The sequence below is a fragment of the Panthera onca genome, chromosome F1 (assembly GCF_046562875.1).
Source record: "Panthera onca isolate mPanOnc1 chromosome F1, mPanOnc1 haplotype 2, whole genome shotgun sequence".
Taxonomy (NCBI): Eukaryota; Metazoa; Chordata; class Mammalia; order Carnivora; family Felidae; genus Panthera; species Panthera onca.
Window position 1 is genome coordinate 46,322,742 of NC_138355.1, and position 281,210 is coordinate 46,603,951.

The 281,210-nt window shown below is 51.0% G+C and overlaps 7 protein-coding genes and 3 long non-coding RNA genes across 29 annotated transcripts in view; 3 read left to right on the plus strand and 7 right to left on the minus strand.

Moving 5' to 3' along the window:
* Positions 1-4,321: 4,321 nt before the first annotated feature.
* BLACAT1 (BLACAT1 overlapping LEMD1 locus) lies at positions 4,322-11,956 on the minus strand. Of its 3 annotated transcripts, XM_078440564.2 has the most exons (3): positions 11,771-11,956; positions 10,588-10,733; positions 4,322-7,447 (listed from the first exon to the last, which is right to left on the minus strand). In XM_078440564.2, the coding sequence occupies exon 3, from the start codon at positions 7,406-7,408 to the stop codon at positions 7,307-7,309; it is 102 nt and encodes a 33-aa protein (XP_078296690.1). In that variant the 5' UTR covers positions 7,409-7,447; positions 10,588-10,733; positions 11,771-11,956; the 3' UTR covers positions 4,322-7,306. The 3 variants fall into 3 exon arrangements, 2 of the variants coding, with proteins under 2 accessions (XP_078296690.1, XP_060500257.3); XM_060644274.3 differs by lacking the exon at positions 10,588-10,733; XR_009613676.3 differs by lacking the exon at positions 4,322-7,447 and having other exon boundaries at positions 8,262-10,693.
* A 53,482-nt stretch (positions 11,957-65,438) lies between these two features.
* CDK18 (cyclin dependent kinase 18) lies at positions 65,439-93,467 on the plus strand. 4 transcript variants are annotated; one of them, XM_078441313.2, is made up of 16 exons: positions 65,439-65,545; positions 83,019-83,168; positions 83,354-83,493; positions 84,090-84,215; positions 85,039-85,095; positions 85,898-86,012; positions 86,214-86,308; positions 86,532-86,594; positions 87,495-87,618; positions 87,720-87,840; positions 88,610-88,707; positions 88,936-89,041; positions 89,176-89,218; positions 89,881-89,971; positions 90,315-90,369; positions 91,124-93,466. In XM_078441313.2, exons 2-16 carry the CDS (start codon positions 83,045-83,047, stop codon positions 91,263-91,265), a joined length of 1,500 nt encoding a protein of 499 aa, XP_078297439.1. In that variant the 5' UTR covers positions 65,439-65,545; positions 83,019-83,044; the 3' UTR covers positions 91,266-93,466. The 4 variants fall into 4 exon arrangements, with proteins under 4 accessions (XP_078297439.1, XP_060500260.1, XP_060500259.1 ...); XM_060644277.3 differs by lacking the exon at positions 65,439-65,545 and adding an exon at positions 65,554-65,658 and having other exon boundaries at positions 91,124-93,467; XM_060644276.3 differs by lacking the exon at positions 65,439-65,545 and adding an exon at positions 65,726-65,819.
* A 3,599-nt stretch (positions 93,468-97,066) lies between these two features.
* Positions 97,067-120,213, minus strand: LOC132686464 (uncharacterized). 2 transcript variants are annotated; one of them, XR_009613679.3, is made up of 3 exons: positions 120,106-120,213; positions 98,103-98,229; positions 97,067-97,633 (listed from the first exon to the last, which is right to left on the minus strand). It is a non-coding gene; the product is annotated as an uncharacterized LOC132686464 (long non-coding RNA). The 2 variants fall into 2 exon arrangements; XR_013553081.1 differs by lacking the exons at positions 97,067-97,633; positions 98,103-98,229 and adding exons at positions 98,236-98,416; positions 101,173-101,250 and having other exon boundaries at positions 120,106-120,209.
* Positions 119,574-150,608, plus strand: SLC60A1 (solute carrier family 60 member 1). 2 transcript variants are annotated; one of them, XM_060644281.3, is made up of 10 exons: positions 119,579-120,276; positions 130,957-131,155; positions 131,832-132,092; positions 135,132-135,300; positions 135,740-135,855; positions 136,916-137,089; positions 142,164-142,311; positions 145,843-145,913; positions 147,112-147,232; positions 148,391-148,568. In XM_060644281.3, the coding sequence occupies exons 1-10, from the start codon at positions 120,047-120,049 to the stop codon at positions 148,444-148,446; spliced, it is 1,545 nt and encodes a 514-aa protein (XP_060500264.2). In that variant the 5' UTR covers positions 119,579-120,046; the 3' UTR covers positions 148,447-148,568. The 2 variants fall into 2 exon arrangements, with proteins under 2 accessions (XP_060500263.2, XP_060500264.2); XM_060644280.3 differs by lacking the exon at positions 147,112-147,232 and having other exon boundaries at positions 119,574-120,276; positions 148,391-150,608.
* A 3,612-nt stretch (positions 150,609-154,220) lies between these two features.
* Positions 154,221-181,931, minus strand: ELK4 (ETS transcription factor ELK4). Of its 3 annotated transcripts, none has more exons than XM_060644282.3 (5): positions 181,816-181,931; positions 167,801-168,016; positions 165,835-166,707; positions 164,974-165,090; positions 154,221-162,816 (listed from the first exon to the last, which is right to left on the minus strand). In XM_060644282.3, exons 1-5 carry the CDS (start codon positions 181,819-181,821, stop codon positions 162,718-162,720), a joined length of 1,311 nt encoding a protein of 436 aa, XP_060500265.1. In that variant the 5' UTR covers positions 181,822-181,931; the 3' UTR covers positions 154,221-162,717. The 3 variants fall into 3 exon arrangements, with proteins under 3 accessions (XP_060500265.1, XP_060500266.1, XP_060500268.1); XM_060644283.3 differs by lacking the exon at positions 181,816-181,931 and adding an exon at positions 174,598-174,936; XM_060644285.3 differs by lacking the exon at positions 181,816-181,931 and adding an exon at positions 172,857-173,082.
* LOC132686466 (uncharacterized) lies at positions 173,866-183,224 on the plus strand. Of its 6 annotated transcripts, none has more exons than XR_009613686.3 (6): positions 173,866-174,230; positions 178,717-178,894; positions 179,269-179,404; positions 180,486-180,572; positions 181,895-182,007; positions 182,130-183,224. It is a non-coding gene; the product is annotated as an uncharacterized LOC132686466 (long non-coding RNA). The 6 variants fall into 6 exon arrangements; XR_009613684.3 differs by having other exon boundaries at positions 178,699-178,894; positions 179,269-179,429; positions 182,130-183,223; XR_009613681.3 differs by having other exon boundaries at positions 173,867-174,230; positions 179,269-179,429; positions 182,130-183,223.
* A 9,294-nt stretch (positions 183,225-192,518) lies between these two features.
* On the minus strand, positions 192,519-212,434 carry SLC45A3 (solute carrier family 45 member 3). Of its 2 annotated transcripts, XM_060644287.3 has the most exons (6): positions 212,304-212,377; positions 210,634-210,768; positions 199,070-199,467; positions 197,417-198,202; positions 196,451-196,716; positions 192,519-194,317 (listed from the first exon to the last, which is right to left on the minus strand). In XM_060644287.3, exons 3-6 carry the CDS (start codon positions 199,239-199,241, stop codon positions 193,880-193,882), a joined length of 1,662 nt encoding a protein of 553 aa, XP_060500270.1. In that variant the 5' UTR covers positions 199,242-199,467; positions 210,634-210,768; positions 212,304-212,377; the 3' UTR covers positions 192,519-193,879. The 2 variants fall into 2 exon arrangements, with proteins under 2 accessions (XP_060500270.1, XP_060500269.1); XM_060644286.3 differs by lacking the exon at positions 210,634-210,768 and having other exon boundaries at positions 212,304-212,434.
* Positions 212,435-241,598: 29,164 nt separating this feature from the next.
* On the minus strand, positions 241,599-269,210 carry NUCKS1 (nuclear casein kinase and cyclin dependent kinase substrate 1). 2 transcript variants are annotated; one of them, XM_060644289.3, is made up of 7 exons: positions 268,953-269,210; positions 252,110-252,159; positions 250,412-250,517; positions 247,884-247,939; positions 245,751-245,903; positions 244,823-244,969; positions 241,599-242,895 (listed from the first exon to the last, which is right to left on the minus strand). In XM_060644289.3, exons 1-7 carry the CDS (start codon positions 268,967-268,969, stop codon positions 242,696-242,698), a joined length of 729 nt encoding a protein of 242 aa, XP_060500272.1. In that variant the 5' UTR covers positions 268,970-269,210; the 3' UTR covers positions 241,599-242,695. The 2 variants fall into 2 exon arrangements, with proteins under 2 accessions (XP_060500272.1, XP_060500271.1); XM_060644288.3 differs by having other exon boundaries at positions 244,823-244,972; positions 268,953-269,206.
* On the minus strand, positions 252,166-260,233 carry LOC144614879 (uncharacterized). The gene is made up of 3 exons (XR_013553135.2): positions 258,501-260,233; positions 257,621-257,685; positions 252,166-257,042 (listed from the first exon to the last, which is right to left on the minus strand). It is a non-coding gene; the product is annotated as an uncharacterized LOC144614879 (long non-coding RNA).
* An 8,439-nt stretch (positions 269,211-277,649) lies between the features above and the next one.
* RAB29 (RAB29, member RAS oncogene family) overlaps positions 277,650-281,210 on the minus strand; it is a 7,195-nt gene continuing 3,634 nt past the window's right edge. For 3 of the 4 annotated variants that reach the window (XM_078441333.2, XM_078441332.2, XM_060644290.3), the window contains exons 3-6: positions 281,110-281,181; positions 280,246-280,427; positions 279,832-279,953; positions 277,650-279,534 (exon numbers count right to left, since the gene is read on the minus strand). In XM_078441333.2, the coding sequence (XP_078297459.1) occupies positions 279,423-279,534; positions 279,832-279,953; positions 280,246-280,427; positions 281,110-281,181 (488 nt within the window). In that variant the 3' untranslated portion in view covers positions 277,650-279,422. The remainder of the gene's footprint in view (positions 279,535-279,831; positions 279,954-280,245; positions 280,428-281,109; positions 281,182-281,210) is intronic. The other variant, XM_060644291.3, reaches the window with a different exon arrangement.

Here is a 281,210-nt window from a genome sequence, read left to right on the forward strand (position 1 = left end):
TTGAACGGTTTTTTCCTCTTCATCTTTCAAGGCTCAGCTGAAATTCGCCTCCTCTGTGAAGCCTTCCCTGATCCCTCCCCACTTTCCAAACAGCTCCGCTCTCTCAGGTCCCTGCAGCCTTAAAGCACTTTGCTACACTCTTCCTAAGGTTTCTTGCATCCCTCAAGCCTTGGCATGTTGCTTTTTATTAAATTGTGAGTTCCTCAAGGAGCAGAGCAATGTCTGATGTCCCTGTTTCTCCTGCGGCTCCTCCCACGGGACTTTGCACTGAGTCAGGACTCGATCTTGATTGAAAGGCTTGAGTTGACAGCAGTACAGGGCACACTCTCTCCACACAAGGAGGTAAGGACCGGTGCTGACAGCAGAAGGGGTAGGGACAGACGTCCCTGCCGACTCCTGAAGGCTGAAAGGTGTGGGGCACTTGCCTGCCCCAGACCATTTCACAAACACTTACTGAGTGTTTACGTGCTAGGCAGCATGGTAGCCGAACCAGGAGAAGGGGCAGCCACCCCTTTCAGGAGCAGCGAATCCACTGCTCTAAACTATAGATTAGCCTCATCCTGCCCCAAACCACTCCATGCCTATAGGATGCTGGCTTTGGGGTTAGACCTTCTGGTTCTAGCTCTCCGAGCCCCTCTCAGGACCCCTTATTTCAGTGATAATTTGGAATCTCTGTCCCTCCGATCAAAGTGGAGTCATGATATAAGAATTCTTTTTAGGATTTTATTTTTAAGTAATCTCTACACCCAATGTGGGGCTCAGACTTACAACCCCGAGATCAAGAGTCACATGCTCTGCCAACAAAGCCAGCCAGGCACCCCAAAGAATTATTTCAAAAAATACTCTTATTGATGTATAACTCACATACCATATAATAATTCTTATTCTTAATGTGAAGCCATCTTGCAGCATTTTGCTCTCCTTGTAAGTCTGAAACTTCCCATTTGTTCTGTCAATAGTCCTGAGAAGCCCAACTAAAGGTCTTTATTCTGTCTGTAAAAATAAAAGCATTTTTCAGACTATGTGATCCTACTATAATCCCAAACCACCTTCCCTGTTTCCCCACCCCACCTCCTCTAGCCAGCTTGATCCCACTATTTCTCTGAGATTCCAGGAGGCAGGAGCCCTGGATGTATAGGAAGCTCACAGCTCCAGGGGCTCGGTGGGTCTCTCCAAGCCTCCTTTTAAGCCCTGTCACCTCACTTGACTTCCATGACCCTGACTTCCTCCCAGTCTCCAACCTTCCTTCTCTCCCCGGCAGAGTCGGTAGAAATAAATGTTTAGCTTCTGCTGCCGGAACATATCACAGTGCTAAATAAACACGGATGCCCCATCTACCCTGACAACATAATTCATTTACTGCAAAGGGATATAATAAAGTCTGTTTATTACAGCAATTAACAGAGCAGCATTTGCCGGCATGCTTTTCAGAGGCAACCAGAAAAGTGCTTACTCCAGGTGCATAGATTCAGGAAACCATGCAACTTGAGCCAAAATGAAACCAATTAGACGCTTAGTAAATGCATCCCAGCCACCCTAGAAAAATTAGCTATCCTGGAGTCAGTTCAGCTGAGGTAGAATCTCTGTACAGGAGTCCAACACAGTATGAGTGCTACTTTGCTGGGTTTAGACCTGGACCAGTCTCCAGGGTCATGGTCTCGAGGATGTGCATGAAATGGTCCCCCCAACCCAACCACCCCAGCTGCTGGGTTCAAATCTCACTGACGATCAGAACATACAGGTGGGGAACATTAGCACCGTTGACTTTCAGGGTACCACTGGGGTGGAAATGGGGACATAGGGAGAGGACCAGAGGCTGGGCCAGGGAAAAGGGACAGAGTATGATCAGCTCTAAGAAATCCTTTCCTCAAACCCCAACTTCAAGAGCATTGTCAAAATTTAAGACCTCAAGCACCTGGAGAGAAACATGGCTGTATGTGGGGGTGGGTCGGAAGGAGAGGAACCCAGGAATCTGCTTTCCAGCCTGGAGGATGTATGCTAACTTGCTTTGGGTACAAAGACTGGACAAAGACATGAAGTCAAATTGCCCTAGTTCTTTGGTGGAGGGGCAGAGGCGAAGGGAAGTACCGGTTTAGATTTCCCAGTGATGGTAAGTGTATCTGATTGTTAATTAATCAAACTTAGCTCTCCAGCCCTTTCAAGGGACCGGGGGTTGGCCTGTACCAACAGGACATTCGTTGGAACCAGGTCTGATTTTCCCAAGAGGAGCAGCAGCCACCACCCCCCGCCCCGCCCCCCCGACCAATGTCATAGCCGTGTAGGAAAAACTCATCTAGAATGGCAGCTCTTTCTTTATCCTCTGGAGCAGCCTCTCAGGTAGACCATGGGGAGTTTTGATCTCCCTGAAAATATGAAACAGAGCTCCTAAGCCAGCTCGAAACCCAACGGCTCACAAGTGCAGAGGCAAACCACCGCCAATTCCCCTGGTTGAGGCGTGCATGACCCAGTGGGTTCCCCCTTTCCTCCATTACTCTTTTTTCTTCTCAGGCCTCTGGGAGAAGATGCGGCATTGAAGGATGAGGGCAGAAGCCCGCCTGGCCTCTCTGGAACAGAGAAAGTCAGAGCTTTGAGCATCATGAACAACGGGATAAAAATAGCAGCGTTGCCATGGCAACGGAGGCTAGGAGAGTCCTGAGGATCTGGCTGGGTCCTGCCATCTCCCCTGCAGCCTTCCTCCCGCCTGTCTGATGGAACACAGGAATGACTGAGGGAGGAGGACAGGCTGCCCGAGAAGGGCGGGGAGACAGACCAGTAGCCCACTAGGAAACCCTTGAACTTCAGAGCCACGAGTTGCTGTCGAGGTGCCCAGCTTTGGGGGCTCCGGGCTTTTGGAATGCCTTCCTCAGGATAACGAGTTCCTCCAGGGATGGGCTGGGTAGTTCCCCCAACCTCACCCTCCTGGCGGATGGTCCTGGCTTCCCTGTGGATAGCCAAGGTTTCTGTTTCTTCTTCGTGATCTGTGGCTCTGATCCTACAGGAATTTACAGAAGGGAACCCAGACTGGACTGGCCACACAGCCCAACACAGTAGGCACTGACCTAGGGGGTATGGCCTGGGGAATAGAGGACTCACTCGGACCAGCCCGCCCCCTGCTCCTAGCTTTTTTAGCCACGTAGGCTTAGGATGCTGTTTGTATTGGGAACAGGGTGATGGTGGTGACAGCTCTCTCATGCTCTTGCTTTTGTGTCAGAGGGATGGAGCGTTTGTTCTTTGAGAGAACAGATTCTGGTTCTTGGTTTTGATGGTGTTGTCAGCCCCGTCACCTGCTGGGCACAGCAGCCACCTCCAGGGTGGACACCAGGCTTTCTGGATCAGCCTGCCGGGAGCCCCCCAAATGCAGCAGCCAGAAGTTTCCTTCTCTGGTGAAAGCCCATCTTCATCGTTGTAAACCAAGTGTTTGCCTCCAAAAGTTCAAGCTCATCTAGGCACATCTGATACAAAGTGCCCTTGTAATGAGTGCCTTCCTATGAGGTGGGGAGGAAATGAGTCTTCTTACCACCTTTTATAGAGTCCGGGAGAGAGGAGGCAAGTTACTGAGGTCAGGAGCCAGCCATGGTGGAGCACTGGGAACCTGCGGGTGGCAGCTGTCCATCCAACGGCGGCCAGTCATCAGCCCATCCCACCACGGGCACATCCCAACCCACCGGAGAAATGCACATTCATTCTGCAGGCCGGGCAGATTGCAGCCTGACTTCCCCTTGCAGAAGGCAAGGTAGTGAGGTGGGGTGGCTCGAGCAGCTTGGAGACGGGCTCACCAGCAGCTGGGTAGAGGGGAGCCCATGGGTTACAGAGCCAGGGCCCCGAGCTGGTCCTCTGAGATCCCATCTGCCAGGGGTGGAGTGTGTGTGTGTAAGAGAATGTGCACAAAAGCGGCACCTGAGGTGGCCTAGACAGGCCCGGCTGCAGGAAGGAGGAGAGGCAGAACTGCTTGGGGCCCTGGGGGAGGGTTCGAGCGGAAGCTATGGGTGCCTTGGCTGTCCCTGTCACCACCCCCGCCATTGCCTAGACCTGCCATACGGCTTCCACCTGCCCTCCCCACACGGAGCTGCAGACACGGAGCCCAGGAGACTACAACCCCTGTGCCTCCTCAGCCCTGAGCCCCACTGAGGCTCGACTGCCCAGGGCCACAGAGTCCTGGCCTCTGATGGGGGGTACTTAGAGGACGTTGGTGGGAGGAGACTGAGTCCCAGAAATAGGACATGATTAGCCTAAGATCACACTGTCATCAGTGTCTAAGCAGCAGGGCCGGAACCCAGGAGATCTGGTTCCCAGCTCAATGCCCTTTGCATCCACTGTGGTACTTCGTGCATATTTCAGTTAAATTATTGCTCTTTTTATTTGTTTCAAAAATAACAATCTCTGTATATATTTCTGTTGACTCCTGCAACATCCAAAAAGCCCTTCCCTGGGAGTGGAGAAGGAAATGATATTCTACTAAAATAAAATAAAATAAAATAAAAGACTTCAAGAAGCCCTTTGGGGTCCCCAGGGCCCGGCCCCAGACAACATTCGAGTCACAAGAACCTCATGCACCCCTCACGTTTCTTTATCCCCCATTCAACAGCCCGCAACACAAGAGGGGAAAACTGAGGCCCAGAGCCTCCCGCCCTCCAGCAAGGACTCAGTGCCACACAGCAAGAAGGAGAGGCCCGCCTCATTCCAGAACCATCGACTCTTGTGCCCCCTTCCTCCACCCAGGAGTTCCCGTCCCCCTCCTCAAGGTAGAGTCTGGGAGATAACTGTGGGGTGGAGGGAATTAGGAACGGGGAGGGCAAAATGGTCCAACCTGTCCTCTGGGGAGGAGCCTCAGGGCAGGGCAATAAACGGGGTGGCCAGACCTCGATGCCCCAAAAGAAACAGAAGAAAGAGAAGCCTGGACTGTGAGCCAGAGGCCTGGGGCGCACGGTCTGTGGACACGAGGGCTGCTTCTGCATTTTTGGATGAAACCTCTCCCCTGGGCTCACCCAGAGGCAGACGGGCAGGAACAGGTCTCCAGATCGGCTCCAGGCGCTGAGAGGAGCCAAGTCACCATTTCCCTGAGAAGGAGACCGAGGGAGGGACGGTGGGACGAGGGGTGGGTATGGCTCAAAGCTGTTGCCGCCTCCTACTCAGCAAGGCATTTGCCCCCACCTTCACCCTGGATGAAGGAGGGGCCACGGGCTGCTGTCTGCAGGCACGGCTAGCCCTCCACTCAGACCAGTGATGCCCTGACCTTGGGACCTCTCCCATGCTCCCCTAGCAGGGGCTCCAGATATCCGGTATCCCTTTGGAGTCAAAGGAGTTCTCCCCGGGGGAAGAAGCTCTCTGGACGGGCTTACTGCCAGACCCCTGCAGCAGACATCGCTGCCGAGCCCCGAGAGGTACGCAGGGGCAAAACCCTCCTTCGCCACCTCTCCTGACCTTTCCTCCGGGTGAGCCCATGTGGTCAGGACCTAACACCCAACACCTCTGAGGTTCCAGGGATACAATTTCATCCTCCACCGCAAGAGTGGCTTCTCTAAGCCTGCAGCCTCACAGGCCACCGCTAGGGACACACATGCCCTCCAGGCGGGCTCCCCTGCCGCCTGATCAAGGTACCCTTGAAAGCGTTTTCTGCCCATCTCTGCTTCTTCCAAGGCCTCTACCGTCCAAGAGGCCAAAGAACCGGGGAGCTTTTCCTCTGTCCCTTGTGACCCCACTGGCCTTTATTGCTGTTTCCTTGAGGGAAGGACTTCTGTTTATAGTTCTTTGGATATAAAAGGAACTAACAGATTGTACAGGTCTGGGGCTGGGTGCTAGGGGCAAAGGAGGTGGTTGGAGGATGGGAGGAGAGGGATCCTAAGCGGTGCTCTGGCTTCACAAAGATGACCTGTCTCCCACCAAATCTGCCGGAAGCTCAGGAAATGCCCCTGAGCATGGGGCATGAGCTGGACAGGCAAAGAAAAGCTGCGAGGACGGGATGTGCCTTTGCTTCTCCCAGGTTCCGGATGAACCAGCGCAGGTGGTCGTCTGCCCTCCCCGACTGCCCAGAGAGGCACATTCCAAGGAAAAGGGCACACAGCCCCACCTTCCGTCCTGGGATCCTGACCTCCTCTCCCTAGCCCACCTGTTAACTGTCAGAAAGAATATTCTGTCCCTGGAGGCTACCGGGCATCTGACTCTGTTCCTGGGCTGACCTGTTCTGTGCTGAAGGAGAGGGCAGACTTGCTAAAGTTACTGAATCTGCCCAAAGTGTCTCTGCCACTGCCATTGCTGCCCGTGTGACCCTCTAGCACCCGAGAGGTTCGGGCACTGTGACAGAAGGGTAAGTTAGATCACATGGGAGGAGGGAGGAGGGAAGGAAGGAAGAAGGAAAGGGGGTTTTGTCTGCTTCTTACCGGCTGGAAATAGGCTGGGAGAGGGGGCTGAGACTGACCCTGGAAGATTGAGGGGAGTGGAGAGATTAGGGGGAAAAGGCGAGGCAGGTCCTAGAGGGTCCCTCTACCCTGTTTCCCCCAAAGGCACAACATGCAAGCCCTTCCCTCTCTATGGCTTCTGAGAAGAGAAAGTAGAGGCAGGTGGGCAAGGCGAGGAGACAGGAGAATAAAGGGAGGACACGGCACAGTCCAGGAAGGGGGCCCCACAGTCTGGTCCTGGATGACAGTTCCCAAGAAGGGGAGTCGGGGCCTGGGAAACAGGCCCCCACATCCGTGCTGCTGCAAGGAGGTGTGCCAGGGGTCAGAGGGTCTGCGAGGCCAGGCCTGGAGAGAAAGCTGCCTTCTGGAGTGCGGGAGAGGGAGGCGCCCAGGGGACACCGAGCTGGCCTCCTGCCACGAGGATGTTGCCTGCCTCTCCCTGTCCTGACTCTGCCATCCGACTCCCAACCCGGCTGCCCGCCTTGGTCCTGGCTCCACCTGGCCCAGGAGAATGCTGGGAGGGGACAGGAAAGGACCCCTCTCTCAGGGATGCTCCTCCGGAGAGGCTCCTGCCTCAAGTCCCGGGCTCCCAGGAGAGACTGCATCCTGGCTTTGGAGGGGGGATCCTCTTACACCTCCACTCGGCCCGGCCTGCCTGAGGCCTCCCCCGGCGTGGGGGCTGCCGGGAGGTCCAGTTTCCTATCCAGGAGCAGCGCTCCTAGCCCACCAAGGCGGCACATCCCTCAGCCGAAGAGTCACCCTGAGTGGAGGGCTTGGAGCCCTGAGGGCAGGAAAGAAGTTTCACTCCTGGGGCTGCTCCGAGGCTTCTCGGCCAGGAGGGTCCTTCCAGAGGTGGGCGCGCCCTCAGGTCTGGAACCTGCTGGAGGCTGCAGAAGGGGCCCCGGTCCAGCTCACACAGCCGTTTCCCGCTCTCTGTGAACTTCCTCCTTCTTCCTCTTCATCTTGCAGAAGCCGTGGAGGCCACAGAAGCAGGCAAAAGTGAACTGGGGCATGCCCTGGGCCAGGGTGGGGGGATGCTCACCGGAGAAGATCTGCAGGGAGAGGCAGGGGAGGAAGAGGGGCAGGAGGGAGGCAAGAGAGAGAGAGAGAGAGAGAGAGAGAGAGAGAGATGCAAGCTGGGGTTAACGTTCCCAGAGCCCTCCGGATCTGGCCAGCCACCACCACTCCCTGAGCCTGCCAGGCCCTGCCAAACCTCTCACACAGGTTGGGGGGGTGGGGGTGGGGGTGGGGGTGGGGGTGGGACAGGCATCAAACAAACAGCCTCTGTGAAAAGTTCAGCATTTCCGGATCTCTGTGGAGCTGATGTCATTCCTCAAATCGGAGCCTGGGTGAGTCCTGGGTGGGGAAGAGGGAGCCCCAGCTACTGCTGCCTTTGTTCCTCTCCTGCCCGCTCTGCCTCACCCCACCACCACACACCTGTGGTTGGGGAACAGGAAGCAAGCCGGCCCAAAGGAAGCTCCGTGCCACCTGACCCGGGTTAGGGGTGGGGGCTTCCACTTGCTCCTCTAGGTCACACAGTCCAATGATCCAAATGCGGGACTTTGGGGGCACCTGGGTGGCTCAGTCGGTTAAGCGTCCAACTTCAGCTCAGGTCACGATCTCGCGGTCCGTGAGTTCGAGCCCCGCGTCGGGCTCTGGGCTGATGGCTCAGAGCCTGGAGCCTGCTTCTGATTCTGTGTCTCCCTTTCTCTCTGCCCCTCCCCGTTCATGCTCTGTCTCTCTCTGTCTCAGAAATAAATAAAAACGTTAAAAAACAAACAAACAAATAAACAAATGTGGGACTTTGTAGGCCTGCATCCAACAGCCTTGACCTTGACACCTGGAACTGAGTCACGGGGTCCCCCCCTTTCCTCGCAGCCCCCATCTGCTTAATACCCTTCAGGAAACCTATAGAAAACAGAATGGACTTTCTTTGCTCAGAGCAGCACAAATCCCGGTCCTCCTCGTGCAGAGAACAGACAGCGGAGAATTCTTTTAGCCAACAGGCTATTTTATTGAGCAGCTATGCTGGGCAACGGGGTGGGGAGGTAGGTACATAAGGGTAAAGATATAGTTTCTTCCCTGGCAGGAAAGGCTGAGATAGAGGCTGAGGCTGGGTTCGCCCCGGCTCGGCATGTTATCTCCACTCCCGGCTGACACGGTGCCCGGGCACCCAGCACTGGAGGCGGGCGCTCCTCTGGGAGCGGGGGCAGTCTGGCTAGGGCTGGGAGCAGGCTTCAGGAGGTGGGTGCCCACCCTGCAGAGTCCTCCAGCTCGCTTCTCTGCCCTTCCTCTGCCCCTAGCCTGCCCTGGAGGGAGCAGATGTATACTCAAGTCGGCCGAAGCAGAGCAGCTGGGCACCAAGACAGCACTTTGCGTGGAGGTCAGGCTCCCATCCTAGGCCTGGTTTGGATCATTTTTCTCTTTAGGAAGAATTTGGGGGGCAGCCCAAATGCTGAGAGGAAGGAGGGAGGTGTGGGGCTATGCCGAAGTCAGGAATCAGGAAGCGTGAGGGATGTCCCCGGCCCGGCCCTGCATCGGGTGGTCCCCCTGTATTTGAGGAACCTGGCAAGGCCCAGGCGACGGCTCTCTGGACAGTTCCACAGGTTTGGCCAACATTGCTCCTTTGGACAAACTTCGCGTTTTCGCAGGCCGAGCAGAGGGCCCCGGCTGGCAGGCCCTCACCAAGCGCGGTGCCCACAGTGGAGCCGGGTCCTATCAGGATTCTCCCCTCCCTTACCCTCCAAGTGTCCTGGTAATACAGCTAATGACTGTAATTAATAGGTGCAGTGCATTTCCAATGGCCAGCTGGGTGGGCAGGAGGCCCAGCCTGAGTCAGCATGGGTAGGTAGACTGGCCATTTAATCACCCGATTTCCAGCATCCTCCACATACCCACTCTCCTGGAGTATATATAGAGAGCAGAGAGCAATCTCCAGGATATATATAGACAGAGCCGGGACGCAACGACCGTATTTCTAGATCTATCTCCTGCAGCTATCTCTGGATCCCTCCCGTGACAAACCTAGAGAGACTGGGATCTAAACTGGGGCTTAGATGGCCTGGGCTCTATTCTTGGCTCTGACGCCGGCATGCTGTGTCACCCTGGCAAGTGGCCGTGCCTCTCTGGGCTTTCACTTCCTCATCTCAGTGTACCAAGGGGTTACCTAAAGGGCCAGAAGGGCACTAGAAATCCTGGTCTGATCAGGAAGACGGGAGGGAGAACAGGTGGGTTTCCTTGTAGTCAGTAATTGTAATGCATCCACTTCCTTTGCTTAGGGGGATGTATGTCAAGGGTACTATCGACACAGCATTTCCTCTACAGGAAAAAATACGTGGGGAGAAGTCAGTAGGCCCAACAAAGCTGATCTGGGGAAGGAATTCGTAGTTGAAACAAGCCAGGCAAGTCGCTTTGACCATGACTCTCCCACCCCAAGTCTGGGTCCAGGCGCAGCTCAGGGTCTCTGGCCCCAAGGTGCATAGATCCTCTTTTCTCCCTACCATACTTCCCCTCTAATGTCTGCTCTTTCCAAAAAAACAGTAAAAGTGGGGGTGCCTGGGTGGTTCAGTTGGTTAAGCATCCAACTCTTGACTTCCGCTCAGGTCACGATCTCACGGTTCGTGGGTCCGAGCCCAGAGTCAGGCTCTGCACTGAACAGTGTGGAGCCTGCTGAGGATTCTCTCTCTCCCTCCCTCGCTTGTGCACATGCACGCGCATGTTCTCTCTCTCTCTCAAAATAAGTAAATACACTTCAAAAAAATCTTTTAGAAAACCCCAGCAAAGTGTACCCCCTGAAGTGACCGTTCCTCCCCAAGGTCCTTTAGGAGAGATGAGAAAATCCTGCCTTTTTTGCTAACTGTGGGGAAGTTTGGGGCTAGAGGTTGGAGGAACCAGGACCTACACATCAGAGTTTCCAGAGGGTTGGATGAAGCCAATATATATATCTTTGATATATAAAGTGCTCTGATTGTCCTCTGCCTTCCCTACCAGGGCCCGACAAGGTCGTCTTCCCTATAAGGAGTGGGACTCCAAGCCCTGAAAGCAGTCTGGGCTCTGTGCATGATACAGGTCCCTGGGACGGTCCCCAAAGTGGGGAGCTGTGGAGTAGAGAACACCTTCCCATTCCAGGGTTATCTCTCCTGCTCGGGGTCCCACTCAGCCTTCAGGATCCCTCTGCGATGCTGGCAGGTACCTGGGGAGCTGTCGGGGCTGTGCCTCCACGTCTCTCTCTGCTTTGCCCACACTGCCTTGATCCCTTCACACTTTGCAGAGTGTCTCAGCACCAACAGGAGGGCTTCCTGGAAAAGGTAGGTCCTGATGAACTTCCTCCTGCTCTGTCTACTTGAGGAGAAAGGGTTTTGAGTGTCTGAAATGGGCAGAGTGCAGAGTTTCAATGAAGCAAGTGGACCAGCGCCTGGAGGCAGCCCCTACTTATCTGTGTTCATGATGGAAACTTCCCCTCCCATCCTGCAGCTTCCCCTCCGGCCTCAGCTTCCGTGCCTCTAGCCCAGGAGAGGCTAAGGGATAGAAAGATGGCCCCCATCAACTCAGCATAGGAAGGAAAGGAAGGTGGACACCGGACAGACCCCCCCGCTAACTCACAGTTGGCTGCATCTGACTGCAAGCTGGTGGCTTGGATGTATTCCCCATCCTCCTCTCTGGCCTTTGTCCCCAGCTCAGATCTGAGATGATCTGGGGTATGGAGGCGAGAAAGAGGCTCTGCTTGGCCAGCTCTGTGGGAGCCGAGCTGAGGTGTGAACCCACAGCTCATCATCCCCAACCACCAGGGGGTTCCCAGCCTTCCTGTTGACCCCTTCCCCTGTCCCTCAACCCTGCTTCTCCTTTCTATACCAGGCACCCTCCCGGGGGGGGGGGGGGGGGGGCCCAGCCCTAGTACGTCCAGCCAAACTGGGGCAGTGGGTCAGAGACGGCTTGAACACGTTGGAGGGACCAAGAGAGAGAGGGTCCCAGAGCAATCTAGACACTAGGGGAGGAGACAGCCACGGCTTCATGCTGGCAGACCAGGAACTCCTAAGTGCCTCGGATTTGGGCAATGTCCTCCACCAAAGTGGACGGCAGTGTGGGCTGGAAGGGTAGGGAGATATTTACAAGTGTTGGGACATGCCTGGAATCCTCTGCCAAACAAAAAAGAAGGGAGAGAGAGGTCTTCCCTCCCACCCCCCTCACCTCACCTCCCAAAGCAGAAGCAGAGTGGCGGCGGAGAAGGCGCCCCCCAGCCTCACTCTGCCCCACCCCCACCCCAGGTAAAGGGCAAAGGAGAAGTGGCCCAGCGCGCCTCCAGAACAATGCTGAACCCCCGCCCCCTCCCCAGCGCCCCTTAGCACCGCGCCTCAGTAATTAAAATATGAATTCACCTTCCCTCCCCGAGCCATTCATCACTGCGAAGGAAAGCAGCTGCGGCTTAGGAGACCGGATTTGGGGGATTAGCTCGGGCGGTGGAGCAGACACACCAGGAGAAAGAATTAAAAAGGAAGGGGGTGAATTGGGTTTTCTCTCCCCACCTCCTCCCTCTCCCTCCTGCTGCCACCGAGCCTCACACCCCACCCCTTCCCCCAAAGCCTGGCCTCTGCAGGTTTCTGGGAACTGTAGTCCCCAAGACGTTGTTGATAAACAGGCAGGCCAGGGGTGGGTGGTGGCACAAACTACAGATCCCAGGACTTCTTCCCGGAGTTGGCAGAGGCGAAGCTGGGCACAGGCCTCCGGTCTGGGAGAAGCCCTCATTCTCCTTGGAGGTTAACTCCTTCTTGGCCTGCTTGAGACTGACTTCCAGCCTCTGGCTGACTGAACTCCTTGGAATCTGGAGCCAAGGTCCTCTCTGCCTTTGAGGGCTTCCGGGCCAGCCCCCCCTCATTTCTCGCTTGCCCACCTATGGAGAAAGCGGGGACGCTCCTCCCACCTTTCCGAGACTTCTAGGACAAACAGGCATTCACCGATGCTTCCGGGGGACTCAGGCGCCATGGGAGCTGGAAGGGTCAGAGCACTAACAGTCTTGACGTGTTTTTATGCCCTGGGCCTTCCAGGAGGCCCACCGCTTGGCAGAGGCTGGCCTATCTAAAGAGTCATCGGAAGCATGACTAGGGTCTTCAGCTTAACATTCAGCAGAAGCTGGGAACGCGGCGGTCCAGGCCATCCGTGCTAGAAGGTCTTCCAGAGGCCAATGGTCCGTGCTATCCCCTTCTAATGATGGGACAGAGATTTTTTCTTTCAACAGTCTGCGCTTAAAAGGAGCAGACTTTTAGCAGTGAAACTCCACTTCCACTAAAAACAGGGCAAATACAACCGGAGAGATTCACTTGAATCTGTGTTGTTAAGTGTGGGCCCACTCTCTCAAAGGGGGAGGGCTTATGCTGGGGTAGCTCTGAGGACTGTGAAAAAGACTGAGGTTCAGAATATTTTTGGTTTCAGCTGTCTGCAGGCAGGGAACAGGATAGATGCAGCCCTCTGATCCGTGAATCCTCCAGGGAGAAAGGGCATGAGGCCAGCTTGCCTATTCAATGCAGTTTAACAATTATGTGAAACATATAATTACATATCTCTGCCAGGCCTGCACCACTGGCAGTGGCCAAGAGGCAAAGAACAGAGAGAAGCTGCAACCTTGTAACCCCAGAAGCACCCTAGGCCCAGGCCCAGGAAGGGTGGGCTTGCTCTGTGTCCCTGTTTGTGGCAACTTACTGCTTTTACCCCACCCGCCTTTTCTCCCAGTTCACAATTCATTCGACAAACGTGTGCCCAGCAGCGGCTCCTCAGAGCCTTGCCTTGCGGGAGCTTTTCGGAGGTAAAATCTGGCATGGTCCCCTGTTCCCTTCCTCTAGGCCCAGCCCATTGCGGGGGACTCCCTGGCAAACCGTGCAACAGGATTCCTGTGAGGGACCCAGTTGCAGAGACAGGAAGGGGGCGCTGTTCCAACCTGACTTGCCCATTAGATCCGGAAGCTAAGGGGAGCAAGTCGGGTGCCTGGATGTCCTCGCACAGAGGAAGGAACAGAGGATAGGCTCATTCGGAGCCAGGGGCAGCTGGATGAGGAGGGAGGTGGGGAAAGGTGGTAGCCACCTCTGATCTCTGGGCAAGAGGACCCAGAGGGAAAGTGAGAACGCCCGGCAAGTCTCATCCCTGTTCCTTGCACCACCGAAGCTGGGGCGAGAGGGGAAGTGGCTTGGAGCAGCCCCAGCAAAAACCCAGCTGGCTTGGGCTTTCTCTTTGCTTCTCCTATTGTTTTGATTTTCTCCCCCTCTGCTGTTGCTGGAAAAGGAAAACCAGCGATGGACGAAGGATGGTTAGAGTTGGGCCACGGAGCCAGTTTGTGGACATGCATCCAGCACTTTCCAGCTTCCAGAGTGCTCTCCCATGCCAACTTGTTGGCTCTCCCCACATCCAGCACGATGTGGTAAGAATCCAGGTTCAAATCACTGCCTCTGCCCCTTACTAGCCCTATGAACTTGGGCTCGTTTCTTGGCTCCCTTCTGCCTCAGATCTCCCAAAGTAAAATGGGATAATCACAGTACTTTGTTCTTAAGAGTTGTTTCCAGGATTAAATGAGCACAGGTAAGACGGATAGAATCTTGCCTGGCACAGAGCCAACACTAGGCGAATGCTGGCCAGGGAGATGAAGGGCTCCGAGACATTGTAAGTAACTTGCCTCCTGGTTCTCAACACCAACTACCGTACCCTCTGATTCTTTAGTGGTCTGTCTTAGACAGACTGGGGGGCTTGGAGGGGAGGCGAGGGTGCTTCCACGGCTGCTCCAGCCAGATTGCCCGCCGTATTTCCATCAGCTGGAGCCTTCCAGGAGGGCTGGGATGGAGTTAGGCAGATGCAGATCTGCATGGGAGTTAGGGGGTAGGACAGGAACGGGAGAGGGAGAACAGGCCTGGGAAGTCGGGCAAGGTAAGTGGCAGACGGTGCGGGATAGGGAGAGGAGGTACTTGTTCCCAGATCCAGGGAGAGGGTGACAAATGCCAGGATGGGGTAGCAGACCAGGCGCTAGCAACCCCAGACTCCATCTCGCAGCCCACGGGGAGAGGCTGCCTTCCTAGTTTCACGCTACTGAACCTCCTCTCCCTGAGTGGCCGGCCTGAGTTCTCCCGTTTCAACCACTGAGAAGTCCCGAGATCTCTCTTACACAGAGAAGGCTGTGGATTCCGAGCTGACCACAGAGAAGTGAGCAAGGCCGAGAAGCACAGGCTGTCCTGGGGGCACTGAGTGAAGGCCGGAGGGCTGTGTGGTCCCATGCCCTTGACTCCAGCCCCCAAATCTCTGAGCATGAGCCAGTCCTCAATAACATGGCAAGGGGGTGGGGGGAGGAAACCAACTTACAGACCTCAGCACCCCCTGAATGTGTCTCCATCCTCAGAAGGAATCTCCCTCTGGAATCACCAGTTCAGCCTCTTCATTTCGGAGTGAGAGACCAGGCCCAGAGAGGGGAAGTGACTTGGCCCAGCTCACACAGCCTTGGCCCCAGACCCCAGGTTACCAGATCCCCTGCAGGCCCCATCCCCAAGTGGAAACCTCTCCTGGTGCCCCCTTTGTGGCTGGCTCCCAGCCTGGTCCTGTGGGGAGGGAGGTGCAGATCTCAGAAGGAGCACGCCCCTCACTGTAGCCCATGGCTTTTAGCCCTACATGAATTAGAAACAGCAATCACATAGGAATGAAAAGCCATAGGCCACAGCAGAGCCGAGGGGGTCCAGCGGTGGGAATCTCAAAAGGATGCGGGGAGCTGGGGGTACCTGGGGAGCCCTCCCTCCTCTTCCCACCAACCCTTCCCACCCACACTGCCACCCTCGAGGTACTGGGCCCCCCAGGTTACATTCTCTCACCATCCCCCACCACCTGCCCTGGCCCCAGCATTAAAGCCTTCCCAGTAATGAGTTTCCAGTTCTGGCCCCACAAAGTCCCCACACAATGGGCCTCACTCCGGGGTATGAGGAGGGGTAGCTTCCTGGCCATAAAGGACCTCCTCAAATTCCCTTAATTAGCCTCCAGCCCCCTGCTCCGGGTCCTTAACTACCCCCTCCCAGAGAGAGACAGTAAGGCCGGATCTTTTCAATGATACTGCAGCCAGTGCCCAGGGCCAGCCCCATATTAGACTCTCTCCTTACAAAGCTTAACCCTTCCTAGTCCAACCACAGGAAGCAGAGAGGGCAAAGGAGGGTGTGGGTAAAGGAGAGCTAAGATGAAGGCCTGAGTGTGGGCTTTGGGGGCCCCCGGGAATGGAAGGCAAAGGAGAACCAGAGGTTCTATTCTTCAGAGGGGCGAACAAGTTTCTTGAGCACCCCCAAGGTGGGGGGCTGGCCCACACTGCCTCGAGTGGTCAGCGTGACTACAACTATACCTGTTCTCATGTGGTTTAGAGGAAAGCAGGGCCTTCTTTTCAGACCCACGTGGAGGCAGGAAAAGGGCCAGAACTTGAAAGCCCCACCAGCTGAGGGCGGCCTGCTTTGGACCCATCCCTGGGCGATGCTGTGGGAGCGGGTGCTTGGTGCTCTCCCTCTCTCGTTGACAGGATATACCTGGGCATGGCCAGGGCTCAGGGCAGAGCTGAGTGGAGGGGAACCAAGGTCTCAGGACCCTGGAAAAGACGTGCTCTAAACATAAGGACTGTCTCCTACTTCCCTGTCCCTTGATGGGTCAGTTGTGGGCAAGCATCAGCCTCGGGGGACAGGAGTTCAGGGGACTCCAGGTTTCAGGAAGCCTCAGGGGATTTCAGACCCCAAGGAGAAAATCAGAGGTCTTAGGCCCACATCAGGCCGTGTCCCTGCCAGGGAGCAGCGGTGTCCTTCGCCCCAGGGGCAGGCTCACTGTTCTCTTCAGGACTCCAGCTGGACCGACCTCCTTTAACTGGGCTTCCCACACTCCAGCAGCAACAGGGTGTATGCACACACTCACTCACACACGTCTTATCCAACCTACGGGTCAAGCTGCTGGACACCCTCCAACGTCCCTGAACTTCTGGTCACCGCCCCAACCCCAGAAACCTCTGGTTCTCCCTTGCCTCCCTCTCCCGTGGGCCCCCACGTCCCAGACTCAGGACCTGCAAAGAACCGTGGGCTCCAAGCAGAATGCCCTCGGTCCCCTCCCAAGGGCCACTGGGGCCGGGGTCCAAGGGACGGCTCACCTGGCGGGCCCCCTGGCCCTGGCAGTCTCCCTGCCTTCCAGGCAGCCACTCACTCCTCCACTTACCCCCAGAAGCTCCACACCCAGCCAGGGCAGGCCTCCTCCTTCTTCCCGCCCACCAGCCGGGGTCTGAGCGGTGCCCAACTCCCACTTGACTCACTGAGAAGGCCTGGCTCGCCCCTCCCCCAGCCCGGTGGCCGGTAGGGTGAGGGTGGGCTGGGCCGGCGAGGGAGGTCAGGTATTCCTTCAACCCTGACTTGGGCCTGGGTAACAAAGGTCTCATTGAGCCTCTGGCTGTCTGGTCGGTGAAGCACAAACCTCTTGTATCTACTCGCTTTTGATCTCACTCCCTCTGAACCAGCCATGTATTACTCACGTCCCCCTGCCGGGCTATTGGTGTGAAGGGGCTGTTCCTCCCCTCCCTTCCTCCCCATCTCCTTTCTCTCCTTCCTTCCCCTGCTGCTCCCCTCCAGCTTTTTTATGGTTCATTTTTTTGGCAGGAGACCTGAGGCGGCTCCCCAGAGGCCCCCTCTCCTGCCTCGCTGCCCCTCCCCATCTCTGAAGCCCCTGTTCCTCCCCTCGCTCACGCCCCCACCCTGTGTCCCTCCATACCCTGCACTCCCGCACTTGTTTGAAGGTCCATGCACCGGCTCAGATCTGGCCCCTCCACCCACCCTCACCTGGTTCTTCCCTCAGATTCCCGGCCCTGGGCACCTGAAAGGCTCAGCGCCGCCAGCCCCAGCCCACCGACAGGCCCCAAGTAAGCCCCAGAAAGGGCGGCGTCTCTCCAAGGTGTTTCTGGGGCCAGAAACCGGGGAGTGAGGGGAGAGAACATCCGTCTGGTCTTAGGCAACGGCCAGGCCAGATCTCCTTGGAATGTGGAAGAAGGGGAAGCAGGTCAGGTAGCCCAGCCTCCTCTGCTTCCTCCAATCCTGAGAATTTGGAGGCGAGAACCCTAAGTGAAAGGCGAGGACCCTAAGGACCCACCTCAAGCTGGGGCCACCCCCACTATTCCTGTCTCCTCTGGAGTCACCCCCCAAACCTTCTGCAGCTCTGCTGGGGGGCTGAGAGCTAGGGCCAAGGCAGCCCACTGGCACATTCTCTCTCTGGCTTCCCCAGCCCTGTTCCCAGGGAGAGAGGCAGTCACCTTTGAGGTCTGAGCTCTCCCCCAAAATGCCAGCAGATGCTAAGAATTTCCATGGTGGCCGGCTCCGGAGAGCTCTGCCAGCCCCCCTCCCCATGCCCCCCACCTGCGGCCTCCTCCCCACCCCATCCTGGCCCTCAGGTACTCCCACTCAGCTGAGCTCAGAATTGGGGAAAGTTTCTCTTGCCCGGACAGAGGCCCCATTCTTCCTGCCGCTGGCTCTCATTGTCCCTCATGACTCTACACATTCTTGGGCCTCTAATGAGAAGCCAAGACAGCCACCTTCCCGCCCCGTGCTTTCAGCCTGGCCCTGCCACCTGCCCCTGGCAGGAGGTGGGGGAGGGGCAGGGGCGACCAGGAGAGAGTGCGAGGAGGAGGTGGGAGACCGAGGAGGAAGGAGCCGGAACTGGGAGAGACAGAGCAGAAAACGCTGACAGTGAAAGGGGCATGGAGTTGACAGCAGATGGAAACATAAGAGAAATCACAGAGGAGAAAGGGACAGGAACTGATACTTAATGGAGTGAAAAACTATGTCACGCACGCGCTAGGTCCCTGTTGCGTATAACCACTCAGTAATGTAAACACTATTATTCCCATTTAGTACATGAGAAAACTGAGGCTTACAGAGGCAGGCAGGCGGGGAGGGTTGCTCTTAGAGAGGTATCCCTGGCCTCCTATAGTTCCCCTCAGGGTCTGTCTGAATGACTGGAGGGCAGAGACACTCCCCAGCTCCTGCTGTGTGCCCTCCCTCTCCAGTAGTAGCCCCTCTGTTCCTACACACCTACGGGAGAACAGAGGGCCAGCCTGGATACTGAAGCCTCTTCCACTGGGGAACAGGCTGCAGCGACTGCCTTTTTAGGGTCCCGCTATGCCCTTCGAGGGCACGCAGTCAACCTGAACCTCAGCCTAAGTCTGGTCACTGAGGTTGCAGATGGTTCCGGCTAAGGATGAGCCCGATGGGGGAGCACTCCTTTGCAAGGAGAGGAGTGGGGATGGGGCTAGCCAGCCATTCACCCTGCTGTCCATAGAAGAGAAAGCCACAGATGGAGGGAGTCAGGGGACCAGCCTGGGCTCAGCTCAAGAAAGGACTGAAGACCCAGAGCTACTCCAAAAGGAGCCAGCGGGCTCCCTGACCCCGGAAGAAGTCAAACACAAGGTGGTCAACCCCTTCTCAGACCCACAGCCAGGCGCACAGGAGGTGCCCAATAAATGGTCTACTAGTGTAGAAGGGATCTTTGCACCCGGAAGGAAGCTAGATAGAGCAAATCTAAGGTCTCATCCCACTTCAAGATTTCACGAGTCAGCATTGGAGCTGACATCTCCTCTCAGAGCTTCTCAGACTTAGGTACCTTTTAGGGATGGGGGGGTGGGGGTTGGAGCCCAGCAACTCTGCGTCTTTGCTCACGGGGGCCAGGAAACCAGGATGTTAGGAAGATTCTGAATGGGAGGCTCTCATCACTCCACACCAACCTGAAGGAGATTAAACTGGAAGTATATATCACATTATTCTAAGGATGTTGGCTGAATGATACAGGTATGCATTTGTTGAATGAATGAACACACAGATGCGTGAATGGCTGATGAGCTTAGAAACAAGGACAAGAGATCCAGGTTCTCCCATATTCCAGGCTTGGTGTGCCTGGAGCCCCCTCATGCCTGTACTCTCCGGGAGGAGGGCTCCTGTGCTGCTGCAGGTTGTGGGTGTGGGTGGCATCTGACTCCACTCACCACGAGGAGGGAGGCGCTGCTGAAACTCCCGAGGAGCCTCAGGGATTCGGTTCTGCTACCTCTGCCCCAAACAGATGCCTAGATTTGGAGTTGTAATTAGGATGGACCAGTGGGTGTAGTCTCTGGCCCAGAACCGACCCAGGAGAAGACTAGTTCCAGATGGGTCTGCCAGTCTCCCGTGCGTGGTCCTCCAGACCTGAACCGGGCTAGCGGTGTGCTTGTACTGAAACAGGATGAGTGCCCTATTTCTGGACCCTTCAGTAGCCTCCCCCAGGGCTCAAACTCCCACTGCTCCTGGCTCTATACTCCAGAGCGTAACCAGCTCGGGTTCCCTCTTAGTGGCTGGCTCCACTGAGCAAGAAAGCACAGAGAGGTCAGGCATGAATTTTCCTTTTTCCCAAGGGTTTTCTAGAATTGTCTCAGGAGCCTCAGCTCTGAGCCCTCCTGGGCAAACAGAGGGAGCTCCAGGCCTGGCAGGGTCCCTGGGCTCTTAGGGAAGAAGGGAGAAGGGAGACCTCATGCTGTCTCAGGAAATCAAGGCAGAGAGAGACCAAGGGGAAGGAGCGTGCAAGAGTGTCTCTCCAGCCTTGACGCTTCCTGCCCCTGCATCTGATTTCTACTAAGCTCCAGGACCGGGCTGTGGGAGGAAGAAGAACCCAGGGAAGTGCTTGTGTCACCAGAATCCAGCCTCCCCAAACACAGGACCCAGGCCACAGTTTTGCCTCTCAGAGCAGTTATGCTGTTAAAGAAAAATACAACGGGTCATTGGCAAACTCAATGCATTTCAACCTGAGCAGTTCATGAATTCCAAAATGTTCTGATGTTCTCCCCAGGCCCAATTCCTCCCCAACTCCTTTCCTCCGCTGCCCCCCTAAACCCACATAGGGCAACGGCAGCCCAGCCTAAAGAATTACACAGCTGGGCTCTCCCAAGCCCTTCCGGAGTACCTCTCAGAGGAAGAGGCAGGCAGAAATAAAGGGTGGGGAGAAGGTCCGTGGGGACGGCCGTTCGTTTAGCAAACGTGCCCTGGGCACAAATAATGGGACAGGCACTGTGCTAGGCACCAGGAGACAGCACTCAGGAAGTCAGCCACCAAGCAGGCAGTGCAGTGGGAAGACAGGCCCATAGGCATAGGATTGCATTCAGGGCAGTCGCTGCCACCCTGATCCCTGTCTCCCCCACCACCCAGAGCCTTTATACCACCTCCTGGGGGTTACACTGAACTTGGTTCTCCCTATTTGAGGGTTCCTCCTTCCTCATAGTGCTTTTAGGAGTGGCCCAGCTGGATAGATATTCACTTCTTGTGTGTGTGTGTGTGTGTGTGTGTGTGTGTGTGTGTGTAAGCGGAATCTTCCTCTTTCTCCTCTGCTAGGCCCCAGTAGGGTGATGGGAGCTGGAACCGAGTGACAGATAGAAACTGTTCCCAGTCCCAAGCCTTAGCCTTGTCCTCCTGAAGGATGCAAGCAGGGTTTCCAGGCCACCAAAACTGGCCCCCAAGGGGGCTTCTTAAAGGACAATCAGTTCAGAGCTCTGTGATCTTAGGGCTCCCATCCCAGCCTCAGAGGGCTGAATTTCCCTCTGAAGTTAGCCCTTCTTTAAGGCTTAAGTCGGGCCAAGTTGTTCACCACCAGAGAAAGGTACATTGAAGAATCACCAGGAGAGAGTAAAATCAGCCCTGAAGAGGAATTTGTTAATGACCGTTGAGGGGAGGAGGGCAGGATACTATGTTTTCAAAGGGAGGCTGTGGAATGTCGGTCAGGAAGGGAGGGCTCTCCCTTGGGCACCCAGGCGCCCTCTCCTGACAGGTTTGGTAGAGCCGGGGGCTGGTGGCCAGCCCGGTTCCCTAGGGGCACCCTGTCATGGACCCTTTCTTAGGAAAGGGAGCAGCTATCCTCTCTACAAATGCCTCCCCCGCCCCCACCCAGCCAAGGCTCCCGCTCCCTGGCGGGCCTCCAGCTCCAGCCCCTCTTAGATGTGCAAGGGCCCTAGGGTTGAGAAGGGAGGTGGGCAGAGGACCCAGGGCCAAGAGTTGGTGGTTTTTGCTCATAGAAATGGCTTCTCTCAGCCTCCCAGGCTGGGGTCTCCTGAAGACCACTGTCCCAGGGGTACCGGACACCTCGGCTTTTCCCTTCTTAGTGCTAAACAAATGCACAGGTGTCACAAAGTCCTGATCCCTGCCTCATTTATAGCCCCGTCCCCATCCAACCCCACACCATGGGGTGAAGGCAAGGGGGGAGGCACCCAAAGCGGGTTTCTCTCTAGCTCCCTCTCATACTCCCCCCCCCCCCCCGCCTGAATCCTACCAGCTGCAAAAACCTTTATAAGGAACAAAGGCAATGGGGGCGGGGTGGGGGGGCTTCCCTTTGGCGGACCTGGGGCTGCGGTTGACGCAGCCCGCAGCCGGTCGGCGCTGGCGCTGGCTTTCAGGTGAGTGCCTGAACCCGCATCCCGGAGTCCGCCCATGCCTCAAGGACCCCTCATCGCCCAGCCAAACCCCTCGGCGAAGAAGCAAGTCCTCCTCAGCTGCTCCCGGCCCTCAACCCGGCCGAGGGGGTCCCCGACTCGCAGCACTTTCTGCCTATTTGGTTTCGCTCAGTACTCACAGTTCGGATGCTAAGCCGTCTCCTCTCTCGCACTCACTTCCTTTGTCTCTTTCTCTCTCTCCCTCTCCAACCTCTCTCTCCCTCTCCAACCTCTCTCTCTCTCTCTCTCTTCCCTCCTTGTCTGATTCTCTGCTGTAGCTTCCAGTGGAGAAAAATAATTATTCTTCTCAATGGGTTCGCACGGGGCGCACGCACACACGCGCGCACGCGCGCGCGCACACACACACACACACACACACACACACACACACCGCCGTGGTACCCAATCAATGCACAAATCTTCGGGGTCCCTTTAACCTCTGCGGATGACTCCGGGAGTTAATTATGAAGCCTATTTCGGCGCAGCATAAATATGCATTAAGGTATGATATGACAACCGATGCGCTGAACTTCAGGGAACTGGCATTTAGACAGACTTCGTCTCGCCGCCACCACCCCCCCCCCCCCGCCCCCCGCATAGCCCCAAGATCCACCTCCACAGCCTCTCTCCCTCCCGGGGCTAGCAGTGGCCCCAGCGAGCTCCCACCCGGGTGGAAGCGGGCCGCGTAACCGCGTCGGCGCGGCACCGCTGGCCCGGAGACCCCCTCGTGCGCCCCCTGCGGTCGGGGCAGACCTTCAGCCGGCGACTCGCCTTCCCCCCCACGCCCGCAGGCCCGGCCCGGGCCGCTGTGCTTCCCCGCCTCCCGCACGCTCCCCGTCTGTGAACAAACTCCGCGCTCAGTCCTTTGAGCAGCGGGCAAGAGCGGGACCGCTACCTGCCCGCACGCCCGAGTCCGGGGCTGAGCGCTTAGGACCCGGGACGCGGTTCAACTCGCGTTCAGGCCCAGCCGCCTCGCGTCTTCGGGTCCCGCCGCCCCCCGGGCCGGTCCCGACCCACACACACAGACACGCATTTGCACACGAGCGCGCACACACAGGCACGCACACGTATGTGCACACACAGGCACTCCCGCGCGCGCTCACGCCTGCACACACTCAGGGTTATAACAAAGGAAGAGGGGGGCAGCGCTGCCTTACTTTTCTCTCTCTTCTCCTCTCTTTTGCAGCCCCCCAGCCCCGGGCCGGCGTGCCCGGCCCACCCCGCCCTCCGCGCCAGTCCGACGGCAGCTGCGGCCGGCATTCCCCGGCAGCGCGTCGGGGCGGCAACTTCGCGCCCGGGCGCCCGCGCCTCGCAGCCCGGCGGGCGGGAGACAAAAGCTGCGGCGCCGCCGGAGGCCGCGCGGCCAAGGTGTGCTCGCTAATTGTCAGGAAATGTGTGTGTGCGCGCCGGGAGCCCGCAGGGGCGGGGAGGGGGCGGCGGCGGGAGGGGGAGAGGGGACGAGGAGACCCACCCCCCCCCCCCACCCCCCAGTCCCTGCCACTCGCCAGCGCCGGGCACCCGAACCGGGATTAGAGAATAAATTATCTGCTCTCTTCTCATTGGGCTGTGGCTGAGGACGCCGTCGGCGGCGCCGGGCTGGGAGCTCGCCCGGCTCTTTGCATTCACCGCACAGCTCCGGCTCTCCTCGCTTCGCGGGGGCCGAGAGCTCCGGGCCTTGGCTCCAGACACCAGAGGACACCGGCCGGCTGTCCGCGCCGCCCCTCCCCCGCTGCCCGCCTCAGCCTGACCCCTCTCCCCTCCCGAATCTGGTGCCTTGGGGACGTAGAGACTGAGAAAGAGAAGCCCAGAGGATGGAAATCTCAGAGTCCCTCCCACCCCTCTCTCGTTTCACCCCCTCTCCTAGGAGAAAGACGTGGGGGGTGGGGGGGGGGGGTCACTGGGGTCGGACACCTGAGCCAAGCCCACCTCAGTCCCTGAGAGTTTGGGGAGCCCTCTGAGAGGATACCTCCCAGGACCAAGTCCCCCTCCTTGAGAGTCATCTCCTGCCCTCCACCCGGCAGTAACGACAAAGAGGAGACGGCACTCAGGTCTTTGCTTTCTCCTCCGTCCAGCCCCACCAGCTCCGGCAGAATCTTGCTCCCCACTTTCCTGAGCCTTTCCGTGGCCCACCTGGGAAGACAGGTCATTAACTGCAAAGGAAATGTGCTCTGGTTCAAAGCAGCGCCCTGCCAAGAATGCATTCATTCATTCATTCATTCAGCAACATGCAGGACCACCCCTGTGCTGTGACATGGGCTAGGCACCAGAAATACAAAGGGGAAAGATTCAGATGACACAGTCACGTCAAAATAAAATAAAATAACAACTGTGCAAGAGGTGCTATATCAATACACAGGCCACTTTGAACCCAGAGGCAGAAGTGACTAACTTCAGCCATTCATTCAACAAATAATTTAGCATGTCTTAAGTGCCAGGCTCTGTGCTGAGCCAGTGGGCTTGGTGCCCACCCCCCTGGAGCAGACAGTCTGGTGGACAAGATGGGCACTGGCTGGTGTGATATGAGCTAATCAGAGAAACAGGGGGGAAGGGGCAAATAGCAGGGGCTCTTAATCTCCTCTGGGGAGCCCAGAAAGGCTTGTGTGAGAAAATGAGATCTAAGTCAAGCCCTAAAAGATGAAAAAGAGATAACTACGTGAAGATGTGATGGGGGGGGGGGGGGCGGTGGAGGACAACGGAAGAGTTCTGGGCAGAAAGAACTTTCTAGAAAGGCCCTTGAGCTGCTGGTAACTGGCTCATTAGAAGGCAAGTAATCTGCCACCTTGCAGAGAGGGAGATGGGCCGGAGAAGAACTAGGAGAGCTGCCTGGATTAGTATTTACAGATATAACCCAGGGCAGACTTCTCCATGTCCCACAGCTTAATGTTCTGGAAGAGGCTCACTTGTATGCTGTTATGTCTCATTCTAGGCCAACCCCATAACCCACAGCCATTTTGCTTCTAGTCACTGTCTGTTGCAACCAGACCAACTCTGTACCTTCTAAAGACAACACTAAAACCAAGAACATAGACGAAGGCAGCCCTGCTTCAATGTATCACTTCTCAGAGGCTTGGACCACTATTTGCTCTGTCATTCAGTGATTCGGTGACCTGTGGCCCTCACATGGGGAAGCTGTCCTTAGAACTGGCCTAGACTCCTTTCCATGTGCTGAGATTGGATGCTTTCCAAGCAGTTCTGCATTTATAATCCCTAGATTCTCACAATAGCCCTGTGAGTTAAGTTTATCTCCAACAGACAGATGAGGAAACTGAGAGTCAGAAACGGAGTGGCCTGCCTGGTGCCACATACAGTTGCTGTGGCCAGGCAGAGTTTATGGCTCCCCATCTTCTCTCCACCAGATTTTAGGTATTTGCCAGCCTCCTCTCCTCATTGGTGAGCCCCAGGAGGGTAGGGGTTCGGTGATCCCCTGTCTCTACGAGAATGTCTTCAGCACCTAGGACAGGGCCCTGCGCAGAGCCAACCTTGTGGAATGAGTGAACCTTGTGAAATGAGTGAACAAGTGACTGGGGTGGGGGCTGGGAGATGCTGATACAACCCACTGGGAACATGTTATAGCGGAAACTGCATGGGCTTTGGATTCACACATACTTCAGTTGGAATTGCCACTGTTACTAACACACTTAGACTTTCCGAGTCATGGTTCCCCTGTCTTCCAAATGGGATTCATAATACCCACCAAAGAAGGCTGCTGTGAAGATTAAGTGACGTTTGGTATATGTGGAATATCTGTGGAAAAATACACAAGACATTGCTAACGGCAGTTACTTCTGGGAAGGGGATTCAAGTGGATATGGCACAGGAATATACAGAGAAACCCACTTTTCATGATTTACCTCCAGTGGTTATGATGTGTTACCATGTGCATGTTTTGCCTGAGTAATTAAAGTGAGCAATAAAATATTTTAATGAGATAATATGCGCGGCAACATAACAGCAATAAAAACGGCACTCTACACACATTTGTTGAACTGAACTGAGTTTTGCCATTTGAAACATCAGGAGGTACCTGTGACTCTGGCCTGAAGGTTTGCACACTGCCCTGTCTGCAGGCAAAGGCAAAGATGTCTAACCAGGCGAGATATTTACCAACCCAGAAATTCTACAGTTCAAACCCTTAGTCACAGAGGGAAACAGCATCCCAGCAGGCTCATTATTCTATTGTGAATCCTGGGAAGTAACAGGAGATGGAGGAGGATAGAGCAGGGATGATGGGGAAGGAAAGCTGTGGGGTGGGGGCAGACCCCCCGTAGGCACCATACTGCCCAGAGACACTAAGGCAGAAAGGGCTCCCAGACCTACCCTTATAGTGTTGCCCTTCCAGAGCTTAGCAAGCGAGCTACCTACCCAGGTACCCCGTGGCCCCCAAGGAAAGCTGAGAGCAGCAGGTGCAGAGCCTAAGGAGGGGAGTGGGCTTTCTCCTGTTACCCTCTAGGTATTGAGGTCCCAGGGCAGGACAGGGCAGCCATTCATCAGCCAACACAAAGAGACACTTTCTCAGCTGCACGGAGACCAGGCCAGGTCACCTCAGACACTGGGGCATAACATCAGTGGGAACTTTAGAGGCCTCTTTTAAAAAGCTTTGGACTGTCACATGTAGTAGTATTGGGGGAGGGGTTGGGACAGGAAGGAAGCATGTCGTGGGAGATTCTGGAGAGGGAAAGAAAAAGTGGCCCGAGCCTCAGTGAAACAAAGGGAGGGCAAACAGGATCAGAAAAGCTAGAAAAATAGAAATCAAAAGAAATGGAAATCATTTCTTCCGGACGAACAGCAGGTAAGGGAGAAAAGGAAATAAAGTCAAAGGCACAGGCCTGGAATAGCCATCTTTCAGTCTAAGGGAAAGATGTGGCTGCTCCCTTTTCTGTTGTGAGTTTCCAGAGAAGGGCCTCGGCAGAGCATCTGAGGTAGGGCTGCGGGGGACGGGGATGTCCTGAAGCTCAACCTGAAGTAGGTCACTTTCCTGGTCCTCTCCTTTGCCTCCTGTCCACCTCTTCCTAATTAAGGCAGAACACAACCAGAGTCCAGTCCCTGGTCAGTCTTGAACACAGGAATGATTTTCATTAGAAGGGACAAAGTGCAAGCTATTTATATAGTCAGCACTCAGAAGTACTTAGAGATTGTCATCACCCCCAGGATCCTGAGTACCTATTGTATTCAGTGCACTAGGTTGTGACCTGCCCCTATTACAGTCACCAGAGCATCAGCCATAGGCGGTTTAAATTAATGAACACATCGAGTGCCTCTCACAGCACTAAACACCTCAGGGATACGTGGATTAATTTCATGCATCCTTTTCTTCAGTCGAGTCCTCGTAGGTGCCAGCTACATACTCTAGACGATATGTAGCCTTACCTGACCACCCCTTCTTTTAATGACAATGTCAAGACATGCTCCATCATGTCTCATATCCCAAATCCTAACCTCCCGCATCGTCCATAATTCCAAAGACTGGCAACCCCTAATAACTCTGTATAGCTACTGACTGCATCCCATCTCCCACCTCTCTCCCATTCTCGCACCTTGCCTCTAAAACCTCTGGAACTCAGTCTGCCACTAGCCAATGCCCCTCTGTCCTCAGACCCTTCCTTGAGCATTCCCTTGACTGTCTTGCTCTACTGACACCTGGCTGTCCCCTGGAGACACTGCCTCCCAATAGCCTTGTCTACTGTCAAGGATGAAGGATAACAAAAACAGTGGAGGCTGTTCTTTTCTCTAGTACCCCACGTACCTCAGGGTCTATAGTGCTGTTCCAAACTACTTCTCCTCCTGCCTCCTGCAAAAACGTCAGCATGTTTGATACGAATGGGGTTAGACCTCACCTCATACGCTACATTTTTGCTGTCGTCTCCAGTCTCTCCCAAGGTCATCCCCTAAACCCTGCCCTCACCAATATGTTTACCTCCAATTATCCCATTTTCAGGCATCCCAGCCCCCCAGTGCCTCCTATCAACCCCGTTAACTTTCAGTGAGACCTCCATTCTGCCTATTGTTTGATCTCATAGGGACCTGATGTGCCAAAACAGTTTTTATTGTCCACCGTGCCCTGCATGTGACCATTTTATCCCTTAACCAGCTTCATTATCACGTCTACTGCTGTGATCTCTTACAAATGCCCTCACTGGCTTTGCCTCTCTTTCTTACCTCCGTTGTACTTTTCTGGCAAAACCCTAATCCTGGCTAAACCTGGCTACCCACCTACCCTTCACCTGTACCCAAGCAACCGAACGTTACTGAGGAAAATCATACAGTTCTGTTTACCCACTGGTCTTACTCTAAACTTGCAACTTGAAATCTCCTGAGAGCACTGGGTCCTGCCTACCACACCTCTGCACTTCCCCGGTGTATTCCCCTTTCCCTCCCTCTCAAATAACTATTTCATGCCTCCCCTCTCCTCCTTCTCTCTTCAACCCTCCCATATCCTCCCTCCTACGTCACTGATATAATTAAAAAATGCAAATGAATGAGAGCTATTTCATTTCCCCACCAACCCATCGGCATGATCTCTACTTGTATTCTCTGCCCTCCCTGTAGATGAAGAGGCTCTGTGTTCTCTGGGGCCAGTCCCCCCATTTGTGCACTGGACCCCATTTGTTCCTTCCATGACTTTGATTCTTGCAATTGTCCCTCTGTCTCCTGAGTCAGTGGTCTCTCCCATGCCTACTAACATAAAAAATATGCCTTAATATTGCCCACCTTAAAAAACCTTCCCTTTCCCCCACATCTTTTTCTAGGCAAGATTCCATTTGTTTATTGTTTTATAGTAAGCCTCAAAACAGTTCCCTGCAATCACTCTATACCTCCTTACCTATGGTGTCTCCTCAACTCACTCCACTTTGACTTCTGTCTCCATCACCTGCTGACATCTCCCACCAAGGTCATCAGCAACATTCTCTCTCTCTCTCTCTCTCTCTCTCTCTCTCTCTCTCTCTCTCCCTCTCTCTCTCTCTCTCTCTCTCAACAGCTTCTCTCTTACCAAATCCAAGAGCCAAAGTCAATCTGACTTACTTACCATCAGTGTTTAACACAATTGACTACTCTTTCCTTCTTAAAACACTCTTCCCTTGAAACACAAGGGCTCTCTTCTCTCAACATTCTCTAACTTTCTCTCTAGACAGTCTCTCATCCAGTCCTGTGACTTTAAAGATCAACCTCTCCCTGAGCTGCAGGCCTGCATAGCCAACCTTGACCTCTCCACTTGGATGCTGTATTCGCTTCCTAAGGCTGCTGTGACAAAGTACCGTAAGTTGTGTGGCTTAAAACAACAGAAATTTATTGTCTCGCAATCGTGGAGGCCAGAAATCCCAAATCAAGGTGCCGGCAGCGCCACACTCCCTGTGAGGGCTCTAGGGGGGGATCCTTTTTTTTGCCTCTTCCAGCTTTGGGGAGCCCCAGATGTTCTTTGGCTTGTGACAGCACTGCTCTGATCTCTGCCTCCATCTTCCCATGGTATTTTCTGTAAGTCCCAAATTTTCCTCTTCCCTCTTTTTTTTTTTTTAAGATTTTATTTTTTTAAAGTAATCTCTACACCCACCGTGGGGCTCGAACTCACAACCCTGAGATCAAGAGTCACATGCTCCATCAAATGAACCAGCCAGGTACCACTTTCTTCTTCTTTTAAGGACACTAGTCATATTGGATGAGGGCCACCCTAATGACTTCATCTAAACTTGATTACATCTGCAAAGATCCTATTTCCACATAAGATCACTTTCATAGGTATTGAGGATTAGGATTTCCATGTATCTTTTGGGGAGGACATAATTCAACCCATAACAGATGTCAACTAGGTATTTCTTTTTTTTAAGTTTATTTGTTTGAGAGAGAGAGAAAGAGAGAGCGAGCACGAGCAGGGTAGGGGCAGAGAGAGAGGGAGAGAAGAATCCCAAGCAGACTCCACCCTGCCAGCGCGGAGCCCCACGCGGGGCTCGATCTCACAAATCGAACTGTGAACTCATGACCTGAGCTGAGATCAAGAGTCAGAAGCTCAACTGACTGAGCCACCCAGGCACCCCGTCAACTACGTATTTCAAACTTCACATGTCCATCATGCAATTCTTGATTTCTATGCCTCTTGCCTCCATCCTGTACCTCCTCCGCCTTCCCCGTCATCATCAGCTCCATCCAGAAGCCTGGAGAACATCCTTGCTTCCTCTCTTTTCCTCACGCCCTACATCTAACCTATCAGCAAGAACACTGCCCAAATCCCAGCCCTTCTCCCGCTCCCCTGCTACCATGGGAGTCCATACTCTCCCCTCTCTCCTGGGCTGCTGCACAGGCCTCCTGCTCTGCTCCCTGTCCACCCCCACCCCCCCGGGGTCTACTTTCCATCAAAAAGCCAGAGGGATTGTTTTAGAACATAAATCAGATCACATCCCTCCCACTGCTTAAAACCTTCCAAAGACTTCTTACTAGAATTAGCATAAAACCCAAGCTTCTTAACTTGGCTTATGAGGTTTGATAGGCTCTGACCCCTCTTCTCTCATTTCCTACCACTCTCTCCCCCTCTCGCCTCCTCTCCAACTGCACAAACCTTCCTTCTGTCTCTCTAAAACGTTCCAAGCTTGTTCCTGCCTCAGGGTTTTGCGTTTGCTGTTCCTTTTGTCCAGAACACCCTTCCCCCATCTTGGCATGAACAGCTTCTTCTCTCATTCCAGTCATATCTCTAATGTCACCTCCTGAGAAACCGTCCCCACTGTGACAGGCCCTGTCTAGCTACTTATTCTATTTTTTTAATTCATACCTTTATTACTATTTGTTAGGTCCTGTGTTTACTGTCAGGCTTCTATCAGGCTGCAAATGTCATAAGGACAGGGAGTCAATCTGTGTGTGTGTGTGTGTGTGTGTATATATATATATGTTTTTTATTTTTTAAGAAATTTTATTTGTTTATTTATTTATTTTAATGTTCATTCACTTTTGAGAGACAGAGACAGAGCACGAGCAGGGGAGAGGCAGAGAGAGAGGGGGACACAGAATCTGAAACAGGCTCCAGGCTCTGAGCTGTCAGCACAGAGCCTGACGCGGGGCTCGAACTCACGAACCGTGAGATCATGGCCTGAGCCGAAGTCGGACACTCAACTGACTGAGCCACCCAGCCGCCCCCATTTATTTTTTTAAGTAAGCTCTACATCCAATGTGGGGCTTGAACTTACGACCCTGAGATCGAGAGTGGCAAGCTCTTGATATGCCTTTGCCCCTGCTGAATCCCCGGTACCTGCAACAGATCCAGTACATGATAGGGGCTCCGTAACATTTATTAAATAAATAAACTTATTTCTCTGTGCCAGGCACCGTACTAAGACCTGGGGATTCAACGACGAGTGACAAACGAAATCTGTTCCTTCTCCGTGAACCGGACAGGGCCGCACCTGCTGAGGGGCATATCACAGGGTAACTGGCTCCTGAGCAGCTCCATGGCAACACTGCCCCCGAGGCTGGGTAAGCCCCCTCTCTCTTAGCCAGAGAAGCCTTTCCAAACCTACAGCGCTCTTGACACCTCCCTGCCTCCTCAGCTCAGTAGAGGATCTCGTTTTCTGTTTCACAGAGAAAATTGAGGTCCAGATCAGGAACTCCTGAGTCCTCCTTTTATTTCCTTCCCTTTTCTCCTTCCTGTCTGCCCTTCTGGAATGTGAGCTTTGCCTTCAGGGAGACATGGGTGCCCTTGGACAAATTACTTAACCTCTGAATCTCAGTTTCCTCCTCTGTAAAATGGTCATGAAAACGCCTACCTCATTAGGCTGTCCGAGAATTAAGCAAACATCCTAAGTCACATGCCCGTCTTTTCATAGATGCGCAGGAAATGTTTCATTCCCTTCCCTTCCCTTCCCTTCCCTGCTGCACCCCGCCCCCCCCCCCTCCCCGCCATGAGATAAGTGTGGTTTCTAGTTTACAATGGAGAAACTGAAGGGAAGTCTTCCGATGTTTGAGTCTATTGGTTATTCACATAAAGTCACACCCTGCTAAGTGGCAGACCCCAAGTTAAATCCCAGATCTTGGACTCCAGACCCAGGACTCCCGGCACTGCAGCGAAAGACAATCTAGTGACTTTTTAATAAAGCCAAATTCAATTAAAAGGTTTTTTTAACATTTATTCATTTTTGAGAGACAGAGTGTGAGCGGGGGATGGGGAAAGACAGGGAGACACAGAATCTGAAACAGGCTCCAGGCTCTGAGCTGTCAGCACAGACCCAATGCCGGGCTCGAACTCATGGACTGTGAGATCATGACCTGAGCCGAAGTTGGGACGCTTAACCGACTGAGCCATCCAGGCACCCTGAATTCAATTTAAAGGTTTGTCCTTCGGTCTGGCATTTTGTCCTCTTTGTCTCTACCCTCCCCACTCCCTCTCTTTCTCTCTCCTTTAGTGTTAGAATGTCCTTTATCTGAAGAAATGATGTATTTTTTTCTTACTGGGAAACAAAGCTAGCTGTACACGTATCCCCACTATTACAAAACTGCCTCAAATATCCTACATAGGCTGCCGCTCATCTCCCCGTGACAGGGGGACTGGCCCTGGGACTTCTGCATTAATGGGGCAACCAGCGGCCTGGTTGGAAGGAGGAGGGGGGGAATTGACTTAGAGCTGGTTGCATAACTATTTACCTTGGTTTGGAAGAAGTAACCAAGATTTCAGAGAAATCAGAGCCCCACCCAGCCACCTTCCGTCACTGCAGCGTTCTGGCACACGGGCACACCCTCTTCTGAGAAGGAACACCAAACTGCTCAGACAGGCTGCACCCTCCCTGTCGTGGTCCTTCCCTGGCCAGAGAATAGTCTCTGCCTTTTCCCTCTAAAGATTTCCCAGCATGTCTCACGGGGTGATTTTTGGAGTATAAAAATGTGGGCAGCATATTGGCCCTGGTACTTGCCCTCCCCCCTCCCCACTACGTGCAACCGGTCCCAGGAGGTGACTGACAAGTTGGGCCAAGTGCACTGAAAGCCCTGTCTCTGTGCGCCCGTGACTCCTGAGCCTCACAGACCCCAAAGGACCCCGCAAGACGGCAGAGAGCCATAAATCCGGGGAGCTGAAGCTGGGAGCTCACGGGCTGCACTGGGGGAGAAGCCGCCGATCTGATTGCTACGTGAGCTGGAGAGAGAAAAGGTAGTAGCTGGAGTGCTGGAAATACAACCACTTTGGAACAAAATGAAGCAACAGAGGAATGGCAGGAGGGACGGTGCTTTTTTCTTCGGTACAACAAAGGGGCTGGATTATACTGTATCCAAAGCCCTTTCATCACTGAAATTCCGCGTTCCACTCTGCAACTAAGGTCAAGCGTGATCAAGCAGATATGGGAGATGTGAGGGCAGGAAAGCAAAATTGGGAGGCCCGGAGAAGCCAGAAGCAGGGAGGAAGAAGAACTATTTACTGACCAATTGCTATCGCATTTAATCCTGAAAACAAGAAAGGTAGATAGGGTTTTCCCCATTCCGCAGGGAAGAACACTGAGGCACAGAGGCTGCATTAATTTCCCGAGGTCACAGAACCAAGTGCTGAGGCTGGGACTCCAGCCCCGGGGTTTGCCTTCTGGGGCGCGAAGCCGCCTGCCTGTGTGTGCGCAGTGAGCAGAACACGGCAAGAAGCCTGTTTACAACCACTTCTCTGCTTTGAAGGAGGGGAATAGGAAACAGGCGGTCCCCGAGGAGTGGACTGTCCGAAATGTACACCTGGCTTCCAGAGGAGAGGAGTGTGGGCCTGTGTGTCCGTCTGTCTGTCTCTAGGGGATGTAGGATGTGGCAGACAGAACCACAAGGCACATAGGTGAAAATATTCCATAGGAATGAATGTAAGCTCCTGCACACGGGGCACAGAATCCCCATTATGTAAGAAAGGGGGGGGGCATTAGGACCAGAAAGCCATTATTTAGGCGTTTCACCGGACATCAAACTCAAGCTGAGTCACCAGGGAGGCTTCTAAAAGAGCCCACCACAGGGCAGCACAGACCGAAGGGCAGAGTCTTACACCAGAGAGGTGAGAAGCCCCGGAGCACCTGCTGGGTTGAGTTCTGAGCCCCTTGCGGTGCCCAGGGCAGGGCCGGGCTCGGAGGAGAGCAGCCGGGACTGAGAGAGATGGCCATCAAGGAAGAGGTGAAACACTCACCAGTTGAAGGGCTGGGTGAACCTGAGTCACGCAGAGAGGACAGCTCCGGTTTTCTCACCCGTGAAAGGGGGTGGATAGGAGGATTGGCACAGAGAATACATGTGGCGGTGCATGTCGGCTGCAGCAGCTGTTATTACACACTGAGCATGTTCACCTCAAACAAGAGAAACCATCAGAGACACACTGGAAGGTCAAGGACAGGGCCTTCCATGTCATCAATCTGTCCAGAGCCACTAGCTTTTATGGACTCCGTGAGCGCATCCAAAGTCCTCAGGTCCTGTTCCTCATCCTCTGATGTTAGTCCTATGAAACCCCAACGGCCCGGTCTTAAAAAAAAAAAAAAAATTATTCATTTTTGAGAGACAGAGACAGAACACACGTGGGGGAGGGGCACAGAGAGAAAGGGAGACACAGGATTCAAAGCAGGTTCCAGGCTTCGAGCTGTCAGCACAGAGCCCGATGCGGGGCTCAAACTCACAAACTTTGAGATCATGACCTGAGCCGAAGTTGGACGCCTAACCGACTGAGCCACCCAGCGGCCCCCCACAGCCCATTCTTGATGATCGAAGCAGAGAGGTATCTAGAGGACGGTGCTCCCCCCTCCCCTGGCAGGCTGCTGGGGTGGGCAGGGCAGTTGAGGGCACACGACAAGCTGGGGCCCAGCGACTGCTAGGTCCAAGCGCTCCTTCTGTTTGCTTACTCAGCCCTTCTGTCCTGTCGCTCCCCCTCCCCAGTTCACTGCCCCGTCACCCCTCCTCCCCCACCATCCCTGCTCTCTTGGTGGGAGCAGGAACAATGATGCTAGTCTCGTCTTTGGCTCTTTCCCTGACCTCTGGCTGAGTGTCAGTCTCGTACACGGGCAAGATCAAGACACACAGTAGGCTTTTAATGACTAGGAGGACGGAGACTGGATGCTTAATCCTTAGCATCAGTGATTTTCCAAAAATACTGAGCAGAGAAGTACTTGGGGAGCTTATTAAAATGCAGACTCCTGGCCCCCACCCCAGTCCTACTGAAATACAGGCTCTGGGATGGATAGCTGGAAATGTCATTTATAACCAGCTCCAGCAGGTGATGGTCCGTGCAGGTGGGTGGTGGGTGTGGGTGGTATGGGTGGACATTTTCAGAAACACTGCTCTGATTGGCGATGCCTCTCCGTATTCCTACCACACACATGGACCTCTGGGGAGACCACAAGAAACTTGCAAAATGCCCCACCCTCGTGGTGCCTGGCTGGCTCGGTTGGTGGAAAATGCAACTCTTGATCTCAGGGTTGTGAGTTTGAGCCCCACGTTGGGTGTAAAGATTACTTTAAAAAATGAAGCTTAAAAAAAAAAAAAGAATTTACAAAATGCCCCATCCTCAAAGAGTTCGCGGTCCAGCTAGAGAAAGAAGACAGCCACAGGAACAATTAGTGCCAAGGTCCTGACAGATGTCTTGTGCTGTGAGAGCTTAGCAGAGGGCTGGCTCCGTCGGAGGCAGCTTTGGGAAGGAGGCTAGGTTCAGGCAGGGCTACGACAGTCAGGTACAGTCTTCCTCCCCAAGCAGCTAAGATATGCTCCATTGTGGAGGTGTTCAATTAGCCACACTCGTGAATCCTACACGTCTATCTAACTGGCTTTCATCCACCCCCACCTCCTCCCTCCAGATGGAGCCCTCTGCTCCGTGGGATATAATTACACTCTCTGGCCTGTTTTAATGAAGGCAAACATATTCAGTATTTGTATTCAGGCTTCTCCTGTGTTGGAGAGGGTTGGAGTGGGCAGGGCGGGGAGGTGGTTCCCTGGGAGAATGGGAGAGTACTAACCTCACTGCTCACTTCCACAAGCCTCTCCGTTCACGAGGTCCATTCACGTGTATTTTCTCATCAGTCCTGCTGCCCTATCGCTGTGGCCATGCATTCGAGACCTGTTCGCGCCAGCAAGGTGTGCCCGCGTGGCTTTACAATGATGTTGGCATCGTGTCAGTGCAAGTAAATCGGTATTTCCAGCTCAACCAACTAATTTAGCTGGGAGCTCAAATACCAGGATACGGGTTAATTCACACAATCCCACCATCACAAGTGTTTCATTACGGAGTCAGTTTTCATTTCTCCTACTGTTCATAGTGATAGTCACTAACCTCTGCCTAGCATACTACACAAACCTTGGACCATACAACAAAAGCATAATTATTTTACAAGCCACCAAGAAAATAAAGAGGTTTGCCAATTACTATGCAACCTCCAGTTATGCGCTGTGTGCCGATTTCAAAGATGCTAAAATTTGAAAAATAACGCATGTGAAAATCAGTGGGAGGGCATAAATGACAGAGAACACAACACTACACATCGGTCCACCTGCCTTTGGCATATGAATCTTTTTATTGAATGTTTACCCCAGATTCAATGGCAAGTGGGAAGAGAGTAGAGAAAAAGGGGGGAGAGAGGCAATTTCCAATTTTTCTGATGCTCTAAAAGCCACTAGAGATTAAAATTTTTATGGTTCCATTTTACAGGCGAAACTGTCAAGGCTCAGAGACATTTCAGGGCTACTGAAGGCCACGGAGGTAGAAGTGGCATGGGACACAATGCTGGGATTTCTGTTTCCAAGTTCAGTGCCTAGGGGCGCGTGGGTGCTCAGTCGGTTAAGCATCTGACATCAGCTCAGGTCATGACCTCACGGTTTGTGAGTTCCAGCCCCTGGTCGGGCTCTGTGCTGACAGCTCACAGCTCACATCTCGGAGCCTGGATCCTGCTTCAGATTCTCTGTCTCTCTGCCTCTCCCCTGGTCAAGTTCTGTCTCTCTCTCTCACTCAAATATAAATAAACATTAAAAAAAAAAAGAGTTCAGTGCCTAAACCACCCAAATGTTCATCAACTGATGACTGGATAAACAAACCGTGGTATAACCATACAGTGGAATATTATTCAGCCAGAAAACGGAATGAAGTACTCATACATGCTGTAACACAGATGAACCTTGAAAACATGAAGTAAAAGAACCCTGACATACAAAGCCACATATTGCGTGACTCCATTTATATGAAATATCCAGAACAGGCAAATCTAATTTTTTAATGTTTATTTATTTTTGAGAGAGAGAGAGAGCAGGGGAGGGGGAGAGAGAGAGAGAGAGAGAGAGAGAGAGAGAGAGACAGATTTCAAAGCAGGCTCCAGGCTCTGAGCTGTCAGCACAGAGACTGACGTGAGGCTTGAACTCATGAACCGTGAGATCATGACCTGAGCTGAAGTCAGATGCTTAGCCGACTGGGTCACGCAAGCGCCCCCAGAATAGGCAAATCTATAGACACAGAAAGCAGACTAATGGTTGCCAGGGGCTGGTGGGGGGAGGGGGGTACCTATTAATGAGTGTGGAACTTGCTTTTGGTGTGATGAAATTTTCTGGATACATAGTGGCAATGGTGTACAATCTTGTGACTATACTAAATGTCACTAACGGCAAATTTTATGTTATGTGTATTTTACCACAGTCAAGAAGAAAGATACAATCGGGGGGGGGGCGGAAATCCCATTCCCTTTCCTCCGTGGCACTCCTATAGAAGCAGGGAGGAAGGGTGGCCGGGGAGAAGGGGAAAGGATGGGGATACGAGAGCAGAGGGCACACAGGCACTTGGCAAGCCCTCCCCCACCACACACCTAGTTGTGACTCTCCCTCCTCCAGCAGGAAGATGCACAGAGCTGGCCTGGGATCATCTGTCTTCATTACACCATCCCTACAAGCTCCATCGTTTCTTGCCAGAAAACTCATCAATATTCCCCTGTGGCTTGGCAGACCCAGCCCCCCTCCCTCCCCTGCCCCCACACTGGCTCCTTCTCCTCTTCCCAGGTTATGAGCCTGGACCAGCTGATACACACACCCCAGGGGCCCTGCTCTCCTTTGTCTCCCCTGGAGATCCCCAGCCATGCCCTCCCTCCCTGGCTGCAGGGTCTCTGGATACCCTGGAGGTGTGCAGGGGGCTTTGGGAGCCAGACAGGCTGAGAGGTGCTCAGTGTCGTCAGCCCCTTCGATAAGCCACCCTCGCACCTCTATTTGAACTTTCTAAGCACTTCCTAGTACTCTGGACTCCTTGTGTCTACTTCATTTTTCTCTAGTCTAAAGCATCGATCATTTTCTAATATGAGTTATATATTAATATCCTATAGTATTTATAGGTTATAGGTATAATATATGTATGCTGTTTACTGTTACTCATCCCCTATTAGAATGTATGCTCCGTGAGGGCAGGGCTTACATCACATGTGTTCACTGTTGCACACCAAACGCCCGGACCAGTGCCGGAACTAATAAGTAGAATGAATGAATGTTTGGGGGCTGGGTTTGGATGCCCAGCAACAAGGTGTTAGCAACTTTGAGGGCTTTTCAGTACTTCTGGAACCCAGTAGCTGTGATAGCAAGAAACAAAAGTGTAAATCAGATCGGAAATTCTCCTGCTCTCATCCATCCGGTGCCCTCCATTACCCTTCGAACAAAATCCATACTTATTCCCCAGCTTGGCCGTGTCTCTGCTCTTTCCTACTCTGCCTCATTCACTCTGTGGAAGCTACTCTGGACCTCTTGCAGTTCCCCAGCCTTCTAAGGTTATTCCCTGCCCCCACCCCGGGTCTCAGCACTTGGCTATTTCCACAGCCCTGATTCCAATGCTGTTCCCCATTTGACATTCAACCGCCTGCAGATGGCCTGTCTCTCACCTCATTCAGGTCTCAGCTAAAATTTCACCTTCTCTGAGATGCCTGCCCTGACCACCTGAGCTAACACGGCGTCCCTCATCCCCCTCCACCTCCTTTCCCCAGTGCTACCTGGCTATGCACTACATAGGTTTGTTTACGTCACTCTCATTAGACGGCAAGCCTCATGAGGGCAGGAGCTTTGTTCCCTGAAGGTAGCAGTTGCTGTTGGTGCCCCAGCTCACCTCCTCCGCCCCACCACAGTCAGTGCACAGCAGACTCGACTCCAGCTGCCAGCATCTGTATTTCTCTGCAGGATGGCTTTCTCCAGCTGTGCCTGCTTTGCTTGTATCTGCATCAAGCAAAAGAGAACTGACGGGAAATCAACACACACGCAGACACACCCAGAAGGCCTCAAACGAGGCTCCTGGAAATCGGTTTATACATCCCCTTGCCCCCTCCTCCTCAGGCAGAATGACTTTGAAGTGCCGAGTTCTTCACTCCCAGAGTTAGGCAGTGGCCTTAAGCTTCAATTGTTCTCAGTGGTAATTTGCTCGATGATAATCCTTTACTGGCCACCTTCCCTTCTCTTTCTCCCTCCCCTGTTCTCCTACTGGTGTTTCCTGGGATCACTTCCCAAATAGAATCCTACAGTTCAAATCTTATCTCGAATTGGAACGCTCATGCATTGCTAGTGGGGATGTAAAATGGTCCAGCTGCTTTAGAAAACAGTTTGGCAGTTTCTCAAAATGTCAAACATGGAGTTACCATATGACACAGCAACCCCATTCCTAGGTACACACCCGAAAGAATTGAAGACATATGTCCACACAAAAACTTGTACACGCACACGTTCATAGCAGCGTAATCGATGATAGTCAGAAAGTGAAACAACCTAAGTGTCCATTAACTGAGGAATGGATAAGCAGAATGTGGCAGACCCATATAGTGGAACCGTATTCAGCCACAAAAATGAATGAAATACTGACGTATGCTACAATATGGGTGAATCTGCAAAATAGTACGCTAAGTGAAAGAAGCCAGTCACAAAAGGCCACATATTGTACGATTCCATTTATATTAAATGTCTAGAGTAGGTATATCTCTAGACAAAGTCCGTTTGTAGTTGCCAGGAAGGCAGGGAGAGAGGACAATGGGGAAAGACGACTAAGGTCTGTGGGATTTCTTTTTTTTTTAATGTTTAGTTTTGAGAGACAGCACAAGCCAGGGAGGGGGAGACAGGGAGGGGGAGAGAGGGAGGGGACGCGGGATCCAAAGCAGGTTCCGCGCTGACCGCAGAGAGCCCGATGTGGGGCTCAAACTCATGAACCACAAGATCATGACCTAAGCCAAAGTCTGACGCTTGACTCATTGAGTTACCCGGGTGTCCCTGTGGGATTCTTTAGAGGGTGATGACCCTGTTCTAAAATTGAGTGTGGTGGTGGTGGCACAGCTCTGAAAATACACTAAAAATCACCAAAATATGCAATACGAATGGGTAAATTTTATAGTGAATGAATGAAATCTCAATAAAGCTTTTTATTTTTATTTATTTTTTTTTTTTCAACGTTTTTTATTTATTTTTGGGACAGAGAGAGACAGAGCATGAACGGGGGAGGGGCAGAGAGAGAGGGAGACACAGAATCGGAAACAGGCTCCAGGCTCCGAGCCATCAGCCCAGAGCCTGACGCGGGGCTCGAACTCACAGACCGCGAGATCGTGACCTGGCTGAAGTCGGACGCTTAACCGACTGCGCCACCCAGGCGCCCCTCAATAAAGCTTTTTAATTCTTTTAAAGCCCTTTTCTCAAGGCCCACTTCTGGAGGAACCCAAAGGAAGGTCATCAGAACCTAGGACCGTGCCTAGCACATAGTAGGTGTTCGATCGACATACAAATAACACGTGGAATAACGAAATGAATGGAAAATAGCTGCCAGCAAAGACTTGATGAAAACCACGCAAATAACTTCAAACAGAGCTACAGCTGTTCCCCCAAGTTCACCCTCAGCCATTACCTCGTGTGCCACCGGGAACAAATAGCACATCTCATGGGCACGTCTGTCTGGAATTAGCACGAGAAGGAAGCAAAGTGATGTGGGTATGTGTCCACCATGAGATGGTGAGGGTGGGAAAGGTGTGGCTGTGTGTTTATACGTGTTTGTGTGTGTGTTATGTATCTGTGTGTGAGGGTGTGCCCATGGTGAGTATGTAAGTGTGTTTGCATGTGTGGTATGTGTGGTGTGTGGGGGGGTGGTGGCTGGGTGGGGAACCAGAGTCAGGCTAGGAGCTGTCAGGAATCTGACAACAGAACCCTTGGTTGTTGGGGCGGGGGGGGGGGGGTTTCTGAGCACCGCCTCCTGATCCCCGAGAGCCAGGGCGTGCATCCCAGCCCCCTTGGGGTCTCCTCTGGGCCCGTGAAGCCCCTCCTATTGGAGGCCCCTGGGGTCCCCGGAGCAGATGCTGTCACTTCGGCAGGACGCTCCTACCTGCAACGTTGTCAGCCGTTCGTCGCTCGACTGGTCGGCGGGTCCCGTGCATAGGGGTGGGGGGCTGAGAGGAGCAAATGGAGCCCAAGTGGGAGCAGGCTGAGGGAGCAGAGGGATCCCTCCACACCCATAATCCAGTATTTCAGACCTTTTCTTGTCCATTAGCAACAAGACCAGTCCTTAATCGACTTAGAACACAATCTCCATTAGAATGTGCTTCCGATTGTCTGTGACTCATCATCTCCCTCAACTGAGACTTCAGAGTCCCCGCCATGCTGCCGAAGGGCTCCACTGAGCTTCAAGGACTGACACCCAAGCCTCTGCACGCGTCTTCTGCAAATCCGTGGGTTGGGTGGAAAGCACACGGGTGACCAGAGTGTGAGCCCTGGGAGGTCCTGAGCAGGTCCCACTTCCTCACAGTGTGTGAGGGCAGGGGGCTGGGTTTTGCTGACGCTGACATCCTGTGTCCTGTCCAACACGGGACAGCCCTCCTCCTCTCTCCATCTTGGCAGCCCCCAGGACCACCCTCTACTTCCTCACGCCCCCGGCGGTTCCAGGGGTGACCTACCAGTGCCCCATCCATTCTGGAGGGCCATGTGGACTCTCCCTCTAGCTGTCCCCGGTCCAGGAGCTCAGTGGCAGGAGACTAAATCCTCTAGGCTGGCTCCAAACTCTACCTCCCTGGGCACCTGCCCTTCCCGCCCCAGCAGATGGCCACAGCGCCCTGGGTCGCCGTGAGCAGGAAAAGAAGCATGGCACCCGGACCAGGCTCGCCCTGACGTTGCCTCCTGTGACCCCGGCATCTTTCTTTGGATCCCTCCCCAAACAGAGAGCCCTGCCCGTGTCCGGCCAGTGTTGGCTCTCCCACCAGCCGATCCCAGCGCTCCTACTGACCATTTAGTCAGTCGGCACTCAACAATATTTTTGGCCTGTCTGCTCTGAGCTGGGCACTATGCCAGGTCTCGAGGATATCAAGATGAAGGAGGATGTGGGAGGGTCTCTGCCCTCAAGAACCTTGGGAGAAGCAGACAGGTGACATAACCTGTCATGGTAAGGGGCGCCTGGGTGGCTCAGTCAGTTAAGTGTCCGATTTCAGCTCAGGTCATGATCTTGAGGTTCATGAGTTCAAGCCCGGTATGGGGGCTCTCTGCCTGTCCCTGTGTGGATGTCTCTTCTGTCAGCTCAGAGCCTGCCTTGGATTCTCTGTCTCCCTCTCTCTCTGCCCCGCACCCAGCCTGCTCGCTCTCTCTCTCTCTCTCTCTCTCTCAAAAATAAATATTAAAAAAAAAGAAGAGATGGGGAGGGGGGCAGGTGGCTCAGTCAGTTGAGCATCCGACTTTAGCTCAGGTCAAGATCTCACCCTGCCTCTGGCGCCCTGCAGTGAGCACAGAGCCTGCTTTGAATCCTCTCTCTCCCTCTCTCTCTCTCTGCCCCTCCCCCACTGGTGCTCTCTATTTCAAAAATAAATAAACACTAAAAAAAAAGAGAGACATGTCTTGGTAAGAGCAAGGACAGTGCTCATAAAACACTGTAAGAGAACTTGCCACACGTAATCATTGTTTTTTGGGCAATTACTGTTTTAAGCACACATATATTAAGTCACGAAGTCTAACAACAACCCCGTAGTACGGATATTACAAAGACAGAAGCTGAGGCTCAGAGAGTTTAGGTAGCTTGTCCAAGATCATCCCGCTGGCACAGGGGGTGAGGAGGGATTCAAACCCATGCCATCCAGCTCCAGCGTGGAACTTTTAAACAATGCTAGCTTGCCTCCAGATGAGTACAGGAGAGAGACACACGGGGGCCAGGCCATCTCAGCTCCTTGGACGAGTAGAGAAGGACTACTGGACCATCAACCTTCTCTTCCCAGATGTCGTGAACGAACTTAAACTTGGCTCTAAACACAAAGGTGGGGCAGGGGGCCGCCTGACACAGAACAGGCAGCTCTTGATCTCAGGGTCATGAGTGCAAGCCCCATGTTGGGTGTAGAGGTTACTTAAATAAGTAAACAAACAAACAAACAAATAAATTTACGTATCTATAGATATTTATATATCTATATACATAAGTATATATACTTATGTATATAGATATATATACATATATAGAGATATATACATATATATAGATATATATATCTATATACTTATGTATATAGATATATAAATATGGATGAATATAGATGTTAATATATCAATATCTGAATATAGACATTTATATATCGATATGCATAAATATATAGATATTAATATGTTAATATATATAAGGCCTTTGAGCTTCAGAATATTTTTTAAAAAATTTTTTAAATGTTTATTTATTTTTGAGAGACAGAGAGAGACAGAGTGTGAGCGGGGGAGGGGCAGAGAGAGAGAGAAAGACACAGAATCTGAAGAGGCTCCAAACTCTAACCGGTCAGCACAGAGCCCAACGCGGGGCTCGAACTCACGGACCGCGAGATCATGACCTGAGCCGAAGTCGGCCGCTTAACCGACTGAGCCACCCAGGTGCCCCTAAAAATTTTTTTAATGTTTATTTATTTTTGAGAGAGACAGAGACAGAACGTGGGTGGGTTAGCAGCAGAGAGAGAGGGAGACACAGAATCCGAAGCAGGCTTCAGGCTCTGAGCTGTCAGCACAGAGCCCGATGCGGGGCCTGAACTCACAAGCCGTGAGATCATGACCTGAGCCGCAGTCGGACGCTCAACCGACTGAGCCACCCAGGTGCCCCTGAGCTTCACAATATTAAGCGCTTAATGGTCAAAAGCTTTTTGCAAACCGAAGAGCAGCAATGTGGTCCTTGGCATGGGAGGGCAGGGAGGGAGCAGGGTCATGATGCCAGGAATCAGTGACCATGAGAGACTACAAGACCCCATGCCTTTGGCACCCGGTACCACCGCACGAGCAGAGGGCCGTCCTGGTGTCTCAGCAAGGACTATCCCCATCTCATTTCCTTCTCTTTCATTATTCTCTACCCTCTCTTGGTCATAACTCACCACACTTGAACGTCACTGTTCCACTGTCCGTCTGTCTCACACTCTCCAAGTTCTCTGGGGGCCGGGGCTCCATATGTCTTACTCCAGGTCATGCCCTCTGCAGCCAGTGCCCTTACCTGGAATGGAAGACACACAGTAACGCTACTGAATGAATGGAGGGTGGGGGGACGATGGGCGAGTGAATGAATCCGAGCCTTACAATCACCCCAGGAACATAGAGTAGGTATTACTGTCCCGTCTTATGGGGTTCAGAGTGGCGGCCTGGAGGAACTGTGGGACCAGAGCGTTGGTCTGACTCCAGCCCAGGGAACGTCTTTGGGTCGCACTAGGGGTAGGTCCCCAGGGTCACAAGAATCAAGGGACAGCTGGCTTCTGGCAGCCCCAGGTCCCATTTTCCTTCCTCTTTGCTTCCTCCCTCTGCGGGTCCCTCCAGCCGCGGTCCATAGACCCCAGATGGCTCCATCCCTTCCCTCGGCTTGGCCCATCATTGCGTTCTTGGTGGCCATTGTAGTGGAACAGACATGTGCCTGGGGAGGGACGCAAATAATAACATGTATCCCTGAGGCCACGGTGATGCCAGCAAAGTCCTCCTACACAAGCACTTTCCCTGTAGTGAAATGTGCTGGACTCTCAGGGAAAACATTTCATTCCATTCATTCATTCGCTCACTCAACACACAATGTATCAAGGGCACACTGTGTGCCATGCGGTTCTGGGCACCAGGGCTCCAGGAGGGACTGGCAGTCTAGCAAGGGAGACAGACAGACAGTCACACGCCAGCAGGACAAGCAGCAAGCACGTGGTGGGTACAGCGAGGCGGGTAAAAGGAAGTCACCTCTCAGAGGGGCCCAGACACTGAGTCGAGAAATAACGCAATTTGCATGGTGGGGGGGTGATGACAAGAACTGCCAAGCTGAGCCAAGCTGCCGAAGCGAATGCGTGCGGCAGAAAGGGGCAGCAGAGGAAGCTGGGGGAGGCAGTAGTAACGCTCCCAGTTCTCAGAGGAGCTCATGGAATTCTCACAAGTCTATGAGGCAGGTACTCTTAACCTCTTAACATTCTGATTTCACAGACGAGGAAACGGTGGCACAGAGAGGTTCAGTAACTTGCCCTTGGTCACAAGCTGGGAAGTAGCAGGTGGGATTTGAACCCAGGAAGTCAGGCTCTAGCATCCGTGCCTCGGATCACATCCCGCACCGCCTTGGCAAGCAGGAGTCAAACCACAGGTGCCTTTTGGGTCATGCTGAGCAGTCCAACCTGATCCCAGGGGGGATGGGGAGACCCTGGAGATGTAAATGGGACAGAGAGCGGCTAGGCGAGCCCCTTTGGGGTTTGAGCCTGGAGGCCCCCTGGGGGGACGGGTTTGTGGGTGCAGGCAAAGAGAGCCAGTTCCTGTGATCCAGGTGAGAAGAGGGGAGCAGGGGCTGGTGGGAGAGGGAGGTTGAGTTGGAGAAACACAGAGAAGGTAAACTTGGCGAACTGTGGGGCCTGGCAGGAAGTGAGGAATCAGAAGGAGGAGACGGGGAGGAGGACCTCCTGATTTCTGGCTGGGTCCTGGGGGGCCGGTGCTTCTCCAGCCAGGAAACAGAACTAGGAGAACGTCGTAGGGGAGCGCCAGAGCTCAGGCTGGGACACGTTACCTCTGAAGTACCTTTGGGACACCCAGGTGGCCGTGTGCGGAGGTTACACAAGAGTCCCACAGCCCGCTGCCTCCCAGGCCCCACTTCCTCCCACCTGCCCTGCCCTCCCCACCCCCAGCCACTGCCCGGCCCCGCCTTCCGCGGCACCCCAGAGCCACCAGCTTCATGGAAAGCCCCAGTGCTTACTCTGGTCTTCCAGGGCCCTGCAGTTTCCAGGGCCCCTCCCGGCCTCCTGTCGATGGGGGGTCCACGGACCCTCCCCCACTTCCTGCCTGCCCCCTGACGGTGGGATGGGACTTTTCCACTCTGGTTTCCCCTGGCAGCGGTGGGCGGGACGTTAGTTATCTCCCTTTATGGGACTCCACCCAGCACCAGCACCAAACTGAGGACGACCCCAAGCGGCGTGTGCACAGGGGTGGGGTGGGGAGAGCGTTGGCACCGGTGGCTGGGGGGGAGCTGCCACGGGGTTCCTAGAGGGTAGCCCCCCTGGTCTGTGGCGGGAGATGGGGAAGAGCGGTGTCTGGCAGGCACAGCTCCGGAAGGGAAGGTCGGCAGGGTCCTCTCCCCGGGGATCGAGAGACCCTGATGCTATCCTGGCCCTCCTACTGACTTGCCACGTGACCTCGGGCCACATATTCATCTGCACAGGTCTCCTCGGTCACATCTAGGCTGTACGCCTCTGCCCTCACCTCCCCGTGGGGAGCCTCCCCCACCAGTTCGCGAGGGGGAGCCCATAGGGCCACACAGTGCTGTTCTAGAGGGGGGCGGGGCACTTGGCAGAAAGCTCAGGAAGGTATTTTAGCAACAAGCCGGACAATAGGGCGGCTTAGAGCTGGGAGCTTTATTCTGCTTATTTCCCCCGTCTGTGTGTCAGGACATGCCAGGGTTGGGTGTCTGCATTTCGGTAAGCCTCTTGCTACAATAGCATTCTCAGCTCCACTCACTTAGACCACAGGGTAATCGGCTCAGGAAGAGCCTGGCCCTGCCGCAGCCCAGCCCAGCCCAGGGGCCGTGTTTGGGATAGGGGGCCCGGGTGCCCGTGCAGCCACTCCTGCTTGTCTGCCCCCGCTCTTCTTTCTCTCCTCGCCCAGTGTGTCACCTCCAGATGCCCTACAGACCCACCGACAAGCGCCCATCAGTGGGAGGGCCGACAGGTCGACAGGTCGCACTCAGCTGAAAGTTGGGGTGGTTCAGTAAGAAGCAATGTGGTCCCTCTTTGTCTAACGAGTGTCAAAAATACGAGCTGTTTTCTTGTCTGAGGTAGAACTTAGCTGACTGGAAGTTTGGCATGAAGGCAGGGAGATGGCCATTAAGCCTCCAGAACTTTCTGGAAAGGAGTTGAGTAGGGACTGGCGGGGAGTATATCAAAACCATTAGTGAGGAATACCCCCAGGAAAAGCTCCCCAAGACTCAGCTGCCCTTTGCCCTTTGAGGTAATGAACTTGACTGTGAGTCCTGAGTCCCAGCTGTGAGTCTGCCTACAGAAACCTGTCTGACCCACTGTTTCCTCTTCTGTCACCCAATTTTGGGCTGAAAAGCCGTCTCTGACCTGACACCCTCAGCATTTGATACTATTCATCTTCCCTCCGTTTTGAAACCTTCTCCCTTGATCACTAACAAGTGACATTCTTCAAGTTCTCCTCCTTCTTGTGAATGAGGGATCTTCCATTTACAGGAAACAGAAAACTCTATCTTAACTGCCTTCAACCACAACGGACATTTATTCATTCACCAGTGGTTCAGGCAAGGATCGATGGGGCAACTCTAGGATGTCCCCAAGGGCCAAGTTTCTTTCCATCTCCCGCTGTCTTCCTCAGCCTTAGGCTGGCTCCCCGGGGGCTCCCAGATGGGGGTCAAGTTCTCTTGGTCCCACATGCCTCTTTGTTCATGTACATGGAAAGATCTTTGCCCCGCACGTCCACCAAAGGTGCCGTAATTCTCTGATTGGCCAGACGTAGGACAAATGTTCCCCCTGAACCAACCATGGTCGCCCCACTCAGGAGCTGCTGGGATGAAGAAGGGGACTCCCCCCCGCCCCGGGAGACCCATACAGACAGCCTGCCCCTGGGCCCTCCCCTGATCACCCCCTCTCCTGCTGGGCCTCAGCCTTCCCCTACCCTGCCCACCTGGCATCCGTTCTCCTTCTCACAGCTCCAGAGGTCATGTCTACGTGGCTACTTCCCTCCTTATCTGTGTCTCAAGCCCTCTCTTCCAATGCCCACGGGGGTTACGTCCCCAGATCCCCGAAACCACAGAGAGTACCGACCCCTCGTATACTATGTTTTTTCCTGTACGTCCGTACCTACAATCAAGTTTAATGTATAAATTAGGCACCGTAGGAGCACCTGGGTGGCTCAGTTCATTAAGCGTCCGACTCTTAGCCTAGGTTTAGGTCATGATCTCACGGTTCGTGAGTTCGAGCCCCGCATCGAGCTCTGCACTGGCAGCGCGGAGCCTGCTTGGGATTCTCTCTCCCCTCTCTCTGCCCCTCCCCCACTCGCTCTCACTCTCTCTCTCTCTCTCTCTAAATAAATAAATAAATAAAGTTAAAAAGATAAATTAGGCACAGTAAGAGATTAACAAAAAATAACAAAATAGAACAATTATAACAATACACCGTAGTTAAAGTTATGGGGTCTCTTTCTCAAAATCTCTTACTGTACAGTACTCACCCTTGTGGTGACGTGAGATGACAAAACAGCCACGTGATGAGCTACGTGGGCACCGGGACGTAGCGTTAGGCTGCTGTTGACCTTCTGATGATACTCAGAAGGAGGGTCATCTGCTTCTGGACCCCGGGTGAGTGAAACTGCGGACAAGCGGGGCACTAGGGTATCTTGAAGTGGACACAGAGCGTTTCTACCTCATGTCCTCAAATCCTGCCTCCTATAAAAAGAATTCGTCCTCTTGTCCCTACCATTGCCCCCTCACTCATGGGCACCACGTGGCTCTCCAGCTGGTCCTAATTTGGGCTAGTCTTCCTCCTTCGCCCTCCCACATCATATCGGGCTCGACACCCTGGCAGTTCACCTGGAACCCGTGCCTTCTCCAGGCCGTTGGTGGCCCTCAGCCTGTAGCACAGAAGCAGCCTCCTCTGCTTCCTTCCCGATGTGTCCAGTCTCCTCATCACTTTCACATCAGCCTTCCCGAAACTTCCGCAGCGCTTACTGTCCTACCCTCCTTCAAAAGCCTTCTCTGCTCTCCCCGCTGCCCACATGACCAAATCCACCTCCCTTAGCCTGGCATTCAAGGCTGTTTGCCAAGCAGCCGCCTCTAACTTTATGGGCTCCCATACTCCCCTCTACTCTGCTGGCTGGTCCAGACCCCCCCGTCTGGTTCGCTGCAGCCCCTGAAAGACCATGAGCCTTTCTGCCTCTCTGCTCTCCTTCCTGCGCCTCCCCAAGGGCCATTCTCCCGACAGCCTTCCCCGACCACTTCAGCCCAGCAACCTCCCTGTCACAGTCTGCAGCTGAGCCTCCCGTCCGCGTGTGTATGTGCCAGTGTGCCCTCGCGTTCCCAACTGTTCCCACAAACCCCTGGACCCAACAGTCTCTGCCTCAAACCCCCCTGGGAGAGCCTGTTCTCAGTTGAAATGAGCTCACGTGCGGGGAAGCACTTGAAATGTTCCCGAGTTCCACAGAGGAGCGGTTTGGTGTTTCATCATCAGGAGCAGGACACTGAGGGAAGCAGCGGCAGGTCGAGCCTCAGGGACAGTGTGGCCGCAGATGACCAGGAGAGAGCCACACCTGGCATCGGAAGATACGTTCCGAGCTATAATCCCAGCCACCCTGCTAATGAACTGTGGCATCTTGGGCAAGTCACCCCCCTCCCCCCACCCCCTCTGAGCTCCGGTGCCCTCGCTGGGACGACATCATCCCACCTGCTCTGCCTGCATCCAGGGGCACTGGAGGTTGACGAGAGGTGATATGCAAATAGATGGGAGAAGGAATATTTATTTATCCAGCGGCCTGGCCTCAGCCCAGCCGGCCCCAGAAAGGGCAAGAAAAAAGCCTGGCCTGCCCCCGGCAGGAAGCTCTGCGTCAGTCCGGCCCTCAGCAGGCTGTAGGGAGAGCAGGAGCTGATCACAGGCCAGGCTTGTAAACAGCAGGGGCAGACACCTCTCCCCATGCGGGGAAGCTGCAGACCGACTCCCGCTGACGCCCTCCTGGCAGCCAGCAGGGCCCTCCTGCCCCCTAGTGGGCGCGATTAGGAGGTGCACCCACTTCCGTAGCCCTGGCAGGGCCGCCTGCCCTAACAGCAGCAAGGTCTGTGGATGGCAGGAAGCCACTGTGCACTGGGAACTGTGCTGTGAGATTTGTCACCTTGTAGAATTCTCAACAGTCCTCCAAGGTCTGTGTTATGATCCCCTTCTCACAGGTGAAAATCCTAGGGTTTAGAGGTGATGGGATTGTGTAAGCCCAGCAGTTCACAATGGTGGAGCCGGGATTTCCAGACCAGAGGGTGTGGGGAGGGGTCCGGGCGCCTTTAGGATTCCCCTAGGGAGCTAGCAGGAAGCTGAGAAGATGTAGGTTCTTCACTGGGGAGTCTTGTCCTGGGAAAATCAGGGCAGCTGGCTCTGGTGAAGGTCTCCCAAGAGCCTATCTCCTCCTTCTGCTCCTTTGACCGGCCCCTCCTTCCTCTGCTGTCTGCAGCCTGCACATCCCGCATCCTCTACCCCCTACCGCCCTCCCCCCAACTCCATCCCACCCAGCGGACAGGCTGCTTCCGCTGCAACAAGGGGGCAGATCCTGTGGCTCAAGGCCCTTTTACTCTAAGCTCAGGATCCACACACTTTTCCGCAAAGGGCCAGATAGCAACTATTTTAAGCTTTGCGGCCATATGGTCTGCGTTACAACTCAAGTCTGCCATTGTAGCTGGAAGCAATCATAGAGAATGCATAAGTGAATGAGCACGGCTGGTTCAATAAAACTTTATCTGCAGACATTGAGATTTGAACTTCACGTAATTTGGGGTGTCATGACATATTCTCCTTTTGAATTTGTTCGACCATTTAAAAATGTAAAAGCCCCATGGTTCACCAGCCCTTCAGTTTACGTTACCCTTCCTTACCTGTGTGTTACCTGGAGAAGGCGTTTCCCTTCTCCAAACCCCCAGCAGCGATGTGGTTTGCTCCAGAAAGCGTGCAGGGTGCTGCTCCCACCCCAGCTTGGGTCTACATCCTGACTCTGACACCAGCTAGCATGTGATCCTTATCTTGTCCTCCTCCTGGGCACATTGTGTCTGTGTCTCATGCTATGTTGTTGGAGAAGCAATGAGAACTGAGTTATGGGCCAGGACACCTGGTGCCTGTTTCCAGCTCTGAACTCGGGGAAATTACGGAGTGCTGGGTGCTGGGGTATTAGGGCCTTTTGCATCAGGACACACAGACCTGGATCTCAGAAGAGATGAAGATTTGGGCTGAGAATAGATCTTAAATGTTCTCACTTCCCCTCCCCCCCCCCCCCCCCCACATTCAAAATGTAACTATACGAGGGGCGCCTGGCTGGTTCAGTTGGTAGAGCATTGCACCCTTGATCTTGGGGTTGTGAGTTCGAGCCCCATGTTGGGTGTAGAGATTACTAAATAAATTTGAAAGTAAAATTTAGGGGCACCTGGGTGGCTCTGTCAGTTAAACGCCGACTTCGGCTCAGGTCATGATCTCGCGGTTCGTGACTTCAAGCCCCGTGTTGGGCTCTGTGCTGACAGCTCAGAGCCTGGAGCCTGCTTCGGATTCTGTGTCTCCCTCTCTCACTGCTCCTTCCCCACTCCTGCTCTCTCTGTCTCTCAAAAATAAATAAACGTTAAAAACATTTTTTTAAGTAAAATTTAAAAACCTATAACTGGGGGCACCTGGGTAACTCAGCAGGTCAAGCAATCTGATTCTTGATTTCGGTTTAGGTCATGATCTCACAGTTGGTGAGTTCGAGCCCCATGTCAGGCTCTGCACTGACAGTGTGGAGAGTGCTTGGGATTCTCTCTCTCCCCTTCTCTCTCTGCCCCTCCCCTTCTCATGCTCTCTGCTCTCTCTCTCTCTTTCACAAAATAATAGATAAAACTTGAAAAAAAATTTAAAAACCCATAACTTTACGAGGCCATGGATGTGTGATCATTTCACAGCATATACATATATCACATCATCATTTGCACACCACAGATTTGCACAATGTTATGTATCAACTGCATCTCAATAAAGATTGCAAAACCAAACCTTCAATGATCATATATATATGGGAGTCAGCAGCATGTAGGTGGTCACATAGCCCTGGGAGAGGATGACATCAGAGAAGAATCCTGAAAAACACCCCTGGGCTAGTCTTAACACTTTGTGGCCAGGAGGTGGCAGCATAGCCCTTTAAGGGGTGTTCTGAGGGGCGGGAAAGGGGCTTGGGAGAGAGGAGTAGGCCCCCCAAATTTCAGATTTGCCAACTGGTTGGGCAAATGCCTGGTACCCAGGTATAGGAGGGGACGAGAGCTGAATCAGGGGGGTTTATGTATATGTGGGTAGAAACACATGTAGCTTTTTCCAACTAAAAATTCCCTGGAATCAAGCAAGTATTATATTGCCAGGAGCTCTGACCTAGAAGCCCGAAGGGTAGCACTCACTTGGGGAGGGCTGGAGGAACACAGGGTACACACTCCCAGGCTGCCTAGTTTCAAATCCCAGCTCTGATGTTTACTAGCTGTGTGACCTTGGGCAACTTACTTGACTTCTCTGTTTCAGTCTCAACTCTAAAATAAGGACAATGATAATATCTATTTCCATAGGGCTGCCTGAGTACTGGACGAATTGATACATGAAAAGCTCTTAGAACAGTGCTTGGCACATAGAAAGTGCTTAAATATCAGCAGTTAACGTTATTAACTTTAAAATGCCACACTGAATGGGAATCCCCCAGGTTCCTTACTTCCCAAGAGGTGCTGCAATCTCAGCCTGGGGACTCAGAAACATAGTAGCCACATCAGATCAGCCATTAGCAGAAGGGCCCTTGGCAGAAGCATAGCATGGTTTACCAGGCCAGGAGACTCAGATTTCAGAGGCCATGCCAATAGGAGGGTCAGAGGGCTCATACCTGCTGACTCCGAGCCCATTTTACCAGACCTGGGTCCCCACCAGTCCCCAGGAGGAATTCGAACCGTGTGTGCGTGTGTGTGTGTGTGTGTGTGTGTGTGTGTGTAGAAGGAGGGGGATGGGAAGAAGACAGCCTCTCCATCTCTCATGTCCCCCACTCTCCCAGTTTGTCTCTGATCCTGAATTCAAATGATGAGGCAGAAAGACCCCCGGACTTGCCATTAGGCGACCCAACTTCCAATCCTGGCTCTGTGACTTAGGGTGACTTACCTTCCCTCTCTGATCTATTTCTCAGAGGTCCCTTCTGGCTCTGGCATGTCATGGTCTTTGGGGGGGGGGGCTTATGACTTCTCACCCCGCCCCCCCCCCCCCCCCCCGTCATGCAGTGTGGGATGCCACACTCCTCTTCCCAGTGTCTTCTCCCTCATCCTCCCCAACCCACTCCCGTGTCCTTGTAAAAGGATCCCAGGTCAAGTCCTGTTTTGAGAGCGAATAGGAAGAGACAGGCAGCCTCCCAGCCTATCTGTTTCCATTTCCCCTGCAGCAATGCTTCTCAGGGGTCAGTAGGTGGGCCCAGACTGCCAATTTAGCAAACGGGCTGGGCCCCTTGGGAACAGGAGTCTAAAAACAGCCAAGGGGCAGACGCTGTGGAGGTCAGATGCCTCAGAGCAGTCTGCATCGGAGGAGGCGGCTCCGGGTCCGGCTCCGGCTCCGCCTCGGGTTCCAGTCCTGGGACAAGCGGTGTCTGGAGTGTCTAACCTGGTCGTCGCTTTCTGACCTTATTACTCAGAGCTCTGTCTCCTCCCTGGCCTGTAGCCCTCATCACCCCAGTGGGAGCCGAGGGGGGCTCGGCAAGTGTCGTGACCCTGCCATGCATTCTTGGAGGAAGTGATTTGGGACGAGTGGAGGCTCCCAACCTTGTGGGGCACTTAACACTAAATGGGGCTGGTGGCATCACGGAGACCACCCTCTGTTGCAGAGAAACTTCGTGGGCATAGAAACTCCTGAAATGATGAAACGGTGGAGGCTTGTTCCGGCACAGGGCACGGTCAATTCTTTCTGGATTCAGGGAACTGAACCCAAACCAATAAGCAGGATTCGTTAGATAATTTGCAGGACCCAAAGCAAAATGAAAACCGCAGGGCCCCCTGTTTAAAGAGCATGAGGAATTTCAAGAAGGCAACAATGAGGCATTAAACCAAGCGTGGGGCCTTCTAAGCGTGGGACCACCTGGGCCCGACCCCGTGCGTTGCATGACTGAGTATCTGTAAAGCCACCCCTGCCAAGAATGATTATGTATTAAGGGGTGCTAGATATTTTAAAAGATTTTTTAAGTTTATTTTGAGAGACACAGAGACAGCGTGAGCAGGGGAGGGGCAGAAAGAGAGGGGGGTGGGGAGAGAAGAATCCCAAGCAGGCTCTGCAGGGCCGGCACAGAGCCAGACACGGGGCTCAAGCCCACAAACTGTGAGATCATGATTTGAGCCCAAGCCAAGAGTTGGACGGGTAACCGACTGAGCCCCCAGGCGCCCCCTAAGTTTTGGGGCTCCTACAGAGTCACGGTGGGCCCGTGCGTGGCAGCTGCTGGTCCTGATGCTGGCACCCACGTGCTTTCTTTCCTCAGCGGGGTCTCAGTCCAACGCCGCTCCTTTCCTTGTCCCCATCCCCTTCCAGGGAAAAGTGTCCCCTTCCTGCAGGAAGGCCTCCTGCCATGGGTGCCTCCAACTGGGTACCGCGGCAGGACCTGGGTGCCTTCTTGATCTCAGGGAGAGAACCCTGAGCCCCCTCATCTACTACTGGTCCCAAAGTTTCCTTCTAGTCCCTCCCAGCCCATGGCAGGAAGAGGAAGTAGATGGTTGGGTCCGGGGATACCTAAGGCCTGAGAAACCCTCCAGTACCTGAGAAAACGTAGCAACTTCTCCCTTCTTCTCATCGCCCCTCCCCCAGAACCCAGCCAACTGCCGCCTCGGGCTGCCTGGGGTGACGCCTGCCCCTTTGCCCTCTCTCCAGGAGTAAATATTGGATCAGCCTCAGTCACCAGCTGTTTAACGAAGAGCGAAGTTGTGGGTTCACAAATGGCTGGGATCCCGGAGAAGAAATGCTGAGCCCTATCAACACCGCAGAGGGACCGTGGGCAAGTGCCCTGGGGCAAACAGTAGGCCTGTGGGTTCCAGACTGTTCACCGGTCCTTTCCTTCTCCGGGTTGTGCTGAGCGCTGTTAGATACCAACCTGCGAGACTGGGCTGTTCACCAGCAGCAGCCGGTCCCCTGGATTGGGTCTTTCTTGCCAGGTCATTTGGCACGCTGGTCTGAGTGGGGGCAGCCTGGTGGATCCAGGCATTGTACCCGGTTACGCCTATTCACTCAGCCACACCGTGGCCACCACTGCCTGGCCACTCAGGTACATTTTCACCTGATAGTACCCGACATATTCAGATATATTTTGATTGGACATTCCTGTTCATTCAGGTATAGGGTCCCTGGACCTAGCTGATCGTTCGGCTGTGTCTGACCTGAGCAGGCCTGGTATCTGCTCCATCACTCAGACAGGGTGTGCTCCTGGGAGGCCCCAGTCATCCACACCCTTCTGGTCACGGGCTTACCTCAGAGAAAAAGGATTGTGAGTCAAGCTCCCTACTCCTTTCTCCCTCTTCTGGTTGTACCCCCGACACCGGGCCTGTCCCGATTCCTTCTGGTTCCAGATCCCTCCTGACCCCTCCCATCTGCCAGGCCCCACTCCCATCCCTTAGGCCACACCTGGCTGCTCCGGGGCCCCAGCCCCTCCCAGGCTGCAGCAAAAGGGGAAGTTGGTCTGGGAGGAGCCCCCAGGAAATTAGCTGCCTCTCCAGGGCTGGGTTCACCTGGTGTGGTGACAAAGGGCTCCCCGCTGGTCCCAGCAGGCCGTAGGCACAGCCTGCCCCGGCATTTCTCAGGGCGGCCTAGCCTCAGAGGCCAGCACTGTGAGTCAGCACTGCAAGGCTGTCCTCGCCTCTCCCTCCTTCCCAGATTGGTGGTGGCAGTCCTGTGGTGGTCGGGCCAGTCCGAGGCGGGGTAACCCCCAGGGGCGAGGGGCAGGGGCCAGACGGGTGCACTTGTCTGATGATGGGCAGTTAGTTCTCTGTGCTGCAGCTGGGTGCTGTCACCAGTCCAGCTGCTCACTTTGACATTTAAGGCCTTGCACACGTATAGCATCCACGTTTTCTATCTATGCCTTGGTCTCAGAGGCGCTGGCCTCTGGGTCTCTCCGTCTCTGCCCCTGTGAACTCACCTTCTTGCCTGTGCAGAATGATGTGCTCTGTGGCTCTGTCCTCCATCAGGATCCAGCTGCTGGAGCCGGGGCTTGGAGCTTGGAGCGTCGGGTCATTCAGGCCCGAGCCACTGAGGCAGAGGGACCGGATAACTCTGGAAGGGTGTGGACGCCCCATCCCCACGCCCGAGGCACCTGTCTTCTCTCCAATCTCCTTTCTGCCTCTACTCCACCCTCGTGCTGCGCCCCCGAGCAGCCCCACTTGGGTAGGGGCAGAAGCCCCGTGGTATCTTCTCTACCCTTCAGCTGGAGATCGTGTTTGGCTGGAGACACGTGGGTGCCCAGGGCAGGCCAATCACGTGGCACCTCTTCATCAGGGTATCTTCGCAATATTTGTACAAAGTGATTTTAGCAGAGAAGCCAAGGTTTGGGTGGGATTGGGCAGAGAAGGACCGCTGGGCCAGGCTCGGCCCCTCTGGCTTTCCCAGTCAGTTCGTGCCCCCCCACATAGCAAAGCAAAAGTGCTCGGTCCTCCCACCCGCCATCTCGTCACTAGAACAGTCTTGAGCATGAGGCGAGCTCACCTTGACCCTAAGAGGCCTACCAAATGATTTCTCCTACATGCATCTTGTTACATTTTTAGGAAAGGCCTGTGCCCCTGTCTGCTAGCCCACCCCTTACTCCAACTTTGGCTACTAGGGTCTCTGGGGTCCATCTTGTCCAGGCCTCTCCCCCCAGAATCCATCTGTGTCAGCCCCCTTCTGGTTACAAACCAGTGGCGTGTGTGTGTGTGTGTGTGTGTGTGTGTGTGGTGGGAATGTGTGTATGTAGGGGTGTGTGTGTATATGTGGGTATGTAAATGTGGAATGTGTGTGTGTGTGTGTGTGTGTGTGTGTGTATGGTGCATGGACGCTGAGATGTTCTCAGACAAACACGGAGCAAAGACTTAATAACACCCCTCTTTCTAGGACCTCACTTTCTAGAGTCCAGCTCGGAAACCCTGCAGAAGGCCCGTGTCGCCCATTTGCCCTCCGTCCGTCCTGGTGTCAGATAGGGAGAAGGCGGGGTCCCTCCTCTCGCTCCGCGCCCTTTCACTTCCTTTCCCTGAGAACTTCCCACATCTCCTCCCCAGGGGAGAGTCCCGGGGATCCCCATTCACGACCCACACCCCTCTGATTTCCCTTCCCCCAGCAGGGCCAGAGGGAGGCCTCACCCACGCTCAGCCCCTCCCCACTGCCTCCCTATCCCCCACAGGAGGGGCAGCCAGTGCCTTGAAGAGACGGGGATTTTGTGTTTAATTATGGAGCAGGCACTTGGCAAGGAGGTGGCTCCAGCAGGGCGTGCGGTGTCTGGGCACCCTGGCTAATGAGATGGTGTCCCGGCGGCCGACGGAGGCGGGCCCTGTGATCACGGCTGTGGGGGGCTATTGCTTCTTCCTTCGATCAAGAGCAACCTCCTTCTTGTTTTTCCTCCCTCTTTCCTCTTTAATCTAACTGGGAGAAACAGAGTTCGGGTGTCTCCTAACAAATGCGTTGTTCCGATCCGGACACACTATTCCGCGGCACCAGGGTCCATTCGAACGTCTCTACTCCAGATGACGTTATGGGCTTTCAGACTCGCTGAAGCCCCGCGTGGACTGTCTCCTGCTGCTCAGGGGTATGAGCTTCTCCGCATTTCGGAGGCCTGAACCCAGACCGAGATACCTGAGGGTAGGAACTGTGCCTGTCACCTTGACCACTGGATAAACAGTGCTTAATTAGTGTTTCCCGAAAGAAGGAGAGAGGAAAGGAGGAGGCAGGGAGGGAGCGCGTGACCCCTGCCTTTAAGAAGTTCAGAGTTTAATTAGTTGGACTAAAGAAATACAAACTAAAAGATTTTTATCATTTTTTATCTTTAGTTTATTTTTTGCAAGATTCTTTATTTTTTAAAAAGTTTATTTTGAGAGAGAGAGAGAGTGGCGTGGGGGCAGGGGCAGAGAGAGAGAGAGAGAGAGAGAGAGAGAATCCCAGGCAGGATCCATGCTCAATACAGAGCCTGACACAGGCTCCAACTCACGACTATGAGATCATGACCTGAGGGGAAATCAAGAGTTGGATCCTTAAGCGACTGAGCCACCCAGGCACCCCCAAAGAAGATTTTATAGTATTTAAAAAAATTTTTTAAATTATTTTTGAGAGCAACAGAGAGACAGAGCACGAGCAGGGAGGGGGTAGAGAGAGAGGGAGAGGGATAGAGAAGGACAGAATCTGAAGCAGGCTTCAGGCTCTGAGCTGTCAGCACCGAGCCCCACACGAGATTCGAACTCACAAACCGTGAGATCATGACCTGAGCCGAAGTCTGTTGCTTTAACCGACCGAGCCACCCAGGGGCCCCCCCAAAGGAAGATTTTAAATAAAAGTTTAGAAGAAAAGTCGACCAGGAGTAGCTGGATCTGTTGTGCCTACAGGAAAAAATACTACAGATACAAGGGACAGAGGGCCACTGGTGCTGTGGGCATTGAGGTGGTGGGGAGGGTCAGTCAGGCGATAGAGGTAGTAACCCTGGAGCCCTTCGGGAGGAAGTCGTCAAGGGGCACGCGATGTTCTTGACACAAGCCTCGATTGCTTTCTCCGAAGGGCAGTGGGACCAAGAGAGAGAGGCTGGGAGACTGGGGCCATCCTCAGGCTCCTGCTGCTCTCCCTCCCAGACCCAGCACACTGGCTCTGCAGTCGGTCACCAGTTGTCCCCAGTCGTCCTTCCGCATCTGCCATTGGTCCTCCAGCCAGCCTCAGGCAGGTTTCTGCCCCAATCTCACTTCCAGCACTGCCCTCGTTAGGGTCACCAACCATGACCAACCTGCAGGGTGGCCAACCATGACCGTTCACTCAAGACTTCCAATTCCAGAACCGGGGGAGTCCCCGGCAAGCTGGGGCTGCTGGTTACCCTACCAACGGCTTCCTGGTTGCAAATTCAGTGATGCCTTTCAGTCCTTAACCATTTTGACCTCCAGCTTCTGATGCCTCTTTCCTCCTTGATAGCCTCTCTTCTCCTGGCTCCTGTCCTAACTTCCTGTCTGCTTATTTTCCTCCTTTGTCAGCTCTGTTTCCTCTGCCAATTTGGTCCTGCTATTTTGGTTCCCCAGACCTATTACATGCTAGGTCCTAGGGACATAAAGACTAAAGAAGTGGTGCCTGGCCTCAGGAAACTCCAAGCTCGATAAAGAAGACAGACACAGATCCCCCATGTATTGGGAGACAGGTAATGAGAGGAGTACTTCAGACCATGGAGTGATCAAGCCTGTCTGGTCAGCATCAAAACCTATGAGGTGTTGACTCCTGAACAGGGTTTTGAAGCATGAATAGGAGTTTACCAGGTAACGGGTGAAGGAAGAGGCCTCTCCAGTTGGTGGGAACACATGCACAAAGGCGTGAAGCAGGCCAGTATGGCGGTGCCCGCAAGGGGAGTGCACATTGTTTGGTGTGGCCTGTTATATACCGGGGGCGGGGGCGGAGGCGGGGCAAGCCAAGTGAGCTGATGAGGGAGGCAGAGGCTGGCCACACGGGCCTTCACATGCTATTCCCCCCCAATCAAGTCCATGAATGAGCTTGAAGAGGCCCATAGCTCCCCAAAATGAATGGAAAATGCTGGGCACGTATGTTTTGGATGCTAGGAAGGGAGTCTCTCAGCTGTCGTCAGATTCTGAAGGAGGGGACCCAAGGCTGTTGGGGAGCCACGGGAAGAAGAAGCTGGGCAGAGGAGCCCATTGTCAAATTTTCATTTTGAATTAAGGTCTCTCTGGTAGCTGGCTGAAGGGAGGATGATGAGGGATGGACGTCAGAAGCCAGTTCGCCAAGGGGGCCCGCAGGGTCCCAGCTTCAGCCCTCTCCCTTGGCCCGGAGCAAAATCTCCTCCAGGCAGCCTGCTGTCCGTATAAGCACCTGCTCCAGACCCGCCCAGACAGACCTCCAGGACGCTCTCAGATGTCTCCACCTACACGTTCTGCAGGCCCCGCCCAGCCCACCCGGCCACGGCTGAAGTCAGCATCGCTGCCTGGCACAGGGTAGACACCAAGGAAATGTTTTCAAACTGAATCGAGGCCCAACTCTACGAGGAACTCCCGAGCTGGATTTTAGGGTCTCTCTGAGGATCAACCAGAAGTCTTCCTTTCCCCAGGAGTCTCAACATTCTGGAGGTTTTCTGAAAAGATCATCTATAGTTCCTATCCTTATTTATTGGTTAAAAAGTAATTGCAACGCGATAATACAGGCACACACTGAGGATACACTAAAATACAAGTAGGCGTCTGTGACCCTACAGGTCAAAGGTGAGCAAGCGGAGGCCCAGGGCTAAAAACTGGGCTTCGAAGTTCCAGACACACCAGCCCTCTTTTCCTCCCCTCCCTGCATGGGGACCCTCTCTGCATAGTGACCTCACGCTAGCCAGTGCTCACCCCAATGACTGGTCCGGTCTTGTTGCTAAGGGCCACTTTCCCATTTTCCCTGCTTTGTGCGATGGTTTCGTTGCCATGGCAATGCAGCCACCTGAAGGTTGTGTGTGTATATGGTGTGTTTGGGAGGCACTGCCGGACTCGGGGTGGGGGTGGGGGTTCTAATCGGGTTGATGGTTGCTAGGGTCAACAGGGCTGTGATTGGCTTACTCTGTTTACATGCCCATCCTGTTCTAGAACCTTCTGGGGACGCAGCTGTTGTTCCATCGGAAGTCTGGAGTGGTTGTGCATGGGGTGTGTGTGCATGTGTGTGTTCACACACACGCACGAGTACATGCGCGCCCGTGCATTTAGCACAAGCAGTGAGGAGAGGACGTGATGCTTGGTGCGGTGACAAGTGGCAGCTCCAAAGTGGCAGCTCCCGGGCTCTGTAGTGGCATCACACTGGAACCAGGTAAATGACACTGACCCTAATCACCGTCACTCTCCATAAGTCACTGGAAAACAATGGTCTGAGTTTCTTCAGGGGAGGAGTAAGCATCGGCTGAGCACGGCCACGTCCTGCCACCCCTACGGACTCACACACTCGTAAGGAGCTAGCCCACAGCGGGGTGGCCCATGGGCCAAGCTCCGTGTTGCCATTCTCCCTCCTCCTGCTGAGGTCACAGACGTCCTTGGGGAAGACTTCTCTCTGTTCTGAGTTTCCCATTTCTCTTGTCTTCACTTGTCTCCTGAGAACCCTAAGAAGGTCTCTTTGGCCAAACACTAATGATCTCATACACAGGCAGGTGTTTTCACAAAGTAAACTTTCACATTCACACTCTCATTTAACCCTCCGGAGCGGCAGCACTCACATTATTCCCCATTATTCAGAGGAGGCAAACTGAGGCCCAGATAAACGAAACGGCTCTTGGCACCTTAGGGCCAGAGTCGGGTCTCCGGGCCTCCCAAGTGTCCCTGCAGTGCTTTTGGAGACTGTGTCACATGTGTGGGTAGCACCAGAAGGGAGGAGAGTTTGCAGCAACATGCAAAAAGGAGATTCTCCGTTGGCTGGTCTCCCTGTCTGGATGCTGAGCCTCCCAGGGGAAAGTAGGGCGGGCTTGAACTTTGGTTTTTCAGAAGCTATTCGAATGCACTGCCCACACAGTCTGTGAGGGAGAGCTGTTTCCAGCTTCCCCGCCAGCCCTCGGGCGCCCAGGGACGCCTGTCCTATCTGCAGAGCAGTGGCATGTGATCGGCAGCAGGGAGGAGAGACAGGATTGGAGTGGGAGAGTGGGCTGGGCCGCTGCTGGGCCCCCATTGTCATCCTGCCAGCACTATACCCTAGGGTGACCAGGGCCACCCGGGGATGCCATTTAGGCTAGCAGAGGGGAAGGCCTATAGCGTGGGGCCCCAGAGGCCGGTGTGCCAGGGGACATCCTCAGCTGACAGTCTCGTCTGACCCTCTGCAAGGAGGCAGTTACTGGGCAGAGAAGGGAAATAAGCATCCCCTGTCCGCCAAGTTCACGTCACATTGAAACCTCACAACGGCTCCACGAGAAGGGGACTGTTACTATCTCCATGTCACAGATGGGGAAATCGGAGATGTAACAGTCCATCTAGCTGGAAAGCCCAGAGTCTTGCTTGGTGGGACAGCAAGGCAGCAGTCCTTCCTTAGTGGAGGACCAGGGAGCGCGGCTTCTACCAAGCTGGGCTCGTTAAGAGATGGATGGAAAGAAAATTGGCATGGGAGGCAGGCTGAGGACACCAAATGGTTTTGCGGGGAATTTTTAGAAGGGTACAGACAGGGAGCAGAAAAATCAGGACGGCCCAAGTGCACACACATATAGGCTCCTACCCGGCTAGCAAGCTCCAGCCACGTGCCCACGTTCACGCTTACCTGGTCCCCCTCTTCTATCTGCCCATCTGCTCATGCCCTGCCCTGGGGTTGCCAAGGTTCTATGTACCACTCCCTGCGTCCATATAGACACTCATCTGTAGTCCACCCCCTTCTCCCAACCCCGAGGAGCATGTCAAATGCCTTCAAAACGGAACATTTCAGATTCTGAAACGCAGTCCCATGTCTGGGAGACGGGGGCGATATGATAGCCTCTGAGCCCATAGCTGGCCCTACGTGGTTTAAGCTGTCATCTCTCCTCGGTGAAGTTGTCCTTGATTCTTTGGGCACAGTTTCCTCCTCTGCCCCAGCCCATACCAGCCCGTATTGCTTGGCTATATGGCTATCCTCTGCATAGCTCTCTCCCACTAGATGGTGAGCTACATGTGACTAGGGAATGAGACTTACGTCCCAAAGATCTAGGACAATCCGTGGCACATATCAGGTACTCAACAAATGTTTGTGGAAAGGAGAAACAATCATAATTACATCTACTATTTATTGAATTCCTGTTACGAGTTAAGCCCTACGCTTTGGCATACATTATCTTTAATATATACAATGACCACACAAGATCGATTTCAGTATCTTTGTTTTACAGATTGCAAAACGAGGCTCCGGAAGGTTGTCATTTGCCCAAGGTCACACAACCAATAAAAGGAGGCTGTATGAATCAAGGCAACCCGAAGAAGCTTCTAGCTTGGTCTATCACACCAGGGACTCCAACCTTGACATTCTTTGTTCCCTTATCTCCTAGACTCAAATAGGCACAAAATTCCATGATCCTGGCTCCCAAACCGTCTCTCAAGTCAGCCCCCTCCTCTGTCCCTGCTGCCACTGCCCCAGTCTAAGCCTGCGACATTCATCGTCAGGATCAGCCTGCAAATTGGGGGTTCTACCTCCAGATCTTGTCCCACTGTCAAGCCTCCACTTGGCTGTCCAAGGGATCATCCTATATCACAGACCTGGTGATTTCTCTTTCCTCTGACATGTTCCACTTTGCCCTGTAGTTTCGGGAGAGGGCGAATGTTAGGAGGGTCTTCAGAACCCAGCACCTGCCTCCTTCTAGCACATCACCTCTAGCCCCGGCAACTCTAAGCTCTGGCCTCTCACCCCTGAAGTCTGCACAGGTGTGACCCTTCCTGAGAAAACGGAAACCCCCTCCTGTCTTCCACTGTCCTCTTATCCCTGGACCTTCAGCGCAAGCAGCAAAACAAACTCTCCAGGCAGCCGCAGCTCTAACCTGGGTTAGACAGACAACACCCTGTCGCTTGTTACCTGTCCCATTAGATCGCGAGCTCCCGGAGGGCAGGGCCTGTGTTCCATCCATCTTCGGTGCCCGGAATCCTGGCTATCATTGGGCATATAAGAGATGTTCAGAAAACTTTTGTTGAGACCTCTCAACCCCATCCATTCCCCTGGTTCCTTGAAACTCTAGTTTGGCCCCGTTCTCTTGAATCCACCAGTGTGCACAGTTCTTTAGCCACAGCCCTCTCCCCTGCCCTCCCTGTCCCTTCCCTGCCTCTGCATGGCCTCTCTGCCCCCTGTGTTATCATACACATGGATTATGGAGCCAGGCAGCTGGCTGTTCCCATAGCCTGGAGGCTATGGATCCATCCACTTTTTGCACCCCTTCGGCACCAGGCAGTTTTCTCTTCCTAAAGTGCGCGTGCCCAGGAAATCTCATGCCCTGGCAGAGAAAACAGGTGGCAGAGTTGGGACGCCCTTTGTGGTGTGCCCCTGCTGACGGCCCACAAGTCACTCTACTGCAAGGGCCCAGGGTCTTCCTTCTTTCTGCCATCTCCAGCCCCCGTGGAGTCTGGAGAGATCCGTGTTGCCGGCTGCATGCGGGCTGGTGTTGGGGGGCAGACGGTAGGTAGGCCCATGTCCTCCAGAAAGGAAACACATCCACACTGTGGACCACCCTCCTCAAGGTCACCCCCCCACCCCCTGTGAAGACCCCCAGACTGTAAAGGCCACGCCCACTGGCAAGGCCGAGGACACAGATCTCTCTGATTCGGTGCCCCTATGGTCTGAGGTACCACCTGCTCTCTGATAGCCCCCGCAAGGAGGCAGGGCTGGGCGGGGCCCGGATGGGACAGGTGTGCCCTTCACTCCATCCCAGTTTTCCTTCGATCCCTGAAGTTAGATGGTGTGGTCATTGGCTTGAGTCCCAGTCATGGTTTGTCGCTGACTCTTTGTGGAACTGTAGGCCAGTCCAATCACCTTTCTGGGCCTCAGTTTCCCCTTCTGTAAAATGAAAGCGGGACCGGCACTGGCTATTCTGTAAGGGTTCCTGGATGAATCTCAGTCGGCCTGCAGAGTTTCATTCCAAAAGGACAAACTGAATTACCCTCCCGGGTAGGAAGTGGCGGTGATGACTAGCAGGGAAGCTTCATTCAGGCCCCGGAGAGGTGGGGAAACCAGGTGGGAGTTTTGTCCCAAAACGTTAGTGACAAGTCCCACCGGAGGGAGAGCCCTAGGGCTACTGTCGCCAAGAACGCAAAAGGCAAATGTAGCCAACAGGATCACTCTTTGCACATTAGCTCCTGGGATGCCAGGGGCTGGGATCCAGGATCAGCCTCGGTAGGAAAGCTACCTTTCCAGAAAAGCACTGTCAGCAAGTCACCCGTGGTGGTCTGGCCCCAGTCCTGGGGTGCTCCAGTCCAGAGGGTCTCATTGCCTAGTCGGGGTTAACCGGACCAGCCCCAGAGGGCTGGCAGGGGCCAGGCCTAAGGAACGAAACCGGAAGAAGCCCTTGGACCCTGGTTCCCAGAGTGGGAGAAAGGGGTGGGCACTCGGGCAGAGGGAGCCCTGGGGATTGGCAGCGGCTGTGGGCAGGGCGGGAGGCACGGGGGAGGAGTCAACTTGTACACGTGAAAAACTCTGGCGGGGGCCGGGTTTTTCCCTTCCTCCTCCTCCTCCTCCCCCTCCCTCCTTTTCCCCACCTTCCTCCAACCCTCCCTTCCCCTCCCCTTCTCCCTCCTCCTCCTCCTCCTCCAGCTCAGGTTGCGGCTCCTCTGGGGAGCCGCTCACCTTTCCGGAGCAGGGGAAGCAGCCCCGCGCCCGGGCAGGGACCCCAGCAGGGCGCAGGGCACGGCGCCCAGCCCCGCGGCACCCCGGCCGTCGCGGGCGGGACCCGGCGCGCCGCGGCCCCCAGGACACGCGCGGTGAGTCCCGCGGGCGACGCGCCGTGTCCGGAGAGCTGGGCGGGCGGCGCGCCGGGGGAGGAAGGGGGCGGTCGGAGGAGGGGGCACCGCGGCGCCGGGTAAACCGAGCAAAGGTAAGCGGAGCGGCTCTTAAAGGCGCCGGTCTGCTTTTGCCCTGGGGCGAGAGGTTGGAGGGAAATGCCGGAGCGCCGCGGGGAGATCGGAGATCACGAGGCGTAGGGGCCAGTGTGCCGGGGGTGGGTGATGCCCCGTGCGGCCCCCTCCCAAGTTCCAGGTGCGCTATTTTGCAGCCGCAGCTTTCCCCCACCCCCCACCCAGGGAGTCTCCGCCGGGACTCACTTTGGCCCCCGGGCTCCGGTCAGAACCCTAGGAAGCAAAGTTTTCCACCCAGGCTCCGACCAGGCGCTTTCTAGTCGCCCTTCCTTCTGGAAAGGGCAAGGGTCAGGAGTCTCCGGGTGACGGGAGAACCCGCGAATGTGGGGCCAGATCGCGCCTTGAAGGGCTTTCTGGCCTCCGGTGAACTTTCCAGAGTGGCAGGCTGGAGGGTGGGAGACCAGAGCCCTGGGGTGAAGGTGGAAGGACGCGCGGAGCCCTGCAGGTTCCGGCGCTGGGGAGAGGGGGATGGATTGGGGCCTCTGGGGATTGCTGCCTCTTCTCTGCCCACCAGGGAGACCACGGGGGCAGCGGCCCCCACCCCGCAGCAGTCGTGGGCGAAGGGTTAATCATACAGCGAGCGGTGGGGAAGGGCGGGCGGCCTGTTGCGCTATGTGGCTGGAGGATTCTGCTGTATGGGGGGGGGGCGGGTGGTTGGAGGGAGAGGATCGGGGATCTGAAATCGGGAATGGGCTGGAAGCCTCTCCTCTCTCCCTGTTGGTGGCAGGGGTTCCCTGGAGCTGTCTGCAGGCCCTGTGGGCCTCCGGCTGTTGAGACAGTGACTGATTTTCTGTGCTGTGGGGTCAGCACGCCCCTAGGCACCAGTGGCCTCTTTAAGGCTCTCCAAACCCTTTCCTGACAGGGAGGCGGTGGGGAGGAGGGGGGGGGGGAGGGGGGGGCCGCAAAGTTAGGGTGGTGTGAGAAGTGGGGGGAGGTCAGCTCCCCCCGAATCTCCTCCCTCCCCCCAGCCTCACCCTCAGCAGTTCCCCAGCTGCGGCCTGGGCGCTGTGACTCACTACCAACACCAGCTTGCCCCTCCTGGTCAGTACCCTGTGAGATACAGCATGTTCGGTGGCGTTTTCCACTGGGCATGGGCACACAGCACATTCCAGGACGCTGGCCTGAGGGAGCAGAGGCCTCCAGGATGCTGGGAGGACGGGCTGACAGGCACTGCCGGCCCTGGGAGAGCCCCTACCTTTAGTGTGGCCTTGGGAGGGGGCTGGGAAAATTGCTGAGGGTGGAGGGGAGGCAAGGATGGGCCCAGGCAACAGTGGCTTCTGGGTTTGGGTCTGCATCTTGAAGGCGGTCTGGAGAGAGGGTCACCTTGCCACAGCAAAGCTCCTGTCTCGGATTACTCTGCCCCAGCCACCTCCTGTTTGGACTGATGAACCTGTGAGGCAGACCTCCCCCCACCCCTGCAACCTCACTGCCCATTGGGGTTCTGGGACTCTCCCCGCTGTCTGCCCATGCCCTTCCAGGAGCCTGGAGCCTTTGTTCTTCCCATATTCATGGGGCTTCCCGGAACCAGAGTAGACTTCAGTAGTTACATCCGATTTCTGAACGCCTTGATGGCTACCATTTATAGAATATCTACTGGGTGCCAAGCAGTGTCTTACCCGGCTTTATAAAGTAGGCATTACTAGCCCCATTTTACAGGCAAGGAAACAGAGACTCTGAGGGGCCAACTTTCCCAGAGTCCCACATAAGTGGGATCCAGCCTTCTTTCATCCGACCCCGAGCTCCCTGCTCGCAGTCCCTGCCCCATCAAGGGAGATCCCAGCCCACTCTGGGGATTCTCTGGTTTGACATCAGTCCTCAGGAGAAGGAAGGATGGGTGTGGTGCTCCGAGTAAATGAGGCCCCCCTGCTTGTCCTGTGCCAGGCAGAGCCAGGCTTCTCCATGGGTCGCAGGAGAGAAGGCACCAGATCTGAGGAACAAGTGGGTTCTTGGTCTGAGATCTCCTGGGATCCAGCCACCTGCCCTGGAAGCCACCCCCCAGGGCCCAGGGGACGTGGAGCTGCCTTTACGGCTGTACTTGTTTTCTCTGTAGACCCAGACTCTGTCGTCGGCCGGCCGGGCAAACACGCCCCATGCTGTAGGGTGGAGCCTGGCTTGTCTTCTCAGCTGCTACCCCAGCCATGCGTCTTCTTTCGGGGGTCACCCTGTCTGGGATTTTTGTCCGGCATGTCCGTCTATCCCTCCCGATTCCTTTCCTCGCTGAGTCTGAGACCTACACGGGAGGGCAAACCCAGGGTCTTGTTGGACTCTGGCTCCAGAACATACAAGCTGTGTGACTCCCTTCTCCCCAGCAAACTCCTGAGCTTCTCTCAGCCTCAGTGTCCTCATCTGTGAGATGGGGCTCATCATAAGGAGGATTGTCACATGAGTTAAATAAAACAACTCCTAGTGCCTGGCACGCAGCAGATATTAAATGACTGCTAGCTGTACCGTGGACGGTTATTTGGGAAGGAAATTTCCTAGTTATCACACCATGCCTGGCTCTGGGGTAGAGACTGAGGCAGGCTTTCCTAATTCCAGCAGGCTGGGCCCTGCACATCGTTTCTGCTCTTGCAGGTTGGGAAAGAAGGGTTGGATGGAAACCTGCCAGGAGGGGACCAGGAGTCTGTGTGGTAGGGACTCCGCCCTCTAGTTTCCAGCATGAGTGAGGGGGGCACCGGAAGCTGGAAAACCAACAGCCTCCTGCTCTGACAGGCCTCTGGCGGGGCCTCCATTTCCTGGGGTAAGGAGACCCTTGCTCACTACTTAATTAATGACGGTCCCCGTTTGGCTCTGTTGTCCATGAGGGAGTGGCTGGCCTGGATCCAAACTCACCTGATCAGCTTTACCTCGTTGGGAACAAGTCACATTTCTCTTCTCTAGCCCTGTGTCCTGCCCTAACCCCTTCTCTCCCCCACCCTGGACCCTTTGCCTTTGCCCTCCTGGCGTGAGCTGCTGAGTGGGCACTCTGCCATTTCCAGGGGGTGGGAACACACCACGGCTAGTCTTGTCTCGTCCTGGTCCCCACAGCGGCGTGCACACCCACAGAACCCAGCGCTGAGGCTGGGCTTCTGGCAGTTGGGGCAGGGGGCTGGGGTCCCGGGGGTCGCCCCAGAGCTGGGGGCCGGGCCCGGCAGGAGCTGGCCAGTGGTGCGGCAGCAGATGAAGGAAGAAGGAAAGCTGTAGGCGCATCTCAGCCAGAACTCCTGTCTGAAGGAGAGCCCATCTGCTTCTGAAATCTTCCCAGTTTCGTCTGCAGAGGGGGAGGGGTGGGCAGGCAAGGAAGAGGTTTAGCTTCCAACCAAAAAGGGTCCTGAAGCTCCCTGCAGGCATGAGTGTCCCCGCTGAGACAGGGCACGCTGGTGGCAGAGACACTGGCCAGAATTTTGAAGGGACGGTGGTGAGAGCCTCTTTCTTGGAACCGCGGATGGCAGTCTCACCCTGTGCTGCCACCACACCTACCGACGTTCAGGTCTTCCCTGGAATCAGGGGGGGTCGGGGGGGGGGCCGGGGGACAGACAAGAGGACTCCGTAATGGCTGATGCCTTCACTCATTCTTTACAAGTGCCCGTCTAATGTCCTGCATGGGTGGGGGCACTTTACAGACTTTGAGGTTCGTTCAAATCCTGCCCCTGCTGTTCAGTGAGCGGTTGGTCTAGGTGAAGGGACTTGTTCACCCAAGGTTCAGTTTCCTCATTTAGAAAACGGGGAGAGTCGCAGTATTACTTTGTGTGGTTACGAGGATGTCTGTGAGGTCGTGGCCACAGCCCTCCTAGCTTTTTGCCTCACCTCGTGTCGTTATCGAGGAGCGGTGGCCAGCAGAGTCACTGGGACACGCGTAGCAGTTCTCGGTAGCCTGGCCTCTGCATGGCCCCTGAAGAAACCAGGGCTTAGGCCTCAAATCCAGAAGGGCAATATTCCTAAGCCATTTCCTCCCTCCCTCATTCCAGGCACCTTCTGCATTTTTATTGTTATCGTGGTAAGTTCCAGCAGAACTCCAGAATGGTTTCTGTCCTTACATCTTGCCTCCCTAAAGAAACCCACCCTTTCTTGCCTCTGGGGGTCCCTTCAGGAACCGGGGCTGCTTGTCTCCCCTGGCCCCAGCCATCCAGCAGAGGAGACCCTTGCTGGGTGACCGGGTTGGGTCCTTCCCCGTGTCCGTGGCAGGGTTCGGTGCCTGGAAGCAGGTAGGAGGTAGGTCCTGTGCCGGAGGGTATCCCTCATAACGTCAGCAATGCTGGGTCTCCAGACCACCTCTGGGATGAGGCCAGACGAGGGGTCCCAGAGCCCCTCCCTGTTCCTGGCACAGAGCCCAGCGGGCAGTACCCTCCACTGTGGCTGGGCTGGGCGCCGTGTTCTGGGCTGAGGCCATACCTGACATGGCTTCTTCCCTAGGCAAGCGGGTCCTTGGGTGGCCTGATGATTGTCTAGGTGATATTGCCCTGTGCGGAGAGAGCTATCTCTGGGCAGGTCCTTGCAGTCCCTGAGGGAACAAAAAGGGCATTGCACTTACAGTCACAGGCCCTCAGTTCTGGTCTCAGATCGGCCTCTTCAGCCTGAGTGGTCTTGGGCAGCCCATTCCCCTTTCTGAGAGTCTTGCCTTCGCCTGAAAAATGAGGGCACAGATCAAGGGATTTCTAAAGCTCCATGCAAGACTGCTGGTTTGTGGTTCCAGCTTTTGCCGGTCGTGCTGATCAGGTGAGCTGTACTCTGAGACTCCAGGAGGGACACTCTCTCTGCCGTTCTTTTAAACTCTGGAGCATGGACAGGGGCTTCCCCAGTGGAGGCCTGCGGACCTGGTCCCTGCCACGGCTCAGATGAACCAGGAAACCCTGGAAGGCCTCCCCACGGTCAGATAATGAGGGGAAAAAAAAAAAACTCTTAAAGCAGGGGGTGCTGGATTCAAGTGTCACACAGGCACTGGACGCTCGGGGACAAGGGACTTGGCTCTCGGCCGGGTCCAGCCTGTTGCAGTATGGCACGTGAGCTAAGAATGGTTTCTACGGTTTTAAATGGTTGGGGAAGAGTCAGAAGAAGAAAACAATATTCGAAGACATGGAGACTTACATAAAATTGAAGTTTTACTGTCCACGAGTCAAAGTTTACTGGAATGCAGCCACACTCACTTGGTTACATCTGGTCTCCGGGTATCTAAAAAAAAATTTTTTTTTAAATGTGCATTTATTTTTGAGAGAGACAGATCGCAAGCCAGGGGAGGGACAGAGAGAGAGGGAGACACAGAATCTGAAGCAGGCTCCAGGCTCTGAGTTGTCAGCACAGAGCCCGATGCGGGGCTCGGACCCACAAACCGTGAGATCATGACCTGAGCTGAAGTCGGACACTTAACCCGCTGAGCCACCCAGGCGCCCCATCTCTGGATACTTTTCTACAAGGGCGGGGGGAGGGTTGTGTGACTGCCGCAGAGACCATATGACCCCCAAAGCTTAAAATATTGACTCTCTGGCCTTTTACAGAAAAAGTTGGCCAATCCCTGTTCCAGATAATTATAGCCCTCCCAAGGCTTGCACTAAACAGTTTCGGAATCTCAATCTAAAAATACTTTCTTTTTATTTAAAAAGAAGTGTTACTTCTTTTAACATAAGCAATAAATGGCCATTGTGGAAGTATTGGAAGATGCGAATAAGCAAAAAGAAGATGCGACAGTCACCCCCATTCTGCCACCCTGAGCTCACTACCGTTAGCATTTTAACCTGCATCTTTCTGGACTGTATCTAGTGTTCATATTTACAAGTCGACACGTGTAAGTGTATACGTATGACACGTGCCTATCTAGCACACACACAGCTTTCCCAGTTGTACACATCTGCCCTTTCCACTTAAAAACACATCTCAAACTATTTGCTACATCCGGGCCCAGTGAGGTTTATTCTAGTATTTCAGACCCTGGTGGGGGGACATCCAGACGGCGGTGGCCCGGCAGGTGGTCAGATCTACAGGTAGCACTGAGGCTCCGGGGCTTGCTGGGGCCAGAGCTGTGGGTCTGGGAGTCATCGGCACGTGGCTGGTGGTTTCCACCACGGGAGAGCATGAGGTCACCAGGAAAGTGTGTGGAGGGGAAGAACAGAGGGCCGGAGAGGGAACTCTGGGGAGCCCGGGCACTGAGGGACAGGTAGAGGAAGTGAATCTGACAGACGCAAGGGACAGAGAGAAGCAGGAGGAGAGCTGGGAGGCTGAGGGAGGGGAAGACGGGGCGTGGAGCCTGGGACTATGCCTGGCCCAGAGCAGGTACTTGTGGAAGGAGTGAGTGACGAGGAGAAACCAGTGGGGGAGCCTGAGCTCCAGGCAGCAGGGGCCACTGATGGGGGCATTTAGAGGATAAGCTGAACAACTGTGAGATGTTCGGAGGGCGCCTTGGAAGCGGGGAGGGGTGGGAGGAGGTCTGGGCAGAGGGGGCCGCCTGGGCCCAGCCTGGTGGGAGGGAAGCCCTGCTGAATGTGAGGAGGTCAGCTTGCCTTAAAGGTTGGGAAATATTGGCCGGGGGTCCTGTTGGAATGTGGGCCAGACTGGGGGGGGGGGGGGCGGGGTGCGACTGGGAGTGGAATATAAATAGGAACAGAGTTGAGAGATGCTGGGAAAGCCTCCCCTCCTGCCCTCCCTGCTCCTGAGACTGAGAGGTCCCCAGGGATGCCAGCGCTTGATGTTAACAAAGATCCTGTGACAGACCACCATGAAAGCTGGGCTTCTTCCATGGATGAGGGACAGGGTGGGTGAACTTGATAGGCCTTATTTCTCCTCCTTTTTATCGTGTGGAAGCTGGTGGGCACCGGCCTCTAAACTTCAGCAAATGCAGAGGACACAGGTGTGAGCTGTTTCCTTTGGGACTGAAGAAAAGGTTCCAGACCTTGGGATTTTGAAAACACTAGACTGGGGCCGCCTGGCCCAGCCGGTGGAGCATGCAACTCTCGATCTCAGGGTTGTGTGTTCAAGCCCCATGTTGAGTATAGAGATTGCTTAAAAATTAAATCTAAAAAACAAAACAAAAACAACAAAAAAATGAAAATGCTGGGCTAGGTGGCTGAGGGACCTTCCTTAAGGGTCTTTATTTTATTTTATTTACATTTATTTATTTTTGAGAGATGGAGCATGAGCAGGGGAGGGGCAGAGAGAGAGGGAGACACAGAATCTGAAGCAGGCTCCAGGCTCCGAGCTGTCAGCACAGAGCCCGACGCAGGGCTCGAACTCACAAACCGTGAGATCATGACCTGAGCCGAAGTTGGATGCTCAACCGACTGAGCCACCCAGGCACCCCATCCTTGAGGGTCTTTAATGGAGCCTGCTGAAAGGAGCGGGCTTCTCCCCTGGGGGGGGAGGTGGGCCTGGTTTGGAGGCAGGACAGTGTGGGGACAGGTCTTGCCTACACTGCCCCTTGCTGTAGCCTCTGGTCTGGGATGTTCTGCCAGGACTAGAACTGGCGGAAGGGCACCTTGTCCCATCGTATCATTTGCAAATTCAGAGCCTCCCTAAAGATTGCAGACTAGACTTAGCTGGGTCTCAAAAAGGGTCAAAAAGAAAATACGAGAAGATGATACATGAGCCTCCATTCCTTGAACCGTAAGAATCCAAAGAGAACAACAGAGTGTGAATATCAGCAGGGTTGGTGTGGGGCCCACACAGAGGGGCTAGAGAAGTGGGCAGTCAGGGGGTCAGGAGGGGTCAAGGTCAAGGTCTGATCCCGGATAATGCACCTGACCTGTGAAGCACTGGGAGTCTGCCCCTGAGGGATGGGAACCCATGAGGAGGGTCCAGGCCCTGTCATCCCCCCTTCCCCACAAGCCCTGTAGGCCCCAATCGATGGTGTTTGGTTGGAACCCCCCCTTAGGACTTTCTCCATCACCAGTCTAGCCATCATGGTGGGTCATCAGCCCAAGTAGAGACCTCTGCAGACCTCACTGAGGGAGTTGTCGTGGGGCAGGCAGCTTCCCCCCATGCCTCAGTGGCCCCCTGGCCCCCACCACTGCCATCAGTGGAGGGCTAGAGAAGGAAGGTTCGGTTACAGCTGAGGCCTCGAGGCCAGTGAGCAACGGACAGTCTCCTGGCTGTTCCTGGCTGTTCTCTTGTCTCTGAACAGCCCCTAGAACTCAGAACTCACACCTTCCAGGTACTCCCTCACTGATCGTTTGAGGGCTTGCTCAGTGCCAGGCCCTGGGGATGTAATGATGAGTCAGACCCAGTCCTTGCCCTAACAACTCACAGGCAAACTGGAGAAGCAGACAGGTGAACAGGAACAGTACAGGGAGCCAAGTGCCCTGCTTGGGGACGGCTGGCATGCCGCAGGCTGGGGCCAGTGGGCTTTCCAGTTGGAGGAGAAGGGAGGACCGTCGCAGAGGGCCTCGTGGAAGAGTCTGCACCTCTGTCAGGCCTTGAAGATGTGAGCGTTTCCCTGGCTTTCCCTAGTCCCTGGCCCACCAGTCCTGCCCGTGTTCCAGTTCTCACTGAGAGTCAGGGGAACCAAGGAGGAGCGACGTCCCGGGGGACTAGGGCTGGTTGACTGGGCCGAAGGGCTCGCTCTGGTGTGCCCGGAAGGAGGGCAGGGCCAGGCTCACCCCCATTGCGCTCGAGGCCTACCTGCTTAGAGTAGAGCTGGCCTGATGAGAAGAACCACTTAGAATCAGGGCCTTGGCTGGGCTGGATGTAGGAAGAGAATCACATATGCCTCACACAGAGAGAGCACCCTGGAGGTTCAAGGGGACCTTGGGGGGTGGAGGGAGGACAATGGGCCTCGTCCCCATTATAGCTGCAGAGGGAAGAGCTTGAAACAGGCCATTGGGGTGCAGTGGCCCGATGGTCTCATTCACTCCATGAACACGGACTGAGCACCTTGTAGGTTCCTTACACTGTGTAAGATGCTGGGAAAACAGCTCACAGAGCCCCTGCTCTTGTCCCGAAGGACACCACAGTCTAAGGACAGATGTTCACAGGCTGGAATGGGAGCGACAAGGAGGAAGCATCCCATTTTACCTAAAGGAAGGAGGTGCGGTCACATGTGACTTTCCAGGGAAAGCAACACTGGAGTTTAGAAGCAGTCTTACCAAGGGAACAATGAAGAAGGGCATCCAGGCCAAAGGAATGACCTGTGCAAGGCTGCGGGGCACGAGTGTGGCTTACTCTGGGAATGCCGAGTACACTCCGTAACACCGGACCCTCCAGGGAGGGGTGAGAGCCGAGACTCCAGAAGGAGACAGGTCAAAACACAAGAGGCCTAGTTGGCTGGGCCCTGGAGTTTGGACTTTTGTCTGAGGGCAATGTTATTTTGAAGGATTTTAAATAGAGTGACATTGTCAGAAAGTAGCCAAGAAAGTTAAGTCTGGCAGCTTCTTGGCAGTTGGATCAGGGATTAGGTATTCTCTCCACTTAGCGGACAAGGAAACTGAGACATGGGGGGGTCTTCCCAGGTCACGGTGCTGGTAGGTGGGAGAGCTGGGGTTTCTTCCATACTCCGAGCGGCAGAGAATTTCGGAGAGCAGGCCTGGACAGCATGTGGCCCTCACTCTAGGACGCTTCCATCAGGTGGGACCCTGCAGGGGTAAATGGTGCATCTGTCCAGAGAGCAGAGGCCCCCCTGAGCCCCAGACACTTCACCTCCTGACCATGCTTCCTGTGGGTCAGCCCGGCTGGCTCCCGGAAGGCCTTCCCCGCCTGCTTCCTGCATTCCAAACAGAGGCTGCAGGCAGCATCTGTTCACTGGCAGGGCGGCTGTGGGCCTGTCTGTCCTCCTCGAGGCTGGCCACCCACCCAGAATGCGCCAGGCTCCCAGCCTCCCATCCAGGCCAGAGCTGGGGCAGGGGTGAGGTCCGTGATGGGGGCTCCGGGGCTTCTGCTGTGGCAACAGCTCCAGGCAGCCGTGGGGTGACGGGCGGGCCTGAGGCTTGTCACAAGCTGGAGAAACCGAAGCCCCATGCTGTGCAGGGCAGGGGCAGCCAGAGGAGGGTGGAACAGGCAGTATCTGCAGGGCTCCCTGAGGCACGCTTCTCACTGGGAGGAAGGCGAGTCTCTGAAGTCCCAGCTCATGACGGCTGCAAACTCGCTCGGCCCGTGGCCTCTTGTTCTTTTGAAACCCGCCCAAAGCGGCAGAGTGACCGGGATTGGGGGCAGGGAGCGAGCAGCAGAGGGTGCCCTGAGGATCCTGGCCAGTGGGCAGCCTTTGAGACTGAGGCTCAGACCCTCTGGCCTCCAGAAAGTGGGCAGTTGGGAGTTCTGTCCTTGGAGCCCTGCCCCTGGGACCACGGAGACAGGGATCTAAAAAAGAAAAGGAAACGGGACAAAACCAGAAGAGGGGCTGGGAGAAGCATCTGACTTGTTCCTGGAACCCAGTAGGTGCTCACCACGTGCCTGTCTGCTGTATGTCACCGGCACCGGGCAGAGAGAGCAGAGCACCCTTGTGGGAGAGGCACTTGAAAAGTCCTCACTGTGGCCCTGGGAGATTATGCGCGTTCTCGGACTGTGTCCATCACAGGGCTGCCCGGTGGCCCTGGGGGTTCGGGGAAGCCTTGGAAGACCCCAAGCCTGAACCGTGTGCAGGGGGGTACAGGTGCTGGAGCCGAGCTAGGGTTGTGGGGAGTGGGGAGAGCAAAGCCGGGGAGCAAGGGGGCTGGATCGAAGGACCTTGGGTGCAGGCTGCAGATTGGGGCTTTATTTAGGGAGAAGGCAAAGGGCTTCTCGGAAGGGTTCGCTGAGAGGAATCTCAAAGCCTGGCTCCCTGGAGGTTAAGGGATGGAGCTGACCCCTGCCTTCCACGTTAGTCTCACTTCCGTGAGGTGGACGTTCCTACCCAGCTTCCCTGGATGCTCTGCCAACCTCCTCTGCCTCCATAGCTTCCCGGTAAGGTCCCGGCAGGTGGTAGGCGGGAGGGGCTGGGAGAGGCTGTCCTGGGGTCAGGGGCAGCAGGCTGTGTCCGGACTACCTGTGCAAAGGGCCTGTGGACCGGCCTGGCCTGCTGTGGGGAGCTTTCTCCCCTCTGAGGACCGGGGTCCTCTGCCCTGCATGGCTTTGGAGAGTTGTTATCAGTCTGAGCAGGGGTGGGGGGAGGGGGGGGGACCCTGCCTGCCTGGCCTGTCCCTCTTTGTCAGGGGATTCAGGCCTGCAGATAGCTGACGGGCTCCTGCCTCCTGCCCCTCTTCCATCCGGGGTCTCAGAGCCCTTCACAGGCTGGAAAGAGGTGTGCGAGGGACGTGTCTGATGAGCTTGATCTGGGGCCTCTCTTCCGGCACATCCTTGCATCTTAGCAGGGGCTTGAGAGAAGACTAGAGAAGAGCTGACGTCTCCTAGTGTCTTCCTTGTGCGGGCTGCACCGTGTCCGGGTGCTCCGTGCCTGCACACAGGTGCCCACTGGACATCTACACTTGCCCCAAACCCAGTTCCTGGGCTTCCCTCCAGAACCTCCATCCCAGCTTTGCTCACCTGCACCGATGGCCACCCCATCCTTCCACGTGCTCCAGCCAGAGCCCTTCAGGGTCCCGCTTGACTCCCTGCTGTCACCCCCTATACAAATCCGTCCGTAAATCCCTTTGGCTCCACCTGCAAGATATATCCAGAAGCCAACCACGTCTACTGCTCCCACGCTGGTCTCAGCCACCACCATCTGTCACCTGGATCTCTACAGGAGCCTCCTGACTAGGCTCCCCGCTTCCTTCCTTGCCCATACAGTCTGTTCTCAACACAGCAGCCAGAGGTACCCTGTTAAAATCTAAGTGGGATCATGTCAGTCATCTGCCAAAACTTTTCTATTCCCTGTGGGGACCAACACCATCTGCTCCGTGCTCCTCCATGGCCTCCTCTGCAACCACACTGCTGTTCTTAGAGCACACTAACACTTCTGCCTCAGGACCTTTGCACCTCCTGTTCCGCACTGATCTGCTTCCCCCCAGGTTCGGCATGACTAACTCCCTCGCCTACACCTTCTTGGAATTCTTCCTAAGGTGTCAGTTGCCCACGGAGACCTTCCTGACCACCCTGTTTCAGGTTGCGACACCCCACCCCCACACCCCATCCTTCTCTGCTGCTTTGTTTTCCTCCATTGCACTTGTCGCCATCTAACATCCTGTGCATTTATGTATTTGTTTGCTTGTCTGCTGCTCCCCACCATTAAAATATAAGTACCATGAGGGCAGGAACTATGTCTGTTTCTTTCATAAATGGATTCTCAGGGTCTACAACAGGGCATGGCATGTAGTAGCTGTTCAATAGATACTTGTCAAATGAAGGACCAGAACCAAAGCTAAAAGAGATCATAGAACATCACTGCCACCATCCAGCCCTGCTAATGTAACACCAGGATTTGAATTTGGTTTTTAATTCGGGGCAGGGGTGGGAGAGACCCGGAACAGGAAACAGCACTCACAGCCTCGTCCATAGGGAGGGGTGGGGCGGGGAAAGCTCCCCTTAGGAGAAGCAAGGAGCCGTGTGGTCACGGAGTCTGTGCGCTCGGCAATGACCAGGAAGTTGCCGCATGATTTTGAGCAAGTCAGCTCTCATCTTGGAGCCTCAGCGTCCTCCCTGCCCGGGCCAGCAAGGGGGTGCAGTGGTGGATCTGTAAGTGCTGCGGCTAACATTCCAGAAGTTCAGCCCTTCATCACTGGGTGCATGGTGGCCTCAGGGCAAGTGTCGGTTTCCTCCCGGCCGGTTCCTCCTGTGCTGCCCACTTCTCTGGCCCCAGCAGGAAGCTCCGGGCTGGCCGGTGTATGCCCGGGAGAAAGTGACAGCAGGTAGACTGAGAGCTTTAGCCTTCCCTGGCAGGGGGTGCAGGAGGGAAGGCCTAGTTGGGCATCTGCTTGTGGAGGGCCTACCCCACAGTTCCTGAGGGGGTCCCTTCTGCTTCGACATGCCCCCCCCCCAGACAGCCCAGCCAGGCCAGCATCCCCCACGCCCATCCCCCTCCTCCCCTGGCACCAGTTGCACGAAGGCAGCCCCAGATGGCTCCCTGGCCCAGGGACAAAGGCCACACTGTGCCCGGCCTTGGGCCGGCCGCAGGCTGGGTCACACTGAGCCCTTCTGTCCCCAGATGGGGGTGAGGGGCAGACAGCACCAAGGTGACAGGCCTTTTTCCTGTCTCCCTTCCCCCTTGACCCCCAAATCTGAAGAGCCGATTCTCTCAAGGGAAAAGCGACAGAGGCATCTTATGTCTTGAGCTGGGGAACAACTAACCATTCACCACTCCGTCTGCCCTGTCACACCCAAGACCCTGTCCGGCTCAATGCCCCGATTGTCCCCAGCAGAGAGAGACATCCACTCTCTGCTGTGGCCACCACCCCTGCCACCTGCTCCACTGTCACCATCAGAAAGTCCATCCTTACATCTGCCCTCTATCCCTCCTGCTGCAGTGACAATCACTTCCTCTGGGTCCCGAGTGGGTGGAGAACAGCCGGTCCCCATCCCTCTGCATCGCGTGGCCCTGCATTCCTGCTTGAGAAGCCGTCCTCTGCTTCACCCTCCTTCCAGCTCCCACCCCACCCTCCACCCCACCCTAGACCCAAGCCGGTGGCTCCTGGCTCCTAACTGAAGTGAGGGGAGAGCAGGAGCAGGTGCGAGTCTTGCAGAAATTGGGGGCCTCCCTCCCCCAAGGCCTTTAATGAGCCCCCCTTCCCTACAGACAAGAGCAAGGGCATAAGATTTATGGCAGCTACTGGTGGATTCCTGAACACAAACCCAACATGCCATCCCATAAATCCCAGACTGCAGGACGGCTTTATGGGGAGCCCTGTTTTTAGGAGGGGGCGTGACTAGTCCCTCTTGGCAGAGCTCAGACCTCAAGGAGCCAAGTGACTGCCCCCCCCCCCCCACCACTGCTGCGAGGCCCTAGGATAACGATGACCAAGCCTGGGGCATCAGTCTGCAGGGCAGACATTCCCCTCCCTTCTGTGCAGTGGTGGTTGGCAGGGAGGGGTGGGGGGTCTGCTGCTTTACTCGGCATGCCTTCCTTCTGCCCTCCTGCACCTCCCCATCTCTGAAGATTCCCCATCAGCACAGAAGCTGGAAACCGGGGTGAACTACCATCCCTTACCTGGACATCGGATGCTTTTCACCATGGCTCCGTGTCCAGAGCACTGGGGATGCTTCTTTAAAAAAAAAAAAAAAAAAGTTTGTTTTCCCAGTCCCCCTTCTCCGTTCCAGACTCTGAGGGTGAGACCCAGGAATCTGAGTTTTTAAAAATACTCCCTTGGTGCTGCTAATGTTCAGCCCGTTTGGTAAACAATGGACCTGTACGGTAGGGACATCTCCGCTCTCCTGTCCTGCTTGGGAATGGGAGGCCACAGGTAGGACGCGTCTAGATCTTCTTGTCCCCGGAACCCATATGCCGCCGCTATCATGAAACTTCTATCGCGGGACACCCCCTCGCCCTCAGCTGGCTGCCACTACAGCGTGAAGCGGGGTGGCTGCCCTCTGGGAGCTTCCCGTCTGTGAGTCCTACAGAAGGCACCAGGGGCGCCCGGGGGGCTCAGTTGGTTGAGCATGCGACTTCGGTTCAGGTCATGATCTCACGCTTCGTGGGTTCGAGCCCCACGTCGGGCTCTGTGCTGACAGCTCGGAGCCTGGAGCCTGCTTCGGATCCTGTGTCTCCCTCTCTCTCTGCCCTTTGCCCTCTTGTGCTGTCTCTCTCTGTCTCAAAAATAAATAAACAAAAAACCAAAACCTTTCCTGATAGACACCCATCAGTGAGAGTGGTCATTGGACTCCACTGAGGGACTCACAAATAGTAACTCTGCTTGTTTTTAAATTTATAGATGGGGACTTACAATGATTATGGTGTGCCCAGTTCTGCCACTTTGTGCAGGTGTCTTAAGGACATCATACTGACATAAAACTGTTAATGCCATGAAAAAGCAGTCTTTTTATGTTGTATTTCATATGTGTGTTACTTAAATCTTTATTAAGGTTGATAAATCTTGTGCTGCTCAACTGAAAATTTTTCTGACTTGCCTTAAAACTAAGATAAATTCTTTGTTCGGATCCTTAAAATTTTGCACTATAGTTTTGTGTTAATGTGTTGATAACCTAGAAAGTGTAAGAATCTGGATTAAAATATGGGGTTTAGCTCTGCCTCAATGGACTAAATTCCTTTGTGCATTTATTCTATGATGACAGATTTTAATAGAACGTATGTAATTAGAAAATACATTGGTCCATCCTTAATGTTATTCTTTGTAAACTAATCAGAATGAGCTTTTGACATTGATTTTTAAAAATTAGTCTTGTCGGGGCGCCTGGGTGGCTCAGTCAGTTGAGCGTCCGACTTCAGCTCAGGTCATGATCTCGCAGTTCGTGGGTTTGAGCCCCGCGTCGGGCTCTGTGCTGACAGCTCGGAGCCTGGAGCCCGCTTCGGATCCTGTGTCTCCCTGTCTCCCTGCCCCTCCCCTGCTCACGCTCTGTCTCTGTCTCTCTCTCAAAGAAAGTAAATAAACATCAAAAAAAAATTTTTTTTTTAAAAGCAGAAGGCAGGTCTGAGATGGCAAAGAGCCATGGAGGAGAGCCTGAGGTTGGCTGGCAGGAATGAGCTTAGGGATGGAGAACCGGGAAAGTCCAAGCCTGCTGGGCTTTGCCAAGGAAGCTGGTAGAAGAGCTTCTGATACCTTCTCATCAAAGGTGTTACCAGCCCGAGTTCCTTGAGAACACAGGCCGCACTTTACTCGCCATCGTGACCCCCGTGCCTTAGCACAATGGCTGGACACTGTAGGTGCTCAGTCCTCATTTGCTCAGTCCTCACTGAACTAAGTGAGCCTCCACGACCCGCTGACAGAGATGGGCTCGGTAGGCAGTGCAGACCTGAGACCTCTACGCTGAGACCTGCCGGCCTGAGGAAAGAGGGCCTGGCCACCCCCAGTCTCTGGGCTCAGGGTTGCTGCAGGGCCACGACTCAGGTGCATTTGGGGGCAGCCAGGAGCCAGCAGGCCCACGGAAGGGACCCTTTCCAGGCTGGCTGAGGACAGAGGATGATCATTAAGCAAAGCAAACATGTTACTGACCCATAATCCCTTAAACCGGGAGGATTCCGGAGGGGTCTGGTTGCCTCGGCAACGGGGTACTGGCTAGTGACGGGGCGGAGAGCATCCCCTGGGGATGGGCTGTGCCTGGTGCTTGGGTAAAAGCTGGGAGAGGGTGCAGGGTGCCCCCCTCCCATCACAGGACTGGCCCTGGGTGTCTTCTTGTCAGGCATCAGTGGGGCCCTTGTGAGGCCTCTCAGTCCCCCTGCAGCTGAGGGTGGTGTGGGCAGAGCGGGATGAGGGCAGCCACACCGAGAGCTTATGAAATCATGGAGGAGAGCAGGGAGGGGGTGATTTGGGGAAGCGAGGTGGCCCAGCCCCGCTCTGGTTTTCAGGGCAGGATAGAAAAGAAAGTGTCTGTAGGAAGAAGCAGTCTTACTGGGTGGCTGGGGGTGTCCCCTCACTCAGAGGGCAGGAGGGCTGGGGAGCCACAAGGAGGGAACCCTTTCTGGTTGGGACAGGGGCCTTGGGGGGTGAGCCTAGCAGCCCACCCTCTTCCCCCATTGTGTTCTCTGCAGTGGACACCCTGCCGCCCTCGGGGCTCTGGCGAGGGACGGGCCCAGCCTCCTGTCCCTGGGGCCCTCTTTTTCCGGCAAACTTCTGTGGTTCCCCTGAGACCTTCAGCTGCTCCTGACCTCCCTCCAGCTGGAGAGATGGGGCCGGGCCCGCTCAGATGCATATGTCCCCTCCCTTGTCCCTTCCTTCTCTTCTCCTGTCTCCCAGGGACCTAGGACAAGCCAGAGAGGGACCTCCAGGTGTCAGTAGCACGGTGAAATGGGAGTTGGGGCCAGATTCTGTCACAAAGCTGTAGGCAGAGCTGATGTTCAGCTTGTGGGCGTCAATCAGTAAGGCTTACTGGCTGTTCGCATACTCAGGCTCTCACATACAAGTTGGTAAAGAGCTATTTGGCCTGAGCGTCACCGAGTTCTGGTCCCCTTGTTGCCACTCGAGGCCTCTTTTGAGAACCCTCTAGACCTCCAGCAGCTAAAAGGTTACCATCTGGCCCCGGTGAGGCCCCCAGGGTCCTGCTGGCGCATCCTGTGGCTATTATGAGCAGTACTTTGCTATACTGATTGATTCATGGTGTGACCGTCTCCCCCCGGGGGCAGGGGATCCTGGGGAAAGGAGATTTGCAGGGAGGAAGAGGGCTGCTAGGTCCTCCCCTCTGGGGGCTCAAACTTTGGTTAAGAAGATGCAACCCCAGCTTCTGGATGCAGGGCCCCAGAGCTCAAGGGGCAGACGGAGACCAAGACCCAGAATTCACATCTGGTGTCAGCACGGACCCGGTGCCGTGTCCTCACCTGCCCTTCTCCCCTCTCCCGTCTTAGGCCCTGCTGCCTGGTCCCTGCTGACCATGAACAAGATGAAGAACTTTAAGCGTCGTCTTTCCTTATCCGTGCCCCGAACAGAGACCATCGAGGAGTCCTTGACCGAGTTCACAGAGCAGTTCAACCAGCTCCACAACCAGCGCAATGAGGGTGAGGTGTCTGCCCCCCCACCCCCGCCCCATCCTTGATGCTCCCCCACAGCCCCTCCTGGCCCGTCCTGACCACGCCCTCACTGCTGGGGAAGGACAGAGGTGGGGCAGCAGACTCCCCTCCCCACCCCTCCCCTCCCTCCGGGGCAGAGGGCCAGGGTGGGCAACTCATGCCTCTGCTCTCAGACCTGCAGCTCAGTCCTCTCGGCAGAGACCCCCAGCCGGCGTCCAGCACCTTCTCCCCGACAGACAGCGGGGAGGACCCTGGGCAGCTGTCCCCGGGCATGCAGTACCGGCGGCAGAATCAGCGCCGCTTCTCCATGGAGGTGAGGGGCCCAGGGCTCTGCCCTGTGCAGGTGACAGACGCGTCTACAACGTATGCCCAAGGAGGGTGGTTGCGTGGGAGCCAGACTTCATGGGTTCAAATCCCAGCTCCGCCACTATTCAGCTCTGCGACCTTGAGCAAGTTTCTCAAGCACTGCATACCAGTCTCCTTGTGTCAAAATGGCCATCGTGGAGATTAGGCAAGTTAATATATACCAAGTGCGTAGAACAGTCCCAGTACACGGCAAGGGCTGGACAATTTGACTATTGTTCTTGTGACCCGTATGCATGTGCCCAAGTAAATGAAAAACAGGCTTACGGAATCACAGCGTCTGGAGGAACCTCATTCCGTAGATGGTTATACTGCAGCCCAGAGAGGGGAAGGGACCTCCTAAGGTCACACAGCAACCCCTGTGTGTTCACATATGTCTCTGAGCACATCTTTGAAGCAGCTGTGAGCCTGGGGCCACAGTCCATGGTGTGGCCCTGCTGGGATTGCGGTACAGGAAAGCCGGGCCCTGGGGGAAAGGCGAGGGTCCCACAGCACGAGGTACCCTGGAGCAAATGCTAGTGTCCCTGTCTCATCCCGGCCACGTAGGACATCAGTAAGAGGCTCTCTCTACCCATGGACATCCGCCTGCCCCAGGAATTCCTGCAGAAGCTACAGCTGGAGAGTCCAGACCTGCCCAAACCGCTCAGCCGCATGTCCCGCCGAGCATCCCTGGTGAGTCCTAAAAGGGTCAGAGGTCACCAGGGTGGACCATCCTCTCCCCAACTTGGATACGTCAGTCCTCGTTTTGAGGGTCCCAGCTGAGGCCTGCAGTAGTCTGTGGGCCTCCAGCGCCACCTGCTGGCCTCGGGAGACTCGCAAACCTTGTACTCGGTCAACATCCCTTCCCTAGAGGAGTCCCGCCGGGCCTGGGGCTGAGCCCCCAGCCCTCTCTGGGCCCCAGGATCTCCACTCGGGTGAGATCCATAGACCAGCTGGCACGTGCTTTCCAGTCGCGGACGCTTACCAGATTTCCTTGGGAGGATCTTGCAAAAAACATGGACTCTGGTCCCTGTTCCAGATACCTACAGAATCAGACTCTGGGTGGTGGGGTCCAGGAATCTTGTTGTTAAGGGTCGGGTACCACTGAGCTAGAGAAGGTATGCTGATGAGAGAGGCTGCTGGGGAGGCGGGTTCTGAACTGGGTCCTGAAAGGCACAGTTCCTGCCCAGGGGGAGCGGGTCATCCGAGCAAGGCGGAGACAGACAGGGAGAAGTTGTGCGGCAGTCCCATGTGCCCCAGCCCTGGCTCCACACCCTCCACTGCCAGGGGAGGAGGGAACTCTTACTTCCAAGACTCCTTCCTTTATCACAGGGATAGAGGGGAGAGGCCAAGAGGCAGGATTTGTGGCTGCCCTCATCCCCGCTAGCCTCTGTTCTTCCCTCTCACCAATGGGGGTCTCATTCCCTTCCCTCCCAGAGGCTGGTTGGGGGGGTGTCATGTATGTGGGGCTACTGGGGCCTTGAAGCTCACAGGACCCTGTGTCTCTCCCTCTCAGTCAGATATCGGCTTTGGGAAACTGGAAACATACGTGAAACTGGACAAACTGGGGGAGGTAAGAGACCGGTCGGGGCGCTTCAGAGCAGGGTCAGCGTCTTCCTTGCCCTCCCTGCCTTCTCACTGCCCCCGCCCCACAGAGGCGTACCATTTTGGCCGGCCAGTCTGGCCCAGCCTTTTGCAGGCGTTGAGGGGGGCCCAGGTCCTGGAGGACATTGAGGACACAGTGGCCCGTGGGCTCTGGGCATAATCCAGCCTTTTTTTTTTTTTTTTGCCTGAAAGTACTTCTCTGGATTCAAATCCCTGCTCTAGCATTTGCTAGCTCTGTCGCCATGGCCAGTCGTATGACCTCTCTCTGCCTTAGTTTCTTCCTCTGGAAATGGAGACGCACTTGCACTGCCGCCTAGGGTTGTGAGGCCAGAACAGGTTACTATGATAAGCTCGTGTGCACACTTAGTGCCTGGCACACAGTAAGCACTGGGTGCCGTCCGCAGTTTCTGTTACCACGCTTGGTGTCAGAGCCTTGGGGTGGGCGGAGGTCTACAGACGTGGCCCTCTCCCTCCCGGAACCCAAAGAGGAGACCGACCTGTAAACGTCGACACGAGGAAGGGCAAAACTGGTGTTAGAATAGAAGGGCACCTAGCCTACTGGGGGCCTCGGGGGAGGACAGTGCATCCTGAACAGGGAGGAGGGAGGGAGAAAGTCATAGAGAGGTGGCCCTCGGAGGAAACAGAGAATATCAGTGAAAGGAGAAGAGGGACGCAGGGCCCAGCCCAAGCGGAGGCACGAGGGGGAGGGTGCTGGACAGAGGACTGTGGGCCCTGAGTGTGGCTGGTGCGGCTGGGGTTCTTGTCCCCAGGGTACCTATGCCACAGTCTTCAAGGGGCGCAGCAAACTGACAGAGAACCTCGTGGCCCTGAAGGAGATCCGGCTAGAGCATGAGGAGGGGGCACCTTGCACCGCCATCCGAGAGGGTACAACGTCCTAGGGTCCTGCGCTCCTGGGGGCTCCTGGGAGGAGGGCTTCATTGACCTGATCCCCAGTGGGAGCTTGGGGACAGAGGATCATTGCTGGGGCGGGGGGGGGGGGGGGGGCTCCCGAGGCTGATCGCGGGAAGAGACGGAATGAGGGGTTTGTGGGGCCCCAGGGACCCAGGTGGGCCTGTCACCCCACAGTGTCTCTTCTGAAGAATCTAAAGCATGCCAATATTGTGACTCTGCATGACCTCATCCACACGGAGCGGTCTCTCACCCTGGTGTTTGAGTACCTGGTGAGTCGGGCTGGGGCTAGCGGCTTCTCCTTTCAGTGGTAGGGGTGGGGACAGCGGGAGGGGGCAGTCCAGGCCTTGTTCTAGAACCAGGTTCTCAGATGCTCCCATGCAGGAGTGGGCCAGGGGGGCTTAAAGGGCAGCTCGGAGCTTGGGCTCTGCCCAGGGAGAGGCTTCCGGCCGGGGGTCAGGACAAGTCAGGGCTGAGCCAGGCTCTGTGTTCCAGGACAGTGACCTGAAGCAGTATCTGGACCACTGTGGAAACCTCATGAGCATGCACAATGTCAAGGTGAGGGCCTCAAGGAGGGCCACCTCCCCTCTGACACCCCATCTTGGCACCCACCTGTTTTCAAGCCCAGCGTGGGAACCCACGCTCACCAATAGGGGCCCAGCTGCTGAGGTTGCTCAGACCTTCAAGTGTATGAGGGTTGGGGCGCCTGGGTGGCTCAGTCGGTTGAGCGTCCGACTTCAGCTCAGGTCATGATCTCACGGCCCGTGGGTTCGAGCCCCGCGTCGGGCTCTGTGCTGACAGCTTGGAGCCTGGAGCCCGCTTCCGATTCTGTGTCTCCCTCTCTCTGTCCCTCTCCCCGTCACGTTCTGCCTCTTTCTCTCCAAAAATAAATAAATAAACGTTAAAAAAAATGTTTCAAATGTATGAGGGTGTGCAAGGTCACAGCCATTCGGGGTCAGCACCCTTCTCTACCCCACCAGTGCAGACACACACCCTCTACCACCATCTAGCTGTTGACATAGAATCCCCTCGCCAGCTCTGAGCACCACTTTCCCATCCATCAAATGAGTGTATGGATAAAGGGAGGCTTCTGGAGAAGCATAAAAGGATGAGTGACCTCTTCTGGTCATTGTTAAAGAATCAAGGGCACACCTCCCCGCCCAGGCCCTTCCTGGCCCTTCGTGCCCCACCCCCCCACCCCCCCCAGCTCCCAGGCCAGAGAACTCTCTGGCCTCCAGCACACCTGATGCCCTCCTCTGTGGATGCGATCCCCTGGGACGGACGGAGCCCAGGATGGGGAGCAGCGTGGGTAGAACACGAGGTAGCTCTTCTCCAGACACCTTGCTGCCCCTCCGTCCCTGCCCCATCCCCATCCGAACCGTGGGGCAGAGACGCAGGGTCTCCCACGTGGGACACGCTGTCTCCTTTACTCGCCGTCCTCTTCCCCTCCTCCCGCAGATTTTCATGTTCCAGCTGCTCCGGGGCCTTGCCTACTGCCACCGCCGCAAGATCCTGCACCGGGACCTGAAACCACAGAACCTGCTCATTAGCGAGAGGGGGGAGCTGAAGCTGGCTGACTTTGGTGAGGGCCACGGCCCGGCAGGGCGAGGGGGGATCCGCCACGGTGTCCTCGGGAGGCGGGGGCTGTGGGGGAGGGAGATTCAGTGACACGTCTGTCCCCAGGCCTGGCGCGGGCCAAGTCGGTGCCCACGAAGACCTACTCCAATGAGGTGGTGACCCTGTGGTACAGGCCCCCCGATGTGCTGTTGGGGTCCACAGAGTACTCCACCCCCATCGATATGTGGTGAGTGAGCGCCGTGGGGCCAAGGTGAGGGGGGATTCACACCCCCACATTCCCTTTCGCGGCCTCAAGTCCCTCTGCAAAGAACTGCCTAACCTTTGACTAGAAGCCGTGTGACATCCTGCTGAAGTAGCTGGATACGAAAAACTAAGTCTGGACTACCCCGGGGTTCCCCTGGCTCTAAACAGACCCTCCAAGGCTATGCTTCTGAAACATGCCCCCAGGGACCCCTAGGAGGTGACCAGAGGGTACGGGAGGCCTTCCAGAGTAAACGTGAGGAATCTCCCCCAAGCATCGGTTCTACTGAAAATTTCGGAAGGGATACATTGTTTTTGTGTGAAAATTAACACGCGTACGATTTGGGGTCGGATGAAAAGTCAGCCCAGTTTTAAAGCTAAAACACAGGTTTCCGATGAATGGCCACTGTGCTCTGTGCCAGGGGTTCCCCAGGAGAGTGGATTTATGGACTTTCCTCTTCCGGTGGGGGCACACCTGGACAAAGCTTGAGACAGCACTGCTTAAGGATGCCACATGGGTGCAGCCGCAAACTCCACAGCGTGAGGGGAGAGCCGAGAGAAGCCCCAGAGAGAGGCCACGGTGGCGGATTGGGCTGTGCCAGCCTCCAGTGTCCCGGGCCGCCCACCCCAGAGCCATGACCATTTGAGCCACCGTGGCAGGCAGGGCATCCTTGGTGCCCTGGTGGAGCAGCCCTAGGAAGGGCAGGTGCGAGGAGGCCCAGCCTGACGCCGCCCCTGCCCATTGCTCCCCGCAGGGGCGTGGGCTGCATCCACTACGAGATGGCCACGGGGAGGCCCCTCTTCCCCGGCTCCACGGTCAAGGAGGAACTACACCTCATCTTCCGACTCCTCGGTCAGTCTCCGGCCGCTCCCTCCCTCTCGCCACCAGGGGGCGCCAGGACTCTGTCCAGCCCAGGCGCCTAAAGGGACTGGGAAGAGGGGCTCCCCCTCGCTCTGAACCGGGCGGCCACCCCTGTGGCCTCGGCCATTCTCTGCCCCCGCCTCCTTCGTTGCACCTTTCCAAGCCGCCCTTGGCCCTGGCCCCTCACCATGCCCTTCCCACCCCCTCTCGTCTCCCCAGGGACCCCTACGGAAGAGACGTGGCCCGGTGTGCTGGCCCTGTCGGAGTTCAGAGCCTACAACTTCCCCCGATACCTCCCCCAGCCGCTCATCAGTCACGCTCCCAGGTAGCCGTGCCTCCCCACACCTCCTGGCCTGCTCGTGGTCCCGGCTGTCCCTTCTGGAGGTGGCCACACACACACACACACACACACACACACCCCACCCAGATCAGGCTTGTGCCCGCTCCGTTCTCGTGCAGGTTGGACACCGAAGGCATCCACCTCCTGACCAGCCTCCTCCTGGTGAGTGTGCGCCTGGCCGGGCCCAGGCAGCCAAATAGCGCCGAACCCCCGTGCCCCACCTGAGCCCTCCGCCAGAGCTCAGGCGTCTCCCCCATCTTCCACCCTGTCGCCCCAACCCAGGCCCAAGAGGGACTTGGGAGTGGGCGTGCTCTGAACTCGAACCTCAGTTCAGACCCACCTACTAGCAGTGTAGCCGTGGGCAAGTTCTAGAACTTTTCTGGGCTTCCTTTTCCTCAACTGCAAAGAGGAATTAATAATTCGTAGTTTTGAAGATGGTCACGAGGACAAATTGAGATCATGGAACACAGTATGGGACCTGTCGTGAAGTAAATACGCAGCGAAGGGTAGTTGGTGATATCCCATGTTAATGTTTCTATTATTGATGTTGTGGTCATGGTTGCTTTAGCGTCTGTGTTTCCATCCCAAGAGGAGGTCACTCTCTGGAAGTCCCGTTTCTGTCTTTCTCTTGGTAGTTGGAGACCCTAAGAGTGGAGACCTAGGACTGGCTTGGAGTTGGAGGCTGGCGGCTGACCCCGGGGGCTCCTGGGTTAGACTGCGGCCCCTCGCATCCTGGCCACCTAATTTAGTGCAGTAGTTGCCCTGCCCAGAGGGGTGCCCAGAGTCCCCAGCCAGGGCCCAATAGCCTACCCTCTGCCTTTCAGTATGAATCCAAGAGTCGCATGTCAGCAGAGGCCGCCCTGAGCCACCCCTACTTCCGGTCTCTGGGGGAGCGTGTGCACCAGCTCGAAGATAGTGAGTGTCTGGGGGAGGTTTGGGCGGGGGGGGACCAGGGTCGCCCTGGAAGCAAAGAAGGGGCAGCAGGTGTGGGGGGAAGAGCTGGAGCAAAGAAGCCACAGGTCCCAATCTAGCCGAGCAGCCTTGGGCCCGGGGCTTCTCTTCCTTGGGTTCTCGTCCGACACTAAGGGGAGAAACTGTGGGATCTGAGACACCGCCTGAAAGGCCCAGTCCTGAATGAAGGGGTTCCCCAGCCAGGAGGTGTGGGGGGCCACGGGCTCCAGGAGCAGGTCGCCCCTACCCAGCTCTCTCCCTGCCTTTTCCCCCCCTCGTCACAGCTGCCTCCATCTTCTCCCTGAAGGAGATTCAGCTCCAGAAGGACCCGGGCTACCGGGGCCTGGCCTTTCAGCAGCCAGGTAGGGGCTCCCCCACCACTCCCCTTATTGGAGTAGACCAGGCAGGCTGCTCCTCCCTCCGGAAGAACAGAGATGGGACCCACCAGCCCCTCCTGCAGCGGGGAAATCAGCATGGCCTCCGCAACATGGGCCTTCCTTTGGGGAGCCCGTGGGGAGTGGGGAAGGGGCTGGCTTCCCTATCTCCTGCCCAGGCTTCCTCCTCCAGGGTGTCCCTTGTCAACTCCCACCCCAGACACAGCATTGACAAAGCCCTGATGAAGGTGCATGCTCTCTCTGGTGCATTCACACTCTGAATACTCTCACCTCCATACCATGTCTCTAGGACAGCTGAGGGGGTGACAGGTGCGTTATTCCAGTCCATCCTAAAACACCCCTTATAGCTGGTGCTTGTGTGTGTGTATATATATTTTCTTAAGTAATCTCTACACCCAGCGTGGGGCTCAAACTCACGACCCCAAGATCAAGCATCACAGGCTCTCCCAACTGAGCCAGCCAGGTGCACTGAAGTAGGTACTATTAATGCTGAATAATCCCATAATCACTGAATCTGAGGCATAGGGGAGGTTAAGTCACAGTTTCATGGGGCTAGTAAGTAACAGAGATGGGATTTGAACCCAGGACCTGCTGGCTTCTGAGACCATACTTTTGCTGGCTCTGTCAGAGTGGCACCGGAGCACGGCCGTCCCTCCCGATCTCGGGCCCCCTTCCGCCCAGGCCCCTCTCTGCAGCCCCACCTCTCCCCTCTGTTGTCCAGGACGAGGGAAGAGCCGGAGGCAGAGCATCTTCTGAGCCGGGACCCCCCTGCTGCGGCCCGAGAGACGAGAGGTCACAGTGAGCACAACCACAGGCAGGACGGGGCCTACGTGGCCCCAGCAGGACTGAGGAGCAAGGGCTGATGGCTGGCCCAGAAGACCTCTGGCCACGGCTGTTTCCTCTTCCTGCTTCCCACATGCCTCCCCTGCAGCCTTCACCTACACATCACACCGTCTGTCACCGGCCCTGGAGCCGGGGCGGGAGCCGCTGTCCTAGGAGGAGACGAGGGGGCGGGGAGGGACCTCAGACCCTGTCTCACCCTGAAGTGCTCGGGCACCAGCGTGGGACCCACACAGGCGGGAGACTCCAGGGGCCAGACTGAGCACCGTGCCCAGGACATGGGCAGCACCGTGCCCCCCCACCCCTGCCCACACTTCACTCACCCTCTTCCCCTCTGAGAGCAGGAAGCGGCACGGCACCTCGTCTAGGACCCTGGAGTCCTGCGTGCCAATGTGTGTGCCAAAGCCCACCCCCCCCCCCACTCGAAGGGAGGGTGTCCCGGGAGCAACAGAGAGAATAGCAGCCCACCCCCCTTCTCCACACCCTCATCATGTTCCCATCCCCTCTCCTGGCCAGAGGCCCCATATGCTGCTGGAGTCCAGCTGAGTCCAGAGGTGGCCTGGTACCACCAGCTTCACTCTGTCACCTCAGCTGGCTCCCACCCCTCTTCCTGGCCTGAACGGGATTGCCTTAAATTGGCAGGTGGTAGAGCACTCACTGCCCTTGGAGCTCTGACCCAAGCTCCTGCCTGTCCACCCTTTCCCGAGAGCGGTTCCTGCTTATCGAGCCCGGGCGCTGATCAGCCGGCCCTGGGCCAGGGTCCTGGGGGTGACACGCAGATATGCAAGGTCACCCTGACACCGGTGCCAGGCCGGCCTCGGCTCCTTGGGGCTAGCACAGCCCCCGCCCCCCCACACCCACCCCGTTCCCTCCTTCCCACCCCTGTGTCCCTATCCATGCTCCACCCCATCCTGGCACCAGCCTCCCCATACCTCTGCCCACCCCTCTCCCCAGAGGGTAGGGTGTAAATGCCACGGTCTGAGGTGGACGAAGGCGGGATAGAACGCACAGGCTTTGATCCTGAGAGGCTGGGAGTATGAGGGGCCGCAGCCCCAAAGAAGGCACCCTCACCACCCCTTCAGAGCACGCCTGTTGTATCCCCAAGGTCTCCTCAACACTTGGCTGAATCTCGAATGGCAAGGCCAAGAGGAGGCCAGGCCCGGCCTTGCTACACAAGACCCCTGCCCAGCCCGACCCCTCAGCCTGAGGGGCAGCCCTGGAGGGTCTTGGCCTCCCCACAAGTCCCTCCCTTCCTCCCCCACTGTACTGTGAATGTCCTGTGACTCAGCACAAAGACAGATAATATATTTAATTCATGTTGTACAGAAAGGAGCGAGCAGTCTGTACCGAAAAGCTGATTTTGACAGATTGATCCCAAAGATGGACGACCGAAGGCCCTTCTCCAGGCCTCGTGAGTGCGGCTGGGGCGTGCTTGTAGATGTATATATATATAAAGTGGACAGAGAGTTTGGTTTGTGTGGATCTCTGAGCCCACCCTGGGCTTGGGCTGGGGGCGGGGTTCCCTGCACCCTTCCTGCTGGATTCCGGATGCTGCCGCCTCCAGGGCCGGAAGTCAGCTCTGGGTGTTGTGGGGTGGAGTGGAGGAGGCCTCTGCCCAGGGTGGTGGCTGGAGGGGTGGGGCCAGCCAGAGAGGGAGGCCCGGGGAGGGGTGCCGGCTGCTGTAGCTGACCCTCCTGCTCCCCCAGCTGAACAGCTTCCTGACTAATGGGGAGGGAAGGAGGGAGGTTTAAGAGAGGGTTGACATGGGGAATGGCCAAGGCCAGGGCACAGAACGAGGGTGAGCACCTCTGTCCTCCAGCCCAGCAGCAGTGTCCACAAACCCTGAATCCACCTTGTGCTGCCCAGACCGCCTCTCCCCTCGGGTACACACAACCTTCTTGCACACACATCTTCCAAAGTTCCCAGCATCCTGCTCTGTCTTCCAAGTCAGCGTCCAGGCTTGTTCTCCCAAGAGCACGCGGAGAAGGCCGGCCCCAAACCGCACCTCCTGACTTTCCCTGTCCAGTGGCCTCATAGCCAGCCATAACCACTTTCCAATCCGCTGACATCCTTGGCGTGGCTGCTTTCAGAGAAGGAGGCTAATGCTGAGGTTGGGTGATGTCTTCCAAGGTCATGAAAGTAAGGGGCGGACCAGGGCTTGGCTCTCAGCCCAGCACCACTTCCGCCCCCTGGACTTCCTCACCCTTTTCAGGCAGCCGGTCACCAAACTATAGGACAGTTAGTGCTTGTTGGGAGACGTAGTGGTGGGAATCAGGGATATATATATATATATATATATATATATATATATATATATGACAGACCGTGAGCCAGGGAGAGGGGCAGAGGGGGGGGGAGAGAGAGAGACTCTTAAGCAGGCTCCATGCTAAGCAACAGAGGGCTTGATCCCACGACCCTGGGATCATGACCTGAGCTGAAATCAAGAGTCGGACATTCAACTGACTGAGCCATCCCGGTGCCCCCCAAGTCAGACTTTTTAAGCTGAGTGGGGGGTCACCTGGGTGGCTCAGTCGGTTAAGGGTCCGACTCTTAGTTTCCGCTCAGGTCATGGTCTCACTGTTGTGAGATCTAGCCCTGAATTGGGCTCTGTACTCACAGCACGGAGGCTGCTTGGGATTCACTCTCTCCCTCTCTCTCTCTCTCTCTCTGCCCCTTCAGTGAGCTCTCTCTCTCTCAAACACACACACACACACACACACACACACACACACAAAACAAAACAAGCTGAGTTTGGAAAGAACCCAGACAGACCTGATATTGATGAGACTCCCTACTACGTGCCAAGCACGTGCGGAAGCATCTCACTGACCCCTCACAACAGCCCCGTCGCTCTCCCTGCTCTGCAGGTGAGGACAGTGAAGTTAACTGTCTTCCCCAGAGTCATCAAGCAAATAAGAATCCCAGGTCTGTCGGCCATACCAGCCATTGGTCTTCAAGGAGGGAAAGGAGCAGAGAGAAGGAGGTGTGGACAGTGCGGGGCCCTCGGAGCCAGGGGAGCCAACACAAGGCAGGACTCCAGGCTGCCGCTGCTTTGCTGGAGCACCTCGCGAGACCACCGTTGTGGGCAGACAGCGATGGCCACCAGTTCACAGAGGGGCCTGCCCCTTTAAGAGTTCCTGGGGGGACAGCTGTTCCGTCTGTTGTGGAGGCTCACATGGGTGGGGGGGATGTTGGAGGTCTATGGGGGGTGGGCATCAAGGCACTCTGAGCTGCCCAAGAAAGCCTGGGGCCCCCAGTGACAGGTTCGCACCAGGCTTCGTATGTAGTTAGCACTCCAAACCTTTCAGTGCAGAAGTGCTTCCAGAGAAGGCAGCTGGAGGGCCCGGTGAGTCTGGTTGTGAGCTGTAGGGGCCGAGGGCGTCAGGCGCCATCACCTGGCTGTCTAGCGACCAGGCTAAACAACACAGGCACGTGTTTCCTGGACACCCCCGCCGTCATGTCCTTATACCTTAGGGCTCAGGAGACTGCCCGTTTCACTGGAGCCCTGGGCAAAAGCACCCCTTAGCGAGTCATATCCCCCCTGGTACCACTGCCCCATCTGCTCCTGGAGTAGGTCAGGGATCCCGGGGTCTCGACTGACCTCTCCCTTCACCATGCCCGCTCTGCCGGGCGTTTGTAGTTTGCAGCTGCCTGACAAAAGGTCCTAGTTGTGGATGGCTGCAGGGGTGGGGTGGGACCTGGGGCTGGCTCTCCGCAGCCCCACCCTTCCCTTCCTGTGGGCTCCCAGTCGCCCTGCCCCTCCAGTCTGGTCCAGTCCCCCAGGCCACCACTCCCTTCGCCCTGCTCGGCTGCTTGGACCCGCTGAGGGTCAGCGCTGTCACCAGACCTCCTTGTCTTCCTTGAATCAGCGCCCCTGTGGCCCATCTTTCCACCTCCGTCCCTTTGGACCCCTGCTTCCATCTTGAGGCCTCCCAGCACTCATGAGCCCTTCTGTCTCCAGAGCAAACCCTCACACCATGAATTGGTCGCTGGGCCCAGGACGCCGAGGTGCATGGGTTGCCCTCACCTTCCAGGGGCTCAGGCCTGCTGGCGGAGAAGGTATCTCCATACACCTTCTTGTCAAGTGCTCATTGAGTGCCAGGCGCTATGTTGGGCCCTGAGGATGGGGCAGTGAAAGAACCGCCATGTCCCTGCTGTCAAAGAGCTTAGAAAGGTGTCACCCAGATACACACATGGTACATCCAGGGGTCAGAAGTGTGACAGGACAAAATTGAGCAGGGTCAGGACAGATGTGACGGCCGGGGGTGGGGGCTCTCTGACAAGATCAGGGGCAGCCGTGACTTGAGGGGGGGCGGGGAAGGTGGACCCCCAAGGATAGAGCATTCCAGCAAAGGCCCCGAAGGGAGCGTACTTGAGAATGAGCAAGGAGGAGGCAGGCTGGAGCACAGTGGCCGGGCAGGCTGGTGAGGCCGCCGGGGAGCACGTAGGACATGCCAATGCCTGGCTCCAGCTCAGATCGGTTCGCTCAGACCTGGCGGTGGGGACAGGCATCAGTAGTTTTTCAAAAGCTCCTTAGATGACCCTAATGGAACGTGTGCAAGTGAGCAGGTTTGTCAGGACTTGAACCCAGGCCCGCCCGCCTGAGCAGCACCACCGGCCTCCCAGGGAGATGTGGGCGGCCGGCGGCCAGCACAGAGGATGCACAGCTGGGGTCCTGAGGACTGGGAGCAGCACCCTCGCCCTCCGGTCACCTACAAGCAAAGGTCACCATAGGCACCAGAGGGTTAGCCAACAGTCACTGCGCCCCCACCCCACCACACGCCCCCTGCCACCAGCCAGCTCCTCCTCTGGACCCTCTGGACCTCCCACCATCCACCAATGGGAAGGGCAGCATAGGACATGGAGGCCGGAGGCCGCTGTGCCTGGCGGCCTTTCTGAAGGTCGGTGCTCAGCTCCCGTGAGGGTGTGCCACCGCCCGAGACAGGACAGGATGGGGCAGAGGGTACGCTGCCTGCCGGCGCCTCCCCCGCCCATCAGCCTCTTCTCCTCTCCCTCCTTCCCTCCTTCTTCCTGGCTCTCGCTCCCTTTTCCCCTCTGCCACGCCCTCTTTCTGCCCCTCCCCCTTCCTCTTTGAGGGGGAACACTTAACCCTGGGGAGCCATCAGCTGACCTGGCCTTCTCCCTGAGGAAGAAGATCTTGCGGCCTCCCCAAGCCCCGAATCCCTGAGAAGCTCTCTTGAGGCCAAGCTTCCCTTTCTTTCACCCTCATCCCTTTTCTAGTGACATCGACACAAGCAGGGGGCATGGGGCGCTGTGGCAGTGGCTGTGCGGCCATGGGGGGGGGGGGTGCAGCCAGAGCGTGGCAGGCGCGTGGCTTTGTCCTCCTGGATGCAGGCAGCACTCCTTCCTGCTTGGAGCTTCTGCCCTGTTCCTATTTCCTGACCCCTCCCCCCCTCCCCTCTCCCCTCTGTCTCCTCCTTCCCCTCTCCCTCCTCCCTCCCTGCCTCCTTCCCTCATTCATTATTCATCTGAGGGCTCCTGACAATGTGCCAGGCTCTGTTTCCAGTACCACCCGGATACAAACTTGACCCTGACTTAGACCCTACTTGGGGGAGCTCAGAGTCGGAGTCAGTTAGGATGTGGTCTTGGCTTCCTCTCATGAGATCTCAGTTACTTGAGGGAAGGAGAGTTGTCTTTTAAAATTTACCAAGTTCTTTTCTTTTCTTTTTTCCTTTTCTTTTCTTTTTTCTTTCTTTTCTTTTCTTTTTTCTTTCTTTTCTTTTCTTTTTTCCTTTTCTTTTTTCTTTCTTTTTTCTTTTTTCCTTTTCTTTTCTTTTCTTTCTTTTCTTTTTGTTTCTTTTCTTTTTGTTTTGTTTTGTTTTCTTTTCTTTTCTTTTCTTTTTGTTCTTTTCTTCTTTAACATTTCAAACACAACAAAACCTTTTTATGCCATCCAGGTTTTCCCTGGAGGAGGGGTCAGCTGGGTCCTGGGTTCCTGAGACGGAGTCTTACACATCCAGGGCTCCAAAATACACAGGCCTGGATTCAAATCCCATCTCTGCTGCTTGCAAGCTGGGTCACCTTGGGCATGTTACACCCCTCTGTGCCTCAGTTTCCTTCTCTGCGGCATCACCCTTTTTCACAGGATTGTGAGGGTTCATGAGAACCCTGGGGCTGGCACCCAGTGCTCGGTAAACGGTGGCATGGGTACGCTGTGCATGCCCACCCTGGTCCCCAACAGCAGGGATTCCAGCCCCCTCCTTCCCCCCGGGATCCCAATCCTGGCATTAGAATTGGCCGCTATTTCTTTTCTTGCTTTCTTCACCCTTGATAAGATCTGTTATTTTCAACAATGTATTAGGCACCTTCCATCTCAAAGATTTTGCAAGCCTTTAAGATGACCTCAGCCCAGAGTATTGTCTCCACAGAGCTGGGGAAGGAAGCATGGAAAAGTTTACAATAAAAGCATTGGGTCAAGGTGTCACTCAAAGTGGGTCAGCTGCCTTCCGAAGTAGCCAGTGCTCTGTCCCTAGAAGCACTGTGGCAGGGGCTGGGGGAGCACCTGTTGGGAGCTCTGGGGGCCTGCACTGCCTCGCCTAAGTCCTACCGGCTTGCAGAGGAAGGGGCCATCTGGGTCGGCCGGATCCGTACCTGGTCTGACACTACTCTGGGTCTCTACTTTGCCAAGCGGGGGAGCAAGGTCTGGCCCACAGGTGAGAAACATTGCTCAGAGTGGCAGAGAAAAATGTAGTAAACCGTGGCTGTGGGTTGCAAACCTCCTTCCCCCTGGACTCCAGGAGGCTTGGGCCACCCTCCCAATCAGGTCACTCGCTTTAAGACCAGACTACTTTGGCTTTTCAAGAGCTGGGACTGACTCTGGGGTGTGGGAATGAACACACCTGGGGTTCCAGAAGCTGGAGCTGTTGAGGGTGGGAAGGCTGCCTTGGGGAAGAGGGGATGGGGCCAGGGGTTAGAGAGGTGATCCTCAGCCACCTGTGACTGTATGCCTCTGGCCAAGAGTTCCACCTGGTAATGGAAAGGACAGCCCAGCTTCACCATACAAGGTAGCGGGGAAGGTCAGGATTCACAAGCAGGGCAGAGGTCAAGAGCAGAGCTCTCTCTAGTGCCTGGCTGCCTCGACTTGAATCCTGTTACATCACTTCCTGGTTGTGGGACCACATAACATGGCTTCTCCGTGCCTCAGTTTCCCCATCTGTAAAATAGGGTGAGTGTAGGATTAATGTGGAGATTAAACGAGTTAATACATAGGGGTGCCTGGGTGGCTCAGTTGGTTAAGCATCCGACTTTGGCCTAGGTCATTACCTCGCCGTTCCCAAGTTCGAGCCCCACGTCGGGCTCTGTGCGGACACCTCGGAGCCTGAGCCTGCTTCGGATTCTGTGTCTCCCTCTCTCTCTCTCTCTGCCCCTCCTCCACTTGTGCTGTCTCTCTCTCTCTCTCACTCTCTCTCTCTCTCTCTCTCAGCAATGAATAAACATCAAAAAAAAAATTTAACGAGTTCATACACGGAAAGCACTCAGAATTTATTGGCCACGTAGAAAGCATCACATGAAGTGTTAGCGTTGTTACCTGTCTCACAGCATAGAAGCAGACATCACTCACCCTCTGTTTTCCCAGTGAGTGCCATGAGGGAGCACTAGAGGGAGGAAGTGCTGTGGGGCGGGGGGGGGGGGGGGAGCCCAGGGATGAATAAAACCCCTTCTGTCCGAAGGGAGCCACTCTTCCTCCTGAACTGCCATCAGAGCTGGAGAATTCCGACGTCCCTTATCCTAACACATCTATGTTCCAGGCAGAGTGCTGTGAATTTAACAAATTGACTAAATTTAAAAAAATGTCCTTTGTTTACTTCAACAGACATTTATTAAACATCTCCTTGGCCCAAGCAACCCTGTGAAGCACTAAAGATTTAGAAATAAGTAAACAGTGCTCTCTCCTCAAGGAACTCACGTCTGGTCAGGGAGAGATAAGCCGATTGCAGGAATAATAATAATGGCTTCGAAGTGGGCTTCGTTTATCTGCTCCTCACAGATGCCCGGGTGATAATCCCAGAGGGTGGGAGCGGCCTGCCCGCCGTGAGCCTCCCTCCCCTCCCCTTCCTCAGCCCCCGCAGTACCTGTGAGTGTTACAAGCCTCATAAAGTGAGTTGCACCTTTACACTCTAGGTTCGGGTCAGGGTCTTGAAGAAACATGAATTAATATAAAAATGAAACGTCTGATCCATCAGGAATCTTCCCATCGATGGTCCTACCGGCATCTTCGCAAGGTTCCCAAGCCCTGTGTTCCCCAGCCTCTGAGCCTCTTTCTCCACCTGTGTCTGACCATCCACTCTGTAGTGTGACCATCTACACTCGTGCTGCTGGGCCAAGGACCCACCCTTCCCGGAAGGGGCTTCCTCTCTCAAGGCTCTGCACCTCCAGAGCCCATCTGTCCGTGTTCCCTCTGCCTGGACTTCTCCTTCCACCTCCCTCAGCAGCTCCGGCTCAGTCAGACTCACTGGGCCTTGGACAGGTGCTTCCCCTTGCTAGGAGTTCAGCGCCCCTGTCCCTAGAGTGAAGGGGGGCCCCAGATGCCCTAGAGTGTCCCCTCTGCTCCAGATTTTACACCAACCTGTTTCCACTTCAGTGTTTTGTATGAATCATTTCCCTCCCTCCTCCTTTCAAGCATGTCTCAAACTCCCCTCCTCCAGGAAGTCTTCCGTGATCCACCCCATGAATATTTTCTGTGTGCTCAGCTCTGCCGGCACCAAAGTGCTGACACTAGGGCTTCAGGGGGTCTCAGCCTCTCATAACCCCCATCACCCAAACGTCACCCAAATACACACAACCTGAGTAAAACCAGAGCTTGATATGGTAATGTGACCTCGAGGTAAGTCATCCAACACCCTCCACCTCCAACCAGTCGTACCCCCAAGCCTCACTATCTAGAAATTCTAACAGCCTGCGTTCTGTACTCGGGTTTCCAGTGTCTTCCTAGGGTTCAGATTGTAAACTGTCTGGGCGGTCTTCACTGCCACCCCAACCCTAACTGCTTTGTTAGGCGAACAACACCAGTTGGTGAATTTGTTTGCAATGACTGAGGCACTCTCAAGCACAGTAGCCCATTTTGCTCTGAAAACATCCTGTGGGGTAGACAGAGCAGGCGCGATTACCCCATTTCACGGATGTGGAAACTGAGGCCCTGGGAGGTTTAACGCCTTGCACACGGTTAGTTAAGTGACAAAGCAAGGTCTCCCATCAGGTACACCTATTTGCCTCACTGAACTAGTTTTTTGCCAGCTCCGATTTTAATCCGTTCCAGTGTGGAGCTGTTGAGCCCTTGGCCCCTTAGAGCTGGCAGGGGAGCCAGAATAAGCAGATTTGACTTCTAATCTGACTCGCCCAGCTGGTTCGGAAGACAGCCACTCTTCACCTTGCCTCTTCCACAGCTGCTCCGGGCCCCTCTCTGCACCCCTCCTTCTCCCCCCACCCTTTCCCACTAGCTCTGGGAGCCTTGGGATGGGCGTGGGGTGGGCTCCCAGGAGGATGTGAGCCTAAGGACAGGCGGGATGTTTTTCTGACTCCACATTGTTCTGCCCGTGCCCATTGTGTGGACTGAGAGCTGGACGTCACCGAGTCGCCTGGCAGGCTTTCAGCAGAGCCGGGGAACATTTCCGGAGGGAACTGACCCGTTATGAATGATGGAAGCTTCTCACAAGTGTTGGCATTTCTTTGGATGGGCCAGACTCGGGGAGCCAAGGCAAGGAAGACTCCCAGACTCCCCACTCCTGGCAGCCGGCTACCAGACTAAAGGTCCCAGGGACCTTGGCTGACCTGTGATTTGCCGAGAGGGCCTAGTCCCACAGCGAGAGGGGTTTGGGAATGTAAAGTGGAGGGGAAAGGGGTTGGGGGCGAGGGGGGGTGGAGGACTTGCCTACGAGGGGCCAAATTGAACGGTTATTCTGTTTACATCACCTGACTCCAACTTGGGACGGCTCACACCTGAGGACGGGAACCGGATCTGGTCACCTTGGAAAGCTCATGGAGCTCATCCTACAGGAAACGCGGGTCAGAAATGTGTTAAAACAGTTCGGCGTTTGCCATGGATGAGTAATGCTGGGTGTACGCCCAGCTCTTCCCTCCCGGGGAAGGCATTTAATTTGTGCACCCCCCCCCCCTTTACCACGTGGCTGGGTGTGCCCCCGGAGAGGTTCCCCGATGCCGGGTGTTGTGTATCGATTTTCCCACAGTTTGATTTAATCCTCAAGAGGCCGGCATAGTAACCCACTTCTTACAGATGAGGAAACCGTCTCACAAAGGTTAAGGAATTAGTTCCAGACCACACACACACACAGCTATTTTGTGGCAGAGCTGAGCTTTGAACCCAGGTCCGTGACGCTGCAAAATCCACATTCTACAGCAGGATTTCTCAACCGTTTGCGTGCGTAAGAATTGGTTGGGGTGTTAGCTAAGAATGCAGAGTTCTGGGCCCCGTCCCCCACCCCACCCCTCAACAGAACAAGGTTAGGTGACTGGAATCTGCATTTTTTTGCCAGACAACACAGGTGACTCTGAAGTTGCTGGGGCACAATCAGAGAAACGCTGCCTTGGGGTCTGGATTGCCTTTTGTGACTTTCGCCAAAGAGAGCACCAACCTGGTCTGAAAATGTGGGTGCAGCCCGATGCCCCTGCCACGACCTCATGGTGGCCTCACCTCACGCACATGTCCCTTGCCTGAGGAGTGAAACCCAGGAGAAGCAGCCTGGAGCCTATGAGGACGACAATCTGCAGCCTAGAAAAGTCTCCCGTCGCCCTTTACAACATGTTAAGCCCACAAGAGAAACCTGAGTGACAAAATCAGGGATAAAGGGGTCCTCGTTCATCCCTTGGATGTTTATGGACCTTTGCCATGGGAAAGGGTTTGGGACAGACAGCTGAGATCCTGAGCTGACAAATAGTACAGGTTTCTCAGAGCTGGGTGCCTCCAGGAACCTCCTGCTTTAGAATTATTTGCTGTGTGCTGTGAATTCAGAACCCTGGGCCCCAACCCAGACTCCACAGTCAGAATCTCGGGGCCGGGTGAACTCTGGCAATCTGCATCTTAAATACCCTCCCCGGGCGATTCTGAAGCAAACAGAGGTTTGGGAAGCAGTGCGCAAAGGGTCTGGAAGGCAAGGAACTCCTGCGGGGATCCCAGGAAGGCCCCACAGCTACAGCATTGGCTGGGAGCCCCGGGGGGGCAGCTGTGGGTTAGTGGAAGGGGCGTCACGCTCGGTGTGTGTAATTCTGGGTTTGAATCCCGAGCGAGTGGCAACCTCCCTGAGCGCAAGTGCTCACGGGCTAGATGAGGATAGTCTGGGCCACCTCCCCGCATCACCATGAAGACCAGGGGGCATGCTGTAGGCCCTGAATGGTCCACGGCACGGGTGTGGTGGCACAAGTTTATTCTAGGTTTTTAGGCAATTCCATCAGAAAGATCCTGGCCGCATCTGGCCTCCAGCTGGCACAGACACACTTCATGCCCCTGGGGAGCCAAGAGCTGGGCTGGGTGTGGGGGGTTCAAATTCAGAATCATGACTCTGGACTCTGATGGAGTGGCCCGGGGCATCCTTGGAGGGTCAGGGCTCAGGCTATGGCCCGCAGGACCCTGACACCCAGATCAGGCCTCGAGGGCTGTTGCCACCCCTCCACTGCCTTGTCTGTCTGTCCACTCCCCTGTCCATCTGCTTCCAAGCCCCTTTGCTCCTCTCCAGGAGGTCACACTAAACGCATTGGCTCTGAGGGGCCAGCTCAGGCCCTTCCTCACTCTACCCTCACTGTTCCTCCTCTTGTCTCCCTGCTGTTGTCCCTACCGAGCTGGGGACCTAACCGTTCCCCCTCTCCGCCACCCTCAGCGGCTCTGAGGACCCTGCCCGTTCTTCCTTGACCCGCATGCCCTCTTTTGAGGCTCCATTCCCCACCCACCCCGCGAGAAGCCCAGGGTTATCCTTAGGCCCGCAGCCAACTCCTTCCGGGGGGGAAGGACCTGCTAAACTAATTCACACTCAGGAGGTGGACGAGGCGTCCCTGGGCCCTCGCCGGGAACGTGTGCGCTTCACAAGAAGCTGCAGGAAGGAGGCAGAGCAGGGCTGGCAGACGGCCTCTCCCTTGGCAGCTTGGCCTTGCAGTTAAGGGCACAGGCTCTGGAGCCAAAGGGTTCAGATCCTGGCTAGACCATTCACCTTGGGTCACCTGCTTTACCTCTCTGTGCCTCAGTTTCCTTGTGTGCAAAACAGATGTGGTCAATGAATCCATTTCCTTAACGCAGGAGAGCACTCAGAACCTGTCTGGGACGTACCAGGTCCTCGGTAAATATCAGCCATTAGCGCTTATTAATGGAAGGGTTTCGGACACGGGAGACCGTTAATGGTCTGGGCTCCATCAGTAACTGCCCGTGTCCTCCCAGGGCCATGTGCGCCCCGCCTCCAGCCTTCGTGGCGCTCTCATCCGAGGGCGATGCTGCAAAGGGAGCCAGTGTCCAGACTCTCAGGCCGAGACTCAGCCTCTTGGGAAATCTGGGGAAGAAGGATGAGAACAACAGTGGCCAGATTAGGGGCAAGGTCTCAAATAGCATCCCTGAAGCCAGGGCAAAAATGGACGGGAGAGGAACTTGACATCTTCTCCGCTGTCATTTCCTTTAGGTTCAGCTCCCCTGTGAACTGGGGGCAGGGCTTGGTGAGAGATGGGGGGCACAGGGGCGGGGGCGCAGTTTATGAACCACTGGGTCTCTGGACTCTGGGAAACCGGGAAGGAGTGGGATTCTCTGGCAGCAACTTTCTTCTGCAAAACGGAAAGAAAATTCAGGTCCTCCAGGCAGGGAGACGGGCAGCAGGGCCCTGCTCCAGTCACCCCTCCGGCTCCCACCCTGTCCCTTCTGGCCAGCATCCCTCCAGATAGGGGCGGGCAGGAAGACTGGAAGGCTCCTGGAGGGCGGGGGGGGGGGGGTCCGTGGACAAGTCTCTGCCACAAATGTCACCTCGTCTCCCAGCCCCGTGTTCTCCAGGGACATGAAGAAGGGGACTCCTCTACTTCCTCAGAAGAACCACCCCGGGAGAGCCCTGTCTCCTCACACCGGACCACTGGGAGTGGGTCCAGCACCCTTTGTTGGTTTGGAAGATGCATCCCCGTTTGAAGAATGCCACTTAGGTAGGGGGCCCCGCGAGGGGGGGGGACAAGGACTGCGGCCAGGTCAGGCAGAACACCAAGTTCACACCCTAGAAACTCTGACACGCAGAAAGGAGACACCGAAGCAGAGACTGTGGCCAATAGTAATTCTCTCAGTACCTCCATCTTGCAGAAGGTGGAAGAAGCCATGAGGGAACAGCCGTTAGGCCCACACTTTCCTGGCACTCGGAGTGAGTCAGGGCCTGCGCTGCACCAGGAAGCACGGTGACTCATAAGACAAGGGCCACACACATGAGGAATCCGGTGCAGAGGGGGATGGTGCGTTACCCGGCCACAAAGGAGGGCACCCCTGATTCTATCTGGGAGGGGGGATATTTGAGCTGGACAGACTGGGTTGCATTACTGCAGGACAGGGGAGAATAGCCAAGGGGCCGTGTTCACGGGTCATAAACCCTCCCAGGGGTGCGGGGTGGGGGGGAGGGACGGGGAACCACAGAGGAGGATGCAAATGCAACAGGGGCCTCGACGTGCACATTGAAGGGATTCCTGCAAACAGTGGGGAGAGGGAACATACATGGCTTTTTCCTGATCATTAGAAGCAATATATCTTTATCATTAAAAATTGGGGGAGGGGTTCCTGGGTGGCTCAGTTAAGTGCCCGATTCTTGGTTTCAGCGCAGGTCATGATCTCAAGGTTCTTGAGATTGAGCCCCACGTCGGGCTCAGCACTGGCAGCACAGAGCCTGCTTGGGATTCTCTCTCTCTCTCTCTCTCTCTCTCTCTCTCTCTCTCTGCCCCTCCCCCACTCTTGCTGTCTCCGTCTCTCTCAAAAATAAATAAATTAAAAAACATTTTTTATGTTTATTTTTGAGAGAGACAGAGACAGAATACAAGTGGGTTAAGGGGAGAGAGAGAGGGAGACACAGAATCCAAAGCAGGATCCAGGCTCTGAGCCGTCAGCACATATCCCGACGCGGGGCTCGAACCCACGAGCTGGGAGATCATGACCTGAGCTGAAGTCGGATGCTCAACCGACTGAGCCACCCAGGCACCCCTCAAAATAAATAAATTTTTAAAAATTTAAAATAAGTGGGGGGAGAAACAGAAAAAGAAGAGAGAAGAAAATTAAAATCACTCATCTGCCAACTACCCAGAAATAACCACTGTTAACATTTTGATGTTTTCCCTTCAGATTCTTTTTTTATAAAGAGAACTTTAAAAAGAGGATAAGTATGATAAATACAATATGTAATATACAGGCATATTATATAGCAAAATACATATTTCATATTAAAGGGTTATGTTACATTAGAACATAATCTGAATTCAGAGAATATAGATTAACAAACAATTATTTTATAATAATTTAGTATGTGTGCTTTTTAAAAAACTAAATTGAGATGGTACAAAGGGGAGTTTTAAATTTAATTTATTTATATTTAATAGACAACACATCTGTGTGCTCCATAATTTAAAAGGTCCAAGAGCATTTATAGTGAAAGTGTCCCTTGGGGAGCCTGGGCGTCTCAGTTGGCTGAGTGAGTCTGACTTCAGCTCAGGTCATGATCTCACGGTTCATGGGTTCGAGCCCTGTGTCAGATTCTGTGTTTGCCTCCCTCTCTGCCCCTCCCTCACTCATGCTCTGTCTCTGTCTCTGTCTCTCAAAAATAAATACGCATTAATAATAATAATAATAAAAATTTTAAAAAGAAAGTGTCCCTTTCACCCCATCTCACAGCAGCTAGTTCCCCTCCTTGGAGATGTGATTGTTGCTGTAAACCTCAAGGGACTTTATTCATAGACAACACAAACACATCTTATTTTTTCCCCTTTACACAAATGTCACAAGAGTGTTAGCCACTTATTCTGCATCCCCCAGTTTTTACTAAATATATCTTAGATACCATTTCCTATCAATACATAAAGTGTTCTCATGTTTGTGACTACATGATATTCTATTATATGGCTGTCTCTAATTTATGTCTCTACTCAGTCATTTGGGCTTTCCACCATGTTTTGCCTAAGTAAGCGGTGCTGCGATAAATAACTTTGCACATATGTCATTTTGCATAAGAACACCTCTCTAGGGGCACCTGGTGGCTCAATCGGTTAAGTATCTGACTTTGGCTCAGGTCACGATCTCGAGGTTCGTGAGTTGGAGCCCTGCGTCGGGCTCTGTGCTGACAGCTTGGAAACTGGAATCTGCTTCAGATTCTGTGTCTTCCTCTCTCTCTCTCTCTCTCTCTCTCTCTCTGCACCTCCACCACTCGTTCTCTGTCTCTCTCTCTCTCTCAAGAATAAATAAACATTAAAAAAAAAATTTTTTTTAAAGAGAGAGTGACCCTCGGTCTGAAAACCATAAAACAGGCACATTAAGAGAGAATAGAAAGGGCGCCTGGCTGGCTCAGGTGGTGGAGCATGTGACTCTTGATCTCAGGGTCATGAGTTCAAGCCCCACGTTGGGGGTAGGAGTTTACTTTAAAAAAATAAATAAGCAAAAAGGGAAAAAGAGGGAATTGAAGATTTCTGTGTAAAGACAGACTACTGGCCACACATGTGTGTTGTCTTTCCTGTGACCCCCCCCCCCACCAAAATGACAATAAAGCAGTGACGAAAAGCACATTCTCCTAATGAGGAAGAGAACAGGAGGAAGGCCAGCACAGGTGAACATTCTCAGCGGGTGTATGGGAGCGGACCGGGAGAAGAGTGGTTGCTGATGAAGGCGAGGAAGGGAGCCCAGAGTGGGAGGCGGCTGAGAAGGCCCCACATCGTCCCAGCAGGACGACAGGGGAGTTCAGGCCTCAGAGAGGCCGCGGGGTTGGACGGCCCAGCGGAGGCAGGAGACCCAGCCATGGCTGAAAAGAGAAGGATTGGCCAACAGTCTAGGAAGACCCGATTCCTAAGCAACACATAGGGCAGCAGGGTTCCATCCCCAACTGGAAGGTTCAGTGACCGCAAAGCAGGGCCTTTCACTTCTGCTACTTGGAGTCCCCCCGTGTGACACAGGCTCCCTTCCCAAAGGAAAGGAAACCTGCCAACTGGCCAGCCGAGCCTCACTCTTAAATACAGAAAGACAAAGATCATCAGACATTTGACAAAAGGCTCAGATATGAAAAGGAAACAAAAGTAAATAATTAGGGGCAGGGAGGATGCTCCATAAGAAAGAGAAGTAACTTGGGAAACAGAAACACAAGAAAGCTTTCAATAACTGACAGGTATTTTCAAGTGGATTTGAGGACCTGTTGCGTCCCCAAACAAGGACAAGATGCTATGAAAGAAGCAACCAGAAAATAAACGTGAGCTACTAGAAATTAAAGATAGGATTATGGAGGGGTGTCTGGGTGGCTCAGTCGGTTAAGCATCTGACCTCTGACTTCAGCTCAGGTCATGATCTTGAGGTTCGTGAGTTTGAGCCCCTCATCAGGCTTTGCTCTGACAGTGAGGAGCCTGCTTGGGATTCTCTCTCTCCCTCTCTCTCTGCCCCTACCCTGCTCACGCTCTCCCCTCCCACTCAAAATAAAGAAAGAAACATTAAAAAAATAAAAATAGGATCATGGAAATAAATATTTCAGTAAAAGGTGTTGGAAGAAAATTAGAGAATTACTCTTATATCTGGATAAAAGTCTATCCAGAAAAAAAGTACAAAGAAGATGGAAAGGAAAAAAATGCTCAAATAAGAAAACAAAACAGGGCGCTTGGTTGGCTCAGTCGGTAGAGTATCCAACTTTTTATTTAATGTTTATTTGTTTTTTGGGACAGAGAGAGACAGAGCATTAGTGGGGGGGGCGGGGTAGAAACAGCAAGAGACACGGAATCTGAAGCAGGCTCCAGGCTCCGAGCTGTCAGCACAGAGCCCAACGTAGGGCTCAAACCCACGAACTGTGAGATCATGATCTGAGCCAAATCGGACACTTAACCAACTGAGCCACCCAGGCACCCCTAGTGTATCTAACTCTTGATCTCAGGGTCATGAGTTCAAGCCCCACATTGGGCAAGGAGCCTACTTAGAAAAAAAAAAAAGAGGGGCGCCTGGGTGGCGCAGTCGGTTAAGCGTCCGACTTCAGCCAGGTCACGATCTCGCGGTCCGTGAGTTCGAGCCCCGCGTCAGGCTCTGGGCTGATGGCTCGGAGCCTGGAGCCTGTTTCCGATTCTGTGTCTCCCTCTCTCTCTGCCCCTCCCCCGTTCATGCTCTGTCTCTCTCTGTCCCAAAAATAAAAATAAAAAACGTTGAAAAAAAAAAAAAAAAGAAAAAAAAAAAGAAAAAAAAACAAAGTAATTCCCCAAAACCAAAGAATTTTCAAATGTAAAGGGGACACCAAGAATCACAAATGAATAAGAGATCCACATATCTGTTATGGTGAAATTTTAAAATAGCAACGACAAACATAAGATCCTAAAAGTTTCCCTAGAGGGGGAAAAAGTTTGTCTCTAAAAATACAAGAATTAAGGGTGCCTGGCTGGCTCATAGGTAGAACATGTGACTCTTGATCTCGGGGTTGTAAGTTCGAGCCTCACATTGGGTATATAAAGTACTTAAAAATAAATCTATTTTTTAAAATATTTATTTATTTTTGAGAGAGAGAGAGAGAGACAGTGTGTGAGTAGGGGAGGACAGAGAGAGGGAGATACAGAATCCGAGGCAGGCTCCAGGCTCTGAGCTGTCAGAACAGGGGCAGACACGGGACTCGAACTCACGAGCCACGACCTAAGCCAAAGTCAGATGTTTAACTGACTGAGCCACCCAAGCAGCCCTTAAAAATAAATGTTGACAAAAAAGAATCAGACTAGCTTCAGGATTCCCATTAACTAAGGCTACAACAATGCCCTCAACATCGTGTGAAAAAACAATTCTTTTTTTTTTTTTTTTTGAGTTTATTTATTTTGAGGGGAGGCGGAGAGAGGAAGTGAGAGACTCCCACGCAGGTTCTTCACTGTCAGCACAGAGTCCCATCTAAGGGCTTGATCCCATGAACAGTGAGATCATGACCTGAGTCAAAACCCAGAGTCTGGCACTCAACCGACTGAGCCACTCAGGTGCCTGAAAAAAAGCAATTCTTAATGCAGAAGTCTATATCAATCCAGATTACCATTCAAGTGTGAGGGCGGAGCCATGCCACTTGTAGAAATGAGGGACTCAGAAAATCACCCCTTCTTAAGAACTGACTTGAAGGGGCGCCTGGGTGGCTCAGTCGGTTAAGCGGCTGACTTCGGCTCAGGTCATGATCTCGCGGTCCGTGAGTTCGAGCCCCGCGTCGGGCTCTGTGCTGACAGCTCGGAGCCTGGAGCCTGTTTCAGATTCTGTGTCTCCCTCTCTCTCTGACCCTCCCCCGTTCATGCTCTGTCTCTCTCTGTCTCCAAAATAAATAAACGTTAAAAAAAAAAAATTAAAAAAAAAAAAAAAACAAGAACTGACTTGAAGATGGGGTATGGGAAAATGATAGTGTAAACAAGAAAAAAAGAGAAGGAGGGAAGGAGGAAGGGAGAAAGAGAGAAGAGGAGGCAAGAGAGGGAAGGTGGAAGGGAGGGGAAGCCAGTGGGACCAGGCCAGGGCATCAGTGAAGGGAAGGAGTCCCAGGGAAGAGACAGACAGCTGTGTGACGGAGAAGCAATTCACCCAGGGGCGCTTGGCTGTCTCTTTAGAAGAGCAAATGACTCATGATCTCAGAGTTGTAAAACAAACTCAAGAAAATGATATTGTTGAGTGAAGAGAAGAAGAGAAGGGCAATGAGAAGAAGAAGGAAGTCAATATGAGACTCTAGGATAAACTAAAACAAATAAAGGAAAATGCAATTACAAGGCATTGCTGGTCCTTGCCACGGACAATATTTACATGGTCACAAATGCACACATCATTGACTGGATTCAAACCATTAAAACCAACCTATAGGCAGAGCAGGAAGACCTGATTGTGGCTAGAAAGTTAGAATATCCTGTCAGCAACATTTGAGCATTTCAAGTAAATGCTCAGAAGACAGAAGGTGGGAAGGAGAGCCACAGGGGAAACATAGGAGAGACGGTATCCGTATCCCACAAAATAGTGAGTCCAAACTGGCAATAGCCGACGGCATGAGAAATAAATGTGTTACTTGAAGCAGCAAAGATAGTCGACAGACTAAAAACAGCTGTCTAGCCATGTTGGGAGGAGGCAGGGAAGAGGGTTTGAGTTTATTTATTTTGAGGGGAACTACCTCCCTATCCTTCCTAGTTACAAATCAATAGAGGATATCTCAAATGGAGAAATCCAGAAACAGCAGCATAGGCGTATTATTTACAGACATGGAAATCACTCCCAGAACAGCAGAGGTAGAAGTGGTCGCCTCTGGGGGGCGAAGTTAGGGGGGAGGAGGGATGAGGTAGGGCTGTGCACCGTAGGCTCCTCTGTTCAACTGTGTTTTCAACCCTACGCATGAAGTACTTGGATATAAAAATTTAATTGTATCACGGGATAAATGAGAAGGCAGGCACTGAGAGCTTGTGTGCCAGCACACGAGTGCCGGAGGCCAGATTCAAGGGAATTAGACACCTGCGTCATGAAGTACCTTGCAGGTAGGACTGAAAAATGACCAGGATAAACGTCGACGACGTTGGAGATGAGAAAGCGTTCTGATTTGCACAAAGAGCCAGAAGGTATTTCTGGAAACCATAGACCAAACGGCTCAGTATAGAATCCTGGCAGAATTCTAGCACAGATTATTAAACAGATGGCTTGGGAGTGCTTTGGGATTTATTTATTTATTTGTACTCTGCCTCGTTCCAAAAGGGAGGATTTGTAGAGGCTTACAGAGATGTATACAGTACAACAAGATTAAAAAAAAAATTATGTGAGAAAAGATTCTCAAGTAGTTAACCAGAGTGTTGCTATGTAAGCCCAGCAAATGCACTGGTAGGTAGACGCCCGAGAGAACCGAGGTAGGATCACATAGAAACTTCTACCTGAATGTTCGTAGAGGCATTATCCATGATACCCCAAACGTGGAAACCCAAATGTCCATCAACTGATGAACGGAAAAGCAAAATGTGGTGTATCCGTACAATGGGATACTGTTCAGCCACAAAAAGGGCTGGGTACTGAGGCACGTCACAGCCATGGAAGAGCCTGGAACACACGCTAAATGAATGAAGCTAGACATAAAGGCCACACGTTGTATGATTTCATTTATACGAATTGTCCAGAAGAAGTAAGTCTATAAGGAAAGAAGGTAGACAGTGGTTGCCAAAGGCTGAGAACAGGGGGAAGGGAGAGTGACTGCTAACGGGGATAGAGTTTCTTCCTGAGATGATGAAAACATTCTGGAATTAGGTAGTGGTGTAGGTCACACAGTCTTGTGAATATACAAAAAACCACTGACTCGTACGCTTTAAGAGTGAATTTTATGGTATGGGAATTATATCTCAACTAAAAAAAAAAAAAAACATGGAAAAAATGGGGAAAGGAGAATAAAAGGACGGACAATAAAAAGGAACCAGGTCAGTACGCAATACATATACTATAAAATTCTGGATAGGTGACAGAGGTGGACCATGCCCTTGGCCATGAGCTTTCCAGCAACTACTACCAGCTTAGAACAAGTGTTAATTAAATGACTCCCAGCATCCGTACGATAAAAAAGAACTGAATGTTCGGGTGAATCACAGCTTTTCTTGGTGCTGACGCCCAGCAGAACTCTCTCCTGTGCATCTTCATCTAGGGCTCCATGGGCAACAACATCCCTACCAAACATAACTCCGTTAACATATCCTGAGGGCCCTCAAGCGAGGCATAAAGCCCAAACACAATTCAATGAGGCCACTTTAATGAGGGGCCTAAAAGGTGTGCCAGGATACGCAGACAAGCCTTTGGTGGTAAAATGTAGATTCTCCGGAGAGCAGTGGTTTCCGACCTTGGCTGCACCTTAGAAAGCCCTGGGGAGCTTTTGCAAAATACCAACCCGGGACTCCGCCCGCAAGAGAGTCCGACTTTCTTCAGCTTCCAGGTGATTCCAGTATATAGACAAGTCTGAGAATTGCTAATTAAGTAGATGAATGGTACATCCCTCATGAAATCCCCCAGGAACGTGATCGCTTGCCTCAGAGTTTATTCATAAAGTCAAGCTTATCATAAACTTTAAATTCGTGTACTGGCATTTTCTGAATGTCTGCTGTGTACCAGGCAGGTGCTGTGCTGTGCCCCTGAGAACGGAAGGGTTCATGCGTGACCCAGCCTCCATCCTCGGGGAGCTGACAGTCGATCCGCGTTAAGGACACCCCAGCTGGTGATCACAGGAAGGGTGGTAAGTGGAGACGGAGAGAACACAGGTCCCCGGGGTAGCAGTGGGTGGGTGGGAAGCTCCCCGCGGGATAAGCAGCTCGCCTGAGCTCCGAAACGAAAGGTGAATTAGCGGGGTGGGGGGGGGGGGGGCGGTCAGCGTTCAGTATGTCTCTCAGTGGTTTGGATGACAATTAGTAACCACACTTTATGAATGAATGTGAGGTGTCATCCTTACCCCGGAACAGCTGGAGGGATTGCCCTTCCGCTGAATGACTGAGTTGGGACCCAAAGTGTGCCCGCAGGGAAGAGGAACCCACACTGCAAGCAAATGAGACTCAGGGTAGAGGAAGGCAACCGGGAGGTGTAGACAGCGCCGGCCTCGGTGATCTACCAGAGGCCCGAATGTGTTCTCATGTCGTTCCGCCACAATCCAGCAAGAACGTGATATGTTACAGTTGAAGAAAATCAGGCTTATAATGTCGAGCCCTGAGCCGACACCGTCGAGGGCAGGGCCAGAACCCAGCGCAGGTCTGTCCTGCTCCCACGTTCCCGTTATTCCATGTGTCCTGTACTGTATAGGACTTCAGTAAACCAGCCGCACATAGGGGTGCCTGGGGGGCTCAGTCAGTTAAGCGTCTGACTTCGGCTCAGGTCATGATCTCGTAGCCCGTGGTTTTGAGCCCCGCGTCAGGCTCTGTGCTGCCAGCTCAGGGCCTGGAGCCTGCTTTGGATTCTGTCTCCCTCTCTCTTTGTCTGCCCCCCCTCCCCTGCTCACACTCTCTCTCAAAAATAAACATTAAAAAAAAATTTTTTTTAAAGAAAGAACAATAATGAACTTAGGCTCTCACAGACACAATATTGAGCAAGCACGCTATTGTTTCTGGGGTGAGTGCCGGAAATATTCTATATCTCGATCTGGGTAGTGGTCACCAAAGTATGTACACATATAAAAATTCACTCTGTTCACTTAAGGCTTGTGCATTTTAGGGGTGCCTGGGTGACTCAGTCAGTTAAGCCTGTGACTCTTGATTTTGGCTCTGGTCACGATCTCACAGTTGATCTCATGTCTGATCACACGATCTCACGTCTGAGCTAACAGCACGGAGACTGCTTGGGATTCTCTCTCTCTCTCCCTCTCTCTCTCTCGGCCCCTCTCCTCCCTCAAAATAAATAAACTTAAAAAAAAAAAAGATTTGTGCATTTTAATGTACGTAAGTTTAACCTCAACAACAAAAAAAAAGTAAACAAGGGGTGCCTGGCTGGCTCAGTGGGTAGAGCACGGGACTCTGATCTCAGAGCCAGGAGTTTGAGCCCCACTTTGGGCCTAGAGCCTACTTTATTTTTTTTTTAATTTTTTTTAACATTTTATTTATTTTTGAGACAGAGAGAGACAGAGCATGAACGGGGGAGGGTCAGAGAGAGAGGGAGACACAGAATCGGAACCAGGCTCCAGGCTCTGAGCCATCAGCCCAGAGCTCGACGCGGGGCTCGAACTCACAGACTGCGAGATCGTGACCTGAGCTGAAGTCGGACGCTTAACCGACTGAGCCCCCCAGGCGCCCCGCTAGAGCCTACTTTAAAAAGAGTAAACAAGAAGTTATTATATGTCACGTGCCTGGCACAGAGTGGGCAGTCAATATATTGCTGTCAAAGTTTCTAGAGAGGAGGAGGCGGCAAACCCATTGCGCTGTGACCACGCGGGAGCCCTGAGTGTAGTGGAACGAGCCCCCATGTTTATGAGGGTCACTAACAATCAGAGCATGGCATGATGGGAGAGAAGCCTGGCGAGGGGTCTGGAATACATGGCCAACGACCGATGGCTGAAGGAAGTTGAGATGATGTTGCTGGGGACAGTGAAACTTACGAAGAACGTGAAGGATGTCTTCAATAGTGAATGGCTCGCTGTAGAATGGGAATTAGACTCTTCCTCTGTGACTCGAGAGCACTAATTCTCAGACTGTAGCCACATCTGAATACCCTGGGGGGGGGGGGAGTTATTAAAACAGATGACTGAGCCGCACCCCCAGACTTTCTGATCCAGTCTGGAGCAGGAGTGAGAATCTGCCTTTCCGTTTCTTTAAGATTTTGCTCTTAAGTAATCTCGCACCCCAACGGGGAGCTCAAACTTACAACCCCGAGATCAAGAGTCACACGCTCTGCCAACTGGGTCAGCCAGGCGCCCCTAGAGAATCTTCGCGTCTAGCAGCTTCCCAGGACATACTGATGCTGCTGGTCATATTTTGCTAGCCACTGTATTCGTGTAAAAAACCATAGAGCAGTTTGTGCTGTTGCAGTGAGGAAGGAGGAGGAGGAGAACTTATTGAGAATCTGGTATACCAGATTCTTAATATCTACACCTCCTGTGTTGCACTCTGTGTACATTTTCTCACAGTAAGGGAGACATGATTCTTCCTGCTTTATTTATTATTTATTATTTTTTTTTTTTTAGTAATCTCTACACCCAACATGGGGCTTGAACGTACAGCTCTGAGGTCAAGAGTCCCATGCTCTACCGGCCGAGCCAGCCGGGCGCCCCTGTTCTCCCCATTTTAGAGAAGAGGAAACCAAGGCTCAGTTTTCACACACATCTCACACTCGACCCCAAGCCTGGACGTGCTAAAGCTTAGGCTGAGCAATGCCATGAATAGAATTCCATTTCTGAGTGGAAGGATAATTTCAGAGGTCCTTCCAACCCTCAAAGCTAGACTGGCTTTAACGAGCCCTTTTAAGCACTAACAAGCATTCAGCAGCAGCTAACTGCTATGCTATATTCTCTCCAGGATGCATGCGGCCACCGGTCTAACTCTTAAGATGCCTCTGGGTCATCTTACCGGCTCCCACCTCTTCTATCCTTCTTGGAACCTGCAGTCACCACCCCCCACTTCTCCACGCAGGCTGAGAACTCAGTTCACCCAGGTATTTGGCAAAGGAGGCTTTTTGTACACATACCCATCTCTGCCGTCAGCATTTATGTGGGGTAGGGGGGCTGGGGCATCTGGGTACAGTCCTTGGCACCAAGTTGTCTGCCACCCACCCCATGCCAGCCCCAGACAGAGCTTGCCAATCCGCTCTCCACACTGTGACCGGCAAAGCAATGACGCCAGGGCTGTGAGGATAAAATCCGGACGTGGGGGAGGGGCGGCCTCATTCCCTAGAACGGCCAAAGGAACTGCAGATGTGCTTAATGACCTTGAACCAGAGACTTCACTCTACTGCACCCGCCTTGCCTCCTCAGGGTCTGGGAAGCAGAGACCAGAGGGTCCTGGGGAACGAGAGCAGGCCCACGGTCACTTAGCGGATTCTGCCCAACATGAAATCAGGCCCAAGTCTAAGTGACCTCCTCTAGGCTGTGATAATCAAAACTTTTCTCTTTGCACATGTTTTAATATTCAAGGTTTTCAATTCTTTTTAAAAAATGTTTACTTATTTATTTTGGGAGAGAGAGAGAGAGAGAGAGAGCACGTGAGTGGAGCAGAGAGAGGGAGGGAGAGAGAGAGAGAGAGAGAGAGAGAGAGAGAGAGAGAGAGAGAGAATCCCAAGCAGGCTGGCTGCACACTGCCAGAGCAGAGTCCAGTTCGGGGCTTGATCCCACAAACATGAGATCATGACCTGAGCCGAGATCAAGAGTCGCACACTTAACCAACCGAGGCACCCAGGCGCCCCTAAGGTTTTCAATCCTAACAGAAACAGTAACAAAGACAAAATACAATCGCGATTCTGTGCACTAAGGAATTTGGGCAGCTCCCGCGTACGTGAAAGGAAGGTAGTGAGAGTACGTGGCTTTTATTTCACTCTCTGTTATATCATCTTGTTTGCTTTCTCCCTGAATGTTTCCCGGATGTAGATCACTGTTGATGGTCCAAAATATACAATTGATTTATTGTTTATCAACTTCAAGGACTAAGTGGGAGTCACTGTAGGGCAAACATCTCTCACCACAGAGCCAGTCCTGGCAACTCAGTGACGAACAAACCCCGTGGCCCTTGCCTTGGAGGAGAGGCGGTAGACAGGTGATCAGCAGTGATGTAGTTTGGGGCCCTAGGAAGGTCAGGGAAAGCTTTCCAGAGGAGGCGACCCTTGAGGCAAAGAAATAGATTTCAGTCAGCAAGAGCCTGAGGACCCTTCACTCCTACAGATCTTTTCTGCCAATGCAGTCAGTTTTTCCGTTCTTTAGCGTCTCAAACTGCTTTCCAGAGCTAGTGAGGAACAGGGATAATTTCCTTCCAATTTACAAGGAGGGAAATCAGACAGTGGCTAAGGGACCATCCAAGGTTTTTCTGTAAAATTTAGGAGTGACCACAGGGTGCCCAGCTAGGGTTAGATACTTGAATACTCAACACGGGAAATATAGGACAGCCTCTGCCCTTGGGGAACTTGTTATCGCTGGGAGATAAGATATGTAAATGAAAAGCCAAAAATAATTGTTAAAGGCAACGTGCAAATAACTCAGCTCCCCAGCTGTTTATCCAGGACTCGCTATCTGAAAGGCATTCAGTGAGGCACCTGGGCGGAGGTGGGGAGAGTCAAAAATATAGGTAAATATGTCCCAGGCCCTTAAGAACTCACCGTTTCACTGGCTGCAAGGGAGGCAGGGTGACAGGAAGAGGAACCTAGCAATCCATGGATACAGCTGTGAAGATTGTAGGGGCAAGAAGTCAATCAGGGGCTGGCTAGAATTTAGGGGTTGGATAGAATTTGTCCAGAAAAGGTTCCTGAAGGAGGTGGACAGCGTGATGATACTGGAAAACAGGAGACAGAGAAGAAAAAGAAGAGAGACGAAGAAAAATCTTTTCACACACCCATCCTTCCACATTTAGTTCAGTAATGAAGCCCTCCCCGGGCAAAATGGGATACGGCCCCAGGCTCTCGAAGCATCCCCATTACAGAGCCCCGTTGCTTCACCTGTTTCCCTGCCTGCTAGTCCCAGCTCCAGGGCTCTGCCCGAAAGAAAGAAAGAGAGGGACGCCCGGATGGCTCAGCCGGTGAAGTGTCAGATTCTTGGTTTCAGCTCAGGTCATGATCTCACAGTGCATTTTGTGGGATGATGCTGAGCCCCAAGTTGGCACAGAGCCTGCTTGGGATTCCCTCTCTTCCTCTCTATCTGCTTCTCCCCTGTGTGCTCTCTCTCTCTCTCCCTCAAAATAAATAATAAACTTTAAAAAATTTAAAAAAAAAGAAAGAAAGGGCGAAATAAAGGAAGGAAGGAAGGCTCGACTCTAAGGGGGTTGGGTATTCACAGTAAAGTGCCTCACTTTGTTTTTGTTTACTTATTTTTACTTCCCACTATTTTGTCCAACTGTAACTTATAGTAAAAGACACAAATCATAAGCATGCGTATGTCTGTACAAGAATGAATATTTACATATGTTTATAGCTGTGTAACCACCACCCAGATCAAGCTATAGAATGCCTCTAGCACCCCAGACACTATGGGCTGCCTCACGGTACACTGTACCAGGGTCACGGCTACTGTGGCTAGAGGAGCTGCCCCAGTAGGGTGATAGATCTGGGGAGTACCATCTATAGAAATTATGAAAGAATTTTAGGTGTTTGGGCTGGAGAAGCCAAGTGCTGGGGCGGGGTGGTGTGTGTGTGAAGGGCTAACATGCGCAGAGCAATTAGACTTGTCCTGTGGGTGGCGGTGGGGAGTCACCGGGAGGGGCATTTCAGTTCGGCATGAAACCCTTCCTAACTGGAGCTGACCCACGTTGGAAGCAGACCCACAGGAGATGATAGGTAAGGTCCTCAACAGTAAGAGGTATCAGCCAAGAACAGGACTGACGAGCATTTATCACCAACTATGGGGAGAGGATGGGGGACTCAATTTGGAGATTGTTCTTTCCAGCTCGGAGCTTCTGTGGTTCTGGAATTCTGTGAAAATGGCAGAGAGGACCCAACCAAATGCTTGTGGTTATGATTCATTTTTTTTTTTCCTAGAGGAGAACTTTTTACTGAACCACAAATACTGTGTAGACCCTCCATTATCACTACTGAATAAATAACTCTTACTACCTACCAACCCACTGAGCCAGAGAGGCCCTGGGGCTCTGCTCCCATGTGTTCAGAGGAGAGGAGGGATGGTGCCTCTGTGAGATGAAGCCAGCCCTGCAAGAAAAGTGGATTGCCCCCTCTTCATGCCAGGTTGTCAGGAGAGCACTCCCTCCCCGCCCCCCCAACCTCCTCAGCCCTTTCAGCTCTGGTCCCCCTGGAGGGCCAAGTGGGCATGATGTCGTGGTTCCTGCCACTACCAGCAGAAGTGACACTCTGGACCTTACTGCTCCGCCTCCGGGGGCCAGTGCAGGAACCCTGGCTCCCTCAGAAGCAGGACCACACAGGACTCGCCAGTTCTATAGCCACCTGGGGGGAGGGACAGCCTGTGTCAGCCCAGCCGCAGGCGCCTCCAAGGACTACTGGTCTGGAGGGTGACACCTCTCACCCCACTCCCCCATCCGTTTTTTTCCAGCAAAAAAAGGAATTCTCCCCCAGGACCCTTTTTACCCCTGGAGGATTACTTCCCAACTCCTCTTGGGACTCCTCCAGATCGCTGCCCACCCCCGCCCCCCACTAGGAAGAAGGCAAGAAGTGGAGTTTGGAGAGAACACCTTCATCTTCCTCCTTCCTGCACCTGCCCAGCGCGCAGAGATGCGGCCGGGGAAGACCAGCTCTCAGGCGGAGCTTAGGGTGCAGATCGGATAGTTCCAAGGTTTTCTGTCTAAAATGCTTATCCTCTCGAGGGTCCAATGAAAGCCATGAATACTCTCCCAAAGGAAAAAAAAAATGTATGTAGGAGATTTTATCTTCTATTCTGGGGGCCGATGGGGGCGCTGTCAGACCCTTGAAGTGCATCTGTGAAGCACCTAGGTGTAGGGGGGCGCTGTGCTCCGGGGGTGGGGGTGGGGGGGTCCTCCACCGCAAAGCCCAGGCCAGGTTGGGGGTGCGGGGTGGGGGTGGGGATTGTAGCTCCCCAAGCCTAGGCGAAGCGCTGGAAGGTCCCGCTCTCCAGCCTCTCCGAGCGTCCGGGACGTCTCTCGGGCTCAGTTTGCCCAGCTCTGCAATGGGCGCGCGGGCCCCTCCGCCCCCGCGGGGCTGTGCACGGACGCGGGTGGGACGGACAGCTGGAGAGGGGGTGGGGGCGAAGCGCTGCAGGCGGTCGGTCTCCTGCAGCCGGGGAGGGTGAGCGTGCGTTCGGGAAGCAGGGGGAGGCCGGCGCCCGGCCGCGCGCGAGGAGGGCGCGGGCCCCGACGCGGTGCCAGGCGGCCGCAGAGGCGCCCCCGCTGCTCCCCGGGCCCGAGGGCGGGGCCCCTCGCCGGGCCGCCCCTCCCCGCCCCTCCCTCCCGGCCGCCGGCCTCCCCTGCCCGGCCGGCCCTCCCGCGGGCGGCGCGGCACTCGGGCACCGGCGCGCGGAGCCAGCAGCCGCCGAGCCCGCCAGCCGGGGCCATGGGCTGCGACGGCCGCGTGTCGGGGCTGCTCCGCCGCAACCTGCAGCCCACGCTCACCTACTGGAGCGTCTTCTTCAGCTTCGGCCTGTGCATCGCCTTCCTGGGGCCCACGCTGCTGGACCTGCGCTGCCAGACGCACAGCTCGCTGCCCCAGATCTCCTGGGTCTTCTTCTCGCAGCAGCTCTGCCTCCTGCTGGGCAGCGCCCTCGGGGGCGTCTTCAAGAGGACGTGAGTGCCGGGCCCGCGCGGGAGCCCCGCAGCCCCCAGCCCCCAGCCCCCGCCGCTCCTCCGCACGGCCGCGCCGACCCTTCCCTTCCCTTCCTTTCCCTTCCTTCCTCTCCTTCCCTTGCATCCCTTCCCTTCCCGCCGCCCGCGTCCCTGCCCCCGCGGGGCTGGGGCCGCGGGGCGCCCTCGCCTTCTGGCGGGCGGCGACCACCTCTCCCAGCGCCGCCAGCCGCGCCCCGCCTTAGCTGGACTGCCTCCCTCCCCCACCCTGGCTCTCCCCGGAAAAGTCTCTCCAGAGACTGAAGGTGACTTCTGGATTATTTATTTGCCTTCGCTCACCCCCGCCAGGGGGTTAAACCCGGCCCTCACCCGCTCCCCCACCCACGCGCCACGGGCCGAGGGGTGATGGAACCGGGGGCGGTGGGACGGCGTCTCCCTCCCGCACCGCGGGTCTCAGGTTTGTCAGTAGCCCCTGCCGCCGGGGGCGGAATTGGAAGTGAGGTGGAAGGAGAGTGGGAGTGTCACCTCAGGGGCCGTGCCAGGTGCCAGGGCTGGCTGCGGCTTGACAGAGCGCCCTGGGGCGGGCTCCACTCAGACCATCAGCTCCGGTTCAGCTGACACACGCTGTCCCTTCCCCCCCGGGGCTGCGGGGCTGCTGGGTCCTGTGTGTCCCTGCTTCAGAGGGAGTCAGGGTTCCTGCATCGGCCCCCGGAGGCCAAGCCCTTCTGCCTGGGAGACGCTCAGCACCAAATTACTAGGGCCACGTAGGGGAGGGGTGGGCTGTCCCACGCACAGCTTGGGTAAGTTGACCCTCCAACTCTGGGGCCAGGGTCCCCCTCCACTTCTCCCACGCCATGTTACTCTTCCTTGGCCTCTGCTCGGGACTCGGCCTGCCATGGCCGCGAAAGATGCCCCCTTTGGATACCATCGCAAAGCCTCCTTCTCCCCCGGGCTTACGTTGGACAGGGCCGCCCCCGCGGAGCCCTCCGGAAAGGCAGCAGGATTGCTCGCCTAGAGCAGCTGGGAAAACAGACCCAAAAGCAGGGGATAGATGGCTTGCAAACCGGAGGCTGCTGGAGATTTCCCTGGTTCTGGTTCCTGGCTGGGTGGTTTTCTGGGCTGCATGGACTCAAGCAAGCGGAAGGCCCAGGAACAAAACCCCGGGTTGGGCTATCCCAGAGAAACGGGGGTAGGGGGCATGCCCAGCCAGGTGCTCTCACCCTGGGCTCGCTCCTAGAGGTATCCCTGAGCTGATGGAGAGAACACAGGCGTCATACAGACAGATCCCACTTTAGGACGCCCAACTGACAAAACATTCCCAATTAGGGAGTGATTATCCCCGTTATCAAATTCTTTTGTAAACGGAAGAATTCTCTTGAGAGGCAAGTCTCGTGGACACTGGTTTTTCTTTGGGCTTTGTGCAAGGTTGGATGCATGGGGGCATGGGGGATTCCGCAAATCTTAAGAGAAAGCTCAGGACGCTTCTTGATTCTGCCTAGAGGTTTAATTAGAAATCTATCAGGGTGTTTTTCTGTTTTCTCTCCTTCCTTTAAAAGCGTGTTTTGCCTTACAAAAGCTCCCTTACCTGGCACTTTTTAGGAACATGTGTAGCGCAAAGAACAGGAAGGGGAATGGGAGTAATTTGAAAGGGCAGGTTGGCGGGCCAGGTTCGGTGAAAACAACAGAAACAGACACACACACACCCAAAGGGGCCATCTCTTCCTTGCTTGCTGTGCACCTCCCTCGGGGCTCCTTACTCAACAAGGAGCTCTGAGCGGGCAGTGGAAAGGGTCGTGGGGCAGGAAACCGGCTCACAGAGAAGAAAAATAATGCTAATAATAAAACTAACTTCGGAGAGCTCTTTCTCAATGCCAGGCACTGTTCTTAGCTCCTCACCGTTCGTAGCAACTCATTTAAACTTCACGACAACCCTACAGAGTTGTACTGTTGTTTCTATTTTGTGCCTAAGGAAGCTGAGGCACAGAGAGGTTAAGAAACTTGCCCCGAGGGCCCCTGGGTGGCTCAGTCGGTTGAGCGTCCCACTCCGGATTTCGGCTCAGGTCATGATCGCTCCGGTTCATGGACTTGAGCCCCGCATCGGGCTCCATGCTGACTGTGCGGAGCCTGCTTAGGATTCTGTCTCCCTCTCTCTCTGCCCCTCCTCTCCTCCTCTCTCTCTCAAAATAAATAAATAAACATTTTAAAAAATTAAAAAAAAAAGAAACTTGCCCCAGGTCGCATCATACAGCTATTGAGTCAGGTTTTGAACCCAGGCATTTGTCTCTGGAACCAGATACCCGGGAAATGGCTCTTGCTTTCTGAGTAGTCCTCTCAAACTGTGTAGGGTACAAGTTATACCCTGTCCTCACCAGGCAAAGGCATGGGGCTGAGTATTCCTGAGCTGACACCTCTGGGAAGGAGGGATCTGAAGGGTCAGGTGGAGGGCCTGAGTCCTATCAGTTCAGGCTCACATTTAAGTCCTGGACCTCAGTCCTCCCAGCCCCCAAACAAAATGTCATAAAGAACCCTTTCCTTTGGCTAGGAGCGAAGTGGACTTCGGGAGGAATGCAGGATTTGTCACAGGGGTGGCCTGTGTATAAAGGAAAGTGACAACCTAGCTAGGTCTGGACGACTCATCACAGTCCCCCATTTCTCAAAAAAGAACCGCCAGTAGCCCTAAAAGCGGCCACTAAAGCTTGATTGCTTGGGGCCTGACCACAAATTCAAATGCTAATACCCCCCCCACCCCCCACCCCCACACCAAGTGCTTTTCAGCTTAAGTGATTACCCGTGAGTGCAGTGTGGCCAGGCTGGTACTTGTGAGGGGGATGGGGGTTGGTTTAACAAATGGCAAGAGCCAGCCGGTACAGACAGACACACGGGAGAGGTGAGGGGCTCGGGACAGCCCAAGTCCTGCCTGCTGCTGGGCCCAGACTGAGGACCAGGGCTGAAGAGAGTTTCTGGATGCCTCCGTGGGGGCATGCATTGGAGGGTCTGCGTGTGGACAGCCTCGGGCGTTAGAGCGGGACCGGACAGGACAGCACAGGAGCTCCCTGCTCAGGATCAGTTACCGCCCCCCCACCCCCACCCCCGGCCCCACCCCCAGCTTCTAGCACAGACAGATCTTGAGGGAAGCTACCATGTGCAGGCCAAGAGGGAGACGGGTACAATTAGAGTCAGAAGAATCTGGACTAGACCTTCCTTAGAAATATCTTGCGTATAGAGAGCAGGGAACCATTCAGAGAAGAGAAAACTCCAAAGCCACCTGGTTGGCAGGGTGTATAGGTATGTGCTTTGTCAGACAGGAAGGAGAAAGGGGTATTTAGATAAAAGGTTAGGGTTTTTGTTTTCTTGGTTTCTTGGGGACCTGTCTAACCACCCTGGGCAGTTTGGGAGACCCCTTTATCTCAAAGGCATCAGGGTAGATAAATGGCTTTCAGACCTTCCCCAGCCTTCTCCCAGCCTCACCTTGGCCTCTGCCCTGCATGCACCCTCTTAATTGAAGGCTTGGGCTCTTCCCCTCTACCCTATTCACTGCCTCCTTCTCTACCTATCATTTTACCCAAATACCTGCAAGTCCTGCCCTGCCCAAGACCCAGCTCTGACTCCCTCCTGCCCATTGCATGAAACCTAGTCTTTCCTGCAAGGTTTCCCAGGCCACCATCAGCCCTGCTTCCCCAAGATGCTGGCCCCCTGAAGTTTCTGGAACACAGGACAAAAGCCAGTGTCTTCCCCTGAGCTGGGCCCCTGGTCGGTCTCCCGTCTAAAAAGCCTCTGCCTCTCCCTCCAGCAGTTTGTCTCCCTTTCAGCACGCAGAAAACCTGGGCTGAAAGCCTACTTGGGGTCTGGCCCCAGACACCGTTCTTGCTTTAAAAACTCATCTCAGTGTGGGAATTACCATAAGACCCAGCAATGCCACTCTTAGGTATATTAAGACCTGTCAACACAAAACCTTGTACGGGAATGTTTATAGCAGCATTATCCAGTTTTTAAAAAGATTTTATTTATTTTTGAGAGAAATAGAGTGCCAGCTGGGAAGGGGCAGAGAGAGAAGGGAGACTCAGAATCTGAAGCAGGCTCCAGGCTCTGAGCTGTCAGCACAGAGCCCGTCACGGGGCTTGAACCCACGAATTGCGAGATCATGACTTGAGCTGAAGGTAGAGGCTTACTTGACTGAGCCACGCGGGCGCCCCAAGCAGCATTATTCATAATGGCCAAAAAGTGGAAGCAAACCAAATGTTCATCGATGGATGGATGGACAAATGAAATGTGGTTCACCCGTACGGTGGAGTAGTATTCAGCCAGAAAAAGGAATGAGGTCCTGATAGATGCTACAACATAGAGGAACTTCGAAAACGTCATGCTAAGTGCAAGGAGCCAGGTACAAAAGACCACAGGCTGTATGGTTCCATTTGCATGAGAGTCCGGAATGGGAAAACCTATAGATACAGAAGGTAGGGCAGTAGGTTTCTAGGATGCGGAGAGGAATGGGGAGTGGCTGCCGATGGGTATAGGGTTTCTCTCTGGGTATAGGGGTGAGGGGGGGATGCTCTAAATTTAGGTTCTGGTGACGGGTTCCCAGCTCTGAACATACTAAAAACCACTGAATTATACACTTTGAACAGATGAGTTTTATGGTATGTAAATTATACCTCATTTTTTTTAAGACTTTTATTTTTTTAAGTAATCTCTATACCCAACGTGGGGCCCGAACCCACAACCCCGAGATCGAGAGTCGCACGCTCCACTGCCCCTATCTCAATTTTTTAAATGAAAACAAAATCTCAAAACTCATCCCACCCCTTCATTCACTTGTCCAACAAGCATCTTTCGAGCCAAACCCCGGTTTAGGGGAGAATACGATAGACAAGGTCCCTGCTCTCAAGGAGCTTGTGCTCTGGAGGACCGTTGTAGTGAAATGAAGGAAACAAAGCAGGACGAGGATGGAGAGTAAATAGTGTTGGGGGGGGGGGGTTACTTTCACCAGGTGGTCAGGGAAAGCTCCTCTGAGGAGGGGACAGTGGAGCGGACATGTCAATGACAGGAGAGAGCCATGCGTGCAAAGAGCTGCAGGGGAGGGGTTCCAGGCGGACAGAGCCGCTAGACCATCCTTGCAAGGCCAGCACCCCAGCGCACCAGGCAGGTCGTCACACACAGGGTGTACCCCCCCACCTGAGTCTAATAGGGCCTGAGCCCTGCCTTGGGCTGGGATCTCCCCAAAGGCAGTCTTTCTTGTTCCTCCCTCTGGGTGTCCCCAGCCTTAACACAGGGCCCTGACCAAGCTGGGGTGTCAGTATGGGAGCGGCCAGTTAGAGGGGAGCCACGAGAAGGCAAAAGTTGCCCCTTCCCTCTTGGCCGGCTCAAACTGTTCTCCAGCCTGCCCTAGCTCCCAGGGTGTGGCCTTGACTCCTGGTTTCTTGTCCCAGACCCCGACTCCTCTCTTGGAGGCTCCTTTTGGGCTGGAGAGAGACTCAGGCTGCCGTTGCCGCTTCCTGGGTTCTGGGCACTTCTCCTCTTCCCTGGTCCCTCCAGGAAGATTATCAGGGTGGACAGGGGGACGCCCTGAGGCAAGAGTGTGAGAATGTCAGTGCCCATGCTGGAGTCACTCCCATGGAAGTGGCATGGAGCGGTCGTCAGCAGCATTTTTACCCACCCCTGGGACGTGGAGGGCAGAACGGGCTGGCTGGCATCTTACTGTTTACGCCCTTCCTCTGGTTTGGAGCCAGGCAGCACCCCCTCCTCTTATCACAGAACCAGGAGGGCCAGAGCCGCCACTCCTGGCAACGCCAGGTCAAGGTGATCACGTGTGCCCTCTGGGTAAAGCAGAGCACCTGGGCTGACAGGGTCAGCAGCGTGTTCAAGGTCACACAGCAAACTGGTGGGGCGGGCACCTCCCGCAGAGCCACCGCCAGGCTGGGGGAGGACCTGCTCTCTCTCCCCCGTTTCACCTGCCACTTGGAGCCGTCAATGAGTAACTTGGACATTTCTCAGGCTTCCTGAGGAAGGGTTCCCTCGACGGTCTAAGCTGTTCCTACATCTCCCCAGGCCTTGGGGGATTGCCCCCCCCCCCCCGCCCCGCTTTAACTGGCCTGAATTAACCTCTGAGTTCGAGATCAGGGGAGGGAAGATCAATAACACGATGCTGGCTTTAGCCTGGAATGGGAGTCCAAAAACTGGATCCTGACTCTCTTCCCCTGTCTGGGCCTGGCTCCCGATCTATACAGTGAGGGGTAGGATTCTTAGGTCCTTGCTGCCACTCCAGCAGTTCCCGCACCAGCCTCCCAGGGTCACCCCAGAGGGCACTGCAGTGGGAACAGAGAATCCAGGAGCTGGCACCCATCTCTGCCGAGCGGACTTCCCTGGGCCTGGCTGCTGGCAGGGAGGGGGATGAGCACCGAGGAGGGGGACTGCCAGTGGCCAGGGCCAAATCCCAGCGAGTGAGCCAAGGACTGTAGCATCACACTGACTCCGCACGGCAGCCTCAGGAGACAGAGCTTACTGGCCCCATTTTATCATGGAGAAAACCGAGGCTCTAAGGAGCGATGTGTCAGTGCCTCGTCCAGAGCCGCCTGCTGGGAAGTGACAGAGGTAGGTCTAGGACCCGTCTTCTTTTCAATTTTCTTTTCCTTTTTTAAAAATCTTTTAAAAATGTTTAGTTTTGAAGGGGAGAGAGACAGAGTACAAGCAGGGGAGGGGCAGAGAGAGAGAGGGGGACACAGAATCCGAGGCAGGCTCCAGGCTCTGAGCTGTCAGCACGGAGCCCGATGCGGGGCTCGAACTCAAGAGCCGTGAGATCACGACCTGATCCGGAGTCGGACGCTCGACCGACTGAGCCACCCAGGTGCCCCCTTTCCTAAAAATTTTCTATTGAAGTATAGTTGACATACATATTATATGGTTCTAAGTGTACAACACAGCGATTTGACATTTGTCTACACGAGGACCAGTCTGACTACAAATCCCACTACATCCGTGCTGCCAAAGCTGTTTTGACATTATTATTCCATAATTTTGAAATTACCCACATTCCTAGAAGGGGCCTTTGACTAAACCATTAAGTGACCAAGCCAATTAGTACATTTCAGTCTGGCTCTGGGGTGTATCTGGGACTTCTTTTCTCTTGGCAGCAATATTCCGATCTAAAGAAATTTGTTCAGGCTGGGTTTTGGAATGCCCAGGCACAGCCCTGCTGGAGAGACTGGGGAGGGCGGGCAGCCCGGGATTGAAACACAGGCTTTCTTGTGCTACGGCTGCTCCCGCTTACTGGGGACACGTCTCCATTTCCCAGTGCCCGGGAACCGCAGCCCCGGTATGGGCTTAGCCCTCTGCAGCCCCGGCTGGTAGGTGGCAGGTTCAGATCATGGCTCAGGGGCTGGTAGCAGATGCAGGAAGGGGCCTCCCCCGGCCAGTGTTCCTCCAGCCTCTCCTTTCTGTTTTCTCCTTATCCTTTCCTGCCCGTCGCTGGGCCTGGGAACAAAAATCCCTCCCCCCCACCCCTGCCATGGGCATCAAGTGTCCTTCTCAGAAATGACGAGGTGAGAGGGTACAATAGGGGAGGGGAGAGGCCTAGACGGGCAGCCCGCCATGACCCCAGCCCTCCACATCCCCCTCCCATCTCCCCAGCCTCCTGCTGCTCCACTGGCATCCGGGCCCTACTTGAGTCTTCGTCTCTTGCCTCTGTCCCTCGGTCTCTGTCTCTGACTCTGTCTGAGTGTCACCCCGTACAACTCCCACGTCAGCCTCCCAAGTCTCCAGGCCGTCCTGTGTGGGGTCACAAGACGAGCTTCCTCAAGCACATTTCTCATTGGACCAGCAACATCCAGCAGCCCCGGAGGGCGCACCTTCTCAGGGCCGAGCAAGGTGCCAGGCATGGGGGCCTCTGCGCTAACGGCTGCAGCGGATGCCTTGGGAGGCCGGCAGTGGGGCCAGCGGTTATAACACGAAGGGTTTGGAGCTGCCATGACACCAGCAGAGGGACCCCTGGGGGCTCATGTTCCGGTGAACAGCTGTTCCCCCATTGCCTCTAAGCCTGCCAAACGAGGCTCTGCTGACTCTGGCCCCTGCTGTCTTCTGGCCGCCCCTCTCCCCAGCCCTGCTGAGTCTGTGGCCCAGCACCAGCCCTTTTACACACACGCGCAAGCTCTGTCTCTGTCTCTGCCGCTGTCTCTCTCTCTCTCTCTCTCCTCCATGGAAAAGCAGCATGGCATAGGGGTTATCAAGATGATCTGGGTTTGAGTCCAGACTGTCAGCGGCTTTTGCAGTCTTTCTCTGCCTCAGTTTACTGGGGGGTCAAAGAGGCACAACTGCAAAGCCTACCCGCGGGCACTGTCGTGTACACCAAGTGTCTCGGGCACCGTAAGCACGTTAGTTGTCATTTTCTTGTCTCGCAGCCTTCCTTCCCTCTCAGTTTCCCGATCCTGGGACTTTGCTACAGGGCTGATCATTAACCACGTTCGTCTAGGTTTCTCAGGGCAATAATGATAATGTGTTCATTCTTTAAGAGAGTGTGTGCCCTTGACGTGGGACCTCCATGCGTTACCGTAAAGTGGTGAGTGAGGTGGTGGAAAGGGCAAGCCATCCCGTGTGCCAGCTCAATGGGGAGAATATCTGAAGGGGAGACAGGGGACCCTCTTGCCATCCCTGAAGTGAGGCCAGCCAGGATGAGGCTGGCTCCGTGCCCAACATGGGGCTTGAACTCCCAACCCTGAGATCCTTGTGCAGGCAGAGGAAAGGGAAAGAGAGAGAGAGAGAGAGAGCGCTATAATGAGAAGCTTGCTGTGTTCATCACCTGTGGAGAAGTGGGCATCGCCTCTGTGCTGGGCACCGGGGAGGAAAGGGAGATTCGGAGGCCACATTGCAGGAGGCGGAAATGCATGAACCTCAGTGAGCAGTCCAGGCTGTCAGCACCAGGGACCTGCAGAGCAGGGTGGGGGAGGATGCCAGAGGGAACAGGATGGTGGAGGGAACCCGGGAGAGACCTCAACGGGCCTCCCCACAGCACAGCCCTCCCTGTCCTCCTCCTAGTGGCCGAGGTGAAGGGAGTCCCCTCTCCCTGCTCACGCAGGGTTGGGATCAGGCAGGGATCGTGATCAGTTATCTGCCCAGCAGATCAGCCCGGAAACAAGAAAAGAGAAAATAACTGATGCTATCAGCAGAGCCCTTCTGATAAAGGATTTAATCAAAGATGGGCCAGAAGGAGAAGCTGAGGGCCCCGGGGGTCAGAGGCAAGCACTTCTGGTGAAGGACGCAACCCGAGGGCTCTCCTGGGGGCCCCCTTCTTTTCCTTAATGTGCTGGAAACTCACATATGTCTTCTGGCCACACACCCCTCCTCCCGCCCACCTCTCCAGGTCCAGCTGCCAGAACAGCTGTTCATAATCTGAGAAATTTCCTTTATAGCCTCTGTCTTCCAGAACCTTTTTTTTTAGTAGGTTCCATGCCCAACATGGGGCTTGAACTCCCAACCCTGAGATCAAGAGTAGTATCTTCTGCCAACTGAGCTGGCCAGGCGTCCCCAGAACCTTCTTGCTGCCCAACCTCCTTCACTCACATTAGCCTTTCAGCATGGTTCCAGAAAATACAAAGCATCCTTCCTTGCTCAGAGTCTGCTCATGGGGGGACAGGCCCTCAGCCTGCCTGCTGTGGGCTCCTCTGGGGCAAGGTCACCTCCCAGACACCTCTCAGTGAGGACAGCCACTGGGCCTCCCTTCCAGACACTTGGAGAGTCAAGATCTCTGTCCAAGGTGGGGAGGCACCAAATTACCCAAAGACCTTGGCTGTGGGCTTTGGTTCAGGTGGCTTAGCTTGGCGTCTACAAAGGGCCTGGCCATCTTGCCATTCCTGTGTGGGAAGAGCGCATTGCAGCCCCGCTGGGGGGTGGGAGGGGATGTTTTGGAAATCGGGTCCCACCCCGGGTCCCACCTCCAGTTTCATGCGTTGGGCACAGTACCCCTGAGACGCTCGAAGCAGGCTCCTCCTGTACATCCATGAGAGGAGCAGAAATATCTTTGTATGTAATCTTTTCTAAGTAAGCCATTGATTTATTTATAAGCTTTTTAAAATATTTATCTTTAGACGTTTATTTCTGAGAGGCAGAGAGCGCACAAGCGGGGCAGGGGCGGGGTGGGGTGGGGGCGGACGGAGGATCCGAAGCAGGCCCCACGCTGATAGCAGCGAGCCAGATGTGGGGCTCAAACTCAGATCCTGAGCAGAGCTGAAGTCGGTTGCTCAACCGGCTGAGCCACTCAAGCACCCTAAAGGTTTTATTTTTAAGTAATCTCAACGTGGGGCTCAAATCCACAACCCCGAGATCAAGAGTCGTACGCTCCACTGGCTGAGCCCGGCAGGCGCCCCTATCCGCAAACAATTTGAAGTTGAAACTCGCTTGTAAGTAAAATCATAGCAGGTGCACTTTGCTAAGTTCCATCACGTGCCGCTTCACACCGTTTCTTGAGTTCTTATGGCCGCCCTATGAGGTAGGGGTTGTTACCCGAGAAGACTGGGGCACAAGAAACTTCTCGCCTGTGAACCCCTAGCTAATAAGTGACAGAGCTTCTTCAGCAGCCCCCTCCCCCCTCTACCAGAAGCTTCCCCTGAGGCTGCCCAGTGAGCGGGGGACAAGGAGGGGGCTCTTTATTTGAAGGCCCCAGGCCCCTCCCCTGACCTCACCCCTCTGCTCCCGTAGCCTGGCCCAGTCGTTATGGGCCCTCTTCACCTCATCCCTGGCCATCTCCCTGGTGTTTGCCATCATCCCCTTCTGTCGAGATGTGAAGGTGCTGGCCTCTGTCATGGCGCTGGCGGGCCTAGCCATGGGCTGCATCGACACCGTGGCCAACATGCAGCTGGTGAGGGTCTACCAGAAGGACTCGGCCATCTTCCTCCAGGTGAGCCCGCACGCAGCCGCGGGGCTGGGTGGTCACGGGGAGCTCCCGGGAACCTGTCCGCCTCTCCCAGCCCCCTCCCTGGGGTGAGGTGTCTTCTACCGGAGGCCAGGTGGTAATGCAAAAAGAGAAAAGAGCACCGGGGTCTTGGTTTTATGCGGCCACCTCCCTCTGGGCCACACTGGGCCACTATCTCTGGACTCGGGCCTCCTCAGCTCTAAAGTAGGGTCACGCTCCCTGCGTGCAGGGTGGTCCCAGGGACCCAGGTGCTCCAGAGAAGAGGTTCTTTGTGAATCGGAGTGTGCCGTGATGGGAGGGCTTGCTGTTCTCTCAGCTCCTTGCCCGTCTCTGTATTTCTCTTCCTATCCAGCCCTTCCCTTTATCAAGCTCCCTTCCCTTTGGGGTGTTAGCTGGTAGGTGTTATCATGGGAACAGCCCCCAGCTGGAGTTCAGATCTGGGAAAGAAGGAAGCGGGAGGGAGGGAATTGGCCACTGTCACCCAGTTATCCCCGGCCAAGAAGGTGACTGAGAGGAACTTCTGTCCTCATCTCTCCTGTGTCCCCATCGCTCCCCACTCTGGGGCCAGGCAGGCACTCCCCAGATGGAACACAAAGTGGGGGGGGAGGGTATGAAGCCTGAGCCATTCCCCCACCCACACCACTTCTCCTCCCCGCTCCAGGTTCTCCATTTCTTTGTGGGCTTTGGCGCCCTGCTGAGCCCCCTCATTGCCGACCCCTTCCTGTCTGAGGCCAACTGCTTGCCTGCCAACGGCACGGCCAATGCCACCTCTGGCAGCCACCTGTTCCACGCCTCCAGGGTCCTAGGCCAGCACCACACCGAGGCGTGGCGTTGGTCCAACCACTCGCTCTCCGGGCTGCCTCCGCAGGACCGGGCAGGGACCCGCGTGTCGTATGCCTTCTGGATCATGGCCCTGATCAATGTGAGTGCCACCGGGGCAGGGCCGGGTGGGGACAAGTGGACCGTCACACGTGTCAGTCCATAGCAGCTCCCAGTGTAGATTCTTATGATTCCAGGCAGTGTGCTGGGCTCAAGCGTGCCCTCAGGAAGGCAAGGGGGTGGGAAGACTAACCCCCCCCCCCACCAGGGATGCATCTGAATACAAACGGGGTCGCAGGAGATCATCTTGAAGGTCCTCAGTTGTCACAATCCATGATTGCGATTCTCCAGGGAGGTAAAGCCATGAGCAGGTTGAGCACAACGGAATCAGGGTCAACTTTCAAGCCATCCGAGGCTCCATGGGAAACCAGCTCTCTCCCTCCAAGGCCAGATGAAGGGGCTCAGGGACAGAGCACCCCAGGCTGTATGGGGCTCTTCCCCGGGCTCCCTCATCACTGGTGGGATTCCCCTGTGTCCTGCTGTGAGGTGGGCTCCCGTGGGGGTCAGGGGATGAACAAAATGACCACACCATGGCTGCCATGGTGGGAGCAGAGTAGAGAGACCACCTGCCTGTACTGGGTCAGGTACTGAGGCCCCTCTGCACCCCGGCTCTCATCCTCCCTGTCGGCACCGACTCTGTCCCTGGCCGGAAGCCTCTGGTGGTCTTTAACCCAAGACAGATCCCCTGCCAGTAGCCCAGGCTGGGGCCAGAGGGACAGGTGGGGAGACGCCCCTACCCTCTCTCCAGCTTGGGAAGTACTGCGAGGAACAGCGGGAGCATCCCTGGCCCCCTGGCTCGGCCCGGCCTGGGCTGCGGGTGTGGAATATTCCAGGCGGCCATTGGCCTGGCTGCAGGATGGAGGCAATGTATGGCCCATCGTGACAAAGGGCCTCGGTTTGCTCTGGGCCCACTTGTCACCGCTCTGCAGTGGCTGCCCAGCTGCGATGCCGTGCACGTAGCACTGAAAGGGGTCTTCGAGATCATCCAGTCCCCCTGAGCAGCACAGCAGGGGGCGTCATGCCCTCCCTGGCACAAGGGCCCGATGAGTGGCTAGCAAGACGCTGGCCAGGCTGTCACCCCGACTGCCAGCACCAGCCTCCTTCCTGCTGCCCCATAGCAAGTGCTCGTTTTTCCTTTCTTCGTAACTTTCCTTTCCTTGTACCAGAATCTTCACCGGGGGCTCTGAAAAACACACGCCCCTCTCTCGCCCTTTCCGTTTTCTGGCCATGCCTGTCACTGCTTTGGAAACAACCCAGCTTCGGGCCTGTGCCCTCCAGGGGGGCACCTGTAAGGGGAAGCGTCACCATCAGTACCGTGTCAAAGCTGAGACGCCAGGACCAGGAAGCCGGAAGGTCCAGTGTCAGCCCGAGCCCTGTTTTCTCTCGCCGCACGAGGTGCAGCCTGGAGGCACTTTGTTTGTGGCAGGATGTCCGGACTTTTTTGTTGGTTTGTTTCTGAAGATAAACAGTCCACCACAGAAGAGAATGGGGCTGTGCATGCTTGTGGGTGCACGCACACACACACACACACACACACACGCAGCCTCCCCAGAACTCTTGGACTCTCCAGGTGGAGCCTTTGCCTTCTCTGAATGGGCTTCTTATCAAGACAGGCTGTGTTCTTACCAGGCAACCCCAGCCAATCCTCTGTGAAGCCCTTCCCACCGCCCACCTCCCTGGAAAGCCCCACTGGAGTGACCGGACTCTTTCACAGCTGTTTCCCCTCGGCCTTCACCCAGGCATTCTGCCACCGCAGGCCTCTGTGTGTGGGTTTCCTGTTTCCCCCATCAGACTGGAGGGAGGGTTTGACTCTCCCCCGTCAGACCTGGGACTCCCGAGGGCAGGGGTTGTCTCCTCCCACTGAGGCCTGATTTGCGGGGCGTGTGACTTGTTATCTTTGAGTGTGGAGGGAGGCTCCCAAGGTGCCCTCGGGGGGCGGGAGCCCTGGGAAAATGCCACCCCCCACCCCGGGGCACCAGCCTGCCTCCAGGGAGGGAGAGACCGCCTCAGAGCAGCACCAGCCCAGCTGCCTCCCATCTCTGTCAGCGCAGAGATGCCCGGCAGGCTCTGGGCAACTTGCACAGCTCCCTGGGCTTCCTCTCTGTCCTAAGCAAAAGGAACTCGATTTATGTTGCAGCAGGGAGGGCAGAGGGCAGACTTGATGGGGAGCTTCCTGGCAGTGAGGGCGGTGAGACGCAGGCAGGGCACCTGAGGGAGGCGGTGGAGGCTTCTCCAGGCAACCGCAGGGGCAGGAGCTATTTCTCCTCGCCCTGAGGAGTTCGCTAAACCCAAGTGGCTTGATATAAAATAGCAACGCACACAACACCGGGCTCGTGGGTGCGGGTGTTGCCCGGACCGTGCATCTTTCCAGCAAAGGAGTCTGTGTCCCGGTTTTCCTGTTTAGACAGCAAGCCTCTGGGGACAGGCCCTCTACCTCCTCAGGTATAACATCACCCACACAAGCCCTGAGGTGGGGTCTGACCAGACAGAATCAGGGTGCCCCGGGCTCCAGTCCAGCTCCGCCCTTCCCTCCCCCGTCAGCCAGTGACCAGGCACTAACACTCTCTGGTCTCTCGCTTACCGATCTGGTCTCTTCCAGTTGTAACGGGTGATGACTAAGTGACAGTTTTGAGCCTCAGGTCGCCCCATCTGGAAAATGGGGATAACGAACCAAAGCAGACCTTCTTCGTGAGGTGTCACGTGATCTCCCAGCATGAAGGAGTGTGGCGGGGGGAGGGGTCCCGCTTCGGCACCGTTCAGAATAAGGACCTTAGAAACAACTTTATCTCTGACGTCTCTCCTGTACCAGCGGGGAGGCCTGGTGTGAGTCCAAGATTTGCATGTGACAAGGAGCTGTCTTCAGAAAAACGGATGTGGTTAAGGTTGGACAGTCAATACACCTGGCAGCATTCGCTGGGGATGGCCTTTAGGTGGACACCCTTAGAAAAGCACCGTCTTCTCTCAGGACGGTGCGGACCCGTGCCGGTCGACCCCGTGGTGGTGTGTGCAGGTGAGGCACGGGAAGGGGAGAGCCTGATGGGAACAGGGCTCTCCTGACCCTCTGCCCAACCCCCCCCCCCAGCTCCCGGTGCCCATGGCTGTGTTGTTTCTGCTATCCAAAGAGCGGCTGCTGGCCTGCTGCCCTCAGAGGAGGCCCCTGCTCCTGTCCGCAGATGAGCTCGCCCTGGAGACGCAGCCTCCCGAGAAGGAAGACGCCTCCTCGCTGCCCCCAAAGTTTCAGCCACACCCAGGTGGGGGCTCTAATGAACTTTCACGCTCACGGCCCCACACCGAGGCGTCCCTAGTGACCCCATCCCCCGGAGGGTGAACGTAGATCACAGGCGATGATGGTTGGAAGCAAACCCCGGGCACCCATGGTCCCGTCTGGCAAGACACGGACCAGCCTGGCCGCAGGAGTGGGGCAGGCAGGCTTCTGGCTCCAGCCTGCACTCTGCCTCAGCCTGCCTGTGTGACCTCGGGCAAGTGACGTGATCTCCCTGAGCCTCGCTTCCACCAGGACTGAGGTGGACAGGCGCTGTCCCTGACAGCTGGCTGGAAGTTAGGGAAGGTGGGCGGCAGTGACCGGTCCCCAACCTGCCAGGCTCGCCCATCTGGCAGCCGCTTACCCCGGGCCTGCAGAGGGGAAGGAGCAGAAGCTGAGACTCAGCCCTATTCTCATGTCTCGTCCAGGGCACGAGGACCTGTTCGGCTGCTGGCAGAGGAAGAACTTCAAAGGAGCCCCTTACTCCTTCTTCGCCATCCACATCACAGCCGCCCTGGTCCTGTTCATGACCGACGGGATGACGGTGAGCCTGCCCGCCTCCCCGACGCTCAAGCTAGGGGCGGCAGGAGAAAGAGGGGAGCTTCAAGGTGTCCTAGAGGGCTCACCTGTTGTGCAGTCAACTCATTTAAACTAAATAAAAGTCCTAGGGGGCGGGGACTGCCTGAAGAATCGTTCGCAGCCCCTGGGTACTATGGTCTTCTGTCCCAGCCAGCTGTTTTTATTCTCCTTAACTCTGTGGGTAGGAGCCCCTCTGGTTTGTTACCAAGTGCAAGCTACCCACGTTTCTTGAGAGGTAGAGGTCTGTTCCTCCAGATAGAGGTCATGCCGTGTAAACGCGAGGGCACGCTGCTTCCCGGAACGCGTTCCAAACCTCAGCTTCTCAAGCCATGTTGTAAACAAGCTACAGTCAAGATTTGGGCCCAGCTATTTATTCTACTAGTGACCTCTGTTAATACTGTTTAGTGCATTTTTCCAGAAATCTCTTAGGATTAGATCGGGATACTTTTGAATGGCCGATTGATTAACCGATTGCCATGCTGGGGCCTCTCCGAAGAGAAGGCCCTAAAAGAGGTGACCCAGTGGGAAATACTCGTGACAGTACTGGTTGACTCCCAACTCTCAGTGTGACCTTGGGCGAGTCACTTCGCTCCGCCCCCTCCTCCGTAGAACGAGACGCGACACGTGTGCCCACCTTGTTTTCAGCTGTGGTGCCCTTCCTTCAACCAGAAACCGTCCGTGGAATCCTCATAAATGAGACGTGTGGTTGTGCTCTGCTCTGGTGGGGAGGGGGGAGCGGCCCAGACCTCTCGAGACCCCCTGTGGAGACCCAGAGACACCCCTCTCCCTGTGTCCCCAGGCCTGCGCCTCTGGGCCGGTGGAATGTGTAAGCTCTACCTCCCCAGGGTCTGTCCTCTGCTCGGGCCACGAGTGTTGTGTGATGTTGGCCCTAGGCCCACCTTTGAGCTTCTAGAAGCAGGACCAGTCCTCCCTCAGCCCTCAGCACACCTGCCCCGACCTGGTCTTCCTTCTCTGAGGGCTCAGCTGTGCCGCAGGTGTGCTCAGCAGGGCCCGTCTCTCCACAGGGGGAGTACTCAGCCTTTGTGTACAGCTATGCAGTGGAGAAGCCGCTGTCTGTGGGGCACAAGGTGGCTGGTTACCTCCCCAGCCTCTTCTGGGGCTTCATCACCCTGGGTCGGCTCATCTCCATTCCCATCTCCTCCAAAGTGAAGCCAGCCACCATGGTGTTCGTCAATGTGGTAAGTGGCCTCCTTTCACTTCTTGGAGATGCAGGAGGACCATCCACTCCTGGCCCTACCACGGCCCCAGGACATTTGCTAGGGACTGGACAGGGAGGGAATGCAGGAGTAGAGGGAGGAGAGCAGTGGGGAGAGAGATGCCGGTGAGGAAGGGGGGAATCCAGAAGGTGGAGCCTATCTGTGTGACCTTGGAAAAATCCCTTTCCCTCTCTGGGCCTCTGATTTTGTACCCATCAAAGAAAGGGGCTGTAGAAGGTGGTTACTGCCATGAGTGGAGCAGATCTCAGCTGACAGTCTGCCAAGAGTACAAGTGAAGCAGGTGCTGGCCTTGGTCCTCCTGTGTGACCTTGACGCCCAGCTGGTCAGAGCCCCATGGCCAGCGGAGGCCAGGCATCCCCTGGCCTTCAGAAATCACCTTGTCTGGGCTGGAGCCTAGGAATCTGCGTTTTGAAACTCTGCCAGATGATTCTTAAGTACCAGGCTGGTCAGGGAACTGGTCTGCCCGGAAGGCAGGGGTTCCAGGCCCAAGCGATGGGGTCAGACTTTCGACCTGACGTGTGTCCATGTCACTATCTATGACAAAGCGTCCAGATTACAGATTAGGGTCGTCTAGCCCAGCCTCCCTCCAGGGCTCAAATCACCTCTGTAACATCCCCTCCAGGGAGTCCACAGTCTGTTTAATAACCTCCAATGACTGGGAACTCATTACCTTTCCAGGCAGCCCGATCCACTGCCAGAAAGTACTTCCCTGAGTCAAGTTTCTAGCGGCAAGGGGGTTCGGAAATAATGTTGGGGCTACAGACACCAAAGATCATGAGCCCCAAGAAAAGCCTTTATATCTGACCTTGTGCTGGTTGATGACTTTTAAGAAAGAAATTACTTTTTTTTTTTCAGTTTTTCTTTATTTATTTTGAGAGAGAGAGAGAGAGAGAGTGAGCTCGTGACCTGAGCCAAAGTCGGATGCTCAACCAACAGAGCCACCCATGCCCCTGAAAGAAATTTCTGTTGGACATAGAGGGGAGGCAGTGTGAGCGGAAGCCAAACTCAAGAGGTTGAGGGCCGGACAGGAAGCGGAGGTGTGACCGTTGCAAATGGTCCTGAGCTGGAGGGAGTTTTGTCTGACAGGAGCCTGTTTGGAGGCCGAGGAGAAAAGGAGGGAGCCTGGAGGGAGGGGTCCCATTGTCAGAGAGAAGCCCCCCCCCCCACCTGAAGGGAAGAGGGGATGAAGAGCAGTGGAGAAGGGAGTGTCATCTCAGTGAAGAAGAGGGCCAACATGATACTGCCGGGAAGGAGCAAGTCTGCACGAGTCCTGGGGTGCAGAAGGCTCCGGGTACGTGCACTACTGGGGCCCCTGCAGGACCCGAGGGCAGCTGCTTAGACAGAGGAGGGTGGGGTGGGACTCTGAGTTTGTAGGAAGAAAAGCATCTGAAGCACCCACATGACAGGCGCGGATGAGAAAAACTCACCCGGACCGTTGGGTTTTGTTTTTTACTTTTTGAATTTTTTAAATGTTTCTTTATTTTTGAGAGGGCACGAGAGAGACACAGAGTGCGGGCAGGGGAGGGACAGAGAGAGAGAGAGAGAGACACAGAATCCAAGCAGGCTCCAGGCTCCCAGCTGTCAGCACAGAGCTCGACGCAGGGCTCAAACCCCCCAACCGTGAGATCATGACCTGAGCCGAAGTCGGCCGCTTACCCGCCTGAGCCACCCAGGCGCCCCTGGACTGCTGGGTTCTAAAAGGAAACCCAGATTCCTGGGCCCAAACCAGACCTCACGAACTGGAAGGTCCAGGGGAGGTATCTAGCGATCTGTATATTTAACCAACACCCCAGGGGGTTCATGTCACCAAGCAGATTTGGGAAACCAGTGTCCTAGAACAAGTGACTCCCAAATACATTAGTGGTGGTTTGGGAAGATACAGATTCCCGGGCCCCTCCCCCGGAGACTGTGACTCGGGGTGTAGAGAGGGGCCTTGGCGCCTGGATTGTTTTCAGACCTTTTCAGGTGCTTTTGGCGGGCACCCTGGCAGGATTACAGGTAAACAGCCGCGAGCAAGTTCCCCTCATGCTGCCGATTCACTCCTCTCGGTTTTAAACTAACAGTCACCCTGCTCTCTGTTCTCCTGGGTCTCGACAACCACTTCCTGGTGAAGGAACAGGCGCTTTGTGCAGGGCCTGTGGGCAAGTGCAGGGGTACCAAGTTGTACAAGGCGGGGCTCTGCCTCGGGGAGCTTATGGTTGGCTAGGGGACTAGGGAAGAAGAGGGGCAGGGGAGGGGAGGGGTGGGGAGGGGAGGAGAGGGGGAGCGGGGCATGCCCTGCAGGGCCAGTCAGCAGGCGCAGGCGTGTGGTTGGCAGGTGAGAAGCAGGTGGGGGGGGGGGGGTGGGAGCCGCACAGAGTGGGAGGAGTGGGAAGAGGGGCTAGTTCGCCCTGGGCATGCGCGCTCAGTCTTCAGTCACCCCGGCTAAAATAAGAGGTGTTTTTAAAGCTCGCCCAAGTCTAGAGATTTTCAGGGTGGCTCTTCAAGGCCCGCCTGCAAACATGTGGTGTGTAAAGGGGGCGCCAAGGCAGCAGGAGGGGAGCAAGAGCAGAATCTTCGCCGGCTCTGCCCCCGACGTCTAAGTTGAGAGCTGACTACTGAGAAGGTGCCAGCGGTGTGAACGGCAGAGGAGTCGGGGTTCCTGGCTGATGGCACTGCCGGTTGCAAGGCCCAAGGGGGGAGCTAACTGGGTGAGAGCGTGGTGGGGCAGGGTCTGTGGTGGGGAGCAGAGAGGGAACAGGTTGGGGAAGCAGACATGGGCTAGATCCTGGAAGGTCTTGTAAGCCAGGTTTGGGGTTTTATTCCAAGTGGGAGAAAAGCAGGCCTTTAGAAGGTGTTAGGCAGGGAATGGACATGATCTGCTCTGTATTTTATTTAAAAATTTTTTTTATGTTTATATTTGAGAGAGAGAGAGAGAGAGTGTGAGCAGGGGAGGGGCAGAGAGAAACAAAGATTCTGAAGCAAGCTCCAGGCTCCCAGCTGTCAGCACAGAGCCCAAAGTGGGTCTCGAACTCACAAGCAGTGAGATCATGACCTGAGCTGAAGTCGGTTGCTTAACCGACTGAGCCACCCAGGCGCCCCTGATCTGCTTTGTATTTTAGTATATGTGCTGCCGAAGCGAGCACAGATCTGCTTTGAAGCACGCTGTCCTGTGCTGTATGAGCGTGGATAGATCTAGAAGGGAGACAATGAAGAGCCACTCCTGCAGTCCAGGCACAAGAGGGTGGTCCGGGATGGGTGTGGAGAGGTACAAGGATGCACAGCGTTTTGGGGGCGGAGTTGACAGGACTTGCCCTTGGCCTGAAGGTGGAAAGAAGGAGGAAACAAGATCAAGGACATACATACCTTCGTGACAGGGCCTGACCACGGGGCGGATGGGGATGCCCTTCACCGATGCGGGGAAGTGTGTTTGCTGGAGGCAAGGCCGGGCTCTGTCTGGACCAGGTTGTCAGTCATCCAGTGGAGTTCTGGACACAGGTCATGGCCAGAGGGATGGATTTAAGCGGCTGGGCGTAGAGATATTTGAAACCATGGCGCCGGCCCAACAGGGAACACAGACAAAGAGCCAGAAGGGTCTGGGGCCGTGCCAACATTTAAAGATTGAGCAGAGGAGGAAGAAAGAGCAGTGAAGCTGTGGGGCCATTTTCTGTGCCAAAGAAATACATTATACTTGGAACCTTGGATATGTCCGCCTCTTTCGCGTTAAGAAGTCTTTCACGCTGCTTCTCCATTGTGAAGAGGGTGTCTTCCCCTCAGCCGCCATTTGTGGTACACCCCCCTCCGGGGCAGCAAGTCTTTCGCTAGGTCTCAGGTCTCGGACCAAGAGATCTTGCAGCAGAGACGGAGGGGCTGGTAGAGAAGCATAAAGGGAGGGGGCTCGCGGGTTGCGATCACTGGCTTGGTTCTTCCAGCTGGAGCAAATCCCCGGGATCTGCCGGTGAGTGTGACCGTCCCTTCCCTCGGCACGCTCAGGTCATCTGTAAAGCGGCCGGGGTGGGGGTGGGGGTGGATGTGGTTTCTTACACACCTTCTAGCCCTCTGCTATGTAATTTCATCTTCCTTTTTTCTGGAAACAGAGGTACTCACCCAGGAGACGCTCACCTGAAAACCATGGTTTTCCATGCAAGATCCTTGTGTCTGGAGACATCAGGGAGGGCGCACACACAAACACTAAGACTGATATTTGTCGCAAGAGTCACACTTGAGGAGACCCTGCGTTGCCATCATTTTCCTACCACTCTTCCGTGTAGCTTTTGTAACCCATTTCGTGGACTAGGAGGCTAGAGAGATCAAGGACTTCAAAGCCCCAGACTTGGTCTTTTGCCTCCAGACCCGGGCTGCCTAAGTTTCCTCCCAGAGGCATTTTGCCTAGAAATTTTTCAATATTGACATAAAAACCTTTTTAAGGGATTTAGAAAAAGCGACACTTAACAAAAATATGCCCGTGTGACAGAGACCCTTACTGAACCAGGAAGATCTCTGGTCCCCGAATCCATCACAAGAGTCTCTAACCACAGGCTGGAATTTGCTCATGGGAGTCTGAGGTGAAACCGGGGAACCGGGCCACAGTCACGGACCCTCGGACCCTCCGTCTGGGAGGTTTGCCTGGATTCCCAGAGCGTGGGGACCCAGCCACCCACACCCTCCCCAGCCAGCCCCTCCTGCTGCCTGCAAACGCATGGCTTTTAGGGCCAGAAAAGCAGCTCCTCTTCATGAGGAGTGGAGGGCAGAGATCTGGTGGCGTGGCTGGAATTCCCCGTGCTCCAAGATAAGACCTGAGGGACAGGCAGTACTGCCTCACCAAGCGCTTTTCAAGTGTGTATGGCCCACCCTCTGCCTAGCGGTCTTGGCGGCTCATCCCCCAGGGCATCCTTGGCCGAGACCCGGCTGGGGAAGGTGCAGTTCCCACACAGTCCACAGGGAGGCGCCCTGGTCACACAGCGCTGCTCTGGGGTCCGAGAGGAGCTTTCCAAGTCAGGAGCGGGACGCCCAGCTTTTCCCAGTTCCTAATAGCCTCCTTCTCTGCTGTTAAAAGGTGGGCGTGGTGGTGACGTTCCTCGTGCTTCTCGTTTTCTCCTACAACGTCGTCTTCCTGTTCGTGGGGACAGCCAGCCTGGGCCTGTTCCTCAGTAGCACCTTCCCCAGCATGCTGGCCTACACCGAGGACATTCTGCAGTACAAAGGTGGGTGTGCTGGGGCGCAGAGCAAAGAGCGCCCCCCCTTGGCTGGGTGCGGCTTCCTCCCCCGACGCCCCATCTTTTCTGTGGTATTCCAGCCAGATCCCCGCCCTCCTGACTCGGGTGGGAACTTGTTCGCAAAGTTCTGACCCACGTGGAGTTCCCCGTTCAACAGTATGCCCGTGTCGTGTGATTTCAGGCCACTGAGAAGCCGTAAGCTTCTCTTTCCCGTTTTCTTTTCTCCCACGGCAGTGCCTCCTGAGGCACAGCTGGCATTTTGTGGAACACGGGTGTGCTGGAAATCCCAAGTTCAGAGACCAGCAAAGTTGCGCAGGAAAAGTTAGGGCATAGGAAGGGGGTTTATAACTTATCAGTAATAGTACCTCCTTGCTCTGCCGTTCTTGCGGCTGTTTTTGGAAGCACGGAGAGTTAGAACAGCGGCTCCACACTTGGTTGGGGGTTGTCCTGATGGGGTTCTTGGATGCCGGAAACCTCAAATTCCCTGCGGTAATCTCCCTCCCCTGCTGTAGCCTCCCCACCGCGTGTAGCAATGAGCAATGATCCTTTTTTTTTTTTCTTTAAATGGGTTAATTAAAAATAATTATGTTTTGAACATTTAACATTACCCTTAGAAGTAGCTAGAGTGCCCTGGGGTGTTGGAAAACCAACATTGAGGAGGAGTGATTTCTTTAGGGAGGAGTGAGGAAATGGTGTATGGGGGGGGGGGGGGGTGCGGTCTGGAGCAGTTAGAGCCCAAACCAGAGCAGTTATCCCCAGTAACAAGAGATGGCAGGCCTGGATCCGCGAGATCTAAGGATGATCTCCAAACCCCAGTGAGTAGACGAAAGCAGTGAATTAACGTTGGTATCACACATCACGCCGTGGATCCCAGAGTTTTAAGTGGTCAACAAATGTTAGACGACACGGGCGCCTGGCCGGCTCAGTCCGCGGAGCATGTGACTCTTGACATCGGGGTCGTGAGTTCGAGCCCCACATTGGGTGTGGAGACTACTTAAAAATACGTTCATTAAGTAAGCCAAATGTTGGAGAATAGTAATAATAATAAGTGGTCACTCAGATCTGCCCTCTTCTCATTTCCCACCATCCCTACCGCAGTTCAGGCCTTTCCCATGACGTGCCTGCTTGGAATATTTCACGGTGCCCCGTTTTTTCCAGTCTCTGATCACCTCCATCGCTGCCTCCGCAGGTCTTGGCCTGTGCCCTTCAGATTTGCCTCCCTCGGTGGCGGTTCTCAGTGCTGGTCCCACATTAAAATCACCCAGAGCGCGTATAACACAACCAGAGGCCTGGGCGTTGTTTCCATGACACCTGGCGTAATTGGCCCGGAGCCACTGGGAGGCTCTGAAGTGCAGCCAAGGTGGGACCACTGAGCGGCGGGTCTCCAACCTGCTGCAGAGGGGTCCCCGTGAAACACACAGTCACGCCCTTTGTATATTCCGGTGGTGCTCTTCTCCTTTCACCAGCCTCCCCTGCCCACCTCTTGTACTCAGGGCCTGCGTCCCGGCCATGCTGAATTACTTGCTAGTCCCCGATGGCACAAAAGCTATGCTCTGCCTGGAGTGCCCGCTCTACTCCATCTGGCCCCTTTACCTGCCTGCTCAAGTCCCTCCTCCTCTACCCCTTCCAGAAGTTTCTCTGATTCCCCCGGGAAAGATGTGTCCCTCTCCTTTGTACCTGCCTCTCTTGTTTGACCCTCATGGCTTTTGTACCTATGTTATCTGTGCCCTCTCCTCAGCAATGTGCTCCCTGTGGGCACCAGCAGGGAAGGAGGGCGAGAGCATAGGCTTTGAGGTCATTGGCAGACCTGGATGTGAGTCTTGCCTGCACACTTTCTGGCCTTGAGACCATTTTCTCAATTTTCTTCCCCTTTCTGAGCCTCAGCTTTCTCATCTGCAAAACGGGGGCACAAATACCTATCTTTAGGATTGTTTGTGCATTTGACGAAATGTAAAACACTTGACTTAGCAGCTTAACTGACTCACAGGTGCTCAAAACGTACGTTAACTCTAATTATTCATCTGCCTACTCGGTGTTTAGTTCGGTACCTGATGCCCAGAAAGTACTGGAGGGTTTTTGAATGAATGAGTGGAACAGACAGTGGGTGCTACTGGGATTCAGAGAAGGGAGTGACCAGTGTTGAATCCACACACAGCTTCCTGGAGGAGATGGGACGTGAGCTGGCCCAGGATTTGGAAAGGCAGAAGGAAAAAGGGAAGACATTCCAAGGAAGAGTGGGGCAGGGGCAGTGAACAAAGTGACAGCAAAGGCATAGAGACTAATGGAAACGTGAGCCAGACCAAAAGAGGAACTTGAAGCCTAAAGCAGGGAATGATAATCTCTGTTTTAGTAGTCAATCAATCAACATTGAGTATTTATCATATGTTGGTCACTGGGCTAATAATAAGCAGTAGTGGACGCCACTGAATACAATTCAGGGCACAGTCCTCTCTCGTGGGCTCGCAGAGCAGAGGGGAAGGCTACCCTGCAAACAGTGGGGTACCTGGGGGAAGGGTGGAGGGCCGCGGGACACGAAGAGCAGCTACCACAGGGTTAGGGACGGGGAGATTTCCCGGAGGAAGTCTAAAGGAGAAACTTCAAAGATGAACAGGGGCTCGGCCCATGAAGGGGAGGAGGAAGAGGACCGCTCAGGAGGGAGGGAGGGAACGCAAGCGTCAGAACCCGGTGGTGAGCACGAGTGTGCAGGGCAGGAAGCGAGACCGTCCTCCTGGCGGGAGGGTGGATTGTGAGCAGGTGTGATGGGAGTCTGAGCTCTCAGCAGAGACCAGGCCCTGCAAACCACATGAAAGCATTTGGACTTTATCCTGAAGGCAGCGTTGAAGGGGTTAAGCGGAGAACTGGCAGGGGTTCGGGAGTTCACTGTGTTCAGCACTGTGCTAAGTACTTACCACTTACTAAGTGGTGTATCAGATTCACCACACAGCAACCCTGCGGAGAAGGTGTTGCCATGCCCATTTACAGAAAGGAAACCAAGGCCTAGAGAAGGGGGAGAACTTGCCTAAGGTCACACGGCTGGTAGGTAACACAGTCGGGCTTGGGACCCGAGTCTGACTCTGAAGCTTGGGCTCAGGGGGTCTGTGCCCTGTTGCCAGAGTGAGCGGAGGTGTGGCCGCTCAGTACAATGCCAGGGCAGTGAGGACACTGGTCTGCCTGGAAGAGAGGGCTGGCCTGAGGAGATCAGGGAATCTTTCCGGAAACGTAGGGGGCAGTCAGATTTGGAAGGACCCCGAATGCCAGGCTAAGCAATTTGGAATTTACCCTGAAGACAACCCTGAGTGATTGAAGGTTCTAGAACAGTGAAACTATAATGACAGCAGGACCTAAGCATTCCCAAAGCAAAGTTAAGGACTGAGGTCTGAGAAATCTTAGGAATTCGAACTCGTCCTCTTAGGCAGTCACGCCATTTTCCAGGGTCTCCCCAGAAATAGCCGGGATTGTACCAGCTGACTTGTCTCCTTAACTTACTTTTACTAACCCAAATCCTTCTCTTTTGGTTAGGCTGTGCGACCACGGTGCTGGTGACAGGGGCAGGAATTGGCGAGATGGTTCTCCAGATGCTGGTTGGTTCGGTATGTGGGAGACCCTAGGGGCAGGGGACAGCGTTTGGGGACCCCCCCCCTCCAAGCAGGTGGGAAGATGTAGCCAGCCACCTTCTGAACCCAAGCTGTCCCTCCCCTGGGGGTCCCACACAGCAGGCAGGGCCCCCCTCTGTTACCTGTTTCTGCTTCCGCATGTGAGACCTGGAGATGTGAAGGGAGGTGCGGTACGGTCCAAAGCAAACACAAGTCATGTCTGGGAGCGGGGCCAGCGGGGCCCTGTGGGAATGTCGTTCAGCTCCCAGAGCCTGGGATGGGATTGAGTGGCGGGCGGGAGCTCTTTTCCCACCCCTTCTCAACCTACCATCCCCACCCCAGCTCCCCTAGCCTCTGGCCACCCTACACAGGGCCCAGCTTTCCTGCCCAAGTCCTGCCCTCATTGAGGGCCAGCCCTCCCGCGTCTCTTCAGACGTACCCGTGCCCCCGGGTGCACCAGGAAAAAAATACATCTGCCTTCGTTTGAAGCTTCTAGCGCTGTTGTTACGCCCCCTTTTGCAAAGGAGGATACTGAAACTCAGATAAATGAGCAACTTGCCCTCGGTCAGTCATACTTCTAATAAGGGACAGGATGTTCAAACCTAGGTCTTTGGGTCTCCCAGATGCCCCTAATCCCAACCCTCCTTTCCTGATCTTGTGCCCTGCCGGGAGGAGAGCTACATCTCCTGATAACACTCCGCATGGAAATGACGTGAGGTCTGGGGTTTGCTTCAGGGTAATCTTGTGCAGGGGACAGTGGAGGGGCACGGAGGTGCTAATTGCTAGTCGGGTGACGGGCACAGGGGAACTCCGTAAGCTCCTTTGGCCTGTGTTTTAAATTTTCCATGATAGAGAGACATAGGTCTATACACATCCTCTGCAGAGTTCTGGTTCGGCCCTGTGGGTATAGAAACGGTCTGACCGGAGTTTTAAGGAAGATGGAGAGATTTTCGGAAGCTTCCAGATACAGAGCGAAAAGGGACCGCAGGGGTCACGAGCAGGATTTCTGCCTCCTCCAGACACATAACCTTGAAACGAGGCCAAGACGTCCCTCCTACTCACCACCCTGCCCGTCGGTGTGACGGGCCTCAACCTGACTGCGGAGCCCGCCGGGGGTCGGGGAAAGCTGCTTCCTCCAGTGCGCCTTCCTGTGAGGCTCTGACGGCCTGCGTCTCTGTGTTTTCCCCTCTGGCAGATTTTCCAGGCCCAGGGCAGCTATAGCTTCCTGGTCTGTGGCGTGATCTTTGGTTGCTTGGCTTTTACCTTCTATGTCTTGCTCCTGTTTTTCCACAGGATGCACTCTGGACTCTCATCAGGTAAGGAAAGAATCTGTTGCTACACAAGAGGAGGAAAACAAAGTGAGGCGAGGCTGTGGGAGATGCTGTAGATCGTAGCACGCCACCAATACTGTTCTGTTCCAAGTAAAATGCGAGGAAGTGTTTATTTTTCTGCAGCTTCCTTTTCCCCTCTTCCTGCTTTGCCATGCGATTGTCCGCACTGGACTCTTAGGGCAGGAGGGAATGGGATAGGCTGACTCATGGTTTCTCCATCAGGAGAGGGGCACGGATCGTGAACTTGGCTTCCTGCATCCCACCATGCCGTGGGACCACGGGCCAGGATTCCCTTTCCAGCCCGTGTGGGGCCCTGAAAGGCGGCGTCTGCCTCCTTGGCTGGAACACGGCCCAGAGGCCTAATTGGCCATCTCTTTGCAGTTTGGGATTTTGACTCTAGTCCCAATTTCTTTTTCAAAAAGAGGTCCTTCAGGCCAAGTGGCAAAGAAAAGCTCCTTTGGGGCAGAGACACCTCCTAAGAATAGTCTCATTCCTGGAGACCCAAGGCAGGGGGTGTCCCGAGGCTATTTTCATGTCCCTGAGCCTCCCAGCCTTTCTGCCCAGAGATCTCAGAGTCCTAGGCAGTGTATCAGCTGTGCACGTGGCCAGTTCTTAAGAGAAGGGGCCCAAGCGGAGCCCTCATCCTCTCCATAAAAGCAACATGATCACCAAAAAATTGAAGGAATGGGTGTCTGCAATCCGATCTCTCAGATGACCACTCAGTTTAAAGCCCAGAAGAGCAATCCCACCACCGCCCACCCCCCACACCCCGGTCAGCACTAACTGTAGCCCCGCTTCCAAGGTGGCCGGTACCAGCTGGTGTCTAGCCTAGCACTCAGCGTGGAGCCTTCATTTAGGCCACACATTCAAGAACTATTTGGTGAATATCCAATGAGTAACACCCAATGAGTGCCCTGTTGGTGGGAGACCAAAAGAAACCTATATTCCCTGAGCCCCAGACGCGAGTCTCAACGAACTCCCTCCACCAACAGTTTGCCAGAACCAGTAAGTCTGACTCTCTGCTTGTTCTCCCTATGGAGCCATAGGATGGGAAAAGCAAAAGCCCGGGGAAGCTCTCGGAATGAATAATTGCCGCAGCTAATCAGAGCTGCTGACGCATGCTACCTGTTTTTTCTGTTGTAGTTCCTACCCAGGACAAAGCACTGGGAATGGAAAGCCCAGAGTGCTACCAGAGGTAAAACTGGGGGAAGGGGGCAGGCGAAGACGGCCGGCCTCTCGAGCACCAGCACAGACCAAAGTGTTCAAGAAATTGGGGGTCGCCCTGGAGGTGATCTCTCCACGCCTTGGCTCGGATCTTTTCCACAAATACTTGGTTAGGTAGAAGAAATTGAACGGACTGGGAAAATCATTAGCAGTTTACTGGATGGATATTCAAGTTACCTTCCTCTCCCCCGGTTCGGACCTTTGGTAAGAGGTGTCCAGGATACCCCGATGGGAAGGAAGAAGACAGCCGTATGCTTCACTCCATTGGCCACCAACCACCTCCTGCATGGACCATCCCCTGGGTTTGAATATCACTTTTCGTTGAAGTTTGAAAGAACAGGTTGAAATTGTAAAGTTCGATGATCACTGCTTGCTGTAGATATATTTGAAATCAGTCAAAACAAACCCCAAGTTAGTTCCCGGCATGCTCAAATGATTTACGTGCTTTTTACTTTTTGGTAAGCCACAGTCCCTCAAATTCCCGTTGCTGATATCCGTAGTTCGTTTAAAATCTAAAACATCGAAAGGAAAAGTCGAATCTTGCTATCTTTGGGACACTAATTCAGTGGTATGCTGGGCTGGCTCGTACTAGCTGATAAAAGCCGGTTGTTAGCATTTCCTTTTGAGAGCTAGTTGTTAAAACTCGGCCAGTATGAAACATGAGATTTTATAGAAAGTTAACAATTCCATCAAAGACAAGGGAAAGAACCACTCAAAACTCATCCCTTCCTTGAAGGTATCTAAGCGTATTGTACCTGTACAGGGAAAATAGGATACGGAGGTGTGGCTCTGTCCTTCTCTTCCCAGATGCGCTGTCAGTGGTAACATGTCTGGTGGCTCGAGATCAGCCACGTGGGAGGATTCACCCCATAGAAACTGGCAGAGGCTACACATCCTCCCCTTTCTCTTCCCCCCGGAGAGCCAGTTGTTAAACATCTACCTGCAAGTACCCCACTGCTAACGATCAGTGCTAACGGGCTCAGGAGCCGTCTGGGAGAATGGGATGAAGGTTCCGGTTTTCTTTTACTTGACCGCGCTTACGCGAAGTGTAGGCACAGCACCGAGAAATTCTCAAAAATACCTGATTTAAACTTTACATCTTTTGTCAAGGAAAACAGCTCTTTGTACCACGTCAGGTGGGTTTCCTTAACAAAAAGCTGGGACTGCCGAGCGATGCGGGGGGAGCAGCACGCCGGAAGCAGTGTGGAGGAGGGGGCTCTCCCGACCGAGCAGATCCCCTAGTGATCGAGAAGGCACAGAGCCTGCCACTTGGAAAGGGTGAGACCACGGAGGCGTCTGTAAGTAGTAAAATGGCCGTGACGGTGACTGTACGTGCGCTTACCTGCAGCTTCTCTGCGTTATGTACAAACGTGCATGCGTGGCTGTAAAAAGGGGATCGAGGTTCTCTGTAGCCTGAGCCGCAGGCCCCACACTGAGCAGTGTACCCCAGATCGGTGGCCTTGTCATGTCAGCCGGCCGCGTCTGCCAGCATATCCTGTGTGGTGACGGGGCCCTGGCCGGAGAGCGGGCGCAGGCCTCGCTTTCTAGCTGTGCGGCCCTGGGCGGGTCCCTCACTGATGGTCTTCCAGCCTTGCTTGTTCTTGTTAAATCTAAGTGACATTTCTAAAAGAACTTACCCTACCTCAAAGGAATTCTGAAAGAATGAAGTGGCTTTGTTTAAAGCAATTATTGTATGCCTGACCTAGAAACTGCTTCATAAATGCTAGCAATTTTTATTTTTAAAACCTCTTCATAAGCAGATTCGAAATTGTTCGTATGTTTGGTACATAATTATTGTTAAGTCAAACAGATCTAAATTTTTTTGAAGGCTGATGGTCTAAGGGTGTAGTTTTAACTATGCCTGTAAATACTGAAAAATTGCTGATGGCTGCCGGACTTCAATGTGCAATCTAACTGGAGTGACTGACCTGGACAAAAAGAAAGTAGCTGTATTTTTCTTGTGGTTTTTCAAAACAAACAAACAAACAAACAAACCCGCATCCTTTTTATACAGATTTACAAAGAAGGATCAATGGCTTTATCTAAGATGATCATGATTAATTTGAGAATATAGAAAACGAGATTGAAGCAAATCTAAGTGTACCTTTCCTGAAATAAAATATTTTAAATTTAACAAGTGTGTTATCCATTGTGGATGATCGAGCCTTTTATATGCAGCTCAGAAACAAATGACCAAATATTTTCCAAAGAGAGGTCTCTCTCAAACCGTAGGTTCACATGGCTGGTATTTTAGAAGAAACAAAACTGTTAGACTGAGAATCACTATTTCCCTCGTTCGTATAATCAGAATAAGGGAAGGCAGAGGTTTTGAAACCCCACTTCAAAATCAGTTCCAGAGCAAGTGGGGCTTTGTACCTGATCTCCTTTGAAGAGTGTGACATTTCAGAGTGCAAGGGGATCACCCTGTTCCCAGATGTCCGTCTGCTGCTTGGAGGCAGGAATCTAATCCATCTGTACGCCAGATTCACTAAAGGAAGACAGACTGACCGAGCGGTCTTTTAGAGGATTGATTCATTTATTCGTTTTCAAAAGATTTAGGGGGTGCCCGGCTGGCTCAGTCGGGAAGCACATGTGACTCTTAATCTCCGGGTTGTAAGTTTGAGCCCCACGCTGGGTGCAGAGATTAAGAATAAAATCTTTAGGAAAAAAAAAAAAAGATTTATTGAGCCACCTGTTATGTCCAAGGCACTGATTAGGTGCAGAGAATCGGCAGAGAATGAGATAGAAGCATCTGCCTCAGATTACACTGCAGTTGAAGACAGAAAGACAGGAGAGGACCACGCCGGGAGATGAAGGATACTTGAGTGCCACAGAGGAACATAAAGCAGGGGAGTGGGAAGAGGGATTGGCAACAGATGCTCCTGGAAGCCTTCGTAGGGAGGTGCCGTCTGTGCTGGCACTAGATGACGGGCGGGAGCAGTAACTCCAAGTCCCAGGGAAGGCTCGTAGGAGGCAGGGGAAGGGGTGAGTGCACAGGCATCGGCCAGCATTCGTGTGCCGTGCCTGAGAGGCAGCAAGCTGGCCAGTGAGGCTTAAATGCAGTGAGCAAGGTGGTGACAGGAGCAGGAAGCAGGCGGGAGTGGCAGCGAGGGGCCAGATCCTACTTGCCATGGCGGGAGCACAGATTCTGTTGTTTTTATGTGAAATCGTTGGGAGTTGCGAGCAGGCAGGGCACGTGGTCTCATTTACACTTCTAAAAGTAATACTCTGCTTGTTGTGAGGAGAAGAAACTGGGGGGCAGGAATGAAACCGGGACACTGGCGAGGGCACCACTGCCTAAACTACGCAAGAGACGTTGGTGGCTTCGACAATGTCGGTAGCATCCGAAGTAGTGAACGCGATTGGATTCAAGCTCTATTTCGAAAGTCGAATGGATAGAATTTGCTGCTGGAGTGGGTATGTATGGGTGTGAGAAAAACAGGAATCTAGGATGACCCCAAGGCATTGACTTGAGTTACCGGCTAGATGACGAGGCCAGTGAACACTGGCGGGAGGATGAAGGAGGTGCTCCACAATTGTCTTGCACATGTTCATTTTATGATGGTATCTCGCATGTGAAGAAGGCTAGTAAGTATAAATGCACAGAGCGTCAACGTCAAGCCCAAAGATATAAATTTCATGGTCACATACCTATAGAGCTTAAAGCTGTGGGACTGAAGACGACCACCTAGAGAGAGAACATATGACTAGAAGGTTGAGCCCTGGGGTTCTTCAACACTTAGTGGTTTAAAAAATATATATATGGTCCAGCAGAGCAAATGAGAGAAGCCACGGAAGGAGGAGGAAGTTCAGGAGAGACTGGTTTCCTGGAAGGCACCATGAAGAGTAAGTATCTCGAGGAGGAGGAAGTAACCAATGCTGCAATGAATTCTGATGAGGACTGAACATCGACCACTAGACTGGGCAACATGGAAGGTGGCCTTGACAAGAGTGGGGTTTCTGTCAATGATGCTTTGAAAAGCATATGGGAATCATAACATCGACTGTGACGTTCCAACAACCTCCTCGACACCAACGCTTTCCGTCTGGTAGAAATTATCTTTCCTGTTTGATTTTTCATCACACACTGTCCTCTTAAAGTTATCCCGAAGGAAGTCACCTTCATGAACTCCAGTTACAGGGCATATTCCTCTTTTTTTTTAAGTTTTATTTAATCTCTGCACCCAAAGTGGGGCTTGAACTCACAATCCCAAGATCAAGGGTCACGCTCCTCTGACTGAGCCAGCCAGGCACCCACAGGGCATATTCCAGTAAGTGCAGTGCTTTATAGTGACAAATCAGTGTGAGAGCTTTTTTTTTTTTTTTAATTTATTTTTGAATGAGAGAGAGAGAGAGAGAGAGAATGAGAACGAGCAGGGGAGGGACAGAGAGAGAGGGAGACAGAGGATCCAAAATGGGCTCCACCCTGACAGCAGAGAGCCTGACGTGGGGCTCAAACTCACAAACTGAGATCATGTCCTGAGCCAAAGGCAGATGCTTAACCGACTGAGCCACCCAGGTGCCCCAAAAGCTTACAACTGTTAATGATTATCTCCAACCTGGTAATGCAAGCCCTGGGAAATTACTCAATGTTCGGGCATTAGTTTGTCACTAGATGCATCTATAAAACACAGAAAGTGATTGCAAAATGGACATTATGCCTCTCAAGAGAATGTGTCCACAGCCAGAAAGGTTAGAAAATGGTGGATCGAACAGGCTTTTTTACTGAAGGATTTCTTAGAGCTTTTAATATTCTAATATGCATCTGGAATCTCCAAGAGGTGGTGACCCCATTTCCCAAACATATTCGACCTCCCGGGACAACGGTTTTAGGTAATATTATTTTGACGACAGCGGTTTAGGAGGATCCGGCTGTCGTCCTAAGTGGTTACTACCCAAACACGCTGAACATGGTTTACCCGCCATCTGAAGTGAAGCTTCATTGCCCCCCACGGAACTCTTACTCCATCTCGTTATGTCCCCCTGGAGACAAGAGACAGCCCTCTGTGACGTAATTTGTGCCATCTAGTAACCCCACTATCCCCCATGTGTATTATATCAACTCAGCTCGGAAAGGGCCCAATTTCATTAACTTAAAGAACTCAAGTCTCCAGTGTCTTATGTCAAGAAACAATGCCTAGAGCAGAAACAAGCAAAATATGGTGCTCACAAGGGCTAGAATGAAAGAATCTAAGTTTCTTAAAGTTAAAAAAAAACAAACAGACAGAAGTGAAATTTTCACACGGGGAGTAGTTTTTCTAGCCCGTCAGTTTTCAATTCCTTTTTATGGCAACAATCATTTTACAATCTCCCGTTTCCAGCACCTATATCCCAACTCAGGCTTTAAATATTTTATTTTTTTTATTTTTATTTTTTTTTAATTTGTTTAATGTTTATTTCTGAGACCGAGAGAGACAGAGCATGAGCAGGGGAGGGGCAGAGAGAGAGGGAGACACAGAATCAGAAGCAGGCTCCAGGCTCTGAGCTGTCAGCACAGAGCCCGATGTGGGGCTCGAACTCACAAACTGTGAGACCATGACCTGAGCTGAAGTTGGTCGCTCAACCGACTGAGCCACCCAGGCGCCCCAGGCTTTAAATATTTTAATGTAGCTACACATCAAATAGTTGATGGCCAGGTTTTAATAACCACTGGGAAACCGAACTTTTTTCTAACCCACATTTAGCACGGATGAAAACAGAATCCAGAGACTATCTCAATGGGTGTGACAGGAATAATCAATTCAGAGGATCATTTTGTTAAAAATATTTATTTAAAAAAATACAATTGTCGTCCGTATCTAGTTGCACATATATCTATTAACATATCTATGTAGTTTCAGACTTCAGTAAATTTGCTACGGTGCTTTCTTAAAGCTAGCTTGCCATTATACAAAGCAAATTCCTCTATCAGTTCCTGCATAAAAATAGTTGTTTTTAACATATCATCTTTCTAAAAAGACACATATCACCATTACAGAATGTAACAAAACTTTTGCATAAAACTTGAAGTGAGAGAGAAAAAGCGATCACCTGATTGGTTATCAGAGCAACCCCTTGCTATGTCTGGAGATGCACTGAGTATCAACGGTCCTTTTCTCTTTTCAAAGCAGCATATCGTAAAGCCCTCAAAGTGCTAGCGCATCCTCTTCCTCACCTACCTACGCTCTGTGGGAAGGTTCTTTGCCACAAGAATTAGAATCCGAGACTCTGGCTCCCGTCATTCTAATCAACCTTAAAACAACACCCCTTTGTTTCCCAACAGGCTAAGTCCCACTGCTGAGCTAGAAGACAAGGCAGCTTCTCTCCAGCTGCCCCAACAACCAGTATAATTTCAATAAATGTTAGCAGTTACCATCATTTCCGTTGCTGTTGTAGGAAAAAGAAGAAAAAAGCAATGTTAATACTTTGAAGATCTCCCTAACGTAAATCATACTGAAATTATAACAAGTCACTAGTGCTGCTCTAACTGTCATTCATTCCTTTGGGTAGGTGTGCACCTGCATCACATAGAAACGGTCCATTTATACAGAAGCGGTGGATATTAGGTATCGTGAGCGATAGATTTCAATAAACAAGAGGGAAACAAACAGTGACAGAACTGTCTTCTCAGCCAAGTGGATCTGGGTTGGAGGGAAACACCCCAACAAGTTATGACCACACAGCCCGAATTAAGACATTGATGTAAAAAACAAAAAAAACAAAAAAAAAACTCTCCGGTGTTAATGCCACAGCAGACATGTTTTTCCTCTGCATTATACACTGGGTGAATGAAAATCGAATGTTCGCTATCTAATAACATTCCATTGTCAAGTGACGTCCACACCTGAAGATCCAGTTAGGACTCATAGAAAATTCTTAGTTTGTTCTTCAAAATGCAAGGTTATACACTTTTTTAAAAAACCAACTTGATTATCTGGCCAAAAAAAGGGTATAATTCTAAAAAACTAGTTTCAGGTCAAAAATTGTATTCACCTCAAACCAAAGCTATCAGTGGCAAAATGACTGGACTGAGTTTCACATTGAATCTTCCCTACCCACAGAGGTCAGTGAAACTGCAAGAAGGCAAAAGTGCAGAAACCGACAGAACTGTGATTAGGAAAATCAAACGGCCAAACCGAATAAATAGGCCATGAGTGACCAAAACTCAATTGTGTTAATTTCTATCTTTACATATATGCATATTAGTTAATTTCACTAACAGTGAACAGGGAAGTTGATAAGATATTGCTACTTCTTACATAAGCACTGACTGTAATGCAGGCCCTGGTAAAACTGCCCTCAAAAACAAAATCCATGAAATGTCTTAGAAGGGACTGCGTCCCACTGCCTAACAGACAATGAGCGACAACGATAAAACAGAAAAGAAACATGTAATTGGATAGTTTACAAAGCTGAGTGTACTCCATCAATTGCAAATCATTTAAAAAGTCATACGTTTCCACAAAGCAGAGTATTAAAAGCTTGTAAATGATTTTAAAACATCCTAGCCAAAAGAGCATACCTTACAGAGCCTTAAAGAATGGCTCACCAGGTAATCCATTTACCTCTTCTCCAAAGAGTCTTAATTCCAGAAAACATAAACGAGAAATCGACATTACTTCTCTGACCCTCCATACCCTTAAGATGAAATGAATCAAAATTACCATTGTGCTTCCAGTTATTAATAACAAAACAGTGCTAATAATGGTGCCCCCAAAAGTGCCAAGTGACTTAATACCAGTATGAACTCTATTCTGGGCATATTTGGACGATTCCGTTGGCTACGGCTCTGGCCTAGCCGCAGGGCATGCCCACCCTGTCCGGATCCCAGGCCTGTCCTAGCGCGGCTCATAATCCTTGGAGGGACAAGACTCAGAATGGGCCCTCAGGAGATGGGAAACAGAGCAAGCTGAGAAGAACATTCAGCCCGGGATACTCTGAGGTTTCTGCTAATGCTTATTATGTACAGTCTGAAAGGATAAATTAGACGACAAAGCCACAACTCGTCCACTGTTTTACCAATTCACGGTCAAATCTGTATTTTAGAAATACTACTCTTAGTATAAACCCCCTCTCTGAGAAACTCAGACCCCAACATAACAAAAGTGATAGTGTAGAAATGTTAGGAAAGGGCATCTGTATTTGAGCAGTGATACGTGCACAAGCGAGTGGGTTAACGTGGCTTTGTTCACCGCATGTCACATGCAGCCTCCTATTTCTAAAAATGTTGGCAAGCAATTACTCTTTAAGGCCTATGAGTCTAAGAATTTAAAAAAACTGAAATGTGCAAGGCATTAATTTTTTAAAAGTGGCAACTGCAAAGTGCAGCCAATTTTTTTTTTTAAGTTTTAGTATAAAATAGCCTGGGAGCCATCCTAGAGGATGAAAAATATATGTTCCCTCTGAAAGACAGATTTGTTTACACACACACACACACACACACACACACGGTACTCAGCCGATAAACCAGAATGAATTTGAAAAGAAATGCTCCAGTCCCCCAATTACACATTTCAAAATAAAATTTTAAACCTCATAAAACTTTCTGATACGTATTACACTAAAAAAACTAGAGTTCAAGAGCCTTACCATGTTTAATCGTATCCCTCATGAGTTTTCTTGTTAAAGGTTTCATTTAAAATGATGTTAACGACAGCTTGAATTTCTTGGTTTCTGCAGAAAGCCTGAAAGCCAACATCTCCCCTCTCACACAAACCACTCTGGACTTCTATCTTTCACAAGCGCTCAGTGCGAATGGCGGCATCCTAGCAATTGCCATTTTCCGGCAGGCTGTCAATCTAGCACTTACTTTTTTTTTTTTTTCCCCCCCAGAAAAGCCTGAAGAAACTGGCAGCTTCAAATGGAACATTTAAACCGCATCAACAACTCACCTTTCAGACTGTTCTGTTTACAGGTCAAAACATGACTTTTGTGCTAACAGGTTCTACCAAGTACGAGAAATGAAATCAAACCGCCTTTTTTTTTTCTTGCTTAATACACTACCACCCACAAGAATTCTAGGCTCTGAGATTAAAACTTCAAACTTCAGTAAGCAGAATTCTGATGACCTAAGAGGAATAACAGGGCACCCTGCTTCAGGTAATGCTAGCAGCATTAAAAATAATAACATCTATTTGTTGACCCCAAAGCAAGAAGATAATTAATGAAATATTTTTCATGGGACCCATTCTCTAATCAGATTACCTGCTAAAGAAAGGTAATTATGGTTGGCCTCCACTTCCCTACTATGGCTTAAACAATTAACTTCTCAGCTCCATTTTAGAAAGAACATGTTCTGTCATGCCCTCAGCTAACAGACTACATACATCATGAGTAGTCTTTTTAACTTTCCCATTGGTTTGGGAATTCATTTGGAGCTTTCTGCACAAAGACACCTGCACCCGTCTCCATCCTTGTCTACACACCTCAGCACAATTCTAGATTTCTGGCATGGGCAACTAAAATATATAACAAGTAAGTGATAAATAGCACAGACCCATTAAGGAAAGTATTTCTTCAAGAGATGCTGAAATGTTCCAACAAATTAAAAAAATCAAAGCTTACAGGGGCGCCTCGGTGGCTCAGTCGGTTAAGCGTCTGACTTTGGCTCAGGTCATGATCTCATGGTTCGTGGGTTCGAGTTCCGCATCAGGCTCTGTGTTGACAGCTCAGAGCCTGGAGCCTGCTTCAGATTCTGTGTCTCCCTCTCTCTCTGCCCCTCCCCAGCTCACTCTCTGTCTCTCTCAAAAAATAAATAAAAACATTAAAAAAAAATTTTTAAAGCAAAGCCTATGAATGCAGCAAGAAAGTGGGGGTGATTATCTATTTTAGCATAAAGCAACTTAACATAATTCCAAATCTGTTGGTAAAATACAGTATTAATAAGGCCAGAAGAAGTTTGTAAGCAGGCTGGTAACATAAAAGTAAATTAAAGAGTCATATCTAGTATGAAGACACAAGAGCCAACAGGCTGTCAAAAATAATATGCACAAAGCTCTGGAAAACATTTGGTAATGGGGTTATTTACAAAAAAGAATTAACATAAAATCTCAGGAAGCTGAAGACAACTTTTACTGAAAAATTCCAAATCAAACTTCTAGGGATTTTACATGAAAATCAGATCAAATATGTAAAGGAGTTCTCCATATATCACAACAAAAGTGTCCACGTTTTATTTTCAAGATTAAGCAGTGAAACAGTGTCCCGAGTCCGTGGTCTTTAAGGCAAAGCACGTGCTGCCAGAAGGTGCGTGAGACCATCTACTGGGGCGGGAAGAAAACAGTACAACTTCCAGTCAAGATTTACTGTTCAGACCATCCTTAATTCCTATTTTTGTGTACATCTCAGAACGTACATGTGCCTTTCCTACAGTGGCATACAACTCCACTTATACACGTATGATTTCGCAGTAGGAAATACGGTGTTTAAAACTTTTACTGATCAAGGTGTGTTCGAAAAGGCTGCAGACTGCTTTTCTGAAATGGCAATGAGTGCTTCTAGTGCTTAAATTCCCCAGAAACATACAAAACTGCCTTTAGAAATTCAGAATCCTAGGGGCGCCTGGGTGGTTCAGTCGGTTAAGCGTCCGGCTTCGGCTCAGGTCATGATCTCACAGTCCGTGAGTTCGAGCCCCGCGTCGGGCTCTGTGCTGACAGCGCAGAGCCTGGAGCCTGCTTCGGATTCTGTGTCTCCCTCTCTCTCTGCCCCTCCCCTGCTCATGTTCTGCCTCTCTCTGTCTCAAAAATAAATAAAAACATTAAAAAAAAATTAAAAAAAAAAAAAAAAAAGAAATTCAGAATCCTATCACCTGTTCTGAGACCAGGATGAAACAAAGTTATGAGGCTAAAACTCACACAACAGGTTTGAATGGAACTGGAGTGATGTTACCAATAGCCTGCAGTTACAGCCACAGAATCCCACACCTTTTTATTTATTTACTTTCCCCTCCACGTCTGAGTCGCACAGTATGGAGAAAACTAGAAATTGTGCCCGGTGATTGGATTCAACAGTCATGCCTGTTTTGATCTCTCATACAGTATGCAAATCATCAAAGAATTCTTCCAGTTTAAAAAAAAAAAAAAAAAATCCAGGACCCTTTTTCATTATATACACATATACACATGCATACATGTATGTGTGTGTATACAGGTATATATATGTGTGTGTATATACACACACACATGGGCTCATGGGCTTAGTTTCCCCATCAAAATCTGAAGAAAAAAAAAATCTCTGCTTATATAGCTTACATTGACTTTTTTTGAGGGTTTCTGGATTATTCCATCATGTACATATTTTTAAAAATCAATGGAAGTTTCTACCTTTGTTAAAACACACAAAATACGCCATGAGGAATGTAACCTCACAAAGGCATTGACAAACCATTAAAAAAAAGATTACTGAAGCTAGCCATGTGATTTTAATTTTGTGTTTTAAGAAATCAGCATATGAACAAGGAAGAAAATCATTTTAGAAATTATGTGAAAATCCACCCTAGGATGGAATAAATGCGGCGCTTTGCTGGCTCAGTGTGTGGCTTTGAGCCAACTGTGTTCATCCCTTCTCAGCTCTAAGGTAGTAGCTTAAAATCAGCCACAGGGGAAATAATTTAATCATGGGAATCAGCAAATGCTACAATTGAAGGATTGTTTTTTCCCCTTCAGAAAGCCTGGTTGTTAAACATTTCCCAGCATACAAATGAGTAGATACGGGCCAGAGCAGATGAAAAGCTAAGATAACCACAGATGTCTCAAAAGCTCATTCAACCTGCTCCCTTATCTTCACTTAGGCTACTTTTGCCCACCAGCGAACGTCCTGGCAAAGTGACTTGTGATGGATACCAGCTAGATACCCAACAGAAGTCTCCCCAGTGAATATGGATCTTAAGTGGTACGTCACCTTTGGATGCTAAGAACACCGAATGCTCAAAAAAACATGAAGCTGAGAGTCTTCCAGGAAGGAGGTAGTTTACTAACAGAATGGTCTGCCTCATACACTTGAGCTGAGGTTGTAAACTTTCACTTGAAAAAGGAAACACACACACGCACACGCACGCACATGCACACACTTCTCCACATCAGTTGATCTCAAAGAGAAAGCAGATCATCCATCTCCTGAGGCCCGCACCTCTCGGAGGCTTCCGGGGTAGGTTTATAGACAAGAGGCCTCACAAACACTGGTTCCCAGGAAGCTGCTTTGACTGAGTTTTAATGGTGCCCTTGGTTCCCAGGCACCCCTGTGCTGACACAGTTAGTCATCAAAGATATTGTCTATGAAAACAACCAATGGCTTTTCTCCTTTAATTCAAAAAGGTAAAATACTTTTGTGCTTTCAAAATTTAAAATATCTAGTTAAATCGAGCCATCAATACTTAGATTTAATGTACAAAATATTCATGAACCTAATAAAACTATCCCAAAGTGCTGCTGAGGTCTGATTCCAAAGAAGCATGCCCACGAAGCGACTCCGTGTGGGAGAGAAGTCCACTGTCCGCTCCCCATCGCTACCGAACATTGCCTCCAGAACTGTCGCGCACCTCAGGAGCACACCTTTCAGCCGACAGCCACTGACGAACCAGTGAACGGGTCCCCAAGACGACAGGTGTGAAGACGGCTCCCTGAATGTTGTCCCTCCCTGACTACTAACTAACAGGCATGTCTCACACTGTAGCTTCTCCACACTGTACAGAAACATATTTAAAGTGAACATTCTACATCTGGAAGATGCTGGTTCCTGTCAGTGTCGTTTGGAGCCCTCAAAACCGTACTCCCTCATTCCATTTGGTTTGGGACTCCATTACAGATCTACTTCTAGGGTTAAAAGATGAGGTTCCTAACGGGCAGTGTTGTAGTGCTGGTCGTGGCATATAATCTAATCCTAGGCTTTAAGAGCCACGTCTTCCCAAAGATTCCACTGTGATGTTGGTTATCAATTCAGCTTGGACTATCCACAAATCTGTCTCCACCTGGGGCTGAGTACCATATGACAATACTTTATAAATGTGGTAACGTAGAGATGAAGGCCTACGTTTTTCGCTACTACTGTGAACAATCCAATCCCTGTACATGAGCGTTTCCAAACAAATTCTGCTGCTCTCTAATAAAAAAACTTTTTTTCAAAGACATAACATCTTTACCTCACTATAGACTTGGAGGCTTCACTTTGCTTTTCATCTGCCTAATGACATCTTTAAAACGATCACGACCCCTAACAACCTGAAATTTAAAAGATAAAATATGCAGTGAACAGAAAAGAAAAAGTATCTTCTAACTGGGAAAGAAAGCCCCACATGTGGTTTCAAGTTATTCAACTGAATGTTTTACTCAGAGATGCCTCGAGATTTCACAACCCAGGTCCATCCTAAAAGCCATCACTTACCATCCTGTACATATCACGGGTGTGTAATTATACCACCCAGCGAGCAGACATTTCTGTGCTAGAGAGCGGGTCCCCTATTCTCACCGGTTGTTGCAAAATGTGGTCGTAAACCCCACGTTTAAAAATCTTCCTACGCTGAAACAGACCAGGCTCCATGCTGTTCACAGGTTCAGACAAGATCACACACACGGTTAAGAGACCCACCCTGATACAGGTAATAAGATGCCTTGCTGTGGACTGCTTACACATGTTATAGTTCACGGCAAAGCAGAATCTCCCCAACAGTACTGCTCTAATCTTACTTGGTGTGAACAGGAAGGAATCCTTTTCCTTCACTGCTCATACATAGCTCACTTTTAGTCTTTCAACAGAACACACTTAGTCCTAAAGATATGGCCAACTGCATTTAACATTTCTTCAACTAATATACTCAAAGCATAAATGTTTTCCTGGCCAAAGGGTCCCAATAAGGCAGAAGGAATAACTTTGTTCTTAACTGCTCCTACAAAGCATGGCTAACTGCTAAACCCCACCAAAAATTTCTTTAAACACAAAGCTCAAAATATTCAGGAGGGAGGGAAGGAGGTAGGGAGGTAGGGAGGAAAGGAAGTAAGGAAGGAGGGAGGGAAGGAAAAGGAGGAGTTACGGAGGGAGAGGGCAAGGGGGAGGGAGGTGGAGTTTAGACTCCAATTAAGGCATTTTTATATACAGTCCAACTTGAGTCATAGTCAAAGGGAATCTCAGAAAGGCATTTCAATGGGGAATGGCAAAAATCACAATAGTCTATTATCAGCATTGTAGAACTATTAATCGCTCACTTCAAATGTAATCATGTTGAATGTCTTTCTGTTTCTTTACTCCTTGGTTCTCTCATTCCACAAGTGCATAGGTTATGTTTTCTGTAGATCTGGGGAAAATGGGCCAGGGGTGGGTGGTCCATCCAGGCCAGACACAGTGAACGGTCCATGACTGTTCAGTACAGAAGGAAACTGAGAAAGAAAACAAAAACACATTATCATCCTATTACTCAACCCCAACTTTCATTTTCTGTCCCTGCTACATTCCCGGAGGCAGAAAATGAAAGCCACCTGCAGTGGCTCACAGGACAAAGGTAGTAACCATTTATCATGGAAGAACATGATGTCACAGCAGAAACTTTAAAGAAAAAAACTGTTCGTCCTACATGTTACATATTACAGTCTCCAGCCTACCTTGAAGGAAGGAACAAACCTATGAGGCCCTCCCTTATAGCCAAAGGTATACAGGTTTACATTTAACTTCATATGAAAGTTTTAAAAAGTTCAGTAAGTGACGACACGCACGACAGAGTACAATTCAATTATAAAACAAACTGCAGACTGTCAAAAAGAGGTCCGGAAAGAGATGCCCATCTATGAACTCTACAACTTGTGTAAATAGTTAGACGTATTCATTCTAGAAGAGCCTTCCCCATCATGTATTCTAAGACCAGTTCTATAGGGAGAGTCCGGGCTGAAGCCACATGAGCACTGTAGCTTTGCCTGAGGTCTCTGGTCACTCTCTAACTCAATTATCTGTGAGAGGCAAAGAAAAACATAAAAATAAAATATGAAAAATTCTCAACGCTTTCTAGTCAATAACTTAGAATGTTTTACAAAATAAAAAATGCAGAAGTAGGAAGATTTTTAATTTTCTTTTTTCCTTACCATTTCATTTCCAGAAGAACAAATGAAAAGTTAAATTACAAAATATAACAAAATCTCCCAAGGAGTCTCCCCTAAATAAGTGAATGAATCAACCAAAATAAACTCTAGGAGTTAAAAAGTCTAGGTGTCTGAGGCAAAATGATGGTTAAGAGCTGTAAGACCTTTCCTACGATCTTGGCTAAGGGATAACACAATATCCATTTCTTTTTTTTAAAGATTTTTTTAGTGTTTTATTTATTTTTGAGACAGAGAGAGATAGAGCATGAGCAGGGGAGGGGCAGAGAGAGAGGGAGACACAGAATCCAAAGCCGGCTCCAGGCTCTGAGCTGTCAGCACAGGCCTGACACGGGGCTCGAACTCATGAACCGCGAGATCATGACCTGAGCGGAAGTCAGACGCTTAACTGACTGAGCCACCCAGGCGCCCCACAACATCCATTTTTTAAAATATGTATTTAAAATGTTGATAAATATCAATTCTAAATGAATGAGAAATGGGCGTATTTGATAAACTATACTCAAAATTTTTCTCTTTTAAAAAGCCTCAGGTAAAAAAAAAAAAAAAAAGCCTCAGGTAAAAGAGAAAAGCTACGTGCAGATCCTCCTGCAAATACACACACACACACACACACACACACGTGTATATTTTCTTCTTTTAAAAAAAAAAAAAAAGAGAGAGATTTCTAGCATTTAAAATGACAAGGAGCTGGGGCGCCTGGGTGGCTCGGTCGGTTAAGCGGCCGACTTCGGCTGAGGTCCTGATCTCGTGGTCCGTGAGTTCGAGCCCCGCATCAGGCTCTGTGCTGACTGCTCAGAGCCTGGAGCCTGTTTCAGATTCTGTGTCTCCCTCTCTCTCTGCCCCTCCCCTGTTCATGCTCTCTCTCTGTCTCAAAAATAAATAAACGTTAAAAAAAAATTAAAAAAAAAAAATAAATAAATAAAATAAAATAAAATAAAATGACAAGGAGGGGCGCCTGGGTCGCTCAGTTGGTTAAGTACTGACTTCAGCTCAAGTCATGATCTCAGTTTGTGGGTTCGAGCCCCACGTCAGCCTCTGTGAATGCTTGCTCAGAGCCTGGAGCCTGCTTCACATTCTGTGTCTCCTTCTCGCTCTGCCCCTCCCCCACTTGTGCTCCGTCTCACTCTGTCTCTCAAAAATAAATAAATGTAAAAAAATAAAATTCTTTTTAATGACAAGGAAAGGAAATCGGGTAGGTTCAAAATCTACAGTACCGAACAATCCCTGGTCTAACTCGAACGTACGTCACAGCGAACAACGGAAAGGAGACGTTGGCTGTATTTGTCGGAGCTGTTCGCTGGCTAGAAAATCAACACTTGGAAGGCATGTTTGTTAAACACAAGTTTTATAACGATGAAACCAAAGGGTGAAGACACTGCCTTCTGGCCCCACTCTTCGTGGACCAGGCCCCAAGTGCAAGAGACAGACCTGTGGGTGTTTTACCTGGAAGAGTGTGTTAGCACCTTGCAGCCTGGCTGGACTCAGGGGAGCAACAGGGCTGAGAGTGCTCCAGAAGTGGATACTGGAGAGCAGGGGGCTCGGCGTCAGTAAGATGGGCGTCTGCAACACACAAGACAGCAACGGTCACTGAGGACTGTCTCAACCTTGTAACAATACACCAGCAGCCCTGAACCCAAATATTGTCCTAGTCTCTGCCCCAAATCTCTCCAAAATTTTATCATGAGGGAAAGCTCAGAAATTATTTGTACTTGCTAAGAAAGGTCAAAATATCTTCTCACCTGTCTTTTGTAGGGTCTTTCCCAAATACAGAAACCAATCTGGTCAAGTAGGGAGAAGTAACAGGTAACTAAGTCACAAACACGGTTCCCCTTAGTAACGGGCAGTCTGGGAGTCATGTATTTAAGGTTTCGGGAGAGGTGACTGGAGACAAGCAAGTGAAGAAATGGCTAATGTAACTGTGCACACTTGTTACTCAACATCACACGAGTTGTTCTCACGTTTCTCAGAATTTACTGTTTTCCAGCTTTTGAGGTTATCACTGTTATTTTATAAGATAACAACCAGTTCTATAAGACCAAAAAAAAAAGAGAGAGAGAGAGTAGTTGCTTTAGGAGGAAGTTGGAAAATATTCATCTACTTGCAGAGACCATGAATCCTTCACAACACGACTCCAAACCTTTCACTGCAGCGATCCTGACTGGGTGAGGAACGGGGTGACTTTCACAGGGTCACAGCTAACTTTTCTAAGACAAACCTAAATAGCAGCAGGAGAACCTGATGTTATAAATTCGGGATTTGTTTAAAAAGGTGAGTCGGTGGCGCTAAAAAGAAGGGGTCAGTTACCTGGGAGAACAGCGCTGGCGTGAGAGAAGCCGTGGGGAGAGACGGGCTCAATATTCCCAGCGGGCTCGGGTCGCTGCCCGTGATCACGAGGATGGGTGCCAGCTCTAACCCTTTGGGTTTCTTGGATCTCGAGGAATTCCTTGTTTTGTCCTTTTCCAGCAAAGCTGAATCCTGGTCTTTAGGCTCCAGCGACAAGTTCTCTGGAAGTTCCATGGGCTGAGAAGCCACCGAGTCGATGTCTGTGTCAAGGTCAGGGTTGGGGCTCAGCGGCGGCGAAGGCGTCCCAGGAGGCTCCTGCACAGGAGGCGGTGCGGACGCAACAGGTGGGGTGGCAAACGCGGTTGTTACGCTGCAGGCGGAGGTCGGGGCTTCCAGGGAAGGCAGTTTGGGGGAAGCCAAAGTCTCCAACGCTTGGAGAGTTTCTTCTGAGGATGGAGAAAGGCTTGGGCCGGCCGACAGGACGGCGGCCACGGGTTCAACTGGTAGCTTCTTGGAAGGCGTTGTTACGAATTTGATGACAGACGGCGTTGGCTCCCGAGGAGGCTTCTTCTCCGCCAACTTCTCAGCTGGGTTCTCGAGCTTGATCGGTTTGAAAAGCCTCTTGTTGGAGGAGTTCAAAGAGTTGAGGGTAAAGGAGGAGTACAAGCCGGAGTGTATGTAGTCGTTGCGGCTGGAGGTCCTGGCGCCAGGCTGAGGCGGCCTCTCCCTGCCCCCGCTCTCCGCATCTCTGCAGCTGCTGGTGACTTCGCCGCAGCCTACGGCTTCCCCGTCTCCCTCAATCCTGCCCACTGTCATTGGGTCCATTTTCAAGATCTCTGGGTAAGAGACAAACTTGTACACAAACTTCTGACCATTCACTTTTTTAATGATATTCTGTAGATAAACAAAATAAGCATTCTTACACTTTCTCATAAACTTACCTCCCACAGCTCATGAAAAAGCCGACCTAATAACAGACTCTATTTGGCAAGTAGTTTACCGAAGAGCTTCAAAATCATCTATGTTTATCTAGCCACACCAAAGGCAGTTCCTACCACCGTGGAGCCCAAGTTGAGTGTTTAAGTGTCTCATTAACAACTGAACCAGTATGTTACGTAAAAGGGAGATTTCAATTGCTTAACACTCTCAACCAAATATCGGCATTAAGTCAAAAATCACTGAACTGCAACCTCAAATAGTTCCAAAGGTACAAGCCATACGCATCCTGAAGAAGCGAAAAGGAACAGAACGTTACTTCTGCTGAAGTTTCCACTTCGTTCTGAAGTCCCAGTTGTTTCTTAGACAGACAGAAAAACTGGTTAAGATCAAGCTCTTCAGAGCGAAACAAATTAAGATCTCAGCTTCTCATTCCAACTCTATCCATTTGAGCCACTTATTGTACCTCAGTGCCCAAGAACGTATTCAAAGTAAGAAATTAAACAAAAAATAAATGTTAACTAAGAAACCAAATCTGTGCACTAACAGCTATTCTTTAAAGTATTTGTGTTCCCTGGGTTAAATTAAAAAGCAAAAAGTAAATAAAGCTAAAACACAAGCATATGTGTGACAATTTTTAAGTCATGATATACACAAGAATGTTTCTTTTAGCCCTGAAATCTCCTATTTTCTGCTCCTTATTCCAACCCTGTGCTCATTTTTCCTTTAAAGATGACTGTAATTAGGAACAAAATATGTACGAGGAGTGGAACTCTGCAGAAATAGAGCTGGCACACTTACACATTTCATCCCAATTCCACACTGCTGAAGTTATCAAATAAACTGGATCAAAATAATCCAAGGCAGTCTGTGATCGTTTTGCAACGTACACAAACATCGAATCGTTATGTTGCACACCTCAAGCGAATATAATGCTGTAGCTCAATTATGCCTCGATTTAAAAGAATTTGAAATTAACCAGGACATGAGTAGTTTCATAACCTCAACAGAAGAGAGGAACACGTCTTATTCTGAGGTGGATGCGTATTACCTTTACATAATAGTATCGGAGGGCTCGGCTGAGTTTGTCGTAATTCATGTTAGGCTTGTTCTTACGAATCCCCCAGAGACGAGCCACCTCTTCTGCCTGCAAAAGCTTGAACTCCCCATCATTAGACGTCCAGCTGATCATGTGCTTGTTCTGAGGCTCCTGTAGGAGCTGAAGGAGGAACTGCCACAGGGTGATAGCACTGTCCATAGCAGTGAGCTGAAAAGAGGCAGACAGGGAAGACACACGATGGTATTAACAGCCACCACTCCCATAACACCCTATGCCAGGCGCTGTGCTCTAAATGTATTATTTCATAGCATTCCCCCAATAATCCTACAAGACATACTACTGCGGCCTCGTTTTACATTTGAAACCACTGATTCAGAAAGAGTCAAGTCACTCCTTGTCCGAGGCTGCACAGGTAATTGGTGGAGCTGATGTTTAAACCCAGGCAATCTGGATCTAGAGACCAAACTCGGAAGCATGCCACACTGCTTAAGAAAAGTCTTGCTGGGAGATAAAGTGAGTTCTTTAAGTCCCGGGAGCGGTCTCGGATGACGGCCAGTCACCAGAGGACCACTGCCACTACGTTTTAACTGAAAATCTCCTCCTATCCTCTGAGACCACCCTTTCAGCATCTATACAAATCAACTCAGTTGGTTTATCTGCCAGGATGTGTGTGTGGTGTGTGTGTGTGTGTCACAGTGGCCCAAAGATATAGGGAATAATCTACCTGTGCTCCATTGGCCTTTCTCCTCCAAACAGTTTCCGTTCTCATAAATTAATTTACATTTAAATTGGCAGCACTGAAAATTCAACAAAATGCTCCCGGATTTATTTGACAAGTTCTATCACCATTCTGCCCACAGAGCTTCCATCTGCATAAATTACTTTTTTTTTTTTTTAAAGTAGGCTCTACGCCCAACGTGGGGCTTGAACTCACAGCCCTGAGATCAAGAGTCGCATGCTGTACCAACTGAGTCTGCCAGGCACCACCACACATCCTCTTTCATTTGATTAGTAGCCGTTATGTGATTCTCAAGACATGAAATTAAAAATCTTTCAATATCTCAGGTTTCAGGATTTCCCTGTTTCGGCCAGAGTTTCTCAGCTTTGGCTCTATTGTTCGGGCCAGATAATTCTTTGTTCCTGGAGGCTGTCCTGTGCACTAGGACAGTGAGTTTAACTCACTAGATGCCAGTAGCACCTCCTGACCGGTTGTGACAATCAAACATGTCTCCGGCCATTGCCAGATGTTCTCCTGGGAGACAAAATCGTCCCAGTGGATACCACTGGTTTAGGCAACAGAGCTGCAAGGAAATGTCCTCACAGAGTTATTTTCTTCACAGAACTTCAAGATTCCCATTAGGAAGAATTCTTTATGGCAGAAACTCTGCCGTCCTAAGAAGCACTGTATATATATATAGCACATCCTAAGAAGCCCGTAACTGAACTATCCATGCACAAGAAAACAAAAACAAAAACCCTTCCTTTCTTTATCTAGGAATGAGATCTCAATGGACCAAAATAAGACTTGAAAACAAATTAAATCAATTCCATTAAAATACTACAAAAATAGGTAATTTGGTTGACATCAAAATGTAAAACTTTTGAGCTGCAAACAATATTGTCAGGTGAAAAGACAATCCTCAGAATGGGAGAAAATATTTTCAAGTAAGAGGCTTGTATCAGAAATATATAAAGACTTCTTACAATGAAAAAAAAAAAAAAAAGAAGTGAAGGAAGGTGCAAAGACATTTCTTCAAAGACGACACACAAACTAGGGCACCTGGGTGGCTCAGTCGATTAAAGCACCGACTTCGGCTCAGGTCATGATGTCGCAGTTAAAGAGTGCCAGCGTGCATCTGGCTCTGTGCTGACAGCTCAGGGCCTGGAGTCTGCTTCAGATTCGGTGTCTCCCTTTCTCTCTGCCCCTCCCACACTTGTGCTCTGTCTCTGTCACTCTCAAAACTGAACATTTTTAAAAAAGCGTACAAAGAATAATTTTTTTAAAAAAGACAAATTGACAATAAGCTCATGAAAAGATCCTCAACATTAGTTATTAGGGAACTGAAAATCAAAACCATGTAAGATACCACGCCACTCCTACTAGGATGGCTATAATCAATAAGACGGACAATAACAAGTATTGGCTAGGATGTGTCAAGAGTGAAACCCTCATGCATTGCTGGTAGGAATGTAAAACGGGATAGCCACTTTGGAAAACTGTGATACTTCCTCAAAATGCTAAACAGAAATACGATCCAGCTATTCGGCTCCTAGGTATATACCCAAGACAACCGAAAATACATGTCCAACAGACACACTTGCACAGGAATGGTCACAGCAGCATCATTCTAGAATATCCAAAAAGTAGAAACAACTCAAATGTCCATCAATTGATGATGAATGGACAAGCAAAATGTGGTGTGACTACTGGAATATTATTCAGCCGTAAAAAAAAACAGACTTTAGGGGCGCCTGGGTGGTTCCGTCGGTTAAGTGCCCGACTTCAGCTCAGGTCACAATCTCGCGGTCCGTGATTTTGAGCCCCGCGTCAGGCTCTGGGCTGATGGCTCAGAGCCTGGAGCCTGCTTCTGATTCTGTGTCTCCCTCTCTGCCCCTCCCCTGTTCATGCTCTGTCTCTCTCTGTGTCAAAAATAAATAAACATTAAAAAAAAAAAAAAAACGGGGGCGGGGGGAGCCTGGGTGGTTCAGTCGGTTGAGCGGCTGACTTCGGCTCAGGTCATGATCTCACGGTCCGTGAGTTCAAGCCCCGCGTCGGGCTCTGTGCTGACAGCTCGGAGCCCGGAGCCTGTTTCGGATTCTGTGTCTCCCTCTCTCTGACCCTCCCCCATTCATGCTCTGTCTCTCTCTGTCTCAAAAATAAATAAACGTTAAAAAAAAAAAACCAAAAAACAGACTTTAGTACCGGTACATGCTACAACATGGACAAACCTTGAAAACATTGTGTTAAGTGAAAGACACCAGCCACAAAGGCCACATATTTTATTTCGATTTATATGAAATGTTCAGAAGAGGCAAATGTATCAGACACAATGTAGATCAGAGGTTGCCAGGAGCTGGGTGGAGAGAAGAATGGGGAGTGACTGCTTATGGGATGATATAAATAAAAGACTGCAATGGTGGTTACACACAACTCCCTGAACACACTAAAACCGCTGTCTTGTACAACTTCAGTAGATGAATTTTATCTCAAAGATGTTAAAAACACTACAAACATTACAAAAGCACGGGCCTCAGAAGCCTAATTCTAACAACGTGTATGTAACTCACAAAGGATAGGGTCCTTAAGGGTCAACTATTTCCGCTCCCAAAAAAGGCAGGAGAAACCGAAGTGGAAGATTTCTGGGTTTCCCTAACTTTTCTGAGACACTCAAAAATGTCTTCCAATAATCCTCACTCGTCCCTTTGAAGCCGGCTGTGCAGATATGGTCATCCAAAAGCAGAGATGGGAAAATAAGAAAGAACAGAAAGCAGGAGATGTCCCCAGTCACAGTGAATGGAGAAGCTGAGGCCGTGAGTCCAAGTCTTCCATCAGAGTCACACTCTGTTCACCAGGGAAACCACTCCCTGGATGCATAACAGCATTCCTGCCAGCAGCTGGGTATAAAGAAGTATTACATATTAAACACTAAGTGACAATAGCCTAGAACTATGAAGTGCAACTTTAATATTAAGTAACCATGTCCGCTAATCTCTGCCATGGCCTCACTTAAACTGAGTTGAAAAGGTAGTTTTAGGGGCACCTGGCTGCTTAGTCAGTTAACTGTCCAATTCTCGATCTCAGCTCAGGTCATGATCTCACGGTTCATGGGTTTAGGCCCATGAATTGTCAGGCTCTACACTGACAGTGTGCAGCCTGCTTGGGATTCTCTCTCTCCCTCTCTCCCTCTCTTTCTCTCAAAATAAATAAACTTTAAAAAATAAAAATTAGGGGCGCCTGGGTGGCTCAGTCAGTTAAGCGTCCGACTTTGGCTCAGGTCATGATCTCACGGTCCATGAGTTCAAGCCCTGCATCAGACTCTACACTGACAGCTCAGAGCCTGGAGCCTGCTTTGGATTCTGTGTCTCCCTCTCTCTGTCCCTCCTTCACTGATGCGCTCTCTCTCTCTCTCTCAAAATTAAACATTAAAAATAAATAATAATAATAAAATTTTTAAAAAGTGGTTTTACATTATGATCCATCAAGTATGGGGGGGGGGGGTATCGTTTCTCTCAATTTACCAGAGATAATGATGCCTGTTTATGGCTTTTAATTACATATGTTTAACACCTAAATGATTTTTTTTCAGTCTAAACCTGTTCAAAGTACTTTCTAATAAATTTTTAGCTTAACCAAAGAACTGTCTCCATATTTCCAGACATCATCTTCATATCAATAATGCTTATGGGGTTGGGATGTGGGCGTGTGTGTGTGTGTGTGAGAGAGAGAGAGAGAGAGAGAGAGAGAGAGAGAGAGAGGAAGAGAGAACACCAAAAGGGAAAGGGGAGGAGGGGAGACAGGGAAGGGAAAAAAGAGAACTGAATCTCAAAACAATCACAAATTTGGTACCTCTAATTTGTTTTTGGAAAAATTCCCAAACGTAATCCTAGAATATTAATACCTATCACATAGACAATGCATGGACCCTACCGGTTAACAGCGACTAAGATATGCACACAAAGACACATATAACCATCCACATCTCCACCAAGAGCACACAGGTGCCGTCCTGAGCGGAGGGGAGGCTCCGGAAAGTACAGAGGCTCCCAAAGGGGCTCGGGGTACATTTTCCAACTTCCATCTTCCCAAGCTGGTTACTAAGGGGCCAGGACACGGACAGAGTCAAGTGCTGGTGGGCGCTACTTCAGGCCGAACTTAGCTGCCCTGGGAAACGCTGAGGCTTCTTTAGGGCTCAGCAGCGCCTCCGGGAGAGGAGGTTGTTGAGAATCAAAGAAAAAGGGCCTTGTGGTTTTGGAATGAAGTACTGGAAAAGAACTGTCTTTTCCCAAAAACTAACAAAGATATAAAATGGACATCTCCAGTGGGTACCTTAAAGGAGTATTTTCTTCATTCAATTTTAACAACAGGTTATACTCTTTGACTGAAAAGTTGGTGAACCTCTGGGTATACAGTCAGGTTGAGCCTCTTCATTTTAGTTCCTAAACGTGTGCTACTGATATGAAATTCAATGATTTCCTCAGCCATAAAAAAGAACGAAAAGGAAAAAAAAAAATCCAGAAGACAATTAAAAACGTGAAACGAAAAAAACAAAAAATACAAATACTTTTATTCTAGCTACTTATCAATAAAAACCTTTACTTTCCTTCACAGGAAAACCCACGTTTTCTAAAATGACAATTTTAAAAGAGTTCTTCAGAAGTCTGATGAGGGAAAGAAATATGTGTTGCAAATCAAAGAACTGATTTTTGAGGAGTTAATGCTGAAAACATAATTGATTCTACCTTGACACTTGAAAGGTAGCTCTATCCCTATGCTAAGCTGAAATAAGGTATGTTGACATAACCTATTAGGGAAAGGAAGTCTCCAGTAAATGAAACTTTTTCCACCCTAAACATGTTTATAATACACATAGTCCAGTTGCTGCGGTGACCCACAGCCCGACTATTTTTCAGAAACAGCAGCCAAAACCCAAATAATAAAGGCCTCCAAATTCAGCGTGCTGCTTAAATAAAACAAAACCAAATTATGAAATGTAACAAGACTTGTTTTGAATCAAAATCATCACCGTTGAAAAATAATCAGGAGTCTCTTAACTGTACCCTATATTAAAACAATAGTAAAATTATAGCTACATTGTGGTAAAACTCGAAGGGCAGTATTTCCCTAAGAACATAATGAATTTCACTCATGCAGGGAGAAAGGAATTCCTGACGGGGAAGGGGTGGTGAAGGGGTGGGAAACTGAATCACAGCTACATGTTAACGAAAACACCGCTGACAGTCCTAAATATTAAAGCACCGAGTCTTCCACGTAGCGGGGTGGTGGCTCGCAGACTGCAAAGAGATGAAATTGTCGAGATAAGGAGCAAGACTCCAGAGTCTTCAGGTGAATGCCCTAAACTTCAAACAGCAACATCCGGGGGAAAAGTCAACTGTGTATCCTTTGACTAGTTCAGTCAACAATACCCCTTATTCCTGCCGAGGCCACTTAATAGCCCGCCCCCCCCCCCCCAAAGGCGTTTCCGATTGACCCTCCCAGGAACCTAGAAACGACCAGCCTCGACGCAGCTGTACATTAAGCGGAAAGTAAAGGGGGCAGGGGGCTCGCGGGAGACAAGTAGAAAAAGAAATGAAACTTGACACCGGATGAATAGCGAACTTGGGGAGAGGCAGAGACTAGGGTGACCGTGTGCCCCGGAGCAGATCAAAGTCCGGGGAAGAGCCGCAAACTCACGCGGCCTGGGTAAGCACTGAATTACTGTACTTTCATTTTCCAACTTCCTGTCACCACAAAGAGTCAGAATTCGCCCCCCCCCCCCGAGGCAAAAAGCCACTGCCACCCGGCGCCCCAGGGACCTCGCGGCACTAAATAAGGGGCGAAGCAGGGGACGGGACGCGCCGAAGTCCACCTGCGCGCCGCGGGGCAGCGGGCGGGGCAGGCCCCAGGGGAGCGCGTGCCCGCCCGCCCCCGCCGCCACGCTCACTTCCTGTTGTGCCGCCTGCCCCCCGGGCCCCGGCCTCCGCCCCCGCTCCCCGCGGCTGGGGGGCGGCGGCCGCGAGCACCCGACGGGGCGCGGGATGGACGGGGGCGCGCGGGGCCGGCCGCTCACCGAGGCCGCGCGCGGGGCTCCCTCCGGGTTTCCGCCTCGAGCGCGATGCTTCTCTCCGCCCGCCGCCGCCTCACGCAGGGAGTTCGAGGACGGCGCGGCGGCCGCGGCGACCCCCGCGGCGGAGCCGGAGAAGGCGGCGGCGGCCCAGCCGAGCCCGCCGGGTGCCCGCAGCCGCCCGCATCGCCCGCCGCCGCCGCGCCCGCCGGGGCTCCTCGCGCCCCGCCCTCCCCGCCCCCGCACGCGGCGGTGGCGGCGGCGGCAGCGGCGCGGGTCGTGGGGCCGCTACCCGCCGGGCGCGCGCTCGGGGCGTTCCTCGCCGGGGCCCGGCCTGCCAGTCTCTCCGCGGCCGCCGCCACTCTCAAACCCCCCGGCTGCGTCCGGGCCCCTCCCAGGCGCCGTAGCCGCCGCGCGTCACTTCCGGGGGCGGGAAGGGTGGGGCGGCTGTGGGAGTAGGACTGAGAATTGCGGCCGTCCAGAAGCCCGGGTCCGGGAGTCCGGGGGTCCCGGGAAGCGGGTGTGCGCGTGGGCGCAGTGAGGATGCCCCCTGGAGCTCCGCACTCGCCGCTCTCCGCCGGACTGAGTGGCTACTAACAGCCTCCTGAAGCGCCCGACAGAGTCCGCAGCACCAAAGCTGCCATCTGTGCGGGGGAGGGGGGGGGGGAAACACCTCGGACGGCTTGGGGCCTCACCGCATCTCCCGCGCCCGATAGTGGAGGTGGCGCTCGCCGGGACCACCTTTGTTGTTGCTAAGCTGAAGCGTGAGGGCTTCTCTCTCCCCGGCCACTTGTCCTGCCTTGACCCTGGCTAGATGGACGGGGGAGTTGGTGCCGCTGCAGCTTGTTCATCCAAGTACCTGCTCCCAGGACGCTAAGAACACCCCCGGTGAATATTATGTCAGCACTGTGGCTCGCTAGCTCGGGGACTGACAAATGGAGTCAGACCTGGAATCCAGTCGTGGCCTTGTCCTTCACTAACTCCCAGATCTTAGTAACTTTAACCTCCCCAAAGCTTCATCATCTGTAAAATGGAGAGAACCCAGTCTCAGAGTTGTGATGATTAAAGCAGATAAGGTGCATAAGTCACCTAGCAGAGTTTCTACCACATAGGTTCTCGTAAACAGACTTCCTAAGGAATCAAGCCACACTTGGTATTAGCGACTAGTTGAGTAATTGAGCAGCAGCAGAAGAGATGTGCAGTCTGTAAGCTGGACTCCTGAACCCTCGAAGAAATCGCTTGCATATTCTTTTTAACAAGAAGCCAGCTAGGCCGATGTCTGAGTTACTTGGTCATATACTAGCTGTAAGACCTGTAGTGAGTTACTTAACCTCTCCGAACCTCAGTTCCCCATGTTAAATGAAGATGATAAGGTGCAGCGTTGCTGAAAAGATCAAATGAGATAAAGACTATAATGTGCTTCGTGCATTTCCTGGCACATAGTAGACACCCAGTAAACGATGATATCATTTACTTTTGCCTCCACCTCACCCCCCCCCCAATTGAATTCAAGGTAAAATTAATTGAACTCACAGAGTAAAATATGATCCTATAATCCCTGTGTAGGCTTTTGGAAGAGAATTGGCACTTCATTTTATTTCCAACCTCCTGCCCTAGTACAGAGTAATTGTAACACGGAGGTATTCCTGTAAGACCAGCGCTACCAAAAGATGTTAGCTTTCTAAAAATAATTTCACCGGAGGATGTAAACATATTTTCATTAAGAGGAAACCTGCAATAACTGAAAAACACCAGCACTCTTGGCCTCTGATATAAAAAATTTTCCTTACAGCAGTTTCCATTTTAGAAACCGAGAGGAAAAAATAAGAATTATTAAGGTAGGCTATTTAAGATACACTCTTGGAAACATTTGTTTATAGAAAGATTTCATTCTAAACCTTGTATCAAGAACAGTTAAGGCTAGGGGAACTCTTCTACAGACTAGCCTGTTCTCCCCAAGCTACAGTAAACATCTGATTCAGCCCCAGGGTCTATTGTATCACAACCCCTTTAACACTGAGCTGATAGTATTGTCAATTGCAGTGTATTTTTGGAAAAGATCCTACTTTGGGAGTTCTCAAATTAGTCCTAGCAAGTCTGCTTTTAAATTGACTTTTTTTTTTTTTTTAAATAGTACATGTTGACCGCAGAGAAACTAGAAGATAAGTCAGATTTCAGATTAGTGAATTTGGAGGCGGGGGGGGGTGGATATTATTGTGCCTGCTTTTCCCACTCAAGATTCTATAAATACAGAATCTCGCTCCAAGGTTCCTCACACAACAGATGGTTGTTTTTGCAAACTCCATGGTGGTTATGTTGCTTTTTTGTTACTTTGGTCACTTTCTCACTCAATAGGTAGATTTCCAATGGTAGCCTTGGCTACTCAGGGCTATGCCAATTAAATTTGCAGATTTTCTTTAAGTATTTAATATGTGTTTTTCTGCTTGAACTGCCCTAAAGTTGTGTTTTTTAAGCAATCGAGTTATCCCAGCCCTGCCAGCTCTGCTCCCCTAATTTAATTACATTTCCTATCCCAAGAACACCTAGTTCTTACGATTATTTCTTAAAGCAACTTCCCTTTCCCTGTCTTCTTTTTCACTGCTTCATCATTACCCCAAATTAGTGTCCCTTTTTCCTAGAGAAATATTTCATGGACTCTGAGCAAGCATGGAACCATCCGATTGCCTGTTCTGTCTTCCCCAGCCATGTCTTGTAGCACACGAAATAAACAAGAGAGAACTTTAAGTCACAGGAAGCGTCAACACCCCCAGATAGGGTCAGATGTGAAGTATGGCTGACACGAAAGAATAAAAATCTGGGATTTCTGGGTTCTAGCTTTTCAATCTCTCTAAACCCCAGACTTGATCTTCTTGAGAAAATCCTTATGACCTATCCCTTCTGGGCCTCACTTTCAACATCTTTAAAAAATAAAAGATAGGGGCGCCTGGGTGGCTCAGTCGGTTGAGCGTCCGACTTCGGCCCAGGTCATGATCTCGCAGTCCGTGGGTTCGAGCCCCGCATCGGGCTCTGTGCTGACGGCTCGGAGCCCGGAGCGTGTTTCAGATTCTGTGTCTCCCTCTCTGTCTGACCCTCCCCTGTTCATGCTCTGTCTCTCTCTGTCTCAAAAATAAATAAACATTAAAAAAAAAATTTAAAAATAGAAGATATTCATACCTTTCAGCTTGTAGTCTGTGGTAGATGGAGGAAAAGAAGAAGACAGTCGATCAAACTATGCTTTGAGTACTTGTTGAATGACCCTATAGTTATGACATTTGTAGGACTTGAAATGGTAAGGTTATCACTGAAAATAGAATGCAGGCTAACTGGATACTGAATATGGCAGCATTTGCCAACCCCACTACCTGCCAAGGCCCTAAAATTCACCAAAGACAACCAGTAACATGCTGGTTAGAAGTATCTTTACACTAAGACTATTTTTCTGGGCAAAGAAGTTCCATCCCCAACAAGACTTATAATCAGAGGCTATTCAAGGTCCAGAGAAAAACGTCCTTGAATAAGGTATTTGTAGCCTCTGAACTATGAGGGAAGCTCATGGAAAAATCTTTCAGCCCTAGCTGTAATCTTCACCCAACTCCCTGTTTTCCCACAGAGGACATGACAAGACATGACTTATTGCAGTTACGTGCCTGGGGCGTAGTACCTGCCTCACACGTTTCATGACCTATCCCAAACACACCTCAAAAATAACCGCGTATTCTTTTCTTCATTGGAATCTACGCCCAGCCTACTTCTTCCCTCCTCCACTAAGGTTTTTTTTAACTTAAAACAATTTTATTGGTCTTTGAAACAGGTACTTTCTCTTAGCTGTGAAAATTGATACAGAATATGTACTAGAGAAAAAGAACAGAGCCGATCACCTCTTTCCTAATTGCCCTTTGCAAAAGATGCAGCTTGATGGGCAAAAGTTCATGAAATCCACCTTGTGGGTAACCGTATAAGATTGTGTGGTTTGACTAACTCATTGTAGGATATGTACTTCTCTGAATTCTAAGCCAGAAGTTTTGCTTCCTCTCTTGTGTGTTTTATGGCAACTGACTTGAAAATTTTTTTTTCACTTAAAATTAATTCAGATACGACCACCGAAAGGTTTTGTTCATTTTTTAGGAATTGTCGCTCGTGGACCAGCGACACTGGCACCCTCAGAGACCATTATTACTATCCACGACTTCCATGGATTTTGGAGTCCCCCCACCCCCTGCATTATCTCTTTTGATCCTATTGACATAGACAAAGAATTCAGCTAAGGATCCAGAGATGCCGGGGAAGGAAAAGTCAGGCTGGGGTAAGTGCAGCTCTTACAGCGGTGTGCTTTGTGGTGAGGAGGGAGAGGGAGGGAAATTACCACCTCCCACCGCATTCAGGAACATTTCCGGAAAGAGGTGGAGTTTGAAAGACTTGGTGCTAATTCAAAAATGTGTAATGCCAGCTTTTTTCTGCCTTACTTTATTTATCCAGCTGCGAAACAAAATTAGTTTTGCCATGCTAAAGAACGCATGGCTGGTGAGTTGGATACCCACTTCAGAAGTGGGACACAGCCACCGGCTTCCCTCCTTCAGACTCTGAAGGAAGAAAATTTGAATTCTGTCTAGGCTCACCCCATAAAATTGGGAAATTGTTGGTCTACAGGGCTTAATCCCCCCTCCTTCTTTCTCTCAGATTCTCCCTGCTTCTTAGAAAATGCAGCTGTGATGCATGTAACCGATTATGTCTAGAAATCAGACTCCAATGACAGAGCCCGGAAGTGGAGGGAGAACAGGGGCTCTCCTATGATGGAAAAGAATCCGATGACAAGGTCTCATGGAGCAAAGAGAATTCTGGTTAGGTTTTGTTTGGAATTCTATCCCTGCCCTGTGTGTGTATACCTTATCTGTGTTTTTTTGCTTCCTCCCCACCCCCAACCCCAGCCCTCTCCCTCGGACTTGTTTTTCTTTCCCTGTCTACTTTTCCTTTCCCTTAATATTTTTAAAGCTTATTTATTCACTTATTTTGGTAATCTCTACACCCAATGTGGGGTCAAAGTAAGGAACCCAAGGTCAAGAGTCACATGCTCTTCCAACGTAGCCAGCCAGGCACCCCTTTCCCTTTTGACCTCTCTGCCTTAACCCTGCCACTGGCAGCCTTGAGAATTTATTAGCCATGAAAAGTGGTCCTTAGGCCTGAGAAGATTTCATACCAATAAATATATCTTTGGGAGCACAGGGCTGGCTCAGTTGGTAGGGCATGTGACTCTTGATCTCAGGGTTGTGAGTTCAAGCTTCACGTTGAGGGCAGAGTTTACATAGCAAAGAAAGAAAGAGAGGGAAAAAGAAAGAAAGAAAGAAAGAAAGAAAGAGAAAAAGAAAGAAAAAGAAAGGAAGAAAAGAGAGGGAGGAAGGAAGGAAGGAAGGAAGGAAGGAAGAATTAAGCAATGCTTTATAAAATGTATATGTAATTTTTAAGCATTAACTGTGTGCCGAGCACTGCACTGGACACAGGAGATGCAAAGATGACCGAGACCAGTCTCTTTCTTTAGAAGTTTCTAAAAGAGGAGGGGCTACAACCCATTGTGACACAGGAGGGGGTGTTAGTTAAATAGGGGTGAAGACTGTGCTGGGGGAAGGGAGGAAGGTCAGAGGCTCCTGGCGTCCTGGGAGGGGGGTACTTGGAGGAAGCGGGAGAGGGTTTGGAGGGCAACGTTCTGTTTGGGATGCTCTGCCTGTTCCCCTGCCCAGCTGGGCTCATGGGGCCGGCTCCTACGTTAGGTCTCAGCTCAGCTCCGATGTCACCTGCTCTAGGGTGTGTGACCTCCACTGTCTTCTGTGGCGGCCAGCGCTGACCCTGCTTGTGGCCTTCACCACGCTCACCTTAAGTTTCTCCTCTGTTCCGCCCTTCAGACCGAGTCCTCCAGAGGAGAGCCTAGATCTCAGTCACTTTTCCAGTCCAGGACGCGGTGGCGCAGGCCCTCTGCCAGGTGCTGCTCAGTAAGTACTAACGGGGAGACTAGATCAGCGGGGCCAAGGGGGGCCCGGGCGCAGCCCAGCGTTGCTGAAGGGAGGTGCAGGTGCGCTAGACCCAAAGCTTGAGCCCGCCCCCCTCGCCTCCTCTGCTCGGTGCGGCCGCTCTGGCCTCTCCCGGGTGCTGAGTTCTCACCTCTCCATCCTGCCGGTCAGCACGGTGGCTCTCGCCTGTCCTAAGAAAACTTCCCCTTCAACCATCAGCCTATCTTTTCCTCCCTTTCAGTATCAAACTTCAAAAAATAATGGTTTCTATTTGCGGCCCACACTTTCTCAGCTTCCACTCACTCTCCAATCTCCCGGATATGTCTGCTGTCCCCACCACTGACTCTTTGAGGCACCACCCTACCCACCGTCTCCCAGTCCTCCTCAGGCCCAGCTTAAGACATCCCCTCTTTAGGTAAACACTCTCTGACCTTCAAAGCAGGCTTAGGTTGTCCCATCTTGGTGCCTTCCAGGAGACGCTGGGCTCTCTTGGCCTCCATGATTCTCCCTCTAGCTCTCTAACCAGTTTTTGTCTCCTCTGTCTTTGGACTGTGGTCCCCTGACTCACGCCCCACGTGGGACCTCATTCTCTCCAAGGCTTTCTTCACCACCCAAAATGCTGAGGACCCCCAACCTTTATTTCTGACCCCAAATTCTCCCCTGACCTCTGGATCCCTGTCTCCCATTTCCTACAGGGTTTCTCCTTCTGAATATCCTCATAACCTTTCCATCTCAGAATATATGACTTGAGGGGCGCCTGGGTGGCTCAGTCAGTTAATCGTCCAACTTCGGCTCAGGTCATGATCTCGTGGTTCGTGGGTTGGAGCCCCGCATCGGGCTCTGTGCTGACAGCTCGGAGCCTGGAGCCTGCTTCGGATTCTGTGTCTCCCTCTCTCTCTGCCCCTCCCCTGCTCTCTCTCCCTCTCTCTCTCTCTCTTTCAAATACAACTAAACATTAAAGTATACACATATACATGTATATATATACATGTATATATGTACATGTATATATATGTGCATAAGTATATATATATATATATATATATATATATATATATATATATACCTTGAACTCATTGCCTATACCTGCCACCTGAACCAAATCCTCCTTCCTTTTCCAACTGAAAGCGCCACCCAGACCGCTCATGTACCCTAACCGTTCCTTCTTCCTCACCCTGCATACGCATTCCATGGTCTGTTGTACCTCCTCTCTAGAATATCTCACATCCATCCCCTCCCCAGGGCTCTCAGTGTCTCTTGCCAGGACTATGGCAAGCCTTCTGCTTTCTCTTCCCGGCTTCCAGGCATGTCAGCCCACGTCCACACTGCCACAAGGGAACCTTCTGGAACACACACTTGACTGCAACACTCATCTGTTTCAGAGTGTCCAACAATTGATTTCCCTGCTGCTTCCAAGGTAAAGTCCAAACTCGAACCTGACAGACCTGTGATGGGCAAGGTTTAAAGGCCACGTCACCCGGTGATCATCACTAATCACTGTTTTGATCAGTGACCCTTTCCATTCCGATCCCTTTTCAGCCTAATCCAGCCTCACGAGCTACAGGCCCTCGAACACGTCCAACACCACCAGGACTCCAGTCTTTTGTCAATACTGCTCTCTCAGCCTGGACCGTCCCCTCCACTCCACACAGTTCCCTGAAAGCGAACAGTGTGGCTGTCATCTTCGCACAACCCGTGTGTCCCAGCCTTGTGCCTGGCACATAATAGGGACTTAGTAACTTTTGAATAAAGAGCTCCCAGGTTTTTAAAAAAAAAATTTTTTTTTTAATATTTACTTATTTTGGAAACGAGAGAGTGAGATGATCCCAAGCAGGCTCCTCACTGTCAGCACAGAGCCCGACACAGGGCTCGAACTCACGAACCGGGAGATCATAACCTGAGTCAAGATCAAGAGATTAACCAGCTGAGCCGCCTAGGCGCCCCAGAACTCCCAGTTCTTAGTGTCACTTCTTCACTGCTTCTCCCAGCCCCAGCGAGATGTGATTGTTGCTTCCGGGCTTCGTTCATTTAACAGATTTCGTGAGTTCCTGCTACGTTTCAGGCACTGTGCTAATGCGGGGGGGGGGGGGGGGGGGGATACGAGAAAGTTCAGTCTAGGTTAATAGACTGTCAAGTAAATGATTATAACACTGAGGTAGGTACCGTGATGAGTCCTCTGTCACGCACCTTTGCCGTAGAGAAACTAATACGAAAAGCCAAACCATGGCCATGCTCGTTGGGGAGCATGGTGTCTGGGCAGCGGGAAGGGGTTGGATGAATCAATCGTTCTGTGACACCTTGGTCCATTCAGGCTATTCTAACAAGGTACCACAACCTGCATAGCTTCCAAACCACAGAAATGTATTTCTCACAGTTTTGAAGGCTGGGAAGCCCAAGAGGAAGGCATCAATGTGGTGGAATTCTGGTGACAGCCTGCTTCTTGGTTCACAGCTGTCAGCCCTCTCTGTGCCCTCACGTGGTGGAAGGGCTGAGGAACCCCTGTGGGGTCTCTTATACAAGGGCACGAATCTCATTCGGGAAGGTGCCACACTCATGACCTAAGCACCTTCCAAAAGCTCTACTTCCCAACACCGTCATCTTGGGGCGCCCATGTGTATGACACACAGCTTCATACGGCACGGACCAACCTGTTGGGCGGGGTGAATGGTCACGTTTCCCGGACCCCACTATTTGTGGCAATCGGTCATTCTCCACCGCCCCGTATCAAAGAATCCCAGGGTTAGAGGTACTTAAGAAGAGTGTAGACCAACCATTCCTTGTGCATGAATCTCCTCCCTGACACGCACCAAGCACTTGTCCGGCCCGTGTTCCGGGACTTCCAGTGCAGAGAACGCCCGAGCCCCCGCAGCAGCCCAGTTACCCCTTGACTCTCGCAGTCTGTGTTCCCGGAGCCTTCCCCAGCCCTGCGCTCCGGAGAACACGGTACAACCCCATTCCTTCCTCTCCAGGGCAGCCCTTCCGACAGCTGCTGAAGACTGCTCCCCAGCCCCCTGAGGGGGTCTCTCCCGCGCTGAACACATCCTCCTTTCCTTCACCTTCCTCACACGATGGGGTTTCAAGTATCTTCACCGTCTTGCCCATTGCCTTTGCTCTAAATAGGATGGGCAGTTACTGTCGTGGCCAGATGGGCTTTCTCTTTGACCCAAAGAGAAAAATCCATCAGAAGCTTCATACAAGCCAAAAAGCAAAAACAAAAACAAAAAACAAACAACAAAAAAAGCCCCATTACACCTAAGGTTTGAAAATGGGCTGCTGGCTGCCTCACCGCTCCAGATACCCGGCCACCCACTGCACCCCCGGCACCCCCCAGCGTAACTAGGAAGGCAGAAGGCATGCACTAAAAATGTTCTTTTTTAAAAGATGTAAGCACTACCGCTGGAGATCTGTATTTTCAGAAGTTTTCTGTGAGCTCACTGAAATGAAGGCGTGGGCCACCTCCACCATTCGTCCCCCCGCAGGGACAGTCTCAGCTTCCCAGCCTAGCAAAGCCGGCACTGCTCTGAGCCAGCTCTCGACAGAGTAATGAGGAGGTGAGGCCTGTGGCCCCCACCGTCCTCCCCGTCCCCTGTCTCCCATTGTCCTGAGTGCCCCCTTGCCTCCAAAGCATGCCGACTCCACAGGTCACTTCTACACTTCTCTGAAATTCTCACTGGCCAAGGACCTCCAAGAGGGTAGGAACTATGTCTGTCTTTCCACCCTCTACCTCTGCTATCCCCCTTCGAAAATTTCTCCTCCGAAAACATTCCGAGTCACTTGTATTCTCTTATGGACGCGTGTCAGTACCTTATCTTCCCAGGGATATTTGTCTTCTTTCTCTCTCTTTTTTTTTAATTTTTATTTATTTTGAGAGAGAGCATGAGCAGGGGAGGGGCAGAGAGAGAAAGAGAGAGAGAGAGAGAGAGAGAGAGAGAGAGAATCCCAAGCAGGCTCTGCACTGTCAGCACGGAGCCAGATGTGGGGCTCGGACTCATGAACTGTGAGATCATGACCTGAGCCACAACCAAGAGTCGGATGCTTAGCCAGCTGAGCCACCCAGGCGCCCCAAGTCTTATTTCTAATTATGGTCTCCAGTTAAGGAGACTCCAAGTATCAGCTAAGTGAGCGTGGTTGCTGGAATGTGCAGCGGGAAGAACCTTCCTTCTTGGGCTCGCACGTAACATCTGTAAACTGAGGCAAGTGTTTGATTTCTAGCTCCGACACCTATGAGCCGCTGACTTGTCTGGTGTTAGTAAAACCTCCTTGTATTAGTCATGCTTCTCCCGTGAAACACAACCTATAGGATGCTCGTAGAGAGAACGATTTGTTACAAAGAACTGGCTCCCACGGCCGTGGAGACTGACATGTCCCAAACTGTGCAGGTGGAGTTGGTGAGCTGCAGGCCCGAGAGAGCCAGTGGGTGGTTCCAGTCCAAGTCTGAAGGCCACCAGGACAACCGTGGTGTAGGTCCGGTCTTAAGACCAGCAGGCTCAAAGCCCAGAAAAAGCCAAAGTTTTAGTTTGAGTCCAAAGGCAGGGAAATGTTGATGTCCCAATTCGAAGGCAGGCAGGAAGGAGGACGGTTTTGCTCAGAGGCAAGTCAGCTTTTTCGTTCTGTTCAGGCCTTCAACTGATTGGACAGGGCCCACCCACATTGGCTTCGCTCGATCTTCAAATGTAAATGCTAATCTTATCCAAAAACACCCTTACAAACACCCGCAGAATGTTTGACCAAACATCTGGACACCCCAGCCCCCTATCAAATTGACACATAAAATTAATCATGGCTATAGATGATTTGGGCAAGCCAAAAGACCTAGCCCTGGTGGTGAACAAGAGACATCAGATGGGAAAGTTCTTTGACCTCTTGGACATGCAGGCAAGGCCATCCTTGGTATTTCACTCCACCTTTTCCCTGGCCCCCATCCACCAATCCCACAACTTCTTTCCACTCCCACTTCACACTTTATATTTTTTTAACACAAAGGGATTTTTCTTTATATATATATATATAATATTATATATTTATATATTTTTTTAATTTTTTTTAACATTTATTTATTTTTGAGACAGAGACAGAGCATGAACGGGGGAGGGGCAGAGAGAGAGAGAGACACAGAATCGGAAGCAGGCTCCAGGCTCTGGGCCATCGGCCCAGAGCCTGATGCGGGGCTCGAACTCACAGACCGCGAGATCGTGACCTGAGCCGAAGTTGGATGCTCAACCGACTGAGCCACCCAGGCGCCCCTATATTTATATTTATATTTATATTTATATTTATATTTATATATATATTTATATATATATTTATATATATTCTTTATATATATTTATATATATTCTTTATATATATTTATATATATTCTTTATATATATTTATATATGTTCTTTATATATATTTATTTATATATATGTAAATATAAATATATAGTTTTTTAGTTTGAGAAAGAGAGTGAGCAGAGGAGGGGCAGAAAGAGAGAATCCTAGGCAGACTCCCCACTGTCAGCACAAAGCCAGACACGGGGCTTGATCTCAAGAACCATGAGATCATAACCTGAGCTGAAATCAAGAGTCAGCCTGAGCCTCCCAGGTGCCCCTATTTTATTTGATTTTTAAGTAAACTCTAGAAACTCAAGCATGGGGTTTGAACTCATGACCCAAGATCAAGAGTCACACGCTCTACTGACTGAGCCAGCCAGGTGCCCCTCCCTCTTTTTCTAAAGTTTATTCATTTTGAGAGAGAGAGAGCACACACTCTAGGAGGGATAGAGCAGAGAGAGAGAGACCATCCCAAGCAGGCTCTGCACTGTCCTTGCAGAACCCGACAAGGGGCTCAATCTCATGAACCCAACTGTGAGATCATGACCTGAGCCGAAATCAAGAGCCGGATGTTTGACTAAGCCACCCGGGCGCCCCACACTAAGACATTTTTTAACGCAGTTTAAGAAAATATGATTCATAAAATTCATAGACACGAAGTGAAATGAAATACCTCTTTCCGTAGCATACTGAAACAAAACCCACAAACTCATTCAAATTAATGTGAAACCGCTCATCATTCACGCAGCGTTACTAAACTAATCTAAAGGTGAAAAGGTACTACAACAAACCACGTGATCCACAGAGAGAACACAGCCTCTGTCTTCAGCCCAGCCTCTTGATAACGGGAGCAACCTTTAGACGAGGTGGTCTACTTGCTTAACGGTAAGGTGGCTTCCACCTGCCCGTTCATTTTGTTTGTTCAATACTTCATTTCATCAAGCAAGCGAATTTAATGAGCTCCTACCACGCGTAGCTACAGATCTAGACTTGGGGCAACAGGACAAGGGATGAGATGTGGCCTTCGCCCCGGGAGAACCTGGTTGGGGAACACGTGGCAGGGCCCTGCTGGGGCTTCCGCTCTCACTTAGCACCGCGTCTCCTGGGAAGCCTCTCCGGTCCCCGGCACCGGGCCACCGCCCAGACTGGGCTGGGGCCCCACCGTGACTCCCCTCGTCCTGCACCCCTCAACACAGCACTGGCACACGCTCCGTGATTGCCTCTGCGTGTCCCCGAACCCCTCACTGGTCGGGGGGCCTCCGAGGGTAGGGACCGCTCCTGCGTCTCACCCGGCCACAGCCCTGGCACGTGCTAGTTGCTTCATAGATGTTTGCGGAAGGCGCGAGCGGAGGAATAAGGCCAACAAACTTTGGTCCAGTGTACCCGAGGGCCATATGGGAGCAGCGGGCGATGGGAAGCCTGAGGAGGAAGTGATTAACTTCGAGGCCCCAGGAAGGGAGATGTCTGTGCTGAGGCTTGGAGAATCAGTACCATCTCAGCAGCAGAGAAGAGGCAGAGGGCTTTGTGTGAAGAGAGGGCCACAAGTGCAGAGGCACGGAGGCCGGAAGGAGCCAGGCTTGGCCGACCAGCAGGAGGAAGCGCGTTGCGGCTTGAGCAGGCTTGAGAGGCTGGGGGGACAGGGCTGGGGTGGCCACGGAGGGGATACAGAGGTGGACAGAGCCACCGGTGAAGGAGCCTGCTTGCCGCGGGCGGGCGAGTCCCCTCAGGCTGCTGTCCCTCACGTGTGGGGCAGGTGTTCAGCGCACGGGGACAACGCAGGCTGCGGGCGAGCAGGGCCCTCAACGGCAGTCGAGAGGGTGGAGAAAGGGAGATAGAGGCACAGTGAATACAGGAGTCCAGGGCGCCTGGTGGCTCAGACAGGTAAGCGTCTGACTCTTGCTTTCGGCTCGGGTCGTGATCTCACAGTTTGTGGGATCGAGCCCTGCGTTGGGCTCTGTGCTGAGCGTGGAGCCCACTTGGGATTCTCTCTCTCCCTTCCTCTCTGTCCCTCTCCCTCTCCCTCTCGTTCTCTCTCTCTCAAAAATAAATAAACATTTTAAAAAAGGAATAGAGGTGCCTGGGTAGCTCAGTCGGTTAAGCGTCCAACGTCAGCTCAGGTCATGATCTCGCGGTTCGTGGGTTCGAGCCCCGTGTTGGGCTCTGTGCTGACAGCTCAGGGCCTGGAGCCTTGCTTTGGATTCTGTGCCCCCTCTCTCTCTGCCCCTGCCCCGTTCACACACTCTCTCTCTCTCTCTCAAAAATAAACATTTTTAAAATTTTTATAAAAATAAATAAATAAAAGAATAATACTCGCTTTTCAGAAAAGCTTCAGAGATAATGCAGAGGCTTCTTGTAGTCTCCTCACCTCCACCTTTTGCAATTGTTGATAAGTGGAACAAAAATAGCCCTGAATCAGTGCACCCTGGGACAAGTCACATCGTCTCAGTCGGCCTCAGTTTTGTCACTGGTGAGAGGGGGATCCGTCGGTCCTCACCCCCCATGCTGTCCCCACGTCACTGTAATAAAGTCACTGGGATGAGGCCAGCCTGTGAGGTGGTCTCTGGGTCCGGCCTGCTGCTCCCGGAGCCCGCTTCCTCTCCGGGACCTAGGTCTCCTAGCAGCCAGGGAGTGGGGGCAGCACCCGGTGCCCACCCCCACCCCCGACAGCCCCATCTGAGCTGCAGTGATAATGTCTTTCATCAGCACGGACCCCAGGGCGAACATAGGGTCCAGCATATGGGGAGGTAGACAAATATTATTTGACGAAAAGGTGGAGAGAACGTTACCTGGGGATTGTAAGTACTCAACAGTTCATGGGGGAGTGGGAGGCACGGGCACAGAATGATGGAGAGGAGGTCAAATGTCAGTAAGGGGCGGACTGATGTCAAGTCACCAGGGCACGCTAAGCTGCCTCCCAATGTGTGCCGAGGCCCAGTGACAGTGTCGGGTGTCAGAAAGCCCCTACCTTGAACAGGCCTCCAGCCAGTGGTGACAAGACCGCCAGGCTGCTGTAATCAAATCGGACCCTGGAAACCAAGGGCTTTTTCCCCAACGGCAAAGAAGTAACCTGAGATCCAGGCTGTCCGCCAGATGTTCCCCACTCTAACCTTCTTGCGCCGCCATCCCTCTAGAACTGGCTCTGCAAGGACGGGCACCCCAGGCCAGAAAGAAGACCCGTGAGGGTACAAAGGACGGGGCACCACCCACCCAACCCCCCCCCCCCTGTTTCTCCAGTTCCTAGGCTCACACCCCGAGCTGGGGCCCAGGGCTCCAGCCCTCTCTGGGGGATGGGCAGGGCCCAGCATGATGGGGACAGAGCGAGCTGTGGAATAGTCCGACCCTCTCTCTCCACCACAAAAACATCTTATTTTTCCCTCCTCTAAACTCTCTGGCTTATGCCATTTCCACTCACATCCTGCCTCATACATGTGGGCACGTTTGATTCAAAGGTGCTTGTTCAAGGGCGCCTGGGTGGCTCAGTCGGTTGAGCGTCCGACTTCGGTTCAGTTCATGACCTCACGGTCTGTGAGTTCGAGCCCCTCGTCGGGCTCTGTGCTGACAGCTCAGAGCCTGGAGCCTGCTTCGGATTCTGTGTCTCTCTCTTTCTCTGCCCTTCCCCCGCTCATGCTCTGTCTCTCTCTGTTAAAAAATAAACATTAAAAAAAAAATTCAAAGGTGCTTGTTCCTCTCCACCTAAATTCAGCAAATGGTCCTTACAGGCATGAGCCAGACTGCCCTTGTCTGAGAGCCTCACTCATGTTAGTTGTGAGATCTTTGAGGCTATTTGCAGTCCCCTCCTCCTTTCCAGAGTCCCCTTTCCTCCTGCTTCTCTCCTCTCCTCTGTCCTTAGCAAGGAGGACTGAGGAACTACCAACACAAAGTCCCAATGCTTGCGAGTTAGTTTAGCTGGTCCCAGATATTGAAAGCTTGTGCTAGAAAATCCCCTGTGAGCCCCAGCTTCCTGTTCCTGTGTATTCTGAGCCTCCTTTTGTGTACTCTGAGACAGTTTATACACGTGAGAGGGAGGGCTACCAGTCCAGTGGCCCAGGTTCAATGTTCCAGTGACAGACAGGCTGACATCGATGACTGACTGGTGGTTCTTTTTCTTCTTCCCACATCTCACACACACGCACACTAAAAAGCCCTGGGCCAGGTCTGTTTCCATATAGGAGAAATTAGGGAAGGAAACTGTGTGTGTGTGTGTGTGTGTGTGTGTGTGTGTGTGTGTGTAGTCTTGAACTTGAATTGGAAGTATTAATATAAACTCACAATGTGTTTACATTTTAAAAATGTCCTAGCTTTGTCCACTGGAAAGGCCTAAAAACAATGATGTACCCTGTAACGGGCACTCCTGGTGCAGATTTTATGGTCTCTAAAAACCCTATCCCACAAAAAGCAATCAGAGACCCTTCCAAGAAGTAGCTCATTCCAAATCTGTGGCAGGAAATATACAAGATGAGCCTGGACATCTAGTCATGCCAGAAAGCAGAGAAGCTTTAAAGGACCAAAAAAAAAAATGGCATCAAAAGGACTCAGAAATCAACTTGAGGGACGCTTGGGTGCTCAGCTGGTTGAGCGTCTGACTCTTGATTTTTGGCTCAGGTCATGATCCCAGGGTCAATGGGATCAAACTGTGTGAGATTCTCCCTCTCTCTCCCCGCCCCCCGCCTCTCTCTCTCCCCGCCTCCTAGGTCCCTCCCCCACTTGCATGCACTCACTCTCTAAGATAAAAAATAAATAAAAAATAAATCAACTTGAAGAGGCTTCCACTGGCCAGTCACAGGAGCAATATGAACATGAATAACAGCTGCGAAGGACTGAAACCCATCAAGTATGTTTAAATCCACGAACTCATAACAACACTAAGGGATAAAAACCTCTCTGGCATCATTAGGGATGTTAGGAAATCAATTCAATATTTTGAAAACTGGTAAATACAAGGAAGGAGTCAAGCATTTTTGAAGAAATATCATTTTCCAAGGTCTATGCAACAGTGGGTTGTAAGTACAGATAGCAGTGACTACTAACATCAAAAAAGAAAGACAATACCTGCTCCCTTCTATGGAAGTACACAAATCTACTAGGTATTCTTACAAAAATTTATCTATGTATATCTATAGATATATATATCTCTCTATGTATAAAATCTGATCTGGTCTCAGATTTTAATTACCAATTTACAGAAAATACAGGGGCAATAACATATGAAATGTCACCATGGGAATGATACCAGCAAAATCCAGATTTGTAGGAAAATAACGCAGTTTAACAAATAAATTACAAGGAAAAACATTAAAACTGAGAAGGTACCTGTGGATTACAAGAGATCTGAGAGACGTATCAATCCATTGCAACATCTGGAACTTAATTAGGTTCCAATTTGAGCAAAAACCGTAGGAGACAAGGAAATGTGAACACTGGTTAGTTAATTGCACTACTGAATTAGATTTAGTTCTGATCATAATGATGTGGCTATGTGTTTTTCATCTTAAAGTCCTTACCTTGTAGAAAAACATTCTGAGATACTCAGGAATGAAGTATAATATCTGAAATTTGCTGTAGGAGAGGGGCACCTGGGCGGCTCAGTCAGTTAAGTGTCTGACTTCAGCTCAGGTCATGATCTCATGGTCTGTGGGTTCAAGCCCCACTTTGGGCTCTGTGCTTACAGCTCAGAGCCTGGAGCCTGTATCTCCAGATTCTGTATCTCCCTCTCTCTGCCTCTCCCCAGCTTGTGCTCTCTCTCTCTCTCTCTCTCTCTCTCTCTCTCTCTCTCAATAATAAATAAATAAACTTAAAAATTATTAAAAAAAAAACAAAAACACCTCTCCCTCAATGGGTAGGGGAGGGAGAGTAGATAAAATTAAAATGGCAAACTGTTAATAATTGTTAAAATTGGGTTTGTTATACCAGGCTCATTTTTCATGTATGTTTGAAATTTTCCATAATAAAAGGTTAAATAAAATATAGAACATTTAAAAATAAAGTCAATCCTTTTTTAAAATTTTTATTTAAGTAATCTCTGCACCCAATGTGGGGCTCAAACTCTCAACCCCAAGATCAAGAGTCGCATGCTTCAATGACTGAGCCAGCCAGGCACCTCAAATAAAGCTGGTCCTTGCGTATGGTGTTAACCATTCTGACCACTAGAATTAGGAACAAGAAGGCCAGTCAAGTTTGGAAGGATGAGGGAGGTGGCATTGCAGGGAAGACTCTGAATTTGACCTAAGCCTGGCAGGAAGAGTGAAGGAAGCAAGGCTCAGTGATGTTGAAATCCTAGCCTGCACATACCAGGTTCGTTCCTACTTCCTATTGCTGTGGTTTAGATAGAAGGTGTTTGTTCCATCTCTTTGGCCACATTATGAGCCCCTTGCGAAGGAAAATGCCCCACTCCCTTGCACTCCGTGCTTTTCCCGCCCCCGCCCTCTCCCCAAATTCCCCAACTCTCCAGTCCAAGAGGTAGCTCCTCCTAGCCCATTGGCCAAGCATTGGAAGAATACTGGTCTCTGGCTCCATCTGCTGGCGATGCTGGGAACTGAACGTGTCAAAACAGCGGATGCTGAGGATTTGAAAGAGAGCTGGTCCTTCCCCCTCAGAAAAGATAAACACAGGCCAATTAAACATATAAGAAGCCTTTAATTTCATCACCATAAACATTATACTCTGATTGCTCACATACAGTATAAAATATTTACTCCACTAAATAAATAAGACATAACATTATTGCAAACGGCACTTAAACCCCCCCAGAGATAAGACCTCCTTAGCCCAGGCAGGGGGTACTCCTGAGTTTCTGTGCTTGATTCCCCAAGCACAGATATGCCCTGGGGGCTGAGACGGATACAGGCTCGAGGAGCCACACTCTGTGCTTCTGGTCCTGCAACAGCCCCAAGGAGAGGACTGTGGAGCCAGTGGGGAAGGGTAGGGGGTGGGCAGCTCCTTCATCAGCCCAGCCCTAGAGAGAGCAGAGAGGAGTTAGGAGTGGGGCGCAGGCTGGGCCAAGAGAGAGGCTAAGGAGGCTGCTGAGACCCGGAGCCCCGCCCTCCACATACCCCCAGCTCCCCCAGCCTTGGGTAACGTGACTTGGGATATCAGCTGGGTGAGTAGAGCTTCCAAGCTCCTGGGTTAGGCAGTATGGGGCCAGACCAATCACCCAGGAGAACATCCTGGCAATGCTCAGCCCAATAAACCAACCATCTCATAGGCCCATTGGAGATCTCACCCCTTAGACACCAAGATGGCAGAGCTGGGAACTGATTCCCCTCTACTTAGTTAAATAAATAAGTTAAATATTTAAAGGCCTGTGTCCCTATGATGTCAACACAGGGGCCAACAAGCCATGTCCCGATAAAATGTAGTTGGGGGGGAATAGTAGAAAGGCAGTGCTTTGGGGCCAGGCAGCTTCCTCCCTGTCCGATTCTTCCCCACAAATAACTTCCATATTTTCAAATCCTGTGGAGGAGAGTTTCACACTAGAAACTCCCATGCAAGAGTAACATCGAGGGAATCTATGGGATAAGGGGGCTTGGAGGTGAGAGACCAGGTGGTTGAGTTTACTCAGCTCCCCAGATCCCTTCTCTGGGCATGTCTTGACCAGGACACTGCCTGTTAACCCTACCTTGGGAATCCCCCCGCAGAGTCCTGCAGTCCAGTGCATGGAGCTAATGAAATGCCCTGCTCTTCTGGCCTCCCTGTAGAAGTCCAGACTGAAGCCTGTTTGGACCAATAGTCAGCCAGGCCTGAAGACCAGGGAGGGAGGGAGAGAGAGAAGCCCCAGGTCCCCTACCTGTGCGGCTACGCACCTCACTGCCACAGGGCGGCAGCAGAGAGCCACACCCCTTTGGCGGCAACAGAAACCAGAGGGCCCGCCCCACCCTGCCCCAGGAGGCTAACAGGATGTAGAGCCTGGGGGGGGGGGGAGGGGGGCAGGGCTGGGACCCAGTGAGGCAGGCCCCCCCTCAGTGGGTCAGAAGTACTCTACACCGAGTATTTGGCCAAGTCGCTCTTATCAAACACTACCTGTGTAGCAAAATAAATGGCCACCAAACCAAGGCCTGCAGCCGACACCATGTAGGCAGTGACAGACTGGCTGAGCTGAACAATGGAGCCCATGAACAGGGACGGGGCCACCTGGGACAGCAGGAAGGCACTGTCCAGGATGGCAAGGTCCAGGCAGATGCCCCGGCCCGGAAGGACCCTGGCCTCAGGCTGCTCGCCGACCACCACCCGCACGGAGACATCGCAGGCAGAGGCCCCACAGAGCACAGGTGGAGACGGGAGGAGGCCGCCGCCTCCGGCACCCATGTGTCCGTTGGGGAAGGGAGATCCGGCCTTGGGGCCCGGTGGGAAGCTGGTCTTCAGGCTGTCCTCACTGGCACTGCTTCCAGCGTCTCCTCGGTACTTGGGCAGGAAAACCTGGGGGGCGGAGGGGAGGAAAAAGGGGACGCGGACATTTAGGTACCCAAGCATAGGATCCCGGCTAGGAGAACAGACCCCAGCATTCAGACCAGGGGCCGGAAGACACCAGGCAACTGGCCTTCATGACAGTTATGCAGCAGGTGAGAGAGCCAGGCAGACCCTCCTTGGTTTGGGTCTAGTTAGGAGTCTCCTTAGGGGCAGGGGATCCCCCGGGGAGGGGACACATCTGAAACCACAAGTCTAGGTCTCCACTAGCCTCTCCTGGAGCCAGTAAGTGGCAGACGAACTCACAGTGCAGGCAAGGAAGAGAGCAGAACCCCAAGGTAAAGGGAAAAGAATGAAGACAGGTGAGAAGAGAGATGTGTAAGAACAGAGGAACAAAATCCAAAGCTGGGGCCCCTGATGGCCCCAGCCCCCACACAGGCTCTCTTAACCCTCCTACTTCCTGCCCCCCACCACTTCGCCTTGGGAAATCTTTCTCAACCTGGAAGAGAGAAACTCTGCTCCCACTGGGGTCCCCGGCCTGTGAGGTCCATGGCCCCAGCCTGGGGCAGGGAAGGTCCAGCAGACTCAGGCTGGAGGAAGAGAGGAACCAGAGGAATCTTCCAGGCTCCTATGGCCTAGCTGTGCTGATACTGAAGCCCTTCTTGCTTCCTATTCACTGTCTGCCTTAGATCAAGGTAGCCTGGCCCTGCCCAGAGCCCCCTGTTTTAGGATAGGGCCGGAATGTATCCGACACTGTCCCCGCGCCTGCTAGCACTGGACAGGAGAGGGCTCTCGAGCTGGCTGTGCTAGAGCCGGGACTCATGGCAGAGATGAAGCCAGGGAAGCCCACGGCTCTTGGCGTGGCCGGAAGTAGGCCAGGCAAGTACAGACGGCATACAGGGCCAAGTGTGCCATCAATCGCTGCTTGGAACCGGCCTCCTGGGACCTCTCCTCCCTGCCTGCCACCCCCGAAAAGACCAGTGAGGCCGGAGCCTGAAGAGGGCCCTAGGGGTAGACCCGCTCTTCAGTGTGAGGGGAGGACTGGCTCTAGCAGGTTCCCTGGCACGAGTGCATATGCCCACCCTGGCCTCTGGACACCTGCCCTCAAGCCCCCAGCCAGGGCAGTGAAAGAATGGAGGCTGATGAAGGTTATCAGTGCACTGACAGGAGTCTCAGGCACCAGGCTACCCCAACCAAAACACTGGCCCCTTCCTCCACACACCCCACCCCTGCAGCTACCTATTCAATCAAGCCTCCTAGCTAGGTATTTCTCTGCTACTTCACTCATGTCCTACAGGGGGCGGACATCCATCTTCCCTCTGGTCTGGAAGCTCTATGAGGGCAGGCCTACATCTCCTCCCTCAGGACACCCCAACTTCTTGCCCTCTGTGCGGAGCTCTGCACCCAGGGCTGCAGCTCACTGAAGCCAGTGAAGGGGACAAAGGTGACCACACGGCTTCGGTCAGGAGGCTTCCCCTCAGAAGGGGGCCCCTGGAGGGGCTGGTTCGCGTGGGGCCAAGCAGGAAGGAGGCCCCCAACTTACAGTGCCCAGGCGAGCGGTGTCAGATGCGTCGGGCTCAGAGATCCGCCGTGGGGGCGGGGGAAGGGGACGGAGGCAAAGGTGTGAGGCAGGAAAAGAAAAGAGAGAATTAGGCAGAAAAAGAAGATAAACCAGAAAGAGAAGGGGCAGTAAGGAGCCTTCCCCACATTGGAGAGTAGAGCAGGGTATTGGTCAGTCACACTGCCCCTCCCTGAATAAAGAGAGCTGTCGCCAACACCAGACCGTCCCCCCTCCCCATCTGCTGAGGCTACGTGCCCCAGAGGTCACCTGCTCCTGCCCCCTGCCTCTGCAGAGAACTCAGCCCAGACTGAGGGCCTCCGTTAGGCCTAGGCCGATTCCTCAGGATTCCCAAAGAAGGACTTAGCATTTCCTGCAATCATCCGCTCAAGTGCTTTATAGTTCTGACACCAGGAAGTCATTCCCAGAATCTAATCTACACCCTCCTTCCGCAGCCCACGTCTCTGGCCCTGGGCTACACGGGCTTCCTCTCCAATCAAAGAATGACTTCTCCGGTGTCTCTGGCCAGACTTGGGCTACTGCGTCTCCCCTCCACCCCGGCTCCACCCAGCGGCCAGTGTGAGTACCTGCTTCTCGCGGTGGTAGAGGGAGGCTAGTGTGTAGGGCAGGATCTGCAGGGCGGAGAAGGTGAACCCGGTGAGGGCAGCCGAGGCGGTCACCACGGCCACACTGCGGGACAGGCACATGGTGCCGGCAGCAACAGGGAAGGCCACCACGCTGGCCAAATAGACTGCCCGGGTGCCGAATCGCTGCACCAGCCGGTCCATGACCAGAGAGAAGAGCAGGGAAATGGCACACTGCAGGAACAGCCCCAGGCTGCCCATCCGGACCCCTGCAGGTGGGGAAGAAGAGGAAGTCAGACCCAGACCCACCCGTACAATCTGGGGAAGGCTCAGAATTGCGGGCACCCGCCATCCCAGCCTTGCTGTGGACCAGACCCGCTCCCTGCATCATCCCCACCCAGATGCAACAACGGGAGTCTAGGTTCTTCCACTGCCCTTAGAAAAGGTGAAGCCGCGGGCTAGGGGCAGAGGAAGATGTTGATTGCGAGGCTCAGCTAGTGCTCAGCTATCTAGGAGGCTGACAGGGAACACAAAGACAGTTCTGCCATTGGCTCCGGGACAAAGTTCCAGGAGGCCTGAGCCGAAGGTCTGGCCAGGCAATGTGGAAAGTCAGCAGGGGGAGCAGAGGGCACACTGAACTTGGGGCTAGGCAGACCTGCGACCCGGCCTTGACTCCTCCACTCTCTTTGGACCTTAAATAAGCTTGGCCTTTTCTGCTGTCAACTTGGGACGACGACTCTGAGCAAAGTCTCCGCAGCCGGAGGCTCCCCTGAGACTGCCAGCAAAGCTGACCTGCACGCTGGGGGCCGCATGCACAGGCTGGGCCCATTTATCTGATCGGGAAACCGGAGCCCAGGTACACAGCTCCCAGCCCGGCGCAGACTCGGGGCATCTTCCTATGCTGGACCGTCCCCCAGAGGGAACTCCCACAGCAGCCCCCTTGCCGAACGCCCGCTGCAGAGGCCTTACCTTCATCGTAATGTCTCCGTGCCTCAGTGCCTGGCTCAGCCCGGGGCACACCCTGGTACAGCCCCTCGCCCACGAAGTCCGTGTAAAACAGCGTGAAGGTCATGAATGCCATCCAGCTGCACAGTTCGGCCACAAAGAGTCTGCGCAGGGTGCGAGGCACACGGCAGCAGAGCTGGTGCAGCCGGGGAAACAGGGCGCCCAGGTTCCGGAAAGCCAGGCGGGTGTGGCATGGGCAGCAGCGCGGCGGCACGGAGGGGACCAACAGCCCTTCCGCTGGCTCAGCCGGACCCAGCGCCGCCTCCTCGGCCACAAACAGCGTGGCCGCCACGCAAGTGAGGAAGATGAGAGCGAGCAAGCCAAAGAGGCACTCCTCCTGGGTGCCCAGGTAGGGGGCCAGGGCACTGGCGTCCCAGTCGATTGCAGGCAGGAGGTAGCCCAGGCAGCCCCCAAGGCTGATCATGAAGGCGTAGACGGAGAAGGCCTGGCGACAGTGGTCTGGGTCCCGGAAGAGGTCGGACAGCAGGGCCTCCAGTGGAGTGAAGCACACCTGGCCGCAGAAGTCCAGCAGCCCCACACCCAGGATCAGCAGTGCCAGCTCCAGGGGCCTGGTATCCGGGCACAGCAGCCCCGCCAGCCAGCCGGCCCTCGGGATGAGGAAGAGGCTCAGGAGGACGCCTAGGGACAGGGCCCAGATGAAGGGCCTCCGGCGACCATAGCGCCCGCGCCAGTGGTCACTGGCTGAGCCTAGGAGTGGGACCGAGATGAGGCCCAGCACTGGCCCGATGCCTGCAGGAAGGACAAGTGGTATGAGCCAGAGGCTGGGACCCTAAGGGGTGGTGGGGAAGGGGGCCTAACCTCCTGGGAGAAGGATGGAAAGGACCACGGTCCTCTCGCATGGAGGGCCACCCCCACCTCCGTGCTGGACACAGTGCTGAGTATGGCACACAGGCTCTAATTTAGTCCTCGCAACTAGGATCCCTAATGCCCAGTCTCAGGATGGGCAAACTGATGCACGGGGCTACCGGTGAGACTTGTGCACTGGCACCCGGCAAGGGGGGCAAGAGGCCGAGTTCCATCAGGCAGTCTGACTCCAGAGCCTATGATCTGGACAGCCCCCTCTTCCCGGAGCCACCCCACGGTGACCTCTTTCTTGCCTCCGGTGGCTTTTGCAGAAAGCATCTGCAGTCAGGAGCCCAGCCCATACCCTAGGGGTAAGAAAGCCCAGGCTGGGAGACTCTGATCCTGCTAATCAGCAGCTAGCCTTGGGGCCCAGCTCAATCACCCAACTTCTTATCAGCCTCCATTACCTTCTCTGTGAAATGGATGGCCTCAAAGGGCTGTTGCAAGAACCAAATGAGATAACAGATAAGGTAGAAAGAGTAGACGAAGGTGCAGAGCAATTTCTCCAGTGTCTCCTGTGCACCAGCCAGGCAACGTGTAGGTGCCAGGTGAGGTGACCGGGGAATGTCCCTGTGTTCTTTTCCTACTGGGCCCCCTCCAGCCCAAGGTCACCCCTGTGTCCAGCAATGTCCCCCGACCAGCACCACAGCCTGAGGAACAGCAGGCAGCCACCTCCTCCTCTTTGGGCAAAGGCACCTACTTCCTGGGTATCATGTATCTGGAGCAGGAGGGAAGGAGGATGTGGTGACTCACCCAGCACCATGGTCATGAACTTCTCCTCTACCCCCACTTCCAGCAGCAAGGGCGGCACGTAGGTGATACCTGCAGCCAGGCACACCTCCAGGCCGAAGGTCAGCAGGTTGACCAGCAGGAGCTGGGCTTTCCGATGCCGCAGCAGACGGCTCACCCACAGCCTCTGGGCCATGGTGGACCAGGCAGGTTGGGCTCCGCCCGTTCACACACTCCAGAACTGCTCCGTCTCAGCCCTGCTCCAGATGCCCGGGCCTCTCCTCCTTGCTGCCACCAGCTGCCTAGGACTCAGCCGGGAGCCCATTTCTGCCAGCCTTCCGTGCAGGTGCGGCTTCTCAGCCCATGCTAGACGCCCGCTGCCGTGGGGTGCCTCGGTGCAGACATGGCTCATCACTCAGGTCCTAAAAGGGCAGGGACAATCAAACCCAGAGTGTTAAGTCCTGGGAACCAGGTCTCCGGGATTTGCTCTGAGTTCTCTGAATCCTGAGTTCACTCCCAGGCTGGCAGTGTGGCCGTGCTACCCCCTGCAGCCAATAAGGAAGCGCTTGTTAATGTTAGCCTAAGGCTGACATAACTAATAAGGTAAATATGATTTTTAAACCTCAGCACACTTCAGAACCAAACAGATGTCAAGTTTCTCTCTGTTTTGGAATATCTTTGCAATTGCCCTTGCCTGTTAGTATGGAAAAAAGAAAAAAAAAAAATCACACCAATTGAATTCCCAGTTCCCCAGGCTCTGTTATCAAGGTGCCCCTGGAGACCCTCTGCCAGGCCCGGATTGTTTGCTTTTCTCTCTCCACTTCCCAAAGCTGGGCTGTTCAACTGCCCTTTGTTAAGAGTAGTACTTCCCAATCTGCGCAGCCTGGCCACACACCGTGCTGCGCTATAACCTGAGCCCCCAAGGACAGGACAAGGGGGAAGGGAGGAGAGGCTGTGGTCTGTTGGGTTGGGGGTTAACCTGTCATTGAAACCACTTAAAGAAGGCTCCCGTGGAGGAACCTAGGCCTGAAAACCTCTCCCTGGAGTTTTCTCCCTGTGCTCAACGTTCCTGGGGAAGAAACATTCCCACAGGTACTGCCCAACTGTCACGGGACAATGGGGACTGTTCCCAGGTGCCAGCCTCACCGAGGCGTGAAACTGTAACACCTGGTGGCCACTATAATGACACCAGTAACCAGGGGCTGGCAGGATACCCCACCGCTTTCCAGGGCAGCCCTTCTCTGCTCCCCAAATGGCTCTATTCTCAGCAGACAGGTCCCCACAGCCCTTCCTGCTAGGCCTGCCTCCTGTGCATAGAGATCCCACGGCGGCGGGGGGGGGGGGGGGGGGGGGGACCACCCATCCTGTGCCCCCACCCCCCCCAGGCAACTGGCAGCCAGGTCTTACTTCCTGAATACGATGGTACCCAATGCAGTCTGCTGTTTAGGGGTGACCACTAAAAAGGCTAAATCAAGTCAGCCACAAAGAGGAGGTGTAGAAGGTGGGGCCTCCGTGAGAAAAGGCAAGCAAGCGTCCCCTAACTTTGTCATCTCTCTCAAAGAGGTGGGACAGAACTTCATGCCGCTCGTGGCTGGAGTCTGGAGTGCCTTCCCTTGCCTCACTGATTCCCTACCATAAATGCTGCTGAACAGCACTGCTCCTGTGCAAGGTCCACAGCTCTGAGGGCTCCACTCCCGGCCCCACCCCCACCCAGCGCCTGGGGCACCCTCAGTCCTCTTTATTCCCGTCCAATCTCAGCATCTCATAATCCTCCACTATACCGTCTTTTCTCTTTTCAAAGAACACTCAACCTCACAGGGCCTTATATGTTATAAAGCATGTCGTGGGTGTTCTCTGAAATACACCACAAAGAAATCAGATGGCCATCAATCCTGGGTAAGATGTGTTCATGTCTGCATTCCAGGACTCTGCCGCCGGCAGACCAGGAAGGAAGGGACTTTAGATATGGCTAGGCAACCAGCAGCCCCCTCCCCAAAGTTCTGCTCAGACACAGACCATCCACTTTGGGAAGGGGCGTGGCTCCCAAGGGGGTGGCATGGGGAGAGGGTAAAATACTGATCGAAGGGTCCCTAAGGGTGCTGGGAGGGGGCCACACGTAGGTCCTAGCTGGGCAGTTTTGAACCGAGCCCCTCCCCTGCCCTAGAATCCCCCACAAGGCAGGCAAGAGACTGCACATAGACCAAGACTCCAGCCTGGAGGGAACGGTTCTGGGCCAAAAGGCTTCCAGCCCATTCTACTCCCTACCCTCAGTCTGGGAAGGCCCTGGACACTCACCTACTCTGGGTTAAGGGAGCAGGTCCTCCTTTAGCAAACAGAGACTTTGTCAGACCCAGCCTCACCCACAACCTGCCCCCATTCCCAAGCCCTCGTTTTCTCCCTGCTGTTTAAAATAAGTAGCAGCTCTTGGGCCAAAACACTAATCACCCCACCTGCCTCCTTCCCTCCCCTAATCCAGCTCCTTGCTCCGGGGAACACGCAGGACGTCTGTAGCCCACAAGAGAGAGACTGAAAGACCAAAGGGGGGTGAAGACAGGAATTTCCCTCCATCCTCCTTCAGCCCAGATAGCTCATTAGCTGCCTCCCTCTCCCTCCTTTCTCCTGCCCCCTCCCCCCTCTTCTTTACCAGGTAACTGGGGGCTGGGCCAGGTGAGGAATTCATTGAAAGGAGCGGGGTAGGAAGTGGGCAGGCTCCAAGCCCAGCTCTGCACCCCTCTGTTCTTAGGTTGCTAAGCCCGTCCTCCCTCTTTTGACTTGTACTGTGCCCTGGGGTCCAGAGCACTCTTGCCACCCCTAGAGTTTATTCTTCCAGGCCCAGAACCGCCTAAGGAATTCCAAGCCCGTAAGAATATTCTCCCTTCCAAAGCTCCCTGTTCCGGGTCGGCTCTTGACACCTTCCCCCAGGGTCCCAGGCCGGCCCACTCACTCCAGAGTCCTCAGGGAGGAGGGAACTACAGAGGACCCCCACAGCACTAACCAGCCACCTGCCATCCCTCCAGTGCACGAACAGAGAAGCCCAGGCCCTGCCCAGTGCCCAGGCTCAGACAGGTGGGGGACAAGAAGTCTTCCGCATCAACTCCTGTCTGCAGCCTGCTGCAGCCCCAGGGCACGCTTCCCACCAAAGCTTGTAAGTGACAACTGACTGCTGGGCGCCCATTTTGGGGTGCTCCCCTGACTTCCTCAGGAATACAGGCAGGGAGACGGAATCCAATTCTCCCCAATGCCCTCCCGTGTCAGAGGTGCTTCTGACTCCAATCTTCCTGTCCCGCTGCTCCTGGAGCACTCTGCCTGTCTAGCAACCAGAAGATCAACCAGAAGAGCCAGCCTCCAAGGGCTCACCTGGTAGGGAGGGGGCGGGAAGAGGAGGCAAGTGGAGGTACAGAAAGGGGGAGTGTGGCCTGACCGTCCCCCCCCCCCCCACACACAAAAAAGAACAGCAGCCTTCAGGGAGGACAAGTCCCTCTCAAGTTCCAAGTATCTCCTCCTCTCTGGCCCCCCAATGACAGGACAACAAGAAGGCTGCGAGAAACCCAAGACCTCCAGAAACCTCCACGGAGCTCTGCCCCAGGCCATCTTTCCTCACCCCTGGGGGAGCAGAACTCTAGCACCCTGGGGACAGTCAGTGAGCCCAGCCCCAGACCACGGGAGACCTTCGCTCAACCCTCTGGCGCCCACCCTAGCATGAGGGGCCTGGGAAACATTTACCCGAAGAAGACACAGCTGAAAGCAGAGTGGGGGTGGGTGGGGTAAGAGATGGGAAAGACCTGAGGGCCCCCCCATCCCCTCGCACACCAAGGAAATCCCAGCCAGACCCCCAGAGGGGGCAATTCCTCAAGGTTCACAGGTGGTGAGTGGACTGGACGGACCCTTGGGCTGGAGCGCCCCCCTCGTCAGGTTAGGCCTCAGCGAGCACGGGGAAATGAAACTGAGCAGCAAGAACAAACTTGGCCTGAACTTTCTCCAAAATTCAAAAGACAGAGCGAAGGAGGTGGGAGGAAAGGCGAGAGCCCACTCCGGTAGCTCCCTATGGGAAGGGAGGGTCAGAGGGACGCATAAAGAGGCCTTTGAGGGCTTTCAAAGGGGCTCCTGCCACCCTCACGACTGAGGTGGAGCTGGGGGGAGCGGATCCCCTCTGCTGACAGACAGAGGCCAGGGCAGCCCAGGCTGGGGGCAGCCCCGCCGCGGGCCAGTGTCAGGCAGCAATTCTATGGGCTCTTTATGCGCCCGCGTCCCCGCACCCCGCCCAGGCACATCAAACGCTGCGGCCCCCACCCTGACCCCAGCAGCTCGGAGACCCCGCGTCCTCCTTCCCCGCTCACAAAGACGGCCAGGCTTTCTCACACGCTCCTCTACCCCTCTCAGCCCCCAGGCAGCCCCTCCCGCAGAGAAGGAAATGGGGTGGGGTGGGCTCCCTCGAGGAATAATGACTCAGCGGCAGAAAGGGGGTGGGGTCACTCCTGGCCAATCTGCCTGACACCAGCCCAGCACCCGAGGCTCTCCTGCCCCGGGACCAGGACGGAGGGCGGGTGACGAGCAACCCCCGGGTGGAGGCTGCAAGACTGCGGGAATGGGGACCCCAGAATGTCATTCCAAGTTGAGCTCTCCCAGGCCCTCTAAGTTGGGTGGCAGGGAAGAGGGCTGGGGGTTCACCAGCCCAGCATCCCTGTGACCCAACCCTGTGCCTCAGTCCCAGGGGCCCAACGTCCTCGGCTTTACCTGGTAAAACCTAGCACACAGCACTCCCGAAATGAGTTCTGCCCCCATGGGGCCTTGGGGCGCCCCGGAAAGAGGCCGTGCTGGCCAGCCAGGAGTCCTGAAAATGAGCATCCTTGTGAGGCAGTGGCTCTCATTACAGACCCCGGTTCAGGGATGCTGGGCTGTGGGAACTGCTACCTGGGCAGCTGTGGGGGGCGGGGAGGGGGGGAGGGGCGCACAGGATTAGACTGTGCGCGGTTTCAGTGTCTTCCAACCCACATTCAGTCTTTGACTCTCCAGGCTCCAATTTCCAAAGAAGTGAGGGTCTGCCTTCCCCAATCCCACCCTATCAAAAAGGCCATGATCTGAGCAAATACCCGAGGCCTGCACTTTGCAAGGCTTCCCCAGACACCTGCAAACTCTGCTCGGAAAGCAGCCTCCACACCTCAAGGGAACTGTCAGAAAGAATAAGGGCTGGACAGAGCGGGGAAGAGCCCACCCCCGCCCCAGACTTGCTCCCTAGCTTTGCCTCCCCCGGGGCCCAGAGGCCAGGGATTTGGAGTTCGCCCTGCTGCGCTGCCTTTTCTTCACTCGGACTGGAAGCCTTCTGCTTAGCAGCTTGTCAGAGAGAGTGAGGGGGCTGCAGGCTGGGACACAAAGGGGGATTAGGGAGAAACCTCTCGGCCTGCAGAGTAATCCATCAAACTCTCTCCCGGCTGCCAGCACCGGCCCCTTCCCACTCAATTCCCCTTCCAGCTGCTGCAGCCCCCCCCCCCACCCCCTCCGGCTCCTGAGCCCTGTCACTTCGGGCAGCAAAGAGAATCCCAGGCCCTGGGGGGGCAGAGGGGGCACACCACAGACACTGGGAAAAGGGCAACGGCTCCCTCCCCCCACTCACCCCCAATGTGTGAAAACCCAACAGGTGGCAGTGGCTTGGAGGAAAGTTGCTTTTGTTGCCCTGTCTGAGAGCCCCAGCCCAGCTTCTGAAAGGAAACAAATGCCGAGGAGGTTGGGGGAAGGGGAGGGGAGAGGATGGGCGGGCAGTCCCTGGGGCCCCACTCTTATCTCCCCTCCCCTCTGCAGTCCAGTGACAGGAGTTCTGAGGCTGGCCTGACCCTCACCTTGGCCAGTCAGTCCTGGCCAGCCTAAGCCAAGGTGAAGCACCTTCCCAGGGGGTCGTCAGGCAATCCCATGGTGACCGTCTACACGGACACACATCTGACTCCAGGCAAAGACCTCCCAATCAGACTTCCCTTCTGAGAACAGCTGTGACCCAAGGTCACACTGGGTCACCTTGACCAAGTGCCCTCCAAACCTAGACAATCAACCTGCAGCTCCCTTCTGCCCGAGGGGCCACAGGCCTGTGAACCCCGGCAGATTCTGCAGGGTGACCTGGGTGTGGCAGTCAGCCTGACCTGGGTTTGCACGCCAACTCCACCACTTACAACTCTGTGACCTGGTTAGTTGCCCTCCCCGAGCCTCAGTTTCCTCGTCTGCAATTAACAATAACAGCTAACCCTGAGGCTTACTACATGCCAGGTCTTCCTCCAAGCATTCTAATCTTCCAACCGCCCGATGAGGTGGGTACAATGGTGAATATGCCCATGTGACAGGTGAGGAGCCTCAGATGAACACCACCAACTTCACAGCCGTGGGGTCTGTTGAAGAGACAGCCTGTGGGAAGTTCGAGGCAGCCCTTCCTTCAGTTGTCTGGGCTTCCCCAGCAGAGAAACCCGGGAGCCGGCTTTCCCATTCCGGATCAGGAGCAGCAGAGATCAGAACGGACCGGCTAGCCGCCCTTCTCCGCCCCCCCCTCACCCACGTGCCCCGCACGGCCTCCAACGCCTCTTTCAGCCCCCAGAGGCAGGAGGAATGCCAAGAATGTGAATGCCTCCCCAGGTGCTGGCCCCAACAGGTGAGGAGAGGTCACTGCAGCGGACCTGCCTGGTGGCTGAGGCCGCGAAGGAGCTGGAGGGTGGACTAAACACCCACAGTCATGAGACAAAGGTGGATCCCATCCCCAGGGAAAATAATCACGGTGGCTGACAGCTACTCACTGTCCAGAAGGTGTCTGGCATGGGCTGGATACCTGACATACCTTTCTCTCTAATTCAAACCATTTGAAAATCCTGCAGAGTGCTCTGAACTGGGAACCAGGACCATATACTCTGGTTTCAATGACTTTTGTAGCTGTATAGCCATTTTACGCGTCCCTCCACCCCGGGACTCACACGTGCAAAATGAGAGCTAGTCTAGATGCTGTCTAAAGTTCTTTACAACCGTACAGCTAAATGATCTCACACCCACCCACCCCCTGCCCTTGGCCTCAGGTATGGTGCTCTCCCTCGACAGGTGCCTACTGAGTGCGCACTGACAAGGCCACATGGCATTGGGGAGGAGGGTTGCATAGCCTTCCACCAAAGAGAGACACGGGGAACCAGGCGGAGAGGGGCTCCCCAGCCGCACTTAAGCCATCCTTTACCTGCTCAAGTACACTGCTCAAGTACAACAGGGTGCCAAAGATTAGCGGACACCTGAAACTGAGCCAAGTGACTGAGACATCTGGGGGCAGAACTGGCCTCCTCCCTACTCCCTCCCGGAGCTGGACACTGTTCCTGGCAGCAGTCGGTAAATTCTTTCTCTACCTGGGCCACAATAAAAGCTTCCCTACAAAGTGGGGTAACGGTACCAAGAAATCCCTTGGTCCAGGGTTGGGGGTGGGGGGTGGAGAATGAGGAGCTTGGCAGAGCGTGCAGGCCACTGGGAAGTTCTCTCTCCCTGCTGCCTTCTCAGTTCCTACAGCCCTGTGAAGTGAAACCTAAACAGCCTCTCTCCTAGCGAATTTGAACTCGGCCAGTCAGCCAGACCCAGCGGTTCTCTCCATCCTGCAGAGCCAACCCTTGCCCCCTTCCTGCAGACTGGCCTCCCTCAGGAGGTGCAGCCCACAGGAAGGAGGCCAGGGGGTGGAGGCTGGGCAGACCTACCCATCCCAGGCTGGGAGGGGGGGCCAGGGCGCTGGTCCTAGCTCTGTTGTGTCCCACCTCTAGGATCTCAAATTCAGTGGTCTCTCGGGCTCTTTCAGCCCCGATATCCTACGGTCTGTAACTAGTCCTATTTATCATCAGAGGGCTCGGGGTCAGATCCAGCCCCATGGAAAGGTATTCTCAAAAACAAATGCTCAGTGATGAGCAGTGTGCGAGGGGGCTCCAAAAAGGACTCTTTTATTAAAGGGTCCCAGTTTGCCCACCCCTGGAGGAAGTATGCCTCAGTGCATGCAACCTAACCTCCCCCAAAGGAATGTCAAAGAGCACTAAAACTCACTCACCCACCCACCTATCCATCCATCCAACACTCACTGAAATCCAATTCTGTGCCAGCCCACTGTGAAGGGGCCCTGGGTACAGAAATGACTGCCTGCAGCCCCCTTTAGCAGTGCTGAGACACAGGTCCCTGGAGTCGGGGCCCAAGACATAGGGCGTGACCAGTCCTCCCAGGGCTTCCTGGAGGAAGAAGCCATGTTGCTGAGCCTTGCAAGATGGGCAGGTAGGAACTATGCAGAAAAGGGCAGATATTTGCAAAACATAGTCACTGGAGCCTGGGACCTCCACACACACCTACCTCTCCTTTTGGCCCCGACCCAGTGAGGTACGATGGCAAGAATACCAGACCCTAAATTGTGGCAATGGGTTTCGATCTCAGACCTGGACCTAAGAGAGAGGAATTTATCAGCACCGGGCCTGATTTTGCTTCCAAAGTGGTCACCATGCTCCAGTTACTTCCCCGGGATGCCCTCTCGTTCACCTGAACCTTGTCCAGCTCAAGTCCCATACCTCCTTCAGGGCTCCTGGGAACCCAAGTTATCAAGGATCCCCTCTTTCCTCCGAACCTTGCTGTGCTCAACAGGCAGCCCTCAGGATTGGATACTGCTAGTGGTCCTCTGGTCTCCTGCCCCACTAGCTCTTCAGCTCCTAGAAAGCAAGGACCACAGTCCCTGTCCACGACCTGGATGGAGGTGTGGAGTGCTCAAGAGAAGGCCTTCCAAGTGAGGCTGAATCAGGATTCCTGTCTGATGAATCTGACCAACCTGCCAGGGATTCAGGCAGGGCCACAGTCGAGGTATTTGGGTGCACAGCTCTTTCTAGCGACAGGAGCCAGGAGTGGGAAGCTAGACTGCCACAATCCCTAGGGATGGGCCATGCACTCCCAGCTTGGACCCTATTTGTCACCTCAAAGGACATCTGAGATTAGAGGCTGGGGTGGGGCATAACAAAGAGCCTTGAGGAAGAAGGGACTTGTCTCTGGCTAGCTGCTCCTGAGGGCATCTATCTGGCTGGGCATTAGGTCTGGCCTGAAACTGGTGACTGAGGGACTATGGGCCACGGGACCAGGGGCTGGTCTCATCCCAGTTTCCCAGAGAGAGTGATCTCCAGAATTAACAAAAGAAGGGGAAGGGAACAAACAGGTACTAAGCACCTGGTCTGTGTAGGCACTTTGCTAAACATGCTCATCTCATTTAATCCTCACTGTAACCTTGCACGGTTTTACAGACACAGACGCCAAGGCCAACAGGTGAGGCAGGCCCGTCTCTAGTATCAGAAGCAAGAAGCCCTACAAGTCATTCAAGGTCAGTGGCAAAACTGTGGACTTCTTCCCACAAGGGAGGAAACACAGACTTCATAGTAGGAAAAGGGATTAAACAGGAAGTTCTGGCCAGATATCAGGACCATCCCGTGACGGCTCGGTCAGCTCCCGCCCCCAAGCAGGGACACTTAATACACTAGACAAAGCTCCACGCTCCAGCTCTATTGCCGGGAGTCAAGTGGCATCAGCGTTCGAGACCCCGGGCCTGGCACCAACTGGTCCAGCCTCTGTCCTTGCTATCCAGCAAACGGGGCCACTGACTATTCAAAGAAAGCCAGGCTGCATTTTTCTTCTGGACATCAGAAAGCAAGGCATCCTAAGGGCTGAAGGGGGTAGGACAGAACAGAACCCCACCTTCAGTGTGCCCCCCTCCTCCTCATACAGTTTCCCTAAAAATCACAGCAGGTAATCTGTCTGCATAGAAAGCTCTTGACCTTTCAAGCTACATATATATTCGCCTCCGTTATTTCATGGCACTCTCTTCCAACTTGCGGAGACAGGGAGGGCAGGGTTTCTGGACAGATTAAAAAAACAAGTCGCTCATGGTATTGACGCAGGAGAAACCAGGATGTCCAGTCCTGCTGTGTTCTCTGCACCAGACCACAAGTTCAACTGCAAATAGGTCATTCACAGCTTGCATATGGTTATATGTGGTCTAATTCCCTTGCTCCGAAACTCTGGTTTCTAAGTGTAAACAGCAATAATTACTCCCATTGTTACCAAATAACAGCAGCTGACATGTGCCAGGCTCTTTTTACACAAGCTGCTATGCTTGGAGCTTTACCTATATCAGCCTGTTTAATCCTCATGATATTGTGAGGTGGGTACTATTATTCTCATTGCACAGAGGAGGAAGTTGGAGCACAGAGGGGTGAAATAACTTGCACAAGAGGAGATGGGATTGAAATCCAGGCAACTGGGTGCTGGAGGCCAGTCTCTTAACCAGTCATACGGACTCCCCAAGGTCCAGAAGACCTTGCTCCCAAAGAAACAAGAGCAGAACCCAAGAATAGAGTTCCGGGCTAGGTGCTGCTGTGCGTTCGGTCACAGGTGAGAGATACAGTAAATGCTAGCTAACATTTATTGAGCACTTACTACCTAAGGCACAAAGTCCAGTGCTCCGTACTCATGATTTAATAATATACATTTTTCATATTTTACATATTACATACAATCAGATATTTATATTTAATTTAATAAACAAAAAAAAAAGCTATGGGGTGCCTGGATGACTCGGTCTGAAGAGCATGCAACTCTTTTCTTTTTCTTTTTTTTTTACATTTAATTTTGAGAGACAGAACACTAGTTGGGGAGGGGCAGAGAGAGAGGGAGACAGAGAATCTGAAGCAGGCTCCAGGCTCCGAGCTGTCAGCACAGAGCCGGACGTGGGGCTGAACTCACAAACTGTGAGATCATGACCTGAGCCGCAGTCGGATGCTTAACCGACTGAGCCACTCAGGTGCCCCAAGCATGCAGCTCTTGATCTCAGGGTCCTCAGGTCCTGAGTTCAAGCCCCATGTTGGGTATAGACATTACATAAACAAACAAACTTAAAAAAAAAAAAAAAAAAAGCTGTAAGGACACCTGGGTGGCTCAGTTCGTTAAGCATCCATCCAAGTCTTGATCTCAGCTCAGGTCATGATCTCACAGTTTGGGAGTTCAAGCCCCGCACTGGAGTCTGCACTGACAGTGCAGAGCCTGCTTGGGATTCTCTGTCTCCCTTCTCTCTGCCCCTCTCCCACTCTCTCCCTCTCTGTCTCCCTCTCAAAAAAAAAAAAAAAAAAAAAAAAAATCTGTAAAGCATTATTATCATCATCATCTCCATTTTGCATCCAGGGATACTGAGACTTTGAAGAAGTAACTTGCCCAACCTTCCATGGCTAGTGGAGTAGCCAAGATATAAACCTTGTCTGACAGTCTAGGGTTTTATCCACAATGTTGTGTTGTCAGGCTCTGATGGTCCAGATGATGGTACGTAATTTCTCCTTCGGAGTCCTCGGACCATCCCCACCTTTCTGCCTTTTCCCTCCAGGGCCCTGCCCAGGCTGGAGAGGCGGGGGTGGGGGGCGCCACCACCCGGTGGCCTGGAAGGACCTCAGGGGGCCACCAAGAATCACTGTCCAGTCCCTCCTCCTCCTTCAGGATAACCCAGAGAGCCAGGCGGGGCAGGAGAGTTCACCACACCCTCCATGAGGACACAGGAAAACTGCCCCTCGCACACCCCACACACATACTCTAATTGGGGCCTGGATGTCCACAGCTGTACATTCATCCACAGCTGTATTTTCCTCTTCAGACTCATCCTGCTGACTCAAGCTCCATTTTTCTGAGCCCTTTTAGAAAAACAGAGTCCTGGCTCCATGACAGGCCTGGGGGGAGGAGATAAGGAAGGAATGAGGGGATGGGACCCATCCAACAGAAGGGCCTGTGACCTCAAATACCGTAGCACTCACTCCCTAGGAGGAGTTGCTCCATGGGTTTCCTCAGGCTTCCCTTCCAGCCTGCCCCTCCTGGGCCTTCCCCTCCCTAGCCCCCTGTGCCAGCCTGCCCCCCAGGCCTTGGGCAGGTGAGCCCACACCAAGGCTGTCTCCTTCTGAAAGGAGAGCTGCCAAGTGCATCAGGAAAGGCAGCCAGAAGCCCCCAGGGCCTCGCCCCACCCCTGAGCAATGCTTCCAGGAGCCCAGTAAGGGTCACTCTGGGCCTGGGTGCACTGGCTATGGGCAGCAAAACAGCAGCTGGGCTATTCTTAGTGTCCGCTCCACTGGGATCAGGTCTGTGTAACAGCTGAAGGGCAAGTCCTTACCAGGTACCCACCATGCCAAACCCCTCCCTAGCCCCAACTCTGGCCCCTGGGGAAAAGAGGAAGCAGGGTGGCAGGAGGAGCCCAGGGGGAGGGGTAAAAGCTGAGCAAGTCAAGAGTGTGTGAGGAAGATGGAAGCTGATCCAGAGGTCAAGGGCAAAGGCAAGTCGGGGCGGGGGGGGGGGGGGGGGGGTGTTCCAGCGCTTGAGGGGAACGGGAGACTCCGCAAGCACTGGCTCTCACTCAGGAGAAACGCCGCAGGTCCCTCCCCGGGAGCTTCTCCAGCAGGCCATGCTCTTGCCTAAGCCCAGAGCCCTGAGAAGCTACAGCAGATGCCCAGGTACCATCTCATCACACCTGTTTGCTGATCTCGGCACTCTCACCGTCCCTCCCACCGGCCCTACCCGAGAGTCCCGGGAGGCGAGGAGAAAAGGGCCTCTCCTCTTCCTCCTCCCCTGAAGGATAACCGAGGCGGAGAAGGGGGCAGAGGAGCTCACACACGCACACACTCCCGCTTCAACTCTGCCTGCAGCCCGGCCCCAAGACTAACGTCCGGGAGCGCTGGGCCACCTACCCCTCCCTTCGTGACCCCCTCACTCTCGTCCCGGCACGCCGGCCCCCGAGCCCGAGGACCCCCGCGGCATCCCGGCCGCCGGCCCCTCTCCCGGCTCCCCGGTCCCGGACTGTGCGCGCCGCGGTGACTCATCCCGTCCCTTTCCGGTGAAGCCGAGACAAGGGAAGAAAATAAATGCAACTTTCCAAAGAAAACTCTGACGCTGGAGCTGCAACAGGAGCGAGTGGCCGGTCCACCCCGCGGTCTGCCCGGCCCGGGGCCCCCCGGGAGGGCCCGCTCCCCGCCCACCCGCCGCCCGGCCCGGGACAGCGGGGGACCCGGCGCTCCAGCCCAGCCCGCCCTCGGCGGAAGAAAGCCCGGCTCCCCCGGGACCGAGCGGCAGGACGGGGGGCGCGCCCGGGGCCCGCCACCTCCCCCGGGAGTCGCGGGCGGCGCACAACACGCCACCCCGCGGAGCTCGGCCGCGCGGCGCCGCTCCCTCCGCCGCGCCGGGACCCCCTCCCCCGGGAGAGCGGGGGGCGCGCGCCTACCTGGCCGAGGCGTGCGGCTGTCACCCGGGGCCGGCGCGTGCGAGCTCGTCCCCCCCGCCTCCTCCCAACGCGCGCCAGCCGGCGGCTTTTAAATCTCCAGGTTGCTCGGCGGGGGGAGAGAGCATGCGCGCTGGGGCTGCGGGAGGGGGCGGGGCGAGGCGGGCCGGGGGGGTGCGGGAGGGGTGTGGAGGGGTGGGGCTGGTCCCCTGGGGAAGAAAGCGGGAGGTCTCGACGCCGTCTTTGTAGCCACCACCGAGACGGGCAGCCCCCGCGTGGCTCCCCGACTGCCCTGTCATTACCTAGGGCAGTGCACCGCCCCCTCGCCGCTCGCCACCAAAACATTTAGGTAAAAGCTGCCCGGCTCCGCGGGGCACCTCCCCTCCCCGGGGCCAGTCTGTGACCATTATCCGCACGTGCTTTTCTGGCCGTCAGCCTGTCCCAGGGCTGAGCTGCACCCCACCCACCCAGGACCAGCCCTTGAAAGGCGATGTCACAGCCTCCCCCAGTCACTCTTCCTCCTGTTTGCTCTCCTCTGAAACAGAAAGAGCTCCCTTAGAGCTAACGCAGCCCCTCTCTCTGAAGTTAAAAGCCAAATTTCAATTTTTTTGTCTCCTTAAGGATGTGTATGGGGAAGAGGGAGCGATACGCTGCCAGTAAAACGTTCCCTTTGTCAGGTAGCTGTTGAGCAAGGTCCCAACAGCTGTGTGTTTCCAGGATGCCGTGGACGAGAGCGGAACAATGCAGGTGGGAGACAGAGAACTGGAGGCCCAGGCTGGCCTTGAGGTGGGGGAGGCCCACATGTGTCTTTTTCCCTTCAGGGAGTTTAACTAGGGTGGAGAGAAATCCAGTTTATGTGGCTACTTGACTTGAATGCCACAAAAACCACAGAAAGATACCTTTGAAGGGGAGGAGCCAGTTGGCTGTAGCCCTGGGCTGGGCACTGGGGCACTGGAACCCAGTGCTGGCCCTGTCACCAACCAGGTGTGATGTGAAGCAAGTCCCTTCCATATCCTGGGTCTCTGTAAGGAGTTGGCCAGATCATCTCTCAGGGCACCCGAGCTAACAGGCCAAGAACAAGAAGAAAGGGAAATGGAGAAGGGGGAGAGAAGCTATGGAGCCCTGGCGGCCGTGGGGAAGAGGGTGCAGGAGAGAGCAGAGCAAAGTCAAGAACTTTCCGAGTCACTAACCAACTTTAACTCGGAAACTGTCTCAGCACTCACTCCTCCAACAGGTGACCCTCCAGAGCCCCAGTGGCTTTCCCAAGCCTTTGGAAAACCTGTGTGTGGCGGGTAGAGTCCTGGGTCCCTGAGCTGGTGTCCCCTCTGCCCCAGAAAAGAGGGCAGGGGTCAGAGGGAATTCCAGGTAAGCTGGAAAATTACAGAACAGGAGAGAGTGGATGACGGTATTTTCGAGGCCTGGGGAAAGAACACTGGGAGCAGGAGGGACTTGTCCTGCCTCAGAGGAGTAGCACCCCCTCTCTGCCCCCTTGACTCGTGGCCAGGGGCCTACATGCCTTCTGCCTTGTGGCCTGGGGAAGTGCAAGGAGGGCCCAGGGCAGTGAGCAGACAGCGTGGTGTGAGGTCCTGGACCCCATCCAGCAATCTGGCTGGATTGACCCTTCTTCCCCCAGCCAGGTGAAGGCCCTCCCACCCAGCACAGGGTGCTGTAGGGCTCTCTGCTGTGAAGACGCCCCCTCCTCCTTTTTCTGCTGGTGTAGCCTCGTGGTGTGATAATAATCATTAACTATTACTGATTGTGCCAGGCATTGCTCTAAATGCTTTCCATGTCTTAGCTCATTCCTTCCTCATGGCAACTCAACACATGGCTACTGTTTTCGGAAAAAAGAAACTGAGGCAATCCCTCAGTCCAATTACTACTACCCACCCACACATACCGATAGTCTCTGGGCTCCAGAAATAAGGCAGAGGCTCACAGTGACTTCAGAATCTTAGAGAAAGTCCTAACACCCATGCTATGACTCACAATGCCGGGTCCCTCTGCACAGCGGCTTCCCTGGGCCTCAGTTCCCCGTTAAATCTGTAGGAAAACCACCATGTCCCTTTTCCTTCCTCCTCCCTACCCCCATACGTGTGCGCTCACACACACACACACACACAGCTACTCCCTAGCCGCTTCCCATTTATAGGAAATGGGGGATGACGCGAGGAGCAGGGCCATCCTTGGGGAACTGCTAATAGTCTGACTGGATATTGGAGAAACCAAAGATGCTGGCAAAAGTGCATTAGCAGCTTCTGCTCCAGCCCCCACCCACAGCCCCTTCCCATTATCCTTAGGCTCAGAACAAGCATCATCCTCTTTCTATAGAGATAAGATACCCAACTGGGGCTGGTTAGCCTGGAAGAAGGCTGAGAAGCCTTGAAGGACTTGTTCCCATCTCCTCCTGCCGCGTCCACCATCCAATGGCCGTGGTCCCTTTGCGGCCTCTTTGCTTCTTCCCCTGCCTGCCTCCGGTTGAGGGGTGAGCGGTCTGTTTGAATGTAAAGGCCACCAGCAGGGCCAAATCCTGGCTGTACTCTAGGAAGCAGGAGGCATGGGTCCCCTGGACACGGCAGTTCCACTTCCGGAATTTCTTTTGCGGCAAAATAATCAAAGAGAGGTGTATCAGGAGTATGTGCAAGGGTGTTCATCTCAGCATTCTTCATACGGTGAAAAACTAAAAACAGTTTAAATGTAGCATAATGAACCATTGGCTAAGCAAATTTGGCGAAATCCGTATAGCAGAACGTTATGTCACCATTAAAAATGGTGATAACATAAAAGCATTTTATTTATTTACTTATTTATTTATTTATTTATTTATTTTTAAATGTTTACTGGAGAGGGAGAGACAGAGAGCAAGCGCCAGGAAGGGAGAGAGAGAGAGAGAGAGAGAGAGAGAGAGAGAATCCCATGCAGGCTCCTTGCTGTCAACGCAGAGCCCGATGTGGGGCTCGATCCCACAAACTATGAGATCATGACCTGAGCCAAAACCAAGAGTTGGACACTTAACCGACTGAGCCACGCAGGCACACCTAGAATAATTTTAACTGATAGAGGAAACACAGATGATATGCTACCAATGAGAATAGCTGACTACGAAAGAGTATGCACAGTGGGATATACATTTTTTTTTTTAATTAGGTTTATACTAATGCAATGTGGTATCTTGGATTGGATCTTGGGAGAGAAAGGGGCATTAGTGGACTTAGCAGAATCCGAATAAAGTCTGCAGTTTAGTAAATAGTACTTCGCCTGTGTTAATTTCTCAGTTTTGATCATTATACTGTGGTTGCGGCGACAGCACGGGAAACTAGCTGAAGGGTATATGGGAACTCTGTATTATCTCTGCAGTTTTTCTGTAAATACAAAATTGTTCCAAAGTAAAAGTTTAAAACATTAGGTATATATTGGGGCGCCTGGCTTGCTTAGTCAGTCGGTAGATTAGAGACTCTTGATCTCAGGATAGTTGAATCCAAGCCCCACATTAGGTGTGGAGCCTACTTAAAAAAAACAAAAAAACAAAAACACTTAAGTGTAAGTCTATACAGAAGAAATGATTTAAAAAGCAAAACAAAACACAGGGATGCCTGGCTGGCTCAGAGTGTAGAGCATGCGACTCTTGGTCTCCAGGTCATGAGTTCAAGCCCCAGGATGATTGTGGAGCTTCCTTTAAAAAACAAACAAACAAATAAATAACCGAAAGGTGAATACTGGCTTTCTATAAGTGGGAAGGATGATTTTGATCTCAGGGGGCTGGGGTGGGGGGTGCACTAGGGAAACGTCTGTATCTCCAGGTTTCTTGTATGGATCATAGATTGGTTTTGTAAATAGAAAGGATCGATAAACATCATTTTTTAAAAAGGGAAAGGACTGGGGCGCCTGGGTGGCTTGGTCGGTTAAGCATCCGACTTCAGCTCAGGTCATGATCTCAAGGTCCGTGAGTTCGAGCCCCGCGTCGGGCTCTGTGCTGACAGCTCAGAGCCTGGAGCCTGTTTCAGATTCTGTGACTCCCTCTCTCTCTGCCCCTCCCCTGTTCATGCTCTGTCTCTCTCTGTCTCAAAAATAAATAAACGTTAAAAAAAATTAAAAATAAAAAATAAAAAGGGAAAGGATAAAATAAGATGAAGGAAGGAGGAAGAAAGAGGGATGAGAAATCACCAGGGACCTGAGCAGGAAAACCAGCCCCAGGGCCTCCTTAACTAAGAGGTTGGGGTGAAGAAATGAGACGGAGCAGAGTCTGAGGAAAATCAAGAAAGAGCTGGAGGGATTATACCCACACACCTGGGCCATATTTCCACCAGGACCAAAAACTTCGTGGGCACAGAAAAGGAAGAAATTGAACCCAGTGAAAGAAGAACAGCTTGCCCCCCGCCCCCACCTCAAACCTCAAGCTTGGGGATGGCAGTGGCTTCTAGTTCCTGAGGTCACCAATGCTCCCCTTCCTCTGTCATTGCTAGAAGGTAGAGCCTTGAAACTGCTCACGAGCGGCACCTGGGCGGCTCAGTCAGTTAAGTGTCCAACTCTTGGTTTAGGCTCAGGTCATGATCCCACGGTTCTTGAGATCAAGCCCCGCATGGGCTCTTACTGACGGTGCAATGCCTGCTCAAGATTGTGTCTCCCTCTCTCTCTGCTCCTTCCCTCTCTCTCTCTCTCACTCTCTCAAAATAAATAAACTTAAAAAAAAAAACTGCTGGCGAGTGCAGCTCCTCATTACACAGCAGGGGACAGTCCAATTTAAGTGCCCCCACCCCCCAATGCAGAGCAGGTTTTAAAATAACAACAAGCACCTTCAAAGATACTTCTTTCAGGAAACTTCCCTCAGACCAGAAATCCTTTTACAAAGAGAACTTTCCTCTGGATTTAAACTTCCTTCTGAGTTCTCCCTCCAGCCCACCTGGGCCCCTTGGGGAATCACTGGGAGAGACGGAAACTACCTCCAAAGCAGAAAGATCCAGCTGAGCAGAGAGCAGAGGTGGGGAAATGTGGCCCAATGTTCCTTGCAAAGGTGTTGGCTTTTCTATAGACGGCAGCAAAATCCACGTCAAAAAGGAATGGCTTCAGAGGGCCAACCTGGAGCAGAGGAGAGAGTCACAGGAGGCAGATCATAGATGAGTGAAGCGAAGGGAGCAGGTCCCAATCAGCTGTAAGCCTCTTAAGTATGACAGGGGGCTTTCAGGTACCAGGTAAAGGGTGAGCCTGGGTGAGTACAAGAGTCCTTCCCAGCGCTGAGAGCCAGTGAAACCCATCCCGCTCTTCTCTAAAGGCCAGATCTGAGTCCTTTAGCCTCCCATATTTTAGGGGCATCAGCAGAATGTTCCCTCAAGGAGCTTAGAATGGGAGCGGAGAAAAGTAATGCCATCTCCTTCCCCTGAAGAGTTGCAGGAGTGAAGCAGACAACTTCCCTGTAAGTGCCTAACTGGGAAAGACACTTGTTAACTGGGCTGGGTTCTGAAATGCCTGGAGCAAGGAGGTGATTATGTCACTATGAATGCCGGGGACTCTACTCCGGGAGCTCAGACCGCCTGAGGGGCTAACTCACCAGGGTGGGGTTGGAGAATGGGGAGGGACAGCCCGAGGCGACGCAGCTCCCCAGCTCCCCAGCTCCACGCCTGCCCTGAGCTCTCACCAGCCGGCCTCGGTCTCGGAGAGGCTGTGAGCTCCAGTGGAAAAAAGCGTGGGCTCTCCGAGGCCACTTACCAGGCATCCAGTCATTCATTTTTCATTCAACAAACGTTTATTAAATAACAATTACAAATCAGGCTCTGTGCTACGATGTAGTAACCTGATGCCTGCCAGGAAGCCACTTAACCTGGGAGGCTCCATTTTTATGCAGAAAGCTTGTTGCTCAGGATGCTGGCTGCTGCCTAAATATCGCCCTTAGAGGACAATCTCAATGTGTGTTTGTCCACCCTGTCTTATACGCAGACCCTAAGGACGCTGTGCAGAGACGGAAAAGAACATGCAAGGTACGCTCTCTGCCCTCGTGGAAGTTACAGTCTTCTCAGGGAAATAGAAAGTGCTGCAAAGATATGATTCAGCAACAGATCAGCAAGCACAGAAACCTCAAGGCTACACACCAACTCCAGAGGTCAGAATGATCACAGAGTTCAGTGGGAGACGTCCAGGGAAGCCAGGCAGAGCCGGGAAGTCCTGAGCTGGGGCTTTGAGGCCAGTAAGCTGGTGACAGCGAACGATAATTACTTGTTTCTGTGCTATACTTACCGGCTTACAAAACACTTTCACAGACATCAGGTTTGATTTTCACTAGTGATGAGGAAGCATCAGGCAAGCTGAGGGCAAAGGACAGGCTAAGAGTACCCCCCACCCAGGTGGAATATGTGTGCTATTCCCCCAGCCACTCCTGGCTACCCAAGAACAAAGGAGAGGGGTTTAAGTGCTTGCCACGGTGATGTGAGAAACAAAGGCAAATGAAAAATTAAATTCCCTTACTGCCTGCAGCCCACTGACGAGAGTCCTTGACACAGGCAGAGTGACCTCCCTCTGGGAGCTCAGCTGATGAGGACGCTTTGCTAGGGGCAAAAGAGAATCTTGGCTCAACATTATTCTGGCCCTCCCCCCAGCCAACCAGGGTCCTGTAAGTCTACTTTAACATATAAAAAATCCTTTGAAACCTTCCTTTATCTCAACTGCCCCAAGATATATGCTGGCAATCATCCTCCAAGCTTATGGCCCTCTGATAGACATCTGAATGGTCTCATGACTGAGGTCTTCTAACCGGTAATACATGGCATTTTTCTAACAGCAGCTGGCCCCTCAAGGTCCCAGAAACCTTGCTTCCAAAATACCTTAGAGACCTAACTCTATTCCTAACCCCCTCCCAACCTGAGGGTATATAACTGGCCACTCCTCGTGACCCCAGGGCAGTTCTTCCTGCCCACGGGTCCTGTCCCCATGTTTTAATAAAATCACCTTTTTGCACCAAATGCGTCTTCAAGAATTCTTTCTCGGCCATCGGCTCTGGACCACCCCCGCCATGACCCCAGAGATAGGCGGGTGCCTACCTCCTTTTACAGATGGGGAAACTGAGGCCAAGTTACTTGCCCAAGGTGGCCTCAGTGGAGGCAAGTGAGAGAGCCTGAGGTCCCTCTTTTGGGTGTGGTCAGAGCCCTGAGTTCCCTGCCTGGCGGCTTCTGCCAGGGCTCAGCTCTCGATAGATCAGTGCTGCACCTCAGTGGTGTGTGAGTGCAGAAGCCGCAGCAGGCCCAGACAGAGCCCAGACCAGGAGGCCACAGAGCTCAAAGGGGATTTGGTTGCTGGCTGTGACTCCCCAGTCTCCAGAGTGGGGAAATTAGAGGGGTCAAGAAAAGGGCAGGAGGGTGCGAGGGAAGAGGCCCCAAGGAAGGTCTCCTTCCATTCTTCCTGTGGCGCTGACTCTCTGGACTGCAAGGCAGAAATAAAAGGAGGAGGAGGAGTCTGCCATACCCACCATTAAGTGCTCTGACACAGAGGCAAGGAGGGCCGAACGAGGGGGAAAACCCTAGAACTGCAGCAAGAGGGGTGGGAGTCAGACTAGAGGAGGGACTTCCCAGGCGATCCAAGGTAAGGTGTAATATTACTAACCTCCCTTCTCTAAGTATCCCATGAAGCTGAGTCCAGAGCAGTACAGCCAAGGAATAAGGGATGGGCGAGATGGCCTGTGGCAGACGCCATCTTGGGAATCCGACGTGGGGAATCCTCTGGGCTGGGCAGCTTTTCCCATTCCGGAAGGGATGACCTGAATGTGCCAGGAGCTGTAGGAAATCTGGGTTGGAGTGACTTTTGGCAGGAGTTATTACTGTACCTGGGCCTGGTGTGTGTCTGCGGGGTGAGGGGAGCTGATACTAATTTAAGTGGCTATAAAGCCATTCTCACGGTCCTGATGCAATGCTCAAGATAATAAGCAAGTGAGTAATTAATAAGTAGATTGTGAACTAACCTTTTGCCTCGGGGTATGGTACCACTTTTGCACAATCCATCCCCAGGCCTGCAGGAAAGAGAGGCACAGGCCTGAGTCTTGGTCTGGGCAGGGCCACCAGCCTCCAGACTCTGGGGCCCCAGAGACACAGAAGGAATTGGTGGGAGGAGCCTTTCTGCTGGGCTCCAAGGCCAGGAAAGGGAGGAGGAACGAGACACAAAATCTGTTTTGTAGATTTTGTTTGGTTTTTTCTTTTCTCTTCTCTTCTCTTCTTTTCCTTTCTTTTTTTCAAGTAGGCTCCATGCCCAACATAGGGTTTGAACTCATGACCCCAAGATCAAGAGTCACATACTCTATCGACTGAGCCAGTCAGACACCCCTAGTGGTTTTTTTTTTCTTTGATTAATTAATTTCAGAGCCCCTCCCAGGGCTGCCATATACAGTTGTACATGTTATTTATTCACTCCCCAAGCATAACTAGGCAAGGCTCGTGGCTGCATCGGCCTTTCTCTGCATTGCGTAAAAACACTGTATGGGCTGGCATTAGCACTGGCATCTTCAGTGGACCAGGCTCTGTGCCCTGCTCTGAGGAATACTTCCTGTCTCTCCCCTCCTCCGCTTCAGTTCGCTCCTGTCCTCCTACCCCCGTTTTTAGTCTTACACCCACACCCAGAATAGGCTCTCCAGAGACTTGGTGGGTGCAAAGATCATAGACTCTGGCGTTAGACACACTTGGGCTTGCTGGCCAGCCATGCCCTTACTGGTGGTAAACTTGGGGCAAATGACTGAAATTGCTGAGCCAAGGCTGCCCCGTGCAAAGTGGGATTGTAGGACCCATCCCACAGGGTTGTGTGACAATCATGGAGCCCTTAATTTAATGCCTGACACAGAGCAGTAAACAATCACTGCCCTGGTCCCCTGTCCCCTCCATCTCCTGCCTTCCACCCCCATCTCTGCCAGGTTCTGTCCTCCTTGCCCTGCCAGTCTGTGTCTTTGTCCCCATTCCCCATTCCATGAAAACAGCAGTCCCTTGCATGTAAATGTCAGTGGTTTCAAAACCCTTGCACAGACGCCTCCCATTTGCTCCTGACCACTCAGAGCAGCAGACAGGAAAGGTATCAGTTCTGTGTTTATAGGATGAGGACACAGCACTGGAGAGGTGACTTATCAAGGCTTACGTGGCTACAGAGTGGCAGAGAGCTGGACCAGAACCCAAGGCCCACTCCCTTTGTGCTGAGCTCCCCGGGGGGGGGGGTCCCATGGGGGGTTCTAGAACTTCAGCAACACCTTCCGAGAATCAAAGAGGGGAGTGGCAACTGCCACGTGAAATCCGTGTATTTAAAACCTCTCTCTTCCACCTTCTTGGCCCAGAGCAGGTGAGCAGAGGAGGAAAGCCAGAGACCAGAGGGGCGGGTAGGGGCTGTTGTTCTAGTCTGGGCAGGAAGCAGACTGCTATCTTGGGCTAGCAGCCGGAAGGCTGGGCCCCATCAGAGATGCTGAGATCAGACCACACAGGCAGGGGGCTGCCTGGATGTGAGCGGTGATAGCCTCCCTAGGCCTCGCAGCTCTGGGACAGGCCTCCCTCCCATCACATCTCCTAGATTGTATAGAACGTCTCAGGCTCCGGGCCTCCGCCCTGCTTGGGACATGCTATGCCTTGGTTATTTCAAGGTCACTCAGCCACTTTGGGCTTGGAGGCTCGCTCTGCCCGTTGCAAGGGGTGGGCCCAAAGATCATAGCTCATCGCCATGAACATTCCCTCCTGGGCTTTATGGTTTTCATGCACAACGTGGCACTCGGTCCTCACAATGACCTTGGGAGACAGGTGTTAGTAAAAAAGGGTATCGTAAACTTGGAGAGGTAGCAAGTGACTTGCTGGGTCTACACACCTGCTAAGTGTTGGAGCCTGGCCCTGACTGCTGGCCTTCTGACCGTGTCTCCTTCTACGGAAGGAGACGTAAGCGGGTGGAGGCCGCTGGCTGCTGGGACCTGAGCAAGGCGGGGCAAGACCACGTTCCGTCTCTGTTCCCCGAGGTCTTTGGTAGGATGGGCCTTTCCTTCCTTAGAGTGTGCAGGCCAGTGGCCGGGGCTCGGCCCAGCCCTCCGGACTTCCCAGAGCTGGCAGACGGCGGGGCCAGCAGAAGGACGAGGCCCTGGAATAACACGCTTCTGCCTCTGCACTGTGCCCTGGGCCTCGGCTTCCCGACCGCCCCCAGCACCCTGGCTTGTTCAGGACAGAGGCCTTTGCATTTTCATTCCTGTCGCTTCCCTGCACACACATCCCCACCCCCGCGGCCACAGGGTTCTCTGCCACATGGAGGGGGAGCCTCCCAAGGTGATTATAAGCTCCCCAGAGAGAGAGAGAGGCCTGTCATTAGGAGCACACTGGCCACTTCCTAGAAGGAGCTAGCTCTCCTGGTTGGTTTTTTTTTTTTTTTTTTTTCTAAGAAGAACCTACCAGGGCTCTCACAGGCTGCCTCCTAGACCGGTGCCGCGGTGCAGACATGGAGGAAAAGGGTACCCAGGGCTCCTCCCTTGGGTGGCCCGCCTCTGGCTTTGAGAGTTGATGTGCCTGAGGTTAAGCCACTTCACCCACCCCACCTTCCACCTTCTAGGAAAACACTAAGGGCAAGGGGAGATTAGCTGAGCCGCAACAGGGCAAGGGTCTCCCGTGGGGCACTGCTCTGGGGGCTCCTTCCCCCAAAGGCTTTGCAGGTGCGTGGCCCCCCTCCGTTTGTCTGGCCGGGGGTGAAGCGGGGCCTTCCAGAGCATGCGGCACAGAGCCCTGAAAGAGGAAAGTTCCCCAGAGGCCATGCCGTCCTCCCCACTGCCAAGCAGCCTCTTGGACAAGCCCTTTCACTTTCTACAATCAGCCGAAGGTCCACGCGCTTTTTCTGGAAAGGGCCCAAGAGAAAATATTTTAGGGGCCACGCTGCTCAACTCTGCCCTGGCACCACAAAAGCAGCCTCAGACGGCACACGAATGAGTGGGCGTCTAATATAATTTTATTTATGGACACTGAAATTTGAATTTCATACAATTTTCATGTGTCACGGAATGGTCTCTTTATTCTTTTTTTTCCTCAACCACGTAAAAATGTAAAAACCTTTCATCACTCGGGGGCCGTACAAAAACCTGCGGTGGCCTGGATTTGGCTCCCCGGTGGTGGTTTTCTGTTTATTCCTCCACTGGTGTTACCTCAAGCGTCACCCTCCTTAAATAAAAAGCCTGATAAAGTTGACGAAGGTTGTAGAGACGAGATCAGTGTGTGCCAGCACCTAGGTGCTGTTTTGCTGCCTTCCGATGAACCGTGTGGGTTTACTTTTAAGCCAGTACTCAATCCACATCTATTTTGCGTGGTCACACAATTCTCCCAGCCTCACGGCGGTCCTGGGAAGCTAACTGGTAGCACTTCTGTTTTACATCCGAGGAAAATTAAACGCAAAGAGGCAGAGTGACTTCTGTGGGGTTGTGCAGTTAACGTATGCCAGAGCGGACGGGTAACCAACGCTTGGTTGCCTGGTCTCTGAGGCCAGTGTTCTGCCCAGATTATGGGCCGTTCCCAGCCCCACTGCAGCCCCAGGGGGGATTTATTAAGTCATCCAACAGAATATCGGTGAAACCCCTTCTAGCTGCTGGGGACACACAGGTGAAGAGGACAGCCGAGGTCCCTGTGTCTTAGAATATACATTCTAGCAGGGAAACCGTACAGACTCATAGCTCAATAATTACACGTGGCTATGAAAGAAGGAAAACAGAATGATGAGTTACAGGGCCTGTGGGGAGGGGCTGGGGAGGAGGGGTCAAGAGAGAAAGGACCCTCCGAGGCGGTGCCATTTGGCTAGATCCTGAAAATTGAGGAGCCCACCCCAGGAAGATCTGACAGGAAAGCGGTAGGAAAAGGCAACAGCAAGTGCAAAGGCCCTGAGGCGGGACCTGCCTGTAAGGCAGGGAAGTGCCAGGAATAGGAAGAAAGCCAGAGCAAGACAAGGAGGCAGACATGGGGTGGGATAAGTGAGCAGAAACCAGATGGCATGAAATTCGTTCTTGTGCAACAGGAAGACACCAGAAGGAGTCAAGCAGAGGGGGGACATGATCTAATTTATGTTTCTGAGATCACTCTGGAGGTGTGTGTTTGCCAAGGAGAAGAATCAACCAATCCAGGGGGAAAAAAGAAGTTTGAAATGAAACGGGATGTCTGCTGTGACCACTGGAGAGGCATGGAGGGCCCTGAACGGGGTGGGGGATACCCCCAAGGAGAACTCTGTCTCCGCCTTCCCTGTCCTACCCACACTTGAGGAGGCCGGGCCTCCGAGACCCAAAGGGAGATGGGAGAGAGAACTGGCAGAGAGAATGAGGCATTTGGGAAAACAGTGTCCTATTGTCCTCTGCCACCCCAGAGGCTGGCTTCAAAGGCCGGGGTCTCTTCCCAGCCACATCACTGGCTCCAGCCTGCACCTAGGAGGCACCAGAGGCAGGATGAGTAGATGAGAACAAGGAACCGAGTGTGAGTGTCAAGAGTCTGCGATCTCCTCTTCCAGAGGAGAATCCCAAAGGGAGCTCATCCTTGTTCAAAAGAAACAGGAATGGGAACAAGTAAGGAGGGTTCCGTTTCTCCCTTTCCAGTGGCCAAGGGCTGAGGACAGTCCCGTGATGGGATCAAAAGGTTAAGCATCTTTGTCAGATCAAAGGGTCGGCTGGGAGGAGGGCTGTGCTGGGGCAGGCAGTCTCTGGGAGGCTTTGGAGGCATCAGGGACTTGGGCTGCTGGGGGTTTGGAATTTGAAGGGAGGAGAGGATTGGTGGATGGTCCGCCTGCACTTGGCGGGGAAGGGACCTTACCCACACCACCTACAGCTGCTCCAGTGAGGGACAACCACCTGTCCACCTCAGGCCCCTAACACAGCAAGGAGAAGCACACCGTGTAAGTAGAAAAAACAGCGCGGCATATCCAGCCAAGTGGCAGTGGGACTGGCGACCCCGTGGGACGGAACTGCATTTGCCAGATCCTGCCGTGATTTCAGGCTGGGGCGCCAGGGTGGCGGAGTCGGTTAAGCGTCCGACTTCAGCCAGGTCACGATCTCGCGGTCCGTGAGTTCGAGCCCCGCGTCAGGCTCTGGGCTGATGGCTCCGTGAGTTCGAGCCCCGCGTCAGGCTCTGGGCTGATGGCTCGGAGCCTGGAGCCTGTTTCCGATTCTGTGTCTCTCTCTCTCTCTGCCCCTCCCCCTCCCCCGCTCACCTTCACTCCCTCTCTCTCTCTCTCACAAATAAACGTTAAAAAATTTTTTTAATAAACATTAAAAAAGAAAGAAGAAAAGAAATGGAGCACAGAATAGTGGTTGCCAAGGATTAGGGATGGGCAAGGGGGGTGAGGTTGCAAAAGGGCCACGTGAGGGATCCTGTTCCGGGGAGCAGGGCGGTTGCTCAGAATCTGCCTTGCGAAGGCTCAAGTGTACATAGGCAACAAACTCTATAAAACTCAACACGCATGCGTGCCCACGGGTTGGTAGGATGGGCTAGCTGAGTAGGACGGGGGGTGGGGCGGGGGGTCTGTATCAGCGTCAGTATCCCGGTTGTAATATTATACTAAGCTTTGCTAAAAGCTACCACTTAGCAAAGTGTGTAAGTAATCTCTTTGTATTATTTCTTTTACCTGCATGTGAATTTACAATGATCTCAATTAAAAAAAAAAAAAAAGATCTGAGTGACATTCTGCCCTCAAGGGCCCTACAGTCTCTGCCGCATCCCCCGTCCCTTTTCTCCACCTCCGCGCAGCAGCGCCGGGCTGTTGAGACTCAGTAAGTGGTCTGATTTTTCTCGGGGACGAAATTGCTGGGTGGTTAGTGAAGGGCCATCAATTCCGGTCAATCTCCACTCCTCTTCCCGAGTTCCCCCAACCCAAACCCCTCGACTTTGCATTTTGTTAAGGGCACCTTGGGACGGGGAGGCACCTGGAACCATGAGATCACGGGTAAGAGGAAGGCAACAGAGAAGAGGCCCAGAGAGTGTCTCTAGTTTCCTGCCCCCAGGCTCCCTTGCAGGGGACCAGCTCCTACCTCACTGTAGGTATTGAAGGGACAGACCGCCTAGTCTGAGCCTCGGCAGGACGCCCCCTCTCTCCTCCCTCTCTCCGGGGTGGGAAGAGGAGGAAAGCTGCCCGTAACCCTCACATCCTGGAACAGGCTTCATGAGTAACCTTTCTAGGGAATCAACAGCCCAGCTGTTTCCTGCTCCCCGAGCCGCTCCCTCCACGTCCCCCTCACCTATGGTCCTACGTGGCACAGAGCTCCACAACCCCAGGGACCGTGCCAATCCAGGGAGGCCGCGGGGGGGAGGAAGATCCGGGACCTCAGCCAGGAACCCCCCCCCCCCACTCCACCCCTGCCCCTGCCCCTGCCCCGCAGCCCAGCTGGAAGCAGCCAGCCCAGCAGCTGTACACAGCAGGGGTGGGCCAGCCACACTCCGTGTCACTCCCCAGCAGCAGCAGTTAAGGGCTGTGGCTAAACAACCCCTCTTCCTCGGGGACTCTCCGACCCATAGCCAGCCCCTAATCTCATCCTCTGCTTGGGTTTCCTGAGAGCATCGGAGTCACAGCCGTGCCCAGCAGCAGGGTTGGGACAGAGGCTCCCGTGTGCATCCGGCTGGGACCGCTGGGGAGGGCAGGGAAGGCACGGGGAGGGGGAGGGGAGGAACAGCTGCTTCCTTCTCATTCCTCCTGTGACCCACTGATGAAGTTTTGGGGAGATGGTGGGGGTGGTTCGGAGCTGAGGGCCAAGAAAGAATTCTTGAAGACGCATTTGGTGCAAAAAAGTGATTTTCTTAAAGCAGGGGGGCAGGACCCAAGAAAGGAAGAGCTGATTGTATACCCTCCGGTGGGGAGGGGGTCGGACACAGTGTAAGTCTCTAAGGAATTTTGGAAGCAAGGTTTCCGGGACCTTGAGGGGCCAGCTGCTGTTAGAAAAACGCCATGTATTACCGGTTAGAAGACCTCAGTCATGAGACCCTTCAGGTGTCTATCAGGGGGCCGTAAGCTTGGAGGATGATTGCCAGCACATATCTTGGGGGGAGTTGAAGTAAAGGAAGTTTCCAAAGGAATTTTTATATGTTAAAGTAGACTTACAGGACCCCGGGGTGCAGGAGTCAGGATAATGTTGAGCCAAGATTCTCTTTTGCCCCTAGCAAAGCGTCCTCATCAGCTGAGCTCCCAGAGGGAGGTCACTCTGCGGTTTCAAGGACTTGTCAGTGGGCTGCAGGCAGTAAGGGAATTTAATTTTTCATTTGCCTTAGTTTCCCACGTCACCGTGGCAAGCACTTAAACCCCTCTCCTTTGTTCTTGGGTAGCCAGGAGTGGCTGGGGGAATAGCACACGTATTCCACCTGGGTGGGGGGTGGGGGGTGCGGTTAGCCTGTCCTTTGCCCTCAGCTTGCTCCACACTCCATCACCCACCACGACCAGGAAGATGAGGAGGGGGCACCAGGGCCTGGGGTTTCCCAGCTCCGCTGAGAAACTATTTCCTTTCACCAAGAGGCATGTAATTAGCCAGGGGGAGGGGGGAGGGAACCTGGGGAGCAAGCGTCCCTTGGCTACTCCCGACAAGAGAGGGGCTGCAGACAGATGAGAAGCCCCCCCTCCAGCCTCCCAGCCACCAGAACACACGAACACTGGCTCCTCTGCCTGTTTCTGTCGCGTACATGCACCTGGGCTGCACTCGAAAAAGGAACACTGGCTGCCCATCTTGTGAATCAGGAGCCTGGCGTGGAGGGAGGCAGGCGGAGGCAGGAGCACCCGGCCCTGAGAGGAAGGTGGTCGTGTGTGGGCCTCGCCTCCCTGCTCTCTCCCAACCTAGCCCCTACTCAGCCCGCAGCATTCGTGCGGTCCTATGTCCTAGGCAGAGCCCCCATGTGAACAGTTTCGTGAGGGGCACCGGTGACCTATGGTTTCGACCATACACCTCTCACCACCACCTAACCAGGGAGGTCTGACCGGCCAGGAGAATCCTGTTCCGAGCCAGGCCTGGCCTGTGCACTTCCAGAGCATTCCAAGAGAGACCCCGTCTTAAGGAGCCTGTTGCTTGCCAGCTACTTTGTAGGACAAATATAAATAAACAGAGAGGGCCTGAAGCAAGGCGCTTGGGGAGGCACAGAGGCTAGGCAGCCAGAAGCGCTGAGGCCAGTAGGCTGGGTGGTTCCCAACCCCTCCTCCCGTGCCCTTATTGACCTGGATGCCACCCTCAGAAGAAAACAGAGAAATGTAACTTCTCTCTGCAGCAAGAGTGAAGGCCCTATAGTTCAGAGGCTGAGGCTGCTCCTTGCCGATGCTCCTGACGCATTACCAACTTGTCATCCCCCCTGGAGTGGAAATGCTACGGGGGCGGGGGTGGGGGTGGGAGTGGGGGGGGGGGCAGGGGGCTGCTGGGCAGTTTCACTTACGATCCTCACTGCAATGCTGCAAAGTAGGTGTGACTGACACAGTGAACAGCCTGGGAAACAGACCAGGCAGGAGCAGTGTCTTGCCAAACGAGGGCCCGGCTGGTTGGTTAGGGGTGAACCAGAACTCGAGCCCAGGTCCCTGAATTTCTGTGTAGAGTTTTTGTTTGTTTTCTCATTGTATCTCCCTTTTCACCTATTTTGGGTCAATTCGCTGCTCCCTGATGCTTCTCCTAGAAGCTGGGTGCTCTGGGAAGCCAATGAAGGGCACCGTATTGCAATTGATCGGCAGTGACCTTAGTAAAAAAGGTTGCGGGATGTTGTGGCTGTTGGGCTAGGCGATCTGGGGCACATTGTTCGACCATCTCGAGACTTCAGTTTCTTCCTCTGTAGGTTGGGGATAGTGGTATTACCTGTACCTGAGGGGACGGTCGTGAGGTTCAATGATAGGAGGCATAGCAGATGTTCATGCGAGCACCGAGAAGCAGGAGCTACGGTTATTAAGACAATATCAGAAGAACTATAAGTTAACAGTCAAAATGAGTTTTCCAGGGTGAGATACAAACTATTGAAAACTGTTACTACGTATGTTCTCCTGAACATGAACACCTGTGGTTGGTCAGAGACATTTTCAGGGTCCAGATGTCTTTCCAGAAAGAGAATGGAAAAAACCCTCACAACCAAGGCCTGAAGTCCAATCGCAGGCAGCATCCTGAGGTCATGGGCTAAAAAGCAGAAGTGCCATGGGGCGCCTGAGTGGCTCAGTTGGTTGAGCGGACAACTTCAGCTCAGGTCACGATCTCACGGTTCGTGGGTTCGGGCTCTGTGCTGGCAGCTCCGAGCCTGGACCCCGCTTCGGATTCTTCTCCGTCTCTCTCTCTCTCTGCCCCTCCCCCACTCATGCTCTGTCTCTTTCTCTCTCTCTCTCAAAAATAAATAAAATGTTAATAAATAAATAAATAAAGCAGAGGTGCCAGAGGAGGTATGCGACAGTGGGACTCATCGAAGGGAAAAGGCCGGTTTTATTTCTGGTGACTCTTACAGAGAGATGAAGCATCCAGAAATGAAGAAAATTATTTCCAGGAAAGGCAAATAAGGATGCAGCTCTCGGATTTAATCGGTGCTGCTGGGTCAGCCCCCAGAAGGATGTAGTAACTTGTCTGTCCCAATAGCATCACCTAGGCCAAGCTGCCTTTTCCAATCAGGAGAAAAGGGCAAAGGTTCGGTCCAACCGATCCCTCCGCATGATTCAAACGAGTGGTGGTTCTCAAACCTCAGTGTGCTCCCGAATCAACTGGAAGGCTTGTGAAACCCTTACTGATGGGCCGCACCCCAGGGTTTCTGAGTCAGCAGGTCTGTGATGGCACCAGAGATTTTGCATGTTGACCAAGTTCTTAGCCGATGCCGAGGTTCTTGGTCCCAAGATCACATTTTGAGACCCCTGGTGGAAAGCACTCTTCTATGGGCAGCCAGTGTCTTTCAGGTTCCAGAACCCTTCACACTTTGTTTTCCAATACGTGGAACAGTTGCGTCTAGTTATTGGCCTTCTTACTCTATCGCGCTGACTAGAAAATTAAGCTGTGTATTATCAATTCAGAATTTTATGTTGAAAACAGAAAAAAACACAAAAGAAAACAACCTCAGGTGAAGAAATCTCTGTTGAAAGCCCGATCGACATGCTCACTGTCAAGTGAGTAGAGCAAAGGGCCTGGAGAAGCAGGCTTCTTATTCCTCACCCCGGTCTTCCTGTTGAGAACCCGCCTTGTGCGTCTCTTTGTGACCAAGCTCGCGTTCTGGCTCCGCGAGAAGGCTGCGAAAGCGATCCCAGTTCACAGCTAAGTGATCTTAACACCACACTCGTAAGAGGGAACAAAAATTCAGTTCTCACGACCTTAAATGCTGACACTTGTCCAAAATCCCTAATGAGGAGGAAGCATGTGTCATGTACTTTAACAGAGCTCAGTGATGGTAACTGGGTTGAGAAAAGTGAAAATTTTTACTAAAGCCAAAATGACCAGTTCTAGCTCCCGGAGCAAGATAACATGACAGGAGGAACTTTCGACTTCTGGGGCTTATCTTATCTATGCAAGAAGCACATGGGGTGTTCTTTAAAATCTGATGGAAGAGATTATTACAAGATGACAGGGTCCTGGCCAGAATGTCAGGATTTATAGTCTGACTGTTACTGAACTTACATAAACCAAACTTTGGTAAAAGGCCTCCTCACTATCTGTTGTAACTGGGTCTTTCTTCCCCAAGGCTGCAGAGAATTTGCGGGGGAGGAGGGAGGCATCCGTCTCATAGCTTTTCCCCGGGGTTCGGTCGCCAAGATGCTCTTCATCTAGAAAAGGCTCTCCTGATAGGGGCTGTCCGAAAAAGCAAAGAAGTGAGGCCCCAGGATCGTGAGAACTCAGGATGCCACATTGCATCAGTAAAACAGTTCAGTTGAGACCCCTGGGTTCTGTCCCTGGTCATGGTTCCAAGGGATATTTGGTGACTTCCTCTGGTATTAATCTTGGAGGACCAAAGACACAAAACTATGGTGATTTCATATCCTCAAAATATGCAATGCAAGTGTTTCTTTTTTTTATTTTCTTTTATTCTTTATTTTCTTAAATTTACATCCAAATTAGTTAGCATATGGTGCAACAATGATTTCAGGAGTAGATTCCTTAGTGCCCCTTCCCCATTTAGCTCATCCCCCCTCCCACAACCCCTCCAGTAACCCTCAGTTTGTTCTCCATATTTATGAGTCTTTTCTGTTTTGTCCCCCTCCCTGTTTTTATATGATTTTTGTTTCCCTTCCCTTATGTTCATCTGTTTTGTCTCTTAAAGTCCTCATATGAGTGAAGTCATATGATGTTTGTCTTTCTCTGACTAATTTCGCTTAGCATAATACCCTCCAGTTCCATCCACGTAGTTGCAAAGGGCAAGATTTCATTCTTTCTGATTGCTGAGTAATACTCCATTACTCAGCATACCACATCTCCTTTATCCATTTATCCATCAATGGACATTTGGGCTCTTTCCATACTTTGGCTATTGTCGATAGTGTTGCTATAAACATAGGGGTGCATGTGTCCCTTCGGAACAGCACACCTGTATCCCGTGGATAAATGCCTAGTAGTGCAATTGCTGGGTCGTAGGGTAGTTCTATTTTTAGCTTTTTGAGGAACCTCCATACTGTTTTCCAGAGTGGCTGCACCAGCTTGCATTCCCATGCAATGCAAGTATTTCTAATCAGTGTTCTTGTCCAAATGACTGTTCTTCTCATTGAAATATACCTCCCATAACTAGGAAAACAGTTTGTAACCACTGGAAGGAAATTTTTTTTCCTAGGAGAAGCTGAAGAGACCTTGAAACTGCCCTCAGTTCTGTGTACTTACATTACTAAAAAAGCCCTTTTATTCGTGCAGGTGAGTCGGGAGATGCTGTCCCTCTTTCCTCCCTTCTAAAGCTGCTCTGTATTGTGGGTTGGTTAAAGTTTACCCTTTTGCAAGAGTGTTCTTACTAATAAATAACTCATTTGTAAAGCTTCAGAGACAAAGCTAAAAGGATTTCGGTTCTGCAGGAATGAGCTTTTCACCACCACATACCTTGCCTAGAGGTACATTGCTGCTTTTGTTTGAGGCCAGTTGGTCTAGAGTGTCAACAGCTCCTGGGGTGCACAGAGCCTCTTTCCCAGGGGTCAAGTGCACACAGCCCCACTTCCTCTCATAGCGTCCTTTGAAGCAGAGGAGAATCAGGCTCTTATTATCTCCCTTATATAAAAAGGAGAATCGGGCATGAGGTGGGGAGAGATCGGGGCGGGGGGGGGGGGCGGTGCGTGGGGTAGGCGACTCGTCCGAGATCACCCTGTAAACGGATCTCCTTCATCCACTATCAGTCACAAAGCTTCTTGAAGCAGGTCACAAGATGAGGAAAGATCACTGGGGGTTTCAGTAAAGCAAGGGACTAGAGCGCATACTAGAGTGTTCTCAACTCTGCTGCTGAACACCTGTTGTACTTTTTACCCTAGTCATATATATTTTCTGGAAGAGCCCCATTTTACATATTTCATGCTTTGGTTCCTTAAACCATAAAAATATCCCAGAAACGTCACTGAGATCCAAACTATATCTTTGGTTACCACAGGCCCCAAGTTTTGGTAATATAGTCATCATAATTTTCACTGTCAATACGTATCGCTGGCTAATTCAGAGGAGGTCTCTAGAAGCAACAGGCGTTCTAGGAGCTCCTATTCCACTATCTGGCATCATTTTTTAAAATTTTTATTTAAACATTTTTTTAATTAAAATAATTTTATTAATGTTTATTTACTTTTGAGAGAGAGAGAGAGAGAGAGATACAGAGAGAAAGAAAGAAAAAGCAGAGGAGAGACAGAGAGAGAGAGAAAGGGAGACACAGAATCTGAAGCAGGCTCCAGGCTCTAAGCTGTCAGGGCAGAGCCTGACATGGGGCTCGAACTCACAAACTGGGAGCTGAAGTCAGACACTTACCGGACTGAGCTGCCCAGGCGCCCCCCTACAAAAAAAAATTTTCTTTTAAGTTTACTTATTTTAAGAGACAGAGAGAGAGAGAGAGCACACAAGCACGTGTGTAACTTGGGGAGGGGCAGAGAGACAGAGGGAGGCTCCACGCTGTCAGTGCAGAGCCCGATGCGGGGCTCAAACCCACCAACCGTGAGGTCAGTCCTGAACTGAAGTCAGATGCTTAACTGACCAAGCCACCCAGGTGGCCTTTTTTTAAAACTTTTTAAAAAGTAATCTCCACGCCCGATGTGGGGCTTGAACTCACGACCCCGAGATCAAGAGTTGCATGCTCTACTGACTGAGCCAGCCAGGCGCCCCTCGGCTGTCTGGCATGATTAGTGTGTCCTCAGCCTTGGATCTCCCGGAGTGGGGCATCTGCTTCCCAGTGACTGCTCAATGGTGTGACGTTTAGAGAAGGGCAAATGGCCTTTGAACCAAATACTGGGTCTTGTTGCTTCACTTGAGGGTGTGGGGAGAGAATGAGGAAAAGACGGATGTGAGGAGGAACGGCCTGCTTTGCTCCTGGCCCAAGACTGGCCCATTGTGCAAGGTCGAGGACAACAACCGCTCTCTTTAACGAGGTGCTGTGTATGGCCTGCATACCTGCGTTCACAGCCAGGGTGAAGCTTTGGAATCTAAGCCCTGCATTGTTCCAAGGTTTACCAGGAAATGCTGTTTGTCTTGCCCGGGAGCCAGCTGTGGGTCTGTCTATGGGGCGGGGGGGGGGGGGGGGGGGGGGGTTCCCTAACCATTTCGACGGATACCTGGTTGATGTATAAACGATATTTTTGCCCCAGAAACACTAACGCCATGGAAACCGCTCATTCACAAAAACAGGAGAAGGAAAAGAGAGAGAGTGGTAAATTCGGGTCAGAGGCAGGAGAAAAAGAGCAAACAGGCGGGGCTTGGAGCTTGTAACTGAGATGTGGCATGCATTAGGTATGAAGTTAGGCTACTGAAGCCGAGATTAGGTTCCGAGATCTAAACTGAATGTCAGCTGAGTCCTCAGCTCAAAAAGACAGTGTCTTCTAAACGAGCTTTGCTATGTCGTTATTCTTAAAAAACTTTAGAAGACCATAGTTTAAAAAGGTTTACTATTTTATTCCACTGGGGCTGAATTAGTGAACTACAAGAGAACTGCGGTGAGGAGGTATGTATGTCGCTGTCTCTATACACTTTTTATTACTTACATCACCACATATGTTCGGTTCATTGTGGATGAGAATCCCTTCTGGCCTCAGGGCCAGTCAGCTAGAGTTACCAAATCTGTAATCTTAAATTTAGGCCATCACTTTTCTTGTTCCAATTACTTTCTACCTCCTTCAGAGCCTTATCTAAACCACCCACCCTAATAATCTCTTATAGTCAGGAAAGCACTGACTACATATAGACTGCGTATTCCTTATTCCTACCCGAGGTGGAAAAGGCAGAACTGTTAGACACATTATAGTTCACGTCAGCCAAGGGAGCTGACGTGGTCTTACGTGTTCTACTCAAAGGGTCTGTGTGTGTATTCAATACATATATTATTATATATTAGTAGCTGACACATTACCAACAATAGTAATATACACGCGATCTTCCACAACTTATCCCTTAAAATCGGCATTTTTAAACAGGTGATTTCTCGGGGCTTAGAGCTAAATCAAAGCAAACTACTATTTCCAACATTTCGTTATATTTCTAAGTAATCGTTTGCCTTACTAGGACGGAAACTCTGGGTGCACCCTCTCGCTCCCTGACTCCAGAATTAGCACAGCCTTTGTTTCCCAATGTTTGTCCAGGACTTTCGTATTGAAACAGGGCACACCCATGAGTAACACTGATTTCTCCTAGCCAAAACATGTCAGAATGGATACCTGTCCATTCTATTGAGATAATGGACAGAATGAGAAGCATGCCGTCACCATAAAGGAACACCAGGTACCATGTCACCATGAAAACGAGTTTCAGGATTCGTTGTATGTGAACTTGTGTTTAGTGCTGCTTGTGCAAGAGACAAGCTTTTTGAGCTGGAGGACGATTTCAAAAGCCAACACCTGTTTCAAAATCGGGCCAAGAGTTCCCAGTTGCATTTTGAAATCTCAACATAATCTTCCATTTGGGGATATTATCCACATAGGTTTGGGGAGTTGCAAAAAGAGAACATAAGCAGACAGATGTGCACGAATCAAGAGATCCTATTTCCCACTAAAAATACAGAACAGACTACTGCTGCTAGACACACTAGGATGTTAAGTGGGCACACCAATCACAGAACATTTCTAATGCAGGTAGGTGGAAGGGTGTCCTGATACAGTGGGTGGTGAGCCCAGGGGACAGCATCTAAAAGTGAGGTGGGGGGAACACCTGGCTGGCTCAGTAGGTAGAGCATGTGAGTCTTAATCCCGGGGTCATGAATTCAAGTCTCATGTTGGGTCTAGAATTTGTAAAATAAAGGAAAAGAAAAGAGAAAAGAAAAGAAAAGAAAGAAGAAAAGAGAAGAAAAAAGAAAAGAAAAAAAGAAAAGACAAGAAAGGAAAAGAAAAAAAAGAGTTGGGGACAGCAGCGGGCCCATTAGCCAAGTATATGGAGGACAAACACTGCCCTCTACTGGCAGAGGATAAGGGCTGTATATAGTCAAGATTAATAATACTTTCAAGTTACTATCTTAATACATAATCAGAAAATAAAATATTTTTTTAAACAAATTTTATTTTTTTTTGAGAGACAGAGAACGAGCAGGGGAAGAACAGAGAGAGAGGGAGACACAGAATCCAAAGCAGGTTCCAGGCTCTGAGCTGTCAGCACAGAGCCCGATGAGGGGCTTGAACCCATGAACCATGGGATCATGACCTGAGCTGAAGTCAGATGCTTAACCGACTGAGCCACCCAGGCGCCTTGAAAATAAAAGTTTTTAAATAATTTTGAAGCTTCATATCTAGGGGCCATGAGGATCTTTTTTAAGTAAACTGTTTAACAAGAAATTTTCCTATCTTACTGAAAAGAAGTTTTTCCTATTAAATCTTTGATGTCAGTCATTGGGCTGGTTCAAGTGTCACTGTTACTGAGATGCTAAAGACCAGCAAAATGCTCAAAAGGTTATTATCAAGAAGAAGGCTCAAGGGACCCATTTATTCAAGATGATGGGAGCTGGTTTTAGAAACAACAGCTGTGACAACTCCAAGCACACAGAACTGACGACCTGATTTCAAAGCCTTGAACCACAATACCTGCCACGTGAAAGCACACCTGAACCCGTTTCTGTTCTATGACATCGGAGGAACAACAGCTGGCCAATCTCAGTTGTTGGGAAAACCGAATGAGGTATCATGTAAACAGAAACTCTTCATAAATTGCAAAGTGCTGTGCAACTAGTGTTAAATTACTGCACAATAATGTTCATGGACCAGAGTCAAGGGAGTTCCAAGTGTATTTATGCCTCTGATGTTTGATAGTTTTTTAAATTCTTTACACCAGAATTGTACTGAATGCCTTTCTTCAGCATTGTACTAAAACAGAAATTGGGTAGGTTAATCATAAAACACCTAGAGATTGTTGAAGAAAAAGTGGCTGGTTCTTCTGAAGTCAACTTCGACCTGGGACAACTCTAAGAAATGGTTACGCAGTCACTGAGAGGTAACAGCCTGTAGAAACATTTAATTTCAGAGCCAAGCTGAGTTTGTATGTCAATTACAACACTTAGATGACAAGGCAAGAATGTAAACAACGGGAAAGGATGAAAAGAATAAAAGCCCTAATAGCTACAACATCAGCCCAATTCTAAAGGGGGGTCTTACACCATATATCCAAGTAATATTTAATTCTAAATTGCAGGTTAGTATAGCTCATATGGGTATTTGAAATTGAATGCAAGTATCTGTCTTTTGAGCATATTATCTTCTTATATTACCGTTGAAGCAATTTTGCCCTCCACAACCTAACCTTCGATGTGAACATGCGGAAAAATGCGAACTAGGAATCCTCATGCACTTCGGCCCTGAGCTCCCCTGATTAATCAAGTTAGGGAATCTGCTTCTTCATTACATACTCTTAGGCATTAATTACTCCTTTTGACTTTTAGACAAGACATGCCTTTCTTATTACCAACACCAGTGATGGTCACTGTGTCTAAAGAATTCATTCGGGGAGCAGGTCACCCCCCCCCTAAAGTCAGGCTGGACTGGGAGCTGACAGGCCAGCGTGGTCAACTGTTATGATTAGTGTATTTGCTTGAGTGTTATAAGAAGTACACGGAGCACGCATCTGGGTTATAAAAGCCCTTTTATAAAGCCATTTTTAAACAAAACAAAAAAAAGTTTACAAAAGAAAAAAAAAGATACAGAAAAAGAATAACTTGCTTCATATGTCCCAAAAAGAGAAAAAAATAAAGGGGACAATGCCAACATGCTCAACAATAAAGGGTTCTCTTTCTTATTTTTTAATACAAAATACAAGCAAAGGATACACATACTCAAAACAGAGCTCAGGAGCAGACACGCAGTCCTGGAGACCCTTCAATAAAAGAAAGCAGGAGTTTGTTTTTTCTTGGTCTATGCAGATACATACAGAGACTGGGATATGTAAAAATTAAGGATCACAAAAGACCATCACACAAGTCTACCAATGCATGTTGCATCTATAATTCACGAACATGGTCAACAAAATCATGTTCACTTCAACCTCATTTCATTTAAATTAAAAAAAAAATCTTTTAAATAAAGTGGTTACATTCAAACTTTAACTTCCTTAGTACCATGCTGCAGATTTCAGCACTGTTAAGGTATTGCAAGAATGCCCAACCGTCCGGTGTCTGATCATGTATCTATAGCAACATTGCAGTTTTAAGAAAGGGATGCCCCCGTCTCGGCCCATGGACTGATGAAATACAGTTAAACAGGTTCCTCTCAATAACCCTTCCTGCTCAGAAGGTAAAAGATTCAGAACTAAAATCAAGGAAGACTGGGAGTTTTAGAGCTGGCAAAATGAAGTCTGAAAGGTGAATGGAGGCGAACAATTACTGAGAACTTGGCTGCTGCTTAACCTGGCAAGTCTGGAAGTCTTTCCTTAAATCTTGCAGGGATTAGATGCGTAAGGTTTGCTGCAACATGTTCATGGTAAACAAACTAGGTAGAGCTCTTATTTACAAATCTTGTAACAAATACTTCTGGAGGAAAAGAAGAAAAGAATTCACTAATTTCCAGAAGACAAAAGTTTTAATCGCCAGACATATACAAACACACACTCACACACACATCCACACAATACTTCAGGGGTTTTTATACATGTTATTTAGGGCATAAGCTGAGTACTCTACCCCTACACCCCATTGAAAAAGGAACAACGAAAAAAACCACCCCAATTTTACCCTCCCCCCATAATCTAGAAAACCCTCCCTTCACCCCTGATGTACAAAGTGTATGCACAATGGTGGCATTCCACCAGCCACACAAAGCATGCTCAAACAGATGTCACCCGCTCACGCACTCCATTGGCATGGCAACAGGCAGGTTTACGGGACTCTTCCCAATAGTGGTTAATACACAGTCAGCACCACTGTGAATTTTGTGAATTAGGCTTTGAAAAAAAGTGTTAACTTAGCGATTTGGGATTCAGAAAGTCATTTTGTATCAAGTTTATCCCAAGACGAGGGGAAAATAGGTTGCAGACTAAAACTTTGCTATAGGTAGCCTGATGTCCCAATATTCAAGCTAACTCCCTTTTCAAATAAACCCAGCTCTAGGAACACAGAAAAAGACAAATTTTCTAACCTCAAGAGCATACGGCTTGTTTTATTCTCCCCCTCCTTTGGCAGGGAACATTTATTACTTGTTCCTCTTAAGTATCTGTCTGAATGCCATGAAAGACCAGAGGCCAGGTTCTGTCCTTCCCAAATGCCTAAGGTGACAGTTTCTTCACAGTGCAGCTACTGGCGATGCAGGAACAGAAAGAACTATTCAAATCAAAACTCCCACTCTTTAGAACAACAATGGCCACATGATCTTTTATAAAGCTTTCCCTGTTGCAACTGGTAGATTCTGTTCTTGCCTTACTACTACTCTCAAAGCATCTCCTAAACTGGTTTAGAGAAAAGCAGTTCCTTCTTCCAACCAGTACCCTTAAAATCCACCTGTTACTTGAATGTTCCTGGATAAAAGAAGAAAAGTTAAAAAAAAAAAAAAAAAAAAGCTCAAGTTCAGTCTGGCTGACCATTTCCAGAAGCGTCAAAACTCTACTGGATCATAACCTCAAATTCCACTCTTCATTAGCTACCTGTAAGAAAATGCTATTTCAACCAGTGCCAAGAGGAAGTACTGAACTGAAGACTGAAATGGGGCAAGCCAGGTACTGTGAAAAAACAAAACAAACAAAAAAAATCAGTATCCAAGCTCCCTTGTGGGAAATCGGATTAAGTCTTCCACTGTTACCTCCCTAAAGGAGGACACACCCACTCATTTCACTTCATGGACTCCACCGGCAGTGGGGATATGAAAGGGAGAGAGCTTTCAAAAAGCAGGACAAATCTACCATCACCGAAACCGAAGTGTCATCTCTGGGCCCGCTCCATGGATTCCAATCTGAGGTGGGGAGGGATGAAAACGGCAGCACGTCACGGGTTTAAGAAGATGGAAGCCGCCCATTTCTAGCTGTGTCTGTCGGGGAGGGAAGTCTGGAAATTAAGGGTCTTAAGAACTAGAATGTAGTGTCAGCACAGCTGCCGAAATCCATGCTCCAGAGGTAAACCTAACAGAGCGAACAGAATTCAGGTAATGGCAAACAAGCACCTTCCAAGTGTACGTCCCGCTTCCTGAGCACTGCAAACGAGACCCTGAACGACGCCGCGGCCACTTCGCCACAGGCGCGCTAGAGGGAAACACAGGGGGTTAGTCAAGGGTGGTGCCAACGGCCAGTCACTAACAGCTGCTAGCTTGTCCTGACATCGCTATCAAACCTGACTATTGAGCACCTGTTTCCAGTTGAGCCACCACAGTCGTCCTCCTATATGCATGCATGATTTGAAGGGAGGACTAGAGCCTTTTCAAATCATCGATAAAAAGCGGAGAAAACAAAGGTCATTCAGAGCCTGTCTCACTTGGGGACACAGATCCTTTTGTCTAGTCCATTAGAAATATAGAAGACATTTTCAATCTCATCAATTAATTTTTAAAAAAGGGATCCCAACCAAATGCACACAAATAATCTAGAAGTCAGGATTACCTCTAAAGAATGAGCGTCTATCACAGAGATGTTAGTGCAGATTAATATATAAAGAGACTGTGTTACATAAAATACAGAGGCTAAAGTTTTAAAAGACCCCCCCCGCACCCCAATCTTCACGAAACATAACCTAAGAAAAGTCCAAATGTTACTAGGAATGTAGGACTTAAAGTTATAAACCCCTAAAAACAGAAGTGCATGGTGGAAACACTGATAGGTCTTTTACGGTATGAACACAAACCTTCTTGTTAAAATTGGCTACCTGAACAAACCCACTAAACCAAATAGAATAATCTTTAACACCCTCATTACAAAGTTCACAACTATAAAGTTAACCATCATGGAAGATAATAATCCAACCGCTACTTAGGTTCAAGTTTTGCATTTTTGGCCAAGTACTAAAATCTCCAAATCCATTCTTTAACACACGCAGTGCCCGGCAGTGAGAGGACTCTGCCACTGGGCGCTATTTTAAAAAGTCACAGAGGAAGGATAGTCCTTAAAGTGTCTTAAAAATCAGAGTAAAAATATTCCTTAAATAACCTTTTGTCCTAGGAACATCTGCAAGAAAGCCATGTCGTCTGAGAGAAAAACATGCTCTAACTTAAAAGATAGAAGGAAAACCGCATAGGATATATCGAAGCAGCAAACCTAGATAAGAAGGCAGAGGTTAAACCTCAACCATGTTTTCAACTTAGTAGCACACTAAGACCCCTAAACCTCGCTCCCTTTAGCTCATGGTATCAGGATGCAGAGGATCCAACCTACAGACCCCTGTCCTGACTGCTTTCATAAGGCATGTAAAGTCTATTCTCGGTGCACGCAGGCCTCCTAAACACATGGTTTCTCTAGCCCTGAGCCCCTTCCACTTTGGCTTTACACAAAAGGGGCACCAGCAGAAAGACAAAAGCAAATCAAAGAGCGTGGGAGCAGCATTTAACAGACTCCCAATCAAGCAGGGAATATGAAGTGAAGAAAGGAGCCAGGAGAAATCAGAGCTGGTAGGCTCTCGGGCGGGTAAGCAGTGGTGCCCCACGTAGTAGCGGGAAGCCCAGAGATGCGCTTCATGTGTCTGCGGAGAAATGGGAAGACAGGTGTGTGAAGAGAAAAATGTTCTTTCCCCAAATAAAAACAGAGCATGGTTCATGGGATCTGAATGCACACTTACGGCATAAAATAATTTCAATTTTCGGTTTTCATAAAGGAAAAATCTCAAGTCTCTGTGATTGAGTTTCACATTAATTGGTACTTTATTTGCTTAAAACCTAAACATTGTCAGTTAAGAAGAAATCCACTCTGGTGTATAGATCTTGCCATTTAAATTCTAGGTTTGTTTTTGTTTTTGGTGGGGTTTTTTTGATCCTTGGTAAAATTTTATCCAAGAAACAGAATAGATACATATATATTTAAAAACATGAACCACTAGAGAATGAAATAGGAAATCAAGAGTGACTTAAGTTTTGGTGGCCCTTGTGTTTTTTTGTTTGCTTTTTTTTTTTTTTTTTAAAGTTCCTGAAAGACTGTAGCAGGGTAAAAGGATCACTGGCTCCCGGTCTCTTTGAGATAACAGGTGACGGAATTAAAAAAAAACAAAACAAAACAAAACAAACCCACCCCCTCACACAAGGTCAGGTGACCCCATTCCCTGCCCTGCTCCCTCGGTAAAAAATATGAATACTTTTAGTAACAATTCAGAATTCAGCATTCAGCTTTATCTCCTACCTGCCCCATCAGTGGAAGTGTAACATCATGATTTTTTGTAGACATCTATACTTGTGTATATAGACATATAAACTTGTATTAGATGACAACTGATTTTTTTAAGTCCAGGTAGAGACAGAAGCAATCATTTTTAACTAAACCCCTTCTATGTTTTTTGATTAGGGTTCAACTTGCTACCGTTTAGCAAAAAGCAAAATTTCCATAGCGTTCACCTCAAATCTTATTGCTTTACAACTGCAGTGTACCTTCCATTAAAAATAAAAAGATGAAGCAGTCAATCCAGTGATTACTTTGACATGGCTTTCATTGGGAAGGGGTGGGAAAGAGGGGTGACGGCAAAGAAAAGACCAAAAGACAAAAAAGTAAATTAAACATACAATGGTGTTCTTGGAAAAGAGAGAGAGAGAGAGAAAGAGAGAGAGAGAGAAAGACAGAATGTTATTTTCAAGAAAAGGGAAAAAGCATTGAAAGCCCATGAGTCAAGCCATAGCCAAAACCATGTTCTATCTTAAGTAAGTTTTTTTTTCCCCCTTTTTCTTTTTTCTTTTTTTTTTTTCTCTTTTTTTTTAATAAAATCTCTCCCCAAACCATCATCACTTTTTTAATCCTCCCCAGACTGGGCTTCATCTTCAGACCCTTCATCCCCAGATTTCTCAGGTGGAGGGCTGGCAGAGGGTTTCTTTTCTGGAGGGCTTTCTGGTTCCTCGTCTTCTTCTTTGGGAGAAGGAGTCTTTTCCTTTGATGCCTTGGAAGCTGTGGGGCGACCCACCTTCCCTTTGCCTTTCACAGGGCTTGGAGTCACTGAAAAGAAAACAAATACCAATTTGGGGAAGGGAAGAGAAGAGAAGAGAAGAGAAGAGAAGAGAAGAGAAGAAAAGGTCTTTAATAAAAATCAGCCATAAACAAAACTAGAAGAATAAAATCTATCAAGACAACATCCTAACTGACTAAAAAAATCGAGGTGGGGGCGCCTGGGTGGCTCAGTCGGTTGAGCATCCGACTTCGGCTCAGGTCATGATCTCACGGTCTGTGGGCTGATGGCTCAGAGCCCGGAGCCTGCTTCCGATTCTGTGTCTCCCTCTCTCTGCCCCTCCCCCGTTCATGCTCTGTCTCTGTCTCAAAAATAAATAAATGTTAAAAACAAAAATTAAAAAAAAAAAAAAAAAAAAAAAAAATCGAGGTGGGCACTGGTTCCCAATCACTTTTGCCAACACCGTGGTGTTATGTTTGCAGTAATGTTTCTAATAAAGAAACAGGATGCTACAGAAACTGCACACTATCCTTAGTGGTTTGTGAAATGAAAAGTTGTTTCTGATAAAGGTTTTGTTTAAAAAGTGGGTCAGGGATGGGGTGCCTGGGTGGCTCAGTTGGCTGGGCATCCGACTCTCGATTTCAGCTCAGGCTGTGATCCCCGGGTTGTGGGATGGATGGAGCCTTGAACTGAGTTCCATGCTGAGCAAGGAGCCTACTTTAAGATTCTCTCTCTCCCCCTCTGCCCCTCTCCCCTGCTTGTGCACTCTCTCTCAAATTAAAAAAAAGGGGAGGGCGGGTCAAGAAGAATGGATACAACAATGTGAGTGGAAACTAAAGCCATCAAATTCTTAAAAAAATTTTCTAAGGATGTATCATTTATTTTATTATTTTTAAAGAAAAAATGTTAAGTTTTATTTATTTTGCGACAGAGATGTGACCTGAGCCAAAGTTGGCCACTTAACTGACTGAGCCACCCAGGCGCCCCGATTTTATTTTTAAGTAAATTCTACACCCAAAGTGGGGTTTGAACTCATGACTGAGATAAGAGCCCATGCTCTACCAACTGAGCCAGCCAGGCGCCCTCATCAAATAACATACCTTTTGACAGTTCCAGGATTCCTCTTTTTTTTTTTTTTAAATGTTTATTTATTTTTGAGAGAAAGTGAGTGGAGGAGGGGCATAGAGAGAGGGAGACAGAGAATCCCAAGCAGGCCCACATTGTCAGTGCAGAGCCCCACATAGGGCTCGAACTCACAAACCGTGGGATCATGACCTGAGCGTCCCGATTCAAAACTGAGATGGATGCTTAACCGACTGAGCCACCCGCGTGCCCCAGACCGTTCCACAATTCCTCATGGTAAGAAGTGGTAAGTGAAAAAAATGTAAAAATCACCAGTTCTATTTGCCAGAAAAAACAAAGCAAATCGAACTTTCTGAGTTAAATAACAAAGTAGCTATGAAAGGGGAATATCTGGCAGAAACCACAAGGGCTCAAAGAAACCGAATCCATGTTGCCAAGTGTGGCTTCGTTAGGCTAGCACAAGGGACCGTGCACGGATCAGAACAGAGAACTGAAATAGGATTAGAGGTGTGCATTTTCACAATTTCGAGTCTTTACTAGCTGCTGGGATTGTGATGTTGGTGAGAAAAAAGAGCAGGAACAGCTACCCCGATGCCCTGATGCAACGTTTCCAGCACTGTGCCTGACACAAACAGGTGGCCGCCAAAACTTGCCACGGAAGGCAGGAGCTGAAGAACAGGGCTGAGCCGCCAGACTCTTGCAGGGGCTAGAGTCTTATTAATAATCAAATAAGGGATACTTCCAACTGTGGAAGACGGTCCTTTCAGAATTCCTTCATTCTTGTTAGGCATGTGGCCACTGCCAACCCCTAATGAAGAACTTCTGTAGAGAAAAGTGTATTGGTTCTTGCCACTTTTCAAAGCGGTAATTTAATTTCACTTCTGCACCACTCACCTGTAGCCTTTAGCCTGGGTTTGGGCATTTTCTTTTCTTTTCTCTCAGGTTTGGACTTCTTAACCATCTTTTTGTTTTTCTTTTTTGAACTGCCATAGTCACTATCATCATCATCTTCCATGAGGAAATCTTCATCGCTGCCGGAATCTTCTGAGAGGAAAGAAGAATTTCAACGTCCAGCTTAACGTACACATCCTTCCAAGTGAACAGAGGGAGACCGTGCTAGGCACGACCGGAGGACGGGATCTGGGAAATAAACACTCTCGGATTCTGCCGGGAGCTGTGCTACCCATTTGGCTGGAGTCGTCGTCAGCCCCACGCGTACAGCGGGCTTAGCCCGCACACGCGGGTGACGCCACTGACTTGTTTGAAGAGTCGGTTGAGAACGGGAACGGATACAATTTAATCTGAATAAACACCGCAGCCACCAAATAACTTTTGGTAGTTCCATCACCCCCCTGTAGTACTGGGGAGACCGGGGAAATGAAATGGCACCAGTTGGGTGTGTGTTTGGTCCAACTATGAACCAATGAAACAAGAAAGCTAAACACAAAGCAAAAATACACAGAATCAATAAAGCTGAGTCATGTGTGAAGCATCTAGATTCTGCTATGAACGCTTTCGCTGGGGGACGAGGTCTACCCCTTCCACTCCCAGGCCACAACGCCAATCCTAATCACAACACCCACCGTGTAACTGCTGTTCTAACAAGCGCTCATTCAGTATTTGAGTTCAAACGATGGACGTCATAATCAAAGAGAGTCTGTGAACCTCAAAAGTATCAGCACGTATGAGAAACAGTCATCTCTTGTAACAGCGAGGATCTAATTTAAGGGACCGGCTGCCATGTTTAGTATCCACGACAACCCAGAAGCCATCGAGGTAACAAGTACAGTCATGACCAAAGTAACAAGCCAAGTCTACATACTCTCTTGGAACGGCGCCTCATCTTCCTCTTCTTGTTCTTCTTCGCTGCCCACGTCCTCCATGAGCATCTCTCTCTGTTTGGAAGCTGCTTTAGAGGCTGCCTGCCGTTGCTGGCGCACATTTTTATGATCTTCTTTTTCATCTTCACTGTCCTCTGTAATACCGAAGTTATAATGCAACAATCGAAGAGTTGTGCATTTATCTGACAGCTGACCAGAAAAGCCAGCATGAGCCATAACCTTCAGCTTTATTTCACTCAAAAAGGGTAAATTCTATCCCTAAAAACTCCTACAAAATATACAAAAGAGGAGCTAAAATTCAAAGCACGAACTTGAAAAATATCACGTACTCATTAGTACATAGAAAGTAACTTAGGCGGGGCACCTGGGTGGCTCAGCCGGTTGAGCATCTGACTTCAGCTAAGGTCATGATTTCGTGGTTCATGAGTTCGAGCCCCACGTCAGGCTCTGTGCCAACAGCTTACAGCCTAGAGCCCGCTTCAGATTCTGGGTCTCCCTCTCTCTTGGCCCCTCCCCTGCTTGTACTCTCTCTCCCTCTCAAAAATAAATATACATTAAAAAAAAAAAAAAAAAAAAAAGAAAAGAACTGTAGTTTTAAGTAACATGCATGTAGTTTTAAGTAACAATAAAGCTGAATTTAGGTATGAACATCTACTTTAAACTCGTATCATTGTGTTGCCCTAAAATTATCAATTACATTTCAATCTATGTTCAGTTTTTATTTTTATTTAAAAAAAAATTTTTTTAATGTTTATTTATTCTTGAGAGAGAGAGAGAGGGAGAGAGAGAGAGAGGGAGAGAGAGAGGGAGAGAGAGACAGACTGAGTGTGAGCAGGGGAGGGGCAGAGAGTGGGAGAAACAGAATCCGAAGCAGGCTCCAGGCTCTGAGCTGTCAGCACAGAGCCCGACGCGGGGCTCGAACTCACAGGCCGCGAGATCATGACCTGAGCCGAAGTCAGACGCTCAACCGACTGAGCCACCCAGGTGCCCCTATGTTCACAGTTTTTAGAAACTAAAGTTAGAAAAATATTTTATTTTCTTTTAAGGTTTATACATTTTTCAGAGACAGAGAGAGAGAGAAAAAGCATGAGTGGGGGAGGGGCAGAGAGAGAGACACACACAAAGAATCTGAAGCAAGCTCCAGGCTCTGAGCTGTCAGCACAGAGCCCCACACAGGGCTCGAACTCATAAACTGCGAGATCATGACCTGAGCCAAAGTCAGACGCCCAACGGACTGAGCCACCGAGGCACCCCAGAAAAATATTTTTAAATAGAAGAGGGGAAGACTCCCAATGATAATTATTCTAAGACACAAAACCTATTTCTTTTCAACTTAGGCAGTCAGATAACACACTTGGAAAGGAACGAAAGCCAATAGCTCAGTGGAGTGCACGCAGTGGGACTGTCGGCCCTCCACGTATTAGCCAACGGCAATCCTATTTAGAGGGACATCCAGGAAAGCAAAAGCATGGGAATGTAGGTCAAAACTAAAGTGGTTGGGGGCAGTATAGAATAAACCCTCAGTTCTTAGGAGAGTTAAATTTGGAAAAATAACAGCGAGTAATCAGGATCTTACATTGTATTTGGCCACGGGGTCTCTATTAATTCTTTCGAGTTAAAACTCTTACCCCAACAGCCTGCTCTGTGGCTACCGTTTCAAAGGACTACTTCCCGAGCTAAAGTAAGGGCAAAACTATCTTCCGTCTGCTCTTCACTCTAGAGTTCCTCGCCACACGCCTTAGATCTGTCACTTCCTGTTATACGTACTCTTTAAAATCTATTCAGTTTGATGGCTGTTATTCGTTTATGCAAATAGTTTTCAGTGTTGATTATGCATTAGAATAATCTGTAAATATTTTTAAAAAACAAAGCCCCAATGTCCCACCGTGACTACTGCACCAGAAATCCTGGGTGGATTTCTGAAATAAGCGTGTTTAAAAAACCCTCACGGCAACTGCAATAAGTCACCAGCACTGAGCTCTTCAAAGATGCAAACCTCTTTGTCATGTCAGTATTTAAGACAGCGCCTGGCATTATTATAAAACTGCTATTGAAATGTCCAGTGAATAAAGACATCAGTCAATCCACCTATTACACTAAAAATTGTTTCCTACCTGCTGAGTGAGAATCCTCCTTCTTGGTCTTCACATCTTTCTCTTCGGAGTCCTCACTGTAAAGGGAAGCAGGGAGAAAGTTTCAAAGTCTTAGGTCAAAATCTAAGCGAGCACACACCTCTGGTATCTCCGACAGGGGAAGAACTTGAAGAATACCTCTTTTATGGATGAAACATTCAAAGAACATTTAATAATAAAAAATTCTCTGTTGTCAGAGGCAGAGTATAAAAATACTCAAAATAAATTACACAATGTATGAATGGCGGGAGAGTAGGCAAATAAATTTGGATGGCACCAAATATAGACGCAGAAAACCCCTAAAACACAATTATTTAAGGAAACTGGAGTGCAGTTGTATAAATTACAATATCCCTAAAAAATTATCTAAAACAAAATGAAAATAGATCAACTAATTATCTCCGTAGATTTTTCTTGCCTCCAATATTTCTATACATCAGAAACATCAACACACAGACCTGCCTTGTATCATGGAGAGAATAAGAGCACTCAAACCACCGCAAAGTAAAATAAGAAAAAAGTGCTTCAAAGTTCCAAGAAAAGTTATATAAAACAATTGAAGTCACAAAGATGCACGTTTTACGTCCTCAAAAATCTTAATTCAGGAATCTGGGTTCTAGTGTCCTGTCTTTGTCATTAATCAGTTGTATGGTCTCAGGCAAATCACTTGGTACTCACTCTTCAGTGCTCTGACTTCACGACTCTATGAGAAATTCTGACAAACAAAAAAAGAAACACCCAACATAAAAAACTGCCTTCACAGCTTTTTCAAACAGCAGGTCTTGTAAATCTCTTCTGGTATTTCCTATGATCTAGACCACACTCAAATGACAAACTACCAAACTCAAGATTCCCGAAAAAAAGAGAAAAACCAACCCTATTTCTTTAAGCAATGTGATCCAAGATACACCGTGATGCCGAAACCTGAGACCATTCTGTATGTTTTTATGCAAAGTAAGCACTTAATTCACAAGTTACAATGACAAAGAACTATAGTTTTCTCTAGTTCTTTTATTATTGGGTTTATAGAGACCATTAATCCTGGAGTCCCATTACAATAAAGTCAAGTGAAAGCCGAACTTTTACAAGTAGAGATCAATAGAAAACTCAAGACAACAATGGTCTGAGGGAATAAACTTTACAAGGCGCTTAGTACAAATGGCAATAAAAACTGTATCTCCACCATTCCCGACACTTAGGAAAGAAATAAAACCAAGCAATTAGAACAAGGGAAACTTTAGGCTAGCTATTAATTGTATCGATGAGACACTACAGAACAGGTTGCAGGCCACAAAGAAATCCATTCCTAAGAGAAATATAAAAAATGAACATAATGGAAGAGAATCTAAGTTGGGCTGCTACAGAAAACTGGATTAAAGATATACTACAAAACTATGGAAGACTTGTCTCCCCACAAGACAATGTTGTCTTATTTTTCCTCAAAACCACATTTCTGAAATTTTCCAGTAAAGAAAATAATGGAGGTAAATATTGTCATTTCTACAAATTTAGCATTCTATGAATTCAGAACGGAAAGACTTCTGTGTGGGGCTTTATTTTACAAGACTTTAGTATTTGAAGGTAAATATCTTAGAAGAACTGACGAGAAAGATTGTATTTCTTTGAACTGCTCTGACATAATATATTTGGAAGCAGTACAGCCCAATGGTGAAAACATGGTCTTTGGAGTCCAACAGACATGGTTCCAAAACCTGCTGGTCCATTTGCTGGATAACCTTGGATAAATCACTGACCCTGTCTCTAAGCTAGCAGTACCTTAATACAGGTGTTGTGAGAATTAAATGATAATGAATATAAATTATAAATTAGCACATAAGAGAGACTGGCAAAGAATCATCCACGGTAGCTATCACCATTATCGCCATCACCACCATCATTAAGGTCTTAAAATTATGCTACATGGAGTATGATGAGAGTGTGTAGGTCTGTGACAGCAGAGGCAAAAATTACAATATCCTGGCCTCAGAAGGCAAGTATAGTTAAAATCACAACTCCTCTACTGCCCCACAAATGACGAAATTATCTGAACAAAGGAGGATTATAGATAGCAAAACTCAGCAGTCTATACAAGTGAAGATTCTATAAGCTTTAGTTATGATTCTGCCAGTGATGTGTGACTCAACGGGAAAGGCCACTGATTCTTTGCTATCACTACAATGAAAATGTCAATACTAACCTTAGGTAACAAATTACATACTTAAACAATCTTTCTGCTTATGTTCAGAGGTTTGAGGTAGCAACAAAAGCATTCTTAGAGATCACCTTGGATTCTAGGTTGAGTCTAAGTAAGCCTCATGACCTTAAAGAGGCTAACCCCTGGACTCAAGAAGCACTGCCTGAGATAATAAGAAATATGCAACACAACATTAAGTAGACAATAAGCACTTTCCCAAAGTAAAATGGAGATTCCACCAATTTAGAGATCAGAGACCACCCTCAAGGCCAAGTGGGAACAGGGTAAGCAGGAACAGATTAACAATGCCTCTTACCTATCTTCCTGTGAATTCTTTCCAGATCGCCTCTTATTTTTAGCTTCTCGGGGAGATGACCGAATTTTCTTAGCTGGAGGCCCTGAATCTCTTCCATAATCTTCATCTAAACAGAGCATTTTTCAAATTCAAATATTATGATTTTTACATGTATAAATTACCACTATTTATGGAGATAAGTATCTCTAATGCTACTTACACGGTGAGGGGGCAGCAGGATTTCCCACAAAATTTTTTCTTTTTTAAAATTTTTCAGTGTTTATTTTTGAAAGAGAGAGAGACAGAGCGTGCATGAGGTAGGGACAGAGAGAGAGAAGAGACACAGAATTCGAAGTGGGCACCAGGCTCTTGAGTTGTCAGCACAGAGCCTGGTGCAGAGCTCGAACCGACAAAACCATGAGATCATAACTTGAGCCCAAGTTGGCCGCTTAACCGACTGAGCCACCCTGGTGCCCCTCAATTTTCTTTCATTTTTAAAAAATAAATTCTTTTCTATATCAGTCCCTTCTAATCTCATGTGTGTATTTTAATATACCCATACATAGCCAAGCATCTCTTATCATTTTACATCCTACCCTTTTAATTTCTTAAAGATATTCCCATGTTTCAACATCTTCATATTTACTTGAAAACCATTACAGTAATAAATACAAGCATTTCAGAATGTAAAGACCCCACAATTCTATAATCCTAACACAATTACTGTTATCAAGTAGATTACTTTTGAACTGAAGTATTAAATGGAGCATACTCTGACACTTGAGGAAGATACTTCCAATTTCAAAAGTCCTATGGAACTTAAGAAAATTAGCCAATCTTAAAAATGGTTTATGTTTACTATACCATTTTATATAATAGTGGAGATCTGGAAGTACTCAGGAGCTTCAGCAATTATTAAATGGATGGATACATTATAAATTCCATTATGGAATATCACACAACCATTAATAGTAGTTTCTCAAATAACTTTTCATAATAGGAGAAAGATACACACAAATAGGAGTAGCAGAGAACCCAAAATTCTATAGCAAGACTTCCAACTATGTTTTTAAAAGGAAAGAAAGACACAGGCTTTTTTTGCAAAAGGTGAAAATGGCCATTTGCCAGCTAAGGGGCCTTGAATAAGATCCCTCCCTCAGTTTCCTCATCTGTAGAATGGAAACAATAATAGTATATTCCATTTTAATAGGACTGCTCTACTAAGGATTAAATGAATACATGCAAATATTTAGCAGCATTTAATAAATGTTAGCATTACTTCTGGGAGGTTGGATTGTATGTTATTACTCTTTTTCACATTTCTGCATCTTCTAAGTTTTCCCAAAGTACACACATTATCTTTATAAAGTGAAATTCGATTTAAAAAAGGCAGAAAGAATAGCAAATGCATCTGGAAAATAATGAGATTAAGGACACATTGTAAGAAAACATTACTGCGTGTTGAAGCTGACTCCAAAACCAGTTAAGAAAAAAGTTATCCAAGTATTTATTATCAATGATCTACCAAGGAAAAGTAAAAATCCACGCAAGTCCAACTTCTGTTTTGGGTGACACAAATCCCGACATAATTTACATGTAGTTTAAAAATAAAAAAAGATAAAACTTATTCTAAAAGCATGATAAAACAGTACACTGAGTTAGCAATTCTTTCAATATTAGTTGGTCCAACTTACAATTTATTGAAATCACGAAACTTACCAGCATCATCAGATTCCTGAAACTGTGAATAATCAACCACCTTTCTATTTCTGTAGAAAGAAGAGACTCTAATGAAGATCATTCTCCTACGATACCAGAACACTTGTTTCTGTTTAAAAACAAAATTAGAACTCGCTCTATGAAAACCATTCGACAAGCCCCACCTCCGTCAAAAAGTTTTTCCATGTTGTTATGAAAAGTGTAGTTCGGAAGTATTTAAAACTACAATTCTCCGACTGCTCATCTCAGTGATAGCTCAAATACTATTCTTTCCCACAAAACCTCCCACTTCCCAAACACACATGACACAGCAAAATGAGCCAAACTACCATATTATTCATTACACAGAGATGTCACATGTGCATCAACAAAAACTGTAAATATTTTTTACACTTTTATGCTTACTGATATGTACACATACACGTGTATACCTGATAAAGTTATTACTGAGTTTTTTTCAAGGCAAAGTGATTTTTAAATATAATGGTTAATGTTATAACATACAAATTATGACGACAGTATATTAAGCCTTAAAAGAAGAAAAAAGTAATTGATCCATTCAAAAGAAGCTTTTTCTTAAAGGGTCTGTAATTAAGAAAAATACGAGCGAAAGTCACAAATTTATGTACCTACTTGACTCGATGATTTTAAGCACTTCCTACTAGGTAAGGCATCTTTAACAACTTGAACAAATCTTTAATTTCCATCTTTCTACTTCATACTTTAAAAGCTTAAAATTCCTCCTTTAGAGATATATATAAAAACCTCCATGTTAGTATCCAAATTAGTATCCATGTTAGTATCGCTTTCAAAAGAGCCTTATAGGTACTGCACTAAATGGATACTGAATATGTGAACTGAAAGAATTAAAAGAAAAATGCCACCAACTACATTTAAACCTGAGCAGAGGAATATTCCTGATTTTATAGATTAAGACACCATTTATATCCAAAGACAGGATGTGCAGTATTCAAGCACACGTACAGTTTATATATAATATGCAAACATGGAAGGTGGAGGGCTGGATGGATTCTGAAAACATGTTTGGGGCTTAGATAGGGAAGAAAGCATAGCCATACCCTTGGCTTTGGACAAGAAAGATAGGCTCTAAAGGAATTTTGCCTTCTGTTTTTCTTTAGTCTACCAGCAATGAATTATCTTCTCACTGTACTGCCTCTGTAAGTCAAAACGCAAGACTTTAAAACATGTTCCAAATGTTTTGTTACAAGCAGCTGGGTTTATATATAAATGATTCCATTGTAATAGGAAAGCTAATTTCAAAAATATGACCATTAATTCCACTTACGTGATATCTAGAGTAGTCAAATTCATAGAGAAAGAAAGAAGGACAGTGGGGATGCCTGGCTGGCTCAGTCAGTAGAGCATGTGACTCATGAGTTTAAGTCCCCCACCCTTGTTGGGTATAGAGATTACTTAAAATAAGATAAAATTGGTATTTTTTTAGGTTTACTTATTTATTTTGAGGGAGGGGGCATGCATGAGTGAGCATGTGCAAGCGGGAGAGGGGCAGAAAGAGGGGGAGACAATCCCAAGCAGGTGCTGCTCTGTCAGCCACCCAGGCACCCCAAAAAAATCTTTAAAAAAAAAAAAAAAAGAAAGTTAAGTGGGGCCTCTGGGTAGCTCAGTCAGATGAGCCTCCCACTCTTGACTTTGGCTCAAGTCACGATCCTAGGGTTGTGGGACCGAACCACATCTCTGATTCCGTGCTGAGCGTGGAGCCTGCTTAAGATGTTCTCTCCCTCTCTCCCTGCCCCTCTCCCCGACTGGTGCTCTCTTCTAAAATAAAAATAAAAATAAAAATACAAATAGGGGCAACTGGGTGTCTCAGTCAGTTAAGCGTCCTGATCTCAAGGTTTGTGAGTTTGACTCTCACATCAGGCTCTGTGGGTCTTTGGGTTCTGTGTCTCCCTCTCTCTCTGTCCCTCCCCTGTTCACTCTTTCTCTCTCTCAAAAATAGATAAATGTTAAAAAATTTTTTTTAATAAAAATAAAAACAGAAGAATGGTAGATGCCAAGGGTTGGGGGGAGGGGATAGTGAGTTAATGATGTGTATAGTTTCACTTTTGCAAGAGAAAGAGTTCTGGAGGTTGGTTGTACAACAGTGTGAATGCATTTAACACTATAGACCTGTACACTTAAAAATGGTTCAGATGGTTGGGCACCTGCGTGGCTCATTTGGTTAAGAGTCTGACTGGCTCGGGTCATGATCTCACAGGTTCGTGGGTTCAAGTCCTGAGTCAGGTTCCAAGCTGTGGGGATCCTGCTTGGGATTCCTTCTCTCCTTCTCTCCACCCAACCCCCCCTCATGTGCCTTCATCTCTCTCTCTCTCTCAAAATAAACTTAAAAAAAATTTTTAATGGTTAAGATGGTAAATTTTATGTGATTTTACAATTAAAAAAAAAAGAATAAAATATTTTGTTTCAAAAAAAAAAAAGACTATGGGGGGGGCTAGTAATTCAATGCCTATTATGTTCTAGCAACATAGTGATTTTTTTAATGACAGGTGCCATGAAAAACAGTATTATGATCATCATGTAAAGATGACAATTTTCTGCATTACTTAGGATCAAGGAAAATGGGACGTGTAACAAGAGGAAGGAAAGTATCCAGAAGAGGGAGTATGAAATATTAACCTCTAATAGTTAATGTACAAGGTTCTAAAATTGCAGGCATAATAATTCTAGCTTATCCATGCTGGTGGGGTCGCCAACTAAAACAATGGTACAATTTCTGGGTACCATCTATCAATAGATACATCCTATGACACTATAAAAAGAAGGGTAACCAGAATAGTGATGGGTATGTCCTATGAAGAACAACTGAATAAACTGGAATTTTCAACTTGCAAAAGAGAAAACATGTTAGCTACTTTAAGGTTTTGAAAAGAAAGTAGTAAACACACTGGCTTATTAGCTTCCTGATCAAATTAGGCGTAGGTTCAACATAAACAACTTTATAACAGTTTGCTAATGATAGTTACTTCTTAGTCTATCAACAGCAACACTCCAGAAAGGAACTCTATGGTAAAAAGTATGGAATCTTTGTTAACAGGAATCTTGGGATTCTGGTTCTAGAACTTGAGGCAAATCACATAATTTATCTGGGTGTCAGATTTTCCTCTGCTGGAACTGATGGCCTAAATGGGTATGCCTTTATTTATTTATCTATTTATTGCCATAAATTTTTATTTTTTTATTTCTACACCCAACATGGGGCTCAAATTCACAACCCCAAGATCAAGAGTCTAACATTCTTCTGACTGAGCCAGGCAGGTGCCCCTATGCCACAAATTTAAATAAAATTATTAAAGTTCAAAAAAAAGTTTTTCTCAATTGCAAATAGTCACCTACTCTTTTGTATGCCACACATCTTAGCTTCTATTGGTGTACCATTGATTTTCTTCACTAATCTGAGCTTCTTGATATCAATGGTCTTATACCCACATTTTTTTCTTTTCTTTTTACCACAGAGCAAGGTAAAAAGGAAACACTCAAATGTTTTTAATTTTTTGCTCTTAGGGCCAAATTTAAGAACTCTGTTGGAAACCTAGTTTTGTAAAATACTTGAGAGGATAATATCTAATCTCCTAAGTCTTTGAAGGCCTCATCTTTTGCCACTAATCAAGCCACTTACAAATCTGTAGTTCCTCCAATAAAGTCGTTTCTTAACACTTGGTCATGCTTCTCCTTGACCTACATTGCTGCTTGTGTCACTCCCAGTCATATCAGACACAACCTCACCTCCTCTCAACACCTTTAATCCTTTATTGATACAATTATATAATCCACTGAATGTCTGTTTTCCCTACTAAATGTGAATTTCCTGAGGGCAGGGGTTGTCTCTCCTTCATTCAGAACACCAAGTCCAAGAAATGATGCATTTGATGAGTGAATGGACTCAGCATGTGCAAAGGTTCAGGGTGAAAAGGCATCATGAGAGAGGATGTTATATGTGAGCCTTCAGCCTATCAGATATTTAATTCCCACTGCCCTTAGTGACAGGAAAATCTAGTTTTGTCCATATGAAATAACTCGTTACTTTAAACCTAAAAAAGTAAAAAGGCAAGTGTTTAGTACATTTTCTTCTATCCTAGTTTTCAACAAGCAGAACTACAAAAAATGCCACGTAAACGATACTGATAGGAGTAATTAAATTTAAATTTTTCAAAATTAAATTCAAAGGCCACCCCCTCCTTTGAAGCAGAAAATATTTTATTTTGAATTATGTGAAAATTATCAGAATTATCTTGCATATGTCATTTTTCACTGAAACTATAAAACCTGAGTAATGCAAATATGAATATAGTAGCGAATTTAAGGATAACTAGGCAAAAAGAAAGGTATCCATCCACAAATGTTAAAGAGGAAAAGAAAAAATAATTTAAATAAAAGATCTATGAAAATGGGCCATTCATAATAACTCATTATAATGACTTATAATAACAACTCAGTTCATTTCCTGTCTTCTAAAGATGCTTCAAAACAATAACAGAATTACAATTTCCACTACTTGGAGATTTACCTTATTTAGGGTGGAAATGCACTTTTAATGGACTTACTCCACTATAAACTAAAAATTGAGAAGATATACTGGGATGGAAACACAACACTCGTGAGTAATACTTAAGTCTAAAGGTGTGAGAAGTTCTACTTCTAGTTGAAAACAAAGACACATTCTTCCTTCCTCGAAATATCATTACATAAATTAAATGCCAAAGCTAAACCGACTCTTCAGTGTAAAATAGCATCAACGACTAGGACAACCAGAACTGGGAGGACAACACAAAATTTCAATACAGCATAGAGGTTAAAAACAGATTTTTTGAACTGGGTTTAAGTCCTGGCTCTGCCACTTACTAGTTGTATGTTCTTGAGCAAGTTACTTCCCCTCACTGAACTTCAGTTTCCTCACCTGTAAAATAGGAATAACAATACCTATCTCTCAAGATTGTTGTGAGTATCAGGTGCACAACTAACCAACAAAGAGCAGCTTTCATTACTTGTAAGTACTAACTTGTTCCACCCAGAATACCACAGCCATTTTGAATATACCTAATTCGATGATTAATGAACACGATGATTAACTTACACTTTTAAAGTATGTCTTACATAAAATCCAAGTAGAACTTTTGACAGCCCCCACCCAAACTTAACAAGTAGCCTACTGTTGACAGGTAGCCTTACCAATAATATAAATAGTTGATTTACATATATTTTCTATACTATATGTATTATATAATATATTCTTACAATAAGTAAGCTAGAAAAAAGAAAATGTTAAGAAAATCATAAGGATGAGAAAATAGATTTATAATACTGTGCTGTTTTTATTGAAAAAAAAAAAAAAAAAAAAATCTGCATGAAATCTGGACCCAGATAGTTCAAACTCAGTATTCAATGGGTCAATTGTATAGGAACACAAAAATTTCAATTATATGCCTGCTGTTACTTTAAAACCTTATGTAATCTCTGTCTAGATTCTAAATGTACCTTGGTCACAGCGAACCAATTCCTGAGAGGTCACCAGAGAACTCTGAGATGAGAAGTCCCCACTTCTGCATCAGGTTGAAGGGGGGAAAAAAAAAAAAAAAAAAAGGGTAAAGTGGGAAGCTAGACAAAGAATACTAAAAGATCTGGTTTGGGCACCAAGAGTGGGTAACTCACACAACTCACAAACAGTAGGGAATTTCTTCTTCCACTCTCTTATTCATCAACTTATTTTTACTGATAGGTCTACACCCCAAATGCTCTTATAGTAGTAACTGTCTAAGACCCAAACAACAATAGGTTGTGTTGTACCTCCCACCAACATTCTGAAGAGTCAAGGATCAGTGTTTGAGATGAAAATCATCACAATTTTGGAGGACCTTATCTAATCCCCTCTTTTTTCAAGTAAGCTCTAGGCCCTACGTGGAGGCTTGAACTCATGACCCTGAGATCAAGAGTTCCATGCCCTATTGACAAGAGCCAGCCAGGCGCTCCTAACCCTCCTTACAGATGAGAAAACTAAAACCACATAATCCAGCTCTACTTATAACAAGCCTGCACATCAAAATATGGAGTCGTAACAAGCAACCAACAATTACATATAATAATATAAATTGACACCCTAAGCTCTATACTACGAGAAGAGCACAAAACCATTTTCTCAGGGCAAATGGGAGAGCCTTGTAGACATAATTTAGTTCTATCAACAGACTACACTTCCATTTTTAGCCTCAAGTGCTGGTCAACGCAGAGAAGAGGAATGAAGAAACCCAACTTGCTAACCTAGAATTTAACAAGTTTCTCATTAGGCACTTAAAGCACATTTGAAATCTGAATTTTGAGATACCTAAAAATAACCAACATTGTTCTTTTCACTAATCACCTGGGTGGTAGTATCTCATCTTCTCAGATAAATGAGATCCTGTAGAACAATGTTTTTCCATCGATAGGTCACAACCCACTACTGGGTCCTGAAATGAATTTATTGGTATATAACCAGCATTAAAACAACAACAAAACAAATAAAAAATATCAGAGAAAACTGTACTTTAAGTAACAGTTAAGTTACCTGCAACTTATTTCAGGTGTTTTTGTTCTTGTGTGTAGCGACCTCATCAAAAAAGTTTGAGACCCACTACTCTAGAATAAAAAGTGGATTGCAAAAGGAGATTTCTAAAGTTGTTCTTATTTTTACCATTACAAAAAAGTTTGTTTTTGATCCTTGGTGGCAAAAGAATAACATCCCTTCCCCATTTTAATTCCCCATCTTTTTTTTTTTTTAAGATTTTTATTTTTAAGTAGTCTCTACATCTAACATGGGGCTTAAACTCACAACCCTGAGATCAGGAGTCACATGCTCTACCAACTGAGCCAGCCAGGGAGAGTCCCCCTCCTATCTTTAAAAAAAATTGTTTCATTTATTATGAAACACTCCATACCCAATAGGGGGCTCAAAGTCATGACTCTGAGATCAAGAGTTGGATGCTCTACCCACTGAGCCAGCCAGGCACCTCTAATTTCTTGTATCTTAAAAATATGTTTTCAAGCTTAAGCACTCCTAAAACCTATCAAAGTTTTGCAGCCAGTGGTGGGGCAGGAGGTAGGGTGATATGATGATGATATCAAGTGTATTTTATGTACTAGAGCTACTTAGTACATCCCCATGGACCTTGGACCGTAGTACATCCACATGGACCATTACATGGACCTTAGACCATCTAATCCAATCTTACCCCAAACTCATTATCCTATCAACAAATGTCCCTAGAAGGGAATGACTAAGAACCTTTCATGAACCTCCCGCACAAGGCAGCCTATACTAAGAAAACACCAATAATGAAACAGTTCTTCCCAAGAAGGCGAAATCTGCCTCTGAAGTCCACTCACTGATTCTATCATCTATCCACTTTCTGGATTACCATGGTTTAAATCTTTTTTTTTTTTTTTTTTAAGTAGTCTCCAGGCCCAGTGTGGAGCCCAATACATGGCTTGAACTCAGGACCCTGAGATCAAGGTCTAAGCTGAGATCAAGAGTTGGAAGCTTAACCAACTGAGCCATCCAGGCGCCCCATCCCATGGTTTGAATCTAACCCTTCCTCCACATAGTCCTTAACTTTATAGGACAGATTCTACTTTTTTCTTCAAGGCTAATTAGGGTTCCTTTAACCCTTCCCCATCACTTGTTTCAAGCATCCTCATGACCTTGTTTCCCTCCAGATTTAGTAAAGTCTATCAAGTAGTGCCCCAATCTAACCCTAACAATATGGTTTATAAAGGTGTATGTGCAGGAAAGAGAGAGATCAGGATTCAGAATTTCCTACTCCTATTCTACTCTATATTTGTACTAATGCAATCCAAGATCTCCATTGCCTTTTGGGCTGTTATAACACACAATGTACTGGATATTGCAATTCCAATAACTAAAGCCTCTTTTTCCCAAAATCTAAAACCTTTTTGGGGGTGCCTGGGTGGCTCAATCAGTTAAGCGTGTGACTTCAGCTCAAGTCATGACCTCACGGTTCATGAGTTGGAGCCCCAAATCAGGCTCTCTGCTGTCAGCAGGGAGCCTGCTTCAGATCCTCTGACCATCTCGCTCTCTGCCCCTCCCCCACAAGCTCTATCAAAAAAAAAAATTAAAAAAAAGAATTGTTTACAACCATCTTGTATATTGATAGTTCATTTCAACATATTTATCTTTCTCAACTTCCTATTATCTGCAAACTTAGTCAACACAGGCCAAGAACAAAGTCCTTTAAGTCATCAGTAGAAATGTACTTTCAGGCTGACATTAATCGGGGTATGGCTATTGAGGTTCAAGTCCATCGTAATGAACTAGCATTCTGCCTAACATTTTGTTATTTTCCCCACAAGGACTTCTTCATATGAAGCTCTGTCAAAACCCTTGTTGAAAGAGAAACCCAGTAATTTTACAGTATTTTTTACTCTATTTTCTTTTAAACAAACGACAGTTAAACTTTTAAAAACTAAACCTTTTTTGTTCGAACGAAAATATTCCCAGGAACCACAAAATAAAACACGGCCAGTAAAAAGTAAAAGCAGCAGCACTGTAAGAGCATGAATTAATTATAATTTCAAATTTAAAGAATTTTCTCATTACAGACTTTCCCAACTTGTGTTCTGTCAAGATAGGTTTTCTAAAGGTTTCCTGGCCAGATCAATCTGGATATTATCACCTCCTTAAACAAGTTAAAGCTTTGAAAATCCTGCATTAAAGAAACTTGCTTAACTTTGATTTCTGAAATTACCAGTACTTTCTTATACTCTTGGTTTCTCTTCAGATCGCAAAAAGCTTTCACTTTTTTTTACTGTTATTAGTTTTTCTTTTTCTCAGAGAGAGAGATGGAGCGCAAACAGAGCAGGGGCAGAGAGAGGGGGAACGAGAATCTCAAGCAGGCTCTGCGCTCTCAGCGCAGAGTCCATCTTAGAGCCGAAACTCACCAGTGGTGAGATGGTGACCTGAGCCACATAAAGGGTCGGATTCTTAACCCACTGAGCCACCCAGGTGCCCCTAAAATTACTAGTATTTTAAAAATAAAAAACTGAATCAATGTTTGAGATGGCCCTGAAAGTGGACATTACGAAGACTACTGACCTAGGAGATTCATTTGCAAAACGATGCTGAATTCAAAATTATTACGACAGCAGTTAGTACCATGCACCAGATACTTCACCTAAATTCTCCCTTAATCCTCACAATCATCTCACAAGAGGAGCTAATTAACATTAATTCCACTTTATCTGAAGAATCTAATGCTCAGATAGGCGAAGTAACTTTCCTATCACTGCAAGCTGTTAAGCGGTAAAGTGAATTCTCCAGCTCAAGCCCAACTAACCCAATACCCCCACAGGGCACCGTTGATGCCTGCAACCTCTCAAATCTTCCTTTCCTAATCGCTCACAAATCTAACTCTGCACAACAGGGACTAATGAAGTTTCTTCAGATCTACATAAGGTTTCTGTAGAACTACTCTCCCCGCTTAAAACTTAGGATATTTATCTCTCCCCATTCTTCTAGTCCTCAAAGATTATTTACACGCCAAATTTTCTTTTTTTTTTTTTAATTTTTTTTTTTAACGTTTATTTATTTTTGAGACAGAGAGAGACAGAGCATGAATGGGGGAGGGTCAGAGAAAGGGAGACACAGAATCTGAAACAGGCTCCAGGCTCTGAGCTGTCAGCACAGAGCCCGACGCCGGGCTTGAACTCACGGACCGCGAGATCATGACCTGAGCCGAAGTCGGCCGTTCAACCGACTGAGCCACCCAGGCGCCCCACACGCCAAATTTTCTAGAGACATAAGAACAGTAACTCCTAGAAGCCCGGATACCTGAACGCAATTAAGAGAAATTTCTTAGAACTGCTTCATTCATCGTAAGCTTCAAGTTCCTATCGGCTAAGATTGACTCCTTTGCATCTTGTTATCATTGTTATTTACAATTAAACATAAAATTCAAAAAGTTACAAGATACAACAAAAAGTAAAAAACAAAGTAAAATGAACATTTAGGAAAGCGTTCCCAAGGTTTTTGGATGGAGTTTCTAATTTCTGTAGCAAAGGGAAGGGAGTGAAGGTTTGAATGATGAGCCAGGTACATGTTTATTAGCTAATTGTCATAATCCCCTACTAAATCTTTTATCAACTTGCTAATGTTTCAGTCCAGATGAATAAATATTAATTCCTACATGGCACTTCTTATTCTTAACATATATATTCAGTTCACCACTCTCTTTCTCTCTATAGGAAATTATTTTGTTTAAGAGTCACACACAAATTTCAGTGAGCAGAATATAGTATTAGATAAATAAAAGGGGCGAGATTTTTCCCAACAGAAGTTGAGTGTAAGACCTATGCACTCAGGGACAGAGAAACCTCAAGCAGGTGAGACTTAAGGGGTCTCAGATGCCCACGCTACCAAGGTAGAGTCCTGTCTGCAGCAGAGCCTCAGGAAGCTCAGTGGAATCTTCCAGTTGTCTTAAACCAATCACCAGGCACATATCTGTAGCCTGTCAGGTTTAGTGACTCATTACAATGAAGGCAGAGGCATATCAGAAGTATGGAGGACCTCACCATACAGAGGAAAATAAAAGGATCTGGAGAAAGGTGCTTTTGGGGAAATTACACAAAGCAGTGTCCTGATAGGCTTGAAGCACGGTAAGAATGTGTGTAATGGGGTTAACATCAGGTCTGACCACAAAGTGGATCCTATTTCTTGGCAGAGAAGTTAGATGTGGAATTTGGGTCCAGCAACTCATCTGAAGCCCTGAAGTTGTAAACTGAGTTCTCCAAGTCAAAAGGACCTAGCCCTGACAGAAGTGTGGTGTCTCATTCTGACATAATTTCAAACAGCAAAGTTTCTGACAGTCTCTTTTAGAGAATCACTTCTCAGTAGGAGTAGTAGTCACCAGAAGGAGGACTGTTGTAAGTCTTTACAGCTGCAGTTTATCTGTGGCAGCCAGCCAGCCATGTTTGTTATCCCAGCCCAATGAATAGCAAAGTGGATTTTTAACTTCCAAGTGGAGCTAATGTTTAGTTCAAGTAGTTCATCTTCAGGGTCATTTTAGCTTGACAGATGAAATCTTAAAGATCACCTTGCTTAGCAGGGAACTGGAGAGGTGCACAATTCAAAAAATAGATGTGCACGAAGCAGCAACTAAAAATATGCAATCCCCAGTAGATACGGTCTTTGGCAACCTGTGGTCTCTTTGCCTGAAGTATTTCAAAGACCTATAATTATGGCTACTTAGATAGTAGTTATTTAAAAATATGTCAATGCAATATTCTAACCATCAGTTCTACTTCCTAGAATCCAGATAGGAATAGGTTTTTCAAAACAAAACAGAGAGATGTCCTGGTTTGACCAAAGTGGTCCTGCTGCTACATCAAATGTTTTCTACTGTGCACAACACGGCGGTCTGTTAAGTGCCATCTCTAGTCTCAACAATCCAAGAAGCTACTTCTTCCTAATCTGGAGTAATGAGGTCATATTTATTTCTATCTTTGCAGCTGAGAATTAAAAAACGCAAACAGAAGTAACACTTCACGGCATATTCAATAGCTTCATTATTATTAAGTTCAAGTAAACAAAGTTTACAAAGCAACCCATCTGGCTGTGCAGGCTCTAATTCTTACTATTCCTGAAGAGCGCCATTCACAGGACTAGGGTATGGTGTCCTGGAATTATGTAGTATGGTGACCTTGTTTTATATTTCTGGGAAAAACAGACCATATAAATAAGTAAATAAAACCAACTGCCCTTTCTCTACTCAAAATTACTTTCTCATTATTTCTAGAGTTGGAAGAAACCTATGAAAATTGCAAAATGCTTTGTGGGCAAGTTTCTATTATTCTGATGGAGTGCAACATCTCCATTATATAAACCTAAGTTAGCCCAAGTCTCCTGATCCCCAGGGTTTCTTTCGCTGTACCATGATACCTCCCCACAACGTTTTTTTTAAAACACTAAAAATTCAATCACTTACCTTAGTTTGTAACGTTTGTCAAGTTAAATCAACTCCAATTTTTAATTAATCTTAATTTTCCTTCTAATTATAACATGTTGAATTTTATGAGTGTTGAATCTTTCCAAATACCATGGTTTTTCTTTTTTAAACTTTATTTTTTTAAGTAAGCTCTATGCTCAATGCGGGTCAGGAACTCAGGACCCCAAGATCAAGAGTCACATGCTCTACTGACTGAGTCAGCCAGATGCCCCCTGTCTTTTAATGATGCATCAGTAACAGATTTTAAGTTTTATTCCTGGGACAAATTCTGCTTGCTCATATACATTTTTAACACACATTGGATTCAGTTAGCTAATACTCTGGCGTTTCTGCAACTATAATTATCTGTAAAATGAGTTCATTAAATTTCTTATAGTGTCCTTTAGGTGGCTTTGAAATCTACTCACTTAATTAGCCAGGGGGTACACACCCTTGCATTACAAAACACACACACTTGAAGCAATGTCACTTATCTAACGCTCACATTTCTTCCCACAAGTGTCCCACTATTTCCCCACTTTTCCCTCTCCATTCGGGTTATCTTCCTTCAACCTCCTCACATATTCTATTCCTTCCAAAAAACTGTCATTTCACCCCCTCCCCCATTTTCAATTTGGTCTTCTCCAACTTTACGAACTGTATGTAACCCCTTCCAAAGATGGCAAGATGCGCTCGCAAGATGCGCTGTGAGGGTGTTGCCTGTGGCGGTGTGTCTCACGGGGAAGATCACACTGACTGTGGGTTGGCCACATTTGGATTTGAAGTCCTGCTTCACCTCTTAACAGGTGAACCGGGCCAGTTCATTTAGCCAAGCCTCAGCTACTTCGTATGAAATGGGAATAACATATACCTTGCTTGAAGAGTTCTTTCAAGATCGCGAAATATGTGTAAAGTATCTGCCAGGATACTTGGCACGAAAAAAGTTGCCCAGTGATACTCTTTTGAGTTGCAGTGTGATTTTTTCTAAAATTGAAGGTTGAGAAAGGTACTTCTGCGGTTAAAGGCCCACAATCTCTAATTCACAATTTAGAAATTTAAACAGTTCTGAAAACCAAATGTTTCAGTTTACCTAAACAACTGGGCTTTTTAGTTGCATTTTTTGTGTGTGTGAAAATTGTTTTATTACAGAGTCACTATAGTGTTTGATTATAGGAGCATTACTGCAGAGCTCACTAGTGATCGCACATTAATGCACAGTACAGGCACCATTACTTTGAACATTTTGGAAAAAAAAACCCTGAACTTCCAAACACACATGGCCTTCATGATTTCAAACTATACAGGGACTGTGGACCTGTACTACATTCTATGTGGAATCAAATACCGTAAATGCAAATCTAGTAGAAAGGAAAATAGCGAAGACTCACACAGTTTAAATAGTTTTGCTATTTCTACGCTTTAATTTCTTTGGCTTATAAATCATCCCTGGTAAACTGAAGGAACTGGACTTAATCTCTGAAGTTCTAATTAAAAAAATACTTTCAATTACAAAGTATCCTGGAAAATTATTTTAAATTGAGTTGAACAAAACTGCTTATTTAAAACTTACTTAAAATAATTTTGTATCAACCAGTATGAACCTATGCTTTCACATCTAAACTTTCAAGGTTAAAGGTTCCTTGCAATCTCCAAGTATATTCAACAGAAGACAACCAGATACCAAGTACACTTATGTTACAGAAAGGAACACACACTGATCTGAATGCCTTGGATGATTTTCAAAAAAGGGAGGATCTTTGGAGAATATACTAAGCTGAATTTCAAGAAACCTGGTTTCTAGTCTGGGCAAGTCAGTAAATCGGAGTTTTCTTTCTCATCTTTTATAAGTAATAGCATTTTCCTTCCTTCCTCACAAGATTCATGAAAGCACTTTGAAAGGTTAAAAGTGCTGTATACTATAATAACATCAATACGTACCAGGCAGAAGGTAAAGTGATTATTATTTGGAAAGGGTGAGGATGAGTGGGCCTGGGAATTAAGAAATCTCGATTCTAGGCCCAACCTTTGCATTCATTAAGTGTGTGATGCAAGGCACTTCACTGGTCCAGGTCCCCATTGAGTCACTTGTAAAATGAATTTGCCTAAATTTCTGTCTAGCTCCAAGACTGTAATTTTACACTATAAAATTGAACCCAAGGCCTAAACTATTTGAGCTCATTTATAAACAGTGAGTCAGATGCTGTAAAAGGTAAAGACAGCAATATTGTGTGAGCAAAACTACTTGGATAAGTGTTGCACACACGTCTACAGAAAAACCTGCTGTAGCTTTATCAGTTCATCACTCCCTTCATATGGAAAGTGGTGTCAAGCAGCCATTAGTCCATTTCTAATACTTCTTTAAATGCTCAGGTTAGTATTTAAATGAAAATGAATATTTACAGTTAAGTATGAAAAGCAGAAAAATTTCAAAATTATATATAGGTCTAAAGGGCAGAAACATACCCTAAAAGATGTGCCGACACTCATTTTCCAACTTGCGCTTTTTTTTTTCGGTTGGTTTTTAAACGGGTTGATCATTCTGGTATCTGGTCAACGTTGACCATTAACTTTTATGTTAAATGCCCTCAGGTATACAGATTCTTCATTTACACCTTGGAACAAAAGCACTTCCCTAAGATAAGACTTTTTTGTTGCAAAATTTAACAAACCACCAAACTCAAGTTTAATTATTTCTGCTTTATTATTGGTCATGAGTATATTAAAAACTTTTTTAAAAAGTTACAAAGAGACTTTAATCACTAAAATATATAATGAGAAACCAAGTTGCTTTAAAATACTATGAAAGTGACCCCAAAAGCCAATATATTAGTTTCATTCAATTAGGGGCAAACAGACAGTTAAATTTATTTTTAACAACACAACGAACAAGAAAAAATTTGTGCAGACGTCCCAATGCCTCGAAAAAAACCCAGAAAGATCCGCGCTTAATATATCCCCAACTGGTGATATTTAAAAAAATCAAAGTTTCCAAATAAAAAAAAGTGCTGTTCGTGTTCCAGTGTCTAAATCTGGGAACACAAATTGAGGCAGATGAGTATAATAAAGTCACACAATAATATAAAGTCATCAAAACCTAGTGAACTGACGTTAAAAGGTAGAGAAAAACAGTCCCAATTTCACCACACAGTACTTTACTTCCAGAGACAGGAGAGCCAATACAGATGAATCAAATCTTTATTACGATATTGTCTATTTAACCTGATCCTAAAGAAAATATTCTACATAAATTGATGGGATACATTGATCAATTTTCATGCCGAAAAAAATTTGCACACTATGGTCTGAAGTATCTATTCAGACTCCTTGCCAGAAAGTGGGCAAAACTCTTCCGAGTGCGATGGTGAGTTACCAGAGATGAGGGTAGAAATTAGAAGGCAGAAAAGCAGTGGTAGTTAGTTAGCACTCTCCTCATGCCCACCCCGAACGTAGAAGTATGCAGTCCCATACCACCACCAGTTGGAGACGGACGATCTAGGCAGGAGATAGATCGGTGTGGAACAAAACCCCTTCCCGGGTTCCAAACCTCTCTCTAGAGCTCTAGGTCAAAATCCTTCCGTTTCTCACAAAACTTGGAAGAAGGGGAAGCAACAACTGTTAACATTTTAAATCTACACCACCTATTTGTCTAGAAAACACTATGCGAAGCCGCCAATTCCTTACATCGAAAGCGTCACGGACATTACATTAAAAGTAAGTTATTTGCAACAGCCCTCCTTTTAAAGGCCTCGACACATTGGATTAAGCCACACCCCTCCATAAATGGCACATTCCATACAATAGCCAGGAGGACGGCAAAGGGCGATTCCACCGTCCGCTGGGGAACTGCAAACTTGTTGAAATTCTCAGAATCAAGTCTACGGGTTACCGGAACCTAGACCCCTTATCATTCAGGTTACTTGGGGGGGAAAGAGAGGGTTACAAAAACATCTGAGACACGTACACCGAGTGAGCGTAGACAGGCAGCGGGAACGAGAACCACACGGGATTTGGGTCGTGCTGTTAACCCGCACCTTCCTGAGTAGGGACATTTCCCCGAGGAAGGACATTTCTAGTCGGAGGGAAATAGCGAACTCGGGGGGGGGGGGTGAGTGGGGGCGGTTAACCCGCTCAGAACTCCGAGTTAGAGGAGAGGCAGCAGTCATTTTCCAAGGCCCAGTCCCCAGCTCTTACTTTTGCCTAAGGGGAAAAGAACGGGTCCCGCCCACGCCCGGCCCAATCCGGGAGGCGGGGCCCTGCAGCGACCCTGGAGGACAGAGGCGGGGCCCGGCGGCAGTACCGCCCCTCCCCCTTTGCATGGAACACCCCCGTCCGCTAAAGAAAGAGGGCTGAGTTCCCCCACCCCCACGCAAGCAGAGGGGGCAAGGGGCCACCGGGCGTCTCCGCCCCTCCTCACTTAAGGTGGGGAGCCGAGCCCCGACTCAGCCGGTCTCCCCGCAGGCTCCAAGGGGTTGGCCCCGAGGAGGTGGGGCCTGGGTGGGGGCGCTGACTTCACACCCCTCCCCCTCCGGCCGCTGGCGGTTCAGGGAACACCCCGCCCGCTCCAGTGCGGCGGGTGGGGGAGGCAGCAGAGCAGCCCGGAGCCCTGCAGCGGCGCGGGGTGGGGAGGAGCGCGCGCATGGGCGCGCGGCCGCCACCCCCGCGCAGCCCCGCGAGCCAGCAAGGCCCCCCACGCTCAAGGGCGCGCGCGGGCCCCGAAAGGGAGGAGGCCGTGCGTGGCACTGGAGAGGGCCGACTGCAGGCTTCTGTCCCCCAGTCCTTCACCACTCACCCCCAACCCTTTCCATCCCGCTCCAGGCCTCGGACTCCGCACTGACCTGACAGGCCGAGACATGTTCGCTGTCGAAACAGGACCGAGTCGAGAAGCCAAAGACCAGGACCCCCCCCACCCCGCGCGCTCGGCGCCCCACCCCCCCCAACTTCGGCCGATGGGGCCGCTGCCGCCGAACCCCGGGCTGCTGGCTTCTCAAACTCCGCTGCTTCTTGCTTCAGGGCCCCTTAATCAGACGAGCCCCCCGCTCCCCCGTCTCTTCAAAATGGATGAATCAAACCAGCCGAAAATGCGCCAAAGCCGCGCTGCAACCAAACCCACTAGGGCCTGTGGGCTCCGCCCCATCACGCCCGGTCATTGGCGGCTTCTGCCAGATGCGCGGAGCTCATTAGTCCGTTTGAATCATCACGTCTCCCAGACCCCGCCCCGCGCACTGATAGGCCCCGCCTCCTCCGTGGGGTCCTGTTAGTCAAGATGCTCTGAGAGTGCACGGCCGCAAAACAAAAATGGTCGCTGCTTGGCCCGCCCCCTGGTTTCCACTCCAGGATTGCAGATTCGTTTTAGGTCGCATCTTGGAACGACTAGAAAAAAAGATTTATATGGGATTCAATGTCATTAAGTGGTAGTTTAATGATGTTTCATGTCGCCTGCTTTGATCATCTAGAAACTGCACTAATAGCAAAACCCGTGGGCTAGGTAGCTGATTCGTCACTAAGGGGCTGCTTCAGAATTGGAGGGAAATTCCATAGGTTCAAAATTTTTGACCTTAAACGCACAAACCCCCTTCCCCTGACTTCAGCATTAGCCCTCCGGGGTCCAAACGCTGTTGGAGCAGAGAGGCAGGATCTTAATCAAGGAATAACTTGACTCCCAATTTCTATTCTCCATTCTGGACCTTGAGATCCATTTCAGGGTCATTAGAGTCCTGGTCTCCGACATTACTTTAGGGTCTTAATGATTAGAAGCATGAGCTCTGGGGCCACAACGTGTTTCGGTTTCAACCTCAGATCCACGACTTAGTAGTTGTATAACTTTACCTCATTGTGCCTCAGTTTTCTCATGTGTAAAATGGGGAACAAAGATGCTTAACCTCATAGGGTTATTAGGATTAAATGAGTTAATATATGAAAAGCCCCTGGGACAGTCACCCACGCACAGTAAGCAGTATCTAAGTGTTTGTTAAAATTCAATTTTTGAAAGGTGACCTTATCCCTGGGTAAGAGTGGATGAGGTTGGCTGAAGACTCCAGACAAGCCACTGAGGGTAACTCCGATCATTCCATTTAAATTCATAAATATTTGTTGGATGCCTAAAATTCTCAGAAGTAGAGCTCAGAATTCCTATGAGAATGACTAGGGTTTACTTCACCATGGTAAAAAAGATTTCAATGCCTGCCACAGGCAGCCTGTTAATAACCAACTGAAGATACACTTTATAAATAAACAAACCAACCTACCACTGTCTCCCTCGTGAAAGTCTCCCCTTATATAAAATCTGGCTTCTCTAAGGGAGGAGAATGGCACAGCTCACCAGTGAAGCATTAAACAAGTTATCTTCCCTCTTTAGCCTGTCACTCCACCCTTTCTTCCCTGAGTGTGTGTGTGTGTATAGTAAAAAAGTACAAGCATAAAATTCATTATTTTAACTGTTTTTAAGTGTATAGTTCAGTGGCATTAAGTACATTTACAATGTTTTACAACCATCACCACCATCCATCTCCAGAACTTTTTCATCTTCCTCAACTGAAGCTCTGTACCGTTGAACACTAATTTCCATTCCTTCTCTCCCCAGACTTAGGCACCCATCATTTTACTTTCTGTTTTTATGAATCTGACTACTAAGTAGAATCGAATTGTATTTGTTCTTTTGTGGACTGATTTCACTTAGCATGTCTTCCAGGTTCATTGATGTTTTCGCGTGTATCAAAATGTTCTTATTTTATTTTATTTTATTTTATTTTATTTGAGAGAGAGAGCACGTGTCCGAGTGGAGGAGAGGCAGACAGAGGGAGAGAGAGAGAATCCCAAGTAGGCCCCGCACTGTCAGCACAGAGCCTGACTCAGGGCTCCAACCCCTGAACCGTGCGGATCATGACCAGAGCCGAAACCAAGAGTCGGACGCTTAACCAACTGAGCCACCCAGGCGCCCCCAAAATGTTCTACTTTTAAAGGCAGGTTTTAAAACGTTTATTTCTTTATTTTGAGAGAGAAAGGGGAGAGGGGTAGAGAGAGAGGGAGAGAGAGAATCCCAAGCAGCCACCGAGGTCAGTTAGGAGCCCAAGGAGGGCTCGATTCCACCGGCATGAGATCATGATCTGAACCAAAATCAGGAGTCGGACGCTTAACCAACTGAGCCACCCGGGAGCCCCAAATGTTCTGCTTTTTGAACACTGAATACTATTTCAATGTATGCATATATCACATTTTGTTTACCCATTCAACAATCAGTGGACACTTGGGTTGCTTCCAGATTTTCATTATTGTGATTAATGCTGCTGTGAACATGGGTGTACAAGAGTCTTTTTGAGCCCCTGCTTTCAATTCTTCGGGGTACATCCGGAGTAGAATTACTAACCTCATGGTCGTATTTTCACTTTTGGAGGAATCTCCATACTGTTTTCCACAGCAACTGCACCGTTTACATCCCCACCAACAGTGCACAAGGGGTGTCTCCACATCCTTGCCAACGTTATTTTTTTGGTAGTAAGCACCTCATCAGTGTCTGAATATGTCTTGACTAAGTTTACTGTCAAACATACAATTGTCAAAATGCCAGTGCAAGACTAGGGTGGTGCAGTGATCATGAGTGACTTTGTTGGGGGTTGTTTTATTAGGGCAGATTGCTATTATTTCAGAAAATACCTTCATTTAGTATTGTAAGATGAGGCAGAGGAATTCTGGGTACTCATTTATTAGGTAATGAAAGGAACTGGCCATAGTCGACATGTCCAGGCAGGTGGAAATCTCAGGACAGGTTTCCAGGCCGTGCCCTTCTAGTTGAGTTCAAGACCAACTGACAGATGGCCACTCAACGAAGACTCTTCTTCCAAGGTGAGAGTCATACCCTACTCTTCTCACCTCAGCTTTAGCTAACATCTTTCTCCGTTTGCTGTTCATTCACTAAGTATTTCAACAAACACTGTCTCTTAAGAAGAAAGTAACTGAAGATTGGAACTTCTACTTTACTTTTTCGTGGACAAGTACTGAATTCTGCCTTCAAGAGCCCCAGCACTGTCTCCCTGTCTGCCAGAGCCTGGAATGAAGTCTCCAAGGCGAGTTCCCTCTTGTCCATCCCCAAATGCTCTGCCCTGGGCACATGTCACAACCACAATCAGTTTGCTGGAAACTGAAGAAAGATATCATATGATAGGCTAGACTTTAGAAGCACCGTCAGATAACGCTGAAGGGACAATATACATAATAAAACTATGAAAAACTAGGAAAACAAAAAAGCTAAGGAGACAGTAAAGACAGTAATTCCTGTTCCCTGGAAATGAGATTTAATGGCCTTTTAAATCAGTGCTTAATTTCCCTATGATTTTAGTTATGTTTTGGGAAGCAGCCTTTTCTTCTCCACTTAGTGTTTAAGACACTAAGAAGTGGGAGTGCCGGGTGGCCGGCTGATGACTCTTCCCTGTCCCTGACAAAAACGCATTTCCTTCAAGGCTAAGCTATAATAGCTGGGAGATTTATAACAAATTTTGAGCACTTACTCTGTGCTGGGCACTTTTAGTTCTGTGACCTCATGAAAGTCATCCAACCAGCTCTAAAGACAGACATTATTTCTGCCGACCACAGGAGCACAGAAAGCGACCTGTCTTTGAAGACCCTGCCAGGAAGTTAAAGAAAAGTTCTCCCAGGCTTTTTTTTTTTTTTTTTTTTTAAACTTCCATCTCCAATCTCCTGACTCTCTGCTCCATCATACTCATAAGAAAGGATGGGATAGAAGAGCTGTGTGTCTGCTTAGTCTTTCTACAACCCCAGAGGCTGAGTAACCTTGGAGGTTAAGTTCATGGTTAAGGAGGCTGCTCCTTTGCCCACAGATCAAAGTCAGAAAAAGATTGGGGCAAAGTCAATTTAAACATTTAAATTCATTTTCTTGTGTAGATTTCTTCTGCTCCAGACTTCTAACTTCCTCTCTACTTTAAAGACTGCTCAAAGGGTGCCTGGGTGGTTCAGTTGGATAAGCATCCAACTTCGGCTCAGGTCATGATCTCATATCTGTGAGTTCAAGCCCTGCATTGGGCATTGGGCTCTGTGCTGACAGCTCAGAGCCTGGAGCCTGCTTCAGATTCTACGTCTCCCTCTCTCTCTGCCCCTCCCCTGCTCATGCTCTGTCTCTGTCTCTCTCAAAAATAAATAAACATTGGGGCGCCTGGGTGGCTCAGTTGGTTGAGCGTCCGACTTCGGCTCAGGTCATGATCTCGCGGTCCGTGAGTTCGAGCCCCGCGTCACTGTGCTGACCGCTCAGAGCCGGGAGCCTGTTTCAGATTCTGTGTCTCCCTCTCTCTCTGACCCTCCCCTGTTCATGCTCTGTCTCTCTCTGTCTCAAAAATAAATAAACGTTAAAATAAATAAATAAATAAACATTAAAAATTTTTATTTAAAAAATAGAGAGTGTTAAAAGATAAGGTTGGGTGGATTTCTGTAAATAGAGGTTTTGTTTGAGTTGCGGGGACTATGGGTGGATTGGAGTTTTCTTCATTTTCCTTAAAGAGATTTAACTTTTATCATGATAAAAGTATTAAAAAATCTGGGGGCGCCTGGGTGGCTCAGTCAGTTGAGCATCAGACTCTTAATTTCCCCTTGGGTCAGGATCCCAGGGTCATGGGATTGAGTCCCCTTGTCGGGTTCCGTGCTGAGTGTTAAGCCTGCTTGAGATTCTTTCTCTCTCCTTCTGCCCCTCTTCCCCGCTCCCGTGTCCTCCCTCTCTCGATTTTTTATTTTTTTTAATGTTTACTTATTTATTTTGAGAGAGAGAGAGAGCATGAGTGGGGGAAGGGTGGAGAGAGAGCGAGAGAGAGAATCCCAAGCAGGCTCCACGCTGTCCGTGCAGAGCCGGATGCGGGGCTCAACCCTACGAACCGTGAGATCATGACCTGAGCTGACTGAGCCCCCCAGGTGCCCTACCGCTAGCTCTCTTAAAAAAAAAAAAAAAAAGTATTAAAAAATCTGTATGCCCATTTAATAAATTACTCTTTATTGCTAGCATATTGAACATTTGTTGTATGGAAAAAACTCAAGGATGCCACCACCAAAACACACACATAAAAAATGAAAAGCAGTGTATTGCGTAGGAAAGGGCCATTTTCCGGAGTCACACTGCTTAAGGCTAAAAATCAGTTTGCCACTTGCTTGCTGTCTCACCTTGGGCGAAGCCTAAATTTTTTGTGCCTGTTTATATATAATAGGTCATTGTAAAAATAAAAATAATCCACGTGAAGTGCTTAGGGGAATACTTGGCTTATAGCAGCACTTAGATGTTAGCTACTGGCAGCAACAGTTGAGAAGGGAATGGCTGTTAAAATCCCTGTATTTGCAAATAACATAGCTGATACTCAAAATTAAATGTCAGTCACTGCATTTGGGTGACATACCTTAGTAAATGGAAGTTGTTGATTAAACATTTTAGGATATGTGTGCACCGCATGCTACTCAAACTGCACTTAATGTGTCCCCAAATTTAATATGGAAATGTGATTGTCTCTACTCCATGCATGAACATAGTTTTAAAAGCTAACACAAACCGGAAGTTCCAAACCCAAAAAGGATCAGTTCTGTTTCTCTAAATGTGTGGGCTTCCTTTCTTTTTCAAGATTTTTCAAATTTTCGGAGCACCTGGGTGGCTCAGTTGGTTAAGCGTCCGACTTCGGCTTAGGTCGTGATCTCACACGGTTTGTGAGTTCGAGCCCTGCATCCAGCTCTGTACTGACAGCTCAGAGCCTGGAATCTGCTTTGGATTTTGTGTTTCCCTCTCTCTCTGCCCCTCGCTCATGCTGTCTCTCTCTCTCTCTCTCTCTCAAAACTAAATAATCATTAAAAAAAATATTTTTTTTAATATTTTTTGAAAATTTTCAGGCAATCTCTACCCCCAATGTAGGACTCAAACCCACCACCCCAAGATCAAGAGTTGTAGGATTCACCCACTGAACCAGCCAGGTACCCCTGGGCTTATTTTCTAAAATAGGTTTTTCAGGTCAAATGTTTCCCAGAAACCTAAATGATAGAATGGAGATGGGAAATTCAAAGACATGAAGTTATGTCTTGACTTTATGACAAATTCAACTGGCTGCCTGTCAGTCAATCAAATTTTGAAACATTTGTTCCCTCAAACATAAAATGTGAAGAATTGTTTGCTTTCTTATTTCAGAGATAGTTAAAGAAGCATATACAACTCAGAGCTTGGGGAAGAGTTTACACCAACACAGACATTAGTAGTTGGTGCTACTGGGCTGCCCTTCTCACGTCATGATACATCATAAATGCCTACTCTCTGTCCTTGCTCTTCCTACGTGCTTTCTCCTCTTTATTCTCATTAATGTGTAGTTAGTTCCTAATCACATAGACTTTGGGTGTAAATCAAAGTTGAGTATGAAGAAAAGGTATTAAAACACTACCATCGCCTAATGAAGTCCTGTGAAGTGTATGTGATAGTTAATTTGTCAATTTGACTAGGCAATGGAGTGCCCAGATATCTGGTTAACCATCATTCTAGGTGTTTCTGTGAGGGTGTTTTTGGATGAGATTAACACTTAAATCAGTAGACTGAGTAAAGCATCTTACCCTCCGTAATGTGGATGGGCCTCGTCCAATCAGTTGAGGGCCTAAATAAAACATAAGGTTGACCCTCTGCTGAGTGAGACAGAATTCTCCTGTCTGATGGCTTCCAAGCAGGAATGTCATCAGCTATTACAGCCTAACTAACAGCCTTGGGACTTGAACTGGAACGTCAACTCCGCTTATGTTGGACTTGCCAGGCTCCATAGCTGCACACGTCAGTTCCTTATAATAAATCCCTTTACATATGCATGTATCTCCTATTAGTTGTGTTTTCCAGGAGAATGCTAATACAGAACCATACCGTTATATACTGAAACTCTGCAGACAAAATTTGAGAGAATTCAAATTAGGCTTGAAAGTCAAAGAAAAAGCGGAGCTGTTCCACCAACGAAGGCCATATATAGACATATTGTTGAGTCTCAGGTATTTCCAGCGGGATCAAAAATACATGGAGTACTTTCCAACACACATCACTTTCTAGTGGTTTCCCACTTATTCCTACCTGCAGCCTTGGGGATTATTTGGCTTTAATAAATGAGTCACTTACATAGCTGAAGCCTCTTCCTATACAGTGAACCAAGATGGCAGAGGGAAAAAGGGCACTGAGGTTCACTCCCTTGGGCAATCTGCCACTGGATCTTACAGAATACCATGGAGATTTCTACATCTTCCAACCATAGCCTTAGATCATGTCAAAAGCAGACTATTGCTTACAAATGAACAGCAACACACAGGAAAGGCCTCCTGTTAGATGGGACAGAGTTCTGAGGACAGAAGACAGACCACTCAAAGAAGAGTTAAATCTGGAGATGACAGGAAAAAATGAGGACCCCAAACATATCTTAGCAATAGCTAGGGCAAATGAATTGGGGAAATCATCTTGGGAGTAATTCTGGCTCATTAGTAGTAACGAAAGGGCAAACCGTCACTTACTGTGGAGGGGCCTTCCTTGACCTGTGATCTCTTTTTCTCTATTTGTTTGGTCACTCAGTTATTCTGTTCAAAGTCCAAAACCAGGGCAGTCACAGTTCCACAGCTCTGTTCTCAGCCCTTCCTTGGGTCTCTTAAAAACACTCCACAGGACATGCTTATGTTTTCGTTCTGTCCAAAAACCAGCTGAGTGGTTGGAGGGGCATCTTGTCTCAAATATGGAAAGTTCTCTAGGGAAGGGCTACAACAATATCCATGTTCCTAGCAATTGTACCAACATGTAGCATCCCACTGACAGGATATAATTATTTTTAGTATAATTCTAATTCTAATTCATGTAAACATTTCCCTCTTTTTAAAAAATCTTAGTTGATTTCCCTTTTCTTTATGGATAGGACATACAGAGGGATTAGTTACATTTCAATTTCTTCTTTAATTAGTTTCAGCCCTTTAATGTTCACCACTTAAGAAAAAAATCCAGAAGGACTGGCAGGCCAGCCTCGAGCAATGCTTGAAAAAGCAGGTAACTCTTGAGTCAGCACATGGGAAAAGAAAACATATTCAATCGTTTTTTTTTTTTTTTGTTTTTTTTTTATAATGGTCACATTTCCAAGCAGTATTTGGAATGTTACATCAAGTACTGAATTGGTATTAGGCGATGGATACCTGTAAATTAATAGACGGAATAAACATTTACCTACATTTTTTAACGTTTATTTATTTTTGGGACAGAGAGAGACAGAGCATGAACGGGGGAGGGGCAGAGAGAGAGGGAGACACAGAATCGGAAGCAGGCTCCAGGCTCTGAGCCGTCAGCCCAGAGCCCGACGCGGGGCTCGAACTCACAAACTGCGAGATCGTGACCTGAGCTGAAGTCGGACGCTTAACCGACTGAGCCACCCAGGCGCCCCTACCTACATTTTTTAAAGGGGTTTAAAAAATAAAATCTCCACTTCCACAATACTCTTGAATTATTCATCAGTATAAAATGGCACTTTAACAAACTCACTTCAAGGGAGAATAACTACCATGAATACAAGACTTATTTCACCTTTATTTGTGACTTTGCAGAGGTTCAAACCGGCAAATAATAATCAATTTTCTTTTCACATAAAGGGAATTAGTTACTCCACTAATACCTTCAGAACCGTTGTAATAAAAACTTATTATTTTAAAAGGGTAATACAAAAGAGAACTTCACGGTCTTAAGAGACTATGCACAAGTGATAATACTTGGTATTAAAAACCAAGCAACCAACTAACCAACCAACCAACCACTGAAAGTCTGGCTCCCATTCTCTTTCTGAGAGTATTTGGCCTCTGATCATTCTCTTAAGACAGTAGTTTCCAAAGTCTGGTGTGTATTGGAATCACCGGGAGAGCTAACAGAGCACAGGGGAGCCCAGGGGCATTTATATAGGGAATGCCTGGGTCTGTACATCTTTACCAAACTCCCCAGTGATGCTTTCCAAACCAGGCTAGTCAAATTATCCGGGTAGCTTTGAAAAACAACAAATTCCCAGGCTCCACCCCAGGAAATTTTGATTCAGTGGGTTTGAGAAATCTTAAAACATAAAATAAACACCTTATTTAAAAAAAATGTTTTTTTAAACAAACTTCCCAAGTGGTTCTGATTGGTCAGATTTGGGAGTTGCTTACTTAGGATGCTTACTTATCTAAATAAGTGTCTTTCAAAAAATTCTAGGCCTCTGAGTTCATTAAGAATATTCATAACTTTGGGTAAGTTATAAATCACCATCCTGTGAGAATTTAACAAATTAAGCTGTCTAGAAGTGATTTGATACTAAAAACCCTACCCGATTTAGCACTTAAATTACTTAAAGATTTTCTGTCTATCTACTCAGTCCCCTCAGGCAAAGGTCTGTACATAAAATTTGTTTCTTAAGGCTGTTAAGTGCTAGGCACCCAAAGTGCTCAGAAGCAAGTTGCCCCACAGGATTTTGTTCTATTAACCTCTCCCTCTTCCATTCAGACTCCCCGAGCTGTGCGGAACAGACCTATTTCAGGGCACCACGGCCAACTGATGTCATTTGCAGTGTTTCACGTCAGGACACCAACCCAGAAACCTGCTAACCCCACTCCCACCCCGCTGGTAGCGAGATACTGAAAAACTCTAACGTGACAATTGATTCCTTTGGGGGAAAGAAATGCTCTCGCCACACACAATAAGTAGTTGAAAAGCTTGACTATTCTTGAAGCCAAGGTAAGAGAAAGCCAGTTATGACTTTAGAAGCTTCAAAAATACAGTGACTTTTGCGGTACCTCCTGTAGCCCAAAACCCATGGATATCCAGCCGCACTCCCGTGCGTCTTGGAATCAGAGGTTCAAATTCAAAGTCCAAGACAGGAAGAATCTGACAGCGATAACCTACGATGAATGTGGGAAATGCCCTTTGCTCTCGTTTTCCTCGCAATCTGAAGTCCTATCAGGTTGAGATATCAACATACATCAAATGGGAAAATGAACGTGAAAAACAGGTGGGGATTCTGATCACAGGTGCCGATTTCCAATGCTTCCCACAAAATCCCGGATCCCAAATGGAGAGATAAGATGAGCTTTCTTACACAGAAGGTGCCAACTGAGTCACAGCAGCCAGCAGCCAGTGGGAGCCCACCTGTGAGAGATGCAGAGATGCATTTGAGTCCCAGGCTTTCCTTAGTGATGATGGTCCTTCCAGGACAGCGGGCAGGAGACAGTTCAAATGCACATGAGATTGCCGGGTGGGCAACCAAGGGAAAGGGATGAAGAGACCTCCTGACAGTGGGAGGGAAACAAGCCAAAAACTACTAGCAGCACGCCCAGCTGGAGGAGGGCTTTGTCTGCAGATTGATGTAGTCCCCTTGGGTGGACAAAGACATATCTTCTCTGGAATTGCTCATCATCTTTTCAATGAGGACTCTAAAAAACAAATAAAAAGTAAGCCTGATAAACCGGGTGGAGGAAAGGGAGGGATGGCAGACAACTGTCTGCCTTATCACCAGATGGCATTCGGTAAAGCCACAACCTTAAATGCCCCTTTGTCCCCAGTTATCTCAGGAGAAAGGACAGCATCCCTGACCTTCCGAAGCTGGGATTCCAGCGGCTCAGTCTGTTCTTGTTTGTTCAGAAACAAGGAAAGAGGGTCCAAGGCAGGGAGCGGCGGCAGAAGACAGGTAAATCTGTGTGTCTAACCCCAGAACAACATGAGCTACTCACCTCATGGCCTCGTTAATATTTTTGTTCTCCTTGACCGATGTTTCTGTCCAACCTGTGAAACCATTCTCTTTACTGAACCGGTCAACTTGGTCTCGGCTCACCGCCCAGGGGGACAGATCACACTGGCAAAGAGAGTACACAAAAGGCAACACCATAAACTTCCTGAGAGTAGGAACACTGCTCAGATAGTTGCGGATTTAAAACCTTTCCACCAATGGCTAAGAGCACCAGCATCTAAAATCTAGTCAACATTCTCCCCAAAGAAAGTCCCAGCATCCCTTGAAAGGAGGTAGAGATGATTTTGCCAACTTGAGAAGGGGAAATGGATGCCTGGAATCAGAGAGCATTTTAGACATGCTTACTCTCTGACCACAGAGAGAGGCCAGGGGCCATTTTCCTAGATTAACCACATACTTTGTTGGCCAAGAGCAGGCAGGGCACGGGCTCTCCATTAGGCAGCGTGAGCTTGCTGTCCAAGTCCTGTTTCCATCTCTGGCTGTTGGTGAAGGTTGTGGCGTTGGTGACATCGAACATAATAACACAGGCGGAGGCATCCCGATAGTATAGTCGTGTCATGGAGGTGAAGCGCTCCTGCCCTGGGAGGAAAGAAGGGAGCTGTTGAAAACGTGATGCTAACAACTAGTCTCAACCCCCTCCAATACCCTGCCCTTCGTGTCTTCACTGTGGGGGGACAGGGCAGTAGGGCACTGTGGCCGAGTCCAGATTCTGTACCCAGACCGCCCAAGTCCAAATCCCCGCTCTGTCATTTACTATCTGCGTGACTTTGGCCAAGTCAAGCTTTCAGCGCCTCAGATTTCTCATCTGCAGAGCGGGGATAAAAGCAGTAGCTTTGATCACAGGGTTGCTATGAGGATTAACGAGTCATTGAATCTAAAATGCCGAGGAAAGTGCTTGGTATACAGTAAAAGTCAGCTATTATTATTATTGTCTCTATTTCCTGGGGATCTGGTTTCTCACCAAGGTCAGCTGAAACGCTGGAAAAAGCACCCTCCGTCTGCTGTGAGAGCGCCCACCTATGGTCTGGACAATCCACCACCCTGCCAAGCTGCTCCACCCACAGAGAAAAGGCCCGACATTTATCCAGGGCAAAACACCTACAGAAAACATCTACAGCGACTCATCTTATGTACCCTCTGAGCGACCCAGTCATTCCGGCTCCAGAAAAGCCCTTCTGGGATTGCTACCCAACTTTTTCTGAGGGCTTGCTGATTCAACCAAAATTTCTTCCTTTGTTCCTAATGCATCTTTGTAGCCTACCTGCAATATCCCACAGCTGGAGCCGCACCACCTCTGAGTCAGACCACTGGAGAACCTTCAGAGCAAAATCCACTGAAAATGCACGTAGAATTGAATAAGAT

Bases quoted from the DNA above. Each gene is read 5' to 3' on its own strand.
- CDK18 (XM_060644276.3), top strand. From the start codon at position 65,789: ATGCCCCGTGCGGCCCCCTCCCAAGTTCCAG. The intron at 84,216-85,038 runs GTGAGTCCTAAA...TCTCCCTCTCAG, and splicing joins TGTCCCGCCGAGCATCCCTG to TCAGATATCGGCTTTGGGAA. The intron at 86,013-86,213 runs GTACAACGTCCT...GTCACCCCACAG, and splicing joins TTGCACCGCCATCCGAGAGG to TGTCTCTTCTGAAGAATCTA.
- ELK4 (XM_060644282.3), bottom strand. The intron at 166,708-167,800 runs GTAATACGCATC...GTTTATCTACAG, and splicing joins TCCGATACTATTATGTAAAG to AATATCATTAAAAAAGTGAA. The intron at 165,091-165,834 runs GTAACTGACCCC...TGTGTGTTGCAG, and splicing joins CGCCAGCGCTGTTCTCCCAG to ACGCCCATCTTACTGACGCC.
- SLC45A3 (XM_060644286.3), bottom strand. From the start codon at position 199,241: ATGGCCCAGAGGCTGTGGGTGAGCCGTCTGCTGCGGCATCGGAAAGCC. The intron at 198,203-199,069 runs GTGAGTCACCAC...TCCTTCCTGCAG, and splicing joins GTTCATGACCATGGTGCTGG to GCATCGGGCCAGTGCTGGGC. The intron at 194,318-196,450 runs GTACTCACACTG...TCCGCCCCCCAG, and splicing joins TCTACCACCGCGAGAAGCAG to GTTTTCCTGCCCAAGTACCG.
- NUCKS1 (XM_060644288.3), bottom strand. The intron at 245,904-247,883 runs GTAGGAAACAAT...TCGGTATTACAG, and splicing joins GGAGGATTCTCACTCAGCAG to AGGACAGTGAAGATGAAAAA. The intron at 242,896-244,822 runs GTGAGTGGTGCA...TTTTCTTTTCAG, and splicing joins ACCCAGGCTAAAGGCTACAG to TGACTCCAAGCCCTGTGAAA.
- SLC60A1 (XM_060644280.3), top strand. From the start codon at position 120,047: ATGGGCTGCGACGGCCGCGTGTCGGGGCTGCTCCGCCGCAACCTGCAG. The intron at 137,090-142,163 runs GTAAGTGGCCTC...TGCTGTTAAAAG, and splicing joins CCATGGTGTTCGTCAATGTG to GTGGGCGTGGTGGTGACGTT. The intron at 142,312-145,842 runs GTGGGTGTGCTG...TCTTTTGGTTAG, and splicing joins GGACATTCTGCAGTACAAAG to GCTGTGCGACCACGGTGCTG.